Source organism: Trichomycterus rosablanca, chromosome 19 (genome assembly GCF_030014385.1).
Source record: "Trichomycterus rosablanca isolate fTriRos1 chromosome 19, fTriRos1.hap1, whole genome shotgun sequence".
NCBI lineage: Eukaryota > Metazoa > Chordata > Actinopteri > Siluriformes > Trichomycteridae > Trichomycterus > Trichomycterus rosablanca.
The window spans coordinates 8,959,746-9,248,103 of NC_086006.1; the positions used below are offsets into that span (position 1 = coordinate 8,959,746).

Sequence of the window (288,358 nt, forward strand, 5' to 3'; positions counted from 1 at the left end):
AAAATAGTACATATACCCCATGTGGACACTAGGTCATCAAATATATGGGCATGTAAACATCATGTAAGTAATGAGTGTGGCAGAACTAGCCAATGCCACTAATTAGAGGAAGTGTCTACATACTTTTGACCATGCTGTGTATGATGTAAACTGACATATGCCTCATTTCCTGAATAAATAATATCTTTCACTTGCAAAACTGAAAATACCATGCATTGACATTGTATTGTATAATTAAATAATAAAAAGTAAAAAAAATCACAATTATTCTTCCCCCTGTGTACATATTGATTGAGCCACCTTTGGCACATATTATGGTCTTTTAGTAGCCATTTAGGATAGGTTTTATTAAATTTTTCACAATGTAATAAAGCAATTTTGACAAAACAGTGGTTTACAATTTTACAACTAAGGTTCACTACAGATTTTTGGTGGAATTCAGATCAGCTCAAATATTCTTTATTTTAAGCCAGTTGTCTTAGTTTCATGTCTTCTATGTCTTTCTTTCATTCCTCTACCCACTTACCCTCTCTTGACTTCGCCTGCAATAGGACAGGTTGTTAAAGCACAAAGTGAAGGGCTTTAACAAACTGGTGCCCTGTGGTGGAAAGGGCACCAATCACTTGCAGGACTTTGGCTTTCCTTCTCCCTCCCTCAGACATTGGCAATCATGTCTGTATAGATGTCCTCTGGTTACTGTTTCAACTATTCCTCTAATCCAGCGGTCCCCAACCTTTTTTTGCACCACGGACCGATTTCATATAAGATATAATTTCATGGACCGGCGGGGGCGGGGGATTTAAAATAGATATAGCAATACTGCTCACAAATGATGGAAAATCAGTGGGAACCCTGAGCAATTTTCACTGCAATGAAACGCTCCCACCTAGAGTTGATAGGAGACAATAACACCCAAAGTGTGTTGGAAATGGAAGCAGTGTTTTCATTGCGATATTTAATTATTTATTCTTTCTGTGCGGCCGGGTAATAAATGATGCACAGACTGGTACCGTGGTCCGTGGCCCGGTGGTTGGACCACAGATCTGATCAACCTCTCGCTTTTTTAATTAAAGTACTTTTAATTTGTGAAGAGTATGGAGCATCCTCTCACTGTATGGATCTGCATACACTACATGACTAAAACTGTGTAGGCACCTGACTATGATCTTGATGGACATCCCAATTCTAACACCATGGCTACTAGTATGAAGTTGGCCCCACTTGGGGTCTTAAACAGCCTCTACTCTGCCAGCAAAGCTCTCTGTGATATTTTGTGTGAATTTGAGCCTCAATCAGGTACTGATGTTGGACAAGAAGACCTGGCTTGCAGTTACCCCATATGTGTTCAGTAGAATAGATTTTATGGTTCAGTGCAGGCCAAACCATGTGTCTTCTGATGTTGCATTGTGTGAGTGCAATCAGATGAAGCAAAAATTGCCATCCTTAAACTGTTGCCACAAAGTTGGATGCTTATATATATTTTACCTAAGTGATTTTATTTATGTCCTGTTAACATGCATGCTTCATGCTTCTATTTTTGCTAGATCATGTAAGTGCAGAAGCCTTATGGGATGCATTAAGACAGCGCTCTGCTCAGATACTGGGCGAAATGGAGAACAAATCCTCTCAGGTATGTCTGTCAAGATAAAACACACAGTGTATGTCTACTTTCTCATTACAGTCCTAAAAATACACTCATGTTAAGGCTTGATGAACTGTGCTTTAGCAGGTCGAGAGGGAGCTAGTGGACTGGAAGGACTATGATTATAAAGGGTTTCCACATACTTACGCATTTTAGTTTACTTTGATGCTACTTGTTTTATCAATGTTACAGCGATATTAATAATAATTTCAGCAGACCCAACAGCCACCACCACCTACTCCTGTGGATTATTATCTGGTGAGGTGCATTCAATGATGGCTTGACAAAAAAAATGTTCATTGGTGCCACTCGGTGGTGCCATACCACCACAGCTCGTTACATGGATATGAATAAGAACCAAATAAAAGTAAAATAACTTAGATTTGGACAATGTACGTTTCAATCAATCAAAGACATAGTCATCAATTGAATATGGGGGGGGGGGCAAATCTACCGGGATTGGGGGAGAAATTCCATATTCCTACATTCCTGCCATATTAACAACTGATTACCAACTGAACACTGAAAGATCCTTACATCACGTAAAGCTAGTAAATGGAATGTTTATGTATGACTTTACATCATTATATTGGGGGGCATTTTGATGATATCTAAATATTGGGGGGGGGGGCATATTTTGAACTAAACACCCTATGAGGTAGCTGGAGAACAATTATATAAAACATTTTATAGTATGCCCCACACTTACAAAATCACCCACCTTACAACCAGTGGAAACTTAAAGCAGCCAAACTTTCATCCATCCCATGTTCAGGAGGTCAGAGGAACCCACAGATGAGTGACATTGAGTGCATTCCTGCCTAGAGTTTTCAAAACCAACCAGATAAATAATAATAAAAATCCTTACCATAAACAGTAGCTGAGCTGCAAGATAAGTGTAGGTGATGCTGGCTGATAGAGGTGGCTCAGCAACCTGAGTTCTGGGGACCTGACCTCTTCTGATCACTGTAGGGATTTTTTTTTTTTTTTACAAATTCCCACACTTTAAATGAGGGTAAATAATGAAATGTAATAGTTATCCATGCTTCTTATTGGGACCATAGACAATTGACAGGGTAGGGTGTATGATATAGGGTTATGCCTTGTGCCTAGGGTTTCATGGGGTGTAAAGTATGAGTGTGTGTGTGTGTGTGTATGTGTGTGTGTGTGTGTGTGTGTGTTATCGTGGAGGGACGCCGGACCCACCGCGACCCATGTGGAAATGAATAATCAGGCTGAACTGTGTTTGTGACTCCGCCCACTATATAACTGCGTTGTGCATGTACTGCAGTGCTCACACAGCGCGCGCGCGCGTCACAGAAAGAACTAACGTCGTCCAGGTGAGGAACGACAGGTGAGGAAACTTTGTCTTCTTTCATTTAATTTAATTTAATTTTATTTTATATTTGGACAGTGTATATATATGTGTGTGTGTATATATGGTCTTTATATTGTTAACAAGTCTTAAGTTTATTCAAACTGCTGACTTAGTGACATGTTTTGCTTCAAAATGTACATTTTTATCGAAATAACTATGCTAACCTAACATCACGGTATTCCGTTCATTTTTGGAATGGCGCTGACACATACAGTTAACTTTGTTTATTAACCTTTATATTAATTATATTCCGGCTAAAACTAATAAATAGATATATTTTTTTTTTTTTTTTTCACCACTTAAATAACGTAAACGTGCATGTGACACTTGTTATGTTTAATTCTCCCCTCAGTATGATAAAGCAGTATATCAACAAATAAACAGTAAATTAGCATTAAATGGGAGGTTTTTAATGTTTGTTTGTTTACAGTAAAATACAAAATTATAAACTTGTTTAAGGCTATATGAGCAGTAAAACAGCTTTTGAGTTGAATATAGGATGAAAATTAAGGTACAGTTGAAGTGAAATGTTTTCATACATTTGTAGGGAACAATTACCCACCACTGTACATTACACAATTGCTTTTTTTTATTTATTTTATTTATTTATTTTTTACTTAATTTTTTGAAGTTCATAAAATGCATAGTAATGGTTTATAAACGTTTATCAGAATTAGAATATCTTTATTGTCATTATACCAGGTATAAAGAAATTAAGGTGCCATACTCTCAAGTGTTTATAAACAATATTTAAAGAAAGAAAACTAGAATTTACAAAATATCAAAATAAAAAAATTTATAGAATTTACAATGACAATAACAATAACACACAAAAAAATAGACTCTCTGTTCAGTAGCAAGCTTTTTGAAATTTGCACATAACCCAGCCAGTGATAGCTCAGTGGTTAAGGTACTGGACTAGTAAACAGAAGGTTGCCGGTTCAAGCCCCGCCACCCCGCTACCTCATGAACCATTGTACCATCTATTCACCATCATGTACTAACACTTGTCTTTAGTCCTGTCTTCTAATTACTTGTTTAGATTAGGGATAATTAGGAATATCTTTTGTAGTTATTTATTATAGGATTTTTTGTATTTATTGTTGTATTTACAGTGTTTTGTATTGTCTTGCACTTTTTGTACCGTGTTACACCGTGATCCTAGAGGAACGCTGTTTCGTTTCAATATGTACTTGTATGTAGCTGAAATGACAATAAAACCTCTCTGACTCTGACTCTGACCACCAAGTTGCCACTGTTGGGTCCCTGAGCAAGGCCCTTAACCCTCAATTGCTCATTGTGTAAGTCGCTTTGGATAAAAGCGTCTGCTAAATGCTGAAAATGTAAAAAATGTAAATGTAAATGTAAACGTTGTAAAATTGCCTGAAAATTGCACATTACCCTTTGTAAACTATCTGAAAATTGCACAGTCCCATGTGTTTTAAATAACCTTATAAAAAAATATTTAAGGTTCGTACCGCGGTGGGGTAGAAGATATTTCTGTTTATAAACATTGCCAGGGAATTCTTTATTTTGTACTTTATTTTTAAGCAGTTTTCTGAAAAGGTTGTGTTTCGAAGTGTTTTTCATTTCCAAAAGCAACAATATCTATGTGTAGTTTGCTAGGGTTCCTAAACTTTTGCTTATCTCAGTACACTGTGAACACTGTAACACAGCACAAATCATGTTTATAAACACTATAATGAAACAGAATACATGCCACCATCAAACCTTGTGAGTGAGAGTCTCCACGGTTAGGGCTGGGGTGTGCAGCCACAGAGGAAGTTACAATCAGGGAATTGGAAACGACTAAATTGGGAGGAAAAAGGGCAAAAGTCAACAAAGAAAAAAGGAAATAAAATGGCAATCTAGTTATTTAGATATACTACTTATATCTGTCTGCATTTTTTTTAATTATAAAACACAATGTCCAATAGGTTTTGACCATCTGACCATCCAGACAAGTTTTAGCAAAGCATAATAAGGCAGTCTGGGTTTTCTTTGCAGCCTTAGCTGCTTTTTCTATTTATATGGACATAGAGAAGTCACCAGCTGTAGTCAGCCATAATCACAAACAAAGATTTAGTTGCAAAAAATGCTGGCATGATGTATAATTGAAATTTTTTTAAATTTTTTGTAAATGGGAATTTTTGCACACTGGTGGACCAAGTAGCTGGTGTTACCTTACCTTAGTTACCTTAGATGTTATGGTGATACCTTAGTTTTCACCCCTGTTCTTCTGTGGAAAGTATTTTGCTGGCCACCTGAGGTTTCCGATGCACGCTTGGGACAGCATCTCTGTTTTGAACCGCAGATTATATTTATTTATAGTTTCTTTTAATTATTTTTGTTATTTTGCCCACACTTTATTACGTAGTTTCTGGGTGTCTACACAGACACACTTTTGGCTATGTCTTGGGGACAGTTTTTAATGGCCAAAGTTCTGTGCTGAATCGGCGCTGCCCTGTTCAAGGTTTTACGACCTGATATAACATGGTATACACGATATATGGTTTTCTGTGCACTCCACTCTTTTTCGGAGCTACTGTAAGTTCTTTTTATTTCTGTATTTTATCTGTGAGTTTATTAGTGGCTGGTGGTTGTTTTCTTTGTAGGTACTTGTATTTTAACTGAGCTTGCACAGTTTTTGTTTGCAGAAACATTATTGGACACGTTGAGTCTTTATTTCTTATTGTATCGGTTCATTTATGTCTGATTACATTTATCACATTCAGGAACATTCAAGGACGATGGTTAAGTTTGTAAAAAAAATTGTGCATGCTTTCCACTGCTGGTTATTATTGACTTTTCTTATAGTCAAAATGTCTAAGGCATTGAAGCTAAAATCAAAACATTGAATGAAATTCATTGGACAAAAGATAAGAGCTGCATATAACTTGCTCAGAACACCTTGTGAGCATACTGTATGTGGAGCAGAGCATCATGGGAATTTGTCTTAGTATTAACTTAATCAGTTATGTTTTGACCTTTGTCCAAGTTACTGAGTTTAAGTATGATGGTTAAGGAGTTCCACAAGTCCCAGACTAGACCTTTGAATGTAGTGCAGTCTCACAGTCTAGAAAGAGGCTGCTATTTTGTATCATGCTGTATATTTTGTGTTTATAGACACAAATATCTTTTGTGCCTATAAAGGGATTTTAGGTGTAGCATTTGTAGAAGCATGAAGATCAGTTAGAGATTTGTGTTTCCTATTTATGGGAATGGCTTGATTAATGATTAATGAATTTCCATCAGAACGTAGTTACACCCATTTAAAGAGAAAGCTGTCAAAATATCCTTTCAGCTTTTCCTTGTTGGGTATGCTTATATGCTGTGTGTAGTTTTCCTCAAGAGACCTCTCAAGACCAAGACCACTACTTCTAATGGTTAAGACCAACACAAGACTAATACTTGTAATGGTTAACATGACTAGACCAATATTACCATAAACATGATTAAAATAGAACCATATACATGGTTCAGAAGAAGACAAGACCAATACTTTTAAAGGATCAAGGCCAAGATGACACTAATACTTTAAATGGTTAATATCAAGACAATACTAATACTTAAGATGGGTAATACCAAGACAAGACAAATATCATTGAAGGATATAGATACATATTAGATGTATTACTTTAAACGGTTAATACCAAGAGCAAAACCTTTACTTGACTGAGACCAAGACAAGACCAATACTTGTAATTGCTAAGACCAAGACAAGACCAACAGTTGTAATTGCAAAGACCAAGACAGGACCAATACTCGTAATTTCTAAAACCAAGACAAGACCAATACTTGTTTTTGGGTGTTAAAGAATAGAATGCAAATATATCCATCCAGAATAATCCATAATCAAATCCACAACACAATAAACTGCAAAACATCTGAATACTTTCTTTATTTGCTCTATAACTTACAGACCAAGCAATGAAGTATTGGTCCGGGATACCGATTCAGTATTGTGTTTAGTGCTGTTTGTCTGGCATACAGTAAGAACTGTACTCAGAAACTCTGGTATTTTGTGTGGAATGCAGAGAATTAGAGAGTTCTGGAACATCAATCCTCACTCTTCCCAAATTTTTATGTAATGGCCCTTTCAAAAATACCTGGTTGTGTGTCTTTCATGTAGGGCTGTTACAGAAAACAATAACAAAGGAGATCAATGTTTAACATCGAGAGAAACATATTTGACTTATTTTTAGTGATATTTATTAGTAGAACAACATATGTCTACACCAAGTCAGTTAAACATCTCATTTCAAAACTATGAACAACAAAATTTTGTTTGTCTTTCCGGTACTGCTTTAACAGCTTTTATTTCATTTGGAAGGCTTTTCTTTATGTTTTGGAACTTGACTGCCGGGATTCAATTACATTTTGTCCTATTAAAAGCAGCCCCAAGCCCCTTCCAGTGTTAACATTTGGTACTTTGTGAGCTGGTCATACCCTAATTTGTGCATCTGCCAATCAGACTGTCAGATTGTAAAGCATGACTCATTTTACTGCTTCAGAGTCCAATGGTGGTGTGCCTTACATCGCTCCAGCTGACTGTTGGATTTGTGCATGATGATCTAGTACTTGTTTTGGCTGCTTGACTATGGAAACTCAATCAATTAAACTCTCAATAAGTCATTTTGTGCTGATGTTAGAAAGTGCAGAGGCCATATGGAACTTGATTCTGTTCTGTGAGCTTGTAAGGCCCAGGGTTTCATTGCTGAGCTGTTGTTGCTCTAAGATGTTTCCACTTCACAATAAGTTCAGCACACTGGCCATTTTAGTAAGCCTTTGTGTGTGACCCTTTATAGAGTAGGCCTCCACCTGACATTACCAGTGTCAAGTCCTTGAATCCAACATGCATTTCAATGCGTAGATTATTAAATGATATACCACCTTGTCACCTGTGAATAGAAACATTTGATGCCATGATCCTTTTGAGGAGTAGTACCAGATACATTTCTCAGCACGGGATACTGGATAAATCACTAACCACACACGTGTGGATTGAATTGATGAATGTATTTAATAAGCATGTGTCCGAACTTGCTCATGATTGCATTGTGGGTTACGTGTTTATCCAAGTGAGGTGCAGCACTAAGTTCAGGAGTTAACATTTGAATTGGCAGTTGTTCTGTCATGTTCACTGGAAAGGCTGGAGACAAGACATTTGATCAAATAAGGTTGTTAACAGCTAACATACACTTGATGGCAACAGTTTTTTTTTTTTTGCCATCACAGTTAAAATCCACCAAAACAGGCCTGTCATGAATTAGAATCAGCTGGATTTATTTGACAGTGTCAACTTGATCCACAGTGTATAGGTCCCCCCTCATTCACTAATCCACAGTTACACTGATAATCCAAAACATTAGCCACCCCCCTAAAATGTGCATGGCAGTGCCTATTTCGGAACAGTAGTACATGACACTGTCAAGGATTTATAAAATGTTGGGCTGATATACATGGTAGTTACTTGTATACTTGTATATACACTGGCTTTGGAACTGGACCAGTTTACTTACTGTAATGATTTCAACTGGTAAAGGAAAACTTGTGTAACTTGGAACAAACCCATGTGGACAGAGAAAGAATTTGACAAAACAGTTTTCCGTTTCCGCTTGCACAAAGGTAACTATGAAAGCAGGAGAAGTTTGCTGAAGGTGAGGCTGTGACCACATTCTCAATAAAACTAGGATCAAACACGCCATGGTAATGGAAAAAATAGCAGTAACAACATCAGGGCAGTTTTAGGTTTGTCCCACTGTGCTTGCTGAGCACAGCAATTTTTCTAAAGTCCCCAATTTAGCATAGTCAATTTGTCTTCCGCTGATGGGGTATCCCTGATTGCAGTCGAGGGGGGTATATTGCTGCTCACACCTCCTCCAACCCGTGCGCAGCCCTTAGCGGAACCCTTTTTCACCTATGCATTCTGCACAGGCACCTCTCTATCTGCTAATCAGGAATCTTACCCATCGTTTGGTCATCCCGCAGAGACGTGTCTGCTGCAGGCACTGCCAATTATGCCCGCTAGATGGCGCCCAGCCGACCGGTGGCAACACTGAGTTTCAAACTGAGGAGTTTAGAATCTCGGTGCTGGTGCGCTAGCGGAATATCCCACTGCGCCACCTGGGCGCCTGCATTCTGTATTTTTGAAAGCATCATTTCAAGTGCAAGACTCGAGCTCTCATTGTACTTGGACCTCAACTGACCAAAAGTAGTTCTCAAGGTTTTCATTTTTCTGGTGTACCTAATTTTGCAGTAGTCAAGTAAATACAATGTATTGCAGTTGGGTTTTAAATTTTGTGCTTGTTGTGCCTCAATCCATGTTGATTCTGTTATGACTTGATTTGAATGCACTCTTGTTCCACCCATACTGCCTGCTTTAGTATCTCTAGCCCCTGATCAAGAACAGTTACCTGATTTAGAAGGGGTATTTAAGTACAGTATGGGTCACCACTAAATTCGGACCCACATATTTTATTTTAAGAGTAATGAATTAATATAAGTCAACTTATTATCAGTGTTTAAACAAACAGCTAAAATCCTGCACTATTTTTGGTACGTCATTTATTATTTTGTTATTACATGGTTCAAATAAAAAGAAACCATTTGAATACTAGTATATTTCACTTAATAAATCTAAATAAAATGTGAGTTACTTTTGTACCATATCATTACATTTACAGCATTTGACAGACGTTTTTTATCCAAGCGACTTACACTTGTGACAGTAAACAATCAAAGCAATTGAGGGTTAAGGGCCTTGCTCAAAGGCCCAACAGTGGCAACCTGGCAACCTTTTGATTGCTTGTCCAGTACCTTAACCACTAAGCTACAACTGATTACATGAATTAATGAAGCAAGCATGGTATTAAGTGGAGAATACACCTAGAGCACACAAATCTTTTCAGTCAATACGTTTTATTAGATTTTCAGACCAAAGATGTCTGGTATCTGGTTTGGAGGTCAGGACACTCAGACACATCTAATCAGGACCTCAAGGACAATCAGAGGCGTGTGTAAACATCCTTTGTGCTGTTTCCTGTATAGTGACGCATTGACGTTACAGTATGGGCCGAATCTAAGAGTGGAAACCACACAAATTAAATGAACATACACACACACACACACACACACACACACACATTTTTGAATCATAATGCTTTTAATTCGACGTCAAGCAAAGTGTGGATTGTGAATGCAACACACTATCTGATATCTGGCAACCTTATCTGGTAACATAATCATGCTGCAAGAGAAAAAGAGCCTTCCCCAAACTGTTCCCACAAAGTTTGTAGCATACAATTGTCTAAAATGTGTTTGTATCTTAAAACATTAAGATTTCTACTGGTACTAAGTAGGGATGTAACGATACACTCTACCCACGATGCGATACGATTCATGATACTGGGTTCACGATACGATACAAAATAAAATTGAAGACAAATTATGACAAAGTTTCCATTTATTATTTCTCTTTAAAGTAAAATAAAATATTGTATTTGTGCTTATCTTTTATTTATCTAAATAATGAATGCCTTTTTATTTCTGAGGTAGGTGCAAACTATGCATTCAAATCCTGGCACGTGCACCGATTTTTAACTTTCTTGGTGGTGCATCGTTACATCCCTAGTACTAAGGTATTCAGCAGGGCATTGGTGGCTTTCATGCACTATGCACCTCAGCACTCATCAACCCCACTCTATAACTGGTCTGCCACTTTGTGCCTAACTTGCTGTGGCTCCTAAACTTTCCACTTTTCAATAATACCACTCACAGTTGATTGTGAAAAATCTGGGATGGGAGGAAATTTCATGAACTGATTTGTTTGAACGTGGCATCCTGTAACTCATATTCAGTGAGCTCATTAGAATGACCCGTTCTTTCACAAATGTTTGTAAAGGCAGACTGCATGCCTAGGTGCTTGATTTTATACACCTGTGACAGTGGGACTGAATGAAACACCTGAATGATTAAGAGGTGTGTATATTTAATCAGTACATAACAGAAATATCTGACAGTGATAAAAAGTAAAAACAAGTAAATATAGGCTGTTCAATACTGTGCATGATCAGGTGTGCACTGTGAAGGTTTGAACTACAAAAAAAAATTAAATCCATAAAGTATGAGGACAGTTTTAAATAATACATTTAATAGCTTAACATAAAATGTTTTATGTTAAATGTGACACATTGAAAATCTTGAAAATCTATTGACACATATGAGCAGTTTTGATAACGTGGATATAATTAGGAGCTGAGATGAAGAACATCTAATATTTTTAACAATGTCCAAGTGCATTATTATTTATCTCTCAGTCACAGTAGTTAATGGAACATCCTTTTGCCTTGACAACCTCTAATAAGCGATTTCTGAAAGTAAAAAGCTTCTGATACCTCTTCTTGTGCAAAAACTTCCAGCTCATTGGTTTGATGGCTTTTGTGCTGCAACTGCTTACCTTAAATAAAAAATAGATGTATATAATAGATTTAAATCTGGAGACTGAAAAGGCCACCCCAGGATATTCCAGGACTGATTCCTTAACCAAGCTTTGGTTAACTTGGACATCTGCTTGGGGTCATTGTCTTACTGGAAAGTCCAATTATCACCAAGGTTCAAATTCCTGACAGAATGCAGAACACTCATCCTCAAAATTCCTTGGTATTTCTGTAAATTCATGATGCCAGACACACAGTCAAGACTACCAGTTCCCAATGGTTTAATCATGTTGTAACTTAACTTAGGGTCATACAGACTAGCACTAGGGGTTAAATAATCATGACATGGCAGCATTAACAAAAAATTCTGCTTGTCTAAAAAGCACATCATCAATTTGCTTTGTTTATTTGCTGTATCATCCAACTAATAAAGTTTATAATAAAATAATATCTTATAATATTTTTAATTGCATTGAAACCTTTCTGAACTTCTCAGTTTTTCAAATGAAATATTCACACGTTGCTTCTAAAGACTAGAAGTTCCTGTTTTTTGTGGCCATCATGTCAGTATGTAGAGGGAACACTGACTGTGGGGTCCCGTCCCTCCCCTCTTCACCCCTAACCAGTCTGAACCATTGCCAAATAATGGACAAGTGCATTCCGCCTGCCTAGAGACCAGCTCGCCTTTTTTCACTTCGCCTTTTTTTAGAATGACAGACCCATTTGAATAAGAATCAGTGTTCGATCACCCTATTACTGCACTGACACTCGAAAGAGGGAGGGGGTCAGGTCAGCCAGTCGTGCTGATTGGCCAGTCGCGGCCACTCTGTTTTTACACCTCGAAGCCAGTGTGGCTACCGTTACTAGCACACTCTTTTTGTACGCACACACTTTTTCACTTTGTATCCATCACTACACGCTCAAACTCTTCTGTGGGAGTGCAGAGGGATCGGCCACTTTGCATTGCGTGAGTACCATAACGTTTCTTAATCTGGTCATGAGCCTGGGGTCTAGGCTGCTTATGTTGGACTACACATATACTGTATACTCTTCTCAGACTTTGTCATTCAAATTCGTATTAATTCGTTATGAGATCATGATGTGTTCCTTTTTGTTATGTTGAAGTTGTATAATGTAAAAAATCATTAATTGTGGTTTGTATTCAGATCTTGCTGTGTTGTCCAGCTCACTCAGTCAAGCTTTTTTATTCATAATCATTTTTCAATTATTTAAACTTACATAAATGTGATATTTTGCTTTACAACAGTTTTATTTATTTGGGTTTATATGTTGCACTCAATTGATTGATCTGCTGATTAACTTATTGACTGAATCAGTTTCTTCTTTTAATTGACTCTTTGAGTCATCTACTCATTAATTATTTAGTCATTGAATCATGAACATTTATTTGTTTATCCAGTTTATCTGTTTAGAGTTCAAATTAAATATTTTGCTGATGCACGTAAGTTCTAATTTATGTAGAAAAATGTAGTTCCACCACAAGTGGTTCGTTGGGTTCAAACTAAAACATCAAAATCAAGTAAAATGAAAACTTAAAACACAATTTAGCAAAAAAATGTAGTTCCACCACAAGTGGCTTGTTGTGTTCAAACTCATTCATTCATTTTCTTATCTGCTTATCCAGTTAGGGTTTAGGGGGGTGCTGGAGCCTATCCCAGCTTTGGGCAACGGGCGCAAGGCAAACAGTAACGCCCTGGATGGGATGCCAGTCCATCGCAGGGCAGACACACATATACACACACACACCCATTCACTTATAGGGCAATTCATTGTCTCCAATTAACCTGACTGCATGTTTTTGGACTGTGGGAGGAAACCGGAGCTCCCGGAGGAAACCCACGCAGACACGGGGAGGACATGCAAACTCACAGAAAGGAGGCATTGTGAGGCGAACCCAGGACCTTCTTGCTGTGAGGCGACAGAGCTACCCACTAAGCCACCGTGCCGCCCGTTGTGGGCAAACTAAAACATCTAAATGAAGTAAAACACAATTGGTAGTGCATTAATTTGATGTGTTGTGGATTTAGTATTGAAGTTTGAGTGTCAAACTCCATAAATGTAAATGTATTTTTTTAACTGGTGTGGATTCTGTAAACTAAACCATTGAGAATATAATTAAGCAAACTGGCATTTTAATATATTTACATTACATTTGCAGACGCTTTTATCCAAATTTTCACACACAATTTGTTGTTTCAATTGTTTAAAACGACATCTTTATTTCATTTCAGGCCTCTGGATATCTGTCTCTTTTTATCCTCCCGACCCCCGCCATGGCCAGATGTCTGGGTCTCTTCATTCTGGGTAGGTTACGGATTTGTATTATGTATTATAAAGATGGATTTCCTCATGTTTGCAAACACAGTTAAACCACAGGTTCAAAGAGGACTTTTATTAACACAGAGACAACAAACACATTTCCTACCTGAGCACAATTTTACAATGAACTTAAAAAAACATTTGCTGCTTCTATAAAAAAAAAGCTTTAAACACACTCAGACGGATACGTCCACCTCCCACTCACATCACCTTAACTGTCTGTACCGGCCGTCTTAAAAAACACAGAATAGCCTGGGCAGCGGCGAACACAACCTGCCTCTCACCTTTCAGCTTTCTGTAACATCACCGCCGTAGTTCTCTCGACCAGGCTTTAGTTCCGGTACACAGTCTGAATGTACTCACATGAAAAGCATTTGTGTGTGGTGGCTATTCTCTTTTTGTGCTGGCTGTTGAAAGGTGTGTACAGTATATACAGAGCAAAAGGTCCACCTGGGGTATTAATACATCATCCACTGAAAAAAGGTACAGTGCCTTGAAAAAATGGTGGGATTTCATAGATTTCTGCAGCTATTATTGTTTTCTGGCTAAGTGACATACTTTATTGTCCAAAACATTTGGATTTAGCGCCATCTGATTTCCACCATTTGGACCACTCAAAGAAGCTTTAAGGAGAAGAAGATTTTCATGTGATGATGATGTGAAAGCAGCGGTGCATCAGTGGCTACGCGCTCAACCAAACACATTTTTTATTTATTTATTTATTTTTAAAATTTTTCCCCTTTTTCTCCCCCTTTAGCGCATTTAATTGTTCAGTTTGCATCGTGCTTCCTCTCTGTCTATGCCGAACCCTGCCCTGACCGAGGAGATCGAAGCCAACCCATATCCCCTCCGAAACATGGGCAGCAGCCGGATGCATTTTTGCCACCCACACATTTATGAGTTTGGCACCACCTAGCATTGCATGCGGAGAGACAAACCCTAAGGGCACTCTTCCTCATCTCTGTGCAGGCGCCTCTAATCAGCCGGCAGAGGTCGTAATCGCATTCTGACAGAGAGAGACCCACATCCGGTTCTTTGTCCCGTCCCCCAACTGAGCAACCGGCCAATCGCTGCTCATACAGCCACTCAGCCTCGAACCGGTGAGGCAGAGCTGGTTTTGATACGATGTACTCAGAATCCAGCTCTGGTTGCAGCGTGTCTTTTTACCGCTGTGCCACCTGAGCGGCTCCAAACACATTTTTTGCTGATGGCATTAAAAAGTTGGTACGATGCTGAGAAAAATGCATCAGAAGGTGACTATGTAGAAAAGTGATGTCATTTGTTTTTGGAATTCTTAATAAATAGAGTTTAAAAAAAGTTAACTTTTTTAAAGAACCCTCATAGTATTCACACTGGGAGACACATTGGCTGTGTGTCTGTAAGAAATTGTGTATGTTTACTCAAAATAGCTTTTATAAGGAATGCACTTATGTTGAAAGAATAGGCCTGATGTGTTACAGTTCATTCCAAAGTTGTTGCTATAAGTGCTATAATATCAGGGTACATTGCAGGACACTTGTCTTTTTGTGTCAGGGACTTGGTCATGCTGGTACAGGAAAGGGTCTTCCCCAAACTGTTGCCACAAGCTAAGTAATTCCATATATTTTCTGCCCATGTGAATGTAGCATGGTCCTGTATTTCTTGATTGTGTGTACTGTTGAGTATTGTTGAGTATAGTTGGTGACTTTGACTGCATATTGTTGGTCTCTGTAAAAATCGGGTGCTGGTTAGTGTAAAAAGTACTTCGTGGCTTCACATGCAATGTGTTGTGCAAGCAGTAGCCTAGTGGTTATGGTACTGAACTGGTAACCAGAAGGTTGCTGGTTTAAGCCCCACCACTGCCAGGTTGCTACTGTTGGGCCTTTGAGCACGGCCCTTAACCCTTAATTGCTCAGATTGTATACTGTAACTGTAATGTAAGTTGTTTTGGATAAAGTCGTCTGCTAAATGCTGAAAATGTAAATGCATGTAGTAAAAGTTGTGAATGCAGTGGGAAAAGGGAATGACTAAAACTGAAAAAAAAAATCCTTTGTTGAGGCATGGTGTTAACTCAGTGTTTACTTTATTAAGAACCATCTGGTCAGTTGGGGGTGGGGACAATGTGTTCAGAGCAATGAATGAGCTCCAGTCCATAATTATATTCCCACAAAATTCATCTGTATGGTTGGCTCAGCTTATAAAATAAATGATAAATGTATGCATCATATAGATGTACTGTCTTACTAAAACAATGTTCCATAAAGATCTTTCTGATGTTGGGACAAGCACTACCTTGTTTCATGAATTGTCAGCTCCTGCTTAAGACTTCAGTGTTTTTATACAAACATAATAAGCATTTAATCCACAAATGACAGTTTGTATTTCATATACCTTCCCTGTTTGGAACTCATGCATTTCAATTAGTTCTCAATATCTGCACCGTGTTCACACTCAGGCCAGCTGACTTAAGCCTCGGTGCTCTGTTCTCACAGCACTGTCCGAGTAATCTCTTTATTTTCCAAACAGACCCGGAGCATGCAGAGTCACCTCGCAGCAGGAGCAGCGTGGATTAGAATCGGCGTAACTCGAATGGGGCTACTTTGTTCAGAAGTGTGCGATTTTACTGGGTTTAACCAACACTGTAGATAAAAACAAAGCACATGGTTTTATTAAGCAACAGAAAGGAGGGGGAGGCAGCATGAGGGAGGCAAAAGGTTAAAGCAGTTTAAGAGTGCGTCCTGTTGGTGAGTCGGAGGTGGAGGGATTAGGATGGGGGGGGGGGGGGTGAAAACCTTTTTGTATGAGAGAAAGAGAAAGGAGGTGCAGCAACTGGTGAAGACATTGTGAAAGTGGAGCAGAAATTTAAATACGGTTGAGAGTGTTGAGGATTTCTTACCAGCAATTATCTACATTCTTAAGTCCTGAATTTCTAAGGACTCGAATCTGACAAATAACATCACAACCTAATCTCATGTAGAAAATCTGATTTATTGACGGGGCCTATAGATGACTTAATATAAGCATAAAACAGACTTGTTTTGCAGGTTGGTCATTCTGCAAACCCTATTTTAGAAAAAGTGATTTGTGATTAATTATCTGGAACTTATCTGCCAATTATCTTGTAGTTGTAGCCTATCAAGTAAGGTACTGGACTAGTAAATGAAAGGCCGCTGGTTCAAGCCCCACCAGTGCCAGGTTGCCACTGTTGCAAGGCCCCTAACCCTCAATTGCTGCTGTGACAATATACTGTCACAATACTACATTTACATTTTCAGCATTTAGCAGACGCCTTTATCCAAAGCGACTTACATCACAGTTACAGTATACAGTCTGAGCAATTGAGGGTTAAGGGCCTTGCTCAAGGGCCCAACAGCAGCAACCTGGCAGTGGTGGGGCTTGAACCATTGAACCATTTTTTTAAATTGAAGAATTTAAAAAAAAAAAAAAGAGAAAGAGTATGGCTAGCAACAAAAAGGATGGATACAGTTAGAGGAACAAAGAATGAGCTATTGAGAAGCCCGAAGACACAAACAGAACCCGGGATGTTCTGCAGAAACACTATCCATATGGTCATCAGAAGCTGGAATCATCTTAAAAGCACTTAATAATAATAATATAGTAATAGAGGCTTTTGTATACAAATAGGACATAGAAAGCAACTCAGGACTAATAATGCTTGTACGTCTGTGGTGACACACAATCCTCCTCATTACAAAAAGCAATATGTGAATATTTATCATTCAAAGCTCTCTAAGTTACTCTGTTCTAAGGATTTTATAATGTTTTACACACTTTGGTTACATTCATGACAGGGCAGGTAATCACTGGTTACACAAGATTCATCAGTTAAAGTTTAATGTCAAACACAGTCATGGACAATTTAGTATCTCCAATTCACCTCACTTGAACTGTGGAAGGAATTCACTTTGGACTGTGGGGGGAAACCGGAACTCCCGGAGGAAAGCCACGCAGACATGTGGAGGACATGAAAACTCACAGAAAGGAGGCGTTGTGAGGCAACAGTGTACCTCCCCTTTAAAGATTTTGAATTCAAAAGAGTCTTCTAATGACAAATGTCAGTTGAAGAAAAGGTTCGTAATAATGAAACAGTAGAGTAATCTTGTCCTTTTTGTGACGTTTGTAGTCCTATAATTCTCTGCATGGTCTTGCTTTTCTAAGGAACTTAATAGTAATCCCAACTGTAAATGGATTACATGGTCTTGTGATTTTTTTTCCTACTTGGCATCTTGCCATGGCAGCTCATTAGATGGCATGGTGGTGGGGGCATGCCCACTTCCTCTCACCTGCACCATCATCAGGAAGCACATAATACTTGCTAATGTTTGTACAAGAAAAGTGCGAAGTTATAAATTAAGCTAGACCACTACTAGTGGGATAGAGGCATTAAAAACCGCCAGCATTGCTTCTTTAGGATCAATTAGCAAGCCATTAGCAATTGTTCAATATCAGTGCCCAAACTCATGATTGTGTTTGGCTGAATGATGGAAATTCAAGCAGTTATTCAAGCTGTGGAAAGTACCCACTGACAGTGATCTGAGGAGGAACGAGCCACGAACCACTGAAAGGCTCATTCATGCTAGAGAAAATAAAGGCTTTAGTCTGTGGACCAATAGAGAGCTTCTATGATTCTAATTGCAGATTATTTAATTACTGGACATAAGGTGAATATGACAGGCCTATGGTGTATGGGCCTGCATAGTTGCCAGTCAGTCAAAGCGCCCATGCTAACTCCTGTCCACCATTGTAGACACCTACAGTGGGGCCAAAAAGTATTTAGTCAGCCACTGATTGTGCAGGTTCTCCTACTTAGAAAGATGAGAGAGGTCTGTAATTTTCATCATAGGTACACTTCAACTATGAGAGACAAAATTAGAAAAAAAATAATCCAGGAAATCACATTGTAGGATTTTTAAAGAATTTATTTGTAAATTATGGTGGAAAATAAGTATTTGGTCACCCACAAACAATAAATCAACTGTGGGAGCAGTTGTAAGAAAATGGAAGACATACAAGACCATTGATAATCTCCCTCGATCTGGGGCCCCACGCAAGATCTCATCCCGTGGGGTCAAAATGATCATGAGAACGGTGAGCAAAAATCCCAGAACTACACGGAGGGACCTGATGAATGACCTGCAGAGAGCTGGGACCAAAGTAACAAAGGCTACCATCAGTAACACACTACGCCGAGAGGGACTCAAATCCTGCAGTGCCAGGTGTGTCCCCCTGCTTAAGCCAGTACATGTCCAGGCCCGTCTGAAGTTTGCCAGAGAGCATATGGACGATCCAGAAGAGGATTGGGAGAATATCATGTGGTCAGATGAAACCAAAATGGAACTTTTTGGTAAAAACTCAACTCGTCGTGTTTGGAGGAAGAAGAATGCTGAGTTGCATCCCAAGAACACCATACCTACTGTGAAGCATGGGGGTGGAAACATCATGCTTTGGGGCTGTTTTTCTGCAAAGGGGACAGGACGACTAATCCGTGTTAAGGGAAGAATGAACGGGGCCATGTATCGTGAGATTTTAAGCCAAAACCTCCTTCCATCAGTGAGAGCATTGAAGATGGAACGTGGCTGGGTCTTCCAGCATGACAAACACACCGCTCGGGCAACGAAGGAGTGGCTCCGTAAAAAGCATTTCAAGGTCCTGGAGTGGCCTAGCCAGTCTCCAGACCTCAACCCCAGAGAAAATTTGTGGAGGGAGTTGAAAGTCCGTGTTGCCCAGCGACAGCCCGAAAACATCACTGCTCTAGAGGAGATCTGCATGGAGGAATGGGCCAAAATACCAGCTACAGTGTGTGCAAACCTGGTGAAGACTTACAGGAAACGTTTGACCTCTGTCATTGCCAACAAAGGTTATGTTACAAAGTATTGAGTTGAACTTTTGTTATTGACCAAATACTTATTTTCCACCATAATTTACAAATAAATTCTTTAAAAATCCTACAATGTGATTTCCTGGATTTTTTTTCTCATTTTGTCTCTCATAGTTGAAGTGTACCTATGATGAAAATTACAGACCTCTCTCATCTTTCTAAGTAGGAGAACCTGCACAATCAGTGGCTGACTAAATACTTTTTGGCCCCACTGTATAATGTGTACTAAGGCATCAAACTGGACATTAGCACAATACCTTTTTTCCTCCAAGGTCATTTCGATGGCCAGGCACATGCTGTAGGAAGGATGCTCTATACCTCAGACCATACAGAAAGGACTTGCTGATAATTTCCTAGTACCAGATACCACCGGACAGCACATTAAGCAAGTGGTCATAGTGTAAATACTTTTCTCCTATGCCAACTACTGACTACTAGCCAGCTTTGTTACTGATATGTCTGAATAAGCAATGGATATTGATAGTAAATTGCAGGACAGCTGGGACTTCTGCTCCATGACAGCCTGTGGATACGATACATTCCAGATGGTCAGGAACATAGTATTGCTGTAAAGACTAGTTTTGTGCATACGGGACAGCATTTCACTAGTAAACAGGGCCATTTCTGAAGGACTGTTTACACTGAGTTATTGATATTCTGACACCTGGAATGTTTTTCCAGGTAAATAACATTCCTGCATTCCTGCCGTAGTGTCAGTTTCCAAATACCAGACTGCTTCAGTTACTACAATGGGATAATTTGTTGTTTCTGTGCCTCCGAGCTGAAAGCATACTGGTGCTTGGCAAGGCTGTGTAGCTGAGTGTGTTATTAGTGTATTATTAGTGTACAGCTTTGTAATTTCATTTTTATTTTTAATGGTCCAGCTTTACGGAATCAGTGTAACGCAATGCAGTAACACACTCCGGATAGGGTGTCAATCCATCCACACAGCTAATCATCCGATCAGCCGATTGCATTCAAACCCTGGATCCCATCGCTAGTGGGCTGGCATTTTTTTGCCACTGCGCCATCCAAGCACTCAGCGTATGTCTGTGTATAATAACAATGTCTATGGGTCTGTTCGTAAACTTAGTGAGCTGCCTTGCTGCCTACTGCCTACCTAGGCAGCTGCCTAAGTAGAGAGGATTCTAATAAGACATCAGACTTATAAGTCACGATAACGGCTACTAAGCTAACACGGTTAGCCTCAGGCCACTCAAACCAATGGGATGAGGGAAACAACCTGCTAGCATGCCAGCTGACATCTCTCAACATATCCATGATTGGTGTGAATTTCACAGTGTTTCATTGTTTATCTACTATTTCATCTGGCCAAAAGTATTTGGACACCTGACCATGATCTTGTTGGACATCCCATATAAAATTCATGTGCATTGATACATACTTGCCCCCTCTTTGCTGATGTAAGGCTTTTCAAAAGGTTTTGGAGTGTGTGGGGATTTGACTCGCCTGACTCGCAATCAGAGTTCCAGTTCATCCCAGTAGTGTTCAGTGGGGCTGAGATCAGGGCTTTGTGCTGACCATTGGGGTTTCTTTACACCAAACTCGTCAAACCATGTTTTAATTTTTGCACAATCGGGATCAGAATCAGATTTATTGGCCAAGTATGTGGATACACACAAGGAATTTGGTTCCGGCTGATGGTATCTCTCTAGTATAAATACAGTATACAAGCAATGTATACAAACTATAAGACTATATACAGGCAATATATAGAAAATGTATGGACGTGTGCATGTATGTATTACAGTATTCAGTGACCAATGTATGTACAGTATGTACATACAGTATAAGCAGAGGTACACAATATCTGGTAACATACCAATGGTAATATACAGTAATATACAGATATGTAAGTTAGCAGCATGTGGAATATTTACAAAAACAGTAAAGTGCACAGCATGTAGGATAAGTACTACAAGGGCACAGACATACTGGGTAAGTTTTACCATATAGTGTGTCAGTCATTAAGAGGTAAAAATAAATGTAAATTTAATAGCATCTTTCAATGGCTTACTTTATTGGCAAATTGTGAGTTTTTAATATGAATCGGTACAGTATTTTAATGTCCTATTACCGTCCTATTTCCTAACTCTTAATTAGGGATGTCCCGATCCGATCTCAAAGATCGGAATCAGGGCCGATCAAAGCATTTTTTTTTTAACTGATCGGTATCGGCTTTACTAAGACCAATCCTAAGCCCGATCCTTTGTTTTACGTCAGCATGTCCACTGTGTGGAAATACTTTAAATTGGAAAGTGAAACAAGTCCAACAGTGAAGTGTAATGTCTGCAATGCGAGCGTTTCACGAGGCGGTAGGAGCAGAGCTGCGTTCATTACTGTAGGATTTTACTATTTATATGGTGTGTGAGTCAAGGATCACATCGGTTTACAAAACAACGTAGTGATGCACTTGCTTAATAAAGAAATAAATAAACGGTATATTCACAAATTGTCAGGAGCATAACGCTTTATTAACTTCTTCTGTTACGGTACCGAATAGCGGACAGCTAGAGTCATCGCGTTAGCCAAGCACGCTATTCCATGCACTATGAAAGCCCCAAAGGGTCAAAACACTCACTTCGCGTAGAAACGTCCATCAATACAACCACAGAAAAGTTTGTTACAGTTACAACACGCATACAAGTACGGTGGCTCATAAGAAACAAACCAGATATCATTTAACCAAATGATCTACAATTACTACCAATTTCATACGACACCTAAAAAATAAACACTCAGCTGAATAGAAGAGGAACTGGCTGATTTTCCTCAAAAAGAACCTTCACTTTATTTTGAGTGTTCTAGTTTTACTACTACAATGCTGCACTAAGTTTGTTTACTTTTATTTTGTAAAAATAAAAGAACATTAAGCAATAGTTTGGATGCAGGCAATTTTTTTCCTACAGCACTGCAGAGCTATTCAGTTGTTAAACATATACATTGGATTAATTTGAATAACTGTAATGTACAGTACTTGAAGTGTGCACTGTGTGAACAGTATTATCCAGTTCTTATCTAGACAATATCTAGAAAATACAAGTATCGGTTTGAGACTCGGTATCGGATCAGGATCAAAATTAATGATCGGGATCGGGAACAAAAAAATGTGATCGGGACATCCCTACTCTTAATTGCTTTTGGGTTATTTACAAGAGCTATTTATAACTTGGCAGTACAGTTAAGTTGTCGGTAATGTCTTTTTAGATGGTTGGTTCAATTACACAACATCACACACAACCAACCCTCTTCCCTTTTTCTTCCTCTCAGTTTTATAGCCAGAAGAAGGAATGTTCAGAAGCAAAATAACAGGCTTACTGATAATATAGCCTGCTTTTGCTTACCTTCTCTCTGAAAAGCACACACACACACAATCACACACACTCACACACACTCACATTCCCTGCTTTGCCAGTCTGAACATGAAAAGCTATGTACAGGAATTGTTCAGAACATCTTTTGTTGAAGAGAATCTGTTGTTAAACACGCACCAATGTCAGCTTTCCTACAAGCCCGGGGTCTGCACGGTTTACTGTCGTGTGGGGCATGAAAAGCCAGACCCGCCAATGCTTATGAAAGTCCCTCAGACCACAGGCCTCTAATTATCACCCCAAATTCACAGCAAATAGTTTTAAAACACTACTTTTCACAACAGCCCTGAAGCTGCATAAAAGCTGTTTGTAAAGCAATTTTCTGCCTTAATACCTTTAACTATCTGTACTTGTGTAGATACAGTAAACAGAAAACAGCTGCATACCAGTAGATTAGTGTGTTTTGCTGCCATGGACACTTTTACTTCAGGCTTTCACAAACGAATTCATCACTCGGGCGGCACTGTGGCTCAGTGGGTAGCACTGTCGCCTCACAGCAAGAAAATCCTGGGTTCAACCCCCAGGCGGGGCGGTCCAGGTCCTTTCTGTGCAGAGTTTGCATGTTCTCCCCGTGTCTGCGTGGGTTTCCTCTGGGAGCTCCGGTTTCCTCCCACAGTCCAAAAACATGCAGTCAGGTTAATTGGAGACACTGAATTGCCCTATAGGTGAATGGGTGTGTGTATGTGTGTGTGTAGGTGTGTCTGCCCTGCGATGGACTGGCACCCCGTCCAGGGTGTTACTGTGTGTTTTGCGCCCATTGAAAGCTCCAGCAAATTAGATTCCCAGGTGGAGCTGTCCAGATCTTTTCTGTATGGAGTTTGCATGTTTCCTCCCACAGTCCAAACACATGCAAGTGAGGTGATTTGGAGATACAAAATTCACGAATCTAACCAAAGTGTGTAAAACAGGATGTTAATATTCTAATCAATAAATAAAAATTATATTTGAGTAATATGATTGACTGACCTTACAAATGCTCTTTTGACTAAATGGGCTCTGAATAGTGACCTGAAGGACACTGTGTATAAATCTTCTGATGAAGCTTAGGTGTAACATTCAGACACTGAGTTTCCTCACTGAACTTTTCCCAGTACCATTAGCATGGTATCAGTGACAGGCACCGGTACCAGTACAGTGACACTGGTATTTCTAAGAAGGAAAGTTTAAAACATTAGTGGAGTGCAGGAAGCAGAACTTAAAATGAGAGGAAGGACAGACTCAATGTTTTGCCCTCACGCCTGCCACACAAGCCTCACTGCCTCTCAGGTATTCACGCTACCTGGCTGTTTACTCAGGGAGAGTCGATTTGTACAGTCCTGCATTCCAAAGGTCAGATTTATACTTGAGCATTATGGGTTTACTGTATGGGAGTTTCTGAGAGTACACTCTGAGATTTCTTTTATACAGTAGAACACAGGAACTGAACTTCAGTTTCACATTGTTCCATAATATTATACGCTGGAATTCATGGAATTTGTTGCGACAGATTTTTTTTTTACTTCTGAATGGGTCAAGTAACATATTAACAGAGTTGAAATGGTGAGGCTATTAAATCTTTTATTATGTTTTAAGATCAGTGTGTGTGAGTATGCATACATCATTTATTTTTTTTATTTTTTATTTTTTATTTTTTCCCCTTTTTCTCCCCCTTTAGCGCATCCAATTGTTCAATTTGCATCGTGCTTCCTCTCTGTCTATGCCGAACCCTGCCCTGGCCGAGGAGATCGAAGCTAACCCATATCCCCTCTGAAACATGGGCAGCAGCCGGATGCATTTTTGCCACCCACACATAGATGAGTGTGGCGCCACATAGCGTTGCATGCGGAGAGACACACCCTAAGGGCACTCTTCCTCATCTCTGTGCAGGCGCCTCTAATCAGCCGGCAGAGGTCGTAATCGCATTCTGACAGAGAGAGACCCACATCCGGTTCTTTTTCCTTCTCCCCAACTGAGCAACCAGACTTCAGGGGCCCCTAAACATCCTTGTCTTATCCGACCTGAGCAGCCTTTGTCTTTATCTTCATCTATAAGTTATGTGAATTGGTTCACCTCCTACCTGAGAGAAAGTAGTTCTTCACTCTCTTTGGTCGCATCTTTACTCAGAACCCTGTTATTTGTCTATTTATGTACATACTCCCATTTGGCCATACAAAATCTCAACCTTGACTGCTTCCCTACACAGATTATGATTTTGGCCAATGGAATTATGCCAAATTCTGTCCACATGCTACCTGATACATGCCCTCTAGAAGTAGTGTGCATTAATTTGAGTCTGAATGACAAAATGCATTTCATTTTCTGTCTTTCAACCACTTGATCCTGGTCAGGGTTGCAGCAGGTCCGGTTTCACCGGGAAACACTAAGCACTAATACAGGGATACCCTGAACAGGGCTTGAACCTATCGCAGGGCTTTGCGCAATCCCTTAACTCTCAGACATAGCCAACCTTGTCTGTGTAGTTGCCTGGATGGCTAATAGCCCTGCTGAAATTTGAACCTGGATCTCAGCGATGGTGTGTGCCAGTGTAATATAAACATTCATGAGTTGTTCCCTAATGAATATGAAAAGGGTCCTACTTTTAATCTGTTTAGAAGAAGTGAAATGAGAAAAATTTATTTACAACCCCAAATCAGAAAAGGTTGGGACAGCATGGAAAATGCAAAATAGTTTCTTACAATGTAAAAAATACCTCGTATTTAATACCTCGTAAGCGTATGTATTGATAGACCCATAGATCACAAACAAAACCAACAAATCTCAGTCCTATCATTTGGAGATTGCTGGTTTTGAGATGCCGTAGCCATCCTTGGCCAGAAGCCAAATAGAGCGTAATTAAGTCTGCTGTCTGTGTGAAAGGAGTCTTCCAGTCTTAAATGTCTATAAGCTATTGTGGACACAATGGGAATGTTGGTGTCAACCTAAAGACATTGAACAGGAGTTTAAAGAAATAATGACTGTATTTGTGTTTATGTGGAGGAAGCACATCTTAGCTTATGCTTCAGGTTTGGAAAAAATAAGCCAGTTGTCTATGCTTGTGGGAACTGGCAATGACTTAATTTTCCTTTAAATGTTCACTTTTTCCACCCACTTATTTTCTCTTTACCCTGTATTAACTATCTCTTCCATTTTCTATACCCCATTGTTGTTCATGCTGATGGCTGGAGGATCATTTAGAGTTACTGACCCAGAGAGGAAAGCTCATCAGTTCACTGACCCTTTGCTGAGCCAGAACAGCCTGTTAACAACTTTTTGCCCATCACAGACATCCGAAGTTGCAAAAACTCATTTCAGGGAGGTACCCCCGGACCCCCATGCCCCCTGAGGTACCCCCGGACCTCCCCCCCTCCCAAAAGAAAACCTCTCGCACACACCAAAGGATATGGGTGATAACAGAACTTTTAGGAGCTGCTAACTGAGCTACTAAGCTAACTGTTCGCGTCACAAACACATAGTGCACTAGATAGTGTGAAAGATAATAGATTAATGTTCCCTACATAGTGCACTAGTTTGTATATTAGAAAAGAATTTATGTTCCTTACTTAGTGCACTAGATAGTGTACTAGATAATAGACTTATGTTTCTTACATATTGCTTTAGGTAGCGTATTAGTTAACGGATTTAGGTTCCCTACATAGTGCACTAAATTGTACATCAGATAACAGATTTATGTTCCCTACATAATGCACTAGATTGTATTTTAGATATGAATTTATGTTCCCTACATAGTGCACTAGATAGTGAATTAGACAATTGGTTTATGTTCCCTACACAGTGCAGTAGATTGTATATCAGATCACGGATTTATGTTCCCTACATAGTGCACTAGTTGGTGTATTAGATAACGCATTCATGTTCACTACATAGTGCACTAGATAGTGTATTAGATAACGCATTCATGTTCCCTACATAGTGCACTAGATAGTGTATTAGATAACGCATTCATGTTCACTACATAGTGCACTAGAAAGTATAACTAGATGATGATTTGTGTTCCTTACATAGTGCACTAGATAGTGTATTGCATAATTAATTATGTTCCCTACTTAGTGCACTAGACAGTATATAAGACAATTGATTTATGTTCCCTACACAGTGCGCTAGATTGTATATCAGATAACGGATTTAATACGCGTGCGTGTGTGTGTGTCGCTCTTGGCCACTCGTTCTAGATTCCGGGAGATTTTATCATCAGGGAGCCGCTATCTATATGCAGGAGACTCCCAGAACTTTCGGGAGACTTGGGATGTCTGCTTATGCTACCTTTAAATCCACCTCAGTGTTTCTGCTTTATAGGTTTAAAATCATGAACAGGCTGGGATGTGTTCAAGTGGCTTTTGATTAATTAATAAATACATACAATAATGGGCAAAAGTCTGAGGCCACTAGTGAAGATACTAGTGTATCTTGCAATTTTTTTGTCAAATTGAATGCAGTACTTTTTATTACACGTTTTAGGGCCATTAAAGTTCCACATGAATTTTGTTACAGTTATGCACAGTTTTGATAGAGCAGGAAACATTTCATATATTTGATTTAATGCACATTGTTAGCGTGGCTGAAGTCTGGCTGAAACACCTGAACTTATTATTAGAAGGGGTGTCTGCAGGGTTTTTGGGTGGAGCAGAGGCCTAATGAGCTAGACCACCTTTGGGGAGATATTGTTTGTTTTGTTTGTTTGTTTATTAGGATTTTAACGTCATGTTTCACACTTTTGGTTACATTCATGACAGGAAACAGTAGTTACTCATTACACAAGGTTAATCAGTTCACAAGGTTACATCGAACACAGTCATGGACAAATTTGTATCTTCAATTCACCTCACTTGCATGTCTTTGGACTATGGGAGGAAACCTGAGCACCCGGAGTAAACCCACGTGGACACGGGGAGAACATGCAAACTCCACACAGAAAAGACCCGGACCGCCCCATCTAGGGATCGAGCCCAGGACCTTCTTGCTGTGAGGTGACAGTCCTACCCACTTAGCCACCGTGCCACCCTCGGGGAGATATTGAGCTTTTAAGTTTGGATCTCAGCTCTGCTATCATTCACCCTGGCGCCTACACAGATATGATTGGCTATGTCTAAGGGTGGGAGGGCTGAAGGAATTCCTTATTAAGGCTGCAATTACAAGGCATCAGTTCTAAAAGTGCAGAAGTTTACCCAGTCTTTACAAAAAAATGAAAACAACCTTGTCCTAGCCAACAAGTCTTATCCTACTTTTAGTCTTAACAATCTATTTGATCCACTCCAGTCAGGATATCACCCACATCAAAGTGCATCAATTCTTGCTCATACAAGGCTAAACGTAGAGCCTCAGTGGCCCTTTACAAATTCCTATGTAAGCTTCTTTATGTTAATAAATTACACTCAGTATAAGTTCAATGTATTAAGCTGAATGGCCTGTTTGTCTTTTCAGCTCTTCATACTGTGGCCCAGGAGCTTCAAACAAGCCTACACGGCTGTACAGATGGAAGCTGTTACCCAGCAACAGGGAACCTCCTCATTGGACGGGCTCCTAACCTGACAGCTACTTCTACCTGTGGTTTGAACAGACCCGAGCAGTACTGCATAGTTAGCCACTTGCAGGTAATTCTCACCAAGTACTAACAGATGCTTTGTAAAGATAATAATAGCATACATGCACCGAACCTGGGTGTCAGTAGTGGTGGGGTAACAGACTGTAACTTGTAACAGACTGCTGCACCGCACAAGTAAGTAAAGGTAGACATGAGTGGGATTTTAGTATCACAGTCTTTGATAATAGGTGGCATATACACAGCATCTTTTTAGTAGGTTATGTAACAACAATAGATACAGGCTTAGCGTTACATGCAAGTGTGTGTGTACCGTATCATCATCATTAATTCCAGCTTAAAGCTGAAGAACTGAAACTGATACAACATGCTCAAAAGGTCTATTTTAAGTAGAACAGCTTTTGCATTGGGCTAGCAAATTTAATCCAAACACAGATGAGGTTAAAAGTTTACATATACCTGTCATCATGGTCTTAGAATTTACCTTCAAATCCACCAAGTTTAAAATCATGAATAGGCTGGCATGTGTTCAAGTAGGTTCTGATAAATTGTTGCATAACAATACAATCAAGTCAGCATACAAAATAATTCAAAAAAGTCAATTTTGTTAGGCTCTGTGGCATCAGGGGAATGTACCATCTCTCCCTGATGCCACAGGCCTTACAGAGCAGAAACGAGCTGTGCCTTTAAATACCTGGCCAGCTCGTTAGGGCGAAGTGGCTACACCTGTGCCTTCCCTTATTTAAGGGATAGGTGCAGAGCTGTAGCCGTCGCACCTTCTGCTCATATTGGCTGATTCTTTTTTCTTTCTTTGAGTTTGTTTGACACTGCGGTGTCCTTTTATGTTTATTGTTTTTTTTATTATCTTTAGGTTGTGCCGCCGCACTGTGCCGCCGCCGCCGTGCCGCTGCCGCCGGGCCACCGCTAGTGGGCGCCACCACGCCGCCGCCGCCGCCAAGCTGCCGCCAGAGTGCCGCAGCTGTCGTGCCGCCGCCGCCGCCTGGTGGTTGCTCTCAGGTCGCTGTCGGGCCGCTGCCGCCGAGCCGTCGAGCCGCCGTGCCGCCGCCACCTAGAGACCCCATGACTGCGCCCAGAGGAACGTGACCCCCTCCCAGCTACCGCTGGTGACAGCGTCACGTTCCGCCCTCTGGAGCGCAGGAGCAAACGGCCACTTCCCAGCCACCCTGGCTGGTGACAGCGCCTTTGCTTTTAACTTTATAAATCCGCAAGTAAATCGCACCCGGTGGATGGCATGGCGCTGACCAGCATTAACTGCTGGTGAGCGCCGTGCCATTTATCTACCGGCGGTGTCATCCCCCCTTCTTCGGCCAACAGCGCGAGGTTTCCCACCTCGCGAACCCGGTCGCTTCGCCTCTTTAGTGCTGGGAGCGGTTTTGCTTTCAGCGTTGCTGTGGCAGCGTGCTTAAGCTCCCAGCCTAGAGGTGAGCGACCAGGGTTCGCGCCTCGCGCTTTCCCTTTTTCCCTTTTATGTTTTTTCCCTTGTTTCTTTCAGTCTGGCGTCACCGGCTGCCTTCGGGATTCCCCGAAGTGTTTTTTGTTACTGTTATTCCTTTATTTTATTGTATATTACGTTTATGATTTTGTAAATAAAACCCTTTTAAGTTAAAACCTCCGCATCCTTGGGTCCTTCCTCCCACATCATAACAGTAAGGTGCGACCATTACTGGACCCAGCGGAGGACCCCGTCCTCTCCCAAAGATTTTTTTGGGGGGGCACTCCCCCAGTGGCTTTTAGCCACTGGTGGGGACGGGACCGCCGGCTGGAGACCTCAGGAGAGGTCTCCTTAAGAAGGGGGTACTGTTAGGCTCTGTGGCATCAGGGGAATGTACCATCTCTCCCTGATGCCACAGGCCTTACAGAGCAGAAACGAGCTGTGCCTTTAAATACCTGGCCAGCTCGTTAGGGCGAAGTGGCTACACCTGTGCCTTCCCTTATTTAAGGGATAGGTGCAGAGCTGTAGCCGTCGCACCTTCTGCTCATATTGGCTGATTCTTTTTTCTTTCTTTGAGTTTGTTTGACACTGCGGTGTCCTTTTATGTTTATTGTTTTTTTTATTATCTTTAGGTTGTGCCGCCGCACTGTGCCGCCGCCGCCGTGCCGCTGCCGCCGGGCCACCGCTAGTGGGCGCCACCACGCCGCCGCCGCCGCCAAGCTGCCGCCAGAGTGCCGCAGCTGTCGTGCCGCCGCCGCCGCCTGGTGGTTGCTCTCAGGTCGCTGTCGGGCCGCTGCCGCCGAGCCGTCGAGCCGCCGTGCCGCCGCCACCTAGAGACCCCATGACTGCGCCCAGAGGAACGTGACCCCCTCCCAGCTACCGCTGGTGACAGCGTCACGTTCCGCCCTCTGGAGCGCAGGAGCAAACGGCCACTTCCCAGCCACCCTGGCTGGTGACAGCGCCTTTGCTTTTAACTTTATAAATCCGCAAGTAAATCGCACCCGGTGGATGGCATGGCGCTGACCAGCATTAACTGCTGGTGAGCGCCGTGCCATTTATCTACCGGCGGTGTCATCCCCCCTTCTTCGGCCAACAGCGCGAGGTTTCCCACCTCGCGAACCCGGTCGCTTCGCCTCTTTAGTGCTGGGAGCGGTTTTGCTTTCAGCGTTGCTGTGGCAGCGTGCTTAAGCTCCCAGCCTAGAGGTGAGCGACCAGGGTTCGCGCCTCGCGCTTTCCCTTTTTCCCTTTTATGTTTTTTCCCTTGTTTCTTTCAGTCTGGCGTCACCGGCTGCCTTCGGGATTCCCCGAAGTGTTTTTTGTTACTGTTATTCCTTTATTTTATTGTATATTACGTTTATGATTTTGTAAATAAAACCCTTTTAAGTTAAAACCTCCGCATCCTTGGGTCCTTCCTCCCACATCATAACAGTAAGGTGCGACCATTACTGGACCCAGCGGAGGACCCCGTCCTCTCCCAAAGATTTTTTTGGGGGGGCACTCCCCCAGTGGCTTTTAGCCACTGGTGGGGACGGGACCGCCGGCTGGAGACCTCAGGAGAGGTCTCCTTAAGAAGGGGGTACTGTTAGGCTCTGTGGCATCAGGGGAATGTACCATCTCTCCCTGATGCCACAGGCCTTACAGAGCAGAAACGAGCTGTGCCTTTAAATACCTGGCCAGCTCGTTAGGGCGAAGTGGCTACACCTGTGCCTTCCCTTATTTAAGGGATAGGTGCAGAGCTGTAGCCGTCGCACCTTCTGCTCATATTGGCTGATTCTTTTTTCTTTCTTTGAGTTTGTTTGACACTGCGGTGTCCTTTTATGTTTATTGTTTTTTTTATTATCTTTAGGTTGTGCCGCCGCACTGTGCCGCCGCCGCCGTGCCGCTGCCGCCGGGCCACCGCTAGTGGGCGCCACCACGCCGCCGCCGCCGCCAAGCTGCCGCCAGAGTGCCGCAGCTGTCGTGCCGCCGCCGCCGCCTGGTGGTTGCTCTCAGGTCGCTGTCGGGCCGCTGCCGCCGAGCCGTCGAGCCGCCGTGCCGCCGCCACCTAGAGACCCCATGACTGCGCCCAGAGGAACGTGACCCCCTCCCAGCTACCGCTGGTGACAGCGTCACGTTCCGCCCTCTGGAGCGCAGGAGCAAACGGCCACTTCCCAGCCACCCTGGCTGGTGACAGCGCCTTTGCTTTTAACTTTATAAATCCGCAAGTAAATCGCACCCGGTGGATGGCATGGCGCTGACCAGCATTAACTGCTGGTGAGCGCCGTGCCATTTATCTACCGGCGGTGTCATCCCCCCTTCTTCGGCCAACAGCGCGAGGTTTCCCACCTCGCGAACCCGGTCGCTTCGCCTCTTTAGTGCTGGGAGCGGTTTTGCTTTCAGCGTTGCTGTGGCAGCGTGCTTAAGCTCCCAGCCTAGAGGTGAGCGACCAGGGTTCGCGCCTCGCGCTTTCCCTTTTTCCCTTTTATGTTTTTTCCCTTGTTTCTTTCAGTCTGGCGTCACCGGCTGCCTTCGGGATTCCCCGAAGTGTTTTTTGTTACTGTTATTCCTTTATTTTATTGTATATTACGTTTATGATTTTGTAAATAAAACCCTTTTAAGTTAAAACCTCCGCATCCTTGGGTCCTTCCTCCCACATCATAACAAATTTAAGCTTGTTCCTTCAGTTTATTATGGGTCTGCTGGATAAAAAAGATTACAGCAAGTAAATAATCAATTCTTTAATAGGCAAACAAGCGACCCCCATGTTGTCCATGATTTTTACCACGGCCCAGGCAACACAAACAATGCATCAAAACGAAATATACTTAAATATACATAAATAAAAAAAGTGGCAATCTGGTCCCACTGTGGTTTACAGGATGTAATGTAAAGCTTCCAAAAGCTGTGTTGGTGTTTCTGTGTTTCTTCCTCTGTGCCCCATTTTTTTTGGCTCACGAGCCACCCAAGGGTTGTGATCCAGGGTTTGAAAAACCCTGATCTAGACAACAGAGTGAGATCATCTCTAAATCGGCTGGATCATGGGTAATCATGAATGATGAAATCATTTTTTGCAATGCACCGGTTCCACTGGCAAATAATATCTTCTTAGCACAGGGTGATGGTATGGGCTTTCTCTTGGCAAAGAGATCACTGTTCCACGTTTGTACCTACCTACAAATGTTTTGTACAGATGACCCTATGACCTGAAGTTGTTTAGTCATGCCACAAAGCCATTATATATGACATTATAGAACAAAAGTAATACTTTGGGTTCTATCTATATTTATAAATTAAGGATTTTTAATTATTTTGTCATAATAAAATGCCAAGGCTGCTTGTCATGCATGTTAATTACAATCTATCATGCATTCGGTTATTCATTTATTCAGCCATTCTGTTCTCTCTGGTTTTGTGTACAACTTTTTGTGATTTAATTTTATGTAAACACATCCCTTCCCTCTTATTCTTTTTTCCATAGCTGCATGTACAGTCTTGCCTAGTGTGTAATGTCCTGTGTCTACTAACAAATGTTTGGCATGCTCACTGGCACCACTCTTGTATTTTATTTTACTTTATTTTAAAACGCTCTATTGTCAGAACCCACAGTATTATATTTATAATATATAATAATGAAATAATATACTCCTACTTATACATTTCATGAATGTTTTATGGTTTGTATTTGTGTGTCAATGCACAAATGCATTTTGTTTTGAAACCACACCATCCTCCCCCACTGACAGGAACATGGTAGCCGCACTTTTTATTGCTCCAGGTGTAGCCTGTCAACTCTTAGTCAATTTGTTTGTGTTTTAGGACTTTCAAAATCCCCCTCATTAAACAGACTCAATATATAATCCTTTGTCTTTCCCTACCACCTACAGTCAGTGTAAATATGCAACATTATCCACATACTTGTGCTCATTATTGGATTAAAGGGATCAAAAATTTCATGTGACTCGGTTTGATTACCTTCATCTGCATTTTGTCTTGCTGTTGCCTCTTCGGTGCATGGGTTGTCTTTTTGATTTGCACCATTGCAGGTGAAATTAATGAACAATTATGCTTTCTAACTGGACAAATTGATTCTGGTCCACAGACCTGAGTTGGCGCTTTTTTTGTGCACTGGATGCCCTTTTTGACACAACGTTCTTAATTTTAATAATAAATACAATGTATATACTTGAACTGTTAATTGTTGTGTGGATCTTTAAAATGCTAAAATAGCTTGACCCGACTATTAGTCATTATTGTATCCTGTTTTTATTTATCTAGTTACTGGTCATTAACTAAACTTTAAAATGATTTTTCCTATGAATACATTGTTTGATAACCACCCTTTCAAAACACAAAATATGGGTTACAGTTAGTTACAGTGTTTCTGTAGTCATAAGCTCTTAATAGCTAGGTCACTGTTGGAGATTTTGTTACCCTGGACACTAACCCAGTTGAGACAAAAAGGTCTGGCTGTATTCCAAGCCAAAGTTGACGCAGTTTTTGTCTCCATCTTGTTAAAACATTTTTGACACACCACTTTTTATAGCCAATGATTATAATGCAGTGTAAATAAATTTCCTCTTATGTTCTTCTATTTTTGCATATTTGTCACCATTGATTTTTTTGATCATTAAACAAAATGTAATATAACCCAAAGAGAAAATGAGTAAAGACATTAAAAATCATTATTTAATGTGTTATTTATTATTATACTAGACACACCGAAGCTCGGTTACTGCCAGCCCTTTTAAATCTAAACATCAATGTTAGATTCTAAGGCTCTGGGACTCCAATGAACCACAGTGAGAGCCATTATTTCTATCTGGAGAAAATTTTGAGTGGTCTGTTTACCAAAAAGAACCAATGAATGAAAGCATGAACTAATGAACTATTGTAAATAAAACCATGGGTTACATTACATATGGCATAAAGCTCACACATCGAAACATGGTGGTGGTAGTGTGGTAGCTTTGCGATGTCAGGGCCTGAATGACTTGCCATTACTGACAGGACCATACATTCTGATTATTGGGGCTGAGGTCAGGGCTCTGTGCAGTCCACCGGAGTTTCTTTAAACCAAGCTTGATGTCTTAATAGGCCTTGCTTTGTCCACAGTAATGATGAAACAGGAAAGGGCCTTTTCTAAACTGTTGCTGCAAAGTTGGAAGCATATAATTTCCTTTATATAATTGATTTATTACACCTGTTAGCAATTTTCATGACTAAAACACATGAATTCAAAAATTAAAAGGGGTGTCTCAATACAAAAAAGAAACAAAATAACGGTTTTGGATTGGCATGGGAAAAGTCCCAACTTGAAGTTTCCAGTGCGGCTGAATTTAAGCATTTCTGCAAGGAGCACCTTGATCTTGAGTTGTCATAAGCGTGGCACATGTTATGTTAACAGGAAGGATTTTTAATAGCAGTTGCTTTACGTTTATACAGCCCTGTGCCATTATACAACCATTAATGTTTAATCTTTTCATTATTTAAACATTTCAAAGTTTAGCATGATTACTTGGATTAATGACATGTGTGAATTCTCTTTCTCTGTAGGAGTCAGATAAATGCTTCATGTGTAACTCCAGAAGACCCTATGATCCCTATCATCACAGAAACAGCCATCGGGTGGAGAATGTCATCTACATGAAAGACAGTGAGACAGGAGAGCTCACTTGGTGGCAGTCTATTAACGGTCAGTGTTAAAGTCAGTATGTGTGTGAACACTTCAGTGTGATACTGAGATCAAAGCTTTGAATTTTGGCTACCTGGAACAAATCTGATACTGATTTGACTTCATAAGCAAGGAATGTGAGATATCACAGTTGTGCTGCCCCAGCTTCCTGTAACTGATTACAGAACTGTCCCAATAATGTTTAAAGTAATGAATCATAATAATATATGTGAATAATGATTACTAATGATTCAATAATAATTAAGTGTAATAATGCATTAAATCTAAACTTAGGGCAGGTAGAATAAGATATATATTAAAAGAAAGATCTGTAACAGGCCCTACCATAATCAGCTGGAGAGCTCGGTTACGATATAATGTCCTTCTGCTTTGCCATTTAAGGCTTGACACTTTGTCTAGGGTGTTATTCTGCCATGTGTCTAATCGATTAGCAGTTAGTAGTATTATTCCAGAGCTATATATATATCACTGATTCTTGAGATAAGGGACAAAACATGTCCTACATTAAAAAGTATTCTTGTTGTTAAAAATTAAGAAATTATAAATAATAAAAATCCTTTAAAAGTTAAATATGAAGGATCTGTGTATGCTCATTAAATTAATTTGATATATTTTTAAATAATTTCATTACAATTTGTTAAAATGCAGGCTCTGTACTTGGAAAGTACATGTAACTTCACCTGTCCTCAGCATGAGGTCATAATGTCAAAGTGACAAAAAAAGTGATTAAAAATGATAAAAATGCATAAATATACATATCAAATGAAAGGAATGATTTAATAAGATATCACATAACACATAAAGTGAACCTTATATTATATTTACCATTAATAATTGCCTATTAAAGTTGTGTCCTCACTTTCAGTCAACTCCGTAAGATGTTTTTATAATTCAGAATAAATTAGGCAAGGTCATGGTCAGCTATGACTCTGAGGTCCTCTTTCCATTTCCTGTTCTTGGTGGATGTAACAGTAGTGATTGTGGTCTTGTAAGTTTTCAATTTTCTGATATATTAAACTAACAATGTTAATACCACTGCAGTCACAGCTTTATCATGTCAACACCATCTTAACATTATGATAATCTTAGCTAAGAACTGTAGAATAAACAAAATTATTTTAGTTTAGATTATGGAGGCAGCTGGGAATTAAAGTAAAACCAAAATGGCTCCAGTGTACAAGACATGGTTAAAATGGAAAAATATCTCATTTTGTCAATTCCGTCAGACATCAACTCCGTCAGGTATTATGTCGGGGCTATGCAGAATGCACTGCAGCAAGTAGACACACCCCCAGATAGTCCACTAGACCAGCAGACTAAAACTATGACCAGACATGCTCTTGCAAATGAAAGGGAGAAAAGAAAAACAAGGAAAAGGCATTCAAGGGAAATACATATTTTGAAAGAAAAAATGAAGAAGATAACAAAACAGTTTTCAGTTAGTTTGTTGCTCTTCAGCAAGTGAAGCCTTCCTTTTTCACACCTGTTTACGGTGCTTAAACAAACACACTATTCTGGCACCAGAGAAAGGTGAAATCACTGTTGAATGGAAGCAATGGGAGCGAGTTCAAGAAGAAACAGCTAGTGGGATCCACTTCAATGTGAAGCTGAACTTGCACATTGGGAATATCTCTGAGCTGCTCCATCTATATGAGAAGAAACTTATAAGTGAGCCCAAGACACATGTTTTCCAGTTCAATTAATTTATGCCAAAGATAGACATTCAGAGTTCTCAGTCACTGGATGCCAGGTATATCCTAGTCTCCTAGTGTATGCCTGGAGATCCTGTTGAAAGCTGTTCTTTGGGTGGTTTCTCTTCCAATTTCCTTGAGGGTTTTATTTCAAAACTAGTCTGATCTCAGTTGTTAGTAAAATACTTTATAAGTTTTCATCTCCATTAGTTATTGGTCAACACCGGTAGTTGCTTGTCAACACCGTCAGCTGCTTGTGAACATCAGCAGATTAAGGTTTTTGTCTTTTTTTCAAAGAAATATGTCACTGTTTGTTCAGTTTATTGTGTTTATATATTAAAACACCAGCAGAACTACATGCAATGGTGTCTTTTTTGCTGAAAAACATTGACTGTATATGTTTTATATTAACAATAAATATACAACATTTAGGAATTTCACAATGGGATTTTCAAATTAGTGTGAAATTTGAACAAAAGTGTATACAATTCATTTTATTACCTAACTCTGTTACAAAACACCGTAATTAGATACTTGAGGTCTTTACACTCATGTAGTACTGATCAAATTAAAATAGCATACTTTTTTGTGTGTCTGACGGAGTTGACATTAATCAAGTTATGAAGTGAAATAATGTCAATTTTGATAAAAATTGTATTAGGAAAAACCTGTTCCCTTTCACAGTTAATTAGTTAAAACCTTTGTCTAATAATATATCAGTTTCAAATGATGTAGAATTGTTATTTTTAAATTGAAGAAATAAAATTCATTTTGTCCCTTATCTCAAGAATCAGTGATATATATATACTGTATATATAAAGCCCAAAGATCAGTGGAGAGTCATATAAATCTCAGATAAATCTCAGTCAGATAAATCTCAGTCTGTAACGTAGTCGGGCCTTGTTTCCTACTACCAACATTACTTCTGCATTCTTTTGAAGCCACCTGATTCAGCGATTCAGTTTAAATCCTGTTCTAGAGTTGGTTTGTTGAACCGACTCCTGCTTATTTAAGCATTGGGGTCGTGACAGCAAGTACGTTGGTTGGTGGATCAAGTAGCTGGCCAGGATCACTGTTCCATCTAACACCCCGTTTTGTTATAGCTGTAGTCATGCAGCCGATAGTCCCTTTGCAAGACAAGAGTTGACTCTTTGGAGGACTCGACTCTCTATTTAGTGTAGACTGTAGAGCGTCTGTCTTTCACCCTCTACAGTCTGTTTTTGAGACCTGCTTTAGGCAAATTTAATTAGTAGAATTACTTTTACATTTTCCTTGCTGTTTTCTCTTTTTGATCATTGATCAAACACCCCTTTTTTAAGTTTTTCTATTTTATTTTGATTTTGTCCACTCCTTGCACTTTGGTCTGGTGTCTCTTCCAGTCATTCTCAGCAGCAGTTACATTTCTAGACCAAAATCACTCTGATTGTGTCTATTGTAGATCTACCTGTCTTCATTAGTGTGGATATTTTTTATTGTGCAGCTGATTGGTAATTGCATGGAGGCTTTTGCATAATTCCCTCATAATTCAATTTGCCTTCAGGTGAGGAGAATGTTAGCATCAGACTCAATCTGGAGGCCGAGTTCCACTTCACTCATCTAATCATGAAGTTTAAGGTGGGTGACTCTGTATGCCCGTGTTAACTACCTGCCATTTGTGCAGACCTTTTATTAACTCAGTCTTTCTCCCGACTCCTCCTTAGACGTTCAGGCCTGCTGGCATGTTGATCGAGCGCTCTGTGGATTTTGGACGTACATGGAGGCCGTATCGCTATTTTGCCTATAACTGCAGCCGGACCTTCCCTGGGGTGCATACTCGGCCTCTCGAGCGTATCACTGATGTCATCTGTGAGGATCGATATTCTGACATCGAACCATCCACAGAGGGAGAGGTGAGAACGTCGTTGTTTACTAGACACTCCTACTAAATATTCAGGTTCAGGTGTTTTAGTCGTATCAACTGCCTACCCAAAGCTTACAGTATACAATCTAAGCAATTCAGTGTTAAGGGCCTTGCGCAAGGGCCTAACAGTGGCAACCTGGCAGTGGTGGGGTTTGAACCAGCAACCTTCTGCTTATTATTCCAGTACCTCGACCCCTAGGCTACACTAAACAAAATTGTATTTCTGCATGTTCCATCTGGTTTGGAAGCTTGGGTCAGAGTGCAGGGTCAGCCATTGTACAGCGCCCATTGAGTCAAGAGGGTTAAGGGCCTTGCTCAAGAGCCCAACAGTAGCTGAATGGCAGAGATAGAATTCGACCCCAACCCTTTTGATTGATAGCCCAAAGATGTATCCACTTGGCTTCCACTGTCCTAATTATATGCATCCAACCACCAAATTTTGGAGCAACAATTTGAGGAAGGCCCATTCCTGTATTAGCATGAATGTATCCCTGAACACCTTGGGAATGTGTCGCACCTTAAAACCTAAATATATGACATTATAGAAACAAACTCATATGATTATGATTTGTCTTTGTCTTAGGTCATTTTTAAAGTGCTTGATCCAGCAATCCCAGTCAGTGACCCGTATAGTTCTAATATTCAAGGTGAGTGCTGCTGTTGTTTAATAATAAGAATAAAAAGTGTTTAACTGATGGATATACCTGTACATCGATGACAATAATGGGTTCTTCCGTTTCAGACCTGTTACACATCACTAACTTGAGGATTAACTTCACTAAACTACATACTCTCGGTGATAACCTGCTGGATCGGCGTCCTGATGTGCTGCAAAAGTACTACTACGCTATTTATGAGCTGGTGGTGCGTGGCAGTTGCTTCTGCTATGGCCATGCATCTGAGTGCGCCCCAGTTCCAGGAGTACATGCTAGGGAATTGGGCATGGTGGGTTGGCAATGTTATTTTTTATTATTGATATTATACATTTTAAAACAAATTTACAGCAACTGTATCAATACCTCCAAATTTTTTACACTCGCCGTTCAGGTTGTGCAGCGGTAAAATACGCTAGCACACCAGAGCTGGGATTTCGAATATATCGTATCGAAGCTCAACTCTGCCATCCGGCTGGGCTGGGCGGCTATATGAACAACATGTAGCTGTTGTACATACAGGGTTAGGGAGCCGGATAGGGACCTCATAACTGATGCTGTCTGTACAGAGTAGAGGAATAATTCTGATCAGGGTGTGGCTTTCCGTGCACAGGGCTGATTCGCATATGAATCCGGCTGGTGCAGGTGAAAAAATGCAGTCGGCTACTGCTCACGTGTCAAAGGGGGCGTGTGTCAGTTTGCTCTCCTCAATCAGGGGTGGGGGTCAGCACCAGTAGAGAGGAAGCATAACGCAGTTGGGTAAAAATTGGACGCGCTAAAAATCGGGAGAAAAAGGGAAAAAATGCATTAAAAAATCAATTAACACTCGCTTATATTTGGGCAACATGGTACAGTTGCTGTGGTAACTTTTATAAGAATAAAGTTGACTTAAGTAGTAAAAATACAACTTTGTTGTAATTGGTTAGATTCACGGGCACTGTGTGTGTAAGCATAACACAGTTGGGCTGAATTGCGAGCGCTGCAGAGATTTCCACCACGACCTGCCCTGGAGACCGGCTGAAGTCAATAACCCTCACACCTGCAGAAGTAAGATACATCCATTCATTCAAATCCATGTATGATTTTTTAAGATCTCTCCAGTGAGTGAATGATGTAATTAGTAAGTCCGCTTTACATTTTCTTAAACCAGTGTGCAACTGTAACGGTCATTCCAACAAGTGTCACTTTGACATGGCGGTGTATCTGTCCACGGGGAACGTCAGCGGAGGCGTGTGTGATGACTGCCTTCACAACACCATGGGACGTAACTGTGAAACCTGCAAACACTTCTACTACCAAGATGCGACCAGAGACATCCGAGACCCGGCCGCATGTATTCGTAAGTAACATCAGCCGGTTCCTTATGATGTACAAAAGTTGGGACAGTAGATAAAACACAGTTAAATGAAATTTTATGAATACAGCATAGAAAAAGAGATTTTATGTTTTACCAGTAGTTTATGGGCAAAAACAAATCCAACATTCATCATATACTGTATTTGTCATACATTCATATACACTTTGTTTCTTAATGCACTATTGAAAAAAGCCAATAGAATTGCATTAAAAACCAACATGCTTTTTTAAATTACTATAAGCACATGGGCTGAGGAAAACTTGTTAGTAAACACATTAAAATTGCACCTACAAAAAATCGTTTTTGGAAATAATAGATGATTTGTTCTCTGGGTCAAAGACAAAAAGGACCAATTCGATTTGGGATATCCCTTCTTGCTTCTGCAAGACAATACCAAGCCACATGCAGCACATTACAACAGCATGGCTTCATAGGAAGAGTGCAGGTGCTAAACTGACCTGTCTGCAGTCCAGACAATTCCATTAATAATGTGTGGTTTACAGTGGCTGCTGTAGCCCAGTGGTTAAGGTACTGGTCCAGAAATCAGAAAATTGCAGATTCAAGCCCCACCAGTGCCAGGTTGCCACTGTTGGGCCCTTGAGCTAGGCCCTTATCCCTCAGTTGCTTAGATTGTATACTGTCACAACTAAGTAGCTTTGGATAAAAGCAGCTGCTAAATGTAAATGTAATACATTTTCCATTGTATACAGGTCAAAAAGGTTTTGCTAATTATTACTGTCCATGTTTTATTCCTCCTATAGTCCCAGCTTCTTTGGAATTGGGTTTGTATGCTGTTTACATCAATACACCTTGTGTGTATGTGTTGTTGTTTTTCTTTGCTGTGTGCAGCGTGTGACTGTGACCCGGTGGGTTCCCTGGATGGAGGTATATGTGACAGTTTTACTGATCTGAATCTGGGTATGATTGCTGGTCAGTGTCGCTGTAAGCCCAATGTCAGAGGCCAGCGCTGTGACTACTGCAAAGAGGGACACTACGACCTCAGCCAGGAGGACCCACTCGGATGCCAACGTAAGTCTGTGTGTGCGTAAATGCACAGGTTCACACCATGGCCAGTTATGAGCTCAGTTCTTTCATTTCAAATACATCAACTGATTTATACTGTTATGTTGTTTGCAGCATGTAACTGTGACCCTCGTGGCATAACTATGATGGAAACATCATGTGATCAAATCACCGGGGAGTGCTCATGCAAGAGATATGTGACGGGACGCTACTGCAACCAGTGCTTTGTAAGAATCTTTCATCAGTACACAAGTTACCATGAAAAACACCTGAAAAACAACAGCAACATTACTGATATTAGAAATAATAGCATGTTCTCTAGACAAAATAGTAAAAAGAACTTCCCAATTCCCAAGTTCAAACTCCAGAGTCTCACGTTATGGGTGTGTCCTAATGAAAATGCCATGGGTAGTGCATTGGAAGCCATGCACTAAAAAGGATGCAAAAAGTGCACCAGTGCATTAAAATATCTCAGAGAGGCCGCTCAGGTGGCGCAGCGGTAAAAACACATGCTGGAACACCAGATCTCGAATACATCATATCGAGTCTCCCTACTGGCTGGGCTGAGCGGCCACATGAACAACGATTGGCCTGTTGTTCAGATAGGGGTGGGATATTAAGCCGGATAGGAACTCTCTAATAACTAATGCAATTACGACCTCTGCTGGCTGGTTGATGGCACGTGCACAGAGACGGGTGCTGTCAGGGTGTGTCTCTCCTTACACAGTGCTGATCCGTATTGCACTCGTCAAAGTGTAGGTGACAAAATGCATACAGCTGCTGCCCACGTGTCGGTGGGGGCGTGAGTTAGCTTCGTTCTCCTCAATCAGAGCGGGGATTGGCATTGGTGGAGAGGAAGCATGACGCAATCGGGCAATTGGACGCACTAAAAGGGAGAAAAAGGGGAGAAAATGCATAAACAAAATATATATATAAAAAAAAGTCTCAGAGAGAATTGAATCAAACAGTAAGTCAATTTGTGAAATGTTAAGTATTACTTGGGGCTGTTTCGCTAATTGTAATGTATTACTACAGATCACTTCTGCCCTTTAAGACTATACCAAGTGTGGTCCCACTGTAGTCAGTTCATAATTTGGTAAATATGGTTGATCAATTGTGATTAATTCTATTAATTTGTGCTATTAAGGCTTAGCTCAAGAAGCTCAAACATAATAGAATTCATGATAGGTTTATGTTATATATCTCAATGGGCATATATATATACATATATGTCATTGGGACTTGTTATGATTTTTCACATGCTAATGAAAACCGTGTGTGTGTGTGTGTGTGCATGCAGCCAGAGTTCTGGGGACTCGGTTATGACCTTGAAGGCTGCAGATACTGTGATTGTGACTTTGGTGGAGCATACAGCCAACAGTAAGTGACTTTATCCTGGGTGTATGAGTGTGTGCTAGTCTGCATTTGTTTGGCTATGTTCCCACTGTAAGATCAGTTCCAGTTTTATGCTCAGATCTTATCGTGTGTGTGTTTAGGTTGTTCATATTTCCACTGATGCATTTGGGCGGTGCAGTGGTAAATTATGCTAGCCCACTACTGCTGGCTAACAAAATGATGAGTTCAACTCTGTGATTTTTAGTGAACTAATAGGTCTACAATTAGTGGTGCATTTGGACCACATATATCTATGAAACTGTTGCACAAGCCTTAAAGTGCAATTTACATGCCATTTACATAAAAAGACGCAATGGGCAGTGTGTGTGAAAATCAAGGGTAAAGAGTGCCTTATTATACACTACTCAGAAAAATGAAGGGAATAACACCGTCAGTTAAACTAATATGGTGATATTAATCCATCTAGTTAGGAAGCATAAGCAATTGTAAATTAGTTTGACTTGCTTTGGTAAAAAGCTCTGTGATGGATTGGCGCCCTGTCCAGATTATTCCTGTTGTGTGCCCATTTGTGCTTTGTGGAGGTGGATCTACCACGACCAGACCAGAGTACATCCCACCATTAACTTCATTTTAATTTGCTTCATTTATTAGCAAATTTGGGCGGCATAGTACACGATGGGTAGCACTGTTTCCTCACAGCAAGAAGGTCCTGGGTTCGATTCCCAGGTGGAGCAGTCCAGGTCATTTCTGTGTGAAGTCTGTGTGTGTTTCCTTCAAGAGCTTTGTTTTACTCCCACAGTCCAAAGACATGCAAGTGAGGTGAATTGGAGATTGTCCATGACTGTGTTTGACATTAAACTTGAACTGATTAACCTGTTCTGTCATGAATGTAACCAAAGTGTATAAAAACATGATGTTAACATCCTAATAAATAAATAAATTAATACTCTGGTGTTCACAGGTGCAGGATGGACAACGGTCAGTGCGAGTGTCGACCTAACCTCATTAGTCGACAGTGCTCCGAGGTGCAGCCTGGTTATTTCTGTGCAGCTCTGGATTACTACACATATGAAGCTGAGAGGGCGGTGAGCCACTATCCTGATAGCCCAGATCTACCTGTGAGTATCCCATACTGACATTTCTTAATGTTGACTTAAAGCAATAACATTTTCCCTGTGTATATTTGTCAACCAAGACATGATGGCACCTTAGTTTTGCTTCTTTAGGTTAGCTCTAGAGCATCAATGCAGATAAGCAAAATACAAGCTTCATCCATCACTGAATCAATAGGTCTTTAATACTAAGACATGCTTGTGCAAAAGAGACAAAACCGCACTTCTTGCCATGTCACCCCTGAATCCACAAGGCAGGTCCAGACACACACAACTATAGAAGACCAAATACTGGAATGCAAACTCAGAGGCAAGCGTATTCCAGAATCAGAAACGTGATGCTTTTTCTCACCTAGGATCAGTATTTATGTGTAGGCTCCAGTGTGTGGGCCCAGTCATGCATGGAGCTCTGCATATGATAGTACATTACACACCGTAGAAATCAGACAATGCTGGTTTATGTAGACAATACACACATACATATGCTGGAGCGGGACCAGACTGTAGCTGAAGTGACCCGGAATAACAGGCAGGAATAGAGGAGATGCCAGCCGTCACACAGATTTAGTCATGCCCGGCTCACACAGAAACACAGTGGAATTCTCCACTCAGATTCTTGCTTTCTCATTTATTCTTTCACTCATTTAGTATGTACTTATCTCCTAGTAAAACACACTCTGTATTTGTGCACATTCCTTTATTGCTTGAGTGACATGTTTCAACCATCCGTAACACATACAGTACCTTAACATGCATTCACATACATTCCTGGTTCTTCTTCATTAGATCTGTATGTAACGACTGTCCTGATCATAATTCTTCACCACCATACATCATCACTTACTGATTTCTTGACTAGAAGACCTTTATTTGTCATGTATACAAATACAGGTGTACAGTACAATTCTTTTTTTGCACATCCCAACTTGTTTGGAGGCTAGGGTCAGAGCGCAAGGTCAGCCATTGTACGGCGCCCCTGGAGCCGAGAGGGTTAAAGGTCTTGCTCAAGGTGTCTTAGCAATTCTCCTTTGACTAAATGGGCACAAATTCCCACCGACAGCTGCGAAAGGGGAACCAACTCCATATTATTGTTTTTTATACAATGTGGCAGAACTAAGAGTCGAACTCTCAACCTTTCGATTGACAGCCCATTATCCAATTACCCAATTGCATTATGTGTCCTCTCTACTGATGTTGACTAGCCTACCGGTAGCAGAGCTGAGATTTGAACTCACAAGATTATAATAATCACAAGACTCTGCCTAGACGACCAGTCATGTTTATAATGAGTTAAGTCTATGGTCTGCTTTTTTTGTTTTTCAGGGCAAGCCTCGTCCTCAGGCTGGGAACGACTGTGCCCAGCACCTCAACAACCAGGTGAGGAGATACAGGCGCCATAAGCACATCGTCCAACAGAGGAGAGCAGTGCTAAGACGCATTCGGCAGCTGCAGCAGACTGTACGTCTTAATTCTTTTCTCTTTTATTTAATATGGCGCATATGGCCTTCAGCAATGTATTAATTAATCAAACCCGGACACATACCATGCATTTAAGTATTTATTAGTATTTTTTTATTTTAAAATTGCTGTTTGTCTGGTTAACACTTTAGCAACATATACCAAAGTTCTTTGTTAGCGCAACAGCCTTTTTTTCTAATTTGCTAACCCACCTTTAAGTTTGAATCTTAGAGGTGCTATCAACCTGACTGGGCATCCAACAGGGACAGTTGGCCATAATTGTATGAAGAGAGTAAACAAAATTGCTTGAAGTCAAGATTTTTTTTCATGCAGTAACACACCAGTCCATTGTGGGAACTCTGCCACCCCCCTCCTCAGACATATAACCAGTCATATTTGTGTAGGTGTCATATCTGTGTAGGTCTGAGGTGAAGATGGCTGAGGCCCAATGATAGTTTGGCTTCAGGGTGTGTTACAGCATTGTGCCCAGTGATTAGGGGGAAACTGGATCCAGTCTGACCCTGACCAGGATACAGCTGTGGTAAAAACATGAAACCTGATGAAGTTATTTCAGAGCCTTGGCCCTATCCTGTTACCTTGAGGATCTCAGAACACTAGCTGGCTTATATAAGTGGAAGATGTAAGGACTTTTTATGGGGTGTGTTGAATGATTCTATTTTACTGTGTTGTGTTTTTCCAGCCTGATGTGACTACTGTACACAGAGAGAGGCAGTCTGGTCAGATGATAACCTGGACAGGTCCGGGCTTTGCTCGCGTTAAAGACGGTGCTGGTCTCGTATTCAACATCGAAAACATCCCGTATGCCATGGAGTATGACATCATGATTCGCTATGAGCCAGAGGTGTGTAAGTCTAACTTTACCCTGATGTTAGTCATGTGTTCTTATGCTTATCTCTGCTAGGTCAGGAATGGACAAGTTATACATGTGGGTACTCATTGTGAAGTCTGGACCCTAATTCAAACCCTAATTAAAATCAGCATCTTTTAGTGACAAATGTGCCTTTTTATTATGGCAGATTATTTATTAGGAATGGGACCAGTAGGTTTGAGACCTTTGTTTGATAGTTGAATGTGACTAAGCCGTGGTGACAGTTGCTTTCAATAAATACAATATTCCTATATTTACACATGTTGCCCACAGTCTACAGAGGACTGGGAAGCCATCGTGAGCATCACATCTGTACACCTTCCCACCAGTTCTCGCTGTGGAAACCTGCTGCCCACTGAGCAGGTCTACACTGTCACCTTGTCACATCACAGGAGGTAACCTCACCCTCATCTGTCTGTGAATGTGTTTACCTGTAGGTTTTTGTGCTTGCTAATTGTAGAGTACTGGGTCTATATGTAAATGTGTGTGGTAGTCACAAATGTGTGTGCCACATCTCTTAACTTTTGATAAGTATTGTCAAAAATTAAAGATCAGCAAAGCTGTTTTGTCCACAGGTTTGGATGTGAATGGATCAGTAGACCATGGTTCCTCCTGCTGCCATGTCCTGCAGCTGTGGTGTCAGGTGGAACTAATTAGACTTAGCTGACAATGAACCACAGGGTATACAAGTGTGTGTATGTATCCCAACATTAGTATCCTCAGTTCCCAAACCATTAAAAAGTGCAGTTATTAGGAAAGGTGATGTAAACTTGGGTAAACAGACATTTTACACTCTATATCAAATGATGTGTAATGATATGTAATCATTGCAGGTGCAGCAGTAAATTATGCTAGCCCATTACCGCTGGTAATCGCCTCACAGCAAGAAGGTCCTGGGTTTGATCCCCAGGTGGAACGGTCCAGGTCCTTTCTGTGTGAAGTTTGCATATTCTCCCTGTGTCTGCGTGGGTTTCCTCTGGATGCTCCAGGTTCCTCCCACAGTCCAAAAACATGCAGTCAGGTTATTGGAGAGACTGAATTGCCCTATAGGTGAATGGGTGTGTGTGTGTATGTGTTTCTGCCCTGCGATGGACTGGCACCCCATCCAGGGTGTTACTGTGTGCCTTGCGGCCATTTAAAAGCTGGGATAGGCTCCAGTCCATGTTAGATGGACTGGCGTTTTTGTGAGAGGTGTGTTACTGCATTAGGTCCAGTGATTCTGGACCCACTGTGACCTTGACCTGGACAAAGCAGTGGTAAAACATGAAAATGAAATAATCATTGCTGTCAAGTTTTATTACTATTTTACCTACTGTCAAAACAACAAACTTATTTAAATTATTTAAATGCTGTCCAATCGGTCAAGACACATCCAGTGAGGTCTATAACAGATCTATAAACTTCAAAAGTATTAAATGCATTAGAATACATTTGTACTGTTTTAGTAGATTGGTAGTTTTGTAGACTACACAGTTAACTAACAGCACTTTATTCCTCACAGGCACGTCCACATGCCCCGGCCGTTCTGCTTCGAACCCAACAACCACTACATGGTGTCAATCCGCTTCCAGCGCCATGCAGTCACTCAGAGACACCTCACTGCCCACATCCTCATCGACTCAGTAAGGACACACATAAAACATGAGTTGTTAATAAATGTAGTTTATGAGAAAAGGATTTTGCTTTGCCTTTCTGCATAAAACAAGTTGGAAGTTAACAGCTTCAATTAGATTAGATCGGATCAGTGCCTAATAGCTAATTCTCTAGTTGCCTATCGCCATCTAGTGTTAGTAGTTATAAGGGTAGTTACTGTATAATGTCATGTTTGTGTGGAATGTTTTTAGTAACCGTCTTATCTTTAATGCAATTCATTGAAAAAGAAAATGAATCATGGGTGCACATGTACTGCAGCAGTAAAATACACTAGCTCACTACTGCTAAGATCCAGGGTTCGAATCTCAGCTGTGCGATCTCTGTGCTATGTGGTGCTTGCCATTGGGAGGTACACTTGTCAGTGCGCTCTCAGTGCAAATTAGATGTGTGCATCAGAATGATCTGCTGTAGCAAGCATAGAAAAGAAGAATAAATAAAAAAAATAAAAATAAAAAACGAATAAGAAGAATATAAAATACGATTCTTAGGTTAATAAATCATATATTAAAGTTTTTAGGTTAGCTGGTGCAGTCGTCTCACCACAAGAAGGAGAGCCTGGGTTTAATTCCCCAAAGGTCAGAGTCCTTTCTAGCATAAAAAGTCAAAGCTCCAAGCAGATTTGTGACATAATTAAAATAATGAATATGCTTCTTAAGGATTATCAAAAGCGACTGAATGATATGAACAGGGCACAAAACTAAATAGCAGATGTACTATTGTGTATATACTGTATATATGACCCAGCAAATTTTGTCATATTCTTCGAAATTCCAACTTAATAAAAGAATGTATTTCAATTAGTTAGTTACAAAAAAAGGCAGACGCAGAAATCAACGCCTAGTACAAATGTATTTAAATGTTCGACCTCAGCTCTTCCCTGCACTTATCTTTTTTCCTCTATCTGCCCTTTCTAGCTCGTGTTAATTCCCCGGTATGAGGAGCTTCCAGGATTCCTGGGTAATGACCCAGTGGCAGTGCACCGCCGGGAGTCGATGGTGCGCTATATGTGTGTGGATTCCTTCATGGCAATGCCAATGCCGACTTTGGCTGATATGTGTATTAAATACATCTGCAGCATCTCAGCTATTATGCACGATGGAGCACTACGTGAGTATTTTAGTATGACGGCTCAGGGGTCAGACGTTTTAAATAGGATTGGTTAAAGCCACAAACAATCATTTATGGGAATTTTTCTTATTTGTCTAGTAAAATGATTAACCTGATGGAGTTGAGACTGTTTTTAGCTGATAAAATCAATATTAATATTACAGTTTATAATATTTCAGTATAGTTTTTTTCTGGAACAATGACATTTGGCTTTTGAATTATTACTATTATTATTATTATTATCTTTAGGCAACTAGATTGGGATAAAATTGCAAAAAAAATGTGTGAGGTCAAACACAGATGTTGGACAAGAATGACATTCCAGTTCATCCCAAAGGTGTTTAGTGGGGTTGAGATTGGGGGTCTGTGTAGGCCACTGGGGTTCTGTTAGCAAGGGTGTGGCTACATACTTTTGGCCATGTACTATAGCTATTATGCTGATATTTCTGTTTAATAACTCCTGTTTATTTCCTGTATAGCATGTCACTGTGACCCTCAAGGATCATTAAATATAGAGTGTAAAAAGATCGGAGGTCAGTGTCTCTGTAAACCCAACGTGATTGGACGGACTTGTAACCAATGCGCTCCGAGAACTTACGGATTTGGACCCTATGGTTGCGCTGGTATGGCTGCACTCATTTTTCTTTTAAAAATAATAATGTTAGATATCATAATACACAAAGTTCAGTTACACCGGTACACATCTTTTGTTTTCTTCAGCTTGTGACTGCAACCATGACGGCTCGACCAGGCAGCAGTGCGACCCAGTTACAGGTCAGTGCCCGTGCAAGCCAGGAGCCCATGGTCGGCAGTGCTCTGAATGCCAGCCTGGACACTGGGGCTTTCCAAACTGCAGGCCATGCCAGTGTAATGGACATGCAGAGACCTGTGACCACCACACTGGCACCTGTCATGGGTGCAGAGACCACACAGCAGGTCATCACTGTGAGAGGTTGGTCATAACATCATGACGTTCAGTATCAGTTGATTTCTGCCATTAAAGGCAATAAAGCATGTATGGGGTTTTTTTTCACTTTAGGTGCGTAAATGGATATTATGGTAACCCCGTGCTGGGCTCAGGAGAACACTGCCGACCCTGTCAGTGTCCTGGTACCCCAGAGAGTGGGCATTCCCATGGAGAATCCTGTCACATGGAACCAGCATCTAACCAAGTCATCTGCCAGTGCAGACAAGGATACACAGGTCAGCTTCATCATTGTGCTTCGTCATCCAGTTCATCCCAAAGGTGTTCAGACAGGTTAAGATTGGGGGTCCGTGTAGGCCACTGGAGCTCCTCCATTAAACCAAATCTGTTAGCAAAGGGTGTGGTTGAAACGAATGAACTCAACGAGAATGGTGGCTATGTACTGTAGCCATTACACAGCGCTCTACCAGCTGTGCCACCCAGCTGCTAATGATCTTGTGTGCATCATGCATTAGGAGATTGTTACTTAATTAACCTCATTATCAAATTCTGCTATTAACACAGCATTGTTATTCTCAGGATCCCGCTGTGATCGCTGCGCTCCTGGATACTATGGTAACCCAGAGCAAGCAGGTGGAGAGTGCCGGCCATGCCAGTGTAATGGAAACATCGTGGCTGAGGACCCTGACTCCTGTGACCCCCGCACAGGAGAGTGCCTGAAGTGCCTCTATAACACGGATGGGCCTTCCTGCTCCGAATGTAAGCCTGGCTACTTTGGCAATGCACTGGCCCGGGACTGTAGATGTAAGTACAACTGAAAACATTTTGATGTTTGAATTGGGCCTTTTCAGACAAAAGAACATTTGTGTGGCACCCAGGTGGCACAACGGGATATTCTGCTAGCACACCAGCACTGAGATTCTGAACACCCCGGTTCACACCCAGCAGACTTGATGGCCAATTTTGTCTGCTGCAGGCTCTGACAAACGTACCCGCTAGATGGTGCCCAGCCGCCTGGTAGCAGCACTGAGATTCTGAACCCCCCTGGTTTGAATCTCAGCTCTGCTACCGGTCAGCTGTGCGCCATCTAGCAGGCACAATTGACAGTGTCTGCAGCAGACATAATTGGCCATCGAGTAATACTAATAAAGTGGATTAATAATTATAAATGCTGTGCCAAGGACCCTGGTTAGCAGCCAGAGGGGCCTGTACAGAAGTGGACAAGTATTATGAGCGAATCCATCTAGGCACGTGCGAAAAAGAAGAGGTCGAGGGACTGCGCACTCGTCGAATGGGGTGTGGACCTGGCAAATTTACCTTCCTCGAATGCAATCGGTATCCCCGCAGCGAAAGACTAACTGGCTATGCAAAATCGGGAGAAAAAGGGAGAAAATGCATGTGAGGTTAAGACACCCTGGTTTACCCTATCTCACAATCGATGTTCCATGTAATACCCAATGTGTTCAGTAGGGTTGAGGTCAGGGCCCATCCCTGGGAAACACTAATTGCTAGAAGATGTATCTAAGTCGGGAGAATATGATTCGGTATATATAATTGATTTCATCCACCTGTTAGCAATGGGTGTGGTCAAAACACCCACATACTTTTAGGCATTCAGTGTACGTTACATGCTTTTGACTTCAACCTTAATATTTAAAACTAGGGATGTCCCGATCCGATCTCAAAGATCGGGATCGGGGCCGATCAAGGCATTTTTAACTGATCGGAAATCGGCTTTACTAATGTCGATCATAACCCGATCTTTTGTTTTACGTCAGCATGTCCGCTGTGTGGAAATACTTTAAATTGGAAAGTGAAACGAGTCCAACAGTGAAGTGTAATGTCTGCACTGTGAGCGTTTCACGAGGCGGTAGGAGCAGAGCTCCGTTCATTACTGTAGAATTTTACTGTTTATATGGTGTGTGAGTCGAGGATCACTCTGGTTTACAAAACAATAACTTTTAATATGTTGTATGAAAACTTATATGAGTATGAAAACTTCAGGACCATAACATACAGCTTTTACGAGTTTACGTGTTACAAGACTGAACGACATCTCAGTATCAAGCGCTCTGATTGGCTTAGTTATGTAACCGAGCGTCGTAGTGATGCACTCGCTTAATAAAGAAATAAATACACGGTATATTCACTAATTGTCGGGAGCAAAACACTTTATTAACTTCTTCTGTTACTGTACTGAATAGCGGACAGCTAGAGCCGAGCACGCTATCCCATGCACTATGGAAGCCCCAAAGGGTCAAAACACACTCACTTTGCGTAGACCCGTCCATCAAACCACTGTCACAATACAAGCACTTTAAGAACGGTCTTTCCTTCATAACAAAAGAGTGACTTTCCATTTTATTTTAGTATTCAGGTTTTACTGTAATGCTGTTAAGTAACTTATTTGTTTTTTTATATTCAAGTTAAGCTGTTACACCACTTGTGAGTGGAGATTTTTGTTCATTTTTAGTGTATCACTGCATTAAACAGAATTATGTTCTTTGAATATAAAGTTCAAAGTGAAACTGTAATTATCTCACTTCATTTTTACTACAATGCTGCACTAGGTTTGTTTACTTTTATTTTGTAAAAGAACATTAAGCAATAGTTTGGATGCAGGCAATTTTTTTCCTACAGCACTGCAGAGCTATTCAGTTGTTAAACATGTACATTGGATTAATTTGAATAACTGTAATGTACTTGAAGTGTGCACTGTGTGAACAGTATTATCTAGTTCTTATCTAGACAATATCTAGAAAATACAAGTATCGGTTTGAGAATCGGTATCGGATCGGGATCAAAATTAAAGATCGGGAACAAAAAAACGTGATCGGGACATCCCTATTTAAAACATTATAATATATTTTCTTTTTCGTCCGTCCAGGTTGTACGTGTATGAATTTGGGGACGGATCCGTCATATTGCAGCGATGAAAAGTGCTACTGTGACAAGCAGACCGGTGCTTGCCCCTGCCGGCCCAATGTCGTAGGCCATAACTGTGATGAGTGTGCTCCCAATCACTGGAACCTGGGCATGGATGGTGGCTGTGAAGCCTGTAGCTGCCACCCAGAAAACTCCCTTGCCGAACACTGCAACTTGGTACCTCTAAGCATATTTGATCTACTGAACAGTGTTGGAGAGCAAAGATTCACACCCTAAAAACTCATTTTTGTCTTTTGTGTTCTTTTTTTGTGTGTAGCTAACTGGTCAGTGCCACTGCCGGCCTGGATTCGGAGGAAAGCAGTGTACCGAGTGTGAGCAGTTCCACTGGGGGGATCCGAACGTACGCTGCGAGGGTAAGACGTACAAAATGATACTCCAAACCAAAGCTGACCTCATGTCTTTTCCTTGATCTTTACTGTCTTGTGTTTCTGTTTGGGCAGAATGTACATGTGACCAGTACGGATCAGAGAGCCCTCAGTGTGACCGAATCACAGGAAAGTGTGAATGCAGAGAAGGGGCTACTGGGCAGCGCTGTGACCAGTGTGACCGGGGCTATACTGGAACCTTTCCTTACTGTGTCCCCTGCCATCCCTGCTTTAACCTATGGGACAACATAGTATCGCAGGTCAAGAAAGATTTGGAAAGAATCCAAAACAAAATAAAAAAAATCCTTGAATTGGGTGAAGTGCCTGGCATGGGTGATGCCCGCATAAGAGAGCTGGAGCGAAAGCTAGCTGAGGTCCAGCAGCTGCTGCAGAATGAGGAAGGAGGCAAGATGTATCAGCTGATCAACCAGAGCGTCGATGACTTACGGTAAAGCAGTTAGAACAAGCTGCCACTAGAGAGCAGTGCTGTACCGCACTGATTCTCTGCTGGTCTTGCCTCAGTTAAGATAAAATACACAATTATGCTTATATTTTAAGGCACTTGTGAATAATGTAGCATGTAAAATGACACTAGTGGACGCAATAGTCATCCAAAAAGTGTCTTGTCAAGTTGTCAACAATACAACAAAAAACATGTCAAAAAGTATGTAGACACCTGACTATGTACCCATTCAGTCAGTGTATTAGTCTGAGTCTCCAGGTGGAAGTGCTTCTTTTTGTAATGGTTTCTTCCTCACAGATTTGCTCATCTGGTAGAAACCTAATTATCTCTTGAAACCGTGATGCCAAGCTTAATTTGGTCTGCATGATCTTCATCTTTTTCTGGATACTCAGTCGGAATCGCTGCACTTTTAAGCCATCGTGCAGGTGTGGGGCTAAACCTGACACCTCAGTGGCAAGGCATTTTCTATTTCATTACATATGCACCTAGTTTATCATGCGTCCTTGATTTTTAGAAGTTAAAAAGCAATGCTCTACAGGGTAAATTCAACTTCACAATCTTATTTTAATCTTATCTTATTTCTTTGGTGCAGGGCTGAGATAGCGTTCACCGACGGCCGATTGATGAGCGTTGCTAAAGAACTACAAAACACAACAAAGCACAACAGATTCCTGAAACAGAATTTAACATCGATGGAGCAGGAGCTTAAGGACCTGAACAACAGCTTGACTCATTTGCAGAAAGAACTAGAGAACTACATCAGTGGTGGAATCGCAGGTAAACCGTTGAAGCTTTTTGTTGGATGTTTATGCTTGTAATGAGATCACAATTATTGAATGACATTGTATTCACACTGTGTGCTGTTCTGGTATGAGTGTATCAGGTGCAGTAGTGTTGTTGGGATTTTTAAATGCTGTTTAAATTTTGTGGTCTTTTTATTAGGAATACATATCCTGTATTGTACACCTACCTTTTTTTCTTTTTCATGCACAGTGGATATGTTTTGATCCGCTAGTCTTTTCTCAATGGACACTTTTTCCATCATGGTATACAGTTGGCTTTATGTTTTAAGTTGAAGTACATTTCTCCTCCCAGCATTAAAATTGAGGTGTATAAAATCTCGTTAACACTGCTGCACTATTATATTACTATTACATAACTATTATAATGAGTAATTGAATGTCCACACGGTTTAGATGTAGCTTAATTTATTAATGATGGTATGTACCAGAGGGCGGCACGGTGGCACTGTCGCCTCACAGCAAGAAGGTCCTCTGTTCGATCCCCAGGCGGGGCGATCCGGGTCCTTTCTGTGTGGAGTTTGCATGTTCTCCCCGTGACTGTGTGGGTTTCCTCCCGGAGCTCCGGTTTCCTCCCACAGTACAAAAACATGGATAGGAAATCAAATGGTTGTCCGTATAGGCACTTTGATTTCTATATACCTACCAAAAGCATGCAAAAAGTAGATTGACTGACTGACCATGAGTGAGTTAGTGTTGCTGATGTGTGTGTAAAATGTCTGGTCCCCCTTTGACCAGTGTAAAGCTCATCATGTTCAATATTCAGACAAACACTGATCACCCTTTTTCCTATCAATTTTCAGATTCATTCGACAAAGTGCAAAAGTACTACCAGGAGTCTCTGGATGCTGAGCAGCGCAGCAACGCTTCTGTTTATGGGCCTCAGAGTCCAGTGGAGCAATCAAAACATACACGCAACATCACTGAGACCCTGATAGATCAGAAAAAGGATACGTTTATGCGTACAGTCACTGCCCAGAAGAAGTCCTTGTCAGAACTGGAGAAAAAAACCAATGATATGAATGAGGAGGTCAATCATCTGAGTGACAAAGTACGTGCTTATGAGTATGAGTGTGTTTTTTCTTAACCTGTGTTAAAAAGGCAGAAGGTGCATGGCTACACTTTCTTGACTCTTAGGTGTGAGTGGCTAATTACAACCCTGAAATGTATTTATTTAAAAAATGTCATATTATGCATGTCATACCTGCAAACATATGACTACAGTTTACAGTTATGAACCATAATATTAGAAGATTGTGCATGGCATTGTCAGACCAATAGTACCGCCTCTGAAACAGTGATGCCTTTTGGGTGGTTAAGGCACCAGAGCAAGCAGAGAAAAATACAGAGAGACTAGCCCATCCTGTCCCATGTCAGGGGTTGTGAGTTAGGCTGGGAATTGGACCTGACTAAATTGAGGGGCAATGGCTTACGTTGTATAATAAACTGCTCAGATCTCTGCTATGAAGGGTAGACAGATATATTGGACAAGGCTCAAGCTTTCACCTTCATTGTGTCTTTCCGGCTGGATTTGCAGGTGTGTGGCGGCAGGGGCAATGTGACTGCTGAAGGTACGTGCCCGGACGACCCATGTGGAGGTGCTGGTTGCAGCGATGGTGATGGCACTCTGCTGTGTGGAGGAGCACTGTGCAACGGGACTGTTGGGGAGTCCCTCAGAGCACTGCAGAAAGCTGATGATGTCACCAAGAACCTGACAGCCGTCAGTGAGGACCTCATGAACGTAGCCAGAAGGGTGAGTGAGCAAGTGTCTGTTAATGCATTCTTTATAAGAAATACAAAAACAGCCTACACTAAATCTAAAATATGGGAGGAAATAGTATTAATACATTTCTTTATACCATTGAGGGTTTTCCTTTCCTTAGTATTTCCCCTGTTTCTTCATATTTAGATATATCCAATTTGCCAGTGCACTTACGACCCTTCATTCAGGACACTCAGACAGCAGTATATTTGGTCAGGAGCTATTGCAGGGCAAGGAAGTGGCTCAACTAAGGCCTTTTTCCTTTCCTCGACACAACTAGTGTCCATAGAGCACCCAGTCAAGCTGGTGGCACTACTAATATTAGAACCCACTTGTCTGCAATAGTGTGCCTGCACGTTAGAGTGCTGTATCGTCCCAAATATGTGTTTCTATCATTTAATCACTAAAAAAGCTCAAGACTATCATGACATAATTGTTCCTTGCAAGTGTACGTATACTGTGTCTATGTACACTAAATGGCCAAAGATATGTAGACACCGCTCCTTTTATACTGGTATATAAAGTTAATTGTATAAAAAACAGGTTTATGTGGTTCCTACTTTGTGGCAACCGTTTGGGAAAAGTCGTTTTCTTTTCCCCTGTGCACAAAGTAAGATTCATAATGACAACTTAGGTGTGGAAGAACTCCAATGGCTCACACAGAGCCCTGACCCCAACCTCACTAAACACCTTTGGGATAATTTGGAACATCAATTACAAACCAGGTCCGACATTAGTGCCTTACCCCATTAATGCTCTTTCCACTGAATGGGCTCCACTCCAAAATCTTGTGAAAGGTCTTTCTAGAAGAGTGGAGGCTGTTATGGACTCAAGGTGCCAGGAAAGGGGGGCAGCTCTATATTAATACCCATAATTTTCATGAGCAAGTGTCCACATACTTTTGTCTGTGTAGTGTATGTTTGCATATCCCTCTAACACCTATTGTTTTAATCCTTGTCACAGCTACAAGATATCGCCACACTGGCTCAGAATGTAAAATCTCAAGCAATGAACACCCTGGACAAAGCTCAGAAGACGAAAAAGTTCTTTGAGAAGTCCAACAAGGATCTAAAGGATTTCATTCAGAAGATCCGAAACTTTTTAACCGGTCAGTGTTTCTCTGGTTCACTCTGTAGGTATACAATCTGTAAAAGTGTTATTTATCATTTGACTCTGTGGTGTGAACTATGGCTGTTATTTATAACAACAATCATTTATTTGTAATAGTAATAATCATTTATTTAATAAACATATTGTGTACATATTATCATGACTGAGAATTCCGATGTTATGGGTTGTGTTCAGAGGAAGGAGCAGATCCAGAAAGCATAGAGAAAGTGGCACAAGAGGTTCTGGCCATCACACTGCCAGTTAACCAGACTGTGGTGGACCGTATGGTACAGGAGATCAAAAACAACATTGCCAACCTTGCTGATGTGGACACAATCTACAACCACACCAGCAAGCAGATGGCCAAGGCCAAGGAGCTACTCGACAGAGCCAACGATGCCAAGTAAGAACAAACTTTAGGAAAAAAAAACACATAGGCATCATTTTTTATTTTTATCAAGTGCTTCATCCTGGTAAGGGTTGTGGTGGGTCCGGTTCCACCAGGAATACCAAGGACAGGATGGCAATACATTGTAGGGCTTTTGCAATCACCACCCTTCAGACATAGCCAATCACGTCTATGTAGACTCTCAGCATGGCTCAGAATTTAGAATCCCGGGGGTAGTGGACTACCATAATAGACCACCGCTTACTTGTGTTTTAGTATATCAATACCATAGTATTTGAAAATGTGTATTTGGATACAGTGAGTAAGCTAATTTGTCTTGTTTTTGTGTAGGACTCAAGCAGAGGGAATTAGTGACATCATTAATAGGACTAAGGAGGCCATCAACACCACTCAGGAGACGATAGAAAAGGCAGAGAAAGCCATAGAGAAAGCCATGAACAACCTCAACGCAACACAAAACGCTACTGCCATGGTATGCTGTATTCTAGTATTGTTTTAATCAGTCACGTCTCAACATTGGCATTCACAGATGCCATAGTAGGAATGAAATGCCCAGATTTAGTTTTTTCATGATGTATTAGACCATGTCATGTGTGTAATTAATACAGAAATTTGGGTAATCTAATACAAATACATTAATTCAAAGCAAGGGCATAGGAGAGGTGGACACTGTGTGATCAAACTTTCAATTAATACATGAATACTTCAAAATTGTATGTAAATGAACAAAACGTATTTTAAAACATTGTGTGTAAATTTAGCACAAGTGTGTTTTAATGCACCATTAAGTGCACTACTATGCTGTTGGAAATGCAACCACTCGTTTTCTGTGCATTCTTGGAGTGTGTGTAACGGTTTGTGGGCTAGACGGACAGGATGGGCGGACACAAACGCAGAGATGTGTGATAGAAACGATATTTTAATGATAACAAAGACAAGACAGGACACAAAACCAAACACACAACCTATGCTAAGCTAACTAAAGCTAAATTAAACACACAGGAAACCTAAACCCTAAGCTAAACAAGAACTAGACAGGACTAAACAGACTGACAGGCCTAAACAGACTAACAGGGCTAAACAGACTAACAGGACTAAACAGACTGACGGGGCTAAACAGACTAACAGGACTAAACAGACTGACGGGGCTAAACAGACTAACGGGGCTAAACAGACTAACAGGGTAAAACAAAGGCTAAACGGCAGCTAGTACACACAGGCTAACAAACAAGGACTAGGCTAACAGACAGGGGCTAAACAGGGACTAACCTAAACAAGCTAACAAAGCTACACAGGTAAACATGACTAAACAGGCTAGACAAGGACTAAACAGATGAAACATGGAATGAACAGAACTAAACAAGAACTAAACAGACTAAACAAGGCATGAACAGACTAAACAGGCTAACATAACAGGAACAGGCTAAACTGACCGACAGGAGCTAGGAGGAAGGTAAAACAGAGTTACCAGGGGCAAACAGACAGAATTACCAGGGGCAAACAGACAGAATTACCAGGGGCAAACAGACAGAATTACCAGGGGCAAACAGACAGAATTACCAGGGGCAAACAGACAGAATTACCAGGGGCAAACAGACAGAGTTACACTCAATAATCTCCAACCTGCCCATTGCCCCAGCTCTCCTTATAAATGCTCCTTGATGAGGAGCAGCTGGGGCTGATTAGCTCAGGGAGCCAATCACCTGTGAGGCATGGCAGGGGAGTGAGTGTGCACACAGAGAAGAGGGGCGTGGCACACATGAGCACACCGAGGCTAGCAGTGTGACAGTGTGTAGAACAGCATCACTTGCATTAAGCTCCATTAGTGATTTTTAGCTTTTATAGTGATGGTATGGCTTGAACTACTTAATGACTTTAATTGTGTGTTAGAAGTCACACTCAGTCTTTGATCTTTGCTTGCAGTAAGTTTTCTTCACAAATGTGAGTGATACAATGCCATTGTGGAGTTGTAGGGTTGTGATACTTCGAGGGACTTCTTTTTTTATCAACCGCTTTATCCTGGCCGGGGTCATGGTAGGTCCGGTTCCACCAGGAAACACTGGGTGCAGGGCAGAAACACCCTAAAAGAATGCCAATCCATCACAGGGCTTTGACCAGCTCATCACAGACGTAGTAAAACATGTCACAAATAGCACTGTGGTGATGTGAATCTGGAGGGCCACCCAAGTGCCCTGGGAGGGACCTAGATGATTTAGACTAACTGCAATTTAATTTATGTTACTTGCTTTGCTTATAACTAATTAACCATGTGCATAAATGTATTCAAACATAAGCAAACGTATTAGATAAAACACTTGTTTTACTCTGTTTCAGTGACAAGTGGGAAAATGCACAATGAAGTCCCTTGTTTGGAAGAGTTGTACATGCTTATGTAGATATTATTTATGACTGTGACTAATAAATCTTATCTTCTGTCCCCTTAATGCATTTTGTCCAGGTGGAGGACAAGCTTTCAGATTTAGAAGGCAACCTGATGGATGTAATGATGCGTTTGACCAATTTATCCCGGAAGGTGGATGAATTAAAGAATAAGACAGATCAGAACAGGCAGCTGGCACAACAGGCCAAAGTCCTGTCGGAAAATGCCACTCAGGCTGCCTCTGATCTAAACAAGGTGGGTTTGTTACGATGTGTCCCGTACCATCCATGTTTAAATTTTGCAGTTTTATTATATGGTGTGTTTGTGTGTGTGTGTTTGTACCAGGAATTGTCCAAAGTAGAGAGTCGATATAAAGAGCTGAAGGAGAAGGTGGATTCTTTAGGAGACTCATCAGTGAGCAACATTACCCAGAAAGTTATAGACATAAAAAACGAGGCAGAAGCGCTTCTTAAGAAGGCCAACAAGGACATGGAGACACTAAAAAGTATGCTTTTATATTAATGTTATACAATATACACCAATCAGCCATAACATTAAAACCACCTCCTTGTTTCTACACCATTTTATCAGCTCCACTTACCATATAAAAGCACTTTGTAGTTTTACAATTACTGACTGTAGTTCATCTGTGTCTCTACATACTTTTTTAACCTCCTTTTACTCGGTTCTTCAATGGTCAGGACCCCCACAGGACCACCACAGAGCAGGTATTATTTAGGTGGTGGGTCATTCTCAGCACTGCAGTGACACTGGTGGTGTGTTAGTGTGTGTTGTGCTGGCATGAGTGGATGAGACACAGCAGTGCTGCTGGAGTCTGAAAATAGTCCACTTAACAAAAATATCTAGCCAACAGCACCCCATGGGCAGCATCCTGTGACCACTGATGAAGGTCTCAAAGATGACCAACTCAAACAGCAGCAATAGATGAGTGATCGTCTCTGACTTTACATTTACAGGGTGGACCAACTAGGTAGGAGTGTCTAATAGAGTGGACAATGAGTGGACACGGTATTTAAAAACTCAATCAGCGCTGCTGTGTCTGATCCACTCATACCAGCACAACACACACTAACACACCACCACCATGTCAGTGTCACGGCAGTGTTGAGAATGATCCACCACCTAAATAATACCTGCTCTGTAGTGGTCCTGTGGGGGTCCTGACCATTGAAGAACAGGGTGAAAGCAGGCTAAAAAGGTATGTAGAGAAATAGATGGACTACAGTCAGAACTACAAAGTGCTTCTATATGGTAAGTGGAGCTGATAAAATGGACAGTGAGTGTAGAAACAAGGAGGTAGTTTGATAATTTTATGGCTGATTGATGTATGTAGTGTTAAAATACTAGTATAGTAATTTTTCTATTTGTGCTGTAGAGCTGGAACAAAAACTCGAGGAGAATGCGGAGAAGATGAAGCAGCAGAGGATTGAACTGGAGCACTTGGAAAACAATGCTTCATATTTTAAAGAAGTCATCAGAGAAAAAATGGTTTACTTCAGCAACTGTCAGTAACAACAAAACATCATTGAGCACCGTTCAGAATGCTAGAGTTAGTTGAAAAGGATCGGTTTCAGATGTGATTCTTTTTACACTCTTTTACTGGACGTAAAAACATACCACCTCTAAACTGTACGGAATATAAACCGTTCTTGTAATCTGTGACGAGTACATTGTCAGCTTTAGGTGCTCATGACTGTGTTGATGCGGTACATTAATTATAGGGCATTCAGCAAAAGCGGGGAGGGGGGCATTTGGTTACCATGATATGTGTAAAGGTTCTTATATTCATGTAAAAATATCTAAAGCAAATAAATATACAAACAATCATTAAAATATTAAGCGATTGCTCTGTGGACTTAAAAATTTATCTCCACTTTATTCTGGTCTGTGTCACTATGGTTTCCTCGGAAAGACTGGACACATGCCAGGAACACACCCAGGATGGGGTGCCAAGCCATGCAATCTCCTCTAAGCATAGCCAATCGTGTCTGTGTTGGTGTCTGGCTGAGATTCGAACTCAGATCTCAGCAGTAGTGGGCGGACGTGATAGTGTGTTTGTGTGTCAAGTCAAGTCAAGTCAACTTTATTTATATAGCGCTTTTTACAATAGACATTGTCTCAAAGCAACTTTACAAAATCCAGGACCAACAGATACAAAAACCCCTGTGTGTGTGTGTGTGTGTGTGTTTGTGTGGTTTTTCAATTACATCTGACCAGCTTGGATTTTCTTTCCACTTTGCCAAAATAGAATTGTTCAATTTTTTTTCTCTTTACAGACTAACCCTATTTATACAGTGGTGTTAAAAAAAATAGCAGTCCGACACCATTAACCTGATAGCAAAAAAATCACATGAAAGTGTAGTAGAGTAATAAAAACAAAACAAACCCAACAATTAGGACATGCATGCCACACATTCTAAGTAATCGAAGCATTGATTAAAAGGGAGTTATTCAAAATAATAGCAGTGAGGAGTTCAATTGGTGAAGTCATTCATTCTGCAGAAGAACGGGTGTCAATTTTGGCCCTTATTTAAGGTAGGAGGGTGGAAAATGTTGCACATGTTGGTCATAGCGCATTTCCTTCTGAAATACTGGGTAAAATGGGTTGTTCCAGACATTGTTCTGATGAACAGCGTACTTTGATTAAAAAGTTGATTGTAGAGGGAAAAACATACAGAGAAGTGCAGCAAATTATTGGCTGCTCGGCTAAAATGATCTCAAATGCCTTGAAGTGACGTTTAATAGGGAATGATTATTCAGCATTCAGAAGTATAGTTCATTTTGACTGACATGACATAAGCAAATGATAAGAGAGAATTGTATGGAAGCAATTGATGCATGTCCAAAAGCATTTGCAATTTGTTGGAAGGAATGAGGAACTGCTACTATGATGTGCACAAATGACTAAATCTTGTGGAGGTTGAACTAACAGTTATGAGAATTTTTATTTTGATCAGAGAAATGCACCAAAGCTATTGAGAAAAAACTGTAATACAATGTTTTAATCAGTCACGAGAGCGCGCCCTTTCAGCTTTAAGTGCGCGAGCGCTCGCCCTCGCGCTCAAATGTAGTCGGTTTGAGGACGACGAGAAGTGAACAGCTGAAGTTTCATTTCAAACAACAGCGCCTTTCAAAGTGTGACAGGGGAACATTAGAGGACACTTTATGGAGCTCTTCACCCTCCCCAAAATCCACTGCAGGTTTTCCATGAAACGCTGAAACGCTTCAGCACCGCCTCAGAGAGTCCGAGTAGCGGTGAGTGAGTTTAGTGCTGAAGTCTGGTACAAACTCAGAGCTTCAGTCTAACAGAGAGACCAGGAGTACACCAGGAGTACTGTAAGTAGTAGTAACATTCACTTGTGTGTGTGTATATGTATGTATGTATGTATATATATATATATATATATATATATATGTTTGTATATATGTGTGTATGTATATATGTGTGTGTGTATATACATATATGTTTGTATATGTGTGTATATATATATATATGTGTGTATGTATATATGTGTGTGTGTATATACATATATGTTTGTATATGTGTGTATATATATATATGTGTGTATGTATATATGTGTGTGTGTATATACATATATGTTTGTATATGTGTGTATATATACAGGGGTTGGACAAAATAACTGAAACACCTGTCATTTTAGTGTGGGAGGTTTCATGGCTAAATTGGACCAGTCTGGTGGCCAATCTTCATTAATTGCACATTGCACCAGTAAGAGCAGAGTGTGAAGGTTCAGTTAGCAGGGTAAGAGCACAGTTTTGCTCAAAATATTGCAATGCACACAACATTATGGGTGACATACCAGAGTTCAAAAGAGGACAAATTGTTGGTGCACGTCTTGCTGGCGCATCTGTGACCAAGACAGCAAGTCTTTGTGATGTATCAAGAGCCACGGTATCCAGGGTAATGTCAGCATACCACCAAGAAGGACAAACCACATCCAACAGGATTAACTGTGGACGCAAGAGGAAGCTGTCTGAAAGGGATGTTCGGGTGCTAACCCGGATTGTATCCAAAAAACATAAAACCACGGCTGCCCAAATCACGGCAGAATTAAATGTGCACCTCAACTCTCCTGTTTCCACCAGAACTGTCCGTCGGGAGCTCCACAGGGTCAATATACACGGCCGGGCTGCTATAGCCAAACCTTTGGTCACTCGTGCCAATGCCAAACGTCGGTTTCAATGGTGCAAGGAGCGCAAATCTTGGGCTGTGGACAATGTGAAACATGTATTGTTCTCTGATGAGTCCACCTTTACTGTTTTCCCCACATCCGGGAGAGTTACGGTGTGGAGAAGCCCCAAAGAAGCGTACCACCCAGACTGTTGCATGCCCAGAGTGAAGCATGGGGGTGGATCAGTGATGGTTTGGGCTGCCATATCATGGCATTCCCTTGGCCCAATACTTGTGCTAGATGGGCGCGTCACTGCCAAGGACTACCGAACCATTCTGGAGGACCATGTGCATCCAATGGCGGTGCCGTGTATCAGGATGACAATGCACCAATACACACAGCAAGACTGGTGAAAGATTGGTTTGATGAACATGAAAGTGAAGTTGAACATCTCCCATGGCCTGCACAGTCACCAGATCTAAATATTATTGAGCCACTTTGGGGTGTTTTGGAGAAGCGAGTCAGGAAACGTTTTCCTCCACCAGCATCACGTAGTGACCTGGCCACTATCCTGCAAGAAGAATGGCTTAAAATCCCTCTGACCACTGTGCAGGACTTGTATATGTCATTTCCAAGACGAATTGACGCTGTATTGGCCGCAAAAGGAGGCCCTACACCATACTAATACATTATTGTGGTCTAAAACCAGGTGTTTCAGTTATTTTGTCCAACCCCTGTATATATGTGTGTATGTATATGTGTGTGTGTATATACATATATGTTTGTATATGTGTGTATATATATATGTGTGTGTGTGTATATATGTATGTATGTACAGTATATATATATATATATATGTGTATATATATATATATACAGTGTATCACAAAAGTGAGTACACCCCTCACATTTCTGCAGATATTTAAGTATATCTTTTCATGGGACAACACTGACAAAATGACACTTTGACACAATGAAAAGTAGTCTGTGTGCAGCTTATATAACAGTGTACATTTATTCTTCCCTCAAAATAACTCAATATACAGCCATTAATGTCTAAACCACCGGCAACAAAAGTGAGTACACCCCTTAGTGAAAGTTCCTGAAGTGTCAATATTTTGTGTGGCCACCATTATTTCCCAGAACTGCCTTAACTCTCCTGGGCATGGAGTTTACCAGAGCTTCACAGGTTGCCACTGGAATGCTTTTCCACTCCTCCATGACGACATCACGGAGCTGGCGGATATTCGAGACTTTGCGCTCCTCCACCTTCCGCTTGAGGATGCCCCAAAGATGTTCTATTGGGTTTAGGTCTGGAGACATGCTTGGCCAGTCCATCACCTTTACCCTCAGCCTCTTCAATAAAGCAGTGGTCGTCTTAGAGGTGTGTTTGGGGTCATCATCATGCTGGAACACTGCCCTGCGACCCAGTTTCCGGAGGGAGGGGATCATGCTCTGCTTCAGTATTTCACAGTACATATTGGAGTTCATGTGTCCCTCAATGAAATGTAACTCCCCAACACCTGCTGCACTCATGCAGCCCCAGACCATGGCATTCCCACCACCATGCTTGACTGTAGGCATGACACACTTATCTTTTTACTCCTCACCTGATTGCCGCCACACATGCTTGAGACCATCTGAACCAAACAAATTAATCTTGGTCTCATCAGACCATAGGACATGGTTCCAGTAATCCATGTCCTTTGTTGACATGTCTTCAGCAAACTGTTTGCGGGCTTTCTTGTGTAGAGACTTCAGAAGAGGCTTCCTTCTGGGGTGACAGCCATGCAGACCAATTTGATGTAGTGTGCGGCGTATGGTCTGAGCACTGACAGGCTGACCCCCCACCTTTTCAATCTCTGCAGCAATGCTGACAGCACTCCTGCGCCTATCTTTCAAAGACAGCAGTTGGATGTGATGCTGAGCACGTGCACTCAGCTTCTTTGGACGACCAACGCGAGGTCTGTTCTGAGTGGACCCTGCTCTTTTAAAACGCTGGATGATCTTGGCCACTGTGCTGCAGCTCAGTTTCAGGGTGTTGGCAATCTTCTTGTAGCCTTGGCCATCTTCATGTAGCGCAACAATTCGTCTTTTAAGATCCTCAGAGAGTTCTTTGCCATGAGGTGCCATGTTGGAACTTTCAGTGACCAGTATGAGAGAGTGTGAGAGCTGTACTACTAAATTGAACACACCTGCTCCCTATGCACACCTGAGACCTAGTAACACTAACAAATCACATGACATTTTGGAGGGAAAATGACAAGCAGTGCTCAATTTGGACATTTAGGGGTGTAGTCTCTTAGGGGTGTACTCACTTTTGTTGCCGGTGGTTTAGACATTAATGGCTGTATATTGAGTTATTTTGAGGGAAGAATAAATTTACACTGTTAAATAAGCTGCACACAGACTACTTTTCATTGTGTCAAAGTGTCATTTTGTCAGTGTTGTCCCATGAAAAGATATACTTAAATATCTGCAGAAATGTGAGGGGTGTACTCACTTTTGTGATACACTGTATATATATGTTTGTATATGTGTGTGTATATATATGTGTGTGTGTGTGTGTATATATATATATATGTATGTATATATGTGTGTGTGTATATACTGTATGTTTGTATATGTGTGTGTATATATATGTGTGTGTGTATATATATATATATATATATGTGTGTTTGTATATATATATAATTGGTTTAATGTTAAATGTTTTGTCATTAACCTACAGACTGCAGAGTTGAAGCATCACCTGGACACGATGCACACTTTGCTCTTGCTGTTTCTCTGTGGTAAGTCCAAGTGGGGTGTCAATATAATACTGTATAATGTTATACGTATAATATTTATAATATTTAAGTTTCCTTCCCTTAATATTAATTATTATGTTGAGAATGGTACTAGTAGTTTATTAGTAATTACCCAAACTGTGGGTTTATATATACGTTGTTTTTGTACTTAATGCATGGCTTTATCATCTACCAGACAAATCAGCATCCAAAAAGTTTATACACAATGTGTATAAGAATGTAAACTTGTAGGTTATCCCTACTGGAAGCTGAAATTTCTTCCGCTGTCAGACTGAAATCGCCCCAAAAGGGGCGGTACTGTACGGAACACCACTCGCCGCTGATTGGACTACAATATTCATAGGCAAGACAGACTCCAGAACAGTCACAGCTGTGATAGAAAAATTTATTTCCTTTCGTCCTTTGGTGGTGCGTCGCCACCCCTGGTCTACACTGACATGGATGGAGCCCTGTCCAGGGTATCCCTGCCGGTGTATATGTTTGATGACTTTGGTATAGAGGAACTTCATTGGCTTGCGCCAAGCCCTGACCTTAACACTACTGAACCCCTCGGGATGAATTGGAATGTTGATTGCAAGTCTGACCTCAATTTTTTAGGTCAATGAGATTCAAGAATGTTACTGTTGCTATCAAAGCACAGACACGTTTAATCAGTTATTTCTGAAATAGTTTCTACAATTAGAGCTAAAGATACGTTTGCCACCAAGGAAGTGTGTGTAGGTGTGAGCGTAATATGCTTTTGATCCCAGTCCAAACCTTTTTTGCCATTTTAGAGCACCAGAACTTTTCCTGCTCCCCCTAAAAACAGATTAGACTCAGCAAGAACACTTCTGTACTGTTGCGGTTTCTGTGTTCAAGGCATTTTCACCAAGTCGTCCAGCACACCTCGGCCACACATGCTGGCGAGCATGTTTATTCAGGGTCAGTTAATAGGAACTATCTTTATGACCTGGAACAGCCCGCGCTAACTCCGACCCCCTTTAAAAGAAACACACACACTCACACGTACACACAGGCTCATTGCGTTACTTAAAATGACGTAAGGTAAAGAGGTCTCATTGAAGGTGAGAAGTGTTGAGCAGAATTAGAACAGGTCAGGGCAAGATTATAGACTTGCTTGGTGGCGCCCAGGTGGCGCGGCGGGATATTCCACTAGCACACCAATGCCGAGATTCTGAACTCGTCGGTTCGAAACTTGGCGTTGCCACCGGTCGGCTGGGTGTCATCTAGCGGGCATAATTGGCAGGGTCTGCAGCAGACACGTCTTTGCTAGGGTGGGATGACCGGACTATGTGGGTGGGGTCAATCAGGACAAGACAAATTGACTACGCTAAACTAGGAGAGAATAGGAGAAACTGCATAAATAAAAAAATAGACTTGCAGTGCTTGGAGACTGGTGACTGCAGCATGACATAACATCACAACCTTAAAAACAGCAATAAATAATAATACATGTAATTATAGGTATGTTTGGGCAGGCAAGTATAATATTATGTTTAATTTCATTTCATTTTACTATTCATGAACTGCTTTTTCCTGGTCAGGGTCGTGGCTGGCCCAGTTCCAATTGGAAACACTGAATGCAAAGGCAGGAATTCCCTGGACAGGGCGCCAATCCTTCCCAGGGCTTTGGTCATACCGCTAGACCTAGCCAATCATGTCTGTCTTGACACCACACCAGCCGATTGCACCACTGAGATTCGAACCCAGGTCTGGGTTGAGCAATGGTGGTCTAGCGTAATACACTGCTGCTTTACTTGTGCACCTTAAGTACATTATATAGGGCCTCACAGCCAGAAGGTCCTGGGTTCGATCCAATTGTCCAGGTCCTTTATGTGTGGAGTTTGCATGTTCTCCCCGTGTCTACGTGGGTTTCCTCCAGGAGCTCCGGTTTTCTTCCTACAGTCCAAAGACGTGCAAGTGAGGTAAATTGGAGATACAAATTGTCCATGACTGTGTTTGACATTAAAACTTGTGAACTGATGAGTCTTGTGTGACCAGTAACTACCTGTTTGGTCATGAATGTAACCGAAGTGTGTTTACATGTTAAAATCCTAATAAATATATAAATAAATAAGTAAATTATATAAAAAATGTGTCAATACATGAATTTGTTGTCAATTTTGAACAAATCATCAACTATAGTAAACAGATAATCCCATACTGCTTCTATAATATTCAGGTCTGGACTCTGTGGAGGCCAGTTCATGACTGGCAGTGTTTTATCAGCTGTTTTCTGGCCAAATATGATTTCACTGGGTTATCGTTATGATGTTGAAAAATAAAACCATTCCCAAGCAGGTGTTTTCCAAAAGAAATGGCATGATGAATTAAACCTGTCTGTACTCTTCAGCATTCATGATCCCATGAATCTGGACCATATTGCCAACACCAATGGCAAGCCCTCATTCTTCCGTCTCTACCTGTACACATATTGTGATTCGTTCATAATACTCCATAATACTCTTTCCACTGATCTTCATTATACTCTGTGTGCTTTAGCATATCTTAGTCTCAGACATCCCAAGTTGCAAAAACTCATTTCAGGGAGGTACCCCCGGACCCGGACCTCAACCCCGACCCCCCAAGCCCAAAAAAAAAAAAATATGGGATATGGGTGATAACAGAACTTTTAGGAGCTGCTAACTGAGCTACTAAGCTCACTGTTCGCATCACAAACACATTAATATGTACTACATAGTGCACTACATAGTGTGAAAGATAATAGATTTATGTTCCTTACTTAGATAATAGACTTATGTTTCTTACATAATGCTTTAGGTAGCGTATTAGTTAACGGATTTAGGTTCCCTACATAGTGCACTAAATTGTATATCAGATAACGGATTTATGTTCCCTACATAGTGCACTAGATAGTATTTCTAATATGAATTTATGTTCCTTACTTAGTGCACTAGATAGTGTGAAAGATAATAGATTTATGTTCCCTACATAATGCTTTAGGTAGCGTATTAGTTTACAGATTTAGGTTCCCTACATAGTGTACTAAATTGTATATCAGATCATGGCTTTATGTTCCCTACATAGTGCACTACATAGTATTTTAGATATGAATTTATGTTTCCTACATAGTGCAATAGATAATTGGTTTATGTTCCCTACACAGTGCACTAGATTGTATATCAGATCACGGATTTATGTTCCCTACATAGTGCACTAGATAGTGTATTAGATAACGAATTCATGTTCACTACATACAGCACTAGAAAGTATAACTAGATGATGATTTGTGTTCCATACATAGTGCACTAGATAGTGTATTACATAATTAATTATGTTCCCTACATAGTGCACTAAATTGTGTATCAGATAACGGATTTATGTTCCCTACATAGTGCACTAGATGGTATTTTAGATATGAATTTATGTTCCCTACGTAGTGCACTAGATAGTGTATTACATAATTAATTATGTTTCCTACACAGTGCACTAAATTGTATATCAGATAACGGATTTATGTTCCCTACATAGTGCACTAGACAGTATATTAGACAATTGATTTATGTTCCCTACACAGTGCACTAGATTGTATATCAGATAATGGATTTAATACACCATCGGGGAACAAAGTCTGTGTCGCCTGCGTGCGTGTGTGTGTGTGTGTGCGCCCTTGGCCGCTCGTTCTAGATTCCGGGAGATTTTATCTGACTTGCGAGCATCAGGGAGACGCTATGTGTATGCAGGAGACTCCCGGAACTTCTGGGAGACTTGGGATGTCTGTAGTCTTTTAACCCTGTTCGTCTTCCATAAAAGTGGTTTCATGGCTCCTACCCTTCCAAAAAGACCATTCCTGATCAACCTTCTTCAGACTGTAGAAGGGTCAGCTCTGAAAAGTCTGGGAAACATCTGATCATCACCAAGTCTTGCTGTCTTCATAACAGCTTGAATAGCACATCTTGAGGGTCCAGCTTGTTTGTTGCTTTTTCTTTGATGCTTCCCAAACCTGCTGCTTACAGCCCAACATCCAATACATCCCTGATATGTTACACAATAGGTATCATGCATTGGGGCATTGAGTATTAGTCACTGGGGGTGGTTCTTATGCGCTTTTTGAGGAGACACAGGGCTTCTCGGTGGGAATTAGTAAACCTATAGACATGTGGAGTGAGAGAGTGTGTTGTGATGTTGGAGGAAGGGGAAATGAGTGGGATTTCATTGTTATGTTTGGCTAACTAGAGCTCTAATGAACATAGTGGGAGGTGAAAGCTAAAAGTCAGCAGATACCAAGACGTGTTTTCTTTTAGTCATATTTACTGTCAATTACATCATATTTTAGTCCGTTTAAATGGTTTGAACCAATCAGAGATCAGTTGTCTGAGCGAATTCACATCTGATGGTTATTTCAGAACATTTGGGCTTTGATCATCTTAACGACTGAAGCTATCATGTGCAATTACATGTGGGTCTCATTCCTGTGGACTACAGTTGGACTACAGTTCTGATTCGTCTGCGTCTGTCTAAAAATGTTACACACATCTCTGTGCTTTTGTGTTTTAATGTTTAGCAGCTGAGTTTTGGTGATGTTTAGGAGTGGTTCAGTTCATTTCTTGGTGTTCTCGGTGTAACTGTTGTTCCTGCTGCTACTAGGACATCCTGCAACTCTTTTTGATTCCTTGCTTCTCTATTATCTTCCATAAAACTGTGTATTATTAAAGCAATTGTACTTTTAAGGATGAGCTACCGAGGTGTTAATAGCTCACTGTTTGAGGTACAGGACTGGTAATCTGTTTGTCAGTGGTTTAAGTCCCACAACTACCAGGTTGCCGTTCTAACAATATGATACAAAGTAATATATATAGAGTCGATAACATACACTATATGGCCAAAAGTACGAGGCCAGCCCTACCCATTCTAGCTACATGCATTGCTAGTAGTGTATAAATCAATTATGTTAAATAAATTATACGCTTCAAGCTTTATGGCAACAATCTGGGGAATGCCCTGTGTCCCTCTGCTCAAAGCAAAGGTGTGTGCGGCCTGCACAGAGCCCTCACACCGACCTTATTGTACACCTTTTGGATGAAGTGGAACGCTGATTAAAAGAAAAGCCCAGTGCCTCCCCTTTTTTCTCCCCCTTTAGCATGTCCAATTATCCAATTATCCATGCCGAACCCTGCCCTGACCGAGGAGATCAAAGCTAACCCACATCCCCTCCGACTTATGAGCAGCAAGCCGGATGCATTTTTGCCACCCACACCTTGATGAGTGTTGTGCCACCTAGCGTTGCATGCGGAGAGACGCACCCTAAGAGCACTCCTTCCTCATCTCTGCGCGGGTGCCCCCAATCAGCCAGCAGAGGTCGTAACTGCACCATTCTGACAAAGAGAGACCCACGTCCCACGGCTCTTTGTCCCGCCCCCCAACTGAACAACAGGCCAATCGTTGCTCATGTTGCCGCTCAGCCTCGAGCCAGTAAGGCAGAGCTGGATTCGATACCATGCATCCGGTATCCAGCGCGTGCTTTTTACCGCTGCGCCACCTGAGCGGCTGACAAATGCTCTTTTGACTAAATGGGCACAAATTCCCACAGACACCCTAAAATGTTTTTTTTTTTTTTTTTTTTTTAAAAACCTTTCCAGAAGGGTGCCCAGGTGGCACTGTGGGATAATCTGCACGCACACCAGCTCTGAGATGCTGACCTCCCGGGTTCGAACCTCAGCTCCGATACCGGTCGGCTGGACGCCTCCTTCTTGCAGACACAATAGGCCAATGCTTGCAGCAGACAAAATTGGCTGCTGCAGTGGGAGTCTGCTGGGTGGGAAAGACTGGACAATGCTGTGTAAGGACCTTGGTTGCCCAGGCGCCTGTACAGAAAGTTGAGGAGCACAAATAAGAAGGGATTGGTGGACTGCGCACACATTGAAGGGAGTGTGTGTCAGGAGAATATACACCATCCTTGGATGCCATCAAGGTCCAGAGGAGTAAGTTAGAATTTCCCAAAAAAAGTGAAGGCTGGTAAAGTTCTGGTGGCCAACTCCATATGTCCAATAAGCTCAAGGTCAGATGTCCACATACTTTGTAAACAGTCTTATCTATGTGAAAGGGAAAAAATGAAAAAAAAACAAGGCCAAAAAAAAGTCCTGAGGGGAAAGGTCAACTGCCTTAAGTGAACTGCTTTAATAAATCCCAGTTTGAAAGGTTCAGCTTTAATGTGTGCACGTTCCTCAACTCCTCCACTTCCTACTCCAAAGTGTTTATCTCCTTCCTCCTCTCAGAGCTGCACTAAGCTATCTTAATACTGGGATCTGTAGTACGGAGTTTGTGTTAGGAGGAAAGAGGGCAGGTGAAAAGCTGGCACAGGCTTCAGACTACAGGGCACTACAGTATGAACCACAGAGGCCGGGACTGGAATGCCCCTCCGGAACTGTTCCCTGCAGAACAATGGGTCGGCTGAAGTCTTTGATAGAGCTATGAGGAGCGGGGGAGAGGAGAGAAATGAAAAGAGGGAGTGTTCGGGACAGGAATTATGCTGTTCATGAGGAAGACTGGATTTGAATAAGGTTTCCTCCTTGGGGCAGGGATTTAGGGGCATGTAGAGGAAAGGAATGCTGGAACTGACCTCAACCTCAGTGGACACCTTTGAGTTTAACTGGCATGCTCCACATGATCATGCCATTTTTGTTTTGTTACATCATATCGATGTATTCTAGGCTGAGCGGCCACATGAACAACGATTGGCCTGTTGTTCAGATATGTGCGGGACTAAGCCGGATAGGGGTCAATCTCTCTCTCATGACTGGTGCAGTTACGACCTCTGCTGGCTGACTGATGGCGCCTGCACAGAGATGAGAAAAGAGTGCTCTCGGGGTGTGTCTCTCCATACACAACGCTGAGCTGCACTGCACTCGTCGAAGCGTAGGTGATAAGATGCATACGGATGCTGCCCACGAGTCGGAGGGGGCGTGGGTTAGCTTCGTTCTCCTCGATCAGAGCTGGGATCGGCATTGGTGGAGAAAAATTGGAGAAAATGCATAAACTAAAAAAAAGGTGGGTCACACTGGTAACAGGAGCCAACTGTATAGCCAAAAGTACGTGGACACCCCATTGAATTTAATAAGAAATGATATGCGTCCAACTTTGTGCCATTTTTTGGTGATGACCCTTCTATAACAACATGACCTCATGCTGGAACTGACCTCAACCTCTGTGTGCTCCACATGATCATGCCATTGTTGTTTTGTTATTAAATGTCATACAGATAATCACAGTTATTGGTTTAATGGTGGGTCACACTGGTAACAGGAGCCAACTGTATAGCCAAAAGTATGTGGACATCCTATTTAATTTAATAAGAAATGATATGCGTCCAACTTTGTGCCATTTTTTGGTGAGGACCCTTCTATAACAACATGACCTCATGCTGGAACTGACCTCAACCTCAGTGGACACCTTTGTGCAGCCGCCCTGGGCAACCAAGGTCCTTATACAGCCCCATTTTTTTTTGAATCCGGTCATTTCCCACACAGCAGACTGAAGGGCAGTTTTGTCTGCTGCAGGCATTAGCCAATTATGCCTGCTAGAGGGCATCCAGCCAACCTGGGAGTTCAGAATCTCGGCGCTGGTGTGCTAGCGCATTATCCCACTGCACTACCTGATAGGCTGTTGCAAAGGTTGTGTTTACTTTATGTCAAAATGTGTCATTTTTTTATGTCAATAAGAGGTTTTGCATAAGACTGTTTAAAGTAATGAAACAGCTGTACTTAAATAATTGTGACTGGTCTAATAACCACTATCTGGAAATTCTGTTCTAAGTGGATTCTGTTCTAGGGGTCCGTGTCAGGAAGACAGAATCGTTTGTTTCATGTGTGTTGTAGTTAATATTGCATGATGAACATTAACTTGTCTGATGTTTATTGTTAGTAGGGTCTGAGTGCCTGATCTACGGTTAACTTCAGCTTGGCTACCACTCTTCCTGTTTTCTGAACAAATTCTTGGCACTAGTTCAGTGATTGTAATGACTGCTTGTCAGAGTTAAGCTACAACTGTATATTAAAGAGACGCCTCACAGTTCACTTTGAACTAAAGGTGAATCACTGCTATTACTTCCATTCCTTTCTTTTGTTTCTTTCCTCGTGTCAGTTTATCATAAGTTACTCTATCATACATGATTCAAGTACTTTTATTATCAGGGTTCTTCAAAAATAAAAAAATAAACTCAGTGTCGTACCAACTTTTTAATACCATCAGCGAAAATTTTTTTTGGTTGAGCGTGTAGCCACTGATGCACCACTGCTTTCACATCATCATCACATGAAAATCTTCTTCCACTTAAAGCTTCTTTGAGCGTCCAAAAAGGTGAAAATCCAGACTATAAGCTCTCTCTCTGTCTCTCAGACACGACCAATTACTACTCGTCCCACCCTCACCGTCTCCAACCAAATTATAGAAGTGCGGAAACTTTTTGAAGATCCCTTTTAATTAGATTAAGCTGAATGTGATTTTGTTTTGGCCATTTAAGCAATAGAACACGAGAGGGAGTGTGTTAACATCATGGCTGTGATTCGGTCGCAGATGACCTCAAGTGTTCTATTGCTTTTATACAACAGTTTTTACAAAATAAAGAAAGAAAATAAATCAAAGAAGCCCTGAATTTCATAATAAATATATGCTTTAATATTGACAATACCTTCCACCAAAAAGTAGTTCCACAACGAATATAAAGTTTAACACTACAAAGCAGACATCCCAAGTTGCAAAAACTCATTTCAGGGAGGTAAGAAGAAGAAAAAGAAGAAAAAGGCAAGAACCTCCGAAGGGAAAAAAAGAAATAAAAAACTTCTAGGATAACAGAACTTCTGATAACAGAACTTCTAGGAGCTGCTAACTGGGCTGTTAAGCTAACTGTTCGCGTTACAAACACATTAATGTTCCCTACATAGTGCACTAGATTGTGTATCAGATCACAGATATATGTTCCCTACATAGTGCACTAGATTGTATATCAGATCACGGATATATGTTCCCTACATAGTGCACTAGATTGTGTATCAGATCACGGATATATGTTCCCTACATAGTGCACTAGATTGTACTGTATATCAGATCACGGATTTAAAACGCGATCGGAAAAAATGTCTGTGTCGCCTGCGTGAGCGTTTGTGTGCAGGAAGCTTGTCGTTAATGGATACGCGTCAGCGGAGTAATACAGTTGTGGTGTGAAAAGACCGTGCTGTTATCACGAATATCAGCACGGTTAGAACGCTTCTCAACCAATCAGATTGTAAGGTCGGAACTAACTGTTTAATTAATACTATTCATTAATGTTTTTTCCATGGGTGGCATAGCTGGTAGCCCAGACAACTGGGTTTGATCCTTAATTTTGGCCACTATCTGTAACAAGTTGTTCTTCTCGATTCTGCACAGGTCTGCCAGGTTGCAAGGCTCTTAACACTCGATTGCTTAGTCAGTATACTGTCACATGACTATAAAGCACCTGCTAAACGCCGAAAATGTAAATGTAATTGATGTAAGCTGAAACATGACTGTTTCAACTGTATGTTAAATGTTTAAAAAGTCCAAACGCTGTTTCGCTCTTTACCAGCAGGCATGTAATGACAGAGCAGAGCTTACAGCTTGTAGGAACCCACTCACCCCTGAACAGTGTGCAGGCTTTTGATATGGTTTTTGAACGAGCACCTGTGATTAGATGAATACAGGAAGGCTGGGTCAGTGATTCATTAGCTATGTTTTGGGTTGGCATAGAGTCTTGGAGGAACTGGTTTCCAAGGCACAGAACTTTATGGTGATTTAGGGGGGTACATTGTTATAGTATAGTATAGTATAGTATAGTATAGTACAGTATAGTAGGGTTGAATTAAGTTTCATAAATCTGCAGAATTAGAATAAAAAATTGCAATCTAATGCACCTGTTACTATAACATACAGCAAAATATTACAGCAAAGTCAACAGAAAAGAAAATTAAACCATAAATCAGCATTTGTATGACAATCATTAGCTGAAATGTTATAAATGTATGTATATGCATTATGAATATAATATGATCATATTGTGCCATCCTACTCTGATGTAGCCCTAACCTTGGATAAAAGAAAAGAAAGAAATGTTTGTATTAAATGTGAACTGGTTATGACTAACACCATTACAAATGGCTCTGTAGGCATTATAGGTGGCAGCTAGATGTTTAATCAAGGGAATGGAATATACTATGCAGGAGTGGTTGCGATTGCAGTCACTCACACATGCATGTCCATAAAGAGAGCTTGAAGACACCAGGTTAAACGGAAGAGCAGACAGTGAGACTGACAAGTTGGCTGAAATTAGCAGCCAAACCATATTTAACAACCACCATTACAGTAATAAATAGAAGTGTACTGAAATTCTAGTCCTGCTGGATTTATAGATGTTATTTATAATGATGGAAGTCTGTATATGAGGAAATAATTATACATGTCAATCTAAGTGGAGCTCAAAGCAATTGCAGTTATTATAAAGTGCTGCACCGTACAGTACTACATACTACATTTAATTAGTGCACTAATGGTAATATAGTTCTACACAATGAAGCACATGAAATGTGGTTTGGGTTGTAGCCAGGAAATCCCTTACATCATGTGAAAACAACGTACGTCCATCATTACCATGAATGTAAACTCTTGTGGCTTAAAAATCAGCAGATAAAATGTCAGTTAAGTGTCAAGTCCTGTCTCACGTGAATAAATCACACATTAAATGTGGTTAAACTAAATAATAAACTGCTCAGTTGCTGTATCATTCGAGTAAAAGTGGCCCAAAAGGTTAAAAATGCACATGGAATCTCAGTTCTGCTACCGGCAGGCTGGGCGCCTACGTGAACATTGATTTATTCGTTAACAGCGAGAGTGCCGGAGGGGATTCCTCATAACTGATACAATTCCGACCTCTGCTGGCTGATTGATGGTCAGGGTGTGACTCTCCGTACACAAAGCTGATTCACATATGAACTCGCCTCGTGCAGGTAAAAAGAAACCTCACAACAAGAAGGTCCTGGGTTCGATCCCCGGGTGGAGCGGTCTGGGTCCTTTCTGTGTGGTGTTTGCATGCTCTCCCCGTGTCTGCAGGGGTTTCCTCCCACAATCCAAAGACATGCAAGTGAGGTAAACTGGAGATACAAAATTGTCCATGACTGTGTTTGATATTGAACTTGAACTGATGAATCTTGTGTAATGAGTAACTACCTGTCCTGTCATGAATGTAACCAAAGTGCGTAATTACAATCCTAATAAAATAAATAAATACACAGATGGAGCAGGTGGTTCCTTGCACACTGATCTGAGTTCTGACCTTGATCCATCATAGCTCCCATGGAGATACACAGTGTAGGGTGTAAATTCTTAGAATTCCTACAACCGCTTCTGAGACAGGTCGACCACGGAACCAGAGTTAAGTAGACACATCAAAGGTTGAAAGAATCATAAAAGAGGGAAACTGTAATCCCATTAGAGAGAAGGTCTTATCGAGAAGACTCAGTGTCGATCCAAATGAGTCTCGGATTACTTAAACTCAGCGCACAAATCTGGGTCATGATGGCATGTTTGATAGATGGATGGTAGATGATGAAAACTGTATTTTTGGATGCTCAGATTTATCTGTGCCCGGTTTGTTTAGGACGCAGAGAATGTATAAGTGTAGAAGTGTCACATTTCCCTCAGTGTCTACAGACAGACAGAGCATCATGTCACCAAAATCTGGTCTCTTTTGGAACTGGAGATGGGCACAAGGGGAATTCTCGGGTTTTGTACTCTATGGAGCAACTGTTCACCCTTGAAAGTTGAGACGGATAAAACTGGAGAAAATAGAAAGAACCTACTGGGATTCAGCTCTGTAACAAGAGCCGAGTGGCTGAGCGATGATTCGGCTTCACCTGGCACATGGTGGCAAACACATAAATCAGCAGAAAGTGTAGATATCATGTAGAGATCATGACGTTATATTGAGAAAATGATGTGATATGGGTTGAAAAATTGGGGAGAGGATTTAGCACGGCAGCAGACGGGGGAAGTGAAGGAAGCTCCGTCTTCGTCTCTTCTGGATCATATTGAGAAGATTACTTGAGACAAGTTTCAGAGGAGGCCAAAGAGCATGATTATATTTCAGACGTCCCAAGTTGCAAAAACTCATTTCGGGGAGGTACCCCCGGACCCGGACACCGAAATCCCCCCGCCCCCCCCAAAAAAAGCTAAAAAACCTCTCGCACACACCAAAGGATATGGGTGATAACAGAACTTTTAGGAGCTGCTAACTGAGCTACTAAGCTAACTGTTCGCATCACAAACACATTAATGTGTACTACATAGTGCACTAGATAGTGTGCAAGATAATAGATTTATGTTCCCTACATAGTGCACTAGATTGTATATTAGAAAATAATGTATGTTCCTTACCTAGTGCACTAGATAGTGTACTAGATAATAGACTTATGTTTCTTACATAATGCTTTAGGTAGCGTATTTGTTAACGGATTTAGGTTCCCTACATAGTGCACTAAATTGTATATCAGATAATGGATTTATGTTCCCTACATAGTGCACTAGATAGTATTTTAGATATTAATTTATGTTTTTGTACGTAGTGCACTAGATAGTGTATTAGACAATTGGTTTATGTTTCCTTCACAGTGCACTAGATTGTATATCAGATCACGGATTTATGTTCCCTACATAGTGCACTAGATAGTGTATTAGATAACGCATTCATGTTCACTACATAGTGCACTAGAAAGTATAACTGGATGATGAATTATGTTCATTACATAGTGCACTAGATAGTGTATTACATAATTAATTATGTTCCCTACATAGTGCACTAGAAAGTATAACTGGATGATGATTTATGTTCATTACATAGTGCACTAGATAGTGTATTACATAATAAATTATGTTCTCTACATAGTGCACTAGATAGTGTATTACATAATTAATTATGTTCCCTACATAGTGCACTAGATTGTATATTCGATCATAGATTTATGTTCCCTACTTAGTGCACTAGACAGTATATTAGACAATTGATTTATGTTCCCTACACAGTGCACTAGATTGTATATCAGATAACGGATTTATGTTCCCTACATAGTGCACTAGATAGTATTTTAGATATTAATTTATGTTTTTGTACGTAGTGCACTAGATAGTGTATTAGACAATTGGTTTATGTTCCCTTCACAGTGCACTAGATTGTATATCAGATCACAGATTTATGTTCCCTACGTAGTGCACTACATAGTATACTAGATAATAGACTTATGTTTCTTACATAATGCTTTAGGTAGCGTATTAGTTAACAGATTTAGGTTCCCTACATAGTGCACTAAATTGTATATCAGAAAACGGATTTATGTTCCCTACATAGTGCACTAGATAGTATTTTAGATATTAATTTATGTTTTTGTACGTAGTGCACTAGATAGTGTATTAGACAATTAGTTTATGTTCCCTTCACAGTGCACTAGATTGTACAGTATATCAGATCACGGATTTATGTTCCCTACGTAGTGCACTAGATAGTGTATTAGATAACGCATTCATGTTCACTACATAGTGCACTAGAAAGTATAACTGGATGATGATTTATGTTCCTTACATAGTGCACTAGATAGTGTATTACATAATTAATTATGTTCCCTACATAGTGCACTAGATTGTATATTCGATCATAGATTTATGTTCCCTACTTAGTGCACTAGACAGTATATTAGACAATTGATTTATGTTCCCTACACAGTGCACTAGATTGTATATCAGATCACGGATTTATGTTCTCTACTTAGTGCACTAGACAGTATATTAGACAATTGATTTATGTTCCCTACACAGTGCACTAGATTGTATATCAGATAACGGATTTAATACGCGTGCGCGCGTGTGTGTGTGTGTGTGTGTGCGCTCTTGGCCGCTCGTTCTAGATTCCGGGAGATTTTATCTGACTTGTGGGCATCAGGGAGACGCTATGTATATGCGGGAGACTCCCGGAACTTCTGGGAGACTTGGGATGTCTGATATTTAGATATTTAAGTCCATAGTGATAACCAACATGTACCTTCCATGCTAAACATTCTCCAAAAGGGTAAAAAGTTGCTGATCCAGTCAGCTGCACTTTTCTTTCAAGGCTTTCCACCAGATTCTGGAGCAGATCTTTGGGGATTTGCTTTAAGACGCATTGGTCACTATTGATGGTCACCTTGCAATAGGCACGATGGATCCCACACGTGTTGGACTGGATTAAGGCTCTGACAAGCTAATCAAATTCTTTCACACAAAACCATCTCATCATTCTCACTGTCCAGCAGAAATGAGCCTTTGTCCAATTTGGAAGGCCAAAAGTATATGGACGCTCCTTCTAATTTTTAATTCATGTGTTTCAGTCACAACCAATGCTGCCGGGTGTAACAGGTGCCTAAAAAGTTTCTATTTCACAATAACAGCACTGGGTGGTTGGGTGGCGCAATGGTAAAAAAAGCCCACGCTAGCCCACTACTGCTGGGATACAGGGTTTAAATCCCCAGCCATCCAGGTGTTGACATACACATGATTGGCTATGTCTGTGGAGGGGGATGGATTGGCATCCTGTTTGGGGTGTGTACTGCAGGGAAACCAGACATACCACAACCCTGATTGGATAAAGCAGCTGTTAAACATGGAAATGGATGAATAACAGTTGACCAAGGCAGCTTCAGCATGGCAGAATTTTAATGTCTGATACATGTACAGCATTTGACAGATTTTGAATGGGAAATATGAATGTAGATTTTGCAAATTGCCTCTCTCGCATCCTGTAGTCATAAACAATGTTCCAAAGCTGTTACGTTTTGTTTTATGGAGATTCTTCTGTCTATTATCACTGGATCCTTTGAATTATGAAGTCGTTAAAGAGTCAAAATATGAATATTGCTACATGTAAGCTAATGCTACTGCGCACTGAATTGACGTCACTAAACTGCAAGCCTCTTAATGTATTCTTTTTTTTTTCTTTTATAAGCCTCTTAAATAACCGCATGAAGCAGCGTGATTCGCCAGTGTAACTGTGGTGTGATATTCACACGTTTTGGTTGATATTTTTAGTAGCTAGCTACATTAAAGTAAAAAGCAAGGACAGTCGGGTGTTACGCCTTTGGTTGTACGTTGATTTGATTGGTGTAGTTCAGTGACGTCTAATTAATGTGCAGTAGCATTAGCTTTCGTGTAGCATTATTAGTATTACGACCCTTTAACAACCTCGTAATTCAGGGGATCCAGTGATGTACGGGAGAAAAATGTACACAGGACAAAACGTACAGGGTTCTGAAAATGTTTATTTAGCACAGGATGCGTTAGAGTCGATTTTTTGAAAACCCCGTTCATTTTTCCTATAGGAAATCTGACTTAGACCCGGGTCTCCAAATATGGGCATAACGAGGACTACAGAATGACGCACGACTTCAGTGGTCTATTGGTTGGAAGAGCATGATCAAGACTTCCAAGTACTACCCTGTCCCCCTAATTCCCCAGACTTGAACCCAACTGATCGTCTGTGGGAACGCCTTGATCGTCATGTTCGCTGTATGGATCCGCAGGGCTCAAATAGCAGACCCTACAAATTTAGCATACTGTCCAGTGACCTAATATTATGAACTATTACTGCTTTATTTTTTTAGGAAGGGGGGTAGTTTGGGGGGTAGTTTTATGTTAACACCAGAACCTTCTTACAGTACCTTGACCTTTTCTGATTTTCTAAACAAGCATGATAAGTAGCATATCACGTCTATACATGTCTATTAATGTGGCCAATTTGGTATAGTCAATGTGTTCTAAAGTTTAAAGGTTAACTGAATATAACAGCTGACAGAGGCGCTTAGTAATTGTATTCCAAGCTAACAGCAGGACTTTGTTAACTGGCCGGTATGCCTCCACTGCCAGCTGTCCTCCTACATTCCTAAGTCTCTTGTCCATGTAAGGCAAGACTGAAGTTGGGAGAGAACCAGCCAACGTGTCAGACCCAATCCTCACATATATGATAAAATACACTGATCTGCCATAACATTCAAACCACCTCCTTGTTTCTTCACCCACTGTCCATTTTATCAGCTCCACTTACCATATAGGAGCACTTTGTAGTTCTACAATTACTGACTGTAGTCCATCTGTTTCTCTGCATGCTTTGTTAGCCCCGTTTCATGCTGTTCTTCAATGGTCAGGACTCTCCCAGGACCACTACAGAGCAGATATTATTTGAGTGGTGGATCATTCTCAGCACTGCAGTGACACTGATGGTGGTGGTGTGTTAGTGTGTGTTGTGCTGGTATGAGTGGATCAGACACAGCAACGCTGCTGGAGTTTTTAAATACCGTGTCCACTCACTGTCCACTCTATTAGACACTCCTACCTAGTTGGTCCACCTTGTAGATGTAAAGTCAGGGACGATCTCTCATCTATTGCTGCTGTTTGAGTTGGTCATCTTCTAGACCTTCATCAGTGGTCACAGGATGCTGCACACAGGGCGCTGTTGGCTGGATATTTTTGGTTGGTGGACTATTCTCAGTCCAGCAGTGACAGGGAGGTATTTAAAATGACCAGATGATTTTTGAGTGGTGGACCATTCTCAGTACCGCATTGATACTAATGTGGTAATGACATTGCAGTGTGTGTTGTTCTAGTACGAGTCTTATCAGGTACATTAGTGTTGTTGGGATTTTTAAATACTGTTAAATATTACTGGCATCTTTATTATGAGCACATACCCTGTTAGCACTCATTCTAGGTGTACGGTTAAAGACTAGGGCTGATTTGATCAGCAGTAACATTGACATGTTTTAAAATCCCAACAACACTGCTGCACCTGATACACTCAGATACACTCATATATTACCATGTTATTAACATATCAGTGTCAATGCAGTACTGAGAGTAGTCCAAGCCAGCAATTAGTAGGGCAGATGTAGCCTAGCGGTTAAGGTAGTGGACTAGTAATCGAAAGGTTGCTAGTTCAAGCCCCACCACTGTCAGGTTGCCACTTTTGGGCCCTTGAGCAAGGCCCTTAACCCTTAATTGCTTAGATAATATACTGTCACAGTACTGTAAGCCACTTCAGACAAAAGCGTCTGCTAAATACCTCAAATGTAATTGTATACCCGCCAATGTAATGCAACTTGTACTAGAAATGTAATGCAACTTATACACCGATCAGCATAACATTATGACCGCCTTTCTAACTGACTGGTCTGCACTGTGTATTCTGACCTCTCTATCAGAACCAGCATTAACTTCTTCAGCAGTTTGAGCTACAGGAGCTCGTCTGTTGGATCGGACCACACGGGCCAGCCTTCGCTCCCCACGTGCATCAATGAGCCTTGGCCGCCCATGACCCTGTCGTCGGTTTACCACTGTTCCTTCTTTGGACTACTTTTGATAGATAATTACGGACCACTGCAGATCGGGAACACCTCACAAGAGCTCCAGTTTTGGAGATGCCCAGTCGTCTAGCCATAACAATTTGGCCCTAGTCACATTCGCTCAAATCCTTACGCCTGCTTCTAAAATGTTTACTTGCTAGCTGATATATCCCACGCACTAACAGGTACCGTGATGAGGAGATACTCAGTGTTTTTCACTTCACCTGTCAGTGGTCATAGTGTTATGCCTGGTCGGTGTATATCTGTGATATATCTGTGAGTGTCTTGGTCTATCTCTTAGTCACTAATGCTGAATTACCCAGAGGAAACGGGAGCAGACAGCTGACCAGCTTCCTCTATAAAAGCCTGTATTTTCCCCAATCCTACGCTCAGCTCCACTCTCATTCTCACTCTCAGAGAGATTAGGTGGATTTCCTGACTCATAGTTGCCATTGCTCAGTAGTTAGATTTGCACTATCAATTGGGAGTTAATACAGGAAGAAGGGAGGAGACCTGTTATCTATCTCTGTCCGTCCGGTGTGATTTCTAACATACGTGCGGTATACGATAGTTTACAGCTTGTGGTTTGTGGATTGTGTGGATTGCATGGAAGTGTTGTGTACGTGCCCAGCCTGTGGGTAGAGGTTTGAAGCTGGCAGCAGTGTGAGAGGTGGTATGGTGCCAGACAAACACAGCTGTCTGGTGGAAAGATGGAGACATGTCTCCACTGATAGTGTCCATGAGTTCCCCAATCAAAACTTTCCCAGGCTTTTTAAAGTCCTTTATGTAATAAAGAATAGTGTAGCCAATATTCATTTTCTTTTTTAGTGTGTGTGTGTGTGTGTGTGTGTGTGTGTTAATGTTCTTTTGTTTCGTTTGGATTGGACAATGTTGGATATTTTCTTTCCTCTTGGTAGATGTCTCAAACAAATGATTCAGAAGTTATTTGATATTTTATTATGGTGCGTATGTTGGTTTTCTTGCCTTCAGGGTTGCCAGATTTCTCCAGAATAGAGCTCTTGACTTTCCTTTACTGACTTGTAAGACATCCCTACACACTATAAAAACATAACCCGATAAAGCAGATCATATTTTGAAGCTGAACTAGTACTTTGAGATACACTGATGATGCATAACATTATGACCACCGTCCTAATATTGTGTTGGTCCCCCTTTTGCTGCCCCATATGCAACAAACTGTGATGCACTGTGTATTCAGTCTGTGCCTTCGCTCCCCACGCGCATCAATGAGCCTTGGCCGCCCATGACCCTGTCTCCGGTTTACCACTGTTCCTTCCTTGGACCACTTTTGATAGGTACTGACCACTGCAGACCGGGAACACCCCACAAGAGCTGCAGTTTTGGAGATGCTCTCACCCAGTCGTCTAGCCATCACAATTTGGCCCTTGTCAAACGCGCTCAAATCCTTACATCCTTCCTTAAATTGTTTACTTGCTGCCTAATATATCCTACCCACTGACAGGTGTCGTGATGAAGAGATAATCAGTGTTATTCACTTCACCTGTCAGTGGTCATAATGATATGCCTGGTCGGTGTAGCTTAACATTGCTTAAAACTTTCCGTTTCTTTCTGTTTCATCCAGGCCTGGTAACCACCCTTGCTCAGGAACCTGACCACCCTCATGGCTGCACTCATGGAAGTTGTTATCCAGCAACTGGTGACCTCCTGGTGGGTCGAGAGAGGAATCTAAAAGCCTCATCCACCTGTGGCCTTACTAAAAGAGAACCCTACTGCATCGTCAGTCACCTGCAGGTAAACCCTACAGTTTTTGAAACAGGGTTTGTTCCAAACTGCCTTTTAGCCATTGGCACATTAGCATTTTTGTATATATATTAGTGCTATGGATGAACACCTATGTGGACACCTGATCATGAGCTTGTTGGACATATCTTCCTTAAAACATGGGCTTAAACCTTAACGGTGACCAGCATTGACTTACAGTACTGTGACAACCTTGACTGAATAGTAAACCTCCCACCTGGAGCGAATTCACACTTTCAAGTGATTGTCAGTTTGAGAGAAATCGACAGATCAATCATCTGCACCTCCTTGCCCCCTCTGCTGGTCATATGTGATCCATATAGAACATTCTGACCCTTGATCTTTACTATTTGTCCCCTTGTAGGAAGAGAAGAAATGTTTCAATTGTGATTCACGTCGGCCGTACAACTCTATGTACAACATCATCAGTCACCGTATTGAGAACGTCATCACCACCTTCAGACCAGACCGCAAGAAGTGCTGGTGGCAGTCTGAGAACGGTATGCTAAATAGAACATGCTTAAATATACACATCAAAATAGCGGGTTCGGGTATTCTAGCCTACTTTTTGCTAACAGGTGCATGCAGCCAAGCATACATTCTTATAAAATGGGTTTTTAAAAAGCTTATTGAGTTTTAATGTGGTTTTTCAATATGGTGCCAAATTCCTGTCCTGCTAGACCTGTCCTGGTCAACTGTCTGCGCTGTTAATGAACTAACAAAACCTTAGCCACGTGGTAGCCTGATGTACAGATCTGGAGTTGGCAGATACCAGAGGAACACTCGCCTATAGTCAGGGTTGTTGGCCTCCATAGTTCTGTTGGGAAAAAATGTTAATGCTACTTTACTGCAATCTAGAAAAGGTCCTGACTGACCTGCTCAGAGCCTTAATCTTGGGGTCTGTCTGAAAACCTAGTGAGCTCCCCGCTGCCTACTGCCTACATAGGCATCAAACTCATAAGGCGAGTTATTTAGGCGCACTGCTTAGACAGCGATTACTTCGATTGCTAACACAGTTAGCCTCAGGCCATTTAAACTAATGTGATGAGGCGACACAACCCGCTATCATTCCAGCTAACATCTCCCTCGTGTACCAAAAATGGTTAAGTTGTCACATTCGTCCACCATATTAGAATTTTTTTGTGAGAAAAGTTGTGCGGCACTGAATGCTGGGTTTGCCTTCACTGCTAAGGAAGCATTGGATGCTCCCTCGTCATTCAGTCAGATCATCGCTTAGAACTAAGGCAGCTGCTGCTCAGGTGGCGCAGCGGTAAAAAGACACGCTGCAACCATTGGATTCTGAGTACGTGGTATCGAATCCAGCTCTGCTTCACCGATTCGAGGCTGGGCGGCTGTATGAGCAACGATTGGCCGGTTGCTCAGTTGGGGGGGGGGTTGGACAAAGAACCGGATGTGGGTCTCTCTCTGTCAGAATGCGATCACGACCTCTGCCGGCTGATTAGAGGCGCCTGCACAGGAGATGAGGAAGAGTGCCCTTAGGGTGTGTCTCTCCGCATGCGACGCCAAACTCATCAATGTGCGGGTGGCAAAAATGCATCTGGCTGCTGCTTATGTTTCGGAGGGGATATGGGTTAGCTTCGATCTCCTCGGTCAGGGCAGGGTTCGGTGTAGACAGAGAGGAAGCACGATGCAAATTGAACAATTGGATGTGCTAAAGGGGGAGAAAAAAGGGGGGAAAAAAAAATAAGGCAGCTTAGTAGGCAGCACTTTAAGATGTCTATCTTCTCGGATGACACTGGATGACGTAAAATGCTGTCTATGTAGAAAGCTCAGTAGGTTTTCGGACAGACCCTTAGACTCTTTGGGAGGACTTGGATTGCTAGTCGTGAACTAAATCTTATCTCCTCCCATCAGTGCCAGAATAATAAAAGCACCACTATCCACATACCAGTATCTATTGGCAGCGAAGTGGGTGTAGACTGATGTAAAAATATGTTTAAGCACATACAGTATCAATGTGGATAATCAAAATGCTCAGTCATGCGTTTACTAAAGGTCTAAACATTAAACAGTATTGTATTTGGACTTTAGGCCTGTGGGTTGAGATTATAAGATGCTTTAAAGGCATGAAAGGCGAAATGAAAAAAGTGGAGTGATTTGATGTACTTGTGAAGAAATCTGCCAGCTGCCAGTGGAAGTGCCTACCCCACTAGACACTATAAACTCAGCTGCTCCGCAGGCATCCACACCGAAAACACTAGAGGTTTATTATTAGAACAGTAACGTTCAGGCCAGTCTATTAATACCATGAGACGGAAGAAAGAGGAGCTACTAAGGTGCTCGACTAAATCTCACCGACTTTTAACTTTTATCTATTAATAAAGTTGGATTCATAGATCATATCAAAGAAAAAATAGAGAAATAAGATGTACAGGCAGTCAAGTTAGTATAAAGGAGTAAGACACACGTTGGCGCAAGGTCCAAGACATTAATTCAGCGCCCAGTTTCTAGATACACTGCTGATGAAGATAATTACGACAGTGGGCGACAGTGGCAAGGAAAAAACCTTGAAAGGAACCAAACTCAGAAGGGACTCATCCTCTAGTTAAACTTATAACTAGCAAAATAATAATAATAATAATGTACACAATTGGAGCTTCATTATTCAGTCCAGTCTGTAATAAAGTCCGTAGTGAGTTCTGGACATTTTCAGTACAGCAGTCTCATCTTGCATGGTTCAACCTCAGGTGGGTAAACGGGTTCCCGTCAGTACCACCCACATACTCCCTGTTCCAATATAGAGTAGCTAGTCCACCTTTTTAATTTTGGGACATACCATGGAAGCAGTAGGGCTGTCACTGTCTGTGAGAGTGTGCTATACCCCTCACAGACAGTGACAGATGGCCAGAACTGATCCCAGGTTATGAGGACGCATGCAGCTGTATAGTGCCACCATTTACATTTTTGGCATTTAGCTGCTCAAGGGTCCAACAGTGGTAAGCAGTAGCAGTGGTGGGTTTTGAACCAGCAGCACTATGCTTACTAGTACAGTACCTTATCCACTAGGCTACAACTGCACCATATTCAGATACAGTTATTGGTAATGGTATAGTGGGTGCCGGACAGTGGGTATCCTCCTACCTCCTAAGAACAAGAGGGTGGACTGACTGTGACTGTGACTGTATGTAATGCCCTGAAATAGTCTGCCACTTTGTCCAGAGTGTATTTCCACTGTGGAAATTTCCACTGTGGAAAAACCTGAGCATGTGGTGCACTTCAATATATCAGCGCCCTTTATAGGTTGCGTTTCTGCCTTGCACATTTTCTCATGGCTCCAGTCTCACCGCAACCTTGACCAGGGTAATCAGGATTAGGATTAGGTTACTGAAGATGAATGTACTGGCATTGGTCTAGCCTGTACTTCACAACTCCACGGTCTCAGGTTTAATCCTCACCTCCAGTCTGGTATGTCATCCTTATTCCCGGTTTTCTCAGGGTATGCTCTGGACCCACCCTGACCCTGATCCACACAAAGCATATACTGATAAATACACTGATAAAACCAGTGAATGATATTAGTGGTTGCACAGCATTAGATTTCATTAATATCTAGCCAAGACGTATAAATACAATGAGCTGTGTTACGGTATTAGAACATGGAAAGTTGAGTTGACAGGAAACTGGGGCTATTTTTGCTGACCATCACCATGGTGTCTAGGCTTTTGCATTAGGAATGCTGTTTAATGAACAGTGGCACATTTGTCCAGCATGTGTGAACCCGTCCACAAGCTGTTGCTGAGCAGTGGAACAGCTGAGCAACTCGTGCCACTTTTTTTTTTTTGCCAAAAACAGAAACAGGTGCTCAGCAGGGCAGCTTCTATGTACAGCTCCGTTATTAAAAACTGCATTCACTTGCAAAGGAAACAAAAAACTATGCGGACACCTATACATTTACATTTTCAGCATTTAGCAGACGCCTTTATCCAAAGCGACTTACAGTAGTGTGACACTATACAGTTTGAGCAAATGAGGGTTAAGGGCCTTGCTCAGGGGCCCAACAGCAGCAACCTGGCAGTGGTGGGACTTGAACCAGTGACCTTTTGATTACTAGTCCAGTACCTTAACTGCTAGGCTACAACTGCCTCTAAAACAACGGGGTTTATATACTATACTATACCATACTACACTATAAAATTTATATAATATGCTATGGGTTTATATACTATACTAATATATACTAATTTATATACTATACTAATATTTACTTCATATACTATACTAATATATTTATATAATATACTATGGGTTTATATACTATACTAATATATACTAATTTATATACTATGCTAATATGTACTTCATATACTATACTATTATATTTATATAATATACTATGGGTTTATATACTATACGTCTGGGTTTACATACTATACTAATATATACTAATTTATATACTATACTAATATATACTAATTTATATACTATACTAATATGTACTTCATATACTATACTATTATATTTATATAATATACTATGGGTTTATATACTATACTAATATATACTAATTTATATACTATACTAATATGTACTTCATATACTATACTATTATATTTATATAATATACTATGGGTTTATATACTATACTAATATATACTAATTCATATACTATACTAATATGTACTTCATATACTATACTATTATATTTATATAATATACTATGGGTTTATATACTATACTAATATATACTAATTCATATACTATACTAATATGTACTTCATATACTATACTATACTATTATATTTATATAATATACTATGGGTTTATATGCTATATGTCTGGGTTTATATACTATACTAATATATACTAATTTTATATACTATACTAATATATACTAATTTATATACTATACTAATATTTACTTCATATACTATACTATTATATTTATATAATATACTATGGGTTTATATACTATATTAATATACATACTAATTTATATACTATACTAATATTTACTTCATATACTATACTATTATATTTATATAATATACTATGGGTTTATATGCTATACTAATATATACTAATTTATATACTATACTAATATACAGTATACAAGTTTATATACTATAATAATATTTACTTCATATACTATACTATTATATTTATATAATATACTATGGGTTTATATGCTATACTAATATATACTAATTTATATACTATACTAATATACAGTATACAAGTTTATATACTATAATAATATTTACTTCATATACTATACTATTATATTTATATAATATACTATGCGTGTATATGCTATACGTCTGGGTTTATATACTATACTAATATATACTAATGTATATACTATAATAATATTTACTTCATATACTATACTATTATATTTATATAATATACTATGGGTTTATATGCTATACATCTGGGTTTATATACTATACTAATATATACTAGTTTATATACTATACTAATACTAGTTTATATACTATACTCATATATACTAGTTTATATACTATACTAATCCACTGTTCCTCACGTGCAAGGTCATACCAGCTTTATACCAGACTTGGAATGGGTCTGTCCTGTAGCTAAACACTAAAGTCATTACTCGGGTCCCTCCCTCTCTATCTCATTTATTTTAGGTTGTGTTACACCCCACCTCTCCTTTCCTCTGGTTCCTTTTCCTTCCTGTTGCCAGGTTAAATGCAGTTCAGCAGGCCAACAGGCTCCTGCAGCTGGAAATAGCATTTAAGATTAAAGCACTCATGCTGTAATAGAATATGACACATGTAACATGTTGCAGCTTTTATTCACCACACTTACACTGATTTATGGGAGTAAATGATAGGATATAGAGATTTAAAGGCTGTCACAGAGTAACAGCGGTTTATAATTTCATGTACTGAATCTCTCTGATTTATAATTATATATTATACGCACTTAAAGGATGTAACATAACCAGTTCTATTTAAAACTTGTCTCCAGTCTTTAGATAGTACACTACATGGCCGAATGTTTTTGGACACCTGGCCTGAAGCCTGTTCTGGGAAGGCTTCTAATAAGACTTTGGGAATTTGTGCCTATTCAGTGATCAGTTGGGCACTGATGTTAGTCAAAAAACTCAGTTGATGATCCAGTTCATTCCAAACCTGCACAGTGGGGTTGAGGTCAGGGGTCTGTGCAGTCCACTGGAGTTTCTTTAAACCCAGTTGTCCTTATAGACCCTGCTTTGTGCACAGGGCTGTGAAGTTAGAAGCATATACTTTTAAATAATTGGTTTAATACACCTGTTGGCAATGTTTGTGAGTGAAACACGTGAATTAAACAAATAGAAGTGGTGTCCCAATACTTTTGTCCATATGATGTTTTTCATGTAGGTAGGATTTGAATGTGTAAGATACTCAGACCCGCCGCTCAGGTGGCGCAGCGGTAAAAACACACGCTGGAACACCAGAGCTGGGATCTCTAATACATCGTATCGAGTCTCAGCTCTGCCTGCCGGCTGGGCTGAGCAGCCACGTGACCAACGATTGGCCTGTTGTTCAGATAGGGGTGGGATATTAAAGCCGGATAGAGACTTTCTCATAACTAATGCAATTACGACCTCTGCTGGCTGATTGATGGCGCCCGCACAGAGACGGGAAAAGAGTGCTGTCAGGGTGTGTCTCTCCGTACACGGTGATGATCCGCATTGCACTCGTGAAAGTGTAGGTGATAAAATGCATACGGCTGCTGCCCACGTGTCGGAGGGCGTGTGGGTTAGCTTCGTTCTCCTCAGTCAGAGCAGGGAGCAGCTAAAAGGGGAAAAAATTTACCAGTAATTATCTGTTCTGTCATGAATGTAACCAAAGTGTGTTAAACATGACATTAAAGTCCTAATAAATAAGTAAATGAGTAATACGTTTCTCTCCTCAGGAAAGTCTGATGTTTACATTCAGTTGGACCTGGAAGCAGAGTTTCACTTCACTCACCTCATCATGACCTTTAAGGTATTAACAGATTAACAGTCATTGCTACCTCGACCTCTCCGGTATCGCGACTGCACTGTCACGTTCTCCCTCTCTGTTTCCAGACGTTCCGTCCCGCAGCCATGGTGATCGAGCGCTCTTCAGATTTCGGACGTACCTGGCAGGTGTACCGTTACTTGGCCTACGACTGTTCGGCGGTCTTTCCTGACGTATCTCAGGGCCCGCTGCGTAGCGTCGACGACCTCATCTGTGAGACACGTTATTCAGATATCGAGCCGTCCACTGAGGGAGAGGTAAAAAGAACACCAATGGTTCAGGCACAGTTTCTTTCTTTAACGTGCACTTTTCTGTGTGACACCTTACAGTTGCGATGCCTTTATATCTAGGTGATCTTTCGAGTTCTGGACCCTGCTATTCGAATTGCAGATCCCTACAGTCCTCGCATTCAAAGTGAGTCAATGTTATTTATCAATTTATAGAATTAAGCAAGAATTTAATGCTCTAGCATGTGTCGTGTCACAGACAGCTGATTTTACACTGCTAAACTAAAAGCTACAAATAAATACAATAAAATATGAAGGAATCATCAGCTGTTCAGTTTTAAAGCAGAGTTACAAATATAATACTCTTTCATCTAATTCTTCATGCACGTCCATTCACAGCTTACATCTCCATATAATGTAACACAATTACCACTGGGACAGTGGTAGCCTAGTGGATAGAGCTTTGGACTACCAACTGAAAGGTTGAGAGTTTGAATCCCAGCTCTGCCATGCAGCCTTGAGCAAGGCCCTTGACCCTCTCTGCTCCAGGGGCGCCGTACAATGGCTGACCTTGTGCTCTGACCCCAGCTTCCAAACACCTGTGTATGTATAAATGACAAAATAAAGGCATTCTATTAATTACACAAATGCCCTGTATATATACAGTGGTGGGTTGCAAGCCTTAGGTGGGACGAGAGCCAAAAATAATGGGTCACAGAGAAAAATAATAATGATTAAATAAACTAATTTTAAAAGCACAGAAACACGAAACGAACTTGCACAGAAACACGATCGCTTCCTTGTGGAGGCTTTATGTTACATCTTGTAAACCAAAGTGGGACCAGATTGTACAGAGTGAAACCGAGAGACTAAGATGCATTGTTTGAGTTGCCTGGGTCGCATAAAAAATCCGGCCTAGTGGGTGGAGCTAGGCTTCTCCCCCCTAAAGCTTCTTTAAGCATTCAAAAATGTGAAAATCAGATGGCATTAAATTCGGACTATAAGCTCTCTCGGTCTGTCAGACACAAGATCCCTCGAATATTATTAATGTACCTTAAGTAGATTCATTTTTGCTTACTGATAGAAAGCTCAAGCAGGGTCTGCTTTAGTGTAACTTCAAATAAGAAGGAGAGAGAGGCTTGTTTTTATCAGTCAGGGTCCATGGATCAGGCATTTGCTGTGTTAACAGAATGATATGCTCAGCTAACCCAGCACAGATGCACTGACAGAACAGGCCTGTCTCCTGATTTTTTCCCACCTTTATCCTTATTATTATGTGTATAGCTGTGTTAGACTCCCTCGTGCACCCTCTTGTTTGTTTAATGTCTATACATGAATGCACCATATGGTATAATAATACAGTATATCTTGCTTGCTTTGTGAACACTCACACATTAGCTGATGATTAACAGAATAAGTTCTTTAGCATATGTACACCTATAGCACTACATATGAGAGGGGGAGGGAGTATGAAGAGTGATGGCCATTGCATGCTTTTACCCTGACTATTTGGAGCGTGTCTGGAAAAACAAGCTGTGCACAGAAGCGGCGATAACACATTGTGTGCTCGAATCTTTCCGATCCTCCCTGTCCATTATGCAGTCTCACATATGAGCAGTGCTGCTGCTGCTGTTGTGCTTTCTTATTCTTATTCTTTCTTTCCTGACTGGTTAGAAAAAAAGGTCAGCAGTTAAAGAGTAAGTTAAAGAGTAGAGAAAGGATTTACGGGGCTTATAGGTGTTATCCATGCTTAATTCTAATCCTTATTCTGGACATTAAAGGTCTTAAAAAAGTTTTAGCACTTTTTTAAACTCTATTTATTAAGAATTTCAAAAACAAATTGCATCACTTTTCTACACAATCACCTTTCGATTTTCCTGGCTTTTTAATGCCGTCAGCAAAAAATATTTAGGTTGAGCGTGTAGCCACTGATTCACTGCTGCTTCCACATCATCATCACATGAAAATCTTCTTCCCCTTGAAGCTTCTTTGAGCGTCCAAAAAGGTGGAAATCAGATGCCACTAAATCCGGACTCTCTCTCAGACACGGCCAATTACTACTTCACCCGCCCTCACCATTTCCAACAATATATATATTATAAAATTGTGGAAACTTTTTGAAGATCCCTCGTAGTTTTCTTGGTTTCTCAGAAAAGTGTCACAAATTCCTGATCTGTTTCAAATCGACAGACCAGCTGAGAATCACCAACTTGCGAGTGAACTTCACAAAGCTACACACTCTCGGTGATAACCTGCTGGATTCGCGGCTGGAGATCAAAGAGAAGTACTACTACGCCATGTATGAGCTGGTTGTCAGGGGCAACTGCTTCTGCTACGGCCACGCTTCTGAGTGTGCCCCCATCGAAGGCGTAGCGCACGACATCGAGGGCACGGTGAGAATAAAAGTGGAATTGGAACAGAAGCAGAAATTAGTGCTTTGTTTTTATAGATTTGTTGCTAAAAAAAAAAGAAAAAATGCTTAATACTTTTACTTTGTGTGTGTGTGTTGCAGGTGCATGGAAGGTGTGTGTGCAAGCACAATACCAAAGGGTTGAACTGTGAGCAGTGTGATGATTTCTACAAGGATCTGCCATGGAAACCAGCTGAGGGTCGCAACTCTAATGCCTGCAAGAGTAACTAAAGCTTTTTATTAAAACATTACTTTCAGATTAGTTGCGTGTTTAAACCAGGTATGCCCACAATTTCGTGGCATGAGATCTACTATTTCAGTCGACAGGTCATCACGATCTACTGTTTAACAAGGTTAGCCTCATCATTTGCTAAAAAAGCTATTTAGACTTAATTATTTCCGCAGCTCAGGTGGCGCAGCGGTAAAAACACAGGCTGGAACCAGAGCTGGGATCTCGAATACATCGTATCGAGTGTCAGCCCTGCTTGCCGGCTGGGCTGAGCGGCCACATGAACAACGATTGGTTTGTTGTTCAGATAGCGGTGGGAAATAAAAAATCCGGATAGGGTCTCTCTCATATCTAATGCAATTATGACCTCTGCTGGCTGATTGACGGCGCCTTCACAGAGACGAAAAAAGAGTGCTGTCAGGGTGTGTCTCTCCATACACAGTGCTGATCCGCATTGCACTCATTGCATAGGTCAGCTTCGTTCTCCTCAATCAGAAATGGCATGCACTGTGCGATCAACTGGTAGATCGCGATCGACGTATAGGGCACCCCTGGTTAAAACCCTGTAAGAAAAGCCTGAATTTTTTTTCAAAACTTTTTTTTCTCCCAGAGTGCAACTGTAACGGTCATTCCAACAAGTGTCACTTTGACATGGCGGTGTATCTGTCCACGGGGAACGTCAGCGGAGGCGTGTGTGATGACTGTCTTCACAACACCATGGGACGTAACTGTGAAACCTGCAAACCCTTCTTCTACAAAGATCCGACCAGAGACATCCGAGACCCTCGGGTTTGTGTTGGTAGGTGTGACTCAAAATGTTTATGTAATGTATACAGTACAGTGTATAATGCTTTTGCATTGTCTAAGTTTGGATATATCCAGTTACCACACCTCATTCAATATGTGACAGCAGCACGGGTGGCTGTTTCAGTAGCAAGGAGGTGACTTGCACGTCTATGGACTGTGGGAGGAAACCGGAGCTCTTGGAGAAAACCCACACAGACACAGGGAGCACATGCAAACTCCACACAGATAGGAATCGAACCCAGGACCTTCTTACCAGGAGGCGACAGTGCTACCCATTGTTATAACATAGAATATATACACCGATCAGCCATAACATTAAAACCACCTCCTTGTTTCTACACTCACTCTCCATTTTATCAGCTCCACTTACCATATAGAAGCACTTTGTAGTTCTACAATTACTGACTGTAGTCCCTCTGTTTCTCTGCATGCTTTGTTATCTCTCTTTCATGCTGTTCTTCAATGGTCAGGACCCCCACAGGACCACTACAGAGCAGGTATTATTTGGGTGGTGGATCATTCTCAGCACTGCAGTGACACTGACATGGTGGTGGTATGTTAGTGTGTGTTGTGCTGGTATGTGTGGATCAGACACAGCAGCACTGATTGAGTTTTTAAACACCTCACTGTCACTGCTGGACTGAGAATAGTCCACCAACCAAAAATATATCCAGCCAACAGCGCCCCATGGGCAGCTGTGCAAATATTGCAAATATTTGGCCATCCCAGGTCAGATGTGGACACACGGCCACGAGCTTGTTGGATATGCCATTTTAAAACCATATGCTGGAATAATAGTTCTTCTAACCCCCTCCTCCACCCTCCTTGTATTTATCACAGCTTTAAATTTTATGTGAAGGCGTTCCACACACTTGTAGAGCATCGTTGTGGTAATTTATGCCTATTAAGTTCAAATATCTTTGATGAGATCAGGCATTGATGTTAAATTCATTCCAAAAGGGGTCTGATAAGGGGTCAAACTTATGGAAAAGACTCCAAACTTATGAACCATGTCTTTATGGACCTGGCTTTGTGTACAGGTACACAGTAAGGCTGGAACAGAAATAGGCCCAAACCAAACTGTTGTCACTTAATTGGAAGCAAATACCTTGTTTGATAAAATAGATTTTATATGCTTTTACCTATGGATGTGTCTAAAACACTAAAACACTACAACTCAGTACTTAAAAGGAATGTCTACATACTTTTGGCCATATAGTGTTAAATATATTGCATATGTTTCTGTTTTCTGTTCTTCAGCTTGTGACTGTGACCAAGACGGCTCTCTGAACGGTGGTATGTGCGATGGGCACGACGACCCCTCTGTGGGCATGATCGCCGGCCAGTGCCGCTGTAAGAGGAATGTTGAAGGCCCTCGCTGTGACAGGTGCAAGTCTGGCTACTTTGGCCTGAGTGCTGATGACCCTGAAGGCTGCCAGCGTGAGTACAAATAGTAACTTTGTAAACACGAAATGAACTTGGCCATTTAGGCCCCGTGTGGAGGCTTTACATTACATCTTGTAATATCATGTAAATAGCATTGCATGCCAGACGAGCCACTGATTTTTAAACCCAGATCTCAGCAGTGGTGGGCACATAAACACGAAAGGAACTTAGCCAAGTTTGCCCCCGTCTGGTTAGGGGATAGAAGCGTATGTGTAGAAGCACGGGCGTAAAGAAGGGGCCCCCGTCTGGAGGCTTTACGTTAAATCTTGTAAACCACAGTGGGACCAAATTGCAACCATTTATTATCATTAATTAAGTATTTTTGGTTTTGTGTTTCGTTTTGATGCATTGTTTGTGTTGCCTGGGTCACGGTAAAAATCATGGACAAAATGTGAGTTTAAAAAACCCTGGGCTAGCGTAATAGACCATTATGTCATCCGAGTACACCCATACAATATTATTATTATTATTGATAAGATAAAAATGTCATAATTAAAAGAGCCTCACTGCCTTAAATCCTATTAATAGTTCCTTTGCTTTTTATTTGTAGAAACTCCAACTTATTTATTTTTCTATTTATTTATGCATTTTCTCCCTGTTTTTTAAGCATTGTCAATTTGTCTTCCGCTGATGTGGCTCCCTGATTGCATTCGAGGAGGGTATATTGCTGCTCACGTGCCCTTTGATGTGTGGGCAGTCCTAGCGGACCCCTTCTTTACGCCCGTGCTTCTACACATACGCTTCTATCCCCTAACCAGCGTCATTGCACAGCGTTTGAAGACCCCACCCAATTAGTCTGGCCCCTACCCAGCAGACATGGTGGCCAATTTGTGTCTGCTGCAGGCACTGTCAAATGTGCCCGCTAGATGGCGGCCAGATGACCGGTAGCAGAGTCGAGATTTGAACAGAATCTCTAGCGGAATATCTATCACCTTAAACTAGCTATCTGTGTTCTATAATATTCGCATGTATTTATTGTTTACCTTTACACTTTTACACTAACCTTATGTCGCTTCTTGATTTTGCTCTCATCAGCATGTAGGTGTGACCCCAGAGGAACAGTTTCTGGCAGTTCCCAGTGTGATCCTGTCCGAGGAGACTGCTTCTGCAAACGTATGGTCACAGGGCGCACCTGCAACCAGTGTCTGGTATGTGCATTAGAAATCCACCAGACATCTGTACATCTGCGTAAATACACAGGAATGCTTTGCCCAGTGAATGTACGCAAATTTCACCTAGCTCAAAAGGAATCATGGACATTTAGTAATATTTTGCACTGTAGGGGGTAATTGTCTACAATTCTGTGGTACAATCAAAACTGTTTTTAAAAAACTGCAACTTTCCTGGCTGCCCACTTTATACGTACACATGATCTTATCACCTGCACACATTGTTTCTTTGGCTCTTGTCTTATTGGAACGTTTCAGGCATTAATTATTGAATTAGTACATTACCAAAAAGAAATGTTTACATTCTTTAGGTTTAATTTAATATCTTGTTTTTATACTGTTGTTTAAATACACCTGAACATGGATTTAGTTTTATTTGGAATAAACACCCAAATCTTGTCCAAACCTTTCTAAAAAATCTAGGCCAATCAAATTCAAAAGCACTAAGAGGCAGGTTTGGATTTTGTCCCTTTGACCAATGTTTTTTGTGAATGCTGACCTCATCTCATGTTGGGCAGTAATAGCACCCAGGAATGTGGGCATCACAGATCTACATTTAGTCTTGGGGATGGTGTTCTTTTACACTGAGCTTTAAATGGACAGCAGGAAAGAAGAGATTCATCCTTAAATTAGACTGGCAATGTATGTTTTCTACCTCACTGAGCTGTGTGTCATGTCATATTAGATAGGTTAGTCAAAATTCACTTGACCCATGTGCCTTACCTGCTGGCATTTGCTGTCTGGGGGTTTCATGTCCTTTTTTTCCAGATACAGTATCTACAGAAACAGTAATGTCATGTTAATAGATCTGGTTTTAATATAAAATTAAATAGGATCAAAGATGAGTCTTTTTCACATTCAATACCTGCTTGTTTATTTAATCCCATTTATAAACCACTTTCCAGATCAGGATAGTCATAAAAACCCTATTCTGTGAATTCCCAAATGCCAAGGGTGCAAAGCTTGAATAGATGTGTCTAAGAAAACTTTGCAGCTCTGATTGCTGCCAAAGTCTCCTTTTTTAAAGTATTGAATAAAGTGTCTGGATACTTTTGTGCACAAGTTATTTTAGTGTATGGGTAAAAAGGGGTATTATATCCATTCAGAATCAAATTAACACAATAAAGTGTGCAAAATGTCAGGAGGTTAGATTAATTGCTGAATACAATTCACTTATATATGCTATATACAGTGTATCACAAAAGTGAGTACACCCCTCACATTTCTGCAAATATTTCATTATATCTTTTCATGGGACAACACTATAGAACTAAAACTTGGATATAAGTTAGAGTAGTCAGTGTACAACTTGTATAGCAGTGTAGATTTACTGTCTTCTGAAAATAACTCAACACACAGCCATTAATGTCTAAATGGCTGGCAACATAAGTGAGTACACCCCACAGTGAACATGTCCAAATTGTGCCCAAAGTGTCAATATTTTGTGTGACCACCATTATTATCCAGCACTGCCTTAACCCTCCTGGGCATGGAATTCACCAGAGCTGCACAGGTTGCTACTGGAATCCTCTTCCACTCCTCCATGATGACATCACGGAGCTGGTGGATGTTAGACACCTTGAACTCCTCCACCTTCCACTTGAGGATGCGCCACAGGTGCTCAATTGGGTTTAGTCCATCACCTTTACCTTCAGCTTCCTCAGCAAGGCAGTTGTCATCTTGGAGGTTGTGTTTGGGGTCGTTATCCTGTTGGAAAACTGCCATGAGGCCCAGTTTTCGAAGGGAGGGGATCATGCTCTGTTTCAGAATGTCACAGTACATGTTGGAATTCATGTTTCCCTCAATGAACTGCAGCTCCCCAGTGCCAGCAACACTCATGCAGCCCAAGACCATGATGCTACCACCACCATGCTTGACTGTAGGCAAGATACAGTTGTCTTGGTACTTCTCACCAGGGCGCCGCCACACATGCTGGACACCATCTGAGCCAAACAAGTTTATCTTGGTCTCGTCAGACCACAGGGCATTCCAGTAATCCATGTTCTTGGACTGCTTGTCTTCAGCAAACTGTTTGCGGGCTTTCTTGTGCGTCAGCTTCCTTCTGGGATGACGACCATGCAGACCGAGTTGATGCAGTGTGCGGCGTATGGTCTGAGCACTGACAGGCTGACCTCCCACGTCTTCAACCTCTGCAGCAATGCTGGCAGCACTCATGTGTCTATTTTTTAAAGCCAACCTCTGGATATGACGCCGAACACGTGGACTCAACTTCTTTGGTCGACCCTGGCGAAGCCTGTTTCGAGTGGAACCTGTCCTGGAAAACCGCTGAATGACCTTGGCCACCTTGCTGTAGCTCAGTTTCAGGGTGTTAGCAATCTTCTTATAGCCCAGGCCATCTTTGTGGAGAGCAACAATTCTATTTCTCACATCCTCAGAGAGTTCTTTGCCATGAGGTGCCATGTTGAATATCCAGTGGCCAGTATGAGAGAATTGTACCCAAAACACCAAATTTAACAGCCCTGCTTCACATTTACACCTGGGACCTTGACACATGACACCAGGGAGGGACAACGACACATTTGGGCACAATTTGGACATGTTCACTGTGGGGTGTACTCACTTATGTTGCCAGCTATTTAGACATTAATGGCTGTGTGTTGAGTTATTTTCAGAAGACAGTAAATCTACACTGCTATACAAGCTGTACACTGACTACTCTAAGTTATATCCAAGTTTCATGTCTATAGTGTTGTCCCATGAAAAGATATAATGAAATATTTGCAGAAATGTGAGGGGTGTACTCACTTTTGTGATACACTGTACATCATTTTATATGCTATAATATGTAATATATTTTTATGATCTGTTTACAGCCAGAGCACTGGGGTTTAAGCCATGATGCCAGTGGCTGTAGAGAATGTGAGTGTGATGTAGGTGGAGCTGTAGATGAACAGTAAGTGTTCTATTCAAGAAACTATTATTTCTATTATTAATGAACCTTTACATGTAGTCATGTATAGTCACGTTTATTTCAACTTTTTGACAGATGCTCAATGGAATCAGGTCAATGTCGCTGCCGCAATCACATGATCGGCCGCCAGTGCAATCAGGTGGAGTCTGGGTATTTCTTCATGGCCCTGGACCACTATCTCTATGAGGCTGAATTAGCCAAACTGGGTCAGGTAGGTGTACATTTAAAAACTGGACATGCAAGACACTGGACATTAATTCAGGTCATGCTTTTACATTGCTAATTGTTATCTATTGTTGATACTTTAATATGTTATTGTTTGCAGTAAAGAGTAGCATTTTTTAAGTGCTCGAAAGTTTCCTGACTCCCTAACCATCACTTTAAAGTGTGTTAAGATTTCACAGGTTTTTTACCTATTGAAAATACTCATATATAAATATTGTATGTCAGACAAATGTTGCAGTGGATACCAATCACATGTAATGCTTACACTAAATAATAAAAAATAGCAAATAGGCTTTATTTACTCTTAAGACTGGGCAAATTTCAGTTTCATATTCTATTTATTTAAACTGGGTCTCCACAGTTGCTGCCATAGACCATATGGGTTTCGTCAGAATAACTGGCTGCAATGCAACACACATTCTACACAGGTTGCTAATCCATCGCAGGGCCTTGACCATTCACCCCCCTCGGCCAATCTTGTCTGTATGTAGAGGCTCGAGTGGCTCAGCTAGCACAGCTGGGCATTCGAAACCTGAATCCCAGTGGTAGTGGGCTGGCGTATTATACCATTGTGCCACCCTGAGTGCTATATAAGATAAGATAAGATTCCTTTATTGATCCCCATGGGGGAAATTCGAGTGTTACAGCAGCTCCAGTACAGTGAAAGTACAGTAAGTAAAATAGAGTAGAATAAAATAAAAACATATTAACTATGAAATGCAATTACTATTATACAGCTGTATGACAGTTACAACTATATAATAAAACACTATATATTCTATATGTAAATATATACATATGTGTGTAGAATGAAATGTAGAGTCCAGCGCTGGGAAAAGGGTTGGGGGGAACCTTCTTTAACTTCTGGGGGGAGAGATCTTTAAGTTATTGTACGGGTGGGCTGGCTTGTCAGTGTGCGGACAGCTGGTGTTTTCCTATTTTCTGAATTATAATATAGTAGTAGTAGCACAGTAGCTTATTACATAAGAAATTAAAAGGTCCTAGTACAACTGTATGATCTGTCTCCATACCCAGTATGTTTTTAGTGATTCAGAACAAATACTGTTAGTCAACAAGCTTCACTAAAGTCCTGGTTCGTGTGTGTATTTGTAGGGTTGCACTGTGGAAGAGAGAGAGCACCAGCCAGGACGTCCAGTCTCTTGGACTGGCACCGGGTTTGCACAGGTTCCTGAAGGAGGCACTCTGGAATTTTACATCACCAACATCCCTTACTCTATGGAGTACGATGTTCTTATTCGTTACGAGCCTCAGGTAATAATCACATTTACAGCAGGTGTCTGTGATTGTGTTTTTAAAACATGTGTTTAAGTGTGTGCTTGTGTGTGTTTGTTCGGCAGATGCCACAAGACTGGGACGAGGTAGGAATAAAGGTGGTTAGGCCTGGTCCAATTCCCACCAGCAGTCCGTGTGGAAACACAATCCCAGCAGATGATCTGATGACCGTTTCCCTGCCCTCTGGATCCAGGTTGGCTTACATAGTCTTTTGGGAGTCTTACACTGATTTAGATGAGGTTCTCTTTGGCATATTTACCAACCACATTTTCAAACTTGAATATATTTTGTAAATATAAACAAATTTTAAATGTAATGCCTGCAACTCTAACTAAAGTGTATATATACTGTTTTGAAACCTTCTACAATAAGCAATAAGTGAACTGGTAACAGGTGAGGGTATCATAATTATATAAATGAAGGATCCACTAAAGACTGTGGGCATTATTATGACCATTATTAATATAGAATTGCCTCATTTACGTACTGCTATAACAGTTTCCACTCTACTTCAAAGGATTTTGGAGTGTACCAATGAGAATGTGTGCCTATTCAGCCCAAAGAGCATTTGTAAAAACAGACACTGATGTTGGATGAGAAAGCCTGACTTGCAATGAGTATTCCAGTTCATCTCAAGTGTGTTTAACTGGTTTGAGGTTAGGGCTATGTGCAGACCACTGGAGTTCATTCACACCAAACCTATTGGTTTGCACACAGGGACAGTTGAAAAGAGCAGAAATGCTTAATTGTTCCTCATCGACGCCACAATATAAATGATTTTATACACGTATTAGCAATGGGTGTGGCTGAAACATCTGAACTCAGTAAAGAGGAATTGTTTCCACATAATGGGGCCTGGTCGTGGTGAAAGGGCTTGTGTGGTCTATTGAGATCCAGGGCTATGCTGTATGGAGCTGTAAGTTCCTAAAAGGGTTTCCTAAAACGGGCAGATCTGGAGTGAAAGTCCAGACAAACACAATCTGTAAATCACCCTTATGAACACAAATAATAGAGAATTGTGTACCCTGCCCGGGAGGGGTTACTTTGACCTATACCTGTAGCTAGGCTTGGGTGTAGTGTCCTGGTGACCAGGCAGCACACACTACCGGGACGATGGGAGGATCATTTGGACCCACCACCCTTAAGATCCAGAGTAAAAGTGTGGTGCAATGCTTGTCGGGCAAGACTGAAATGTATAAGCGGAGAAGATGATGGTGTTCTTAATGATGTTTGAACTCTGTTTTACAGGTTTATTGTTTTTCCTCATTCTGTGTGTCTGGAAAGAGGAGTGAGCTATACTCTCTATCTGGAGTTTGTCCGATATTCAAACATCATTACCAGCTCCAGCAATGCAAACATCCTCATAGACTCTGTAAGTAAAGATCATGTCAATGCATTCTGCTTGAGGTTAAATCATTAAATAATGAATCAGCCTTACCACTTCTCATCTAGATCGCCCTTCTTCCTCGTTACACATCTTTGGACATGTTTGTAGCAGGCGACCCTGCGTCTAACGCCCGAAAGCAGAGTTACGAGCGCTACCGATGCCACGAAACTGCCAAGAGTGTGTCCCGCCCAGCAATGAGTGACGTGTGTGCCAAACTCATCATGAGCATTTCTGCCATCGTTAATGATGGAGCGTTATGTAAGTTTTTTTTACTGACTGAGTTAGCGAATAGTCAGGTTGGTTGAATATGAATTTATTTCTATGTGTGTTTGTTATGTCTCCACGAAGCTTGTCAGTGTGACCCACAAGGTGCGATCAGCTCTGTGTGTGATGTACGTGGAGGTCAGTGCCCCTGTCGGCCCAATGCGGTCGGGCGGCGATGTGACAGGTGCGCTCCAGGCAGCTATGGCTTTGGACCTGGAGGATGCAGAGGTTACGTTCACATCCAAATCCAAATTTCTTGTAACATATTTTGTGTAAAACATTTACCAGGGGTTTACATTTGCTGTTGTTCTTTCTGTAGCATGTGAGTGCAGTAAGGAGGGCTCTCACAGTCAGTTCTGTGATCAGAACACAGGACAGTGTTTATGCCTGCCAGGAGCGTTCGGTCAGTGCTGTGATGGCTGTCAGGCCGGACACTGGGGCTTCCCTAACTGCAAGCCATGCCAGTGTAATGGACATGCAGAGGAGTGCCATCAAAGAACTGGTTCCTGCATCAATTGCAGAAGTAACACTGCAGGGGACAATTGTGAAAAGTAAGCAAAGCTTTATTTTGCATTCTTTGTGAATAATAAATTAATTGAGGTTGAAGTTTATGTGACTGCCCTAGTGTAAGTAAAAACGAATGATGTAATGCATTCATTTTTGTCATAAATATACTAAATGTTCAAAAGTATGTGGACATTCATTTAGGCTAAAACTAATATTAACTGTGAGCCAGGCCTTTTTGTCCTAATTACTGCCTTACAAATGTTCTTTTAACTGAATGGACACAAATAAGGCTAATCCAGGGTAGATAGAATGTCGTTATTTGTCATATATACACCGATTAGGCATAACATTATGACCACTTTCCTAACTGACTGGTCTGTGACTATGCAGCCCCATACACAGCAAACTGTGATGCACTGTGTATTCTGACACCTTTCTATCAGAACCAGCATTAACTTCTTCATCAATCTGAGCTACAGTCGCTCGTCTGTTGGATCGGGCCAGCCTTCGCTCCCCACGTGCATCAGTGAGCCTTCGCCGCCCATGACCCTGTCGCCGGTTTACCACTGTTCCTTCCTTGGACCACTTTTGATAGATACTGACCACTGCAGACCGGGAACACCCCACAAGAGTTCCAGTTTTGGAGATGCTCTGACCCAGTCGTCTAGCCAACACAATTTGGCCCCTGTCAAACTCGCTCGAATGCTTACGCTTGCCCGTTTTTCCTGCTTCTATTACATCAATTTTGAGGATAAAATGTTCACTCGCTGCCTAATATATCCCACCCACTAACAGTTGCTGTAATGAAGAGATAATCAGTGTTATTCACTTCACCTGTCAGTGGTCATAATGATATACCTGTGGCTTAACAGTGGCTGAATGGCAAACCTGGGACTCATTCCATTTGGTGACCCACAGGTGTACATTTCCCATTTGAAATGTAGTAAAAACTTTGATCAACCTTTATTTTGGAAGGCTGTTGAGATTTGTGCTTTATTGCTATTTAGAACAGTTATTCCTGTACACGTATTTCCTTCTAAGCATAGCCTTAATGTCGCCTCACTGTTGATTCAGGTGTGCAGCTGGATACTATGGAAACCCATTACTGGGCTCAGGAAGCAGGTGCCAGCCCTGTCCTTGTCCAGATGGCCCAAACAGTGGGCGTCACTTCGCTGCCTCCTGCCACCAAGACACCTACAACAGACAGGTGGTCTGCAACTGTAAACAGGGCTACACAGGTGCGTTTTTTCAATCCTCACAGAGCCAGGCGGTAAACATGCATGAACCCGTGCAAGCTAGATGTGAACAGCAGAGTTTTGTATGGTTTGGCACTATAATGTTGACCTAGATGCGAAAGTTGTTGCATTCGTCTGGGTAATGTCAGTGATTATGCTATAGCACAGTCTCTTTTTGATTTCTACTGCATTGATCTCACCTGTAAAACACAACTTATTGATTACTATTTGACATATTTATACTCATGCAGGCATTGTTCTCCTTTCACCATCCCAAACGACATCCTATGTGCTATGTACAACAGTGTGACTTCATAGACACAGAGTACGTGTGCTTGACTGGCCTGCCTGCGTTCCAGATCTGTCTTACATTGAAAATGTATAATGCATCATGAAGAAAAGAATCAGACAACAGCGACCACGGGCTGTTGAGCTGCTGAAGTCTCGTATCAAGCAAGAATGGAAAAAAATTGTCCTCAGTTCCCAATTCATTAAAAGAGCTTAATTAATAGGAAAGGTGGTGGAAAGGATGGAGGTTAATCATGCCTTTGTTTCATATTTTTGAGTGTGTTACAGGCATCAAATTCTAAATGTAAATGGTTCTGTTTTATTTCTCCTGGTCACAGGGATTGTAAAACGCTCTGAAGGGACTGTCCTCAAGCGTAAGTTGCACCGGAGTTGAATTAACATACATTAATGTAAAACATTCCTCACCCTATCCTCACCTGTGCTACCCAGCTCCCACAGTTCCCTCTCTCCTACATGAGCATGGCTTCAGCACTTTAGCCCTGACGGTGCTGTGCCCCATACACATGCAATGTAATCATACCGAGCAGTAGTATTGACTCACCAGCTAAGTGTGAATGTTGTGTGAATCTTATTGTAGCCACTGTGTCTAAACCAGTGTTTGAAGCAGTAAAGCTGGCAGATGAAAGCACTGGCTTGCTTGCACTGTCTGGCTTCAAGGCACCTAGCAGTTAGAAAGCTACACTACCTCTGTATAACCTACAACAGTCAATGCAGTCATGGTCAAAACTCTTGGTGTCCCTGCACTTTTTTCCAGAAAACACAATTTGGAAGAACACAAAAAGCTAACTGAAATCAAGTTCCTTCTGTAAGACCACTCTTCATTTGCCAACTGCTCTAGGTCCCTGAGATATAAAGGATACCTTCTCCCAACTGCTATTTTGAAATTTCTCCACACCTCTTTGAAGGGACTTCATTGCTGACCACTTCAGAACACTTTGTTCTAACTGCGCTTTGTCTTAATCCATTTCTTGGGTCTTTTGAAGTATGCTTGGGGTCATTATCCTGCTGGAAGTCTCAGCTTTCTGATACTGGGCCCTACATTGAGCTTAAAAATGTCTTCCGATTTTATGATCCTATTCACACATTCATCCAGTGGCAGAAGCAGCAAAGCAAACCCAAAACATCATGAAACCTCGGTTTTATTATGTATTAACTCAAGGTTAGTATAGATGTATAGGTTGCCAGATTTCTTGCAGCATTACATCCATAACCCACACTTAAATATCTCCCTGCGCACCTACCATTAGTATACTGTGTTATGTACAATGCATAGCCTAAAGCCAGTCAAACATCACCTTCAAAATCATGGACATTATTATGGAGTTGATCCACCTTTGCTGCTACCATTTCCACTTTCCACTAGATTTTGGGACTTAACTGCAGACATTCACAATCATTATCATTGGTTCTTTTGAAGTATGCTTGGGGTCTTTATCCAGCTGGAAGACCTGTAACGTCTGAAAGAGACTCAGCTTTCTGATACTGGGCCCTTGTGCTCAAAAATGTTTTAGTAGTCTTCAGATTTCACGATGCTATTCACACATTCATCCAGTGGCAGATACAGCAAAGCAAACCCAAATATCATGAAACCTCGGTTTTATTATGTATTAAGTCAAGGTTAGTATAGATGTATAGGTTGCCAGATTTCTTGCAGCATTACATCCATAACCCACACATAAACATCTCCCTGCGCTCCTACCATTATTACTTTTTACATGTAGCATTTTTTTCTCTCGTTTTGGCTTACACACCTGTGTGACGCACAATGCATAGCCTAAAGCCAGTCAAACATCACCTTCAAAATCATGGAGTTGATCCACCTTTGCTGCTACCATTTCCACTTTCCACTAGATCCAGTGGCAGAAGCAGCAAATCAAACCCAAAACATCATGAAACCTCGGTTTTATTATGTATTAAGTCAAGGTTAGTATGGGAAGTGTTGTTTAAATGCTAGATTGGCCAGTTTAGGACATTTGCATGGACAATGCTCGAAAGGTTGCCAGATTTCTTGCAGCATTACATTCCCAACCCAGACACACTTACACATCTTCCTGCTTACCTGGCATTAGCATACACATTGGCTTACACACCTGTGTGATTTACAATGCATGGTCTAAAGCCAGTCAAACATCACCTTCAGAATCATGGACGTTATAGTGGAGTTGATCCACCTTTGCAAAGATTCACTATCATTATACCACATGAGCTTTAGAGACGTCAGCTATTTATGTAGGACATTAGGACCTGCCTTACATACTGGGTTTTAATGTATTTATCCCAACGGTATTGGATGTTCTTTGGATATGGATTACCTTTATCAGACAGAAAGCGACCATGCTTTAAACATCGATTGAAGGTGCATGTAGCTGCTTTTTATGGATCTGACTCCAGCACTAAGCTCCGTTTCATGTCCTTGTATATTTTTCAACCTGACTCTGTATTCACCAGGTGCGCGCTGTGAAGAATGTGCTCCTGGTTACTACGGTAATCCCTCCCAGCCCGGTGGACGATGCCAGCCATGCCGCTGTAGTAATAACATCGACCTGTCAGACCCCGAGGCATGTGACAAGAGGACAGGGCAGTGTCTGAAGTGTCTCTACAACACAGAGGGACCGGATTGTGGGGTGTGCAAGAGTGGATACTATGGGGATGCCTCTAGACGCAACTGCAGAAGTTAGTAATCATAAATCTGATAACTCATAGTGTATAGTGGTGCAGCTTCTTGTTTACTTATATACTGTGTATTCAGAATGTATTTAAACCCCTGGACTTTCCAATCAAATTACATCTAATTACGAATAAGTAAAACATATTTTAGAGTTATTAGACCTTAATTTGAACCACACAGCAAAGGCATTGAATACCAACCTGGCAGGAATATGAAATAAACAGGGTGCCAGCCTATTCCAGGGCAAAATACAATTCCCAAATGTGTAACTCCTTAAAGACAGTGACTGGAGAACAGGCTCAAACTCCAGTCCTCAGGACCTATGTTGCTGTGCAGCACCCAGTCTACCAGATGTGCCACAGTGTAGCTCATATTTACCCAAAACCACCATAACAAAATACTTACCTAAATGCACACATGAACTCATCATTTTTTTCATCTTCCCAGAATGCACTTGCAACTTTCTGGGAACAGAGCGCAGTCAGTGTCTATCCAGAGATGACTGTCTGTGTCAGCGTGCCGCAGGACAGTGTCAGTGTCTTCCAAATGTTATCGGACTCACCTGTGACCACTGCGCACCCAACTACTGGAACCTGGCCAGTGGCCAAGGCTGTCAACCCTGCGACTGTGAGCCCAACCACGCCTACATGTCTGCCTGCAATGAGGTACTGACCACTTTGTCCCTCTACTTTTGGGCTAAATTTTTTATTAGACTGGTTACAGAGCTATAGCACATCAATCACTGAAACCTTCTCTTTCACAGTTCACAGGTCAGTGTCAGTGCCGTGATGGATTTGGTGGAAAGACGTGCAGGGACTGTCAGGAGAACTTCTGGGGTGATCCTAGAATCCAATGCAGAGGTGTGTACCACACGTATTTACATTTTCTTACTTTAGTACAAATAGACAAGTCTTGTTGGAAAGTATACACTGATGAGCCGAAACATTAGTACAACCTAATATGTTGGCCAAACATCTCTGACCCACTGAGACGTGTTCCAAAAGACATCGAAAGACATGATCTTCATTAACATAGGATTTGTCAGACCAATCGACCTTCTTCCATTACTCCCATGTCCAGTTCCCATATCTGCATTCCCGTTGTAGATGCTTTTGACAGTGGACAGAAGTTATCATGGACACTTTGACTGGCCTGTGACTGTGCAGCTCCATAGACACAGTAGCATTTGATTCACTTTGTGTTGTCACACATTCACCTCATCACGAGTATTAATATGATCTGGAATTTGAACCACAGTATACTTCTGTTGGTCCACACTAGATGCCACATCTTCAAGTAATCTGGCATCAATGAGTCTTGACTACCCAGTTGTCTGGCCATATTGATTTGGCCCTCAGGTGTTTAAGCCTGATCATATCTGCTGCATTCAACATGTGTACTATGAGTAGTTCTTGAATTTAATAAAATGTTTTCATTACAAAATGTAAACCTTAAAGCTTTGCAACAACATCTTAAAAGACCATAACAGAGCCGCTCAGGTTCAAATCGTATTGAATTTCAGCTCTGCCTGTCGGCTGGGCTGAGCAGCTACATGAACAACGATTGGCCTGTTGTTCAGATATGGGTGGGATAAAGCAGGATAGGGTCTCTCTCTCATAACTAATGCAATTACGACTTCTGCTAGCTGATTGATATCCCCTGCACAGAGACGGGAAAAGAGTGCTGTCAGGGTGTGTCTCTCCGTACACGGTGCTGATCCGCATTACACTCGTCAAAGTGTAGGTGAAAAATGTATACGGCTGCTGCCCACGTGTCGGGGCGTGGGTTAGCTTTGTTCTCCTCAATCAGAGCGGGGATCGGCATTGGAGGAGTGGAAGCGTGACACAATCGGGCAATTGGACGTGTTAAAAGTGTATATATACAGTGGGGCCAAAAAATATTTAGTCAGCCACTGATTGTGCAGGTTCTCCTACTTAGAAAGATGAGAGAGGTCTGTAATTTTCATCATAGGTACACTTCAACTATGAGAGACAAAATGAGAAAAAAAATCCAGGAAATCACATTGTAGGATTTTTTCTTTTCATTCTTCCCTTAACACGGATCAGTCGTCCTGTCCCCTTTGCAGAAAAACAGCCCCAAAGCATGATGTTTCCACCCCCATGCTTCACAGTAGGTATGGTGTTCTTGGGTTTTTCTTCTTCCTCCAAACACGACGAGTTGAGTTTTTACCAAAAAGTTCCATTTTGGTTTCATCTGACCACATGATATTCTCCCAATCCTCTCCTGGATCATCCATATGCTCTCTGACAAACTTCAGACGGGCCTGGACATGTACTGGCTTAAGCAGGGGGACACACCTGGCACTGCAGGATTTGAGTCCCTCTCGGCGTAGTGTGTTACTGATGGTAGCCTTTGTTACTTTGGTCCCAGCTCTCTGCAGGTCATTCATCAGGTCCCTCCGTGTAGTTCTGGGATTTTTGCTCACCGTTCTCATGATCATTTTGACCCCACGGGATGAGATCTTGACCCCAAGGGAGATTATCAATGGTCTTGTATGTCTTCCATTTTCTTACAATTGTTCCCACAGTTGATTTATTCACACCAACCTGCTTGCCTATTGTAGATTCACTCTTCCCAGCCTGGTTCAGGTCTACAGTTTACTTCCTGATGTCCTTCGACAGCTCTTTGGTCTTGGCCATGGTTGAGTTTGGAGTCTGACTGTTTAAGGCTGTGGACAGGTGTCTTTTATACAGATAACGAGGTCAAACAGGTGCCATTAATACAGGTAACGAGTGGAGGACAGAAGAGCTTCTTAAAGAATAAGTTACAGGTCTGTGAGAGCCAGAAATCTTGCTTGTTTGTGGGTGACCAAATACTTATTTTCCACCATAATTTACAAATAAATTCTTTAAAAATCCTACAATGTGATTTCCTGGATTTTTTTTCTCATTTTGTCTCTCATAGTTGAAGTGTACCTATGATGAAAATTACAGACCTCTCTCATCTTTCTAAGTAGGAGAACCTGCACAATCAGTGGCTGACTAAATACTTTTTGACCCCACTGTATATATATATATATATAAATATATATATAAAAAAGACCATAACAGTCATGGACTTACCCTCCACAGTCACCTGACCACCTAAACCTTATCTAGCATTTATGGGGCACTTAAAGACAGAGGAAATCAAGAATTCTGTACCATCACAAGATGCTCCTTAGATAATTGTAAAATCATGCTGGGACCACATGAACTATTAGATTTTAGTCGATATTTTACATGTACCATTAACTGTACCATTTGTGATGAGAATCTGCAGTGTTACTTCTACCTCTCTCTTTCTACAGTGTGTGAATGTGATCCTCGAGGAATCGAGTCTACTCAGTGCAACCGCGTGACAGGTCACTGTTCATGTCGGCAAGGTGTGTCAGGTGTCCGCTGCGACCAGTGCGCCCGTGGCTTCTCAGGCACTTTCCCAGCTTGCCAGCCTTGCCACCACTGCTTTGGAGACTGGGATCGCATTGTCCAAGATTTAGCAGCTAGGACTAAGGCACTTGCAACTCGTGCCCAGGAGATCCAGACCACAGGCCTGACTGGCGCCTATGAGAAGCATTTTAATAAGTTGGAGGAGAAATTGAAACAAGCACGGGATATTGTCAATGCCCGGAATGCCACCGCTGAAGCTGTGACCAACCTAATGGGCATGATAGAGGATCTGAGGTAAACACTAAGTCAGCATTTGTTTCTTACCAAGGGAAATCAATCAATACAGCATTGAAGGTGAATGGTAAAAACAGTAGACCTTCCTTAGACAATAGGGTCTGTAGAGTAACTGACCAGGCCACGGTGGCACCAGTTGCCACCCATTATTCCTGCTGTGAGGCATTAATAAGCAACACACCCTAACAGCCCCACTCTGAAAAGCCTTTTCACAAGCTTTTGGAGTGTGTTAGCTATGAGGTGGGGCATTACCTGTGCTAGAAGACCTCAAAGCAGTTTAGAGTAGCCAGTCAACCTACTGGCATGATTTTGGAAGGTAAGACAAAGTAGGAGTACCAGAGTAACCCACTTAGAACATGCTACAACTGCATTGTGGATAGGAAACTCAGACCAGCTGACATAATTATCAACTTTTATGTTCTGTTCTCTTAGGTCCCGCATTGGTGAGACCACAGACACCCTGAATCGTCTAGAAGGAGACCTGACAGCAGTTCAGGACAGCAACTATGAGGCCAGTAATCAACTCAGTGCACTGGAGCGAGAGGCTAAAGAGCTAAACCTTAGCTCCGAGCATCTTAACCGCCAGCTTGACGTCCTTAAAAGCTCCAACTTTTTGGGTGAGCCATGAACTCTTCAGAGGACGTGTGTTCATTTTAGCTGGTTAAACTCACACTTGATAACACTTTCACCAAAGCATTTAGAGGCATAATGCTGTATACTGTACATTGTGTGAAAATATGGGAGAATATGAGCTAGCAAATCCAATCTGCCTGGGTGCTCACAGCATTCTGTAAATTAGACCATTTTACTTCACATTTTATGGGGTGGGGTGGGTGCTGGTGCCTATCCCAGCTTTTCAATGGGTGCAAGGTACACAGTAACACCCTGGATGGGGCACCAGTCCATCGCAGGGCAGACACACATACACACACACCCATTCACCTATAGGGCGATTCAGTGTCTCCAATTAACCTGACTGCATGTCCTTGGACTGTGGGTGGAAACCGGAGCTCCCGGAGGAAACCCACGCAGACACGGGGAGAACATGCACAGAAAAGACACAGGACCTTCTTGCTGTGAGGCGACAGTGCTACCCACCCAGCCACCGTGCCACCCACTATCACATTCAATGAGATTTAATTTACCCATAACATTTGGAAAGATCCTGATCTGGTTTAATCTCTTATTACAGGTGCATACGATAGTATCCGGTCCTCCTACAACAAGTCACGTGATGCAGAGCGACGTGTCAATCAGTCAACCACCGACACACCAAGTACTGTCAGTCAATCAGCCGACACCCGCAAGAAGACCGAACGTCTGATGTCAATGAAGAGAGATGACTTTAACCGCAAGAATGCTGCTAACAAGCGAGCTCTCACTGACCTAAATGCAAAAGCGAACACTCTGGATCTGAAGAAAATTAACGAGAAGGTGAGAAGGAACGATGTTAAAATATATCACTGTATATATAAAACATTGACATGTCACGTCACTGACCCATCCGTCATGCTGATCATCTCAGGTATGCGGAGCCCCAGGTGATGTCCCATGTTCTGAGAGCTCTTGCGGTGGAGTTGATTGTCGTGATAATGAACGTAGACACTGTGGGGGGCTGAACTGTAACGGAGCTGTTCCTGTGGCTGACAATGCCCTGGAGAGATCTAAACACGCTGAGAAAGAGCTTATCAAAGCTATGGGAGAAGTGGAGGATCTCTTTAAGCAGGTAAACAGCGCACATAATGTCTTTTTCACAGTTATAAAGGATTCATAAAGGAAATTGTGTGGTAGTGTGTGTTTCTTGGCTTAATGCAAATTCTGTTCTGGTAGGTATGCTTAGTTATTCAGCCTGGTTATCTTAGATATACTGTAAATGTGAAAAAAGAGTGGAATTTATATACACTGATCAGCCATAACATTAAAACCACCTCCTTGTCTCTACACTCACTGTCCCTTTTATCAGCTCCACTTACCATATAGGAGCGCTTTGTAGTTCTACAATTACTGACTATTCTCACAACACACACTATATTCACAACACACACTAACACACCAGCACCATGTCAGTGTCACTGCAGTGCTGAAAATGATCCACCACCCAGATAATACCTGCTATGCAGTGGTTCTGTGGGGGTCCTGAACATTGAAGAACAGCATGAAAGAGGGATAACAAAGCATGCAGAGAAACAGATGGACTACAGTCAGTAATTGTAGAACTACAAAGTGCTTCTATATGTATACAGTGGGGAAAATAAGTATTTGATCCCCTGCTGATTTTGTAAGTTTACCCCCTTACAAAGACTTGAACAGTCTATAATTTTTATGGAAGGTTTATTTAAACAGAGAGAGACAGAATATCAACAAAAAATCCAGAAAAAAAACATTAAATAAAAGTTATAAATTAATTTGTATTTAATTAAGGGAAATAAGTATTTGATCCCCTACCAACCAGCAAGAATTCTGACCCCCACAGACCGGTTATGTGCCCATGAGGCACACAAATTAGTCCTGTCCCTGTATAAAAGACACCTGTCACAGAATCAGTTTCTTCCATTCAAATCTCTCAACCACCATGGGCAAGACCAAAGAGCTATCAAAGGACGTCAGGGACAAGATTGTAGACCTGCACAAGGCTGGAATGGGCTACAAGACCATCAGCAAGAAGCTTGGTGAGAAAGAGACCACTGTTGGTGCGATAATTCGAAAATGGAAGAAATACAAGATCACAGTCAATCGCCCTCACTCTGGAGCTCCATGCAAGATCTCACCTGGTGGGGTAAGAATGATTCTGAGAAAGGTGAGGTCAGTCCAGAATTACACGGGAGGAGCTTGTCAATTATATCAAGGGAGCTGGGAGCAGAGAAATGCTGGATATGACCCCAAGAACACCATCCCCACCGGGCATTACGCTAGCCCACTATCACTGAGATCTGGGGGTGCTATCAGCAGCTTGGGCATCTAGTCAAGTCAAGTCAGGTGAAATGTATTTGTATATCGCTTTTTACAATGGACATTGTCTCAAAGCAGCTTTACAGAATCCAGGATCGACGGACCTAAAACCTCTGTTAAGCAAGACGAGGGCGACAGTGGCAAGGAAAAACTCCCTAAAAATTACAAGAAGTAATCTTGAAAAGAACCTGAATCAGCAGGAGCTTATCCTCCTTGTGTGGACCCCAAGGATCTACACAGACATGATTGGCTATGTCTGAGGAAGAGGGGGAATGATCCACCCCTAAAAATATGAGAGCAACTGAAAGAAAACACAAATGCTAATTGTTCAAACGCCATTTTTCTTAACTGTTCCTGTAGTTGCCACTGATGCAGATCTGGTCTGCATACCAGACTTGGCACAGTGTTTACAGCAGATGCCCTTCCTGATGCAACCCTCCTATTTCTCATATATATATATATGTTTTTTAAAAATCGGGATCGGGACTAGCACGGACAGTATTAGCAGTTCAACGTGCACTGGAAACAATTTAATAGCAGTTGTTGTAGCACTCTTAATGCACACAGTTTTAAACTATATGTGGCTTTTTTAGGTGGCAGATGCAAAGATGAAGGCTCAGGAGGCCAAGGACAAAGCCCAAGCTGCTCTGGAGAAAGCCAGCGATACCAAGAGCAAGGTGGACCGATCCAACAACGACTTGCGTGACCTGATCAAACAGATCCGTGCCTTCCTCATGCGTGAGTCCCTGCCACTAAACCTTACCCAGGCTATATCCAAGTCCATTGGGATCAATTAATATTGACATGTAAACCCAGCTTTTTTTCTCAGCACCAGTACACACCAGTATGTCACTGATGGTCTTGTCGTCAAATAATCCAAATTCCTGATGTTATGTTCCAAAATCTATTGTAAAGCCTTCTCAGAGAAGTGAACACTGTTATTATAACAACCTCAAAAATCACAATGCATGTACTTTTATTAAGGTAATCTGGTCCATCAGTCAGTTTACTAATTGTATTGTAAATCTGGATTACAGAAGAGGGCGCGGACCCTGACAGCATTGAGACGGTGGCCAATCAGGTTCTTGAGCTGTCCATTCCCGCCTCACCCGAGCAAATCAGACACCTCGCTGACGAGATCAAGGAGCGCGTCAGGAGCCTGTCCGATGTGGACGCTATTCTGGAACGGACCCAGGATGACGTGCGCAAGGCAGAAAAACTCTTGATGGAAGCTAAAAAGGCCAAGTATGTACCTGTGTGTATGTGTGTCCGTTGTTATCATGATGTATGTGATGCTGTCAGTTCTCATGGTGGTTTGTTTCCTGTAGGAATAAGGCAGACAAGGTGAAAAACACAGCGGAGGGTGTGAAAAATGCACTGGACGATGCCCAGAAGGCTCAGGCAGCTGCTGAGAAAGCCATCCAGAAAGCTAGGGATGACATTGGCACGACTGCGAACCGACTGGCACAGGTGCATTATTACACTCCTGTTTGAAGTGGCCCAAACAACATGGTTGTAATCCGATTTTAAGCTTCACAGGGCATATACACTGATCAGCGATAACATTAAAACCACCTCCTTGTTTCTACACTCACTGTCCATTTTATCAGCTCCACTTACCATATAGGAGCACTTTGTAGTTCTACAATTACTGACTGTAGTTCATCTGTTTCTCTAAATACTTTTTTAGCCTGCTTTCACCCTGTTCTTCAATGGTCAGGACCCCCACAGGACCACCACAGAGTGACAATGACATGGTGGTGTTGTGTTAGTGTGTGTTGTGTTGGTATGAGTGGATCAGACACAGCAGCGCTGCTGGAGTTTTTAAATACCGTGTCCACTCACTGTCCACTCTATTAGACACTCCTACCTAGTTGGTCCACCTTGTAGATGTAAAGTCAGAGACGATCGCTCATCTGTTGCAGCTGTTTGAGTCGGTCATCTTCTAGACCTTCATCAGTGGTCACAGGACGCTGCCCATGGGGCGCTGTTGGCTGGATGTTTTTGGTTGGTGGACGATTCTCAGTCCAGCAGTGACAGTGAGGTGTTTAAAAACTCCAGCAGAGCTGCTGTGTCTGATCCACTCATACCAGCACAACACACACTAACACACCACCATGTCAGTGTCACTGCAGTGCTGAGAATGATCCACCACCTAAATAATACCTGCTCTGTAGTGGTCCTGTGGGGGTCCTGACCATTGAAGAACAGCATGAAAGGGGGCTAACAAAGCATGCAGAGAAATAGATGGACTACAGTCAGTAATTGTAGAACTACAAAGTGCTTCTATATGGTAAGTGGAGCTGATAACATGGACAGTGTGTGTAGAAACAAGGAGGTGGTTTTAATGTTATGGTGCTTCTATCCATAGCAACTTATTTAATTGAGGGGTTACAGGCATTGCTTAGGTCCCAAACAGTGGCAACATGCCAGTAGTGTGTGTTGAACCACTGGCCTTCTGATTACAAGGATTAGACATTATTTGAATGGCTAGAGTAAGGGGGTTAGAGTTTGCTATTGCTATTTTGTGTAACTTTCTAACTCCACAGATCCAATCCGAGACATCAGCCAATGAGAAGGACCTGAACGACGCCATGGACAAGCTGGGTGATCTGGGACGGCAGATAGAAGCTTTAAAAGCCAAGCGGGCCAACAACAGCATGGTTGCATCTCAAGCTGAAGAGACAGCCACCTCTGCACAAAGCAAGGCTAACGAAGCTAAACAGGTGCACAGTGCTGTAATGCACTTTATCTTCCTGTCACTGCCTATTTTGTTGACCAGACTTCCTCCCTTACTAACATAATCCGCTGTCTCGTTCAGATCCTGGACGGTGAACTTTCAGATAAGTACCGCACTGCTCAAGATCTGGTTGGCAGGAAGGCGAACGCGGTGCAAGATGCCAAGAAAAAAGCAGAGCGACTGAGAGATGAAGCCAAGCAGCTGCTTAAGGACGCACAAGATAAACTGCACAGACTGGGAGGCAAGTGGGAGACGGAAATGGAAACACTTTTGGCATCCATACCCTGTTCATGTTCAAGTTTTAAGTTTAATAACATAGTTGCATGGTTATTGATGCATTTGTCAAATATATACCCCCTACTTTATACACATTGCCATGGTGCCACCTATTACATAGAATTACCAATCCAACCCATTCACCCCCGCTCCCCGAAACAAACCTTCCACCCAGTGCAGGTGTCTGTCCGGCCCATGCTTTCAACCAAGATATAGTCACCCTACTGGAACATTGTAATGTAATATTATAAATGCACGATTTTTAAAAGGCGCTCATCTGGCGTAGAGGTTAAACACACTAGCCCACTACCACTGAGATCCAGGGTTCAAATAATGGTGGTATTATTGGCCAGTTGGACCATGCAGTGGGTTGACACCCTGTTCTGGCTGGCCTTGCCTTGAGCCCAGTGTTTTGATTAACTGGGTCTGACACAGGCAACACAAACAATGCATCTTATTATTTCTGTACAATCTGGTCCTTCTGTGATGTAACATAAAGCCTACACAAGGGGGCGTTCATGTACAAGTTTATTTAATTAATATTATTTTTCTCTGCGACCCATTTTTTCGGCTTGCGACCCACAGACATCCCAAGTTGCAAAACAGACAATTGATTTATGTTCCCTACACAGTGTGCTAGATTGTATATCAGATAATGGAGTTAGTACGCGATCGGGGAAAAAAGTCTGTGTCGCCTGCGTGCGCGTTTGTGTCGCTCTTGGCCGCTCGTTCTAGATTCCGTGAGATTTTATCTGACTTGCGAGCATCAGGGAGACGCTATGTACAGTGTATCACAAAAGTGAGTACACCCCTCACATTTCTGCAGATATTTAAGTATATCTTTTCATGGGACAACACTGACAAAATGACACTTTGACACAATGAAAAGTAGTCTGTGTGCAGCTTATATAACAGTGTAAATTTATTCTTCCCTCAAAATAACTCAATATACAGCCATTAATGTCTAAACCACCGGCAACAAAAGTGAGTACACCCCTTAGTGAAAGTGTCAATATTTTGTGTGGCCACCATTATTTCCCAGAACTGCCTTAACTCTCCTGGGCATGGAGTTTACCAGAGCTTCACAGGTTGCCACTGGAATGCTTTTCCACTCCTCCATGACGACATCACGGAGCTGGCGGATATTCGAGACTTTGCGCTCCTCCACCTTCCGCTTGAGGATGCCCCAAAGATGTTCTATTGGGTTTAGGTCTGGAGACATGCTTGGCCAGTCCATCACCTTTACCCTCAGCCTCTTCAATAAAGCAGTGGTCGTCTTAGAGGTGTGTTTGGGGTCATTATCATGCTGGAACACTGCCCTGCGACCCAGTTTCCGGAGGGAGGGGATCATGCTCTGCTTCAGTATTTCACAGTACATATTGGAGTTCATGTGTCCCTCAATGAAATGTAACTCCCCAACACCTGCTGCACTCATGCAGCCCCAGACCATGGCATTCCCACCACCATGCTTGACTGTAGGCATGACACACTTATCTTTGTACTCCTCACCTGATTGCCGCCACACATGCTTGAGACCATCTGAACCAAACAAATTAATCTTGGTCTCATCAGACCATAGGACATGGTTCCAGTAATCCATGTCCTTTGTTGACATGTCTTCAGCAAACTGTTTGCGGGCTTTCTTGTGTAGAGACTTCAGAAGAGGCTTCCTTCTGGGGTGACAGCCATGCAGACCAATTTGATGTAGTGTGCGGCGTATGGTCTGAGCACTGACAGGCTGACCCCCCACCTTTTCAATCTCTGCAGCAATGCTGACAGCACTCCTGCGCCTATCTTTCAAAGACAGCAGTTGGATGTGACGCTGAGCACGTGCACTCAGCTTCTTTGGACGACCAACGCGAGGTCTGTTCTGAGTGGACCCTGCTCTTTTAAAATGCTGGATGATCTTGGCCACTGTGCTGCAGCTCAGTTTCAGGGTGTTGGCAATCTTCTTGTAGCCTTGGCCATCTTTATGTAGCGCAACAATTCGTCTTTTAAGATCCTCAGAGAGTTCTTTGCCATGAGGTGCAGTGTTGGAACTTTCAGTGACCAGTATGAGAGAGTGTGAGAGCTGTACTACTAAATTGAACACACCTGCTCCCTATGCACACCTGAGACCTAGTAACACTAACAAATCACATGACATTTTGGAGGGAAAATGACAAGCAGTGCTCAATTTGGACATTTAGGGGTGTAGTCTCTTAGGGGTGTACTCACTTTTGTTGCCGGTGGTTTAGACATTAATGGCTGTATATTGAGTTATTTTGAGGGAAGAATAAATTTACACTGTTATATAAGCTGCACACAGACTACTTTTCATTGTGTCAAAGTGTCATTTTGTCAGTGTTGTCCCATGAAAAGATATACTTAAATATCTGCAGAAATGTGAGGGGTGTACTCACTTTTGTGATACACTGTATATGCGGGAGACTGCCGGAACTTCCGGGAGACTTGGGATGTCTGCACGTTTAAAAAGGTTTACCTTACAGACTAACACTTGCAGAAATAAGTGCCGCGCTCTTGTGGCTATCTAGTGCACCAACATCAAAATCAGTTACGCCCTTGCTATGGTTTAACTCTGTGTGTGGTTTTGTGTGTGTTCTCAGAACTTGAGAAAGACTACGAGGAGAATCAGAAGGTTTTGGAGGGGAAAGCGAGACAGCTAGATGGTCTGGAGGATAAAATGAAGATGATTCTGGATGCTATCAACAAGCAAATCCAAATCTACAATACCTGCCAATAAACTACCATATGAAGGCAATAAAATGCACTACAGCATACAAAACTGCAAGCACATATAGAGGATGTGGGACTGACACTACTCAAATGTTTGATCATGTACTTACAGAAGAACGTTTATTATTATTATTATTATTATTATTACAGTGTGTTATTCGGAGCTGCTATTATATTCTGATATTGGTTGGCCAACATGAAACACAGGAGTTATCACCTAACAGAACATTTAGATTTGCCTAGCTGGATCTGTTTTTAAGGGTTGGAGGTTAAACAACACCTAAAAGGGACTCAAAACCCTCTCATATTTTCTCATACTCTCTCTACTTCTATACTAATCATTTCTGCCTTGAGCCAAGTGTTACCAGAACGACAATATAAAGAAGATAGTAAAGAACAGAAACAAATAAAAACAATCTGGGGGTCCGGGGTTCACATCATGGAGGTATTATTGGCCAATTGTGGGTCTAGATAATAAAGAAAAGAAACGGAGCGTCACGTTGGCTAAGTGGGTAGCACTGTCGCCTCGCAGCAAGAAGGTCATGGGTTCGATCCCCAGACGGGGCGGTCCGGGTCCTTTCTGTGCGGAGTTTGCATGTTCTCCCTGTGTCTGAGTGGGTTTCCTCCGGGTGCTCCGGGTTCCTCCCACAGTCCAAAAACATGCAGCCAGGCTAATTGGAGACACTGAATTGTCCTGTTGTCTGATAGGATCCATGAACCAGTGCATTGTAGTGCCGATCCCAAGCCCGGATAAATAGGGAGGGTTGTGTCAGGAAGGGCATCCGGCGTAAAAACTGTGCTGAATCAATAATGCGGATCACGATCCGCCGGCGACCACTAACGGGAGCAGCCGAGGAAATAGATAGAGTGAAGAAAAGAAACTAATAAAAACGACATATTATGAGGATTACTATCTGAAGTACTGCCAGTACTTCCCTTGCTGATGCTCAGTGTTACAACGTGGTTTATTTATTTCTCTGCTTGGTCAGCTGACCATGAGCTTGTTGGACATCCCACTTCAAAACCATAGGCCCTTTCGGTACTACACCAGTAGCCTTCACCCTACACAAAGGGCTTTCCAAGATTCCGGAAAGTGTTTAATAGAGCTAAGTAAGTAAGTAAGTAAGTAATTTATAAAGCACATTTACATCCAAAGTGCTGTACATGTTGAAACATAAAACACATATATAAAAAGCAACACAAAGTTTAAAACAGTAGAACAACAGAAAACGCAGACCATGACTACTGAAGCTTCTCCAAAACAAACTTGTCCAACCATGTCTCTGTGGACCTCTTTTTGTGCAAATGGGACCCCAAACCAAACTGTTGCTGCAAATGTGAAATCGTGGAATTAAAGATATAATTGATTGGCGATTTGTGTGGCTGAAACACTTTAACTGAATAATTAGAAGGGGTGTCCATATGTTTTTGCCAATTTTGGGCATCTAAGCTGCGCATTAAACTGGACAAATATAATCCGTTTGTAGGTAAACAGATTATATCACAGTACAGATCACAAATCCACAACTCATTTGTATTTTTGTAAATACAGTCTGGTGTATCTTGGTGAAAATATCATACAATAAAATGTCAGGTATGTCATGGCAGTCTCTCAATTTCAATTATTCCTTCAAACGTTCTTATTTGTGACAATAACTGGAACACAGATACATTTTTCATTTTCATTTCATTATGTTTTACCACTGCTTTATCTTGGTCAGAGTAGGGGTGGGTTTGGTTTCCCCAGGGCAATGAGGTAACCCACCCTAGACAGGACACCAATCCATTGTGGGGCCTTGGCTATCCCCCCTGAGACATAGCCATATATGTGTGTGTTTTGTTTGTTTATTAGAATGTTAACGTCACGTTGTACACTGGTTACATTCATGACAGGACAGGTAGTCACAGATTACACATGATTCAGTTCAAGTTCAATGTCAAACACACTCCGGGCAATTTTGTATCTCCAATTCACCTCACTTGCACTTGCAACTTCACACAGAAAGGATTTGGACTGCTCCACCTGGGAAACGACACCAGGACCCTCTTGCTGTGAGGCGACTGCACTACCCACCATCCATCTCAACCAGCCAGCAAAGGCCTCATTTGCTGCAGCAATATGGAACCCAGTCAAACTTCCTGTGCTTGTCGGACACCCTGGCCAGGTTAACCTAGAACTTGAGGTCTCATTGATGGTGGGCTTGTGCATTAGATTGTTGCACCAACCAGGCACATAACTGTTTGTTTTTATAGAAAATGCATTTAATACAACTATGGAATTAGATGCTCCTGTATATGTATTTCAGACATCCCAAGTCTCCCGCATATACATAGCGGCTCCCTGATGCCCGCAAGTCAGATAAAATCTCCCGGAATCTAGAACGAGCGGCCAAGAGCGCACACAAACACACGCGCACGCGTATTAAATTTGTTATCTGATATACAATCTAGCACACTGTGTAGGGAACATAAATCAATTGTCTAATATACTGTCTAGTGCACTATGTAGGGAACATAAATCCGTTATCTGATATACAATTTAATGCACTATGTAGGGAACATAATTAATTATGTAATACACTATCTAGTGCACTATGTAAGAAACACAAATCATCATCGTTATATCTTCTAGTGCACTATGTAGTGAACATGAATGTGTTATCTAATACACTATCTAGTGCACTATGTAAGAAACACAAATCATTATCTAGTTATACTTTCTAGTGCACTATGTAGGGAACATAAATCTATGATCGAATATACAATCTAGTGCACTATGTAGGGAACATAATTAATTATGTAATACACTATCTAGTGCACTATGTAAGAAACACAAATCATTATCTAGTTATACTTTCTAGTGCACTATGTAGTGAACATGAATGTGTTATCTAATACACTATCTAGTGCACTGTGTAAGAAACAAATCATTATCTAGTTATACTTTCTAGTGCACTATGTAGGGAACATAAATCTATGATCGAATATACAATCTAGTGCACTATGTAGGGAACATAATTATGTAATACACTATCTAGTGCACTATGTAAGAAACACAAATCATCATCTAGTTATACTTTCTAGTGCACTATGTAGTGAACATGAATGCGTTATCTAATACACTATCTAGTGCACTATGTAGGGAACATAAATCTGTGATCTGATATACAATCTAGTGGACTGTGTAGGGAACATAAACCAATTGTCTAATTCACTATCTAGTGCACTACGTAGGAAACATAAATTCATATCTAAAATACTATCTAGTGCACTATGTAGGGAACCTAAATCCATGAACTAATACGCTATCTAAAGCAATATGTAAAAAACATAAGTCTATTATCTAGTACACTAGTGCACTAAGTAAGGAACATAAATTATTTTCTAATATACAATCTAGTGCACTATGTAGGGAACATAAATCTATTATCTTTCACACTATTTAGTGCACTATGTAGTACACAGTAATGTGTTTGTGACGCAAACAGTTCGCTTAGTAGCTCAGTTAGCAGCGCCTAAAAGTTCTGTTATCATCCATATCCTTTGGTGTGTGCGAGAGGTTTTTCAGCTTTTTTTTGGGCTTGGGGGGTCGGGGTCGAGGTCCGGGGGTACCTCCCTGAAATGAGTTTTTGCAACTTGGGATGTCTGGTATTTTATTGTGAGGAGAATCCCTTGTCTTGAAGAAATCACCTGAAATAGTAATGTCATTTATTGCACTGGTCCTTGTCTGCTTAGCACTGTATGGAATGTGCAGATGAAAAACATCATTTTTATTTGTGATGCTGTGGTACGCCAATAAACACTTTTTTGTTTGTCAGACTGTTATGAATGTTATTAATGTGTTATTAAAGGGTATTTTAAGGCCACACACATATGTCACGTTTTGATATTTTGGCTTTTTTGAGCCATTTAAAGATGGACTTGCTTATGTGCTTTAAATCGTTGTCTTGCTTCATACCCAAACTGTGCTCGAGCTTTAGGTCACGAACTGAGGGGCGGACATTCTCCTTCAGATAGAGAGCAGAATTCATGGTTTCATCAATTAGACCAGCACACTACCTCCACCATATTTGTTTATTGGTGTCATGTTCTTATGGTGGACTGCGATGTTAGCATTACTCAGGGTGCAAAGTGGGTCCATGTCCAAAAAGTTCTACCTTCTAGCTACACTATATTGCCAAAAGTATTCGCTTGCCTGACTTCACACGCAAATGAACTTGAGTTCATCCTGAAAAACTTACCATATAGAAGCACTTTGTAGTACAATTACTGACTGTAGTCCATACTTTTTTAACCTGCTTTCACCCTGTTCTTCAATGGTCAGGACCCCCCACAGGACCACCACAGAGCAGGTATTATTTAGGTGGTGGATCATTCTCAGCGCTGCAGTGACACTGACATGGTGGTGGTGTGTTAGTGTGTGTTGTGCTGGTATGAGTTTTTAAATACCGTGTCCACTCACTGTCTACTCTATTAGACACTCCTACCTAGTTGGTCCACCTTGCAGATGTAAAGTCAGAGACGATCGCTGGTCATCTTCTAGACCTTCACCAATGGTCACAGGACGCTGCCCACGGTGCGCTGTTGGCTGGATGTTTTTGGTTGGTGGGCGATTCTCGGTCCAGCAGTGACAGTGAGGTTTAAAAACCCCATCAGCACTAACACACCACCACCATGTCAGTGTAACTGCAGTGCTGAGAATGATCCACCACCTAAATAATACCTGCTCTGTGGGGGGTCCTGACCATTGAAGAACAGGGTGAAAGCAAGTTGAAAAGTATGTAGAGAAACAGTTGGACTACAGTCAGTAATTGTAGAACTACCAAATGCTTCTATATAGTAAGTTTTTCAGGATGAACTCAAGTTCATATGCGTGTGAAGGCAGGCCTGAGATATCCATTCCAATGTCAAGCAAGATTAGTAAAAAAGCATAACTGGAGCCTTGAGTAAATGGGTGAATGAAATCCCACTATCAGCCAGATGTTTTGGTGGACACCAGAAAGATGATCAAAGGTTCTAATAGATTAGACACACATTAGTGACCTCTGGTGGTTGGCAGAATCATAGCAGGCAGTACCGGAAGTCAGGGCTGCTAGTGAGGCAGGTAAAGTCGTGTGATCAAGACAAGCTCCGGTTTGTTTTCTTTCTGCAAATGCGTTCTGTAACCGGGCCCTGCTAATTCAGTTATTTGTTTATGATTACGGAGAGATTGTCTACAGCGAGCACAATGGAGCCTGGCTAGTAATTTCCAGAAGAAGGAGAGCTTTGTACTTGGATCTACAGAACGCCGATGCGGGCACAGAAGCGGCCCGTTTGCTTTATTCAGAGCCCGGGGTTTAACTGGCAGCAGTTACCGGCATAGTGCTGGTGAACACGGACCACAGTGACAATTGTTTTACCCACAACAACAACGTAAGCCATTTTTCAAATGTATATTATTATTATTTTATTATCATATTATTAGTTTCGGTTTTGTCGTAGGGAAGTGCTGCTCCACCCGGCTTTGTGATTTCTAGCTTTAGCTAATGTAGCTAAGCTGTGTTTACGTCTGCTTCCCAAGCCGCATACTACCATACTAACTAGTACGCTAGCGTGTATAGTACGCTGCCTGTATGGTTACTATCTTGGCGTACTATGTAGTACGGTAGTATGTAGGACGCAGTCTACGTTTGTTTACCATTAAGATTTGGACCAAAGGCTGCGTCCCAAAACCACACTATTGGGGTTATTAGGGTAAATAGACACTACACGAGTGGTGGTCTGTTAACGTGCATTTTCATACCGTTACAATTACGAGCAAAGGCTGTGTCCCAAACCGATACTAAACACTCGGTGCTGTATTATATGGCTTGTGTCACAATCTTCTAAGCTAAGAACTGACGCCGGTTGGATAATATTTAGCCAGCAACATCTCAAACACGTTAATAAAAACACCACAATTAGTGGTGTACTGTTCAAAAACACACTTATTTTAATAAAAAAAAATCTGCGTTGTTAGTGTTTCCAAATATCCAGGAAAAAGGACTTGCGAAACTTGTACAAATTCCCGTTATTACTCATTATGGAGGAGAGGATGCGTCCCAATTTGCATACTGCTGTACTAAAAAGTTCGTCTATTCAGGACACCTCCAGCGCTAGTGTCACTTTTTTTGACGCATTGTGTAGTAATCAGTGTGCGGGTTGAGACACAGCCTGACCTGTTAACCTAATAATGGCCTTTTAAATATAATCGAAACAATACAATATACAGCAGTATGTGGCATTTTCTACCGATTGAAATAAAACATGTTATAATAAATAATAGTAATAAATCAAAATAATGAATTGTGCGTTAGGTGCTAAATTGAAGAGCTAACTATGACCAAGCAAAACTGGGTCAAAACAATATATTAGGCAGCTCCTGCTTCAGCTTTGACAGTGAATTGTAAACCAATAATTTGTCACTCAACTGATTCTAATGTCATGTGTTTTATATATATACGTTAATTAAAGGTGTCGTTTTGGTGTAGCGCCTAGTTTAAAAAAAATAAAACGCCACAATAGTGTGCGTTTCCCTAGCCGCCGAGCTAATGTAGCACTAACCACTAGGCTAATCGTGAATGCTAACGCTAATGTTACCGGACACCGGTATTGCTAAATTAGCATCAGCTCATGGCAACACTGCGCTCCTCAGCCCGGTCTTTTCACGTAAGGTGTTTATTCACATTGTGACATTTACTCGTTTGTACTCGTATTTTAGAAAATGTAAACATATTCGTTTTTTAAAAAAATGTTGTGTGTTTACATACACGGTATGTTTTTGTTTGAGTGTAAACTGTTGCTAGCCGTACGGCTAGTCAGTCTATATAAGGTTCGGTAATATGACAACGATATTTTGATATCTTCACTTCAGGGTAAAACTTTCTCATGGTCGGTGATCATTCGTACTACGAGTTTCACCCACCGACTGGTAAAATGTACGTATTTTGGTCAAAGTAATGGTGTTTTTAAAGAGCTTAATATGACATGGTCACCAGCGGTAAATTTACTTCAATTTATAACACAGACGACGACAGACGAGATCATTTATTAGATGTAATGTTTCTTATTTTGATTTATTAGGTACTTTTGTACTTCATCTGGTACAAACATTCATTTATTATTTAACCACGCCTACCCTACAAAGAAACTTTGTGGGTATACAATTACTGACTGCTCTGTACACTTCCCATTTATCAACCAAAAGGGACCTCAGTGGACCCCTAGATGCTATTTGCATCCACGGATTTACCTTACAGAAATAAACCATTTATAAGAGCGGATTTGGAACAAGATTTGATGATCCAGGCAAAAACATCTTAGATTGTAAAGGTCTTTGGGTTTAGAAAACACAATGGGACGTGTTTATCAACAGCCAGTTTAGACTTATTGGTACCAAAGCAAAATGGAAAGTTCTGACACATATCACATTGATAGGTTGTGGCTTATGTCAGTGTTGGCATCAGTACTTGGTATCAGGCTATAACGTCCCTAGTACTACCCCACATATGTATTTTACATGTTGTTGGGGCGAAGTGGGTAGCACTGTCGCCTCACAGCAAGAAGGTCCTGGGTTCGATCCCCAGGTGGGAGTGGTCTGGTCTCTGTGGTGTTTGTATGTTCTCCCCGTGTCTGCGTGGGTTTCCTCCGGGAGCTCCGGTTTCCTCCCACAGTCCAAAGACATGCAAGTGAACTGGAGACACTAAATTGTCCAAGATTGTGTTCTATATAATCTTGTGTGTGAACTGATGAATCTTGTGTAATGAGAAACTACCGTTCCTGTCATGAATGTAACCAAAGTGTTTAAAACCTAATAAATAAATAAAGAAAATGTTAAACAAGAAGGCCTGGCTGGCAAACGCCATTCCAATTAATTCCAGTGTTCAGTGCGGTTGAGGTCAGAGCAGTCAGTTTACTGGAGTTCACCACCCCACTTGTCAAACCATAAAAGCATATAATCAATATTATGCACTAGTTTGTAGCTTCATGTAGCTTCATCTTCAAACTGATGTGAAGTTTTTTTTTTTCCAATGAACATTTCTGCTACTAGTGCCCTAAAGCCTTACTTTTGTTTGTGATCTGTTTTTTTTTTTACATAATAAACATAATAAAGTTTTGTTTTATAGCATGAGAACTACAAATGTCAATGATTAACTGATAACTGACAAATACGTCATTGTTTGATTAAAGCTGTTGTCATTTAAATGAATTTCCAACAGCTGACGCTTGATTTCAACAGAGTGCAGCTAGATCTCTAGAGAGAGATCTGGTGAAGCCTGTTTGCGTCAGCATGGAGTTTGACTTCATGTTAAACTTGTTTAATATTTTTATTTTTTACTAAAAAATATGTGGATAATTTGATGATTTCAGAATCAGAATTTGTCAAAAGCAACTGGTATTAACCCAACATTTTAGGCCAGAGTTGGCATCAATACCTTGTATCAGGTCATGATGTCCCTAGCACTACCCCACATATGTATTTTACATGTTGTTGGCAAAGGAGCAGCTTGGTAGCAAGTATTGCAGTATTTATTTGCCATACTTCTCACTTCATACTTTACAAATGTAGTTGTAGTCACTGTTTAAATGCATTTATATTTTACCATAGACATAAATAAAGCAAAGCTTTGGACTTGTATTTCAAATAGTTCTCAAGTAACATGCCATCCTTCCCCCCCCCCAGTTCCCCCCGATTCAGTTCTGGGTGTATTTAGACTAGAAACGCCGCCAAGATAGCCGGGCCGGGCAGAAAACGACGCAGTTCGGACTCAGACCCCAGTGAAAGCGGCTCCACAGGAGGCAGCGAGGTGAGCGACAGCAGCTCCATCAGTGGAAAGTGGCTCAAGATGGCCAGCAGCAGCAGCAGCGCTACGTCAGGTGAGGTAGGCCGCAGGAGAGCGCAGAGAGGAGCCGAAGAGAACAGCAGCAAGAAGAAACTGAAAGATCGGGCCAACCAAGAGAGCAAAGAGGCCAAGCGAGCTGCAACAGTCAACCAAGAGGCTAAAAAAGGTGAGCTTTTTCAGGAGTTAACATTAAAACAAAGTGATTCTATTATACAGATACATTTCTATTAACCTGTCAGTCAGTGCATAACAGTTGTGACATTTGATGGTGACATTTCGGTAGTCACAAATAATCATCATTGCCTGAAGTAAGTACTAATTGTGGGGCTCCTAATCTCCTAATCGCCCACAGATGCTTTGTTAATACTCACAAATACCTGTGGGATTTAAATATTGACCTAAATAACCGGGTTCAGTTTCCTGTTTCAAGCATCACAAGACATGCTGTTGCTTGGAGGACACACAGTGCAGTTTGTTTGGGTGGTAGTTTGTGTCCTCTATGTGCCCTGCAGCCATGCTGAATGCTGAAGTGTTGTAATCCAAGCCTGTGAGAGACTGCCTCTGTGAAGCAGGTCTTTAGTCAAGGTCATGATAGCAGCTCTGTCCTGCACCAGCTCTTAGGCCACACAAGCACCTCATAATCGTTCTCTCATAAGCTTCCAGCTCACTGTGGTTTGATGGCTTTCGTGCTGCAACTGTTTCTTTAAATCTTTTAAGTTTCTTTCTGGGGTTTAAACAAAGATTGGTTGACCTGGAATTGAGCTTTGGATCTGTGTCCAGAAAGTCCAGTTATTACTATGGTTCAGTTTTACCACATTAGGCATAACATTTCACCTTGAAGAAGCCTTGGTATTTCTGTGATGCCAGTCACACAGTCAAGATTGCCTGTTCCTGCAGCAGCAAAACATCCCCACATCATCACTGACCCACCTTTATGCTTGACCCTAGGGATAGTATTCTTTTGGGTGGCACGGTGGCTAAGTGGGTAGCACTGTTGCCTCACAGCAAGAAGGTCCTGGGTTCGATCCCTAGGTGGGCCGGGCCGGGTCCTTTCTGTGTGGAGTTTGCATGTTCTCCCCGTGTCCGCGTGGGTTTCCTCCGGGTGCTCTGGTTTCCTCCCAGTGAGGTGAATTGGAGACACTAAATTGTCCAACACTGTGTTCGATATAAACTTGTGAACTGATGAATCTTGTGTAATGAGTAACTACCGTTCCTGACATGAATGTAACCAAAGTGTAAAACATGACGTTAAAATCCTAATAAACAAACAATAGTATTCTTTTGGGCATAATCCTGGCCTTTCTTGTGCAGGACAAATCATTGGTCCATATGGCCACACAGGTCATAGTGGTGTCTCTAGGAATGTTAATGTGTTGGAAATTTTCTGGTACCCACTGTCCTTTTGGTCTAATGAAATTGCCTCCTCGTTTAGCTTTTGTGACAGCTCCTCAATTTTGGCTATGGCTCAAACACACCTTAAACAAAGCTCTGGGTGGTGTTTATTTAACACATCACAGCTGAGGCAGATTGAGTTGTAACCAAACTTAAGGACAGACGAAATAGCAGTAGTTTTTCAGATCAGCAAGATTATGTAGGAGATGGATAATTGTGACATGCTTGTCATTTTTCATTTGATGTATCTTCCAACTGATGAAGACTTCAAGGCAACAAATAGCTCTACAGGACGGTTTAGAGTTGTAATACCTTACTTTATTTGGCTGGGGGTGGGGCTGGATATTTCCCACTGCACCTATATTTCACTATAATTATATGATTACAATAACACAGTTTTTTTTCAAGTACATTTAAAAGTTGAAATTCAGCGTATATGTGGACTAATGTACGATTTATGACCTGTGCTTGTGCAGATTTATTTCTGGACTGGAAGCAAAATGCTGATGAGGTGATAGTCAGACTGCGATGTGGAGCATTGAAAGTAGAAAACGTGGACACCGCCTTCTCAGATACGGCCTGCCAAGTCCGCTTCCCAGGTAAGCCCAACCTGTGCTGCTGTTTGCTGTCATTCCATTAAATTGGGACACTTGCTTGTGAAATAAGCTAGCCCACTATTTAGGGTTCGAAGTAGCTGGTTGGTATGTCTACAGATTTGTTTGGCTGAACAATCATACGGTGCACTTGTAAGTGCACTCTTAGTGCTGGTCCCAAGCCCTAGTGAAACAAGGAGGGTTGCATCAGGAAGTGTATCCGGCTTTAAAAGTCAGGTATGCTGACCAAAGTGATTCGCATTGGTGACCCCTAAATACGTGAGCAGCCAAATTTTGTAATCATGTTTTACCACCATTTTATCCTGGTCAGGTCGCAGTAGGTCTGGTTTTCTGAGAATCACTGCGCCCAATGCAGCCAATCCATCATGGAACCTAATGGCATTTAAAAGCAGCCTGTTTGCAGTTCTGATCATTCTTATCCCCTGGGCACAGGAAAACCTCAGCGGTTAAGGTACTGGACTAGTAATCATAAGGGTGCCGGTTCAAACCCCACCATTACCAAGTTGCCGCTGTTGGCCTCTGAGCAAGGCCCTTAAACCCTTATTTGCTCGAATTTTACCAAGTAATAGAGATTATAAGTCATTTCGGATAAAAGCTAGCCAAACCTAGCCAATTATGTCCGTGTGGACAATCGTATGGCCGATCCGGGTTTGAATATTAGCAATGGTGGGTATAGTGTAACAGACCTCTGTTGTTTTTTTGGGTTTATTGTTTTGTTATATGTTGTTAGATGGCCGTGAGTGGAGCTGTCACCTGCATGCAGAGATTGAGAGTTCCTGCTGTAAAGTGAAGGAAAAGGGTGGCGTCATGCACCTTGTCATGCACAAGAAGATCCCTTTTAACAACTGGCCCTCTCTTATGGTACACCCAATCTTGCTCCGCTGTTTACATTACTTTTGTCTTTTTGCAGATTTCTGTGTTCTAACATCTTGAATTATATGTTTTTTTCTTTCTCCCAGTCCAACAAAGAAAATGAAGCAGTTAACATCTTAAAAGAGAATAGCAGCAATCACCAGCCTGACAAGTCAGACTTGAACTCGGAAACTCTCAAAACTCCCAGCGGAACGGAGCAGCAGACGCCATCTACAGATCAGAAATGTGGCAAACCTGAACGGGGTGTAAAAAGAAGCATGAAGAACAAACAGGCAGAGAACTCTCCGAACGCAGGGCTCAAGGTAGCCGAGTCCAAGCCAGGCACTAAGGGGGACCAGACCCCTGAGCCCATTGCCAAGAGGACTGTCCGACTTTCCAAAAACAAAAAGGAGCCTGTTGTAGCATCTAGCCCTGCACGAGAGTCTCTGGCTGAACCAGCTCTGAATGGCAAACCCGTTACTCACATCAGCCGGGAATCTGATACTCTGTCGAACACCGGCGAGAGCAAATCAGAACACCAGATTAAAGGACAAGTCAGCCTGGAGGAAAAATCACCAAGAGTTGAGAAAAAGCAGGTAAACTTTTCCCAGTTTTCCTTCCTTTCTAGTCATATCCAATTACCTGTTTGTATTACGCTCCCTCTCTACTGATGCTGATCTCCAGTCCTGATTAAGGAGAGCCGTGACTGACACACGTCTCCTCCGACACGTGCATTAGCCGACTGCATCTTGTTACCTGCACGAGGCGAGTCCTTATGTGGATCAGCTTTGTGTATGGAGAGTCACACCCTGTTCAACTCATTATTCCTTGACTCGTGCTGCCCTATTAAGGGCTTGCCATGTCATCTCAATGGGATTTAGGTCAAAACTTTGACTCAGCGACTCCAAAACCTTAATTTGGTTTCTTTTCATCTTATATGCTTTGGATCGTTGTCCTGCTGCATAACCTCGCTGTGCTTGAGCTTTAGGTTACCAACTGACGGGCAGACAATCTCCTTCAGAATTTGCCTAGTGTCTTTTCTTTAGTGGAATCATGTACCTTGACCTTAACTGATGCAAGTGAGGCCTGCAGTTCTTTAGACGTCTATCTGGGTTCTTTTGTGATCTGCTGAATGAGCTGGCAGTGCATTCTTGGTAAAAATTGTGGTAGGCATGCCACTCTTGGTGTGCCTGCCTGGGCTTCACAATGCCAGGCAGGTTCTATTTAAGGTGTGGCAGTAATCATGCATGGGTGTGGCTTGTAAAATTTAATCTAATTGTCCATTTAATTTGTTTTAATTGGTTAATTTGGTAGCTATTTGGTTGATTTGGTAGTTGATTTAGGGTCATTTATTACCGGGCTGCACAGAAAGAATAAATAATCCCTACAGGAACAATTAAATTTCCACCGGTGTTATTGTCTCCAATCACCACTAGGTGGGAGCAGTGTCTCATTACATCGAAAAAAGCTCAGGATTCACACTGATTTTCCATTCTATAGTTATTCTATTTTAAATCCTGCCGCCCCCGCCCATATGAAACCGGTCTGTGCTGCGCAAAAGGTGGGGGACCACTGTAATAATAAATGTAGTTGATCTTATACATAAGTGTGGCAAATATGCAAAAATAATAGAAATTTAGGATGAGCAAATACTTTCTCAGAGCACTGTAGCTCCTTGCAAATATCACTAAATAAACATTTATTAGTAAATGTTAGTGTCAGATAAATATGAGATAACAAATTGCTTGTCATCCTGGTTCTTGTTACAACAGAGAAAGTTAAACAATTCATGTTTTACAATGACTTTCAGATACAATCAGGAATAAATATATTAATGTGAATGCTGAGGTAACATAATTCACTTGAATATTATTTTGTGCTTGCCGTTTAGGCTGAAACGGGTAAAAAGAAGCCCCAGGCGCCTATCTGTGAGCCAAGGCCTGTGCTCTCCGAGTCTTCTGCTCCAATAGTTAGTGCCCCAAATCCCAGAGACCCCTGCAAGCCAGAGGAGAATTCCGAAGGAAGAACATCCCCAAAGCAGGCAGAAAAGAAGCAAGAGCCGGCAACAACCGATGCTGCTGGGCAGAACCAAGGACGAGCCGAGTTCCTGTCCCACCATTTAGGATCTGGAGAATCTGCGGTCACAGCTGGCTCCAAGAGAGAGGAAGTCAAGCAGGCAGAGGATGAGAAAAGGGACAAGTCGAAAGAGGAGCCATGTGACCGAAGTCTTGAGGAAAAGGACATGGGTCAGTTCATTATTTATGTTTATTGAAAATGTATTACAAATACATGACATAAACATGACATCACAGAGCAGACAGTGATTCTGGACACATTGCTCTTGGGGATATGACAAGGAAAAATAAACTGTTTAAAAGTTTAAACTGTGAATCAAATAATGGAGATACACCTGGGTTTTGATTTAATTTCACCCTACAAGTGCAGCCTTTACATATTTGCTTGAGGTGCACCCGAGTTAAAAGTTACGGATACAGTCAGAATGTTTATGTGTAATTAGATGCCTAATTCTTCAGTAAAATCATAAATTTATTACATAAATTATACCTGTGTGGAATGTCCATATTACAGGGCTGTCATAAAATTGTAGTTTGAGACATGAATACCCAAAATTCATACATTTCTCATGTTTTTTTATGGCAGTAGTTACCTTGAAGCATTTCTCCTATTGTATCTTGTTTGAAACCAGCCTTTAAAAAGGTCTTGGCTCATATTTCCCAGAAATGTATCAGCTTCTGTTTAAAGTTGGGCCTTTTTCTGTGATAGGTATTGACCCAAGTAATTACTGTCATTCTCCCAGAATTTAGACTTGAGTTGACTATTTGTACCAATTCCCAGCAAATTACCAGTGTGTTTCAGGGTCAAGATGTGACGATTTTTTTTATATAACAAGCATGCAATATCAGAAATATTAGTTAGTAGCCAGGCTACTAACAAACTAAAGTGTTTAAATTGATGATGGTCTTGCTTCTAGGTCCAGAGCCAATGGTGAATCTGGCGTATGTAAAGAATGACTCCTATGAGAAAGGGACTGACTTGATGGTTGTAAATGTATACTTGAAGGAGGTATGTAAGGAGATCTCCAGGGTTCTTTTCAGGGAACAAGACTTCACCCTTATCTTCCAGACCAGGTGGGTGCATGTTCAGATATGGAGATTGAGTATATAGTTCAAGTTCAAAGTTTACGTACATACAGTATGAATGTCATGGCAGTTTTGGGATTTCTACAGCTATTCTTTTTTTGTGACTAAATTGTAAATAAGTACTTAATACTATAGTAGTTACTATATAGTAATTACTATTATAGTAAAAAGAATAAATACTCTGCATCAAGCTATTTTTGAAATGTATTTAATTGGAAAAGTCAGTTAAACCTTCTTGCATGTCTTTTGCTGTCATATGGGAATTTTGCTTCACCCTTTTTGCCCGAAACAGCCAGTTCTATTTATTTCAGATCCTGCCCTGATTTCCCTAACTGCTTATTTCTTAATGACATCTCAGGCAGGTGAAGATGTTAGTAATTTAACTTGGTTGTTGATCCTGTCAGCTGTTTAGAGGAATTCATGGTTGTTAAGTGAAAGCACAACATTTGAAGAGTCAGATCATTTATTGACATCTAGAATTGTCATTGGCTGAAAATTCCTAATGATTCTTGACCTGCCTATGGGTTTATAGGGAGTCGGTTAAGGCTTTATAGGTCGAGTGGTAATTAGGAAAGGTTGTGTGTTTATTTAGGAACCTGTCCGGTTGAAAGCACAACTGATACTTTGCGGTTTGTGGTTTTGAACTTGTCTTGGAATCAAAGGATTGAGTCCTTATTTCCTTATTTTTCTCTATTCAGTACTTGTCTTAAATTAATATAATATTTGTAATCCATTATTTAACCTAATAGACATAAACTAAAGAAAAAAAATCAATTTAAATGTATTTATTTTTAATCTGCCTATTGGGTGTACACCAAAGGTCCATCTGGTCAAAATACTGTATTAGTGAAGTAACTGCTTGTGCGTTTACATATGCCCTAGGTTTTAACCACTGAGTTCTCTTTGCAGCGATGCCAATTTTTTGCGCCAACATCCCGATTGTGGACCAAACACTGTCTTCATGTGGCAAGTCAAACTCAGGTAAGAGGTTCTGGCTGATGCTATCTGTGGATACCTTAACCCATTAGTGTTCAGGTTGATCAGCATATTACTGTCTTTCATTTGACTTTGTATGTATTTTAGGAACCTTATTCAACCGGAACAGTCTAGTTACTCCTTCACCCCGTCTCGTGTTGACATCACTCTGAGGAAGAGACGCAGTCAGCGCTGGGGAGGCTTGGAGGCTCAGTCTTCACAAGGTCTGTTTCCTGGTTTCTACTTGCTGCTGCAAATTCTTCACCTCATCATGTGTTAATCATGCAAGCTCAAGTGCAGTCCCTATGTTTATGTTTAGGTGATTTAATGATTACGTAGTTTCAAATATTTGTCAAGTAAAAACACTAACTGCCAATATTTTAGTTCATTTCAGTTTATTTGAATCATGATGGTTTCTACAGTATTTGGGATGCTGCGGTGTATTTACATTTGGAATTCACTGCTCAGCAAAGGAGTGCGTATTCAAAGAAAGGTCAAGTAATTCAGTACGGATACAAAACAGCCTGTCTCAAGTGCATGTAATCTAGCTTTTACTTAACCCACAGGCAATCCGACACAGCAGTCAGCACTGTTTCTTACCAATGACAGCTGTTCTATTTATATCTTAATGACTAGAATTGAAATGACTCCTTTATAACATGCATTGTTATATGCAATCATTTATACAATGTATTAGTACTGGTTTCTTATTTCAGAGTTTGACTCTTAATTTTGTAACCACAAGCTCTAATCTCCCCTGTTTAAGGTGCAGTGGGTGGCGCGAAAGTTGCTGTGCCCTCTGGCCCTTCTTCCCTTGACAAGAGTCAGCCGGGCAGCAGCCAGCATGCACTGCCGGCAAAGGAAGAACCTCGAGTCGGGGAGGAGAAACCCAAGCCCGCCTCTCGGGCTTCAGAGGATGCTGCTTTAGATGTAGTTGTGCCTCGTTCTGTCTCTGAACATGTCTCTGTCAAACAAGAGCCAACCATTACGACGGTGAGGTACAAGCTGTGCAATACCTCTGCTTTTTCTCATCTGCTGCCTTTTACTTATCTGAATGTTTTGCACCCCCTAGCCAAAGCCCACCTGCATGGTGCAGCCCATGACTCACGCCTCTCATGTGGGCAGCGAGCGAGCTGAGCAAGAGGAGGAGAAGAAGGTGTGTCTCCCTGGCTTCACAGGACTCGTCAACCTGGGCAACACCTGCTTTATGAACAGCGTGATTCAGTCACTCTCCAATACACGCGAGCTTCGAGACTATTTTCATGGTAAATGACTCGTTGCAGCTAATATTAACTCATTTGTGAATTTTGACCTTTTTTTAAGGTGATTTTAGGGACAAACTAATGCTTGACTTTCTCAAAATGTGTGGTGCTGTCTGTGGTGTGTGGTCTGCAAAGCTCAGCCAGTAATTCATAGTATTGTAAAAAGTGAAGTACACATAATTGTTTGCTTACGAAAGCAATTTCTTGGTTTTATCCACCATGAATGTGCAGACGTAATGACCACAGTAGTGTAAAATGATATTTTAAAGTAATTATTACTGTAATCTTTGTAGTCTGTGATTTATTTTTTTTTATTTTTTTTTATTTTTTTTGGAATTTCAGACCGAGCGTTTGAGACAGAGATTAACTGTAATAACCCACTGGGGACAGGTGGAAGGCTGGCCATTGGATTTGCGGTGCTACTCCGGGCTTTATGGAAGGGTACTCACCATGCTTTCCAGCCATCAAAATTAAAGGTATTCATTATTTAAGTCCAGGTGTAATTGTTATAAGCTTAGGAAATGACATTTTAAATTGTGATGGAATGCTCCAAAGCCTTTATCTTTGGATACAGAATAATAAATTACAGTTATGCAACTAATGTTAATTCTCTACAGAGTGCTTACTTTGTATTAACTTTATATATGATGTTTGTACATGGAGCCTAAAGTGGCTCTCTGGGATGTGGGAACCCAACACTGGCATGTGATAAGAATAGGCCACAGATTGGATATGTATTGGAAGAGGCATGCAGTGATCTGGCTTCTCCTTGATCAGAATGTGAGATAAAAGGGGGAAAATTCTGAAAAAACTGTTTTTCTAGGGGTGAGATGACATTTCATATACACCTTGACAGCATATTTCTGCTATCATGAAATTGTAACATGAACTATACCAAAGTGTGAGACAGAGACGGGAGCTCTGCATGCTGACAGTTTTAAAATGTAATATAAGTGGCAAAATATGAGTCTGAAATCCACTTATGAGTCTAAGATCAATGGCTTTTACCATACCCTTTACACTACAGTGTCTGTTGAATAGAGTGCGATATCAGATAAGCCACATTAGTATTAAGCTTTTATACAATGCTGTGCTGCACCCACATTACAATAGTGGCACAATAATACCCATGCTAACAATAGATTTGCTTCTAAACTCGTCTGATCAGCTGGTTGCAACTTAAGTTCATGAAAGCAGGGTAAAGAATTGTAAGTCTGTCCAGCTCAAACCTTTCATTGTTGTTTTTGACAACCAAATCCACATAACCTATCCTTCTTTGTTTCCCACTATAGGCAATAGTGGCCAGTAAGGCCAGCCAGTTTACAGGTTATGCTCAACACGATGCCCAGGAATTCATGGCCTTCCTGTTGGATGGGCTGCATGAGGACTTGAATCGCATCCAAAATAAACCCTACACAGAAACCGTGGATTCCGATGGCCGCCAGGATGAGGTATCGTTGTATACATTCATAAAACAAGTCCACAGCATGAGTGTGCAAAATGTCAAGGTGTCTGAATACTTTCTGAATCCACTGTGTACTATGATCCAACAGGTTGTAGCAGAAGAAGCATGGCAGAGGCACAAGATGAGAAATGATTCCTTCATCGTCGACCTCTTTCAAGGCCAGTACAAGTCGAAGCTTGTGTGTCCAACGTGCTCCAAGGTAAATCAATCAATTTCTTCTTTTTTTAATTTTCATTTTCCTTAATTGTTTTATTCTGGTCAGTGTGATGGTAGGTCCAGTTCTACTGGGAAACACAGGGCACAATGCAGGAATACCCTCAACTGGGCGACAATCCATCGCAGGCCTTTGGCCATCAGTCTCCTTTTCCTTAGAGATTGCAAATCATGTCTGTGTAGACACCCAGCCGACCGATAGCACAACCAAGATTCGAACCTGTATTAATTCTATTTTTTCTCAATCCACTCATATGAAATTACCCAGTTGTATTTCACCTGGATGGAGCATGGTCATGCCTAAAACATGCCTCTTCAAACACTTGCACTAGAACCAACCACTTCTTTTTACCTGCATGAGGTGCGTTCACACAGGGATCGGTATTGTGTATGTGGAGTCATGCACTGATCTCTAATCTCTAATTCCCCATCTTTGTGCAGGCGCCATTGAGCAGCCAGCAAAGACCTCAATTGCAGCTTAAATAATGAATCCCTTTGGCCCTCCCACCATCAATCATGGCCAATCAGGTCTGTGTAGGTTCTTGGTGGGCTGATAGCAGAGCTGAGATTTGAGCTTGAGTTCTCAGTAGTGGTGGGTAAGCGTGCTTTACCATGGCGCCACCCGAACGCCCCTTATTGAATTTCTTAATATGTAAAACGACGAAGTCCAGTGCCTGTGCTTGGGTGATGTCTTGCATTCCTTTCAATCTCATTGGCTCAGAAATGGTGTTGGTTTATTGTAACTAAATGGCACCTAAAACAGCTTAGCTGTGCCGGAAAGCAAATATATTTTTAATCAATTTTGTGACAATATATTGTTCATTTTGAAATTCTCATCAGTTCTTTGTTCTTACCTTTTAGGTCTCTATTACGTTTGACCCCTTCCTGTACCTACCTGTCCCCCTACCTCAGAAACAAAAGGTGCTTACGGTCTATTACTTTGCTAAGGAGCCACACATGAAACCAGTCAAGGTAAAGTCTTGAAGAATATCTTACTTATTTTTCCGGTGTCATTTTCATGCTTCGAATGCCTGTTTATTTATTAGCTTGTGGTGTTTTCCTGTGTGTAGTTTTTGGTGAGTGTGAGTAAAGAGAACTCAAGTACAGCAGAAGTCTTGGAGTCCATTTCCCGCAGTGTGAGGGTTAAACCAGAGAACTTAAGGTTTGCAGAGGTATGAAGCTTTTTAACACTATTTTTACATCCTGTGCTGTTTTAAATGTTTAAAACACATCTGGGGCCAGCTATATGAACAGTATTCCAGCTGCACCAGCAGTCATGCAGCAAGTTTAACCTCACCATTAATGACATTATGTTTATGTATACACATGCAACTGCAACACAACTATTGTGTGTGTGTGTGTGTGTGTGTGTGTGTGTGTGTGTACACAGAATATAAAAACCATCACTTTCATACCAAGTTCATATCAACAAGTCTTTGTTTCATTTTTTGTTTTATTTTCCTTAACTGGTCTGGGTCGCGATGGGTCCGATGGATTGCCAGGAAACACTGGGCACAAGGCAGTGAAACCCTGGACAGGGTGCCAATACATGACCGGGTTTTGGTAGACACTGTGTAGACTGTCTGTGTAGTTGCACAGCTACACAGATACCTGTGCCACCTGAGCGTTACCAGTCTGTTGTGTTTATTTTGTAAAAACAGCATAGTGAACAGAACAGTAAGGTGAACATGTACAGCATGAGCAGAACTAGTTTAGAGTAGCCACAGCAGCTCATTCTGGTCTGCATACCTGAATTGTTTTTATGCTGGGTTTGAGACCTGGGTTTGAGGATGGCAGTGAGAGCACATTGACTGAAAAGTGCAGCCCCCAATGGCTAGGATGTTTGACAGGCCAGTCAATGACTTTCTTGTCGTAAATGGGTTAATCGCTAAAATCCATAATTCAAAATGACTTTTGTGCAAGACCCAGATGTATGATCGGATGTTTTTGTTACCCAACTTTAATGTTATAGCGACTTGTTTAAAAATGTGTCCCTGTCCACCCATCCTTTCAGGTGGTAAAGAGCCGCTTTCATAGGATCTTCCTGCCTTCTCAGTCCCTTGATACAGTCTCATCCTCCGACATGCTTTTCTGCTTTGAGGTGCTGTCTAAAGAGCTCTCTAAGGAGAAAGTAGTGGTGCTTAGAGTACAACAGGTATAACACAACTACAAATAAAATCTGTATTGTGTTAGTTGGTTTTCATAGGTATCATTCATTATGTATATGTGTTACTTGCAGAGGCTTCAGGTTCCAAGTATTCCAATAGCTAAGTGTGCTGGCTGCCAGAAACCACCTCTGCCAGACGACGAGAAACTGAAGCGATGTACACGTTGCTATCGTGTAGGCTACTGTAATCAGTGAGTCATTCATTAATCAGTGTTGGTTATAACATTTGGGCTTTGCTTGCAGCTCCTGTATCTTACCATGTATCTGGGTACATTTCTTTCGTTTTAGAGCTTGCCAGAAGAACCACTGGCCCAGCCACAAAGCTCTCTGCCGTCCCAACTCTGAGAATGTCGGCCTGCCGTTTTTGATCAGTGTGCCTGAATCAAGGCTGACCTATGTACGCCTCACTCAGCTTCTGGAGGGCTATTCTAGGTAAGAACTGGAAACAAAGACGGACATCACAGTTGGTATCCTCACCTGAACTCAAAGCTTTCATATTCCTAAATGTACCAAGCTTGGGATCAAAATGTCTTTTCTTTGGAACAAAAGTGAAAGACTGTCCTTGTCTTTTCGTCCAGGTATTCGGTGAATGTTTTCCGACCCCCGTTCCAGTCTGGTCGGACGTCTCCGGAAGCCAGTGTGTGTCGTGGTGATCAGCATCCCTTAACTGGATCAGCTTTTGAGGGACCTGAGCCAGAGGAGGAAGTACACTGTGTAGGTGAAGAAGAAGGCGCTCAAGAGCAGGTCAATCCGTTGTCTGTAACGGAGACAGGACAGGCCTCGGGACACTCGGCGGGAGACCTGTGCTCTGTCTCCACTTGCACTTTGGACTCTGGTTTTTCTGAGGGTGTGTCGAGCTCCATGGACCCGAATGAAGAAAAAGAAACATCCTGTGAGAAGGCTGTGAAACCAGAAGGTAATTACAATTGGTTTAATGGAATACTTCAACAATTTCAACTATATCTGTTAGTCAGCATTAGGGCTGGGTATCGCCACCAATTTCCTGGATCGATTCGATTCCGATTCACCAGGTCCCGATTCGATTCGATTTTCGATTTTCGATTCGATTTTCGATCCAATTTCGATTCAACACATTTAGGCATATTTGAGTTACATTAACAGGTTTTGTTTACATATGTACAGATGTTCAGAGAACGAATGTGATAATTGTACAAAGAACACTCATTATTAAAAATATTTGTGTATTTTGTTTACATAAATAATTAATCCAAAACAGAAAACAGTAACATTCAACAGCCAGGTGTATGTTTACATTACATTTACAATGTTGTAGCATGTCAGACAAATGAAATAATAATAAAAAATGAATGTTACTGTTTTCTTCCATTTGTCTGACATGCTACAACATTGTAAATGTAATGTAAACATACACCTGGCTGTTGTACAGCCAAGTTTACACTACACGACACTCTGATTAACACGTGGTCACTGTAATGTTCACACTACACGACTGATCGGCGATGGGGAGTTTTACACTACACCATCTATCACCAGGGGGAATCACAGGCGAGCTTCTCTGGTCTCCAAAACTACGTTTTGTCACGAAAACACACGTGAGAAGTGATGAAAGGTTTAATGATACCACGTCCAAACATGCACATCAACAAGTAGCGAGCAATCAAAGTTTGTGCGCTGATGAAATAAATGAATCTGAGTGGATTTGACAACACGAGCAGCATGGATCGTTCTGTAGTGAGTTGGAGGTTAATAAATATTTTGTTTTGTAGAGAACGATCTCGCGTGTGCTGATGTATTCTGATAGAAACTATATTGCGCTCCACCACCTGTTTCCAACCTCTCCCCTGTGTTTCCCCTCGCTGTTTCTCACATTGATTGAGAGCCGAGTTTTGATCGCAGAGCGAACACCGAGTTCCTCCCGAATCCAGAGCCGAGCGAAAATCAGTGCAAAAAGTTGTGTAGTGGTCATAACTTGAGCTTCTGCCATGCTAAACTGATGTGCAGGTCAGATCTCGTTGCATGAAAAAACAGTGGCTGGTCACGCGAAATTAAAGGGGGTAACAATAGTAATAGATTTCCGTGTGCACCGTAAAAAGGGGCGTATTTAAAAAATCGATCTCGCATTTATATGAATCGATATCGGATCGTTCAAATAAAGATCGATTAAAATCGAAAAATCTATTTTATAAACCCACCCCTAGTCAGCATCTGTAAAGAACCACAGATTTTTCTGTAAATAAAACACTGTCAAAAAATACATTTACAACACATTACAAGAACAGGTACTAAGTACTCCTACTAAATTTGGTTACCCTTTTAAACCGAGTGCCAGTTTTCCTGGATTTATTCCACTTGATCTCCCAATCTAGTCATTTCCAATTCCCGATTTTTCTTTCACTGTTGCTTGCACTACCCATGATCTGATCAAGGACAGTCGAATCACCACACGCTCACTCCGACACGTAATCACCTGCCAGTGTTGGGATCCCATACAGTGCCGTATCATGTATGAAGAGCCACGCACCACCACACACAAACAAAGAAAGTCGGTGGCTCACACAGCAAGAAGGTCCTGGGTTTGATCCCCAGGTGGGGCGGTCCAGGTCCGCTCTTCATGGAGTTTGCATGTTCTCCCCGTGTCTGCGTGGGTTTCCTCTGGGAGCTCCGGTTTCCTCCCACAGTCCAAATACATGCAAGTGACGTGAATTGGAGATGCAAGATTGTCCATGACTGTGTTTGACATTGAACTTGTGAATTGACTATTCTGTCATGGATGTAACCAAAGTGTTTAAACCATGATGCTAAAATCCTAATAAATAAATACATTTTATTATTATCATCATCATCATATAAAGTTACGTGTGTGTGCATTACAGCGGCAGTCACTGGGTACCAGCAATCCTCAGAGTCTGGCAATAGGAGTGCTTCTCAGTTCTACATCTCTCTACAGGATGCCAACAACAAGGAAGTAAAACTTGAAGACAAAGGTCAGATTTGGTTTTTCTCTATGAATTTATCCTCTCTGTAAGCCTTTTCAGATCAATCAGATCAGAAATGCAAATCTACGTGCTTGATCTTTGAACCTCTCCTATAGGGGACGGACTGTTGGAGGTGCCTGAGGACAGCACTTTGGAGCTCGTATGGAAAAATAACGAGCGGCTGAAGGAGTATGTCCTGGTGCGCTCCAAAGAGCTGGAGTTTAACGAGGACCCCAGCTCCGCCAGCGAGACCGCCAGGGCAGGACACTTTACCCTGGAGCAATGCCTCAATCTCTTCACCAAGCCTGAGGTGCTGGCCCCAGAGGAAGCCTGGTGAGGAAATCTATGCCTATAGAAATAGCCTTGACCGATACACGTATAATGTTTTAGGCTTAATGCATCACACTCTGTCTTCAAATCAGGTACTGTCCAAAATGTCAGCAGCACAGAGAGGCCTCCAAGCAGCTTCTCCTTTGGCGTTTGCCAAACGTGCTCATCATCCAGCTAAAACGCTTTTCTTTCCGGAGCTTCATCTGGAGGGACAAGATCAATGACATGGTTGACTTTCCAGTTAGGTATGTAAAAGGAACTTTGCTGTAGCTTAGCCTTTGGTTTACCAATTTTCCAATCAAATGAATAATTGATTCCTGCATGTAAAAGAGGTATGACCTGGTTACACTAGAAACTTGTTGTCTGCATTTGAGGTTTTATCCAGAAATGGTGTACCATTATTGTTTAATTAGAGCAGAGGCCATAATTGTCGCAGCAATGAGGAATCTCCCTTAACCTACACACCCTTAGACATAGCCAATCATGTCAGTGTAGACACCGACTGGCTGATAGCAGAGCTGAGATTCACACTTGAGCTCTGATTTGGGTCTTCATGACACCATACCTCATTAACTTCCACTCCTGCATGCTCATTTTCATTGAAGCATAGAAGTCAAAGCATAGTAATAAAGCTGTGGGGTTAGTTTTTTAGCTAAATTGAATTGGGCACAATGTATATAATGGATGGGTGGATGGGTGTATAGTATGTATAGTTAATCTAAATGACTATGAAATCATTTCTCTGCCAATCACTTTGTTCACAGGAACTTGGATTTGAGTAAGTTCTGTATTGGTCAGAAGGAGGATGTCCAACAGCCCCCTATTTATGACCTGTATGCTGTTATAAATCACTATGGAGGAATGATTGGAGGTCACTACACAGCCTACGCACGTCTACCCAACGACAAGAACAGCCAACGCAGCGATGTTGGTAGGTGCCCTGTATTATTATTATTTTTGTGCTTGTGTGTTCAGTGAAAGTGGAAATTAACTGCATGTCCCAGTGGAATGGAGACCAGTTTCTGATGCTGCAACAATACAGGTTTTGTGTAGGAATGCACATTTGATGATGTTGTTTTGATCACTGTTTGAATTTTGCCATACACTTGGCATATCAGGCATTTTTTTTCCTGAATTGCCACATCTCAGAAAACTGCAGGCAGGTCCATGTCTCAGTTTAATTCTGCAATGGCTACCCATATGAATATTGTCAAGTGATGCACAGCTACTGTGGGAGAACTTGTTGTCTGCTGACTGTGCCAGCCATGAACAGTTTTTATGGATCTTCTACGCAGGCTGGCGTTTGTTTGATGACAGCACCGTGACTACGGTAGAAGAGAGCCAGGTGGTCACACGCTATGCCTACGTACTGTTCTACCGACGCCGAAACTCTCCCGTAGAGCGACCGCCTCGTTTTCTCGGCCCACTGGGAGCCGAGTCTGCTGCTGCGGCTGGAGCTGCAGCCAGTCAGGTGAGCTTAACACACTCTCCATCTCATTCTTCTTCCTCAGAGTTTATGTACCAGGGGGATTAATGACCTTAAATGCTTCTTTTCACTTGGTGATAAATCTTTTTTTATTTTAGCGGTCGTGTTCCCATAGATTAATCATGACTACTCCACATGGGGATCTAGATTAGGAATGTTATGATAACATACAGCTTAGCATGGCTTTCCATATCTCTCTCCATTAAAAGCCAACACTAGTGGGTGATAAGAAGCAGATGCAGATTGGACACAATTGGGAATTGGAATTGACTTCATTGAAAGATAACAATTAATTAATTTGTGCTGTTTTGCATCAGTATAGAGTCTGGATATGACAGTCTGGTGACTGTATCTTAAAATCTGGATAAGAGAATCTCTGTGTAACTTATTAATTTTTTTTATTAATTTTTTTTTTTTTTTACAAAAATGATGTGGGTATTTTGCATCATGATGCAGTATAAGGCAGAACTTTGCTAATCACCTTATAATAACCACACTAATGCTGTCAAAAAGAGCTGACCTGGGTGGCCAATAGTATTTCTTTTATAATGTGCTTAACTATTTTTCTGTTTACCTAATGCTAGTTGTACTAATGATATGTTGAACTGTTTAAAAACATATGCATGTGACCTTGCGATGAATGCAGATTTTTGACTGTTACATGAGGACATTTTTTTTGTTTGTTTTTATTTAAGACTTCTAATCTAATGGAATAAAATGAAACATTTTAGGTTTTTTTTTCTCCAGACAAAAGGTGTAAATGGTGTAAGTAATAAGCTTAAGCTCCTCAGTACAGTTTTTCAACTATTTTGTTCGTGGAATGAATGATAGCAGAACTTAATTGAGACCATTACAAGACCCAGTTTATTAGGTGTTGCAGTCTGGGCCAACCTGTTTATGACATCGCATTTGATAAATTGGAACTGCCAACTTCAACTCTGCATGCATTTCTTACCAACCTATGTAAAATGACATTCTGTAGGATAATTGGTGGAAGGCTATACTTATATTTTCACTTAATCCCTATATATCCATCTCTCTCTATATCCATCCATCTATTGTTCTCTTTCCATCACTGTCTCTCCATCTTTCTATCACTTTTGCTGGCTCTTTGTATCTTATTTATCTTTATCTATTCATCCATCCATCCATCCCTCTGTCCGTCTCTCTGTCTTTCTGTAGCCAAACATATGTGGACACCTCTTTTAACTATTGAGTTTAGGTGCTACAGCCACACCTAATACAAACTCCTTATCATTGCCCATGGGTTTGAAATGGGATATCCAACAGCTTATGCCGAGGTGGCACATACTTTTGGCCGTATAGTGTAATTCTCATTTGGTGTATCCAGGAACATGCTGCTTATCATATTTTGCTTAAGTAATCATTTGTATGACTTTACATTAGTTGTTAAGTGCTCTGCCAATCACATCCTGCACTATATGAATAGAAGATTAAGTAAATGTAGTTTTAGGACTAAATGAACAATTCTGCTCACTTATTTAGATATAAAAAAAAAACACCATTCTTGCAATTAAACCAAAATATTATGTATATTGTATGTGAGCTGAAATGGCCCAGACAGGTGTGTGCAGGTGTGTTTAAAAATGTAAATGAAAACGTGTGCAATATATGCAATATTGATTTGATGTTGGACATCACATTTTCACTGTTCTAAAGATAAATTTTAAAATTCCTTTTTATTAAATTATAAAATGCCTTTTTTTCCATTATCATTGGTATGCTTTTAGCACATTATGGGAAAAAAACTTGAATAGACTTGATCCTATCTTGTGTTTGTGTGGGTTTTGCTGAGTATTTTAATGCAACTGCAAACTTCCTACACCAAGTCGTTCTGTTCCACACCACAATTAAAAAATGATTAATGCGTATAGAAGATAATGATAAGAGAGAGTTTTGAGTGAGCAGAGATTGGAAGGGCTTATAAATTGGTTCTTTCAAGGCCTGTCCCTGTCCAAGAAGTTGACACAGGTTTCCGCCAATCGCAGGCGTCTCTGATATGGCAGGAACTGGAGGAGGAAGCAGAAAGGCAGCGAGACGCTCCCTCTTGGGGCCTTTTCCGATCAGGGCTGCGACGGAGAAGACCCAGAACGAGGCCGGAAGACGAAAGTGGGCGCAGACGGGACAGCGCATCTGCACATGCTGAAGACGACCACATCAGATGTTTCATCCTGGTCATAATGGCTGCAGTGATTGCAGTGCTGCTGAATGTCTTCTATCCTCTGCTGTACAGGTCTCATTAGAGGGTTAGACTGAAAACCATACAACTTATAGTCACATGTGTGGTGCACATTCTAAAGCAGTTAACCACTGTTACATGCACACAAACAATGATGCTTCAATGGTTTGCACTTCACACCTACACCTGTGACTTACTGTAGCAGGGCGAACTATTTATCGTGTAGATGAGGGGTCACCGATAAGATGCCTTCAAACTTTGTAATTGCGGCAGCAGGAAAAGTGAGCTTTTTAACTGTTTAAGTATGGGTCTGACAGTTTTTTTTTTTTTATTATGTCTGTTTATGTGTTTATTTGGATTTACGTTTAATGTACTGTACTGTATCTTCAGGGGCTCTGTGAAAGAGTCAAATTGCAGTTAAATTCAAAGTGACTACAATCCACTTTTACACCTGGATCAGCTATGTTTATTTATAATATTATTTATAATTGCTTGGAGTTTAAAGGGTGCGTCCCAATACTTTAATTAACGTGTACACATAAGCCTATGATTTAAATCGACATTTGCTGTCATTAAAGTGAACCATGATGGTTTAAGGCCCTGCCATGGATTGGCATCTTGTTCGGGGTGTGTTGCTGCATTGCACCCAGTGATTCCTGGGATGCCAGGTTTACTGCAACCCTCACCAGAATAAAGCCATGGTGAAAATGAATGGGGGGAAAAAAGGCTATATCTATATTTTGTATGAAGTGTAATTATATAGTACTTGAGTATAACAAATGATCCATGGTTAGGTTGGTGGGGAGGGGCTTAAAATACCTCTTTTTTTTCCCAATTTTTAATATTGTAACCAGTTTTACTTTGTACATCATTCTTTGTACATCTGCCGGGTTTCTATATCCCGTCTGTCTTGCATCTTGATCTGCATTGCATAGTTCACCTATCGGTGTGCATAGGTTCCTTTTTTAATAAATAGCAAAATGCTATTTAAATGATTGGCTTGATATTTTGTTTGTTTGTTTGTGGCCTACACTAAGGGACTGTACAGTCATATGAAAAACAAAGTACACCCTCTTTAAATTCTATGGTTTTACGTATGAGGACATTAGAAGGTCTTAAAATTAGGGGAATACACACTATTTGTACACACTTCAAATTACTACAAATTGGGCCAGCTGTAGCCTAGTGGTTAGGGTACTGGTTCGGTAATCAGATGGTTGCCGGTTCAAGTCCCACCACTACCAGGTTGCCACTGTTGAGTGCTTGAGCAAGGCCCTTTACCCTCAATTGCTTAGACTTAGGTACTTACTGCTTTCATAGGAATTAAGAGGGTAAGTAGCCAGGTCAAAATCAAATGCTCTTGATTAATTGATCATCAGCAAGTGTGACCACCACTATAAAAGCGAAACAATGCCACTGAGGAAAGACTTCCACTTGGAGAAGCAATTGTTGCTGCCGATCAATCTGGGATTTAAAACAAATTACCATCTTCCCAAAAATGGACATCCCAGCCAATACGCCCCAAGGTCAAAATGTGCAACGCTCAGAGACATTGCAAAAAACCCAAGAGCTACATAACAGACTCTACAGGCCTTAGTCAGCAAGTTAAATGTTCGAGTTCATGAAAGTACAATTAGAAAAAGACTGACTAAGTATGGCCGGTTTGAAACGGTTACTAGAACATGACTTTTGGACCTATGTCCTTTGGGCAGACAAGACTTTGCGGTCAGGCTGAAGCTTGGCCGAAAATGGGTCACGAGACAGGACAGTGATCCCAAGCACACCGGCAAATCTACAACAGAATAGCTAGAAAAGAAAAGAATCACGGTGTTGCCTTTGTCAAGTCAAAATTCAGACCTCAACCTAATTGAAATGCCATGGCAGGATCTGAAAAGAACTGTGCTTAAACAAATGCCCACAAACCTCACTAACTGAAGCAATGTAAAGAAGTAAAGAAGAGTGAGCCAAAATTCCTCCAGAATGATGTGAGAGACTGATAGTAGTACAGAAAACGCTTAGTTCAAGTTATTGCTGCTAAAGGTGGTTCTACAAGCTATTGGGTCATAGGGTGTACCTAGTTTTCCACATGTGTGGGTTTTTCATCTGAGATTTTGTTTATCTAATTTTAAGACCTGCTAAAAATACTTTTACATGTTGTGGAACCTCTGTTTTAACCCTTAAATTTTATTGTAACATTTAAGTTATTTATTACACTTAAATTATTTCATACTCACTTGTCAATAAAATATACAATACAGTCCTGTAGTACAGTTACCTGTACTTGTTTTTCTCCTTTGTAAATAATAAAATAAAATCATACTTTGCACTAATGTAATTGTTTGTGGATGTTCTATACAACTGTTAGAACGGCCGCTGCATGTAAATGAATCTTTGCTCATCTTTTGTCTTTTTGCATTGATCATAGGAAAACGTTCATGAGCCAGACAGGACTTCTAAAATCTCCTATTATAACCATGGTTTATTTTACAGGCTTGTAGCCAGGCACTCTTCGGGGCAGAGCTGGATGCCGAAGGAGCCCCTCAGTTGGGTGCGGAAGTGGGTGACCTCTTTGCCCGCTCGGCCGAATGCTCCGGTCCGTCCTATACCAGCATGGAGGAGGTGGATTAAAGTAAACGGAACGCTGTAGCAGTGGCCACCGAACAGCAGCCCTTGCCTCAGGGAGACTTCTTTCTTAAAAGAGACTTCGGTGCTCGCGCTCGGCAAAGGTGCTTCTGTTGCACATGTGCAATGTTTAATAAACTAGAACCAAGACGACAGACCAGTGAGTCGTGCATAGGTCTCCCGACACACACGAGGTGATTGCTTAGGTGTACATTTTCCAAAACTCAAGCTAGTAGGAGTGCACATGTTTGATCACATGGACAGGGTAAGATGCACTTCCGGGAGGTATTTATGCATTTTTTTGGTTGTGCTCTCCTAAACTGGTGCGCTGCTTTTATTACAGATCTGCACTGTGCATCCTACAGATTCGGCACAAATATTAACACGTAACACAGTGGATCAATGATCGATGTACTACTATTCACACCCATATTAACACAGGTGGACAGGCTTGTTGAAGTGGTTTTGTTTGTATCTTTGAAGTGTAATGTTTATTTGTAGGATTCATTTGGTGTGGCGAGGTTTTTTCTTCTTCTTTTATTTCAGGGCGAAATGGTTGGTCCTGTTTTCTTCCTTTGTTCTAAGTCCTGTGGAAATGTCTATGTTAAGTGCAAAGGCTCAACAGACATGAAATATGCATGTTGATCAATTGTAGTATATCGTGTGTAATTACCACACTTTTTTGAGTGGATTGTCTTGTTTTCCCTTCCCTTGTTTTTGTAGACTGCATAGAAGCAGGAGCTTGGGTTCAATGATAAGAATGCTGCTGTGAATATGGAACTAAGTGGTTAATATAAATAAATTGTTTGGAGTAAATGAACTCAAATGTTATAAGAATGTAATGCTGTTGTCTTCTTTTTGCACTTTCAGTTATTGTTGGTTCACTTTTTTTTGTTATTAGGGCAGCTGTAGCCTAGTGGTTAGGGTAGTGGACTAGTAGGTAGACGGTCGCTGGTTCAAACTCTGCCAGGATGCCACTGTTGGGTTCTTGAGCTAGGCCCTTAACCCTCATTTACTTTGGATAAAAGCGTCTGCTAAATGCTGAAAATGTAAATGTTAACAGTTTTATTCTCTGTCAGGGTCACAGGCTGTCTGGCGTGAGGCGGGAATGCAACTTTAAATGATGCAATTTCATTATTAATACACAACAACTAGCATTTAATTACATTTAATTACACCAAACTGGTTGCCAAAAAGGAACTGGTGGTTTTTGAGCGAGATTAGACAAATTCAGAATTGCACCTGGAGGGGAATTGGAGTACACAATGAACGCAAGTTATATTGCTTTTCAGCTACAACACTGTTCCCCTCATTGACTTTGGGGCACTTAGTGAAATTTCAGGTCACATGCAGAAATATTGGCAATTGGCTTCCAGGTGGCGCAGCGGGATATTCCGCTTGTACACCAGCCCCGAGTTTCTGAATTCCTCAGTTCGAAACAAAAAACCTGTTTAAAGAGGTGCTGTAGTTAACTATTACTGAAATAAGTATATCTGTTGCAACACATAGGCCAGAGGAGAAGAACAAGTCACCAAAAGTTTACGGACACCTTGATATTTTATACATTCAGACCACTATTCCAAGTGCTTTTTCACTGGGTCAAGTCAAAGGTTCACTGCCTGGCCAAAAAAAGGTCACCACCTGGATTTAACTAAGCAAATAGGTAAGAGCCTCCCATTGGATAATTACTGCATGGGTGATTGTTTCAGCTGGCAACAAGTTATTTAACCCTAACTTATGCAGTGAGTAGCTTCTCATTTGTTAAACAATCATGTCGAAAGACATCCTGTGGTGGTGGAAGAGATGTTAATCTGTTTCAGAAGGGTCAAATTATTGGCATGCATCAAGCAGAGAAAACATCTAAGGAGAAGCTGAAACTACTAAAATTGGGTTAAAAACTGCCCAGCGCATTATTAAAAAGTGGAAGGACAGTGGGGAAACATCATCTTCGAGGAAGGAATGTGGTCGGCGATCACTTAAACGTTTGGTGAAATCAAATGGTAGAAAAACTATGGTAGAACTCAGGGATATGTTTAATAGTGAAGGTAAGAGCATTTCCACACACACAATGTGAAGGAACTCGAGGGATTGGGACTAAACAGCTGTGTAGCCTTAAGAAAACCGCTCGTCAGTGAGGCTAACCGGCAGAATCGGCTTCAATTTGCTAGGGAGCATAAAGATTGGACTCTGGAGCAATGGAAGAAGGTCATGGGGTCTGAAGAGTCCAGATTTACCCTGTTCCAGAGTGATGTGCACATCAGGGTAAGAAGAGAGGCAACTGAAGTGATGCACCCATCCTGCCTGGTACATTTTTAGCATATATCAGACGCTTTTATCCAAAGCAACTTAGTTATGGCTGAACAGGATTTTGAGCAATTTGAGGGTTCAGGGCCTTGCTTAGGGGCCCAACAGTGGCAGCTTTGTAGTGGTGGGGCTTGAACCGGCAACCTTCTGATTGCTAGTCCAGTACCTTAACCACTGAACTACATAATACAATATATGTTATTTGGAATACTGCCAATAGAGGCACTGTTATAGCTTTGCGTTAGAGGGCGCCCACCACAATAAAGCCTACTGGTTATACCTTACTGTGTTCAAAAACACAACCTACTCACTATGTAGTGCACTAGTTAGGGAGCCTTTCTCATTGTATACGTGTAGTATTTAACGTCTGGTGTGTTTGTGATATCTAGTAATCCATTGTTGTGGGTCTGGCGTCCAAAAGATGTAATCTATTGTGATCGAGAGGTATATTATACAGCACTTCAGTCTGTAGGGGATAGGGAACATGAAGCGATTTGGGACAGTTTATCTGACAGGAATAGGAGTGTTTAGCAGTCAGTCACACGGTCGCTTCGAAAGCCGGTGAAGTTATGATAGTTAAGATAGTCGTTGTGGGTTGAATGTTACAAAATAAACATAAGCGTCAAGTTTAGACGTAAAATAAAGCGTTTAAAGAAAAAAATAGCACGAAATGTTATTTGGTGAGCGACTAGAACTTGTCGACATTAATACTCGGACTATTAGCTTCAGTCTGTCAGAGGGTTTAAGGCTCAGTACTGTCAGGTAGCTTAGTGTTGGTTTTATGTGTACATGCTGCCTGTGTTTACATTGCTTTCTAAAATGAAGCATAGCATTTAGCTTAGCTTGTAATTTCTTAAGTAAAAGGAATCCACTGATACTTGTGTTACACCATGTCTGGTTCTGATATTCTGAATTCTTCTACAACACCTCAGACCTGTGATACTGATTGCCAGACTAATGGATGTAAAACAGCCGAGTCTCTCCCAATTCCGAGGTTACTGTCAGTTAAAAAAAGGAAACTAGTTCTTCACATTGATCTAAACAACACCATCCTGGTATCTGATGCTGTTACAAAACATGGGACGGTTGCTGCCCTTGAGTATTTTTTGTCCACTGTAACCTGGGGACGGTTGACCAAAGGTAAGAATCAAGAATGTCTTTACTTAGCACTCACTGATCATTTTATCAGCTCCACTTACCATATAGAAGCACTTTGTGGTTCTACAATTACTGACTGTAGTCCATATGTTTCTCTGCATGCTTTGTTAGCCCCCTTTCATGCTGTTTTTCAATAGTCAGGACCCCCATGTAGTGGATGATTCTCAGCACTGCACTGACACTGACATGGTGGTGGTGTGTTAGTGTGTGTTGTGCTCAATGCTGATGGAGTTTTTAAACACCTCACTGTCCCTGCTGGACTAAGAATAGTTCCCCATCCAAAGATATATCCAGCCAACAGTGGGCCCCATGGGCAGCGTCCTGTGACCACTGATGAAGGTCAACTCAAACAGCAGCAATAGATGAGCAATCATCTCTGACTTTACATCTACAAGGTGGACCAATTAGATAGGAGTGTCTAATAGAGTGGACAGTGAGTCAACACGGTATTTAAAAACTCCAGCAGCGCTGCTGTGTCTGATCCACTCGTACCAGCACCACGTCAGTGTCACTGCAGTGCTGAGAATGATCCACCACTTGCCGCTCAGGTGGCGCAGCGGTAAAAACACACGCTGCAATCGGAGCTGGATCCGAGTACGTCGTATCGAATCCAGCTCTGCCTTACCGGCCGGGGCTGAGCTACAATTGGCCTGTTGTTTAGATGGGCGGGACTGAGGTCGGAAGTGGGTCTCTCTCTGTCAGAATGGTGCGGTTACGACCTCTGCTGGCTGATTAGAGGCGATACACGGAGATGAGGAAGGAGTGCTCTTAGGGTGTGTCTCTCCGCACGCAACGCTAGGTGGCGCAACACTCGTCAATGTGCGGGTGGCAAGATGCATACGGCTTGCTGCTCACGTGTCGGAGGGGATGTGGGTTAGCTTCGATCTCCTCGGTCAGGACAGGAATCGGCAGTGGCAGAGAGGATGCGTGATGCAAATTGGGCAATTGGACGCACTAAAGGGGGAGAAAAGGGGGAGAAAATGCATTTAAAAAAAAAAAAGAGAGAGAATGATCCACCACTTAAATAATACCTTCTCTGTGGTGGTCCTGTGAGGGTCCTGACCATTGAGGAACAGTGAAAGCAGGCTAAAAAAAGCATGCAGAGAAACAGATGGGCTACAGTCAGTAATTGTAGAAGTATAAAGTGCTTCTATATGGTGAGTGGAGCTGATAAAATGGACAGTGAGTGTAGAAACAAGGAGGTGGTTTGTGATTGTACATTGCATTTGCTCTAATAGTCATTATGAGTAATTCACCAATGTCTCTTTTATCCTACACAGGAAAATGGGAGTGGATAAGTGAGTCTCCATCTCTTCTTTCACCTTGCGAAGGTGCTGTAAGTTATTACTCCCAGTTCGGTAGGGTAACAGGCTTTACCACAACTGGTCCAGGCCAGCGTTTCCGAAATGTACTTGATGAAAATCTGAAACTGCTGCTCTGGCCCTCTGACCTGCCTGCAGACAAGGAGCTTTCAGTAAAAGGAGAAGACGGCAGACTGTACCACTGGATCCTGCCCTCTTTTTTCCACCTGCTGCAGGATCTCACCTCACAAGGGATCGAGTTTTCTGTCCTGTTCCGCACGTTTGGTACAGACCTGCCCCGCCTGCTAAATGTTGTTCACCGAGTTCTCACGCAGTGCTCCCATCCATTGTTCCCTGCCCTTCCTGATCTGAAGGTAGACAATAATAATATTAATAATAATAACGTAATACCTTTATGCTTTTAGAAGTCATATAATAATAAGTCATGCATTTTACTTGTAGCTGAGTGTGAACACAATGCCTGGCCAGATCAGGTGCAACACTAAAGGAGCAACAGTGACTCGTGGGGAGGAGCGTGTGTCCACTGTGGATGGGGAACGCAGTGTGTACCAGTACTTTAGCTCTTCACATGGACTTGGGGGCTTTCAGGATCACTTCAACTGGTAAAGTATTTATTAAATTTAGCAGCTTTATGGTTAATCAAGCCTCTCCAATTGGGCTGTTAGCTGGCCATTAAACAAAGAAGCAAGTAGTAAACAGTAGTAGTAGTAGTAGTAGATACACATACACATACATCTGGTTGTTTATCACACTGGTGCAGATCTGCTGGAGATATACAGCTCTGTGCATCCCCTTGTTGGGCTTTGAGGTGGATGGGATGACTTGTCTCCAAAAATTAAATATAATAAAGATCTTGGCCAGCACCAAGTGGGGTGCATAATCCTCCCTCCTTTTTTATGTGTATAGGACTATTGTAAGGTCGAAACTAGACTATGGATGCACCATCTATGGGTCAAGTCATCAGGTTTGTTTCCCTGTATGTGGAAGCCCTTGAACCACCATTGGTGCACAATGCCATCAGGCTCAAAGCTAAACCCACAAAACCAAGTTCACACCTCAACAAATCTCTGTTATACCCCTACCTGTATAACACTAAACCAGACCACATACAATCCTTTGAAATATGAATTCAACAACTCCTTAAAGAACCACACCTAAACCTCATAAACTTCATTGCAAAAACACTCCCCAGTCTTATCCCACCTTGGAACCTCATGAAACCTAACATAATTTTAGACATGGCCTGCAGTAAGAACTCGACCACTCACCGTCACACAATATCAGAGCAGTATTCCCATCTCATTAGTTTGTCCTGCCTACAGTCCAGTCCAGTCCTGTCTTCCAATGACGATGCTTTATGAAGCGCTAAAAATGACTACAGTGGCCCATAAATGTTTATAAAGTGTTGCTAAAATGTAATATAGCATAACACATTGATTAAGATGCTCCACTCCCAGCTTTTTTTGAAACATCAGATTTGAAATACACATATTCATAGAATATAACATTAAAGATAGAACTAATATGGGCCTCTTACTTTATAACAGGTGGGCACGAAACACATACTCCATCATGGGAGGAAAGCCACTGTGGATTGATCCTTTTGACTCCACGGTCCAACACATCTTTATAGATGACAACATCCGTCAAAATGACGATGACACCATCGTGCATCCAAAGGTGTGTAAAAAAGCCTGCACGACTACGCTTTCACGCTCGTTCTTACTAAGCATTTGTTTTTAATGCATTGTTTCTTTTACTTCAGGTATTCTTGGAATCTGAGGGATCGGTGACCCGCACAGCCTCCACCTCAGAACTTTATGACTTGTGTTTGATCCAAAATGACCTACTGGGTGCCATTTCAAACCCCTCATACTTTACCCAGCGCATTCACATCTGCATGGAGAACTATGAGAGGAACCTTATGGGGCAGCCTGACTAGAGTTTACATTCATAGATTGGGAAAAGGTGGAATAGGCTTAGAAAGACCAACTATATTGTTTTTTACCTGAATATGCAGTCAGTGTAAATGTCAGACATCAGAACTTGATTTATTTATTTATTTATTCAATGTATTTTACTTAAAAATTGCCCAAGCTTTGTATCTTTAACCATTTTGAACCAACACCTTCCTTATCTGCTTGTACCCCCTCCCATTCCTCCCTAGCAAGACCCCCATTACTTAATTTTACCCATTAATACCCATTATTTTGTTTATTACCCATTACCCAGTTTTTGTGCTGCTGATTTTGACATTAACCATAATATTCTCAGGTTTTAAAAGGATCAATCTATGGAGTAAATTATGTGTTTAGAATCACCATACTTGAATTTTGGACTGTTACTTTGAAAGTAGATGAATAATATTTGGCTCAGCACATTGTACAATAGACTTGTAACTCATTAAGATTTACTGTATAAAATATCTTTTAGATATTTACATCTACTGTGTGGCACAAGAATAAATGCATAATATTTAAAACTACAAAATATATTGTGTTACTGGTTTGAAAAAGTAGCTTCAAAATGTTTTAGGAATGAAAAATAGTGACATGACAGACTGTCATGTCTCCTCCGTTACATGTGCAGTACAGACTGCATCTTATCCCCTGCACAATGCAAGTTCATGTGGGAATCAGTATTGCATATGGAGAGTCACGCAGGCACCATCAACATCAGTTGGGCATAATTGCAGCAGTTATGACGAAACCCTGTTCATCCATTGTCCCGCCCCATACAGACACAGCCAGTCTCATTAAAGGTGGAATTAAATCTGATTTATCCTGGTCTACCTTACATAAGGTATAGTGGTCGTATGTACGTGACAATGCTTTTATCAGACTGTTTGGTTGGTCTAAGTGTTATTGAATTACATTCTAGTCCATGCTTGTTAATATGCAGTTATTGATCAGTGTCATATTTTTTACTGTCCATAGGATGTGATGTGAGTATCTGGGGGTCAGCTATAAACAGACAAAGCACCACTCCATGACCATGTATGCAGCCAGCTGGTGTCATTTTCTCTCCAAATCATCACCAAGGTTTTACAGTAATGGTTAGACTAACCCTTCTATCACTTATTAGTAATTCATATAAAAGTGGGTTATATTACCAAGGTGGGCTTAGCTGTTGTTGGTAGGGCTAATATGCCGGCTTAAATTGAACATTATGAACTGGGAGGGCATTATGTAGAGGCAAACGCATGCATGATGCTTCACATACCCTCTCTGTAACACACACTCACTCATTGAGGAATTAAATTAGTTGCAGCCTGGGCAATTTGCAGCTGCATACTTTTGACAGTGTCTGCTGACAGCGTGAAGAGCCAAGAAGGAATGCTGGGTAGGGTGGCTGTACTGTTCATTATTTTACAAACCTTATTTCACGAAAAGCAGTCATGAGACACACATTTACCAGCAAACTTTGGAATAATGCCACTCATGTAGGCTGGCAAATTGTGCAGAGTAATGTTTGGGCTGCCGTAGGCACCTATATGGCAGCTGTATTGTATAAAATCATTGTGCATAGACACTTTAATTATGTTTTGCAAAACATCATTCTCACCTCAATATAAGTAATATAAAAAGTTTTTATTATTTAAACAGGTATTTCACACTACATTTTGACAGTCAGAGCAAGCAGCAGTTTGTTGATTCTGTGATGTGTTTGATGATCCTTTCTGCAGGTGATTAATCCTGCAGCATTTGTTGATGGTTCTTCTTCTTTACTGATGGTCAAACAGGCTGGAAAACCTCAGCTCAGAACAAACATTCTGGACTTGTCGGTACCACTAATCCACGTCTCTTTTTGGTTGCTTTGTCCACGTCCTGGCTGGTCTTTTCAGGTCTTACCTAAGGTGGCAGCATGTAAAAACAAATGATGGCATTATATTAAATTGTTGATCATTAATGTTATTAGAATGAGGGTAATGGGGCAGAGATGTTTAAACCAACCAATGTATATTATACAGCAAAATCCCCCCCTCCCACCCAAAATATAGTAATGTAAAAATTATAAATAAACATTTTGCACTCACAGACTTTGTTTCAGGAATGTTTTAGAATGCCCCCGTCCAATAATCCCAGTATATTGGGTCCCCCCAGTGTTCAATTCATAGCTACATCTTTGATTAAAAGTGTAGTGTGAACCAATCTCTGGTTTGATTTCGTCTTATCCACTGGATTCATCCTCTCATTATGTGGACGAGTCTGTATCCTGGATTGACTCGTGATAATCCTTTTAAATCCAACAGGGCTCCAAAGCACTATTTGATGTGGGATGCATCCATCTATAGGGAGTAACAGGTGAAAAAAAACCATAAACCATTAACTTTTAAGGTTCACATCTGAGTTTGGCAATAAGATGATTGTTTGCAGTACTGAAAGTCCAGTATTGCGCACTAGCCTTAAATCTATTTAGTTGAATAAAATTGTATTATGAACAAATGAACACACCCATCCTGTCGTTAACTTGGTGCGTAAAACGTCAAGTCCAGTGGTCATGTGTGATGCCATTTCATTTGCTGCTTTGTTTTTGCCTTTGGCCCCTCCTTAGTCCACTTGTGCTTCAAAGCCTCCTGTGCAGTAAGGCGCTTACTTGGGTCCCAGCTATAGAGAGCAACACGGGCAAACCAAAGCTAACTTGCACTACATTCTACACAGGCTTTCGTTATTAATGCTATGTAGATACCTCAGTAAAGTTGTCTGTTATAGATCTGGATGACATTGAAAATACATACAAAATCAAATGTCATGATATACTGTATGATGCTGTGATGTCACATTTTAAAAAATTTTCCGCGTCCAACTGCCCGAATGCGTCATGCTTCCTCTCCACCAATGCCTATCCCTGCTCTGATTGAGGAGAACGAAGCTAACCCACGCCCCCTCTGACACGTGGGCAGCATGCCGTATGCATCTTATCACCTACACTTTGACGAGTGCAGTGCAGCTCAGCGTTGTGTACGGAGAGACACACCCTGAGAGCACTCTTTTCTCATCTCTGTGCAGGCGCCATCAATCAGCCAGCAAAGGTCGTAATTGGTAATTGGCATTAGTTATGAGAGAGAGACCCTATCCGGCTTAATCCCACCCATATCTGAACAACAGGCCAATCGTTGTTCATGTGGCTGCTTAGCCTAGCCGGCAGGCAGAGCTGGGATTCGATACAATGTTTTTACCACTGCGCCACCTGAGCGGCCATGCTGTGATGTAATTAAGTAAGTCAAATTAATGTTGCGAGGAATAGTCACATTTGACAAATTATATAGTTAAAAATGCTCTATAATGCCAAATGTTATAAAACAAATCGTTTCATTAATTCTCCAAACCATTCTTATGAAAATGACTGCGTGGCATATGGTGCTATTGAGCCAGAGGAAAAAGACAGTTCATAAAAATCAAAAAGTGGCATAAACTAATAGGTGCATCATTGGCAGTGCAAAAGCAGGCTGGGAAAAAGTTTCAGTTATTTGGTGAGGTTGACAATTGATTAGAAGATTAACTGCCTGACTAAATTGTTTGCCGATCACTTACACTAAGCAGCGCTTGATAAAGTCCAGGAACAACTTGTCATCAGTGTTCAAAACACTGGGCAGATTTTTGGAACCGATTCCTCTTATTTGTCCATCGTGTTCTAGTATCCTAATACGTCGTCCTTTAGAGTCTGCATCAAAATACGAGACATATTTAGAGAATGTTTTCATATTAGATGGTAAATTGCAAATTCATGTCATTGACATGAAGTGCTTACCGAAGAACAATTCTTTCCTTGAAGAGATGTATTCAGATGGAGGCTTTCCAAGCACCTAATGTATAAAAAAATAATAATATATATTGTATAACACTTGCAGGCTTACATTGATAGAAATACTGGATATCTGACCATGTGGTAAAATGATGTTTTATACCTCCATCATGCGGGACATAATATCCACCTCTCTCTCTCCGTTAAAAGGATGCTCGCCAGTGTAAAGCTTAACCAAGGTGCAGCCCAGACTCCACATGTCAATTGCGGTGGTGTAACGTTTGCGCACCATGACCTCTGGAGCGCGGTAGATGCGAGTTCCTACCCGTGGGAACTCTGAGGAAGGGAAGAAGGGGATAAAGTAGAAGAGATACAAGGTGGGTAGACTGATAAACAAGATTACTGTATTTCTATTGACATAAATGCACAACACATTTAGTTTTGCTCACCTTGCAAACGTTCGAAACAGCTAAATCCAAAATCAATGACTTTGATGCCATCTGGCTTTTGCAGTGACATCGCGATGTTCTCCTTAACAAGCAAGAAAGGGATAAGCGAGTCCCTCATATGATGCTAGCAGATTAACTTTACTCCCAAATTGTACTTGTATGATTAAATTTTTTTATGTGATTATTTACAGCCATATATAGTATTTTGAGTTATCATATTTTAGGTGTAACTGATACATCTACTCACAGGTTTCAGATCGGCATGGACGATCTTCTCTTTCTCGAGCAGACTCAGGCACTTGAGCACTTCACAAGCAATTTTCCATACCTGATCTATACTCAAGCGCTCATGCTCATTCACGACCTCCCTTAGGGTTTGCCTAAGTGGACAAGAGAGTGCCACATTTACCCTCATGTGGCTTTTCAGACATAAGGTTTTCACTTCTAGATTCATAAACACAATCATGGTCACTCACCCCAGAAGTTCAAAGACGATGCAGAGCTGGTTACGGAAGGAAAAATATTCCTTCATGTGGACAATGTTATGAGAGTCGTCTCTGTCTTTCTCCCACAAGAATTCCAGAATATCCATCTCTGTCTGGATAACACTACATGAAACATCAGTATGACACATGTTTACCCTGTACTGTAGCAATAACATAATCTGAACCTAATTATCATTTAGCACATGCATGTTCTTTTAACAAAGCATGATATTGTTGTATGTTATTACTTTTTTGGATGAACAACTTTAATAGCCACCAGCTCATTGGTCTTATGATCCAGGCACTTCCAAACCAGCCCGTACGTTCCCTCTCCAAGCATTTTCAGCACCTCATAGCGGTAAGTGATATTCTTACCCTGTGTGTACAAACCAACCATCAGTAACTGTCTCATAAAGTCTTTATTAATCTAATGACAGAACTGGTTATTACAATATTCACCAGGCAGAGCAGTAGATTTAATGTTACCTTGGTTGGGGTGCCAGTTGTCTGGTTTCTAGTCTGGGATTTGTCATCATTTTTACTTATGTGGCCCAAGTACCAGATCTCAGGGTAATTGAGGATCTCATCATGTTCAAACTTGGTCATGTTCTTTCCATATTTCTTCAGCACATCTGAAATACCCACATTGGTTAATAGTTTTTCTAACCTATGGACTGGTGGTGAAACTTAATTTATACTATGGTGCTTTTTGTACCTTTGGGAGTCATGGGGAATGTATCTTTCACCAACTGGTGCCGGGTGTGAACAAGCAGTGGAAGTCTCCTAAATTTTGTCCTCAAATCTCGAGTCACTGGTTTCTGATCCTCTACCTGGATTGAACCGGTTAACTGATGTTAATCAAAGTACATTCTGTTTAGGTCGATATTTAAGGAGTAAACATAGGTCGAGGTACAGTATATTAGAGGAAAGCTTACCTGCTGCTGGAGGGGCTTATATGCAGGCTTGCTTTGTGCTACGTTGAGTGGAGGGAGAGCACCATACCTTCCACCCTGCGTAGGTAAAGAAACATATTAGGATCACACAATGTCAATATCTCACTAAAACAAATTAGCTGTCATTGCTATCTATATGTGGAAAAACCAAACATGTACAAGCCCTAAAACACATTTTAATCATAATCCATACTTGGCTGAACCTAATTATATAGTAATACAGATCTGGTGGGAGATTACATGGATCATTATTTGTAAATCTCAGTTATGAGAGAGTTATGTTCAGTATTGACTGAACTATAGGTAGCCTATTCAAATTTTAAAATGTAACCACACAAATGTTGCCAGTTTTTTCCTGATCACCACCCTTGAGTTAAGAAACGACACAAACTGATAAAACAGATGAGATTTCATGGGTACAATATACTGGATCTTCAGCAAGAATGCAAAGTGCTATGGTACCAACAGTGTTATGTGTAACAATGCTAAACATAACCAAATGATTCTTATAAGACCAAAATACATACATGGCTGAACTTCTGCTGGATTCCAGCTTGGCTTGGCTGCTCTTTTTTGACAAGGCTGGGCAAAACACTGGGCATCTGGGGTTTTTTTGGATCCAGAGAAGACAAAAGGTCTGGGCATTTCATAAACCTCTATACAATGGGAAAGGACAGTAGAGTGTTACTGAATTACATTCTAGTTACCTGCTTTACCAGAAAATACACTGACTATATGACAAAGTTGTTTAAATATGTATTAAATACTATCAGTGTAAAATATATTACTTAAAGTAAGTTATAAAGCTCTAAATTTATCAGAAAATTTTAATGGGGTATACCACAGATAAGGGCCAATCTGCAGGCTTGGTTTGTGCTGTGCTGGGTGGATGGGGAGCACCAAACTTTTCATCCTGTGGAGGCAAAGAACCGTTCAAGTCTGGTGTAATATATATACAGTATATATATATATATATATATATATATATATATATATATATTACTAATAACTATATACTAATAACTGTATTTAGTTGTTTATACTTGTATTAAATACTCTCAATGTAAAAATAAATTCTGTACTGGTGTACTTTAAATCTCAAAATTTCTAAAAAAATATATAAGGGGGTGTATCACAGATAAAGGCTTACCTGCTGTTGGCGAGGGCAATGTGCAGGCTTGGTTTGTGCTGTACTCGGTGGAGGGAGAGCACCAAACTTTTTATCCTGTGGTGGCAAAGACGTTTGAGTCTGACATAATGTCACATTATAACAAATTAGCTACCTGACACAGATACCTGTGTGAGATCCACTGATTCTAACACTAAGTTTTACTATATGCACTGAATACTGTATTTAGTTTATACTTATATTAATTGAACTTAGTGTGAAAAAACATTCTGTACTGTTGTACTTTACATCTCTAAATCTATTATAAAATTATAAGGGGGTGTACTACAGACGAAAGTTTACCTGCTGCTGACGGGGCCAATGTGCAGGCTTGGTTTGTGCTGTGCTGAGTGGACGGGGAGCACCAAACTTTTCATCCTGTGGAGGCAAAGAACCGTTCGAGTCTGACACAATGTAACACTATAACAAATTAGCTACCTGACATGGATACCTGTGGGAGGTCCACTGACCCTAACACTATAAACATGTCTTGAAACAATGTGCAACATAAAACAACAGCTGTGGTTCTAATAAGGACAAAATAAATATAATAGAAAATACAATGCTTTACTAGAAATTTATAATAATGGGTTGGACCAAAGATGAAGGCTTACCTGCTGTTGACGGGGCCAATGTGCAGGCTTGGTTTGTGCTGTGCTGGGTGGACGAGGAGCACCAAACTTTTCATCCTGTGGAGGCAAAGAACCGTTTGGGTCCGACACAATCTACAAGCTCTAAAACACATACATACTGAAACTAAATTACGGTTAAAGGACATTTTTTAATGCCATGAACATAACAAAACAACTTCTTACAATTGTACTGCAACGATAGAATGCAAAATGCATCAGTAGCAGACAATGAGGCGACTGCTACAATACTTTTGTAATCTGTAGCTACCTGACAAGAAATAAATTCTATACTGCTGTACTTTAAATCTCTAAATTTATCAGAAAGTTATAATGGGGTGTACCACAGACGAAAGCCAATGTGCAGGCTTGCTTTGTGCAGTGCTGAGTGAAGGGAGAGCACCAAACGTTCCACCCTGTGGAGGTAAAGAACCATCTATGTCAGTGTAACACTAAAATAGGAATAGAAAAAACACAACATATACAAGCCCTAAATCACATAAATACACTAAAATAAGGTTCAACAAATTCTTAATAATATACGTAAAAACTATACACAGAAAGGACCCAGGCAGCTGTCTGTAAATCAAGTGTTTACATAAGTGACAGGGCGGCACGGTGGCTAAGTGGGTAGCACTGTCGCCTCACAGCAAGAAGGTCCTGGGTTCGATCCCCAGGTGGGGCGGTCCGGGTCCTTTCTGTGTGGAGTTTGCATGTTCTCCCCGTGTCCGCGTGGGTTTCCTCCGGGTGCTCCGGTTTCCTCCCACAATCCAGAGGCAAGTGAGGTGAATTGGAATTGTCCAAGACTGTGTTCGATATAACCTTGTGAACTGATGAACCTTGTGTAACGAGTATCTACCGTTCCTGTCATGAATGTAACCAAAAGTGTGAAACATGATGTTAAAATCCTAATAAACAAACATAAGTGACAGAGTGAAAGTGCTTAAAAATCAGGGAAACACGTCCTGCTCATTTTAGGCTGTGCGAGTGACTCCTGACTCACTCCATTAAAACGTTTGGAATCGACTACGCTTGTAGGTGGTGGCATATGAGGAGTCGATTCCGAGAGTCGATTCCATTAGAGTAGGCACAGACTTTGACTTCGAAATTTGGGGTGGGATCAGTAAGTCGATTCTTTGTCTCCATGCCAGTACGACTTCATAGCCCAGTTATGTTTTTTTTTTATTTATTATTATTTCAGTATTGTTATACATTAATAAACGTTTATCTACACTTGCTTAATGGTTATTTCCATTTAATAAGTACTAATTATTGCACATTTTTACACATCTATGGTTGTAAATACATGTTTAAATGCACATGTTCAGTCTTAACACACAGTTTGCCTATTAAATGTATAAATCACTGTAAATAATGTTTCAAGAAGAGGTGTCTAATAACCCTAATTCAGACTAAATCTCTAATTCGTCAATACAAAGTATTACAATTATCAAAATAAAAAAAACACGCTAGAAAATTACATTAATAAAAGGTAGTAACAGGTGTTTACTTACATTTTTAGGCATTTTAGAGTACATTTCTCTAACGAGAATACGATTTCACAGCGTTTCTCTAAACTAACGAGCTCCAAATGAAGCTCCAAATTCCATTAAGTCTACTTGTGACGTCATAATAGCTGCACTAGAGCCATGAGCCCCGTCAGTCTCATGTACTGTAGTAACCAAGCACCTGTATTACCATTATATTCAGTATACAAAAGCATCTTTGGCAGGTTAAACCTGGGTTTTACTACAGATGTGCAGCACTAAAGTCAAAGCACCCAAGTACTGCATCAAGTACATTTTTGTTCATTAATGATAGAAACACTGAATATTGTATTTGTAATACAACAAAGATAATTAAATAATGATGAGAAAAGTCCCACACTTGATTTTTAACAAGTTTACTAACATATTTCCATAGAAGGCAAGGTTTTATTATTTTATAATCTGATATCCTATTTAAATTGAGTATTAAAAAATTTAATAATGCACACAGGAATGTCCTGAATGATCACTATCCAACACAATCATATTGCTCTTAGGGCTACTTTTGTCGATGGTTTTACTGAATATTTGCGTTTTAATAAAATAAAAAAAATAAAAAAATGTGCACACAGAAATGTACTTTAAATGATCCATGCTAGTAATGCATATGGTCACTAGATGGCGCCCTAATTCAACACAATCATATTGATAAATAATTTTCAATAATAAATAATTTTCCTACTCCTGATAATAATAATAATAATACATTTTATTTGTTGGCTCCTTTCATGACACTCAAGGTTACACTTGATAAAATACAATTTGTTTTGGAGCAATTGGAGGAATATTTTAAAAGCTATTGAAGTTATTGATATGCTGAATACTTCAAATGCTATTGAAGTTATGGATAAAAAAATCTGTTTTTTTATTATGTAAAACGGGGTAAAAGTGTCAGTTTAGGAGTTGTAGTGTGTAATGTGAGTTACACTTGATAAAATACAGCTTGATTTGGAGCAATTGGATGCATATTTTAAAAGCTATTGAAGTTATTGATATGCTGAATACTTCAAATGCTATTGAAGTTATGGATAAAAAAATCTGTTTTTTATCATGTAAAACAGGGTAAAAGTGTCAGTTTAGGAGTTGTAGTGTGTAATGTGAGTTACACTTGATAAAATACAGCTTGATTTGGAGCAATTGGATGCATATTTTAAAAGCTATTGAAGTTATTGATATGCTGAATACTTTAAATGCTATTGAAGTTATGGATAAAATATCTGTTTTTTTATCATGTAAAACAGGGTAAAAGTGTCAGTTTAGGAGTTGTAGTGTGTAATGTGAGTTACACTTGATAAAATACAGCTTGTTTTGGAGCAATGTGATGCATATTTTAAAAGCTATTGAAGTTATTGATATGCTGAATACTTTAAATGCTATTGAAGTTATGGATAAAATATCTGTTTTTTTATCATGTAAAACAGGATAAAAGTGTCAGTTTAGGAGTTGTCTGTAGTCTGTAATGTCTATTTTAAAAGCTATTGAAGTTATTGAAATGCTGAATACTTCAAATGCTATTGAAGTTATGGATAAAAAAATCTGTTTTTTATCATGTAAAACAGGGTAAAAGTGTCAGTTTAGGAGTTGTAGTGTGTAATGTGAGTTACACTTGATAAAATACAGCTTGATTTGGAGCAATTGGATGCATATTTTAAAAGCTATTGAAGTTATTGATATGCTGAATACTTTAAATGCTATTGAAGTTATGGATAAAAAATCTGTTTTTTTATCATGTAAAACAGGGTAAAAGTGTCAGTTTAAAAGTTGTGTGTAATGTGGGTTACACTTGATAAAATACAGCTTGTTTTGGAGCAATTGGATGCATATTTAAAAGCTATTAAAGTTATTGATATGCTGAATACTTTAAATGCTATTGAAGTCATGAATAAAAAATCTGTTTTTTTATCATGTAAAACAGGGTAAAAGTGTCAGTTTAAAAGTTGTGTGTAATGTGGGTTACACTTGATAAAATACAGCTTGTTTTGGAGCAATTGGATGCATATTTAAAAGCTATTAAAGTTATTGATATGCTGAATACTTTAAATGCTATTGAAGTCATGAATAAAAAATCTGTTTTTTATCATGTAAAACAGGGTAAAAGTGTCAGTTTAGGAGTTGTAGTGTGTAATGTGAGTTACACTTGATAAAATACAGCTTGATTTGGAGCAATTGGATGCATATTTTAAAAGCTATTGAAGTTATTGATATGCTGAATACTTTAAATGCTATTGAAGTTATGGATAAAATATCTGTTTTTTTATCATGTAAAACAGGGTAAAAGTGTCAGTTTAGGAGTTGTAGTGTGTAATGTGAGTTACACTTGATAAAATACAGCTTGTTTTGGAGCAATGTGATGCATATTTTAAAAGCTATTGAAGTTATTGATATGCTGAATACTTTAAATGCTATTGAAGTTATGGATAAAATATCTGTTTTTTTATCATGTAAAACAGGATAAAAGTGTCAGTTTAGGAGTTGTCTGTAGTCTGTAATGTCTATTTTAAAAGCTATTGAAGTTATTGAAATGCTGAATACTTCAAATGCTATTGAAGTTATGGATAAAAAAATCTGTTTTTTATCATGTAAAACAGGGTAAAAGTGTCAGTTTAGGAGTTGTAGTGTGTAATGTGAGTTACACTTGATAAAATACAGCTTGATTTGGAGCAATTGGATGCATATTTTAAAAGCTATTGAAGTTATTGATATGCTGAATACTTCAAATGCTATTGAAGTTATGGATAAAAAAATCTGTTTTTTATCATGTAAAACAGGGTAAAAGTGTCAGTTTAGGAGTTGTAGTGTGTAATGTGAGTTACACTTGATAAAATACAGCTTGATTTGGAGCAATTGGATGCATATTTTAAAAGCTATTGAAGTTATTGATATGCTGAATACTTTAAATGCTATTGAAGTTATGGATAAAATATCTGTTTTTTTATCATGTAAAACAGGGTAAAAGTGTCAGTTTAGGAGTTGTAGTGTGTAATGTGAGTTACACTTGATAAAATACAGCTTGTTTTGGAGCAATGTGATGCATATTTTAAAAGCTATTGAAGTTATTGATATGCTGAATACTTTAAATGCTATTGAAGTTATGGATAAAATATCTGTTTTTTTATCATGTAAAACAGGATAAAAGTGTCAGTTTAGGAGTTGTCTGTAGTCTGTAATGTCTATTTTAAAAGCTATTGAAGTTATTGAAATGCTGAATACTTCAAATGCTATTGAAGTTATGGATAAAAAAATCTGTTTTTTATCATGTAAAACAGGGTAAAAGTGTCAGTTTAGGAGTTGTAGTGTGTAATGTGAGTTACACTTGATAAAATACAGCTTGATTTGGAGCAATTGGATGCATATTTTAAAAGCTATTGAAGTTATTGATATGCTGAATACTTTAAATGCTATTGAAGTTATGGATAAAAAATCTGTTTTTTTATCATGTAAAACAGGGTAAAAGTGTCAGTTTAAAAGTTGTGTGTAATGTGGGTTACACTTGATAAAATACAGCTTGTTTTGGAGCAATTGGATGCATATTTAAAAGCTATTAAAGTTATTGATATGCTGAATACTTTAAATGCTATTGAAGTCATGAATAAAAAATCTGTTTTTTTATCATGTAAAACAGGGTAAAAGTGTCAGTTTAAAAGTTGTGTGTAATGTGGGTTACACTTGATAAAATACAGCTTGTTTTGGAGCAATTGGATGCATATTTAAAAGCTATTAAAGTTATTGATATGCTGAATACTTTAAATGCTATTGAAGTCATGAATAAAAAATCTGTTTTTTATCATGTAAAACAGGGTAAAAGTGTCAGTTTAGGAGTTGTAGTGTGTAATGTGAGTTACACTTGATAAAATACAGCTTGATTTGGAGCAATTGGATGCATATTTTAAAAGCTATTGAAGTTATTGATATGCTGAATACTTTAAATGCTATTGAAGTTATGGATAAAATATCTGTTTTTTTATCATGTAAAACAGGGTAAAAGTGTCAGTTTAGGAGTTGTAGTGTGTAATGTGAGTTACACTTGATAAAATACAGCTTGTTTTGGAGCAATGTGATGCATATTTTAAAAGCTATTGAAGTTATTGATATGCTGAATACTTTAAATGCTATTGAAGTTATGGATAAAATATCTGTTTTTTTATCATGTAAAACAGGATAAAAGTGTCAGTTTAGGAGTTGTCTGTAGTCTGTAATGTCTATTTTAAAAGCTATTGAAGTTATTGAAATGCTGAATACTTCAAATGCTATTGAAGTTATGGATAAAAAAATCTGTTTTTTATCATGTAAAACAGGGTAAAAGTGTCAGTTTAGGAGTTGTAGTGTGTAATGTGAGTTACACTTGATAAAATACAGCTTGATTTGGAGCAATTGGATGCATATTTTAAAAGCTATTGAAGTTATTGATATGCTGAATACTTTAAATGCTATTGAAGTTATGGATAAAAAATCTGTTTTTTTATCATGTAAAACAGGGTAAAAGTGTCAGTTTAAAAGTTGTGTGTAATGTGGGTTACACTTGATAAAATACAGCTTGTTTTGGAGCAATTGGATGCATATTTAAAAGCTATTAAAGTTATTGATATGCTGAATACTTTAAATGCTATTGAAGTCATGAATAAAAAATCTGTTTTTTATCATGTAAAACAGGGTAAAGGTGTCAGTTTAGGAGTTGTAGTGTGTAATGTGAGTTACACTTGATAAAATACAGCTTGTTTTGGAGCAATTGGATGCATATTTTAAAAGCTATTGAAGTTATTGATATGCTGAATACTTTAAATGCTATTGAAGTAATGAATAAAAAAATCTGTTTTTTTATCATGTAATACAGGGTAAAAGTGTCAGTTTAGGAGTTGTAGTGTGTAATGTGGGTTACACTTGATGGGACTGCATCAAACACATTCAGCATACTGTTTGAAACTAACAAACTCTTTCACAAGTAAATAAGTCATTGCACAAATCACTATACAACTGACTAACTAGTACATATCATTATTAAACCAACAAAAACAGTGCCTTGTTTTGAAGCACATGTCTTTATTATTCCAGATAAAATAACTAGTTGGGGAAGCTCCCATCCTTCAGGTAAGCTGGTTGCAGCATCAGTGCCAAAACAATGTGACAACCAACCCCATTTGCACCAACTTTCCCAACCGTATGTAGGGTGGCACAATGACTCAGTGGGTACCACTGTCAGCTGACAGCAAGAAGGTCCTGGTTTGATCCGGGTCCTTTCTGTGTGGAGTTTGTATGTTCTCCCTCTGACTGCGTGGGTTTCCTCTGGTAGCTCCGGTTTCCTCCCATAGTCCAAACACATGCAAGTGAGGTGAACTGGAGGTACAATACTGTAAATGGTTGCATTGTCATGTATAGTTTTTATGTCATGTGGATGGAAGTGTACAATACAAACATTGACCCAAAAATAATTATGCGTTATTGGATAACCACAATAACACTCATCATAAGCGGCCCTCAGCGCATGCATGCCGATCCAGGTACTGGGACTGGTGCTTCTCTGAACTGACAAGCCTATGATGGCTGCACACTCTTTAATAATAATACATACACTCTTTAATATTTCGACTTTATTCTCATAATTATTTTGACTTTAATCTCATAATATTTCGACTTTATTCTCATAGTCATTTTGACTTTAATCTCATAATATTTAGAGTTTATTCTCATAATCATTTCGACTTTAATCTCAAAATATTTCAAATGTATTCTCATAATCATTTCAACTTTAATCTCATAATCATTTCGACTTTATTCTCATAATATTTCGAATTTATTCTCATAATCATTTCTACTTTAATCTCATAATATTTCGACTTTATTCTCATTGTCATTTTGACTTTATTCTCATAATATTTCGACTTTATTCTCATTGTCATTTTGACTTTATTCTCATAATATTTCGACTTTATTCTCATAATATTTTGACTTTATTCTCATTGTCATTTTGACTTTAATCTCATAATATTTAGACTTTACTCTTATTATCATTTTGACTTTAATCTCATAATATTTCGACTTTATTCTCATTGTCATTTTGACTTTATTCTCATAATATTTCGACTTTATTCTCATTATCATTTTGACTTTATTCTCATAATATTTAGACTTTATTCTTATTATCATTTTGACTTTAATCTCATAATATTTTGACTTTATTCTCATATCATTCTGACTTTAATCTCATAATATTTTGACTTTATTCTCATAATATTTCGACTTTATTCTTATTATCATTTTGACTTTGATCTCGAAATGGTAATTTATATGATTTAAATACTGTAAATAAATAAACCCTGTGAGCTCCCCCAGTGGTTACATTTAGTACTGCGGACTGAGAGGCGGGGATAGAACCTCTTAAGCTTGTGGTGAATGAAAGACTGGAAGTGTGGAGGATTAAATACACTCGCATGGTTCGGAGTGTGCAGTAAAGGAGCACTGCTGGAGAAAAGCTGTCTGGAAAATCTAACCCTGATGTTTCGCTGTAGAAAAGACCAGTGGAGCACAAGCTGAGACCGAATGATCAGACCATGCTGGAATGAAAGAAAAGTGCAGGAGTTGCAGACGGGGCTGCTGCAACTGCTCGGTAAGAAGAATCAACAGTTGATCGAGGTGCGGTTAGATACAACAGGTCATCGTGCCTTAAACTGCTATTGTCTTTATGATGGTTGTACGAAAAACTAGGCAGCTTGGAGGAAAAAGTGTTGCAGGAGGTTAAAAGAGAGGTAGCACAGCTAAAGAGAAAGCCACACTGCATTTCATCAGACTTGGATGAGTTTTAGTTAAAGCATCAGTTTAAAAACTAAAAGCTGATCTGTTGTCATTAAAGAGTCTCAGCATGGATGGAGTTGCATTGCAACTTGGTGCACATGGTAGTAATTTTATCTCCTTTCATTTCCTTCGGGATCTATCTATCTATCTATCTATCTATCTATCTATCTATCTATCTATCTATCTATCTATCTATCTATCTATCTATCTATCTATCTATCTATCTATCTATCTATCTATCTATCTATCTATCTATCTATCTATCTATCTATCTATCTATCTATCTATCTATCTATCTATCTATCTAATCTAGTACTTTAAACAGATTTAAAACAGAAGAGATTTTTAATACAAATTTGAATCACATTGCTGATTACTGATGCTATTTTCCACAGCTCTTTGTATGGGCGACAGGGAATGAATAGGACACACAGGTCCAGTAAGTGAAGTATGAATCCAGCTCAGCATCACAAATCTCTTCCTAGAAGTTGGCTTGGAATCCGACTGCGACTAAGTAAGCTTTTTATTACCCTTTCTTTCTTTTTCCAATATGTCTGAGGTTCTTTATCCAGTCCCTGGTGCTTGGTAATAGGGTAGGACGAGATGTCAAAGTGTAATATTGTGTAATATTGTGATATTCAAATATACTGCCATGATATTACAAATGTATGTAGTTTTGCCAGTCATCATCTACAGTATATTCATCATTTGTTTATTCATTCGTGTAATTCCCCTAACCTCTTTATTATGGTTAAGTTCAGGGTGGGCCTGGCATCACTCATTGGGCACAAGTCAGGAATAAATCCTGAAGTGTGCCAGCTCCTTGCTACTTGTACACATAGAGGCAGTTAGAATTAGCCAGTTTACTTTACACATGGTTTGTGGAAGTGTGCGAAAACATACGTATACTCAAGGAAAACATGCCAAACTTAAAATGCTGATTGGCTAACTACTAAGAAACCATAGACAAAAAGTTTATCAGATTATTATTATTTCATTTCAGAATTTAACATTAATTACTTGGTTCAGACATCTCTCACCTTATTTGCGTGGGTCTGTGGTCTGTGCTGAAGTGATGCACTTTACTTTGGTCAGGATTTGGTCTTACAGGTGTCCCACCACAACCTTTCTGATCCTGAGATTCAAACTAAAATGCAGCATTCGACCAATTTTGCTAAGGAAAATACTAGGGATGTAACGATGCACCACAAGACAGTTAAAAATCGATTCACATGTGTAACGATTCAAATCGGTTTACATGTATAATGAATCGATATTCACTTTAAACAGCAGAGGGCACTGGCGACATTCACCTCGCCCGGTTGACGTCACTACAGGGTTGCCAGGTTCGGAATTTTCCAACCAAATTTATTTATGTGAGGATACTGTCTTTATTTGTATTATTCATTTATTTATTTAATGTGGGATTCATTTTTTACACAAAAAGGGAAATATGCAGCATTGTTTTGCATAGTTTGTACCTACCTCAAAAATAAAAGGACACTTATTATTTAAATTAAAAAGATAAGCACAAACACAGTATTTTATTGTATTTTTTTGTATCGTGAACCCAGTATCGTGAATCACATCGCATTGTGGGTAGAGTGTATTGTTACATCCCTAGAAAATACGCATCTGTTCAACCTTGCTATACTTTTCAACTTCAAATGCCTAAAAACTAGATAGAAACACATTTTCTTTGCTTTTTTATCAATGAAATAATCAGGTAAGCTAAATGTGCCCTTTACACAATTAAATCCTGCCAGTGATCGGATTAGTCTGCCTGCACAAGTCTAAGTAGGGCTTATATTTAGCAACCCAGAGACTAAACCACGCAGCACATTCTTAATTCCTCCTTGAAGTACAAGCCCTTCTTTTGGGGCCCCAGGTGTATGGGGATCTGACTGACTTACTACGTTTTGCTTATATGTATATCCTGTTAATTTCGGTACTTTGATGTAGCTACCTTTTAAGCCTCATGCTGCCAAGCTTCTGCTCTTGATCTTTTCTATGCCTTCCTTTAAAGGTAATCTAAACCTGATGGTTGCTCGTCCTTCCCGAAATCCCTCACCCAAACAATGCTAAGTCCTATTGCACTGGAAGTAATCTTGTTATCTGCAATGTCTGGTAATTAGACATGCTGACGTGTTTCTGTCTGGAGGGTCTTAATACAGTAGGAAACAAATGGCCTCATTATGAGTGAATAAAACGTGATTTAAGTTGTAAGTAAACAATCGACTAGGTTACTGTGTGCATTAGTGATGTTTTACTCATTTGGAGCATCATGCAGACAGGCTGATAAAAAACAGAATCTAGCTATACTTTAATATGTGTAATACTTGGAGTGAAGCTGAATTACTAGAAATGATTTGTTTATATGGTTGCCTGACTTGTCGTCCATGGTTTGACCAGCATTTGTTAAAATTCACAGAATTGTGGTTGAGATTTTAAGCTAAGGTTACAGTAATCTGTGTGTTATTTGCAGTTTGGTAAATGAGCTCACTGTTTTAATGCCTCTGAAATCTAAACCACACATGTACTTTACACAAGCATAAAAATGTACTTTACACAAGCATAAAAAACAAGTCATGGCTGTAAATACACACATTTAGTCCAAACTGCCAAGTGTCTGTATGTACACAAAGGCATTTGGAAAGGCCAACAGTTTCTTTGTATTATTATGTTATCATATATATATATATATATACAGTGTATCACAAAAGTGAGTACACCCCTCACATTTCTGCAAATATTTTATTATATCTTTTCATGGGACAACACTATAGACATGAAACTTGGATATAAGTAAGAGTAGTCAGTGTACAACTTGTATAGCAGTGTAGATTTACTGTCTTCTGAAAATAACTCAACACACAGCCATTAATGTCTAAATAGCTGGCAACATAAGTGAGTACACCCCACAGTGAACATGTCCAAATTGTGCCCAAAGTGTCAATATTTTGTGTGACCACCATTATTATCCAGCACTGCCTTAACCCTCCTGGGCATGGAATTCACCAGAGCAGCACAGGTTGCTACTGGAATCCTCTTCCACTCCTCCATGATGACATCACGGAGCTGGTGGATGTTAGACACCTTGAACTCCTCCACCTTCCACTTGAGGATGCGCCACAGGTGCTCAATTGGGTTTAGTCCATCACCTTTACCTTCAGCTTCCTCAGCAAGGCAGTTGTCATCTTGGAGGTTGTGTTTGGGGTCGTTATCCTGTTGGAAAACTGCCATGAGGCCCAGTTTTCGAAGGGAGGGGATCATGCTCTGTTTCAGAATGTCACAGTACATGTTGGAATTCATGTTTCCCTCAATGAACTGCAGCTCCCCAGTGCCAGCAACACTCATGCAGCCTAAGACCATGATGCTACCACCACCATGCTTAACTGTAGGCAAGATACAGTTGTCTTGGTACTTCTCACCAGGGCGCCACATGCTGTAGCTCAGTTTCAGGGTGTTAGCAATCCTTTTATAGCCCAGGCCATCTTTGTGGAGAGCAACAATTCTATTTCTTACATCCTCAGAGAGTTCTTTGCCATGAGGTGCCATGTTGAATATCCAGTGGCCAGTATGAGAGAATTGTACCCAAAACACCAAATTTAACAGCCCTGCTCCTCATTTACACCTGGGACCTTGACACATGACACCAGGGAGGGACAACGACACATTTGGGCACAATTTGGACATGTTCACTGTGGGGTGTACTCACTTATGTTGCCAGCTATTTAGACATTAATGGCTGTGTGTTGAGTTATTTTCAGAAGACAGTAAATCTACACTGCTATACAAGCTGTACACTGACTACTCTAAGTTATATCCAAGTTTCATTTCTATAGTGTTGTCCCATGAAAAGATATAATGAAATATTTGCAGAAATGTGAGGGGTGTACTCACTTTTGTGATACACTGTATATATACATATATATATATATATACATATGCACTTTCTACAATTACTGACTGTAGTCCATCTGTTTCTCTACATACTATTTTTAACCTGCTTTCACCCTGTTCTTCAATGGTCAGGACCACCACAGAGCAGGTATTATTTGGGTGGTGGATCATTCTCAGCACTGCAGTAACACTGACATGGTGGTGGTGTGTTAGTGTGTGTTGTGCTGATATGAGTGGATCAGACACAGCAGTGCTCCTGGAGTTTTTAAATACTGTGTCCACTCACTGTCCACTCTATTGGGCACTCCTACCTAGTTGGTCCACCTTGTAGACATAAAGTCAGAGACGATCGCTCATCTATTGCTGCTGTTTGAGTTGGTCACCTTTGAGACCTTCATCAGTGGTCACAGGACGCTGCCCATGGGGCGCTGTTGGCTGGATATTTTTGGTTGGTGGACTATTCTCAGTCCAGCGGTGACAGTGAGGTGTTTAAAAACTCCAGCAGCGCTGCTGTGTCTTATCTACTCATACCAGCACAACACACACTAACACACCACCATCATGTCAGTGTCACTGCAGTGCTGAGTATGACCCACCACCCAAATAATGGAGAGTCCTGACCATTGAAGAACAGCATGCAGAGAAACAGATGGACTACAGTCAGTAATTGTAGAATTACAAAGTGTAGAAACAAGGAGGTGGTTTTAATGTTATGGCTGATCAGTGTACAGTATATATTAATTTGCTTTTCTAAACTTCTTTGAACATAACTTCCTTTGAACGTACACTGTCTAGTGTCTTTATTATACACTACGTATATGGCCATATTGTGAGAATACCCTCCCAATTACTGGCTTCAGTTGATTCAACCAAACCCATTGCTGATAGGTTTATAAAATCAGTTAGTTATATAAAATAAATAACATAACAAGTTTGGGGTTAGCCTGCACAGAGCCCAGACCTCAACCCTGTTGACCACCTTTTTATGCATTTTTCCCCAATATGCTCCCAATCTTGTCATGTATTTCACCTCTACTGCACCTGACGTGTGCAGTAGTCAACCACTTCTTTTCACCTGCATGAGAGTCATGCACCAATTTCAGTAGCCAGCAGTCATAATTGCAGCAGTTATGTTGATTCCCTTTGGGCATTCTTAGCCTTGGATGAACCAATCATTGTCCTATAGGTGCCTGACCTGCTGGTAGCAGAGATTCAAACTCCCAATTTTAAGATGTCAGGTTTGATGTGCTAGCGTGTTGTACTGCTGTGCCACTCGAGTGCCCTATTAAACACCTTGGAAAAAGTATAACATCAAGGAGTATCAGACTTGTGGAGCCTCATAGACTGGGGGACTCCTTAATAATGACCATGGGTTTATAATGGAATGTCTAACAAGCTTATGGTCAGGTGTTCACATACTTTTGGCTGTTTACTGTATATTAAATAGAGTTGGTATTGGTGCCCGATCTGTTTTTAGATTCTACAGTTACTTAGCACTATTTCCAAGTCGCTCTGGATAAAAACATCTGGCAGATGACTAAATGTTTATATTCCGCTTAGGCCATTTCTTTCTTTCCTCTCTCTATATTTTCTTGCTCCTCCTACATCTGTCACTTGTTCCACATGCCTTATAAAGCTAGATTTAGACACTCTCCGACTCCAGATCCTGGCTTACTTAAAGCTATTAGTCTTTTTAGAACGAGAGAAATTAGCTTTCTCATGAGCAGTGAACTTTCATGTGGAATATCTTGCTGTGATGGATGATGATCTGTCTGAAGTAACCATTAAAGTTTCCTCAGTCAGAACCCAACTGTAATGTGTAATAATATACAGGATATTATTTAGCCCGAACTCAGACCTCCTTTAAGGGCTCGACTGGGGAAATGATTGAGAGGGTTTGGCAGACACCACTGAGGATGTGTAGTCATATGCGAGGTTGTGTTTCGCATTTCATACTGCATTTAACTGGTTGGTCTTATTCCTCTTGTGGAACTTGCTCTTCTGCGGGGAGGGTTGTACACATGAACAGTGGGTTTTGTGAAACCCCTTGACTCTGCTTACTGCCTGTTAGTCTTGAGTCTTTGCCTCCTGTACACATGGGTTTCCTCTGGGGCTTTGAATTGCCTTTAGGTGTAAGTTAGCTAGTAAACGCATGAGTGATTCTCTGCAGTAGATTAGTGCTCTCTTCAGGGTGTGTTGTGGTTGGCGCTGGACCAATGGCAAAGAAAAAAACCCTACAAAATCTTCTACTGGAATAAAAATGACCAGAATTATGATAAATGTATGCAAATACCACTTTTATTTATCACATTTTGCTTCCTCTACTGATCTGTAACATTCAGGTAGAGCCATTACCAGTCTTCATTATCTTCCTTAACTTATTTGTTTAGGCACCATTGATCAGCCAGCAGAGGTCATATGAGGAATGCTCTGTCATTCTACCCTCAGACATGCCAGTCATAGGTGCCCAGCCTGCCGGTAGCAGAGCTGAGATTCGAACATGAGAGTTTGAGATTGTTTTACACTAACCTCTAGGGTTTAAACAGCAGTTTCTGACCGCAGTTTAAAGGAGGCCCTTACCTATTCCAGCCTGCTCATGGGCACAGAGTGAGGTCCATAAAGACGTCCAAAAATAGTTTGGTTTGGAGATTCATTGGAACATTGGTCTTCTACCTAGTCTTCTCATGTTGTTTCATCAGTGATTGACCTTTTAAATTATCTTGTGGAAAGTCATGCCAGAAAAGTGGACACTATTGCAAATTGATACCTATGGTTTTGGAGCTCAAGGTCATAATTTCATATACTTTTGGCCATATGGTGTAGCTTATTATCAAGGTGCTGTACCGTGCTCGTTTTACATAATATAGTGGTGGCTTGGACCATGCTTTTTATTATAATGTATTTTAACACCCTTACTGTTAGAACAACTGCTACAAGAACATCTCTGTATAACTATTTTAACTGGCAAAGTTCTACTCTTCAGTTCGTCTTGTTTTATCATGTCTTGTTTGTTTGGTGGAATGACCCACACCCTCTTGAATTACCACCTTGAAATGATGATGAAAGGTGTAGTATTCAGAGGTGGTGCTATGACACGTTATCTCTTCAGACCGTAATTCTAATGCTTCTTTAGCCAAGGCTGGGTCCCACACCCAACATATTACTGTTTAGGATATCTGGAAGGCCTTCATTAATAGGCATGTCATTACTGGATGAGCCATCTTTACAGGATAAGCGTATTTACAGAGAGGGGGAGGGGTAATCTACTCTGAGCTTTTTATAGGGAAAACAATCCCAGTAATATCAACTCTAAAGTTAACGATTGTACAATTCTACAAACTGGGATTGAGAAATGCATTGTTTTGCATTGCATTTCTGATGCATTTACAGACCTTGTGCTGATGAATTATCATTAATGTACTGTGGCTGAATGGATTTCACTTAAACAAACACAGTGGATGAATTAATCATGGAAGAAATTTTCACAATGAATCAGCAGCTTTCCCTAATTGGCTTACAAGAAAAGTTGCTGTTGCGGCCACGTCAAATATCTAGATTCAAAGTTTACCGTACGATACAAAAACGATACAAAGAAGCAAGTGACAATTTTAGTCCTGACATTTCTAATCAGGCTGCCAGCATAAGCTAATTTGATTGTTTGTTTCCATCTTTTGTGTTGTCCCAATTTGCTGGGGACCCCTAGTGGTGACTCTACTAGAGGGGGTGACTCTACTGATCCCTTCTTATACACCTACACATCAGTGGATTTGCACATGAGGCCAGCTTCCCGCACGGAGAGCCACGTCCCGACCTTTGCGCTTCTCCACCTGGGCAACCAGGTTCCTTTCACAACCCCACCCCTCTGTTAAATCCAATTCTTTCCCCACCCTAGCAGACTGGAGTCCAATTTGTCTGCTGCAGACGTTAGCCAATTGTGCCTGCTAGAGGGCGCCCAGCCGGCCGGTAGCAGAGCCAAGTCTCGAATCTTGGAGTTCAGAATCTCCAGCGACTTATCACACAGCACCACCTGAGCGCTTAAACACGCCTCTGTACCAACTTTTTTGAAGTGTTTTTGGACGAATTGAATTCTAAATGTGTCTAAATTTATTTGGAAATATTTTCTTTCTCCATTTGTTTGTTTAATAAAGATTCAGGAGAATTAACAAATCACAGATCCTTCTTTTTTATTGGATTTTACAGAACATCTGAACTTTTCTGGAATCTGGGTTTGTAGTTTGAAAAAATACCAAGAGAGGTGCACTAATTTGATTCATATTATATTCAAATGCTTTGTCTGCCTTACCAAACTATAATTTGATTCAGAAATTCTTGAGAAACGTCCAGACATTCCTAACCACCTTTGTTTCTTTCCAAACTGAAAATGAATTGATTTGGATGACTGCTAAGTAGAAACACTTAGAGATCACTTTAAAATGCATGATTAATAGTAGCTCTTTAGTTCAGTAATGCTAAAGACGAGTCATGAACTTTTTCCTCAGGAGTGAATTGAAAGGCTTGGTTCCAAAGCTGCACATTCAAAATTGGGTTAAGATTACTACCACATGTCTGCGGAGCAAAGCTTCAGACGGCAATCCTGCTCCTGTCCTACCCTCTAATTTCTCATGCCGAAATTGGACATCTGAGTTACGTACTGTGTGACATTGTCCCTGCCTTCCAAGATTAGTACAGTGTGTTCTCAAAGCGTTTTCCCTCACTTCAGTAGGATAATAATGACCCAGCCTCCCTGAAGTACTACAGGAAGCTTAACCTCTGTGTATACATTAAAATTCATTTTTTACCGCAACCCAGAATAAAATCAGGGTAGTAAGGTTGGTCCGATGATTACTTGCTTGTGTGACCAGAAGCAATTACTTTACAATGACAGTCTAGCTATTTTTAACAAGCTAGTCTGAATAGTCGTAGAGGAGCCCACTACCCCTTGGATCCAGGGTTCGAATACCCAGTGGTGTTATCGGTTGGTTTGGTGTCTACATATATATACGTGATTGGCTACGTCTGGGATCGAGGCCCCACGTTTGATTTGGTGTCCTGTCCGGGATGTGTACTGCATTACGTCCGGTGATTCCAGGGAAGCCAGACCCAGCGTGACCCTGATCAGGATAAAAAGGTGGTAGTCTTTATGTATGCCCAAACCAAAGGGACTTTATTATGTAATGTTACTGGTTTATTTCGAGATAAAGGACTCACTTTCCAAGAACCAACCTGGCAGCATTTAATAAAACACTAGGGAAGGTAATGCATAGTGTAAATAATGTCTGACAGTACTTGAAAGATTACTGCTTTGCTATGCCGCTACACTTACTGACTGTAGTCCATCTGTTTCTCTGCATACTTTTTTAACCTCCTTTTACTCTGTTCTTCAATGGTCAGGACCCCCACATCACCACCACAGAGCAGGTATTATATGGGGGGTGGATCATTCTCAGCACTGCAGTGACAATGACATGGTGGTGGTGTGTTGGAGTTTTTGAATATCGTGTCCACTCACTGTCCACTCTATTAGACACTCCTACCTAGTTGGTCCACCTCGTAGATGTAAAGTCAGAGACGATCGCTCATCTATTGCTGCTGTTTGAGTTGGTCATCTTCTAGACCTTCATCAGTGGTCACAGGACGCTGCCCACGGGGCGCTGTTGGCTGGATATTTTTGGTTGGTGGACTATTCTCAGTCCAGCAGTGACAGTGAGGTGTTTAAAAACTTCATCAGCATTGCTGTGTCTGATCCACTCATACCAGCACAACACACACTAACACACCACCATGTCAGTGTCACTGCAGTGCTGAGAATGATCCACCGCCTAAATAATACCTGCTCTGTAGTGATCCTGGGAGAGTCCTGACCATTAAAGTACAGGGTGAAAAGGGGCTAACAAAGCAAGCAGAGAAACAGATGGGCTACAGTCAGTAATTGTAGAACTACAAAGTGCTTCTATATGGTAAGTGGAGCTGATAAAATGGACAGTAAGTGTAGAAACAAGGAGGTGGTTTAATGTTATGGCTGATCTGTGTAAGTGGATTTTATTTATAGCATAACAATTTACTGTGTAATTGAACAGGAATTGGAGCTTGCGTCTTAAAGTAGTAATGCTGAACTAGTGGTCGGTGTAAGATAATCAAAGTTTGTTGTTGAATCGCTTTTGTTGCAGCTTTACGAGCCATTTAACTGGGGTGCCTTTCCACAGGATTTTATATTAAATATGTTGGAATTTGCAGTTAATGTCCACTTTGCAGGCCACTGGAATTCCTCCACACCAGACTCATCAAAACAGTTCCGAGCTTTGCTATATTCTGTGGCGTTAGCTGTAAATATAACCTAGTAATTACCTGAGTTTTAGTGTAAAATAAACTTTGTGCTACAGTCTTTCAGCCACATTTGGAAATGCAGCAGCCAAACTGGTGATCCTAACCCAAACAAAGCTCTCTCAGACAGACGTGGAGATGATGTCATTCCTATTTTGGCACCTAGTCTGTATAAATGTGTTTTTACTGCTGGGCAGCCGGTTCATCTGCGCCCAGTTCTGCTCCTCGGGCTGCATCTTCTCACTGCTGGATAGCCGAACACATTAGCGTGGTCACATTCGCATTAATAAAACATAAATCTTTCACCAAGTAGATGGTGCCAGCGTGTGATGAATGCACCAAAAATGTGAGGCCTTTGCAGTTTGTGCAAATGATGGAGAAAGTTCACTGTCTGCGTAGGAACTGGCATAAAAGAGGTCTTTGTGTTACCTTTATCGAAGGCTTTGGTTCAGACTGTCTTTCCCAGCATTCATTTCATCTTACTGTGAATACAACATTTGTCTGGATGTGTAGGTTGAAGACCTTCTATCGGCCAGCCCCTTTTTCAAGGGGACACTACACTGGCTTTGACACCAAACAGTCCCCAATTAGACTTCAGCGACCGGGCGATTGAGAGTTTGAGAAGCCATTGTTTGGATGTTTTGACGGAGAAGGGTTATTTAACACATGGAGGAACTGTTTCTTGAGGAAGGACTTGTTGATTTGGCTTTTTTGTTTGTGAGAACTCCATCTGGTACATGTATGTGTTTTGGAAACTACAGGACTCTTCTTACGTTTGTGATTAAGAGTGTATGACGGAACCAGATGGAACTTTATTAAAAAATAAAGTTCCTCAAATAAAGTTTGGTTCTTGTTATATGATATGGATAGCAGTTTTTTTTGGAAATGACAAACAATGAGAACTAAAGGCACTTGATTTATTGGAATATCTTTAACTATTGACTCATTTCGGGGACTTGCGTGTTGCGTTTACGGAGAAATTATGGTCTTCATTTTGTCATTTAGAGAAGACTCAGTTGCTATTGAGAGCTCGTGTATTGAATCAGCACTTAGACCATTTACCAGCTGATAAAGTCATCAGCTAAGGTATAGAATTTTCTTCTTAAAGGATCTTCATCCTTTGCCATGTTCCTTCACTGGAAAAAACGGGGGGCTTATGAACTTGAGACTCTTCCAGCTTCTCTGTTGGGGGTGGAGCGCTACTCTGCGTCCTCTCCCCTGGATGCCGTTTATGATACATATGGTAAGGCCAAGTTCTTTTCCTCTTAAGGGAAGGGCTTTTTAATATGGTAAGCACATACTGCGTCCTTCAACACAAGTCAAAATTTACGACATTTTTATGACAATATGGAAACATGCATTACAATTTAAAATAAAACTGTTTAAAATGCTATTTATTACAAGATGTAAGTCATTTATATTGTGTCTTGATGCATTAAGTATTCCATGTAGAGTTTGGAAATGCTGTATTATGCCATATGCATGGAATTCCTGCCTTTGCTAGCTACCCAGCAAGCATCTACTCATATTGCTTGGTTTTATGCAGGCAGTGGGACAGTGGTAGCCTAGTTGGTAGAGCTTTGGGCTATCAACTAATAGGTTGAGAGTTAAAATCCCAGCTCTGCCTTGCAGCCACTACTGGGCCCTTTGAACAAGGCCCTTAACCCTCTATGCTCCAGGGGCGCCATATGATGGCTGACCCTGCGCTCTGACCCCAGCTTCCAAACAAGCTGGAATACACGAAGAAAGAATTTCATTGCACTGTACATCTGTACATGTACTGTATATATGACAACTAAAGGCATTTTATCTATATTACAGATTATTTCCAAATTGCATAATTTAGCAGTCAAGCCAACTTGACACCAAGAGCTTGAAATCCTTGGTCCTCCATGAATTTGACACTGACATGGTGGTGGTGTGTTAGTGTGTGTTGTGCTGGTATGAGTGGATCAGACCCAGCAATGCTGATGGAGTTTTTAAACACCTTACTGTCACTGCTGGACTGAGAATAGTCCACCAACCAAAAATATCCAGCCAACAGCGCCCCGTGGGCAGCATCCTGTGACCACTGATGAAGGTCTAGAAGATGACCAACTCACACAGCAGCAATAGAGCGATCGTCTCTGACTTTACATCTACGAGGTGGACCAACTAGGTAGGAGTGTCTAATAGAGTGGACAGTGAGTGGACACGGTATTTTAAAACTCCAGCAGTGCTGCTGTGTCTGATCCACTTGTACTAGCACAACACACACTAACACACCACCACCATGTCATTGGCACTGCAGTGCTGAGAATGATCCACCACCCAAATAATACCTGCTCTGTAGTGGTCCTGGGAGAGTACTGACCACTGAAGAACAGGGTGAATGCAGGCTAAAACAGTATGTAGAGAAACAGATGGACTACAGTCAGTAATTGTAGAACTACAAAGTGCTCTTATATGGTAAGTGGAGTTGGTAAAATGGACAGTGAGTGTAGAAACAGGGAGGTGGTTTTAATGTTATGGCTGATCAGTGTACATTTATTCATTTGTAATTTATATTTATGTATTTACAACTATTTTGAAAGACATGTAGCTCAAAATAAAATTGTATCAGCTGCTTGCCATTGACATATCTCTTCATTTTTTAACTGTGGAGAGCAGATGGAAACAATGGTGCTTTTATCTCGCCATTCAGTCCTTTCAGCTCTGGATATAGTTAAGTCATTCAGTACACCACCTCCTCCAGAAATCTTCCTCCTTCATTTGGGATACTTGAATGTAGAAGAATGCTGATTTTCAGAAGATCTTTCTTTGATGTTGTGGTGTTTGCTACGTCATTGATTAAGGTTAAACCATCCTAAAAACTGCTCTCAGGCTGAGCTTACTCAGCTAGTCCCTGGTGGCTTTACTGCTCAGCATTAAGTGCATGCTCACATTTCAAGTGCACGCTTGAGTTCACGAGGACTGTAATTACTTCTGGAAGATGAAGACTTCTGTTTTTAGAGTTCATAATATTAAAGAGAAAAATCTGCAGGTTTTTGGTCCATTATTGGGGCTTTATGTTGTTATTTGTTGAGCACATAGATGAGTATTAAGGATCGACTAGTGGAAATAACTTGACATTGGATAATTAAATGGTTACATTTTTGCTCCCATTCTAGTCATATCCAATTTCTCAATATATATTTCTCTGCTGCTGCAGACCCTGACCGAGGAGGGCTGCAGACTCCAACATGCTTCTTTTTTCTTTTTTTCCCCCAACCTTTTCCCCCCTATTTTCTCCCCTAATCTAGTTGTGTCCAATTACCCTGATTGCATCCTCCACTGATTCAACCCTCCACCGCTGACTGAGGACACTTCTGAACTGACACACGCCCCCTCCGACACATGCTCAGTAGAGACCTGCACAAGTCGAGTTCATATATACCGATCAGCACTGTGCACGGAGAGCCACACCCTGATCAGCATTATTCCTCAGCCCTGTGCAAGCACCACCAATCAGCCAGCACGGGTCGTAATTGCACCATTTATGAGGAGGATCCGGCTCGCCCCTAACCCTATGAACAACAGCCAATCGTTGTTCATGCAGCCGCCCAGCCCAGCCTGGTGGCAGAGCTGAGTTTCAATACGATGTATTCGAACACCCAGCTCTGGTGTGCTAGCGTATTTTACCGCTGCGCCACCTGAGCGGCTTCCAACATGCTTTTTTTCACCTGCCAGCAATATCACTTACAGATAGTCATGCACTACCTCTTAGTAAATTAACCATCCCTTTTGCGTGTGCCGTAACCAGCCAGCAGAGGTCTCTATTGCAGCAGTGATGAAAACAGCCAATTATGTGGGTGCCAAGCTGGTCTCGATTTAAATTTGGGAGCTTGAGGTGGGTCAGGGTAGAGGACAGCTGAACCACACGAGTGCAAGAATTTTTTGGCTTTTAAGCCAAGAAGTAATGTTTAATTGTCTCTATAAAAAAGCAGCCTTTGGAGTACACAAAGGGCTAACTGTGTAAAAACTGGGCATATGGCAGTGACATTGGGAACTGGATATACATTAAAAGAAACCGTATCTGTCCTTTTCTTCCTCAGACACTGTAATGTTTGTCTGTTCAGTTCCTGGCCAGGCCAGTATCATAACTGGCACTTGAACCTGAGAGCTTGAGCTTGTCACGGTGTTGGCCTAGCATATTAGACTGCTGAGCCACCTGAACCCCAACCTCTCTTTTAGGGCCGGGCTGTAACAGCTTGCACTCTTCTGTGAAGCTTTTCTGTGAGGTTTTACAATCTGTTTAAGAGACTTCAAACATTTGTGAACTCAATAATTACATTCATGTTTAAATATTTGGCTTTTGTCATGTGTTACCATGCCTGCAAAATGTTGGCGTAAAGCTGAAGTCTTATTTATTTAGGCTTTGTTTAGGAGTTCCAAAACGTTCCCATACGTACTACATAGTACTTCTAATTAGTGCAGTGTTAGTGGTATATTTACACACTTTGTGGCACATGGAATGCGATTTGGGACACAACAAAGAATATCATGTGTGTGCATTGTTATCAACATCTGCCTGCCATAATCATGGATGTAAGCTTGTTCTAAATATCTGCAAATAAAATGTCATGGTCTTGTAAGTGTAGGCAACATGTTAAATGCAGTATGTGCTATAAAAATGCCATCTATGGTCAAAGAGTTATGAATTTAAGCTTAGCAATATACTGTTACCCATAATACCAAATGCAAAAAGTACTCCGGTGCTTTAGATACATTTGATTTAGATCTGTAATGTGTAATAGTTTCATTGTTAATAACTAAAATGATATAAATGCACAAAACTCACGGTGAGTTAAAGGTGTCAGAATGCAGCAGTGCCCCTGCACTATTCTTGTAAACCCGACTACAGCTGGCGCTTAAAAGACTACCATATTCCCACATTTTTTTGGTCCTGCTTTGTACAGTAAATGCACCATTCCTGCTAGAGTTCAGCCAGAGTTTCCTTAAAAACCTTGTAGGCAGTCTCAGAGACTCATCTGCACTTTGCTTACTCTGTGGACTGGTTTAGACCTGGTGACTAGATGGTTTCTGCTGTCTTTGTTTATATGTATTTTTGTTTCCCATTGATGTGGGTGCATCTGTGTTAAGGAGTGTAATTGTGCGAACCTTTCCGCAAGATGTGGAGGAGGACTTGGGTTAAAACCCCATGCCAATGCAGACAGCTGCAGCTGGAAAAAAAAACTTTAAATGAAACAAAGGACAGTATGGCAGACCATGTTTTAGCTTACAGTGCAGAAGCAGGGTTTTAATGTGTTCGTCTTGCTTAGTTGTTTGTTTGAGCTTTACAAGTGCTTGAAATGGAATTATACCGAATTTCCCATGCCATTAGACTTTTTTATTATCTTACAGTACTTACACTGACCAGGCATGACATAATGACCACTGACTTATCTCTTCATCACGGCAGAGATATATTAGGCAACAAGTGAACATTTTATCCCCAAAGTTGATGTGTTAGAAGCAGGAAAAATGGGCAAGCGTAAGGATTTGAGCAAGTTTGACAAGGGCCAAATTGTGCTGGCTAGACGACTGGGTCACAGCATGTCCAGACTGCAGCTCTTGTGGGGTGTTCCCAGTCTGCAGTGGTCAGTATCTATCAAAAGTGGTCCAAGGAAGGAACAGTGGTAAACCGGCGACAGAGTCATGGGCGGCCCGTGTGGTCCGATCTAACAGACGAGCTAGTGTAGCTCAAATTGCAAAAAAAAAAAAAAAAAGTTAATGCTGGTTCTGATAGAAAGGTGTCAGAATACACAGTGCATCGCAGTTGCAGGGCTGTTTTGGCAGCAAAAAGGGGACCAACACAATATTAGGAAGGTGGTCATAATGTTATGCCTGATCGGTGTACAATAGTTTTTCCAGAATCTGTATAATCATGGATAGGAGTCTATCATCATGACACATCTTGATTGGATTCAGATTGGATTCTGAATCCAATCAAGATGAACTTTCATCTCCTTTTGGTAAAGCCATTCTTTTGTGGATGTGGAGGTATGATTTGGGTCGTTGTCATGCTGAAAGGTGACAGCAGAGGCCTGAAAGTATTGTTATAAAATTGACTGATATTTGGAACAGTTTGTAATTTCCACCACGTTGACTAACGCTCTAGTTACATCTGAGGAAAAATGGCTCCAAAGTATAATGCTTCTACCACCATGCTTCACTGTGGGTATGGTGTTCTTTTGGTGATGTGTGAATTGAGCACACTGGCCTGTTCAGCGTTGAATCTCATCAGCACAGTTTTATGTGTTTATTTTGAGCTTCATCACCAGCACTGAGGTCAGGAATTTCTGTCTGCCCGCGAGAGAGAGAGCGAGAGCGAGTGCAAATGAGCTTCATCACCAGCACTGAGGTCAGGAATTTCTGTCTGCCAGCAAGAAAGAGAGCGAGTGCAAACGATTGAGTACGAGAGAGATGAAAATTGCTGATTCAGTTCTTCACACCTAGTCATTACCATCTATTGACTCAAGTTAAGAGAAATTACCACCTATTTCACAGCTTTCTAGCCTGGACCTGTTTCCTGACTCGACCATCTCATGTAGACTTTTTTTTTAATCCCCACCTGCAGTTGGCACGCTTAAAACCTTTGTTTGTGTTGCCAAATGCAACTTTATACTCATCAGGTATTAACAGATTATACAGAAGGCTTACACCAGACTTCAATGCAGGCTAGAGTGTACATGCCAGTCTGCTTTAGTGTTGACTTACATCAGGATGCTCTTTTCAGTGTTTGACTTCATCGTTCTACCAAATTTGGGAAGAAAATAGAAAATCTGACTATTCACAAATCGCCCGACATCTTTCCAGACCATAAGGCCATTAATTCAAAAGATTAATGCCGTCTGAAAACCACATCTACCTTGACTTGCTGTTTGTTCTTGGCATGAGTCTGCTTGAGGTTTTTGGCAGGTGTGAAAACTGTTTTTAGGCTTATATGCAATCTTGAGAATCTCCTTGAAGATGGTTGTTATGGGCGCATGGGTGGCGCAGCTGTGTAATGTGCTAGCTCAATACCCTGGAGTCTTAGTGGTGCTACCGGTCAGACTGTACGCCCAACAACTACAATTGACCGTGTCCGACTGAAGCAAGGCCGAATGAAGATTTACCTCCTTGCCGCCTCAGCAGGGTCGTCTGCTGTCTAGGCACCGGCTCAAGTGGTGGAAAAATACAGAGAGCATTACGTGGTCTTGGAAGAGTGTGTGGCTGGCTGGTTTAGAGGAACTGTCGGTGGCTTCACGGGTCAGCAGGGGCATGTGCTAGTTTGCAGCCTTTTTCGAACCAACAAGGAATAAAGGGGGCGAGAGGGGGTGCAAAAATAAATACTTACGGCATTGCTTTAAGTGAACCCAGATGAAGACCGCACCATGTGTGATGTTGATCAGCTTCCAAGGATAAACATTAAATAACTGGTTACATATAAATGACACAAGTAGAAAATGAACTGTTGGCTTCCCTGTTCTTTTTAATTTGGTAATAAATTATCATTTTCGTTGCCTCAATTTCTCATTTACGATGTAATTGTACGTTTTAGTGCACTGCTCTGGTTTGTCATCTGATTTGACACCAGCACTTGCTGTACTTTTCTAGATGAGAAGTCTGCTCAGGAAGAATGTGTGATTTGTCAGCATCCAGACTGCACTGAGCGCCGACAAGCCTCGAAGGTAAGCGCTGGACAGTACACACAGTTCCTCTTGCTTGATTTACTCACCTCACATTCAAACACACAAACTGTTATTACTGTCTTTTTGAAGTCTTTAAATGAATCTGTATAATACTGTAACTGAAAGAGCAGAACTCTTCAGGGTTTCAGGGTTTAAGTTAGTGCTAGCTGCATTTGTTTATAAAAGCAATTTTCTTTAATGGGTGCTTAGCAAATGTTTTTACAAGGTCAAACATACACTATATGGACAAGGCTATTGGGATACCTGTACATTACACTTAGAGGAGCTTTTATGACATCTTATTCCAAATCCATAGCCATTAAGATAGACTTGGTTCATTGTTTGCAGCTATAAGAATGCTTTCTGCAAGATTTTGGAATTATGAAATGTGTCTATGAAGAGAGATTGGTGCAAAGAGATTTGGGGGGGGGGGGGTTTTCAATTTTTCTCCCCTAATCTAGTCGTGTCCAGTTACCCTGATTGCGTCCTCTATACTTATTCGACCCTTCACTGCTGACTGAGGACGCCTCTCAACTGACATCCTCCGGCACGTACAGTCAGTACAGACTGCATTTTTCACCTGCACGAGTCGAGTTCATACACCGATGTGCAGGCGCCATCAGTCAGCCAACAGGGGCCGCAGTTGCACCAGTTATGAGGACCGACTTTTTTACCCTCTAACCCTAAACAACAGGCAATCGTTGTTCATGCTGCCGCCCAGCCCAGTCGCAAAGGCAGAGCTGAGATTCGATACGATGTATACGAAACCCCAACTCTGGTGCTTTAGCGTACTTTACCGCTGCGCCACCTGAGCGGCACTGGGGGAGACTAATTTGTCAATCCCTCTCATAGAGCTTGTCTTCTCGAAAGACCCCAGAAAATGACATGTGACTCATGTTTATACTGTAAGTGTATTTTATTTATAGAACTAGGACTGCAGTGGAACTTTTGCACACGTAGCATCTTAGTTATACATTGAACATTTTGTACACTTAGCTGCTTTTGATTAGAGCTTTTTAATCTGCCTGCCAAGAGACATCAACATGAAGCCAATTATACCTACAGCTCTCTCATTCCACTGCTTTGTCTGTATATGTAATTCTTTTTTCTTGTGTGTATCCTGGTGTCTGAAGCATGTGAGTAACCCAACAAGCTCTATAGATAATATTTTAGGGCCTTGGTTACACCAGGTGTGTTTTTGTTGGTGAAATTACTAGGGCTGGCACCGGTCCGATATTGGCCCAAATCACTGGATCGGATATCGGAAGGAAAAAAACGTGTGATCCGATACTGTTGCCTAATGTAAATAACACTTATTGTAAATAACACTTATTGAAAATAAGGCCATTGTTTGTGTGTAAAGCAAATGACTCACAAAGATAAGTTCCAACAGAGTGCCGTTTATTGCCAGCTTTCATCTTGACGCCATCATTAACACGTGCCACTGATCTACAACTCATTTGCAACAGCCATTCAGAAATTAAAACACACTGATTTACTTAAACTTTTAGCATTTTAAAAAATCATCTACTACTGCCACATATAAAAACACTGTTTAAACACAATAAAAATTGCTTTATGAATAATAAATCACTCACCTGAGATAAAGAATTTATCTTGTCCCGGCTTGGAGATACCTCACATCCTCGACGATTAATCCATTAGTGTTATGAAATAAAACAAACTACACCGTTTCCCGTTTAGCCACAGATGTCCTCTTCAAAATCCAGCAGGGTTTAATAATCTAAAAACATGAGAGAACTTTAACGGAAAATCTCAACTCTTTGTCAATTCTAATTCTAAATGCTGCTAAATGTTCTGTGTGTAAAATTTAAAATAAAAACAGCATTTTTGCATAAGTTTCTGTATTTATACCTGTAGAATATTTGTTTTACAGTCTGAGCATTGTTATTTAGATATCTGGTTTAACCAACTGGACGTTTTGTGCAGGGATACAATGTTTAACTTGTGAATGTGCATTGGTGGTCATTAGACCAACTACTTTGATGTGCTAAACTGTGAAAAGTTAATGTTTTGGGTTAGAATTCATAGTAATGCCAGTAGTTTTGAAATGGAATGCCAAGTTCACTGAAGATGAATAATGCTAATGTTTGTGTTCCACTTGTGCTAATACACATGCTGGTCACAAGGGGGAGGTAGATGTTCAGGTTAGCCAGTGTGGTACATTAAGTGCATCTTTTAGATGCTAACTGTTCATTTTATTTGCCATGGAGTGGCTAGTTGCTCCACTGCTACTTCTGTTATAACTGTTTACTTTGCTAATTTACTGATTGCTAATTGCAAAGATAAATTTTAAGCACGCTAGACCCTCAAGTAATGTCAAGAAATATCAGAATTTGTGTCTTCAACATGTGCTTCTTCTTTTCATTCTTACATTTTGTCAATTACTCCAAACGTAGCATTTTTTTACATAAACAGATATAAAACTGTAAAGTTAAAGCATAGTGTTGTTTGTTAAACACAAAACTAACACATTGATTACCAGACCTAAACAACTATTTATCAGTTATAAAATACATGTCAGACATCTGATTCACATCTGATAATTTATAAAATAATATTGGTACTTTTAAAATGGTTTTTAAAATCCTGTTTTCTTCTGTTTTTGTTGTTTAAAAAATCTAGACATAATGCAATTTCAATGAAAATGATTTAGTTCTATGAACAGACAATTCAAACTAAAATATTTGTTGATAAATAGCTTTTCATGAAGATAAAATTGTTGGTTTGCAACCATACTTTGTCTTATTTGTTACAATGTCCGTACAAAAGCAGCAAAATGTAAAAGATCTTTTTCTTTTATGTAATAAAACTGCAACAGAATATTTTATTCAAATTAAAATCTTAAAATAATAAATTGAATTAATTTGGAAAAAAATCCTACTTACAACATCAACACCTCAAAAAGAACTATTAATTACTTAATTCCTAGTTCACACTACACGACTTTTGCCCTGATTTATGCTCGCCGATTGGTCGGCGCTAGATTTGCAGGCTCGGGAGCAACTCGGCGTTGGCTCGGCGATTGAAACTCGGCTCTCGATCGCTATGTGTGAACTACCCAACGACTCAAGAACTCGCTGAACGCTCGGCGACCGAAGCAAGATTTCTAGCATGTCAGATATCTGGATCTGAGTTGCCCGACTGCCAATGAGTGCTATGTCGAACAGCCAATGAGAACGCAAGATACGGTGTGAGGGGGAACGCAGGGGAGAAGTTGTAAAAAGGTGTGACGGGCGTAATATAGTTTATATCAGAAAACATCGGCACACACAGGTTTTACAGTATTTCTGACCTTTTCGTTCTCTTCAAAATATAACACGCACACAACGTTGCACTGCAAAAATATTTATTAACCTCCAACTCACTATAGAACAATCCATGCCAAATCCACTCAGATTCAATTCTTTTTCCTCTTTAATTTTATGCTGCACATCAGCGCACACACTTTGATCGCTTCTTGTTGACGTGCATTTTTGGACGTCGTATCATTAAACCCCTCGCATTGTTTTCGTGACAAAACATAGTTTGGGAGACTGCGATTCCAGTTGGTGATAGATCGTGTAGTGTGTGAACCCCCTATCACCGATCAGTCGTGCAGTGTGAAATACACACTGACTTGAAAGACTCTTGATTACAAGAGATCCAGTTGTGTAGTGTGAACTATACAGCGACCTGACGACTTGGAACGTCGTGTAGTGTGAACTTGGCATAACGGTGCAAATTTTGCATCTTAATCTGGCTCTGGCACTGATTCTACAGCTTTAGCACTGACCAAGTGGTAAATGGTTGTTCAGACATAAGGTAAAAGTGTGTTATTTTAATTTGCTCATGTGTCACTGTGAACAAACCTTAATGGTACTACTATTATATGACCAGAATAGTGTGCCTGTAGGACTATGAGCTGACTATGAGGCACTGACATTGGACAAGGTTTCTGCCTGGCTTGCAGTTGACATTCCAATTTAGCCCTAAAGTTTTAAATGGGCTTGTCAAATGTGTTTATGGGCCTTTTATGGGAAACTTTCTTTGTGTAGGGGGCACTCAGTTACTCTGGAACAGAAAAGCGCCTTCTCCAAGCTGCCACAAAGTTGAAAGCTACTGAAAAAGTGACTGCATTGTAAGAGGGTGTGGCTGAAACACCAGCACTCAAGAATTAGAAGTGGTTTCCACATACTGTTGGGCATAAAGTGTATTCAGGCACTCTATATATACTAAAAAGTAAAACTAAGTAAAAAGAAAAGTATTTTTGATGAGCAGAACACAATTTTTGGAAAAGTACATGTGATGTCGAAAACATTCATCAATTATCTATTTCAATTTAATGGATATCTAGCATTTAGCATAACACACTCACCCATTCACTCACTTACTCACACCTACAAACATTCTACAGTAGCCAGACCACCTGCATGTTTAGGAGGTGTAAAGAAAGCAGAATACTCTGAGAAAACCCAAAAAATGATGAAGCGAACAAGTAAAACCCCTCACACACAGTAACTAAAGGCAAGGTTCCAACATCACCCACAACCCTTGCAGTTATGTGTTACATTCCTCTCGATATATCCAGTGATAAGTCCATGTTATCCACACCCCAGTTAAGCCAAGTGAATCACTGGCAGTGGCTCAACCACCATTGCAGCTGGCAAACAGACATGATGTTGCACAATGCCCACAGATGTTACTTAAGACTTGCAGACTGGATCAGAATTGGGTGTGTTAAATTTAGCTTTACAAAACCTGGTAACCAGACACGCTTGCATGTCCAAATAGTTTTGGGGAAGTACATTGAAGCCTACTTGATGCACCATCGCGTGCACCATTTTATCCCTCACGTTTTGTTTGGTCTTTCTGGGATTCCAAAGTGTCTTTAATCAGCTTGATGCCTCCTGGCTTTACCTAATTTTATGGAATCTGCAAATCAACAATATGTTTATATTAATATTTTATACACCTCTCTTTGGGGTCTCAGAGACCCCAGCTAGAACACATGATTAAATGCAATAGAGTTTCATATGTTTTTAGTTTCTGTCTGGTGTTGAGGGTAGATCTGACTCACTAACTGACACACACACTCAACTTTTTACAAAATCTTCCATCTCTCTCTCTCTCCAAGAGAACAAGGTAGGCAGTCAATGTCAAGGATTGATCATCCTGTACAACCAGAGTCTCAGGCAGGGCTGAGACTCGATACGATGTATTCGAGATCCCAGCTCTGGTTCCAGCGTGTGTTTTTACCGCTGCACCACCTGAGCGGCTATGTTAAGGGGTCGAGCAATGTTAAAACAATGCAATGGATCTTTTACTTTTCATTTTGGCACATTTTCTGCATGTCACTGTGGAAAAACAATGATGTGCTTATTGCATTTCACATTTTTCCACTGAAGTGATTGCATTTCAGTTTGCCTCTAATTCCTCTCCGTAATTGCAAGTCGTTTTGAATATAACCATCTGCTTAATGCCAAAAATGTAAATGCAAAACCAGATATGATGCATCTGTTTTTTAATCATACTGATACTGATACTGGCACAGATACTTGCACTTCAGCAGTATCACTATTTGTAAAAGAGAGTATGATTACCATGATGATTTCCTTGTGTATCTAACCTGTCCGAAATAATCATTTTTTTTTTTTTACTAAAAAAGAACCACCATTTAACAGATGGCAGCTTTGCTGAGCTGTTGGCTGGGCACTAACCTAGTGGGCACAATTGTCAGTGCCTGCAGCAGAAAAAATTGGCCATTGAGTCTGCTGGGTGGGGAAAAAGCCGGACTAAGTGGGTGGGGTCTTCAAACGCTGTGCAAGGACCCTGGTAGGTGGGCCGAGGCGCCTGTGCAGAAGTGGAGGAGCCTCATGTGCAAATCCACCGAAAAAAGAAGGGGTCGAGGGATTGCGCACCGGTGTGGAGCAGGCGAATATACCCTCCTCGAATGCAATCGGGATCCCCAGCAGCGGAAGACTAATTGGCTTCCTAAATCAGGAGAAAAAAAAAAAACTTTGTGGGTATACCATAACTGACTGTAGCTTATGGTTGCGTTATATGCTTTGTCACTCCCTGTTCCCTTTTTTTAATCAATTAAATGAAACCCCTACAGGCCCTCCACTGATCAGATGTTATTTGGGTGGTGGACCACCCTCAGTATTGCCACGACAGTTACGTAGTACTGACATGGCATTGTGTTTTGTATTTGTGTAACTGTAGCAGGTTCAGCACTGTTGTTGGGATTTTTTTAAACATCTCACTGTCAAAAAAAAAAAAAAAGAATAGTCCAAACAGAAACCAGACAGGGCACCAATCCATTGCGGGTCATCACACTAACTCAGCCAAGTTGTATTCCTGACCTCGCTCCCCGCCATCCACTACGTGTGATGACACAGTGGGTGTCTTGATTAGGATCAGTATCTGTTGGCAGCTTTACTGTGTATTTATGAGTGTACAGATTCAGGCCAGTCTGAGCATGCTCAGAGAATCTGAGCCAATCATTACCACTTACAACATGACAGGACCAAACAATGCTGCAAGGGTGTGTATGCTATGGTATACTGCCCTGCCCTTCCTGTAAGCGCCAAACTGCTCCAAGCGAAAGTCTGTATGTGCGTCCCTGTGTGTGTCTAATGGAAGTCCAACATATTCAGTCAGTTACGCAATCACTCGGCTTCACACAAGACTCCCAAAATCCATCCACCCCCTTCCACCCATTGCTTCTGTCATATTACACCTTTAGAAGCACCTTCATTCCCTGACTTTAGAGTTATAAGGAAAAAATTTTAGGTTCCTGGTAGGAAGATGCCTTGGAGTTTACGGTGGGCGTGAACTGTATTACATCCAGTCAGGCCCATTGCCGTTTTCTGTCAGGCTCTGGTGGGGAAAATATACATAGATGTTCATCAGCGTGTCCGAAACTGGATGGAATCTCAAACAAGACTATTCCTGTCCCAAAACCAACGTTGGGATGCCAATACCGATACTAAAATAGTATGATGAGTCAAACTAGAGATCATGAGAATCTGGTTAATTACTTTAGTATCTAAATCAAAAGTTGACTGAACACTTGGAAAAGTGTATGGCCTTCTGTTATTTCTAATGACCACCACAGTTGGTGACTCTGACCCCAAATCAAAGGTGCTAGATTGACTGCACTCATTGCAAAGTACATGGATCAGTGGTCTTCTAGCAAAGGCTTAAAAAACGTGTTTCCTTATGCTGAGAGAACATTTTCTGGATTGGTATTATAAAAGAACCAACAAGTCTGATCTACCATGATTTAGAAGCTCCTGGAACACAAGTGTTACTGTTCAGTCATATTAGCTTTACATTGTCATGGGTTTGGAGGCTGCTATCAAAAAACCCTGGTTCCTGCTTTTGCCTTGTCTTTGTCATCAGAAATGTCAATAGCAGTTAAGCTTTGAGACCTCTTGCTCACATGATTGGCTGTGTCTGAGGGTGGAATGGTTGAACGGTTTCCACTTTGCTGATCCAGTTGGCCCCTGCTGGCTGGTAGAAGCAACTGCAGGATGGATAGTAGATTCCCCCAGAGGTGATTGATTAATCAGAGGTAGTCGGATAGTAGTGCTTTGCTCTCAGTATGCGATAACGCTCTCCATGAGACTCTCTCTGTCTCTGGCAGGTGAAATAAAGCATCAGGGTGGGGGTCTGCAGGACCTAAGGAAAAGACACAACTGGGAGGAAAAGAATAAAATGCAAACAGCAAAGCTGTTTTGGCTATAACAGTCTCTACTCATCAGGAAAGACCTTCCCTTATAGTTCAGTGTGCCAATTTAGACATAAGAGCATTTTTATGCATGGGGTACAAGAACCTGGGGCGCTCAGGTGGCGCAGCGGTAAAACGCGCAACCACACCAGAGCTGATATTTCGAACTCGGTTCGAATCTCAGCTCTGCCATCTGACAGAACAACAATCAGCTCTGCCATCCACAAAAAATGATTGGATGTTGTTCAAGGGGGGTGCCGGACAGGACCTCATAACTTATGCAATTACGACCTCTGCTGGCTGATTGATGGCGCCTGCACAGAGACGAGGAATAATGCATCGATCAGGGTGTGGCTCTCCGTACACAAAGCTGATCCGCATGTGAACTCGCCTCGTGCAGGTGAAAAGATGCACTCGGGTACTGCACACGTGTCGGAGAGGGCTCGTGTCAGTCTTGGCTCTCCTTAACAAGGGTGGAGATCCACATCAGTAGAGAGGAAGAATAAAGCAATCGGGTAATTGGATACGACTAGATCAAAACAATTGTATGTACATGTATTTTTCACTCCTGTCTTTGAACAGTAGGTCCTAGGTAAATGCTTTTCCATAACCAGAGCAGCATACATTTAGATTAAAAGGAATGGGATAATGATTTTTTAGGATGTTGGAGAACGTTGACCCCACTGTTGCCAGTGCTGGGCTCATGGTTCTGTGCATTTTTGACTGAAAGACTGAAAGGGAAAGCCTAAAATTCAACAATGCTTTTCCAGTGCTGGAAGAATGAATGCCTTTAATTTGGTTTGGAATGTCTGGGTATTAGTTATCTTTAAACCGACACTGACAGTGGACTTTGCATTTGTGTGATATTTTTGTTGTTGGCTCACAACGATTTAATGTGGAGAAAAATAAGAAGTTAAGCAAGGGGGTAATTTCAGGCATTGTTGTTTTCCCCCTAAAGTATCTCCAGAGTCCAGAAGCATGATTTTTTAATAGTCAACATTAATAATGGTTATGGTTAACATAACATCATGGAAATTGAATAAATTGACATTTTTTAATACCTCTGAATATCTAATATCTAAAAATATACTAATTCAATTCAAGACTCAGACACAATAGTCAGGGTTCCAATCCATTGCAGGGCTCAGACAGCCAATCATGTGTGTAGATGCCTGGCTGCTACTGTCTAGGTGTCTAGACCCATTCCGAAGAAAACACAAGAATTCTTGTGACAGCTACTGCAATACACTGTGATGACATAGAAACACAAGACAATGCTCGAGTCCAGGATGTGTTCCTGTGACAGTTGCGGACAGGAATAATGCCACTTTTACCAACTGGACCCTCGGAAAACCGAACTAAAGAAGTCCAGCAAAAGGCCCAGCAGAAGAAGCTGAGCAGGTTGTTAAGTCTGACCTTCAGTCTGGCCTATCATCCAAACAAAACACACACACAACCAATAAATCAGGGGACCCATCTCACAGCTGAGTCCAAATCACACTTATAAATACCCCAGGTGTATCAGGTAATGCTTTATTTGGTCTAAAAGTGCCATGTAAACACAACTGCACTTTCAGTTTACCTCTGCCTTCACCCTTGCAGGCCAGCGTAGACACAGCAGGTGGGCGCATTACAGTACCCCCTCCTGAAGGAACAACCGTCTTGTACCAATCTGTTTAAAGGACCACCATGAACGTCTTCATGAATATGGGGTGGGAGGGGATGGAACAAGTGCTTACTTGTGCCGTGACCAACCACATTGCTGTAGACACAGGAGTTGTGACCAGCCATGTCATCCCAGGTGCCGTGAGCAACCATGCTTCCTTCATAGCTTGTGCCATCACCTACCAGGATTGGACAAATGCTGAAAGATAGTTTATCAGTGCATTGAGCTGGGAAAAAGACAAAAAAATTTAGCTGGAATGAATAGACATAGCAGGAAATAATTTGTCAGGTCGTGTTTGTGACAGGCCCTATTTTATCTGTTTCTGTGTATTCCGATTGTGGTGGATTAAAGATGGGTGCAAGAGATTGACTTTCACTATGGTAAAAGTAGGGTAAAGGCCAATTTTTCATTTCGACTGAAAACCATTAGATACCCTGATTGTTTTGTTTTCCATGTGAGAAATATATTTAGCTCATGGTTTGATTGCTAAGATATTTCTTAGATGATATTTCCCCCCTACTGATTTTAATCATGTATTTATGTCTGTGGGCACTGAGTATTTCCATAAAGTCACCCACCAATTTTGTTGATGCTGGATTTTGATAAGACTTACCTGTCTTAACATGACGTAAATTCCCAGAGCAAACAAGTATTTGGATTGCCTAATATGTCTTTTTTTAGAAGCTGTCTACTTAAATCCAAAATGATCTGTCTGTCTGTCTGTCTGACGCTGTTATTGCTTTTACTGTACTTCAATATGTATGTGGATGCAGTCATCTGACCATTAGCTTGTTGACCATCTATAGACCAAAAAAACCCCAAAAAAACTGAGACCACCTCGACACAGGTTATGATATTATTCTTAGGCTTTTAGCAAGGATGACTACAGGAATTGTCCTCTTGTTTATTGGAATTTTGAGGAATCCATGATGAAGGTATTTTCTGTTTTTGGTTGACCTTGTGGGTTTACTTTTGGTGGTAGGAGCTTTCTCACGTAGGTCTTTTACTGTACTTCATTATGTATGTGGATGCAGATGTCTGACCATGAGCTTGTTGACCATCTTAACCTTTTTTTATCTTAGACCCCTATGCTTTAAAAAAACAATCTGGTACCCCCTTGACACAGGTTATATTATTCTTGCGCTTTTAGCAAGAATGACTAAAGGTATGTTCATGGGAATCTTGAGGAATCCATGATGAAGGTATGTCCTGGTATTTTCAGTTTTTGGTTGAAGTTCTGGGTTTACTTCTGGTGAGCTTCCTCACTTGGGTCTTTTACTGTACTTCATTATGTGTGTGTACGCGGGCGTCTGACCATGATCTTTTTGACAATCCCAATACAACACCAATTTGTGACTTTCACATCCTCCAGTTTTCTGGGAAAGTTTTCCACAAGATTTTGGAGTCTGTCTGTAGTTATGTGTGCTCATTTACTCATGAAAGCTTTTGTGAGGTCTGGCTCTGATGCTGCATAGAAGGTCTGCCTCACTATGGAGATTCCAAAATTGTTCAGATGGGTTGAGGTCAGGGCTCTGTGTAGGCTATTGAAATTCTCCTGACGTTAATCCACACCAGACTTGTCAAATCATGTCTACACTACATCCCTACCACAGACTAGCCATTCATTGTTAGCAGAGTTGTTTGCTGAGCTGAGATTTCTAGTGAGCCCAAGATGTCAGCACTGTGGCCACTAAGCGCCACTTTTCACTATATATATTTTTTCCCCTTTTTCTCCCACTTCAGTGCATCCAATTTCTGCCCGTCAATCATCCTCTCACTAATGCTGGTCCCTGCTCCTGATTGGGGAGGACGAGGCTGCTCCACGCCCCCTCCGACACGTGCACAGCAATCGAACATCTTATCACCTACACTTGACTAGTGCAGTGCAGTACAGCGCTGTGTACGGAGAGCTGCACCCTCTACTGCATTTCTTTTCCATCTCCGTGCAGGTGCCACCAACCAGCCAGCAGAGGTCATAATCGCACCAGTCTGAGAGAGTCCCCATCCAGCTTAATCCCGCCCCTGTTCATGTGGCTGCTCATCCTCAGCCGGCAGGCAGAGCTGAGATTCGATACGATATATTCGAGATCTCAGCTCTGGTGAACAGCGTGTGTTTTTACCGCTGCGCCACCTGAGCGGGTACTTTTCACTATATATATATATATATATATATATATAGTGGAAAAAACAGTTACGCTTTTTAAAGAAAAAAGAGGAAGAGGACACCTAGCAAATAGATGGATGGATATAATTAAAGGAAGCCTGAAAACCCAAACAGAAGACAAAATGTTCTGGAGAAACACTATCCATATGGATTTATGGACACTACTACTAATATTTTTTTTATTTAGCAAAATAGCATGCAGTTTAAGTGTGCAGAAAAGAATAAGCAGATTCTGTATATATATATAAAATAAGACCACATTTACTATGATAATTTCCTCACTAAATTTTTGTTTAAAGTTAGGGGTACCAGAATCTGCTTATTCTTTTCTGCACACTTAAACTGCATGCTATTTTGCTAAATAAAAAAAATATTAGTAGTAGTGTCCATAAATCCATATGGATAGTGTTTCTCCAGAACATTTTGTCTTCTGTTTGGGTTTTCAGGCTTCCTTTAATTATATCCATCCATCTATTTGCTAGGTGTCCTCTTCCTCTTTTTTCTTTAAAAAGCGTAACTGTTTTTTCCAAGAAATGAGTTCTACTCATAATGTGTCCAAAATATGGACAGATGAGAGAAGATTGTTTGGTTATCTGTGCTTCAGGTGAGATGTTAGGTTTGATATGATCCAGGGTCTATATGTTTGTCTTCTTTGCCACCTAAGATACTCTTAAAAGTCTTTGCCAACACCAAAATATAAAGGCATCGATATTTTTTCTGCATTATTACTGTCCAGTAAGACCACAGTCTGGACAAGTCTGGAATTCCCAGATCTTTCCCAGTTCCTTCATTGTTGTTCTGCCAAGTGTCAGTTTGTGTCATATTTGCTAATTAATTGGTCCTTTGCTGTTAATGTTTGATCCAAGTAGGCATTAGCTGTCCATCATGTCGACATCTTCTCCATCAGTGGTAAAGATTGTGGTTTTTATTGTTGCCATGACTTGTGTCTTTTTCATAATAAGCTGAAGTCCTAGTTTTTACTCTGTTCTTTAAGTTTCCTTCTTCCACTAATGTGGAATCCTTGATTATTTTCTTCAGTCCTGCTTTTGTCATTCTATGCTCAGCGTACAAGTTGAAATAAAATGATAACAGTGCAGGGATGTCAGTGATCAAGCAGTTAACCGCTAACTGACAAGGAAGCCATTGTTTGATGTTGTTGGTTATAAAATGTCATTTTAATAGATTCCTGACAGCTAATGCTTGATTCCAATTAGCAGTAAAGCTACAAATCTGTACAGAGCAAGAAAGTCTACATTTGGAGTTGTTATCTGAACTTTCTTATGCATTTGTATGATTTAAATTATGTATCTTTTTGTATAACTTTCTTTTGCTTCTTTACTAAAATGATATGGATATTTTGCAGCATATTCCAGTTTAAAAGTGAATAACTGCTCATGATGATATAACTACAATAATTTTGTCAATAATGTTGAAAGTACATTTTATTTATAAAGCACTCTTAAAACAACTTACGTTGAACAAAGTGCTGTACATCAAACAAGCATACATAAGACAACATTATGTTAAATCCCTTTTTCTCCTGACTTTTAGCGCGTCCAATTGCCCGATTGTGTCATGCTTCGTCTCCACCAATGCCGATCCCCGCTCTGATTGAGGAGAACGAAGCTAACCCGCGCCCCCTCCGACACGTGGGCAGCAGCCGTATGCATTTTGTCACCTACACTTTGACGAGTGCAATGCGGATCAGCACTGTGTATGGAGAGACACACCCTGAGAGTGCCCTTTTCCCGTCTCTGTGCAGGTGCCATCAATCAGCCAGCAGAGGTCACAATTGCACCATTTATGAAAGAGTCCATATCCGGCTTTAATATCCCACCCCTATCTGAACAACAGGCCAATCGTTGTCCATGTGGCGTGGCTGCTCAGCCCAGCTGGCAGGCAGTGCTAAGATTTGATACGATGTATTCCAGATCCCAGCTCTGGTGTTCAGTGTGTTTAGCTGAGATTCAATAAGATGTATTCGAGATCCCAGCTCTGGTGTTCAGTGTGTGTTTTACCGCTGCGCCACTTGAGCGGCCTATATAACACTTGTACATCAGTAAAGTATGTGTGAATGTTGATTTCAATCTCTGCAATGTGTTTTATATTTTGATGGGACGCTATACGCTTGTCTGTTATCAGTTTACTGTTGACTAGTGATTGCCGGTTATCTGTGTTAATGCATTGCACCCTCTGATTCTGGGGAAAGCAGTGGTTATACATGAAAATGAAATGAAAGAAAAACAAATACATGTAATAAACATTTACACTGACTCAAGTGTTTCCCAATCTCAATATCTTGGTATTTTCTGATTTTGGTAGAAACTGTTGGTTTGCTTTTAGTTAACTGGTGGTAGGAGCTTCCTAACCTGGGTCTGCTTTATTGCGCTTTAGATCTACGACTGAATCAGAATGACCTGTAATCTGTTGACCGTGTTGAGGTGGGCTAATCAGATATTCTTAAAGACCCAATGTGGACTGTAGGTACATCACAAGAAATATCCCATATGCTAGTAGCCTGTTGATTTTCCTGTCCCATCACGAGCAGTTATTTTTTACTGTTCTTAATCAAACGCAACAGTAGCCGACTGCATCTTTTTACCTGCACGAGGCAAGTTCATGTGCGGATCGGCTTTGTGTACAGAGAGCCACACCCTGTCCATATTATTCTTTGACTCTGTGCAGGTGCCATCAACCAGCCAGCAAAGGTCGTAATTGCATCAGTTATGAGGAGTCCCTATCCAGCTCCCTACCCTGTATGAACAACAAGCCAATCGTGGTTGATATAGCCGCACCAGCCGAGCTGTATGGTGACACATTGTTTTTAACCAAGCCCTAAATGCTAAGAAAATATTGTCACCTTTATTTAACTTTTGTAAATTAGAAGATTCATTGTTGTGTCATTGAGACAAGACAAATGTTACAATAAGATTTGTGTAACACCATTATTATTGTTAATTATTACTATTTAGTCACTTATTTAGACATAATTAAATGATGTTTAATAACCAGCTGTGTCAAGGTGTTATAGTTAAACGTTGGCTCTATGTATGTATATAAATAAAGCCATTGTGAAGAACATGATGGTCACTGTTTGAATCACATTAATGGAATGAATCTCTTTTAGATTGTTTCTATCATTGAAATGCAGGTATGATATGGGGTAGTGCAGTCATCTCTTTATTCTCTTTTATTCTGTTGATGTCCGGTTGTGTTCTATTAATGTCAAGGTCAGCTTGAATGGAGTCCTCTTTTCAGCAGTCATCTACACAATCACTTTGCCTTTAGAAGCCTAATCCTTTAGAGTAAATGCATAGATGCTAAATATAGACCTGTTTAATTGTGAATTAGTCTGGGGGCTGGGAGGTGCCCCTCAAACTATGCAGCCAACCTCTTTATATGTTCCTTTTTTGACTAACTGTAAAACACGGCTCAGCTAGGATTAGTTTAAAAGACAAATGGGTAAAGGTTAGGACAGGCAGATGTTTTAAGGATTGCCTACATACTTCTGTAGTACTAAGAGTCAAGATTGTATTTGTCTTTGATCTTGAAGTCAATACATTTACATAACTTTGGAGGGACTGGAGACATGCAGACTGGAGGGGGTCGTTTAAAACACTCGAGCAGTCTGGCTTCTGGCATGGACTAGTAAATACTGTCGCAGATATACTGGCTAGAGGATGGGGTCTCAGACTTGTTTTTGGAACTGGGCCATTCTGCAGTGTTTGTTCCAGACTAACGCATTATATGGTTGGTCTAGCCAATCATAATCATCGAGAACATCTTAATGTTAGAGCCAGTACTGTGTTTACCAGATATATTTTAGTACTGATTCACTTTCTCTATGGGGCCTCTTGTCCCTTTGTGCCTAAAGGAATCAAAATCTGATTTGATACTCTTTCCGTAACACAAAAAAATAAAAAACTACCTTAAATTGATTTTATTTAAATTCATAAAGTCACTTAATTAAATAAATAAATTTGTATTACATGTTAATTTGTACTAAATGCTTCATTATGGACGGTGACTAAAGATTAGGTCAGCTTTGGCCTGTACAAAAAATCGAATGCAATTTAATCCCACAGTAGCAAAATACACTATATGACTAAAAGTGTAAACCCCATTTTCAAAAAAGTGGGACTCCAAAAGTTGGGACAGGTGTGTGTTACCCCTGTGTTCCTTTGTATCACATTTGTATGTGGATTTCCACTCTCCTTAGTACTAAGTTGTAGCCTAGCCATTAAGGTACTGAACTAGTACTCAAAAAGTCTCTGGTTCAAGCCCTACCACTGCCAGGTTGCAAACTGTTGGGCCCTTGAGCAAGGCCCTTAAGCCTCAATTGCTTAGACAATATACAGTCACAGTACATCAATTCCGACCCGCTCTGATTCAGGAGAACGAAGCTAACCCGCTGACACGTGGGCAGCAGCCGTATGCGTTTTGTCACCTACACTTTGATGAGTGCAATGCGGATCAGCACTGTGTATGGAGAGACACACCCTGACAGCACTCTTTTCTCATCTCTGTGCAGGCGCCATCAATCAGCCAGCAGAGGTCGTAATTGCATTAGTTAAGAGAGAGTCCCTTTCCGGCTTTTTAATATCCCACCCCTATCTGAACAACAGGCCAATCGTTGTTCACGTGGCCACTCAGCCCAACTGGCAGGCAGAGCTGAGATTTGATACGATGTATTGGAGATCCCAGCTCTGGTGTTCAGCATGTGTTTTACCGCTGCGTCACCTGAGCAGCCCTGTTACAGTACTTTAATATACTGCCAAAGCGTCTGCTAAATGCTGAAAATTTTAATGTAATGTAAGTGTAACGATGGACCAGGAGAGGTCGCAGGACGTTAGAAATATATATATGGGCAGTTGTAGCCTAGCGGTTAAGGTACTGGACTAATAATCGAAAGGTCGCTGGTTCAAGCTCTACCATGCCAGGTTGCTACTGTTGGGTTACCCTGTTGGATAAAACCGTCTGCTGAATGTCGAAAATGTAAATGTACTAATTTTGAGTTCAGATATTTTCAGCCACACTCTTTGCCAATCCAATATGTATAATACATTATATTTCTGCAAGGCAACAGTTTGGGGAAGGCCCTTTTCTGTTCCAGCATGACTGTGCTCCTGTTCACAAAATGAGTTTTATAAAGACATGGTTCGAGTTTGATGTGACGAGAAACTCTAGTGGCCTAGACAAAGATCTGGTCTCACTTGCCGGTCAGGCCTCATTGTCCAACATCATTGCCCGACCTCAAAGATGTACACTTCTGAATCTTGACACACTCTAAAATGTTGGCATTGTTACAACAGTACAAACTGGGGTTTTTGACTGGGTTTTGGATGCCTGGTTTTCCTTAATAACAAACCTGTGGTTAAAAGGGAAAAAAAATGATTGTGACACACAGGATTGTCTTTTTTCCTGCTGCTGAAGCATCGCCCCTCGCCAATCAGTTAGGCGTTTAGGTGTGGAGAAGTACCTGCACAGAGCCCTGACCTTGACCCCACTGGGCAACTTTGAGAATTGGAATGTTGATTACAAGCCAGACTCATCACTCAAATGTTGTGGAAAGCTTTTCCAAAAGAGTGTTGGCTGTTATAGAGCAAAAAAAGGGGCCATTCCATATCAATGTCCATTTGTAAAATTGTGGTGTCCAATAAGCACACAGTCAAGAGTTCAGCTACTGTGTACTTTGACCTCAAATGCAGGTACAGAGTTGTGTGAGGATATAATTGAAAAATCTGGCATGTAGTAGACGGTGGTGAACGCAGACACTTCTGGTGCATTTCACAGGAATGTCATAGATCACTAATGTGCTAGAGGAGCAGTTTGAACATGTCAGATGAAGCTGGGAGGACGTGCAGGTCTGGGCTGGAGCTGGATTCGGAGCAGCAAAAGTTCCTCATTACTTTCAAACTGTCAGTAACTTTTTGTATTCCTTCTGTCTCTTGTTGAAAATGATTTTCAAATGCACTGTAATGCACATGGACTAAATTCACTGTGACGAACAAATAACTACTAATATTTTATGTTTGAATGCCTTCCACAGTAAAAAGACATGCAGTCAGGTTAATTGGAGCTACTTCCTTGGCATGAGTGTGGGTGTGTTTGTCCTGTGATGGACTGGTGACCTGCCTGTGGTGTTAACTATCGTTTGCTCAATGAATTCTACCAACCACCATCCAAAATTTTACCCACTACGACCACTTAATTGGGAACAGTGGCAGATTGCATGTTCTCTCTGTCTCTGTGTGGGTTTTCTCCGGGTGCTCCAGTATATACTATAATATAAAATAATAATATATATAATATCGTATTTCTTAGCGAGTTCAGTTAGGGCGCATGAGATACTTCTATATTGTTTCATTAGGCTTCCGATTTTTGTGGTTGCCGCAGCGCTCAAAAGACAAAGAGCTTCTCATGTTAATGCGCCCAAACAGTTGTTTACTTTGTTTACATCGCTTAGAATTTTTTACTGTACGTTAGACGTGCCCACCTCTATTTTATTTCTGCTATAAGTGTAAGCACTTTGCTTTGTGTACGGAATGCTATAAACTAGAGATGCATGAGTACCGATACTGGTATCGGGTATTTGCCCGATACCGCGCTCATTAACTTGTACTCGTACTCGCAAACGAGGCTCCGATACTAAACATCCGATACCGTGTGCCTAGTGCACGTTGCTGCGTTATGCCTGGTTCACACTACACGATTTCTGCCCTGATTTTCGCTCGGCGACTGGTCGGCGCTAGATTTGCAGGCTCGGGAGCAACTCGGCGTTCGCTCGGCGATCAAAACTCGGCTCTCGATCGCTAAGTGTGAACTATCCAACAACTCGATCCGACCGGCTCGCCGAGCGCTCGGCGACCGGATCGAGTTTTCTAGCATGTCAGATATCTGATCCAATAGGTATTGGTATCGGTATCGGTATCGGTATCGGCAAGTACAAAAATACATGTACTTGTACTCGGTTGGGAAAAAATTGTATTGATGCATCCCTAGTATAAACACATGTTGCACATTGTTTAATATGGAGCACTTGAGTGTTAGTTTTGTGCCATATTATTATGCCATATAGTTTGTTGTTAAAATAAAAGAAGCTTAAATGAGATTCTGAATTAATTTTTTGGGAGGAAAATTAAATGTTTAGATTAATCAACTAATCGATAAAATAGTCTATAGATTAACTGATAGAAAAATAGTTGTTAGTGGCAGCCCTACTCTTATTACATAAAAGGTATTTATCTACCAATATTAATATCCTCTTTATTTTTTCCTATTGCAAATACCAGATTGACCTGGTCTCCCAGCAGTGGATAAAACCAGGCTGATAAGTAACAATGAGATTTCCCAACTGTACAAGTATGGCTTATAGAAAAGCATTCTGATACTGTAACTCCCCACTTAAAAAGAGATACGCTGGTATTATTTCTCCATATGTTTCCTTTCTGCCCGTATAGTATTTCTCTCACTTTCTTTATCTTTTCTCTCTCTTTATGATGGCTTTCTCCCGCCCTCTGTTCCTCTCGGTTCTATTCCTCCCCTCGAGCTATGGATAGCAGTCTTGCGTCACGGTGGGTTGTATGAGGGCTGTCAGCGCGCTGAGTGTGGTTTTATTAGCAGTGCCGTTGCTTGCTCTTGAACTAACCGAGAGTTTGGTCAGCTGCTGGTGAGTCTACTGTTTCTTATTGAGGACTTTTCATGGCTTCTGCTGTAGTTCTCTATATGTTCTGTATGTTAAGCTGGACTGGAGATGATCTTTGTGTGCTTTCAAGTGAATTTTGTGAATGATTTTTGAGTGGAAATGACAGTGGTCATAAGGCTGTTAGTGTGGAACAAGAGAACTGAGGTGTTTGTGACTAGATTTAGAGTCTGTCAAGGGGCAGTGGGATATCAGCTATTACACTGTGCTTTTGGTGCACTTAACTGGTATACATTGTTGCTATTAGGGCATATACTACCCTGGAACTAGGGTTGGAAGGTATTTGCTACATTTGTGTATTCATCTCAACTTTTTAAACTATTTTAAAAGTTGAAGCTTTTACTTCTATTATTACTTCTATGTTTGAAAGTGTTCAATCAATTACATCAACTGGCAGAATCTCATTTGAAACAGTGTGATAATAATTTCCAAGCAGATTCTAATCTGGCTTTATACACTTTTTTTTACTTTTTCAGCAGTTAAACAGGTAATCGTGTAAACACACCCATCAGTTCCTCACATGTTTGGATTTCTGGGAAACAGTGTGCAAGTTGAAACCCACACTGGCTGATTATTCACTACAGGAAATGAAGTAAGCCACTCTTAATTATTAGAGATAATGATGAGAAGGAGATTGAGCGTGTTGATCACTCAGGTTTCCATGACGGGCACGTCAATGCCAAAACAAATACAACGTACTGCTAGTCTTATCTCATTAATAAATCTGGCTTGATTCGCTGCAGTGCTGGGGTATAATAATCATCTGGACTTCAGGTTCAGCTCTCTGTGTCAGTTGTTATTATTTTAGTACTGTCAAAAAATAATAAATGATAGGAAATGACAGTAATAATGCTAATTATTTAGTTGTTTAGTAGTTCTAAATAGCTAATCTTATCCAACATTCAGATCGGCAGCGAAGTGACGCAACAAAACGACCGGTTGTCATTCATTGTCAATTAGAGCTGCAGAGTTATAGAAATAGGATGTGGAGTGAGAATGGTAGTGGTACAAAGTGGGCGGAGTCAATGATGCTAAAAAAGTTGAGCAAAGTTCAACTCTGTGCAACTTAGGAGCTAAACGATGTCGAGATTACCAATAGGTATTGAGCATCATGACAACTTGAAATCATACGTTTCGTTTTTTGTTTCTAGACCCCTAGTCATATTTACTGCACAGACAGTGATTGACTACGCAGGGATGAAATGTATAGACAAGCGATTTGCCTCTAGGATTTTTATTTTAAGCGGGATCAGATCTGATTTGTGATCTACGCTCTGTAGATACTAGCCAGTAGGGTAAGTTGCACTGCCATGGCATTTGTTTTTATTTTGGCTTGGTGCTAGTTAAACCCTGGCAACCAAACACCCACAGATGATGATGACGCTTCCAGTGTGAACACAGGTCGATGAGCAATTCAGACGTCAAGATGTGAAAAATTGCTGCCGGTCTAAAAGTAGGGTTAAGATGGGTCAATTTTTTTCACCGCTCATGCCGGCACCTCAACCAGCCAGTAGAAGTTGCTGTTGCAGCAGCAATGAAAGTATAGCCTATAGGACCTTCTGTTTTGAAGACATATCTAATTGCATCCAGCCAGACCAGTAGCAACCCTGGGACTCAAAGCTCTCTAAGGTGTTAGGAACACTATTAAGCTGCTTTGTCACCTAAGCACCTTGAATTGATCTATTCTAGTCGGTTCATATGAACTCAATATATTTAAACTTCACCAAATTTTGGAAGTCATTTAAAATGGAAATTTGTTGTATGCAGTTTTTTTCATGGTACAACCCAAAACAGGTCTGACAATTAACTTTTATCCGTCCAGTAAACGTCCATAGACGTACGTAGACGTAAACATACATAGACGTCAACAGTATGGGCCAGCAGCAATGACCTATGGATAAATACTGTATGTAAGGAGTGTATTTCAGACAAGGACATTTTGGTCCACAGGATTAAATCTGTGCACAAAATAGATGCAGAGCAATTCCACATTGCTGGAAGGAAGGTAAACAAACAAAATGCTCCAGCTATTACAGAGACTTGTGTATAGTTCAAGCACATGCAGTAAAGCTAATGGAACAATTAATCTATCTGAAAAGGAAATATGTTACATAATTGTACTATATTATGTGAACTATATTGTTTTTCTGTTTTGGCATTTTGTGTATGTTAGTATAAGGTGGAGATGTCTGTTGTTTAGTTAAGTAACAGCCCTGGTGTTTTATTAACATTATTACTATTATTAAGCATTGTTAGGATCCTCAAATCGTTTTTTGCTTCATGATCACAAAGCATTTTATTTATTTATGCTGTTTCAGGCATACCATATTAAAATCATGTGTAGGGTTTTATGGGTTCAGACGATGATTTGCTAATCCAGACGTATCAATCCGTCTCAGTCTGAACTTCCCACAAACTACTATCTGCTTACACACACTTTCTGATGTCCAGTGTTTACTTTTGACTGTGATAAGATAGCCATGAGTAAAGGAAGAACCTGTGAAAGATTTATACTGTTTCCTTGCTGTTCCGTCCTTATTCCATTATCTGAGTCAGTATTTACAGTCATGCTATGACAGAGGCCTGCCGTGTCAAGTTTAGTGTGTTAACCTGGGAAAACCCAGCGTGATCCCTCAGAGGTGTGTCATAAGCGCCTATAATCAGGTGGTTATTATGGCATTTTGTGTTTTCCTCAACCAGATGTTCTACAGGAAAGTAGAACACCCTCAGGATAATTCTATGTGTTTTTTTTAAAGGATTGTGAAATATTGGCAGAAATTAATAAAATTTTATTAATTAATAAAATTGGTAGGTGTCACGGTGGCTTGGTGGGTAGCACTGTCACCTCACAGCAAGAAGATCCTGGGTTCGATCCCCAGGTAGGGTGGTCCGGGTCCTTTCTGTGCGGAGTTTGCATGTTCTCCCCGTGTCTGTGTGGGTTTCCTTCAGGAGCTCCGGTTTCCTCCCACAGTCCAAAAACATGCAGTCAGGTTAATTGGAGACACTGAATTGCCCTATGTGTGTGTGTGTGTGTGTGTGTGTGTGTGTGTGTGTGTGTGTGTGTGTGTGTGTGTGTGTGTGTGTGTGTGTGTGTGTGTGTGTGTGTGTGTGTGTATATATATATATATATATACAGTGTATCACAAAAGTGAGTACACCCCTCACATTTCTGCAGATATTTAAGTATATCTTTTCATGGGACAACACTGACAAAATGACACTTTGACACAATGAAAAGTAGTCTGTGTGCAGCTTATATAACAGTGTAAATTTATTCTTCCCTCAAAATAACTCAATATACAGCCATTAATGTCTAAACCACCGGCAACAAAAGTGAGTACACCCCTAAGAGACTACACCCCTAAATGTCCAAATTGAGCACTGCTTGTCATTTTCCCTCCAAAATGTCATGTGATTTGTTAGTGTTACTAGGTCTCAGGTGTGCATAGGGAGCAGGTGTGTTCAATTTAGTAGTACAGCTCTCACACTCTCTCATACTGGTCACTGAAAGTTCCAACATGGCACCTCATGGCAAAGAACTCTCTGAGGATCTTAAAAGACGAATTGTTGCGCTACATGAAGATGGCCAAGGCTACAAGAAGATTGCCAACACCCTGAAACTGAGCTGCAGCACAGTGGCCAAGATCATCCAGCGTTTTAAAAGAGCAGGGTCCACTCAGAACAGACCTCGCGTTGGTCGTCCAAAGAAGCTGAGTGCACGTGCTCAGCGTCACATCCAACTGCTGTCTTTGAAAGATAGGCGCAGGAGTGCTGTCAGCATTGCTGCAGAGATTGAAAAGGTGGGGGGTCAGCCTGTCAGTGCTCAGACCATACGCCGCACACTACATCAAATTGGTCTGCATGGCTGTCACCCCAGAAGGAAGCCTCTTCTGAAGTCTCTACACAAGAAAGCCCGCAAACAGTTTGCTGAAGACATGTCAACAAAGGACATGGATTACTGGAACCATGTCCTATGGTCTGATGAGACCAAGATTAATTTGTTTGGTTCAGATGGTCTCAAGCATGTGTGGCGGCAATCAGGTGAGGAGTACAAAGATAAGTGTGTCATGCCTACAGTCAAGCATGGTGGTGGGAATGCCATGGTCTGGGGCTGCATGAGTGCAGCAGGTGTTGTGGAGTTACATTTCATTGAGGGACACATGAACTCCAATATGTACTGTGAAATACTGAAGCAGAGCATGATCCCCTCCCTCCGGAAACTGGGTCGCAGGGCAGTGTTCCTGCATGATAATGACCCCAAACACACCTCTAAGACGACCACTGCTTTATTGAAGAGGCTGAGGGTAAAGGTGATGGACTGGCCAAGCATGTCTCCAGACCTAAACCCAATAGAACATCTTTGGGGCATCCTCAAGTGGAAGGTGGAGGAGCGCAAAGTCTCGAATATCCGCCAGCTCCGGGATGTCGTCATGGAGGAGTGGAAAAGCATTCCAGTGGCAACCTGTGAAGCTCTAGTAAACTCCATGCCCAGGAGAGTTAAGGCAGTTCTGGGAAATAATGGTGGCCACACAAAATATTGACACTTCAGGAACTTTCACTTAGGGGTGTACTCACTTTTGTTGCCGGTGGTTTAGACATTAATGGCTGTATATTGAGTTATTTTGAGGGAAGAATAAATTTACACTGTTATATAAGCTGCACACAGACTACTTTTCATTGTGTCAAAGTGTCATTTTGTCAGTGTTGTCCCATGAAAAGATATACTTAAATATCTGCAGAAATGTGAGGGGTGTACTCACTTTTGTGATACACTGTATATATATATATATAATATATATATATATATATATATATATATATATATATATATATATATATATATATATATATATATATATATATATATATATATATATATATATATATATATATATAATGTGTGTGTGTGTGTGTGTGTGTGTGTCGGTGTGTGTGTGTGTGTGTGTGTGTGTGTGTGTGTGTGTGTGTGTGTGCCCGCCCCGCGATGGACTGGAGCCCCATCCGGAGTGTTACTGTGTGCCTTGCGACCATTGAAAAGCTGGGATAGGCTCCAGCACCCTCCGCGACCCTAACAGGATAAGCTGTTAAGAGAGTGAGTGAGTGAGTAAGTAATGAAATTGGTGGAAATCTGGTCCCACTGGTTTACAAGTGTAACATAAAGCCTCCACTAGGGGGAATTTGTGTACAAGTTAAGTTTGTGTTTATGAGCCTGCTAAAATTCGTTTATTTAATTAGTATAATTTTTATTTGCGACCCATTTTTTGGCTCACAACCCACCCAAGTTCTATGCCATCCTATCGTTTAACAAACTAGCATTAAACTCTTATGCTGCTTAGCAGTTCATACTTCTTTTAACCCTCAGAGGTGTGTCATACGCGCCTATAATCAGGTGGTTATTATGGCATTTTGTGTTTTCCTCAACCCAGATGTTCTACAGGCAAGTGATTGATGCTACCCTCAGGATAATTCTATGTGTTTTTAAAGGATTGTGAAGTATTGGCAGAATATAATATGAAACTGTCTTAACCAAAAGTCATTTGTCATTGGGATGCTGGCTGCCTTTATTTTGATGCCCCGAATGAAAACTGGAACATTTAATTGCATTTTAAAGCTAATAAAACCCAAAATAAAGGTTATATTGATAACTAAAGCACTATTTACTTATACTTTACTTATATTTACTTACTTATATTTCTGACATACATAACCAGTATAGGTAATGGTAATGTACAAAGAATCAGATATTCAGGCAGATGGGCACCAACAACAAAGATCTACATTCAATTCCTATCCTGCAAGACCAGTAGGCTAAAGTGGGCACAATTAAATATAACATAAACTTGCTTGGACTACTGAATTTTTTGCTGCAATGTGTAGAGTATAGGGACAGAATTAGGCATAAACAGTATAAATCCATGGTCCCAACCTGTCTCTGTTAACATTGAAGGCTGCTGTTGGTAGTGAAGTAGTGGGAAGTGTCTTTGACACACGTGGGTCCTCTAATACTGGTCTTTAGGGCTGTTCTAAGGGCAAAGATGGTCCAACCCAGAAATAACATTGGGTTTCTAATAAATTGGCTCTGTGTATAGTTACAGAATTGTGCCTAATGGCTTAATTTCTGCCTCTGCTGTAGTATTCAACTACTATTAGTTTTGACTACTACCACTGGTATCCCACAGCAAACCACAAATTCCTTGTGCAAGCCTCCATGTTTACTGTCTTCTCTTATTAATTCTTCACTACAAAGTCTGTTTTCATCACCAAGACTAGCGCCAGGCCTAATCAGCTGTATTGGTTTCTGGATTCAAATGATTGATGTGGATAAAGTCATTAAAATGCTCAGAGCCTCCATGGCTCCATCAGAATTGTTCACGACCGCTTTAAGCCGCAGCTCGCTTCAGAAGTCGTAATGGGGATTTCTGTTTTTAGGCTTGCTTAATGAATGAATGCAAAACAAAGTGTGGAGAAGCACAGAAGGCTAATAAAAAGTGGTTATAGTTTGTTAAGGAGTTTTATTTTAGGTTTTGCTTTATAGACCAGACATCAGTCTGTTAAGCAGAACAGGCTTTGGTATGCGTGCAGAATATACCGTGTAGAATTGGTAAGTGGTTTCTCCTAGATTGCTAACAGTTGTAAAAAATTGATGTGATTTGCTTGTGTTTGGTTGCCTGTATACTGGATGATTAAAGAATAGCAACACATTTTGTTTAGTAATCCTAGTAATATGAAGGTTGCTGGTTCAAGCCCCTGGGCTCATGATCAAGGCTCTTAACTTTAATTGCTTGCATTGTATCCAGTCACAATTGTGCTTTGTAATGTAAATGTAAATGTAATTAAAATTCACTTGGTCTTCTCCCGGACTGTTGCCCTGGTCCATTTCCTGTTCCAGTATGACTGTGCCCATGTACACACAGTAAAGTCAATAAAGAGACGCTTTATCAAGTTTAGTGTGAAGGAACTCCAGTGGCTTGTGCTAGTCCTGACATCAAGACCATTAACAACTCACTTGGTCTTCTCCCAGACTGTTTCCCTTGTTGATTTCCTGTTCCAGTATGACTGTGCCCCTGTTCTCACAGTGTAAGGTTTAACAAGTTTGGTGTGAAGGAACTCCAGTGGCTTGTGCTAGTCCTGACATCAAGACCATTAAACGATTTTAGGATGAATTGGAACACTGACTGCTAGCCGTGCCTTCTCATCCAATGTCACTGCATGACCCCACTAATGCTGTGTTGCTTGAATGGGCTTAGACACAAATGGAGTTTAGACACAAACTAAAAAATATATATATACGTATAATATTAGAATATTTTAGGCCTTTTCTGAGGGCCTAGAGGACCCTGACGGTTCCCCTCTCACCCAAAGCATACCTCTATACAACAAAAGAATGGCTTTACCAGAAGAATATCAAAGATGTGGTAATCAGCCCAGGTGTGGTGACCTGAAGAGAGCTGGGCACAGGAGTCACCCTTTAAAAGGTAGAGTGGGCAAAGATTGCCAGGTCAGGATACACTGATCACCCATAACATTAAAACCACCTCCTTGTTTCTACACTCACTGTTTATTTTATCAGCTTCACTTACCATATAGAAGCATTTTGAAGTTCTTCAACTACTGACTGTAGTCCATCTGTTTCCCTACATACTTTTTTTAGCCTGCTTTCACCCTGTTTTTCAATGGTCAGTACCCCCACAGGACCACCTGCTGTGTCTAATCTACTCATACCAGCATAACACACACTAACACACCACCACCATGTCAGTGTCACTGCAGTGCTGAGAATGATCCACCACCCAAATAATACCTACTCTGTGGTGGTCCTGGGAGAGTCCTGACCATTGAAGAACAGCATGAAAGGGGTGTAGCAAATCATGCAGAGAAACAGATGGACAACAGTCAGTAAATGTAGAACTACAAAGTGCTTCTATATGGTAAGTGGAGCTGATAAAATGGAGAGTGAGTGTAGAAACAAGGAGGTGGTTTTAATGTTATGTCTGTTCTGTGTATGACAATGGATGCTGTCATAAAATTAAAACATGCCTCAACAAATTATAAGTTTAAGGGTGTACATACTCATGCAACCACATCATTGTAAGTTTTTTTATTATTATTATTCTTACCTTACACCTCCCCAGAAAAAAAAAAAGTTTGTTTTTAATGAAATCGAACAGATCACAGGTCACATTAAAGGTGGAAAACGTTCTGAAATGATTTATCTTGGTCTCATTGTAGAAATGAGAGGAATTTCTTGGCCTTGCATATTTCTTGGAAAACAAATGTAACATTATAATAAATGGCCTCATATTTGTTGTTGCGTAGACCTTATTACATTGTGTACATTTTTGTACAGGTTTATGCTAGACATCGATGAATGAGCGTGTGGGTGTGTTGTATTCGAGAGAGAATATGAGAATTATCATTGCATCAGGCAGTTCATTCATCACTGCTGACGTTGGCTTCTGTGAATCACTTGTGGTTGTAGTCTAAACTCTTTGTATCTGTCACTGTGTCTCTTTAACATACACAAACATTTACACATTCTGAAGTCACAGGTTATTAGTGTAAGGCACGTCCAGGTCTGTCTGGTAGAAAGATTTCATCTGGCTGGCTGCTTTTTACCGGAAATACATTTCTAGATGGTCCTTAAACACATCCGGACACCTCTGGTGAAATTCCTAATTTTCTTAAATTTTTTTTTAACTAAAAGTAAATAAACACATCCTTAATGGGGGGTAAAACTTTAGCAGATTTTGATACAGAATTTGACATGTCAAACAACGAACACAGGACCGAACTATCTAATGCACTTTTAAGGCCGCTATAGACCACCAAGTGGGTTTTCTGTAAGTTTTTCATACTTTTCAGGTATTTGTAGTTCATGTGGATGCTTAGAACACATTTTTGCCATTTAAGAAGCAAAGTGGAGGCAAATTTACTCTGAAACAATCCCAAATTTTGTGGAAATTAGCCATGGTTTGTTCTGTTAGCCAATTTAGTTTGGTAAATATGTCATATGTAAAACTATATATGACGTGTTGTTATACATAAAGCAGTTTATATATAAAGCTAGTATATACAGTGGAACCTCGATTTAATGGACTAAAAGGGGGGTGCACTGGTCCGTAAAATGTGATTGTCTGAAACCACACTTTCCTTGTCTTTCAAAGCCATAACTAAACACTACAACTTGCAAAAATTAAGCATAAAACACGGAGAAAAGGCGAGAACCAAATGAGCCTCCCGACAAAATAAAGCTTATCACTCATGTAAACAGAGAGATGTGCACCTGCTAGTGGACAATTACTGAACTACTGGTCTTGGTACGCTTCTCGCGGGAATTTTAAACAATCGGACATTGTTTTCCAAATTTTGTCCGTTAAATGGGGGTCTGTTAAATTGAGGTTCCACTGTATAATATATCCTTTTTTTAAAAAAACAACATTTCAGAGAGGTTATATTCCATTTCATGTTGGTAAATTAGCCGATAGAAATTAATTCCAGCGTTTAGGAATATTTGTTGTTAGAACACCTACCATTGTTTTCTGTAAAGCAGGATTATTGTACTGTATATTTACATAAAAATCTAATGTTTCCATGGAACCACAAGAGGGCCATAATAGAGCCGACCCCAGACCTAAACCATCATCCAGTTAATAGGATTGACACAACTGTTAAAGCAGCCCTTTGAGATGCATGAATTTCCTTCATTTATTTGTCTTCTTATGCTTTTATACTGGTCGGGGTTGTGATGGGTCTAATACTTAACCTAGAAACACTGGGCATTAAGCAGGACAACCTTGACAGGGAGGCAGTCTATTACATGCCATAACATATTATTGGTTGTCTTTGGCCAGAGATGCTCCAAACTGGGTACTTATGAGTATCCGGTCATTGGCAGCAGATTTCAAGTTCTAAGACTATCAAAGAATTCTTTAGTTTGGTGAATTTGAGGTATAAATTATACAGTTTAAAGCCAGTTTAACACATTTCAGAAAAAAAAAACATAGGCATAGGAACTATTTGTTGAATAGGGATCCAATATAGTTTTTAAAAAATAACAAATGCAATTGTGTTTGCATTCGTTATTTTTTTAAAAACTATATTGGATCCCTTTCATTCTGGGTGTAGGTCTTTTCCCAGGCTGTACCCTCTGATTGAAAGTATTTTTTGTAGTAAAAGCAAGACCTCTTTGCAAACCATTTTTTATGATGATGTTTCAGCTCTGATTAGGCTTATTTTTGTTTCAAGGTGTGGACATTCAAGGACTAACAGTCAGGCTGTGTGTCAACCAGTACCTGTAGTTATTAAGTATTTTTTTTTAAATCTTGTAAATAGCAACGCAGAAATTTGGGTCTGTTTTTTAAAAGCTTGTCCTGTTCCAGCTACTAAACCCTGAATTGTGCAACAAAAGGCTATAAAGCTTTTAACTGATTGGGAAATTTTGAATAGACAAGTTTCAAGTTCAGTCCTGCATCTCTAGTCTTAGACACCTAACCATGAGGTTGTTTTACAGCCCAGATTAAACCCATGGGCATTAGTATGAAATTAATGCCTATGTTTTTGCAGCTTTAACAGCTTTTCCCTACTGGGAAGATTCTGAATTGTGCCTAGTAAGAACATTGTGAGATCAGACTTGGCTTCTAATCAATATGTCAATCTCTTCACTTACAATGGAGTTTAAAAAGCACTGATACTTGATGAAACCCTCAATACTTAAATATATCATTTTAAATAAATTAATCAAATGTAATTAAAAACAAGGTATGAAGAACAATGGTATAAGCTGTCATACAAAGATACATATCGACAACAAGGTTGTGTGATTGTCTTGAGCCACTACACACCAAGAGTTGAATTTCAATGCTTATTATTATTTTTTTTTAAACTCTGTTTACTATACTTCTTTAAAAGTCTTACAGACGACTGAAATGTTATAATAAAAACACAATGTAAACATATGAAAACCAATTTGCCTATTTGCAAAATTAAGAAAATAATAAAAGAAAATAGGGAAAGCACAGCGCTGGGATTCTGAAAACTTCAAATTTGAATCTCAGCTCTGCTACCGGTTGGCTGGGTGCCCCCAGCAGACAAAATTGGCCACTAGTCTGCTGGGTGGGAAAAGACTGCACTAAAAAAGCGGGTGGGCTCTTGGATGCTGTGTTCAAAACTCCTGTTCTGAAGTGGAGGATTGCTGAGATTGGTGTGTGGCTCTTCATACGCGAATCCACCAAAGTATGGGCTACTAAAAGGGGGTCGGGTGACTGTGTGTCAGGTAAATATACCCTCCTTGAACGCAATCGGGGTAGAATTGGCTACGCTAAAATTGGAAGAGAAAGAAAAGTATAGTAGATAGTATTTTCACTAATATAAAACATATATAAAAATTAAAAGAAATCAAATTAAGAAAATAATTAACCTAGAGTATTTGTAACTGTAGTTGAATTTAATGATCTGTCATGATCAGACAGTGACTCATTTAAAAAGCAGCAGCATTACATCCAACTGTGAGTCATGTGTTTAATTAAATTATTGTTGGGCTTAATTAAGTTTGGGATATAAGACTATGGGTGTGTTCGAAAACCTAGAGAGCTCTCTACATCGACGGCATTTTACGTCATCCTGTGCACGCTCCCGAGAAGGAGGCTGTTTGAAATCCTTAACATGCTCACTAGTAAGGTATCTTAAAATTATAATGCTATTTTGACTCAAGAATGAGTGAGCATCTGATGCTGCCTTAGCGGTGAGGGCAATACCAGCATTCAGTGCGGCACAACTTTTCTCATAGAAAAATAAAAAATGTGGTGGACGGTGCGGAGAAACGTAAATAAATTATTATTGATTTTTAATTTGTATAAATGTGCACAAGTGTATTTATTTGCAATTTCGGGCTTGTCAGCGAATTTAACCGTTTTTGGTACACAGAGGGAGATGTTAGTTGACATGCTAGCACGTTGTGCCACCCCATCCCATTGGTTTGGATGGCATGAGGCTAACTGTGTTAGCTTAGTTAGCAAAAACTGATGTTACCGCTGTCTGAGTAGTGCGTTTGAATAACCTGCCTTATAAGTCAATGACTTATTAGAATCCTCTGTACTTAGGCAGCTGCCTATGTAGGCAGTAAGACAGCAAGGCAGCTCACTAGGTTTTCAAACACACCCAACATTAGGATTAATTAATTGAGTTATACCAGTATTTAATAGCAACATCAAAACTTTAAAGAATCACTTGTATAATATTCAAGATTTTTATTTACTTTTCTCTCAGTGATGGATAAATGCATTAATTCATGTGTGTTTGGCCAGGATTTAGAGCTAATAGGAGAAATTAATGATACGGTCATTTTAAAAAAAAATAGTTGTTGTTTTTCAACAATTAAGCTTTAGCCAAAGCACTTAGCATCCTAAAAATTAACTGAACTTTTGTTTAACGGACATAAAAGCAAGTCCTATCAGCAGTTGCTTGATGTATATTCATGCCTGGTAACAGGACACTCCAGAATTTAAGCATATCAGCTGGTGCCACGTGGCTTCACATGCGATAAGTCCCAGTGGAGTCTGTAAAACAGCTGGTTTATGCCCACAGTTTTCCATGTATTGTTCTGCTAATCGCTATACTCAAGCAACACTCAACAGTTTCAAGAGCAGGCATTAACAAGGTGCCATACTTAAAACAGGCACATTTGCCAGCTGTCATTGTTGCTATTGCTAGTTCATGCAGCATGTCAAGATGATTGTTTTCAAGAGTGAAATCAGAAATGTTAAGACTTTGTTTTGCTTTTCCCCATCTTGCAGCCAATATTTCCAGCTGGGGTTGAACCTTATGATGAGGAGGGTCAGAGGAAAATGACTGGAGTAATTTAGGTGAACAGGGAGGTTATACTAACTTAAATAAAAAAACATTTCAATGCATAATATGTCAAACCTTGAGGCAGAAGGGCTACAACACCAGATGACCACATTGGGTTCCACTCTTGACAGTCAAGAACTGGAATCTAAGGCTACAGAGGGCACAGGTTCCCTGACTGGGTAACTGAAACTGTTAAGAAAACGTTTTTAGATTAGATACATTTTGATTTCTGTGGTGACCAGCAGATGGTAGGGTCAAAATCAGGTAGAAACAAGGAGGTCTGGCTAATCGTCAACCTTAGATTCTATCCCAGAGGTGCTCAGTGTGGTTAAGGTCAGATCTCATCAAACCATGTCCTTATGGACATTGCGTTGTGCCTGTGTGACAGGCATTCTAGAATATAAAAGGACCTTATTCAAATACCCAATTAATATAAGGGGTATTCACAGATTTTTGGCCATATGTTGAACAAAACAGGTGTTTTTAAGAAAGGTTTCCTTAGAATGAACTGGAATGTGGGACTGGGGATCTAAAGGTCAGCTTCTGCCACAACAAACCAGTAGAAGCAGATTGAAGATGCCTATTGTAGGCTCCTCACCATTGTACACTAAGATGGGCACTATACAGCCTCATACATAGAAAAGGTTCAATCAGTTCACTTCAGTTGGGTGATGCCAGACTTCCAGACTGGATTCAATGGAATCAACCTTGTGGTTTGTCCCTCCACTGTCTGCTCTTGGTAAGCTGCCTGCAAATGCCAGACTTTAGAGAAACTTCAACCCAGTTGTCCAGCTGTACCCATTTGTCTTTTTTTGGTCTTTATGCCTGCCCATATCTGCTGCATGTTAAGAACGAACTACCTTCTGAGCATGTAATATAACCCTGAACTTGACATATACAATCTGTGCTCATTTTTAGGAGGTGGTCATAATGTTTTGGCTCATGATTGAACACCTACTAGCTTACTTGCCACTAAAAACATATAAATTTAATTTCTGTATGTTTGTGCCATGTTTAGGTGTGCCATCATCCTCACTGTCAAGATCTGAACGGCAAGAGTCCTCTTCACCTTTGCGAGTCATGTGACTCTCGCTGTCACTCAGACGACACCAACGACATGCACTTTGACCGGCACCCTCGCTTTGACCTGCAGCCTCAAAGTAAGACACCACACACACACACACACACACAAACAAACATACATTCAAGTGCCACTTTATTAGGTTTCGCTAACTTGAACACACTTTTTATGAGGTAAACCTACAGTATTAACACCAGCTATACCAGCTGTGCTCTGTACACTGTTTCCCTCTTTACCACATTTATTTCAAACCTCCACTGACCAGATATTAATGAAGTTGTGGACCATATACTGTCGAGTGACATTATTATGACCACTTCCTACTTTCGACGGCTGTGGCAGCGTCATGGTCTGGGGAATGTTTTGTGGCATTCTCTGTACCAATGCATCCATGTGGAAGGCACTCTCAACCGATCTGGGTATGAATCCATCCTTGCAGATCACGTATACCCATACATGATGGTTGTATTCCCTGGGGCGGATGGGATCTTCCAGCAAGACAATGCGACATGTAACACGGCTACAAATGTCAGACATTGGTTGGAAGAGCATGACCAAGACTTTCAAGTACTACCCTGGCCTTCTAATTCCAGAGACTTAAACCCAATTGAGCATCTGTGGGACCACCTCGATCTATTGATCCTCCCCTACGCACGTTCCAGCAGCTGTGGGATGTACTGTGGTTAGCATGGCTCCAGATACCTGTGACAACCTACCAGGACCTTATTGAGTCACTCCCAGCCCGACCAGCTGCTTTCCGTGCTGCATGCGGCGGTTACTCTGGATATTAGCTGGTGTCATGATAATGTGACTTGACAGTGTAGCAGTGGACACTTATCACATGACACTGATGGCTTTATATTTTTGGTCAAAGCACTATTCTCACTGCCATGTTAGTCATTCCAGTGCTGAGAATATTTCCACATCCAAATATTATTTGTACTTGTTGTACTTGGTCTTGTTGGGGTCCCTGATTATGAATAAATGGGTTTGAAGGTGGTAACAGTGTACAGAGTTATCCCCACACAGCGCTACATAGATGTAGCTCAGAAAATGGTCAGTGTACACTGATCAGCCATAACATTAAAACCATCTCCTTGTTTCTACACTCACTGTCCATTTTATCAGCTCCACTTACCATATAGAAGCAATTTGTTTGTAGAACTACAAAGTGCTTCAATATGGTAAATGGAGCTGATAAAATGGACAGTGAGTGTAGAAACAAGGAGGTGGTTTTAATGTTATGGCTGATCGGTGTATGTAGGAACAAGATTGGTGAACCTAATAAAATGCCCGGTGGGTGTCCTTAGCCTTTTGAAACAGTGCAGCTCATATGGAATGACTGCTTGATTACAGTGCAGATTGTTACCCACAAACTATGTCCGCATTAAACCAGTGTTTATATCTGATTTCTAAACTCTTGTGTCATCTGTACTGAAATGAAATTAAAATAATAACTTCTTATTCAGTCTGTAATCAAAAGTGATCTAAATATAGTATCACGGTCATTCTTATGGCAAACAAATATTATGAGTATCTGTTATTTCCTGTACTGGTTAGTGAGTAATGGCAGTACTTCCAGTAAATATTTCTTTGCTGTACATGCTTTACGACCGTGTTGTGTAATCACATCTGAAATACTGGAACGCCACCATCTATGGGTTAGCCGCTTGGTTTAAAGGGGAACAGCCATATTTGGCTGTTTTTATAGATCAGAAAGGCTGTTAAACGTCAGAGCTTTTCAAAATCATAATTTGTGTCCAAACCATTTATGAGAAAAAAAAAACTGAGATTACTGGACCAGTGACATCACAGTGTCCGTAACATGCAGGGAAAGAATGGCCTGTGACTCAACTCTCAAGAATCAGTGTTGTAGCTTACCGTTAGAGGTCTATCTATGATTTATCAGTGATAAGGAAGTCTAGGAAATATACAGGGGATTCAGGAGGTATTTTAGCTCCTTGGCATTAGTACTCACACTATGTTGCAATGCAATTACACCTGCAAGTGTTGTGGACAGTTGTAGCTTAGCGGTTAAGGTATTGGACTAGTAATCAGGGAGCTGGTTTAAGCCCCACCACTACCAGTTTGCTGCTGTTTGGCCCTTGCGCAAAACCCTTAATCCTCAATTGCTCAGACTGTATACTGTCACACTACAGTAAGTCACTTTGGATAAAGGCGTCTGCTAAATGCCGAAAAAGTAAATGTAATGTGTTCTTGAATACATCTGTACAAGCTTTGAACACCTGGTTATAGGCAGTTTATCCTGTTCATTATGGCAGATCAGGGCAGCATGGGGGCTTGGTGGGTAGCACTCTTGCCTCACAGCAATTAATCTGCGTCCACAGAAATGGTTGGGAGTTTTCCGAACTCAGTTACCCAAGTCGTGTTTTTAGCTGCTTTAGACTTCAACATCTGGGACATTTTGACTAACCGATTGCTAACTGAATTGCCGTAGGATTTGCACCTCATAGTGCAAATTAACCAGTAAAAGTGAATGAAAAATGTTAAACCGCTCAACACAAACCTTACATTTTGAGTTTCACAACAAATTGCATATTACACGGGTAATGGCTCATTTCACGGTGCGTGAATTAGGTAGGGTTCTATCTATGGTAGCTTTAAGTACCACCAGTGGTACTTACAGTGGCACAGTTAGGGAAACCATGGACTGAGGAGATTTTAACTGCTAAATAGCGTAATACATAATCGTACATTGACGCATGCATTTAAATGAATTAATTAATGCAAAAATTAAGATCTAGGGTCTGAGGTTTCACCGGTAGGTTTGTATTCTTGCATAGTTTATATTTCTATTCACTTTTGCTTACTGCTACATCAAGGTCACGTATTTTTCTGGTACCTGGAAATACTGAAAGCATGGCAGGAATGCACATTGGACATGGTGCCAGACAATCGCAGAGCGTCACTAACTAACTCACTTCCAATGTAGCTAATTTAGCTTTAAAATCTAGGTAGGTGGGATAAACCAGACGTACTAGAGGAAAACCACACAGACATGGATAGACCATAAAAACTCACAGACATTGACCCAGGTCTTTAGGAAGCATGTTGCCATCTCTGCCACCACTAGCAACATGACATGCATTTGCACACCAAGTGTCTACACCCTTCCACTTATACCGAAACAAATTGGTGTTTGTTTGTGCAGATTCCATCCTGGCTCGGAATGTGTCCACACGCTCCTGCCCCCCACGCACCGGCCCTCCTTCAGACCTGGATGAGGAGGAGGAGGGTGGCACAGAGAGAGGGTCAGTCTGCTTTTCTAAATAAGATGGAACATTTTAATAGAACTAATCCAGGCTGCTGATTTTTACTTATTATTCATTATTTAATAAATTATAATAATTGAACACATTGTGTTAAGAGTACAAAACATTTCAAAAGCTGATGCAGTGTGTTCTGTGTGTGTGTGTTTGTGTTTCAACATGACAGAGAGCGTAAGGCAGGACAGATGAAGATCAGAAAAGACCCTCAAAGGCGTTACACTGATGTAAGTGTTTGGGTTCTGTCCTGCTGCTCATTTAGGGTATTACAGCAATATCCATTTATTCGTTCATTGTCTGTTTTACCACCGCTGTATCCTGGTCAGGGTCATGGTTTAAGGGTCATGGTCAATTCACTGAGCAATAGGTAGGAAACACCCCATACAGGTTGCCACTCCATCAACGGACAAACACACACACACACACACACACACACACACACACACACACACACACACACACAAACACACTTTCCAATTAACCCAACTGAATATCTTTGGACTGTGGGAGAAAACCAGAGCACTCGGAGGAAACTCACACAGATACAGGGCCTTGTGTTACTCCTCAGTAACGCAACGCACACCTACACATTTCATAACTGGAGTGTTTATAATGCTGTTTCTGTTTTTTCAAAGCTAACACATCAATTACCAGCTTATACAAACCACATTTTCAGAAAAGTTGGGACATTTAGTAAAAATCTACTTTTCTTTTACAGCCAATCAATGTGGGAAAAAAATTTAATTAAATAATTAATAAATAATATTAAAATAAATAATAAATTAATTAAAATAACTATTAATTTAATAATAATATAATACAAAATTAATAGTTGTAATAATAATTATTATTATTATAATATTAATAATAAATATTCTCTTTAATAATATCAACAATAATAATTCAATAATAATGAAAAAGAATTAATAATAATAGTAATAATAATAATGACAATAATAATAATAATAATAGTAATAAATGAAATATATAGTAAATGATAGTAGTAAATAATGAATGATAATAGTAATAATAATAAATGTTATTGATAATAATAATGATAATAATAATACTTTATTATTATTATTAATTAAAGTTTCTTGGTAATTAAAACAGCAATTTCATAAAAACTGATAAAAGTAAAAACAAAACATTTTCCGTGTTTTTGGTGATTAATCTAATTCTTTTTTTGATTAATTAACATAAAAACAATAGAATGTGACGCCTGCAACACACTCAGAAGATGTTGGGTCACAGACAAAATAAGACTGTAGCATAAATAATACAGCAATATTTGTTGGGTTTTTAACTGAGGTCTAGTAATCCCATTATTGCCTAGGGCTGCTGAGACCACTAGTCTGTCCTCTCATGCTTTGTATCGGTGGTTAATGAGACATCAGTTAAAAGTCAGAGCAGCAATTAGGACACTGTATGAGTTACTGAAGCTCACTTTGACCCATGTGAAGTGTTGATGATGTAAATGTCGCCCCCTGCAGAACCCCAGCAAGGAGTGTTTCACGCTTAAATTCGACCTGAACGTTGATATAGACACAGAGATCGTCCCTGCCATGAAAAAGAAGACACTGAGGTAAGTGAGCTTTAAATCTAAAGTGAATAAAGTGAAAATATTGCTGTTGTTTACTAGTATGTTTATACAGAATGGATGGATGGATGGATTTATGTACTGGTGCATGTGTGTATGAATGGATTGATGAGTTTGTGTATTGATGTATCTGTGTATGGATGGATAGATAGATGGATGGATCATTGGATGGACTACTTGTGTTGATAGTTGAAGTGGTGGTTGTATTTTAATAAATGGATTAATAAATTATATTGGTGGATACATTGTGTTGATGAATACATTGACTGATTTATATATTTGATTTAAATAATTGCTTTAAATAAGATGGATGGAGGTTGGATGGTAAATATTATTTATATTTATGTACATATTCAAAAATTTAATTTAATGTAATTTATATTAGTCATTATCTTACAGCGCCACTCGAAGATTTTTTTCTTCTAATCCCTTAATTTTGCTCATGAATAACCTGTAAAATTAATTAATTGACTGTTTTTACATGTTTGCTCATGTAGAGAGGTGCTTGGGCCAATTTTTGAGCGGAAAGGCATTGAATTGTCTAGAGTCGAGCTGTTCCTGGACCAGTCTAACACTCCCCTGTCGCTGAACTTTGGTGCCTACCATTTTGGAGGACACTACATTAAAGTAAAAGGTAGGTCAGAGGTAAATGTGGGTCTGAGTTTGGGAAATGTGACAATCACATTGGTGTCTCTGAACAGGATTACTGAAAATATAGTGTTCAGGCTGGTAGTGATAGTGTAATGGGGGGAGGAATGTTTTCCTGGAACACATTCATCCCCCTAATATTAAATATCATGCCTTCAGCTATGTGGCAACAGTGGAAAGACCCTTTTCTGTACCGTCTCATCCAGGGGCGTCTCTGCAGTTAGGCTGAAGTGGGCATTACCCACCCAGACTTAGGAACTGCCCATCCAGAGGAATATCCAATAAAAACTCTAAAAAAAAAAGAAAATGCACTGTGTTCTTATTGGCTGTTTTAAATGGGTTGTACTTAATTACTTTTTTTCACATTATTGCCAAAAAAGTTGCCAGGTTTGCAGTTTTCCTGCCAAATTGGGCTTGTTTAAATGCAACGCAGTCCTAGGGAAAAATGTAAAGATAAATATAAAATATAATATATATAAAATAATGTCCTAAATCAAAGCAAGTAAGAAGTTACTATATAGAGACAATAATTGGTTGTGCATTTTCATTTAAATGAATAAAAATGATAATGTTTTTATTTCTGTGCGGTAGTGTCAACTGAAATTCTGAATGGTTACTTTATTCATCATGTTTAAATTTAATAGAATTTTTAAGACAAATATGAAAGCAATTAATCAAATTATGCATCACAATTAATTTCTTTCTTTTTACTTTTTATGTGCTATGTGTGTACGCATGTGTACTGTAGCTTGTCCTGGTGCCAAGCTGACCATGGAGCGGGATGTAAAGGACCTCCAGTCTCTATCTTTGCCCATTATGAAAAGCTCAGTAGGAGAGAGTCCTTACATCCTCTGTCCCACCAGTGAAAAGCTTGATCAAAGCTCGGATCATCGCAGAGACAGCGTGGATATACTGGTCAGTACTACTAGCTTTAACTTTTGCACAGTTACATTTTTCTGATCTGTTTTAATTGCTTTTTTGGGATTATATTGGTAAAACACTTTAGACAAAATAGATGCTTTATTTTTTTAACATGGATTTTAGATGTTTGGATCCAGAGTGTTGGGTATTGTTATGTGTTTAATTGGTCAAGCTCAGGGACACTTCATGGTATCCGACTCTGGTCTGCTTCAAAAACTGAATCACTGAAAGTGATTCACCTCTGCGGCCTCTCCGTAGAGGACTTGTTAACTACAACCCCAAATCAGAAAAAGTTGGGACGGCACACAGCATCTATATTTTCCAAAAAGACCTGGAATGCTGATTCATCTGACCACAGTACACGTTTCCACTGTGTGATGGTCCATCCTAGATGAAGTCAACGCTGCTTCTGGACATGGTTAACATAAGACTTCTTTTTTGCTTTTTTACAACTAAAATTGGGAAAAATGCATTTAAAAACATTTCAGTACAAGATTCAGTATTTATTATTAGAAAATGTTCTGTGATTATGCAAATTCATTTTTAAACCATTTGCAACAAAAGAAAACAATAAAATCTAGACCCATAATATCACAATGTCTATATCAAGTAGGAAAAAAGCCCAGACTGTTTTTTATTGATGAACCACAGAACCGTTTAATGTGCCTATGTTGAATATTGAGAGTCGAGTCAGTTCCTCAGTTACATTGTCAGGTTAAGATGAACTGCAGCCACCCATTTAGCCACAAGTGGGTGTTAAAGATCCAGCATTAAACTATTTAGTGCTTGCCTTGAAACTGACCTCTTGATTTTAAAAATACCTTTGTACTGTAATGAAACACTCTGATTTGTATTTGCACATTTTCCTGACACCAGATCCGGCATTTGCATTACAATAGTCTGTGCCAAATTCCAGCATTCCACCTGTCTCCCTTTTTTCCTGGAAGAGATTTCACATTGTTCCTTGACGCTATTCTGAATATAATTCCACCTCTGTATGCAAATCATGTTCTGTACTGTTCCATTCCTCTGCAGGGAAATAGAATAGAATATTTTCACAATATACATTGTCACAGAATACATTGTCTTTATTAGGCTCCAGGTTTCACCTGATTGCTGATACTGATCAGATACTGATGTCTGTGGTCTGTGGACAAGTTATGCAAAATGGTGACAGTGAACTGGTGGCATTTGAATGTCATATAAAGTGTCTGGGCATATAGCTGTGTGTGTATGCATGTGTGTGCTTATAGATATTTGTGTGTGCATACATAATATCTATCTATCTATCTATCTATCTATCTATCTATCTATCTATCTATCTATCTATCTATCTATCTATCTATCTATCTATCTATCTATCTATCTATCTATCTATCTATCCATGTACACACACACACACACACACACACACACATATATACTCGTGTGTGCATGTGTGTGTGTGTATATAGTGTGGGAGGGTGGGAGTAGTAGTAATTGGTCATGTTTGAGAGACTAAGAGAGAGCTTATAGTCCGGATTTAGCGCCATCTGATTTCCACCTTTCTGGACTCTTAAAGAAGCTTTAAGGGGAAGAAGATTTTCATGTGATGATGATGTGAAAGCAGTGGTGCATGGAGAGTTTTGCCTATTGTCCACTGCTCACTTTACAATTTTTTATACCACAAATAGTGGTTTTGATTGCCAAGTGACCTGTACTATACCTAAGTACCTGTACTAACTGTTCAGTACATTTGAAAAGAGGCTTTTGAGCCTGCACAGCTCTTGAATCTCAACCCTATTAAACACATTTGAAATAAATGGGAATGTCGATTGCAACATCCGGTTCTTGTTTAGCATCAATCAAAATTTCTAACAAGCTCACCGTGATGTGTCTGCATATTTTTGGCCTTATTGTGTATGCTGTACTTAGTTTGTGATTTAGCAAAACTTTAAGCTCTGACTATACACCTTGTGGAATTCCACCACGCTTTGCCCGCTATTATGTCTTAATGTTTATGAGGACCGCTGGAGGTTCAGTATGTGACCGTATCTAACCCCCGCATGCTGTCTTCCCCACTGCGTCCTGCCCTCTTACCAAAGTCTGACCTTTTAGAACAAACCTGCCTTCCTACGGTGCACCAGGGCACTAATGACCCAGCAACTCCTCTGTGAGCTTCAGTTTCCCATATCTGTAGCGATGCCCTTTGAGCTTTAGTGTTTGATGTGAGTCTTTTTCCCCCTCCCTCTGAGCAGCGAAAGGACAAGCGTCCCACTAGAGTCGTTTTTCTGCTGAAATTCATGTTCAATGTTCAATGCTTTGTGCTCTTTGATCCTGACACTCACTGTGTGTTTAACAGTCCCATGCTCTTCTGGAATGTCCTCTCGAATCTGTAGAGACTGGAGCGATTTCTTTGTCTGATACCTCAAACCCACTCACTCATAAACTCATAAATAGTTGGGACAGCAACGATTTGTAAATCCACTTTATGGTATGGGTATACTTATAATATCACTTCAACATATTCATGTTGGACACCCTAGAAGAACAATAATGGCTTTGAACTTTGTTGTCATCCAAGGTGTACTCTCAAACATCTTTACCAGCACTGAAGACAAACAATCTTGACCTAATCAAACCTTACCTAATTAATCCTTCCTTCTCACTCGATCCCTGATAACCAAACTGAAGCTCTCTTATTTTGGGCACATTATGAGAGGAACCAATTCATTGGAAACAAAAAACCAGATATCTCTGGAACAGTTGAAGGTAAATAAGGAAGAGGATGACCAGCAAGATGGATGCGTACAATTAGAATAACAATGAACGAACAATTAGGAAGCCTGAAGACCTAAACAGAAGACAGAATGTTCTGGAGAAAAAGTCTGAATCAACAAGACAGGGCGTGAAGTCAACAACAAATATAATAATAATAAAAATAAATAATTAATAATATAATAATAAATAATTAATGGAATACTACTAATAATTAATAGAACAATAATAATAATTAATAGAATAATAATAATAATGTATTATTATTACATTATTTATTAAATATTGTGTAATTAAAAATAATATTATATTATTATTAATAATAACATAATTATTATTGTTAAGTAAAAATAAGTAAAAAAAAAAAAAAATGAGTAAAAATACAGCAAACATTTCTAAACATTTTATAGAATGTACCACTGGAATAATTAAATGCAACATGTGGCATGTGTAAAATTGAATACATATTACATTATTACGTTATTACATTATTTATATATACATTATATATACATTGTTTTTGACATACATATTAAATTCAGCACTTGTATTAAGAATTTTCACTCAAATAAGCTAAAAAGATGGTGTATTTATGTTTGTTCCTTGTAGTTAATGTTTAAATAATTGTTTAAATGTATTAAATTAATTATAAAAAAAATTACATAATTAAAAAAGCAACACTTCCCACCAAATTATTTCCTCGTAAATGGAAATATTTTTTGAGACCAATAATAGAACATAATATAGTTTCATGGATGTATTGTATAATAATAATAATAATAATAATAATAATAATAATAATTTGTTTATATATATAAATAATTGTTAATAATAATGTAATTATTTCAGTTGAATGAACTTTTGACTAACATGAAGACATGTTAGTCTTTTATCATCCTACTTACAGTATAAACTAAATTTTTAAACATACTAACATATAACTATCTTGATGGCAATGCAACACTTCCCATGTTCCACTTCCCTTGACCACAAATAATTCCCCAGACCAACAATACAACGTAATACAGTTTCATGGATGTATTGTATAATAATAATAATAATAATAATAATAGTAATAGTAATAGTAATAATAGTAATAATAATAATAATAATAATACAAGTAATATTATTGAAGTTTTAATTAATTAGTTAAAATTACATAATTAAAAAAATAATTATATACTAGTTAAAAATAATAATTTGTTTTTTTAATAAAAATAAGTTAACATACGTACAGCAAACTAATTGCAGAAGGGCTGTTTCTTTGCAGAATGTAACACTAGAAAAATGAAATGTAACAAAGTTATAGCATATTTAAATGTTTTTTATTTGACTTGCATATTAAATTTAGCACAATTAAAATATTCCACACAAACGAGAAAAAATACTGTATTTATGTTTGTTCCCTGTAGTAGATTAGGTAACTTATTTTCAATTGAAATTTGACCAGGGTTGTACCAACTTTTGACAAACATGAAGACATGTTAGTTTGTTCCCACCCTGCTTACAGTATAAACTAAATTCTTAGACATTTTAACTATTATAACATATATAACTATTTAGCCGACAAAGCTTCCGCTCCCTTTGAATAGAAATAATTCCGTAGACCAATAATAGAACATAATACAGTTTCATGGATGTATTATTGTATTGTATTCATCAAGGCCAGCATATGTACATCACACATCAGTGCATCAGCTTTAGTACTAATGCACGCCACATCTAAACTGATGTTAAGTTACCACATGATTTCTGATAATAGCCTTTACATGAAAGAAAGGCAACAAACAGTACAGTGTGGTTATTTTATGTGCACTTTGTAGCCCCCTCTCCCCCGAGCACAGGGCTGATTGATGTCCCGATTAGCACTGAGCCTACCTCGATTATTATGCAATTAGTTTTAGACTATCAGCCCCTCTGTTAAGAGACAATGGGAACATGGAAGAATACACAATCTACAAAAAACACCAACCTGAAGAGTGGCTGTTGATATAGCTAAAAAGATTACGTAGGTCACAAGGTCATTGCACATTTATTACAGGTTTAAATACAGACCATTGTAAAGGAGCATTTAAGAGGCACTGATCTTGGACTCCATATTCATGCCTATGGGTTTTGATTGGGATACGTATGAACCTATATTTTTTCCATAGTTCATTTTGTATTAGCAGTTCTGCATCGTCTGCTTTTCTTCAGCTCTGAAATGGGAGGGGTCAGCAGTCAACACACTGTGACTGTATGTATGTATGTGTGTGGTGTGAAGACTCAGGGTGGGAGGAGTGCTCGACAGTTCCTAAACTCTGGAGCATTATCAGTGTGACTCTCAGTTGACCAAAGGACATGCAGAAGCCTGCACTGTATTTCCATTTTTAATATTGGTCTTTAATTCCTCCAGAAGGGGATGCTGGTTTTTTTTTTTATTGGTTTAAATCTACTACTCATTTTTTTGTTGGTGGAGTTGGTGGTCGGTGAAGCTTTTTGTTGGCAGCAGTGGGTTAATGGTACGTTTTGGTCACCTTTCTTCCTGGCGAAGTTGGGACTTGCTCAACATGGTTCCAGAAAACCTGCCTGATACAAACCAGACTTCTACACAATGTCAGGTAAACTAAACTATTGCTCATCTGCATGACGTGGTACATGTTTTTATAAAAATCTACCTTGAATTGTATGTATTGATCTTCCACTGGGTCATCCGGGGAAATCCTGGTTATTTGATTAGTTGCTCATTTGGGTAATGTTTGCATGTGTAGAGATGCTCAATGCCAATGTCTAATGGAAGTAGAGTGTGTATGTACATAGTGGAAAAAGTTGGATCCAAAATGTTGGATGCACTGAGAGACAGACAGGTTTATCTTCCTCTGTGATAAGACTCCCCCAGGATTTCACAGCATTTGGTCACTGATTAATCTCCTGTGTTAAAATCTCAATGGCCCTTTGTTTAAATCATTTGACTAATGTCTGTGTGTTGTGTTAGCCCTGAAACCAAGCTGTTGTTGACGGTCAAGGCTAATCGGCCATGATACTTGTTTGTCTTTCACTCTGTGTATTGGTTTTTGTTTTGGAGAGTTGACGTTTTCAGCAGTTAGTGTCATGTGGTTTTCCATTGGGAATCAAACATTGATCAAGGGCTAGTGTTGTAACATTCTTATTTTATTGTTATTAATACTGTATTAATCCATATATTACTGTGCCTAATGGGTAGGGCTTTGGACTATCAACTGAAAGGTTGAAGGTTTGAATCCCAGCTCTGCCATGCAGCCACTATTGGGCCCTTGAGCAATGCCTCTGACCATTATATGCCTAAAATATATGCAGTTCCATGGGTCCATACATCCTTATGGGGAAAAAATACCTTTAAACTCAACGCCACGCCCAGAACCAATTAGCGCCGAGTTTCAAGGTACCACTAGACCCCAGCTTCCAAACAAGCTAAGATATATGAAAAAGAATTTCGTTGTACTGTACACATGTATATGTATAAATAAAGGGAATCTTCTCTTATATATGGGCTAATGAGGATGGATATCTCCACACATCTATGCAGTGATTAGTTATTAAAGATATTTGAATGGGTGTAGGCGTGGCTTCCAATTTATACTTTGGCCGATGAGATTAGTCTGTAGATACTGTGTGTCATTCCTAACACATACCTTACCGATATGTTCGTTGTAGCCACCCTCTTTTAACCTGCCCATGTTGGATTCACACAGGGGTCAGTATTGTGTTGGAGAGTCAAGCACTGCTCTCCAGCAGTAATGAGGAATCCCTTTGGCTCACCATTGCTCAGACATAGCCAATCATGTCTCATGTCTGTCTAGGCTCTACTAGCTAATAGCAGGGCTGAGATTCAAGACCTCAGCAGTAGTGGGCTGGCTTATTAGACTGCTGCACCAAACCGAGCAGCCTGTAAATACAACTTCTTCTGAGTAGCAGTGCAGCTTTTACGTGTGATACATTATTTTTAAATCCATCCACTCATTACGTTGTGCATTTAGTTTACACTTCATTATAACTACTGTTATATATAACTACGCATTTACAGGTTTCCCATACAGTTATAATTTTCATATCTTTGCTGATGAGAATAGAACTACTATACCAAGTACAACAAAGTAGTAGTTATTCCAGTAGTATGTAGTCTAAAAGGAACATGTGGTTTGAGAGACTTCACGAGATGCAGCACTGACATTGTTGCAGCCCCAAATTCCCAAGATTCACCACTTTCCTTTCTATTAATCTAAATACCAAAGCTGTGCAGTGAGTGGTTATTGAAGCAATGTAAACAGTCAGGATAATAACCCTGAGTGTTAGAATGTCTTTAGTCTCTGGCCTGGCAAGTAGACACAAAGACCAGGGTGGAACTCTGGTAAACAAGGCATGTCTGGCCGTGAATGGGGTCCTTAAATGGGTTTTGGGAATGTGACATCATATCCTGTCTGTCTGCCATGTGTCCAGCATCACTGCTTCTGATATTAACAGGCATGTACGTCCTACATTGTAAAACTATGTTTAAAAGTGAGCGTTGTTTGTACAACACGATAGCCTTAAAACGCACATCAGACAGAACATTTGGACCACCCGCTAAAATGTACGAAGTAATGCTTATGTCATAGCAGAATTAAATTATTATTGCAGGTCAAATATTTGATTCAAAGCCCTCAGATGAATAAAATAATTATTTTCATGATTTAATGATGTAATATTGATGCTAATTGTAGGTGTATTGGAAAGAATAGAACGTTTTTAAACTGGTGCTGTCATTAGTAGATCAGTGGTACTTGTCAATTAAAAATGCATTACAGTTGACGAAAGGACAAGAAAGCGACCGCCCGTGAAATTCAAACAAAAGGCGTGCTTCCAAACCAACAGTTGGCATCTCTGGGGAACCATGGCTATGCCTGCATATGTAGATTAGCCTTCTGGCTTCCCCTCGCCACACCTCTTTCTTCCTGCTTGCATACAATAGGACAGGATCCTTTGTGTTGCCATGACGTTTATCCAGCCCTCCTCAGTAATGCAGACGAGGAGGCTCGGTCGGCCGCCGTAACCTTCTTACGCCGGACAACGAGGACATCGAGTCCCCAGATCTGCAGCGCCTCTGTTTGTTAGCCCGGAGGAACTCTATTACAGTAAAAAGGAGTTGTTTAAACTAGAGAAGCATTTGCCAGATCTATTCTTGGCTGGGAAATGAGCCGCCATCCTTGCAGCTGCTGTGGTGACACATACATGTACGAGTTGGTGTAGAAGAGAAAGCAAGGAGCATTTTGAGCAGGGGGATTAGGAAGGGCAAAGAGAGCAAGAGCGGGCACTGCTATGGGGCAAACACTGTGAAACCTAGTTGGTGGATTACGATGGTCTTTCTTGCTTTTGATATGTCGCTTGCTTCCTTGGTGAGTAAAGGAATTTATTTACATTTACTGCAGGTCATTAAAGTTTCACAGAAAACACCTGAACTACCTGGTGTAGGACAAAGGTTTGAAGTGTGTTTGTTGTAGGACATTTTTTTGTGTTTTCTTATGTGTGTGTTTTTTTTAAATGAAATTAAAGACATATTTTGCCTGTAATTACTGACCAGATTTCTAAAATCTGTTCTGATTTATTAAAAAACAGGATTTATTTACATTTGCCTGCTAGTGGGACATTTTGAATACTTTCTAGTCTTTGTACTATATATTTGCACTGTAATGCTAGTTCTGTATATACATTTAGCGTTGCTTTTACAGACAGGGATTAAGCCTAGTCCTAGACTACACAGCATTTTGAATGGAGATTCTCCATTTAAAGCAAAATGTAGTCCTGGACTAGCCTTAATCCCTGTCTGGGAAACCAACCCGTAGTCTTTAGCTGTGTCCATTGATTTTGTGCATTGTTGGGATACAGTGGTACCTTGTAACTCAACATCCCCTAAACTCAAAGGGTTGGTTTCCCAGTCAGGGATTAAGGCTAGTCCAGGACTACATTTTGCTTTAAATGGAGAATCTCCATTCAAAATGCTGTGTAGTCTAGGGCTAGACTTAATCCCTGTCTGTGAAACCAACCCAAAATCTTTGAAATCTTTGTACCCTTAAACTCAACATTTCCCTTAAACTTGTTTCCCTAAAGCTCAGTGTGTTCCGCTTTACAAAAATAATCATTTAATTTCGAATTAGCAATGAACAACCGCTTTGTTCAGTGCTCGGCTTGAGCGGTGCAGTAAGACGCTATCAAAGTGCGTATGAGACGAATCTGCATTTGTGTGGAATAACCGTCAAATCCACTCTGAAAGCGTCCACATACATCTATGGTTAGCTGGATTTTTCTCACTGTTTCACTTTTAAACTTGTGTTACAGCTTTTCCAAGAGAGTCTAAAATGCTTATAGTTATAAAAAGCTTAATGTGACTTAATGTACTAAAAGAACGACAAGGGAAAACTAAACCGCTCTTAATTATTACTGCTCATAGGTTTTCTGCACTAATGAAATTCCTTGCTCATTGTTTTAGTACAGTAAGTCACATTAAGCTTTGTGCATAACCACACTCCATAGAAAATATTGACACAGTCAGCGCCAAAGCTATTTTGATGCTTCTAATGTGAATTATGTGAACTATTAAGAAGCATAAGTGGATGTCCAAGCGGCCGTTGGACATCTCATTAACATGTGGAATTGATTTTTCTGAGAAGGTTTTCCACAAGGATTTAGAAGTGTCCATGGGAAATTGTGTCAATTTTATCAAAAGCACATTTGTCAGGTTGGGCGCTGATGTTGGATGAGAAGGCATGGCTCACAATCATGTTGTTCATTGAAGTCTGGTACTCTACACCAGACTTCATTGACATTGCTTTGTGCACATGTGCAGTCTCATGCTGGACCAGGAAAGCGCCTTCTCGAAAATGTTGGCATAATATTATAGCATTGTTTATTTAATAGAATTGATTTCATACACCAGTTAACAATAGGTTTTGTGGGCACCCAGGTGGCACAGCGGGATATTTCTCTAGCACACCAACTCCTCTGTTCGAAACTCGGCATTGCCACCGGTCGGCTGGGAACCATCTAGCAGGCATAATTGGCAGTGCCTGCAGCAGACACGTCTCTGCTAGGGCGGGATGGCCGGACTATGTGAGTGGGGTCTTCAAACGCTGTGTAAGGACTGATTGGCAGATAAAGACGCCTGTGCAGAGTGCATGGGTGGAAAAGGGTTCCGCTAAGGGCTGTGTGTGGGTCGGAGGAGGCGTGAGCAGTAATATACCCACCTCGACTGCATTCAGGGATCCCCCAGCAGCGGAAGACAGATTGACTACACTAAATTGGGGGACAAATGGGAGAAATTAATAAATAAATAGAAAAAAAACAATCAGGTGTTTTGTGAAACACCTGAGATGAATGAGTAGAATGGGTGAAATAAAAGTAAGATTATCATTAAGCATAGATCTGTTAAAACTGATACCTGTCCATTCTGAACTTAACATTTGAGGTATCCATTCTTAATCCAGTTCAATTCAATAGAAACCAAAAGAAAAAAGTCGCATTGTGTAGTTCCCCTAATGCAAACAAGACCATTCCATTCGGAGTGTATCACTGTTTTTCTGTGTAGCCGGTTTCCTGTTTTGTGTCCTTAGCCCGAGTCCTTCTCGGAATGTTCCGAAGTCATTAGTAGGGGACTTTACTTAGGGCCAGGGAATTCCACAAGCTCTGGAAGCAGGAGCTAGAGGTCACCACCTTGTTTTCTCTGGCTGCTTGAAAGTTAGCAGAATGACACTGGCAATATTGACTGCTTCCCTAGATATCAAGTATACCAAGTAGTGGCTGTTTGTTCAGCTCACAGACGCTTCTAATGAAGATTAGGATGGGACGTGTGTGTGACGCGTGACCATGCTTTCTGATAGAAGGACAACGCGGCATCGGACAATAGAGGTCTACTGTTAGTTTGTTTTTGGAACAGTACCTCACCCCTGAAGACGATTAAGGAAATGACAGTATATCCTACTCTATTGTGTAGTCAGGAAGATACTTTACGATATATAAATACTGCTGATGTCATTGTTAAATAGAAGCTCCTCTGTTACAACATGCTCCTTATTAAGTATTCTCACCTTAAGGTGACCCCATCACACATAATTTTGATTGTCTCATTACAGACACACTTTGATTGATGTTTGGTCATGCTAATGTCCTTAAAAACTTAGTGTTCTCTTAAATCTGGCTTGTATTTTAAAATATGGCATTAGGTTCAAGATCCCATAAAAAAACATCAACATTCATAGCAAATCTATCAGTTTTGAGTCTGTTGGTATTACATACACTGTTCTTGCTGGAAAAAAACATCCGGGTCCTTACTGTGTAGAGTTCTCCATGTGGTTTCCTCCAGGTGCTCTGGTTTCCTCTCACAAGTCCAAGGACATGCAGTCAGGTTAACTGGAGATACAAAATTTGCCACGTGTGTGTGTTTGTCCTGTGATGGACTGATGATCTGTCTTAATCGCCAAGTAAATCGAACCCACCACAAATCTGAATTGGATAAAGCGGTTGTTAAACATACAGTGAATAAATGAATGAAAACTGGGACGTCCCTGCAAAAGATCTGCATCTTCTAGATGCCAGCATATGTTCCACCTGACTATACCTCACCAATAGTGCACTTTGCCTTTTATGCCCTATGCATTATTAACTTTATAGACCGTAATTGGTGAAATCCTCTCATTTTTTACCATTCTGTGATGAGAAACGTTTGCACGCAGTTTTTTATAAAGTGGCAAACCTTAACTTATTCTTTTATTAATGTTCCTTTATACCTAATCATGAATGCTTTAACTGTTACTCATAGTGACATTTATTCGATTTTTTAAAATGTGTTGTGGGCATCAAATTAGTAATTTGTTTATATTTACAAAACAAAGTTAATTAAGTAAAACATTAAATATCCTTTCGGGTGGCACGGTGGCTCGTTGGGTAGCATTGTCACCTCTGCACTGTCACCAGTGCCACAGCACTGCATGGGTTTCCTCCGGGAGCTCGGGTTTCCTCCCACAGTCCAAAGACATGCAGTTGAGGTGAATTGGAAATACAAAATTGTCCATCACTGTGTTTGACGTTAGAACTTGTGAACTGATGAACCTTGTGTAATGAGTAACTACCGTTCCTGTCATGAATGTAACCAAAGTGTAAAACACGACGTTAAAATCCTAATAAAACAAACAAATAAATATCCTTTCTGCTGTTTTTATTTAAACACATGTAAAAAACGTTTACAGATTTGATTTGCACTGTTCACTTTAATTGCTTCTACTTTATATTATATTTCTAATTTAAATATATAACAAATTTATTTAATATATTATATTTTAAATTAAACGATATATATTTTTATAATTTCAATTTTAAATTTTCTAACTTTCTACACTTTTTACATTTTAAAACATTTCTATTTTAAATATAAATATATATTTTGTCCATTTTTGTCTTAATTACTAATGTCACCGAACAGTCACAAAAGCATTTCGCTGCCAGTTGTACGGCGTATGACTATGTGTATGTGACAAATAAACTTTGATTTGATTTGATTGGACTTATTTAAAATGTGTCTTGTGTATAAAATACTATACAATTACTTGTAAGTATACTATATTTTTTGAAACAGTGGTCTTTTTTAAGGTTGGGAGAAATGCACAAATTCTTCTATTATGCTTAGTGTGAATTTGTCTGGATGGTTAAATGTTATTAATAAACCATTTAAAAAGAAAGAAGTTTGCTTTGTTGGATCATGGGTGGCACTGTTAATTTAGCTTTATATTGCTATGGGCTTATCTGTTTTTTTTTAAGCCTCATTTTTAAATTTGTTCTCTTTGGCTTGTTTGTTGTTTTATTGTCTGTTCATTTAGTTCCTCCCTGGGACATTTATTTTGTTATTTAATTTTTATTCTCCCCCCTTCCTTCCCATTTGTCTCTACTTCATACCCCCCTTTTAGTCTTTCCTGTAATAGATCTAAAAATCTCTGTGGAGGTCATCATAATTCTCTTGAAACGTCACAAAAACCACCTCCCTGTGGCCTTATTAAAAACTAAACATGAACATCTGTTTCAGGGTCAAGCGCGTCGGCGTAAGAACATGACCGAATTCCTGGGTGATGCCAACATCCCATCGCCGGACTCTCTGGCCCAGCTTGGCGGCTCTCTCCCAAGCATCGTGCCTCCTGGATTTGATAACCGCAAGAACCGCAGCGCTGGACGCTTTAGCGGGTTCTTCTTCCCCTCCTACAAGGTGATGAGCTGTTTACTTTTTACGTGGCTGAACATCAGGAACCTGCTTCCCAGAGGCTGGGTGTTTTTTTAGAAATGAGCTGGTGCTTTTTTATTAGTTTAGCAGAACTAAACAAAATCTCTGTGAACGTAATAACATTTTCCACCCACTCTCTTCTCTTGGGGATTGACTTGTAGCAGATGTGTGACAGACTAGACCCGAGCTGTCACTCAGCTGTCACTTTCAGTGTATATTCTTTTATTCTGTTTACCTTTCACAAGCCCTGAGGGACTGACCCCACATCCCGGTGGGATCAGCTCCTAAAAGCAAGGGTCAGCCTGAGCCACAGGGTAGCTGATTGGCTTTGTTTCTGCCAGTTATTGTCTGTCTGGTTCAAATGGCTTGTTGTACCGAAGCCACTCAAAGTGAGCCATTTACATAATTAGGTACAAGCCCAAGAGGAGAATAGTCATAGTGAGATGGGATTTATTAGGGTGTAAAATAATGGACCAGAGTAAAACCCTTTATGAGGTCTTTAGGTATTTATCAGCATGGACACTTTGGTCTGATTGACTTTGGTGCTTTGTTTTAAATGGATCTTTAATCATCTCTGCTATGTTTGCGTTTATGTACGTATATGGAATAGGAGGTGGACCGTGTGGAGCTTCTCAACAACAGACTGCAGATGTTTACATGCCACGGCTTGCCCAAGATGCCACCTCAGCTTTCCTTCCATCAAGATTCTTGGGAGGAGGAGGAAGAAGAGCCAGATCTGACACTGGAAGACAGCTGGCAGCAGCTCCTAGAGAACCCAGAGGTAACACACTTTGGTGAAAGCAAGTATACTAACCACTTCAGTACTTATAAATATGAAAAATGGGTATGTTATATGGCCAAAAGTATGTAGACATCCATCCATTTTTTTAAATGAGATGTTTAAGCCATTTGTCTCCAGTGTTAATGCCATTGGTGTGTTGCAGACTCTAAGCAAGAGGCAGTTTCAGCAGCAGGAGGCAATATGGGAGCTGCTGCATACTGAAGCTACCTATATCAAGAAGCTGAAGGTCATCACTGATGTACGTCCACATTTATGTTTGCTCTTCACTCCTAAATCTGTAATCACCTTCAAAAGCATCTTTAAGATGCTTCACACCACAAATCGTGTTGTTCCACTGGCTGAGCTGCATACTGACCTTGTCTTTCTACTCTGTGGTTCAGCTTTTCATCTCTGGATTGCTAAGCCTTCAAGATTCCGGCCTTCTCTGCGAGGTTGAGTCTGCCAAGCTCTTCAGCAACATTCCCGACCTGGTGCGGGTGCACACAGCACTATGGACTCAGGTCATGGCACCAGCGCTGCAGAAAGCTCGCCGGGACCGGAGCATGCTCGACCCGACCGATCTGCTCCATGGTTTTCAGTCTGTAAGTGAACACTCAGAGGAGATCACATGTTTGCACAGTATACAGTGCCAGGATAATGTGGCATCACAGGTAGCCAGAAAGGAAACAGTAAAGGCAAGCAACAGAGCATAAATTTCCAACTTCAGATGCAGCACTAATACTAAACAGCTACAGCTATATTAGAAACAGATTGCAGACCAAGTGGGATATTCAGGAACAAAACAAGCACCATGAAATATGCCCAAATGTTGACCCACAACTAAACGTCCAGGGTAGTTGTAGCCTAGTGGTTAAGGTACTGGACTAGTAATCAAAGGGTCGCTGGTGTTTAAGCCCTACCACTGCCAGATTGTCACTGTTGGGCTCTTGAGCAAGGCCCTTAAACCTCAATTGCTTCGACAATATACTGTCACAGTAATGTTAGTCACTTTGGATAAAAGCGTCTGCTAAATGCCGTAAATGTTATTAATGTTGTTTAATGTCAAACACAATCATGGACAATTTTGTATCTCCAATTCACCTCACTTGCACGTCTTTGGACTGTGGGAGGAATAAAAAGGCCTGACGAGAAAGAACCTTCTGCTCCTGTACTTTATTATCCATTTAATCAAAAGCAAACTTCGGTTTGCCGATTTTAAAGCAGGGGCTACTTTGTTTCTTGGCAGCGTCTAAACCAGTGGCAAAATAACGCTTGCTTAACTGTTATAAGCTTATAAATTTGCTCTCAGCATTTACATGTATGACATGTAGTGAACACTTTTATCTAAACTTACAACTTACAATTGTTACTAAATACAAATTAAGGACTTGGGGGTTAAGGGTCTTTTTAAGAGCCCAACAGTGGCAACCTGGCATTGATGGGGCTTGAACCAGTGAACTAATTCAGTATATTTACAACTGAGCTAAAACTACCCCATGCAGGTGTCTGGTTGAGTTTTCCTGCCTGTACTTGTATGGGTGAAGTCAAATGAACCCTATTTATATGTACACAAAGATGTGATCAATCATAATAATTAAGAATAAATTAGGAGGCCATGAAGCACAATTAAATGACACTTTAGAACCCACAATGAACTTAAATGGACTGTAAATGTAAAATACAGCAAGTGTATGTAAACTTTTGGCTTCAATTACGTACACATACAGTTAACTGTATAAAAAACATATAAACAGCCGCTCAGGTGGCGCAGCGGTAAAAACACGCACTGCAACCAGAGCTGGATTTCGAAAGGGGAGGGGGTGGGTCTCTGTCTGTCAGAATGCGATTACGACGAAGAGATGAGGAAAGAGTGCCCTTAGGGTGTGTCTCTCCGCATGCAACGCTAGGTGGCGCCAAACTCATCAATGTGTGGGTGACAAAAATGCATCCGGCTGCTGCCAGTGTTTCGGGGGGGATACGGGTTAGCTTCGATCTCCTCGGTCAAGGCAGGGTTCGGCATAGACAGAGAGGAAGCACGATGCAAATTGAACAATTGGATGCGCTAAAGGGGGAGAAAAAGGGGAAAATTTTTTTTTTTTAAACAAACAAAAAAAACATATAAACAGAGGACTCCAAATCGCTCCAAAATACAATTGTGTCATTATAAGTATGCTTCCGCCTTTCTCCCAGTGTTCCCATGTGGTACCAAACCCACCATGACCCTGACCAGAATGAACAAACTGATAAATATATCTTTAGCATATGATTGTGGATTCTACAGCACATATACCAATGCAGTAAGTACTGCATGATTGTTAACAGCTTATCATTCTGTGTGTCCATACAGTTTCCGTCCAGGTTCAAGCCTTACCTGTGCTACTGCATGGAGGAGGAGAGCTGCATGGAGTACATTCGCACCCAGCTCAGAGACAACGAACTCTTCAAGATCTTCATCACTGTAATTCCTTCCACATGATAAACACCTGCCTCGCACATCTGTTCTGCTTTACACAGTTATTATTACACCAGTGCTGATTGCCTAGATCCTAGATTCTAGATTCTAGATCGAAACTCAGCTCTGCCATGTAGCAGGGTGGCTACATGGACAATGATTGGCTGTTCATACAAGGTGGGAAGTCAGATAGGGACCTCTGCTTTTTTATGACCTCTGCTGGCTAATTGATGGCGCCCGCACAGGGTCGAGGAATAATGCGATTAGGGTGTGTCTCTCTGTACACAAAGCTGATCCGCATATGAACTCGCATCGCGCAGGTGAAAAGATGCGGTCGGCTACTGCACACTTGTCGGAGGGGGCGTGTGTCAGTCTCGCTCTCCTCAATCAGAAGTGGAGATCGGCATCGGTAGAGAGGAAGCCGTAACACAATCCGGTAATTGGATACGACTAGATTGGGTGGAAAATTGAGAAAAATGCAAAAAAAAGAAAAGAAAGCCTACCCCGACTGGCCTTGTAGGAATAATTTTACACATTATTTACATTGTGAGTAGTACTTATACCTTAGCCCCTGTTTTTCCCTCATAAATTGAAGAAGACAAAATGTTTTTGATCCATGCCTGAATTTCCTGTTCTTTATGTGCGCAGTGGGCTGAGGGCAACAAGCAGTGCAATCGGCTGAAGCTGGCCGACATGCTGGCGAAGCCACACCAGAGACTCACCAAATACCCACTGCTGCTGAAAACCATCCTAAAGAAGACGGACGATCCTGCAGCCAGGGATGCCCTCCTTACTATGGTACGATAATACTGTAGTCCAGACTGCTTATCCTAAATAGTGGAGTAAATCATGCATACGAATAAATTCATGCCCCTATTAACAACTTTGATTATGAAATGTGGGTCAGTGGTTATTGGTATGATCATCTGAAATTAGATTTCATGGTTGGATGGCTGGGCTTAGAAGGTCTAGGAATTGAGAGGATCCAGGAGATGAGGCTGTTTTAGACACGACCCTTATTTGGTGATAGGATTAGGATCTTATGGCTGGCTTGGAAATACCAGTTTAAGCATATCATGAACCTATTTTAAGTAGGGATGCACCGATCCGATATTAAGATCGGATATCGGTGCCGATATTACCAAAATGAGATGGATCGGATATCGGATAATTAGGCCGATCCATGGGCCGATATGCTGCCTCAGTAGAGAGGATTCTAATAAGTCAATATTATTCGAACGCGCTACTTAGACAGCGCTTCCATCGGGTTTCGCGTTTAGCATCTTGCCATTAAAACCAATGGATTGAGGTAGCACAGCATGCTAACGTCAATATAACACCTCCCTTCAGGTACCGATAACGGTTACATTTCCTGACAAGCCCGAACTTGCAAATAAAAACACTCGGTTAAAGTTTATACAGGTTAAAAATCAGTAATATTTTATTTACGTTTGATAATAACTCCATTCGTTTGTCCGCACCATCAGCCATGTTTATTTTTCTGTGAGAGAAAGAGAGAAGATTTGGAACAGCCTCCTCCTCGGGAGCGCGCACAGGATGACGTAAAATGCGTCTATGTAGAGCGCGCACTAGCTTTTCGAACACACCCATTATGTTGAATTGCACTAGATGTTTGCTTGTTTACAGTGTTTAATTACTGATTGTATTGTACCAAGGTATTCGTTTATTCTCAGGTTCTTCTTCCGCTGCTAGATTTTGAATTACTGTTTACACTACATATTTAAAAAATAAGATTAATTACTGTTTGTGTAACTACTTCAGTTTCAGCTGATACATTTAATTTATTTTAAAATATTTTAAGTTTGCCTTTTTTATTTTGAATTTGAATGCTGTGCCAAGGTCCTGCACAATTGTTTATTATTTTATTGACAAATAAATAGCAGTTCAGTACATTTATATGTGTTAATTATATTTTGTTTTGCAAACTAAGTAATGTTTAAGTCAATCCTGATGCCTTAAGTCTTTCCCACATGATAAAGTGTACGTTTTAATAATTCAACAATGGTATCGGATCGGTATCGGGTATCGACCGATATGCAAAGTATATGTATCGGATCGGTATCGGAACTGAAAAAGTTGGATCGGTGCATCCCTAATTTTAAGATCAAATAACTGTGAAAACATTTGTGTGTGTTTGTGGTATAGGTGGAGCGTGTGGAGAGCTTCATCAACAGCGTGGACTCTCAGATGCTGCAGAGGCAGGAACAGCAAAAGCTGGCCGCCATATCAGCTCGTGTAGAGAGCTATGAGGCGGTGGAGGGAGGCAGTGAGGAGGTGGAGAAGGTGAGAAATACTTCGAACTTGTCGGGCTGGGCGGCTACATGAACAACGATTGGCTTGTTGTTCATACAGGGTGGGAAGCCGGATAGGGACCACGTAACTGGTACAGTTACGACCTCTGCTGGCTGATTGATGGCACCTGCACAGAGTCGAGGAATAATCCGTTGATCAGGGTGTGGTTCTCCGTACACAAAGCTGATCTGCATTTGAACTCACCTTGTGCAGGTGAAAAGATGCAGTCGGCTACCGCACACGTGTCGGAGGGGGCGTGTGTCAGTCTCGCTCTCCTCAATCAGAAGTGGAGATCAACAGAGCGGAAGTGTAATGCAATCGGGTCGTTGTCGGCTCGTTGTCAGGTGTCTACTTAATTTTGGCACTATAGTGTATATGAATAAGCTTCTTTGCAGGCTTGTAAATGTAAATGAAGGAGACTAAACTTTACATTTTCAGCATGTGGCAGATGCTTTTATAAGTGACTTACAGTATTGTGACACTATACTGTCTAAGCAATTGAGGTTTAAGGGCCTTGCTCAAGGGCCCAACAGTGGCAACCTGACAGTGGTGTGGTTTAACCAGCGACCTTTTGATAACTATTCCAGTACCTTAACCACTAAGCTATGACTGCTCTAAAATAAACATATGGTTTAGGTTTCACATCCATTTAAGTTTCACGTTTCTCTCTCAATAGATTCTGAAAGAGTTTAACCACATCGACCTGATGTCTCCGATGATTGACATCTCCCCAGAAGAGACCAGACAGCTTTATCTGGAGGGAGCACTGCGCATGAAAGAAGGAAAAGACAGCCGGGTGAGTGAGTGGAGGCAGTGTTTGTGATTAGTTGTCTTAAATTTACCATATTGCAAATGATATTAAACATTCTGTGGCTCAGTGGTAAATTACGTTAGCCTATTATCGCAATACAATGTATTTTGGCACTTAGTGAATTTAGTCATTATCAGTTTTTTTTGTAATCGCCTCACAACAAGAAGGGTCTGGGTTTCCTCCGTTTCCTCCCACAAGTCCAAAGACATGCAGTCAGGCTAAATAGCTATTAAAATAGCCCTAAGTGTGAATGAATATGTGAATGTGTGTGTGCGCCTGTCCTGTGATGGACTGGCAACCTGTCAAGGGTATTTCCTGCCTTTTGCCCAATAAATTAGACCCACTGCAACCTGACTAGGATTAAACGATGGTAAAACAGACTGTAAATGTATAAATAAATGAATTTTCCACAAGTGTCTCCAATGATTGCATACCCCCCACACTGGTTGAGGAAAACTGCAGGCTAGCACCTTCCCTGACTATATGCTGATTTCCATTGGGCCTTTCTTCCCTCAGACATGACCAGTTGTGTCTGTGGAGAGCCAGTATAGGGGTTGCGCAAGTGCCAAAGGAATTGTAATATTCATATATTGCTTACTTATGTGTTTTCTTTAGATGGACGTCTACTGCTTCTTATTCACTGACATGCTGCTCATCACTAAACCAGTGAAGCGTTTGGAAAAGGTGAAAGTGATTCGACAGCCGCTACTCCTCCATACTGTTGTCTGCAAGGAGCTCAAAGACCCAGGTTAGTATGCACACATGCAGCTGAAATACTGCTCCTCTTTATTATTGAATGTTATTTTTATTTATTCATTATTTTTATTGAATTTTTATTTTATTAAATAAATTTTTTTTTATTTATTACAAAAAATCTTATATACAGCTTGTAAAAACATATATAAATAAAATAAAAAAATATATATATATATATTTTATTATTTAATTTTATTTTTATTTATCAACTAATTTTTTTATTGAATTTTTATTTTTACTAAGCAAAAATAATTCATTTATTTATTACAAAAAATCTTATATACAGCTTGTAAAAACATATATATATATATATAAACTGTATATAAAACATATATATATATATATATATGTTTTTATTGTTGAATTTTATTTTGATTTATTTATTAGTTTTTTTATGGTATTTTTATTTATTATATGGTATTATATGGTATTTATATTTTATTTACTTATGGATTATTTATTACAAGAAATCTTATATACAGCTCATAAAAGACATAAAACATATATATAAAACACACATTATATACAGTGTATCACAAAAGTGAGTACACCCCTCACATTTCTGCAAATATTTCATTATATCTTTTCATGGGACAACACTATAGAAATAAAACTTGGATATAACTTAGAGTAGTCAGTGTACAGCTTGTATAGCAGTGTAGATTTACTGTCTTCTGAAAATAACTCAACACACAGCCATTAATGTCTAAATGGCTGGCAACATAAGTGAGTACACCCCACAGTGAACATGTCCAAATTGTGCCCAAAGTGTCAATATTTTGTGTGACCACCATTATTATCCAGCACTGCCTTAACCCTCCTGGGCATGGAATTCACCAGAGCTGCACAGGTTGCTACTGGAATCCTCTTCCACTCCTCCATGATGACATCATGGAGCTGGTGGATGTTAGACACCTTGAACTCCTCCACCTTCCACTTGAGGATGCGCCACAGGTGCTCAATTGGGTTTAGTCCATCACCTTTACCTTCAGCTTCCTCAGCAAGGCAGTTGTCATCTTGGAGGTTGTGTTTGGGGTCGTTATCCTGTTGGAAAACTGCCATGAGGCCCAGTTTTCGAAGGGAGGGGATCATGCTCTGTTTCAGAATGTCACAGTACATGTTGGAATTCATGTTTCCCTCAATGAACCGCAGCTCCCCAGTGCCAGCAACACTCATGCAGCCCAAGACCATGATGCTACCACCACCATGCTTGACTGTAGGCAAGATACAGTTGTCTTGGTACTTCTCACCAGGGCGCCGCCACACATGCTGGACACCATCTGAGCCAAACAAGTTTATCTTGGTCTCGTCAGACCACAGGGCATTCCAGTAATCCATGTTCTCTGACTGCTTGTCTTCAGCAAACTGTTTGCGGGCTTTCTTGTGCGTCAGCTTCCTTCTGGGATGACGACCATGCAGACCGAGTTGATGCAGTGTGTGGCGTATGGTCTGAGCACTGACAGGCTGACCTCCCACGTCTTCAACCTCTGCAGCAATGCTGGCAGCACTCATGTGTCTATTTTTTAAAGCCAACCTCTGGATATGACGCCGAACACGTGGACTCAACTTCTTTGGTCGACCCTGGCGAAGCCTGTTCCGAGTGGAACCTGTCCTGGAAAACCGCTGTATGACCTTGGCCACCATGCTGTAGCTCAGTTTCAGGGTGTTAGCAATCTTCTTATAGCCCAGGCCATCTTTGTGGAGAGCAACAATTCTATTTCTCACATCCTCAGAGAGTTCTTTGCCATGAGGTGCCATGTTGAATATCCAGTGGCCAGTATGAGAGAATTGTACCCAAAACACCAAATTTAACAGCCCTGCTCCCCATTTACACCTGGGACCTTGACACATGACACCAGGGAGGGACAACAACACATTTGGGCACAATTTGGACATGTTCACTGTGGGGTGTACTCACTTATGTTGCCAGCTATTTAGACATAAATGGCTGTGTGTTGAGTTATTTTCAGAAGACAGTAAATCTACACTGCTATACAAGCTGTACACTGACTACTCTAAGTTATATCCAAGTTTCATGTCTATAGTGTTGTCCCATGAAAAGATATAATGAAATATTTGCAGAAATGTGAGGGGTGTACTCACTTTTGTGATACACTGTATATATATATATATATATATATATACAGTGTATCACAAAAGTGAGTACACCCCTCACATTTCTGCAAATATTTTATTATATCTTTTCATGGGACAACACTATAGACATGAAACTTGGATATAACTTAGAGTAGTCAGTGTACAACTTGTATAGCAGTGTAGATTTACTGTCTTCTGAAAATAACTCAACACACAGCCATTAATGTCTAAATAGCTGGCAACATAAGTGAGTACACCCCACAGTGAACATGTCCAAATTGTGCCCAAAGTGTCAATATTTTGCGTGACCACCATTATTATCCAGCACTGCCTTAACCCTCCTGGGCATGGAATTCACCAGAGCTGCACAGGTTGCTACTGGAATCCTCTTCCACTCCTCCATGATGACATCACGGAGCTGGTGGATGTTAGACACCTTGAACTCCTCCACCTTCCACTTGAGGATGCGCCACAGGTGCTCAATTGGGTTTAGTCCATCACCTTTACTTTCAGCTTCCTCAGCAAGGCAGTTGTCATCTTGGAGGTTGTGTTTGGGGTCGTTATCCTGTTGGAAAACTGCCATGAGGCCCAGTTTTCGAAGGGAGGGGATCATGCTCTGTTTCAGAATGTAACAGTACATGTTGGAATTCATGTTTCCTTTAATGAACCGCAGCTCCCCAGTGCCAGCAACACTCATGCAGCCCAAGACCATGATGCTACCACCACCATGCTTGACTGTAGGCAAGATACAGTTGTCTTGGTACTTCTCACCAGGGCGCCGCCACACATGCTGGACACCATCTGAGCCAAACAAGTTTATCTTGGTCTCGTCAGACCACAGGGCATTCCAGTAATCCATGTTCTTGGACTGCTTGTCTTCAGCAAACTGTTTGCGGGCTTTCTTGTGTGTCAGCTTCCTTCTGGGGTGACGACCATGCAGACCGAGTTGATGCAGTGTGCGGCGTATGGTCTGAGCACTGACAGGCTGACCTCCCACGTCTTCAACCTCTGCAGCAATGCTGGCAGCACTCATGTGTCTATTTTTTAAAGCCAACCTCTGGATATGACGTCAAACACGTGGACTCAACTTCTTTGGTCGACCCTGGCGAAGCCTGTTCCGAGTGGAACCTGTCCTGGAAAACCGCTGTATGACCTTGGCCACCATGCTGTAGCTCAGTTTCAGGGTGTTAGCAATCTTCTTATAGCCCAGGCCATCTTTGTGGAGAGCAACAATTCTATTTCTCACATCCTCAGAAAGTTCTTTGCCATGACGTGCCATGTTGAATATCCAGTGGCCAGTATGAGAGAATTGTACCCAAAACACCAAATTTAACAGCCCTGCTCCCCATTTACACCTGGGACCTTGACACATGACACCAGGGAGGGACAACGACACATTTGGGCACAATTTGGACATGTTCACTGTGGGGTGTACTCACTTATGTTGCCAGCTATTTAGACATTAATGGCTGTGTGTTGAGTTATTTTCAGAAGACAGTAAATCTACACTGCTATACAAGTTGTACACTGACTACTCTAAGTTATATCCAAGTTTCATGTCTATAGTGTTGTCCCATGAAAAGATATAATGAAATATTTGCAGAAATGTGAGGGGTGTACTCACTTTTGTGATACACTGTATATATATATATATATATATAATTATTATTATATTATTATTGAATAAAATTGTTTTTTATTCATTTTTTTTAATGAATTTTTATTTTTACAAAAAATCTTATATACAGCTCGTCAAAAACATATAAAAACATACATAAAACACATTCATTCTTTTTATTATTGAATTTTATTTTTATGTATTTATTGATTTTTTATTGACTATTTTTATTTTATATAAATTTTATATATATATTTATATATATATATATATATATATATATATGTGTGTGTGTGTGTGTGTGTGTGTGTGTTTGTACATATCTGTACCTATATCTATATCATGTTTGTCATTCTTCCCATAGGATCTTTTGTCCTCATCTACCTCAATGAGTTCAAAAGTGCAGTGGCTGCTTATTCGTTCCAGGCCAACAGCGCCGCCCAGGGGCGAACCTGGATCGATGCAGTCTGTTCTGGCCAGGTTTGTGCTTCCATCTAGCTAAATAATGTTGCTTTCACACAGACAGTTTTGGCATCCTTCAGAACATACATTGATGTGTCTTGCTGGTGTGTTTGTGAGGTCCTTATTTAATTTTGCGTGTTTATACAGAAAAAGCTGCAGCGGCTGCGTAGCGAGGAATCCAGACGGCAGGCTGGACTGAATCAGAGACTTTTAAAGGAAGAGGAGGAGGATGGAGGCGAGCAGAGCAGTAACTCAGCTGCCAGTTCTCCACGTCTAGGAGAGAAAGAACATCATAACACAGAGTATGTTTTGGGACACTTTATAATTGTCTATTACATCACATTTTACATATATTCTTTGCATACAACTATTGTACAGTAATACATTATCTATCTATCTATCTATCTTTATTTACCTTTCTCTCCCACGTTTCTCCATCTCAGAAGTTCTGACGGCTCCACAGAGACGCTGTCGGTGATGGAAACTGAGGAGTCCATAGCGTACTCGGATCAGCAGACTGACCCCGACCTTGCAGCGTCCTCCCTTTCCACCAGTTCGGACCTTCAGCCTTTCCAGGATGTCCCAGAAAGCTCAGAAATGGACTCCCAATGTCGTTCCCAGTCCATGGACAGCGCTTACGGCACACTTTCCCCAGAGTCCGTGCTGGACCTGCAGGTTCAGACAGGCACCAGTGAGGAGGAAGAGGAGGAGGAGAGCACTGAAGAGGAGACAGAAGCAGACCATAGCGAGACGGCTGCAGAGGAGGAGGAGAAAGAAGAAGAGGAAGAGTCAGACAGGAGCTCACTGGGCTCCCGGATATCGGTGGCGGCTCACCTGAAGCCGAGGAGACGGGCACCGGTGCAGTCTCGCCTCCGATGTCTCTGGAGGCTGGCAGACAAGTGCCATTCGGAGGACAATCTGCTGCAGTTAGTCCACAGCGAGGACAAAAAAGGCAAAAATTGCATGCAGGTCTTGAAAGCCCGGCGCGGTTCCGAGTTCAGCGTGGATTGGTCAGAACAGCCGGCACACAGCATGAGCCTAAATGATCTGACCCCGGCTGACGTGGACACATCCCCTCCGAGAGAAAAACCCAGAGCGGAAAGCGAGCGACTGGCACACAGCCTGCCGTCCTCTCTGCTAAAAGACAAACTAGCACGCGCCAAGGCTGATCGTGCCCACAGCGATGATAAACAGCAAAGTATTATGGAGCGCAGTGGATCAGACGGAGACATGGCGCCCCATGTGTCTGGAAAAGGGAGCTGTGCCGCTTCAGAGGACCAGACGGGCGGCAGAAAAAAATCACAGCAGCACAAGAAGCTCACACTGGCACAGCTGTACAGGATACGTACCACGCTGGTGCTCAACTCCACCCTCACCGCCTCGTGAGTAGCGTTTACGTTTCAGTTCAGTATCTCACACTGTGCGCCTGCTGTATGCAAAAGTTTGTACACCCCAGCTTAAACTTCATATATTAATAAACCGTTATTAAGCACTGTCGCCTCACAGCAGGAAGGTCCTGGGTTTGATTCCCTGGTGGAACGATCCAGGTCCTTTCTGTGTGGAGTTTGCATGTTCTCCTTTTGTCTGTGTGAGTTGCCTTTGGGAGCTGTAGTTTCCTCCCACAAGTAATGTATTCAGGCTAACTGGAGAAACTAAATTACACTAGGTGTGTGTGTTTGTGTGTGTTTGCCCTGTGATGGACTGGCGACCTGTCTGTGGTGTTTCCTGTCTTTTGCCAATTGAATTGCACCCACCGCGACCCTGATAATGCGGTGGGAAAACATACAATGAATGAACTATTACAAATGCAATTTGTTAATGCAGTACCAACGTTTCGCCTGCAGATGTCGCCAGAATAGCGTAGTACAATATACACCGATCAGCCATAACATTAAAACCACCTCCTTGTTTCTACACTCACTGTCTATTTTATCGGCTTCACTTACCATATAGGAGCACTTTGTAGTTCTACAATTACTGACTGTAGTCCATCTGTTTCTGTGCATGCTTTGTTAGCCCTCTTTCATGCTGTTCTTCAATGGTCAGGACCCCCACAGAACCACCACAGTGCAGGTATTATTTAGGTGGTGGATCATTTTCAGCACTGCAGTGACACTGACATGGTGGTGGTGTGTTAGTGTGTGTTGTGCTGGTATGAGCGGATCAGACACAGCAGTGCTGATGGAGTTTTTAAACACCTCACTGTCACTGCTGGACTGAGAATAGTCCACCAACCAAATATATCCAGCCAACAGCGCCCCATGGGCAGTGTCCTGTGACCACTGATGAAGGTCTTGAAGATGACCAACTCAAACAGCAGCAATAGATGAGCGATCGTCTCTGATTTTACATCTACAAGGTGAACCAACTAGGTAGGAGTGTATAATAGAGTGGACAGTGAGTGGACACGGTATTTAAAAACTCCAGCAGCGCTGCTGTGTCTGATCCACCTATACCAGCACAACACACTCTAACACACCACCACCATGTCAGTGTCACTGCAGTGCTGAGAATGATCCACCACCTAAATAATACCTGCTCTGTGCTGGTCCTGTGGGGGTCCTATCCATTGAAGAACAGGGTGAAAGCAGGCTAAAAAAGTATGTAGAGAAACAGATGGACTACAGTCAGTAATTGTAGAACTACAAAGAGCTTCTATATGGTAAGTGGAGCTGATAAAATGGACAGTGAGTGTAGAAACAAGGAGGTGGCTCATCATGATTTGTATAGGGATGTGTGTAAAGCTGATGCACAGTGATCTAACAATGACACTCTTTCTCCTCTTTTTGTAGGGAAGTGTAGAATCTGCCACATCAGTCAGATGCCCGCAGGACCTTGGTGCAGCCTGGCACAACTGACCTCCTGCCACATGCACTCTAGCCGATGAGCGGAACTGTTTGCACTTTCTAATCATTCTAGTAGCTTTTTGCTTTATGGGGATTCTGTGCAGGAGGAGAGATGAGTAGGAGCAAGTGGCCATGCTTTGGTCTGGTCCATTTCTAGACTTGGGCCGGACCTTATTGGATAGTGAAATTCAATCACTGGACGTTTGAATTCAGTCGCAAAGGACTAAATGTAGCGTTTGGTTCACTTGTTACTTATTATCTGTGTTCTGGAGGTACACTATTTAAGTTGGGTGCCTCATTCTTGATGTCAGATCCTTTACTGGCTCTCTAGTTATATCAATGTCAACAAGGGTCATGAGCACCACCTACTTCTGTTTATATGTAATGGAAAAAAAAGCCAAATGGTCATATGGAGTTTACCTGTATGGAAAATAAGCAAAAGCCAGAACCAAACATGGGCTGATGTTGCACAGTGTGTTATTTAAGCAGTTCACATATTTACTTTGTGTGCGTGGGAAATGTGTGTAGGGTGTACGAGTGTGTGTAAAGGAGTGTAATATTAATTGTGGGTTAAAAAAAATGCAATGCAATCATAGTTGTGTGGGTGTGTGTGTGTGTGTCCTCATCTACACAATGAACCAAAATATAACCATCAGTGACATGGTGACTGAACAGATTAAATTAGAACACAAGCACCAGTGTTAGAAAGTGTACCGTTTATAATAATTAATACTGATTGTTTTGGGACGCATCCCCTCGATCGCTAGCCTTCTGTATTTTTGAGCGCAGCCTGGGATTCGAACCCTTGGGACTCAGACATTGCTGTTACCTGTGTGTTACCATCACACTGCACATTATATTTATTAACTTGTTTGGAGAAAATGTGCTGTTTGAAATACAGTGGGGTCAAAGAATCGCATCTAAAGCACAACACAATGTCCAAAAGTATGTGGACACGAGATCATAAGCTTGCTGTACATCCTATTTCGTAACCATGATTATTATCTTACCAGCTATAACAGACTCCACTCTTCTGTCGAGGATATCCATATGATTTTAGAGTGTGTGTGTGCGAGTCAAATGAGCATTTGAGCAAACTCAACCCAAAAGTGTTCAATGGGGTAAGATCAGGGCTTTGTGTAGACCACTGGAATTCCTATAGGATTTAGGATTGAATCTCGTATCCCTCTAATGTTAGGGCGAATGCTTCACTAACTCTCCTGGGTTCGATCCCCAGGTGGGGTGGTCCGGGTCCTTTCTATGTGTCTGCGTGGGTTTCCTCCGGGTGCTCCGGTTTCCTCCTACGGTCCAAAGACATGCAAGTGAGGTGAATTGGAGACATGGAATTGTCCATGACTGTGTTCGATATAACCTTGTGAACTGATGAACCTCGTGTAATGAGTACCTACCGGTCCTGTCATGAATGTAACCAAAAGTGTAAAACATGACGTTAAAATCCTAATAAACAAACAAACAAACAAGCTTCACTAATTTCCATAAAGAAAAGATTCAAAGGTGTAGCATTTTAGTTTACAACCATCACAAAGAAGGCTGTAAGATTGCACATGGTTGCAGAACTTCTCATGGTTCTGAGCATTGAGACTGAAACACAAGGTCGACCAATTTCAGATCTGTGATCAGAGAATATAATGTTATTATGATTTATTTATATGATGTAAGGAAAAATAACCTGATCAGATCAGATCAGCACTTATTAGGAACCACTTGTTTAAAGTTCTTAGAGGACATATAACAATTTACCAGGTTTGTAAGGTTACTGTTTATTACTGAGGTTTGTGTTACATTTTTAATTCTGCTTAATGTACTAAACCAAATACGTTTTAATGTATTTTGTAAATTTGCCCAAATTAATATTGTATATTACTGTTTACTTCCAGTTTTTGTTGTTCTATTTATTAAACTTGCTTTGTTTTATATATGAAACCTGGTTTGTAAATGTTTTGTTTATTTCCAGACTGTAATATTTTCTCATGGTTTGTAGTTTTAATTTGTTCTACTATCGTATGTCTGTTTAATGGCTAAAAGAATAATTTTTAAAAACCAAAGTAACTTTTTTCCTAGAGTGAGGGAATGTTCTAAAGTGTTTTACAAAATAAACAGACGTTTTCAACATTTGACGCTGGTCTGATTTTTGTCAAGGACCTACACTGACATGACGGGGATGTTAAAACTAAATAATGACGTTTTACAGTAAATGCATGTCACATTGTATACACTGATCAGCCATAACATTAAAACCACCGCCTTGTTTCTACACTCACTGTCCATTTGATCAGCTCCATCTGTTTTTCTGCATGTTTTGTTGGCCCCTTTCATGCTGTTCTTCAATGGTCAGGACTCTCCCAGGACCACCCGGTGGATCATTCTCAGCACTGCAGTGATACTGACATGGTGGTGGTGTGTTAGTGTGTGTTGTGCTGGTATGAGTGGATCAGACACAGCAGCGCTGCTGGACTGAGAAAAGTCCATCAACCAAAAATATCCAGCCAACAGCGCCCCGTGGGCAGCGTCCTGTGACCACTGATGAAGATCTCAAAGATGACCGCAGCTCAAACAGCAGCAATAGATGCCCGATCATCTCTGACTTTACATCTACAAGGTGGACCAACTAGGTAGGAGTGTCTAATAAAGTGAACAGTGAGTGGACAAGGTATTTAAAAACTCCAGCAGTGCTGCTGTGTCTGATCCACTCATAACAGCACAACACACACTAACACACCACCACCATGTCAGTGTCACTGCAGTGCTGAGAATGATCCACCACCTAAATAATACCTGGGGTCCTGACCATTGAAGAACAGCATGAAAGGGGGCTAACAAAGCATGCAGAGTAACAGATGGACTACAGTCAGTAATTGTAGAACTACAAAATGCTTCTATATGGTAAGTGGAGCTGATAAAATGGACAGTGAGTGTAGAAACAAGGAGGTGGTTTTAATGTTATGGTTTTATTGGTTACATATACGTATATATATACAGTGTATCACAAAAGTGAGTACACCCCTCACATTTCTGCAGATATTGAAGTATATCTTTTCATGGGACAACACTGACAAAATGACATTTTGACACAATGAAAAGTAGTCTGTGTGCAGCTTATATAACAGTGTAAATTTATTCTTCCCTCAAAATAACTCAATATACAGCCATTAATGTCTAAACTACCGGCAACAAAAGTGAGTACACCCCTTAGTGAAAGTTCCTGAAGTGTCAATATTTTGTGTGGCCACCATTATTTCCCAGAACTGCCTTAACTCTCCTGGGCATGGAGTTTACCAGAGCTTCACAGGTTGCCACTGGAATGCTTTTCCACTCCTCCATGACGACATCACGGAGCTGGCGGATATTCGAGACTTTGCGCTCCTCCACCTTCCGCTTGAGGATGCCCCAAAGATGTTCTATTGGGTTTAGGTCTGGAGACATGCTTGGCCAGTCCATCACCTTTACCCTCAGCCTCTTCAATAAAGCAGTGGTCGTCTTAGAGGTGTGTTTGGGGTCATTATCATGCTGGAACACTGCCCTGCGACCCAGTTTCCGGAGGGAGGGGATCATGCTCTGCTTCAGTATTTCACAGTACATATTGGAGTTCATGTGTCCCTCAATGAAATGTAACTTCCCAACACCTGCTGCACTCATGCAGCCCCAGACCATGGCATTCCCACCACCATGCTTGACTGTAGGCATGACACACTTATCTTTGTACTCCTCACCTGATTGCCGCCACACATGCTTGAGACCATCTGAACCAAACAAATTAATCTTGGTCTCATCAGACCATAGGACATGGTTCCAGTAATCCATGTCCTTTGTTGACATGTCTTCAGCAAACTGTTTGCGGGCTTTCTTGTGTAGAGACTTCAGAAGAGGCTTCCTTCTGGGGTGACAGCCATGCAGACCAATTTGATGTAGTGTGCGGCGTATGGTCTGAGCACTGACAGGCTGACCCCCCACCTTTTCAATCTCTGCAGCAATGCTGACAGCACTCCTGCGCCTATCTTTCAAAGACAGCAGTTGGATGTGACGCTGAGCACGTGCACTCAGCTTCTTTGGACGACCAACGCGAGGTCTGTTCTGAGTGGACCCTGCTCTTTTAAAACGCTGGATGATCTTGGCCACTGTGCTGCAGCTCAGGTTCAGGGTGTTGGCAATCTTCTTGTAGCCTTGGCCATCTTCATGTAGCGCAACAATTCGTCTTTTAAGATCCTCAGAGAGTTCTTTGCCATGAGGTGCCATGTTGGAACTTTCAGTGACCAGTATGAGAGAGTGTGAGAGCTGTACTACTAAATTGAACACACCTGCTCCCTATGCACACCTGAGACCTAGTAACACTAACGAGTCACATCACATTTTGGAGGGAAAATGACAAGCAGTGCTCAATTTGGACATTTAGGGGTGTAGTCTCTTAGGGGTGTACTCACTTTTGTTGCCGGTGGTTTAGACATTAATGGCTGTATATTGAGTTATTTTGAGGGAAGAATAAATTTACACTGTTATATAAGCTGCACACAGACTACTTTTCATTGTGTCAAAGTGTCATTTTGTCAGTGTTGTCCCATGAAAAGATATAATGAAATATTTGCAGAAATGTGAGGGGTGTACTCACTTTTGTGATACACTGTATATTTATATATATATATATATATATACAGTATAAATATATACTGTGCAGAATGCAGGGGCGAGAAGAGGAGGGCCGGCAATCGGTTATCTCTTAGCAGCGGAAGACAAATTGACTGCTCCACCTGGCAATTGAACCCAGAACCTTTTTGCTATGAGGCAACAGTGTAATAATAACAGAATAATAATCAGGGTTGCTACTTTGATTTATTTATTTACAAAGTTAGCTTGTCACATATCGGTGTAGAATTAGTCTGCATTACAGCAGAAGACCAGATGCAAACAGGTCAGCAGTTTATTTAAATCATGTTATAGCATCTAGTCTGACACACAGGGAAGGGCAAGAAACAGCTGTATGCTTTAGGTTGAGTTACTGCAAAACAGGACGTCTAATGAATTTGCAGATAAGCACATACTGTACATCACTTCCTACTTGTCGCTCCATCCGGATAAAGGTCACAGAGGGAAAAGAACATGAACAGAGACACATTCAAGAATATAATTCTTCACATGTTCTTCTACAGTTCTTTAAAAGTTGGACTACTTCTAGCACAAATGCCAAAATAAAATGTAAAAGAAAATTATTAAATGGTAAAGTCATTTTAATAATTCCATTACTATTTAATTTTTACTTTATATAACTTCACTGTTTGCTGCTACATTTATCTATTATATGTAAGGTACAGGAACCATTCAGTTTTAATTGTTCTGTATATTTGTATATGTACTGTTATTTCTTTACAGTGTGTACTTTCAATGTTGTATCATGCTACTGGGGTTTTAGTTTCCTTCAGGATCAATAAAGTATCCATCCATCCATCTATCCATTCATCCATCATCCCTCCATCTATCATCCATCCATGTATTTAAATGCAGAAGATTTGATCAGGTTGATCAGGTATAAAGACCTATCCGTCCATCCGTCCATCCGTCCATCCATCCATCCATCCGCCCATCCATCCATCCATCCATCCATCCATCCATCCATCCGCCCATCCATCCATTTATCCATCCGCCCAGCCATCCATTTATCTAAATGCAGAAGATTTGATCAGGTTGATCAGGTATAAAGACCCATCCATCCATCCATCCATCCATCCATCCATTTATCCATCCACCCATCCACCCATCCATCCATTTATCTAAATGCAGAAGATTTGATCAGGTTGATCAGGTATAAAGACCCATCCATCCATCCATCCGCCCAGCCATCCTTTTATCTAAATGCAGAAGATTTGATCAGGTTGATCAGGTATAAAGACCCATCCATCCATCCATTTATCCATCCACCCATCCACCCATCCACCCATCCATCCATCCATCCATGGTGGGCCAGTTTGTTATGGCCAAACAACTGGGTTAAAGCATCTATGAAACAGCAAGGGTGCTCACAGGCAGCCATGGTGAGTACCCACCAACGCTGGTCAGAGGAGGAAGACATCAGAAACTGCCAAAAGGTTGTTGGGCGGCCAGGACTCATTGATGCCAGAGCAAATGAAGGCTATGGGATGTAGTACGGACCAATATAAGAGCTACTGTGGCTCGTCCATGTGTCACAACACTAGGCATCGAATTCTTCTGTTTGGGCCACAGTCACAGGATGGTCAAAGTGACCTTTTTTGGGCAAACTGTGGCAGAAATGCATCTAAAAATGGCTACAAATACACTCACCAAGCTTTTGTAGGTGCACCTACAAATGTATCCCATTTATCAATCAAAAGGGACACCATATGTCCCGAACTGACCAGATGTTATTTTGGTGGTGAATCATTTTCAGCATAGTAATGACACCAACATGGTAATGACATGGTAGTGTGTGTTGTCCTTGTACAAACTCCATTTTCAAAATATAAATTATTTTACTAATGCTAGCGAGTCACTGAAAAGGATTTACCAGAAGTATATTGTGTATGATTGTAAAGGAGGATCCACCAAAGACTCTTTGACCACCAAAGTCTTGGTGCCACCAAAAGTGGACCATTGTTTAAGTCATTTATAGATTTCACGCACCTCTTAGCAATGAATTTGTCTAAAATAGTTGACTCCTGTTGGTAAAAGGGGATCTAGATAATCCAGATAAAACATCTGTGCTTTCTGGCCCAGTGCCTGCTGACGCTCTGCACTGTATGCAAGTTAAGGTGTATTTACAGGTGATTATATCAACTAATTGGTGGATAACAGCGTGTTAATTCCACACAAGCTTCTATCCACCCCCTTCCCCCTTAATCCCAGCTCAACTCCACCGTTGACACATCTGGCCCTGTTTGACTTACCAGTGTAATCCTGCTTTTTGGTACAATTTTATTATGCTTGTACTTTAATGCTGTACTTTAATTATAAAATGCAGCTTTTTTTAATGTTTAAAACCTAAAGTAATTGTGCAGACTGATCCCATTAGTTGCTTGTGTGGATGTCTGTGAGAAATTGTACACTGTGCATTTGACCTATGACCAAAATTATCTGGACACTCGACCTTTAGATTTTGTCAAAAAGCATTTATTATTTTAGGCTGTTGGATTAAAAAGTCTGACTTTCATTCCAATTCATCCCAAAGGTGTTTAGTAGAGTTGAGATCAGGGCTCTGTGCAGGCCTCTATGCAGTGCTGTATAAAAGTATATCCCTCCTTCCCAAATTCTTCTATTTTTTACATTTGTCACATTGATATGTTTCAAATCATTAAAATACATTTAATACTGACAAAAATAATCTAAGTAAACACAGAATGTTTGATGGCTTCATTTACTGAAGGAAATCAACCAGTTAACCAAATTCAATTGACAACTGGGTTAAATTTTTACTGGCTACACCCAGACATGATTACTGCCAGACCTGTTGAATCTAAAAATCACTTAAACAGAACTTGTCTGGCATTGCATCACTTGATGCCACGTTCTACAAACAAAGTCATTAAAATCTATCAGTCTGGAAAGGGTTGCAAAGCGATTGCTAGAGCTTTAGGACTCCGGCAAACCACAGTGAGAGTCATTGTTCACAAATGGAGATAACTTGGAACAGTGTTAAATGTTCCCAGGAGTTGGCCGCTCAGGTGACGCAGCGGTAAAAAAACACGCTGGAACCAGAGCTGGGATCTCGAATACATTGTATTGAATCTCAGCTCTGCCTACTGCTGAGCGGCCACATGAACAACGATTGGCCTGTTGTTCAGATATGGGCGGGCCTAAGCCGGATGGGGTCTCTCCTCCATAACTGGTGCAATTACGACCTCTGCTGGCTGATTGATGGCGACTGCACGGAGATGAGAAAAGAGTGCTCTCAGGGTATGTCCTCTCCGTACACAACGCTGAGCTGCACTAGCTTTGTTCTCCTCAATCAGAGCAGGGATCGGCATTGGTGGAGAGGAAGCATGATGCAATCAGGCAATTGGACGCGCTAAAAAGGCAGAAAAAGGGGAGAAAATGCATAAAGAAAATGTATATATAGGAGAGTTGCAAGACACAAACTTCTGCTGATTAAAAAGAGCATAGAGCCTAGACTCCCAAGACCTTTGGGGTGATATTTACTGGAATGATGAGTCTTTTAGGTAGAACTTAGCATAAAGAAGTTAGCATAAAGCTGACACCACTTTCTACCATAAGAAAATCATACCAACAGTCAAACATGGTGGTAGTAATGTGCTGGTCTTGGGCTGCTCTGTTTCCAATGGACGTGGATGACTTGTCATAATTGATGGAACTATAACCTTTGCTCTCCACTGGCAGCAAAACAGCCTCAGAGGACAATACTACCATTTCAGTGGTTGTTGGGTACATTTACCACTACACATGTACTCTAGCTGCAAGGAAAAAAGTTGTCTTTGTTGTTGGGTTTGCCCCACTTTATTACTTCAAAAATACCTTTAGTTATTGTTTATTCTCATAGGCATATTCTACAGTTTGTGTCTGATATATTTGCAGTTAGGTTGTAGCATGGGTTTGAAATGTCCAGTAAGCTTATGGTCAGGCGTCCACATACATTTGGCCACATAGCGCACTACAGAAAATATACACAGTCAGAGTAAACAGCCAGTAAAAACACTTCATGGGCTAGATCTGACTCACAGAAACTGAATAGACCTGTCCTCAATGGTTGATGCACCTCCCTATGACAGATGTCAGAAAGCATCTGGTAAAAGAACATCTGATTAACACAAAAGGGCACTTTGGAAAACCCAGATTATGGACACACTTTCATTTATTAACTGCCACTAATCCTGGTGCTTTAGCCACCCGGGGATTAAAAATCAGGTAGACAGCGTTGTCTCTTTAAACAATCCATGCTATAAGCCCCTAAACATCATGTCGCTATGGTGGCATTATTCTATTTCTCCTATATCTGCTTTATACAACAGACCTTGGTGACTGGATTTGAGTTCTATTTGGATTTTGGAAAAAGAGAGGCCTAGGAATAGGGAACTAAAGTGTGTTTACAGTGCACCATTCTGTAAAAAGGTTACAGTGACCATCTGGAGCAGATCACTATGAGAACAGCTGTTCGCCTTCAGACTGGACAAGATAGAATGACAATGGTACTGTGAGCTGGCCTAGAATGAATAAAAACGGCTAAAAGACACCAATCAAATAAAAGTAAAAGTGAATGATTATGCTCTTGATGACTCAATAATATTAATGATGCATAGTATTTGGCAACACTGACAACCACTGATGTCAAATGTCAGTGGACAGAAGCAAAACCCTAGACTGATTGGGGTCCAGAAACAAAGGTCACAAAGCAAAAATGGAATTCATGTGAACCATGCCATTATTAAAACAAGGGAAGGAAGATGTTCCAATCCATAATGAACAAACTGTCTAGAAATTAAAAGAGTTAATTCTTGTTGCTACTCTTAGAAGGAGTGTGAATTCTGCAAATATCACATCATGCTTCTCATGACAACAATGGAAGAATGTCTCTTATGACAAGAATGTGTTCAGGAATGCCTTTCATGACAATGCACGTATTTTCACTTGGCAGAAATGCATAATGTTATGATTGGAGGGGTAAAAACACCAAAACCTCACTTCAGTTAGAACCAATGTTCTATACAGGCCACTGGAGTCTCTCTTCACCAAGCAGAAAAGGTTCCTGAGATCAATCATTAAGAGAAGTGTTCACATACTTTTGTTTATAAATGCAGTTTTGACCATGTAGGGACCTGGTTTTCATTATTTATGTGGTCATCCGAGACATGAAAGTGACCATAAGAAACAATATGATGAAAAAAATAAATAAAGGATGTGATTCCTGTAATTGCATCAGCATGTAAGAAGCTTACTGCCATTTCAATATTGTGCATTTTAAAAAGGCTAAATCGTGTTTTTTAATTAAATGTAAATTCATTTGAGAGGCCACATCAGAGTGTGGTGGAGAGAGAGGGAGGGTTGGGACATGAACGGAATACATTCACAATGCAACGGGAATATTAATCCTGTGAAACACACTGCGTGAGGGATAATGATATGCTGGATCGGCTAAGCAGATTTTAAAACAGATGCTGAACAGAGGGAGGTGTACAGATGTAAAGCCTCAATGCATCTTGCCCTTATTATTATTACTCTCATTATCATTAGTGTGTTGTAATTAAAAGATGGCATGGTAGGTGGTGTTTTTGCATCACACCTCCAGGATCAATGGTTTAAACCTTATCTGCTCATATCTGTGTGTGTTTCTCCCATATCTTAATATATATACATTTTACAGTTGTGTTCAAATACAATGCAGGCACTTGTAAGGGTAATGGTCTTTCCAATGTACCCAACAGTAGCACCTTGGTTGTGGTGGGGCTTAAACCAGGAACCTTCCAGTCAATTGCCAAGAACTTTGAGACACCACTTCCCCCAAACTAGCCACTTTAAATTTGAACTAGGCGTGAATAAGTAAAAGTAATAAGTAAGTGTGTATTCCTACTTTCCTATACTTCATTTAATTCTTATAACTTCACCAGTATTACAATGGTCTGCAATTTGAGCCACTGTAACCCTACTGTTAGTCCATACCAGAAGATATGACATTTCTATCATCTTGTATTAAGTCGTTGATGTGTGCTAACCACTGCTTCCTGTGAGCATTCCTTGCCATATCAGAGAAAATTCAACCCGGTTGTCTTTTTGGCACGTATTATAACAATTTGGCACTTATTATAGTCACTGGGTGGCACGCTGGCTCAGTGGGTAGCACTGTCACCTCACAGCAAGAGAGTCCTTGGTCCGATTCCCAGGTGGAGCGCTCCGGGTTCTTTCTGTGTGGAGTCTGCATGTTCTTCCCGTGTCTGCATGGGTTTCCTTCCACATTTACATTTACAGCATTTAGCAGATGCTTTCATCCAAAGTGACTTACACGATGAGCAACTGAGGGTTAAGGGCCTTGCTCAGGGACCCAACAGTGACAACTTGGTGGTGGCAGGGCTTGAACCTTCCGTTTACTAGTCCAGTATCTTAACCCCTGAGCTATCACTGCCCTATCCCACAGTCCAAAGTGCAGTTAGGTGAATTAGAGATACAAAATTGTCCATGACTGTGTTTGACATTGAACTTGTGAATTGATGACCCTTGTGTAACCTCTCATGTCATGAATGTAACCAAAGTGTGTAAAACATGACGTTAAAATACTTATAAATAAATAAATAAGTATTATAGTCAGTCAGGTCTTTAAGTCTGCCACTGTCACCTCACAGCAAGAAGGTCCTGGGTTCGATCCCCATGTGGGGCGGTCCGGGTCCTTTCTGTGTGGAGTTTGCATGTTCTCCCTGTGTCTGCGTGGGTTTCCTCCCACAGTCCAAAGACATGCAAGTGAGGTGAACTGGAGATACTAAATTGTCCATTGTGTTCGACATAACCTTGTGTGAACTGATGAACCTTGTGTAACGAGTAACTACCGTTCCTGTCATGTACGTAACGAAAGTGTAAAACATGACGTTAATTAAAATCCTAATAAACAAACTTTAAGTCTGCCAATTTCTGACATTCTGACAATTTCTGCCAGTTGACTGGTTCAAACATTAATAGAGTTTTTGGTCTTTGAACTTTTTTTTAATGAAATACAGGTCAACTGGATTTGCAAATCATTGCTGTCTGTGCCTGTTTACACATTTCCTACTGTCAAAACATTAACATTGCGTTGTATGTAGCTTAATTTATCTAATTAGAACATCCACATCAATTAACGTGTAGCTAATTTTGATAGCACACTGATTAGCATCTAGCTAACTAGCTAGCTAACTAGTATTTTGAGATGGCAGTTTGAGTCAGTTTAATACACCAAGCCACAGTGGGTAAAGGGTTAAAGTGTAGGAGGCTCACTAGTCGGATTTGGGTGGAGTAAACTTGGACATAGTGGTACTTTTCTCCTTGTGTTAATTAGGCTGCTGAATAACCGAAGCCTGGTTATAGTGCTAATAAGGCTAAACCGGCCATATGTGGCTTATAAGTGTATAAACGTTATTGCGTTGTTGTGTCGTGCCTGACTGTGACTGTGTGTGGAAAACATGGGCGATGTGAGTGAGGCGTCTCTGCTGGATTACATCTATTCCTCGGGAGGGAAAGTTACAAATTCTGACTTGATGAGGACGTTTAAGCAGTTTGTAAATCACCGCGATTTACAACTACGTGGTGAGGAAATATTTGCTGTATTCAATTTTGTATTATTATTATTATATAATAATAATATTATTGATTAAGATGCTTCCACTATTTCCCGTTATCTTAATAGAGCATTACAGCTGCCACTGCTTATGTATGTATTACTACCAGTCTGAATGACTATCTGATTGAGTTATAAACGTCATTTTATTGTTCTTTTTCACCATATTGTTGGGGAAATTCTCCCTAAAACGTATAACCCAGCAGGCACACAGTAAACATCTGCTTTACATTACAGCTGTGTGTAAGCAGATATGGTTACAGGAATTCTGTCATTTCCGTAGGGCGCTGTGACTACTGAAGTACCCACACACAGTACTGAATATAAACCTATACCATATATACCATAGGTTTATGTATTCATTTCTATACTGGTCATTTATGCCTGGACAACTGGACTTCTCTTGAAGTCAGTTTAACATTGGTGCTGTTTTGCTGTGTGTTGAAACATCCCGTTCTCTGACGTCAGATTTAAACCCCCCAGCAGTGAATGTTGTTTATTCGACTGTGCAGCCACATAAACAGAAGTGATGGATGTATTGTGTATTACATTCCCCCATAACCAGTATTAAAATGGTCTGCAGTATGAACCACATAATGGTTTGGCTCATTAATTGGATTAAGAATAGATTCCTTATATAACTTTTTACACACATCATTTTTTCAGCAACATAATAATAATAGAATTTAAGTTATAAGCGCCTTTCAGGACACTTAAAAGTACAATTCAAGTATACACCGATCAGCCATAACATTAAAACCACCTTCTTGTTTCTACACTCACTGTCCATTTGATCAGCTCCACTTATCATATAGAAGCACCTCGTAGTTCTACAATTACTGACTGTAATCCCATCTGTTTCTCTGCATGCTTTGTTAGCCCCCTTTCATGCTGTTCTTCAATGGTCAGGACTCTTCCAGGACCGTTCTTAGCACTGCAGTGACTCTGACTTGGTGGTGCTGGTATGAGTGGATCAGACACAGCATTGCTGCTGGAGTTTTTAAATACCGTGTCCACTCACTGTCCACTCTATTAGACACTCCTACCTAGTTGGTCCACCTTGTAGATCAGACACGATCGCTCATCTGTTGCTGCTGTTTGAGTTGGTCGTCTTGTAGACCTTCATCGGTGGTCACAGGACGCTGCCCACGGGGCGCTGTTGGCTGGAAATTTTTGGTTGGTGGACTATTCTCAGTCCAGCAGTGACAGTAAGGTGTTTAAGGTGTCTTATCCACTCATACCAGCACAACACACACGAACACACCACCACCATGTCAGTGTCACTGCACTGCTCTGAATGATCCACCACCCAAATAATACCTGCTCTGTAGTGATCCTGTGAGGCTAACAAAACATGCAGAGAAACAGATGGACTACAGTCAGTAATTGTAGAACTACAAAGTGGTTTTGCAGATTCCAGTATGAATAGTTCCAGCTCAGATTAATCTGGTACACCTGTTATGTGAATATGAATAGGATGCCTGACGATGTTACATCTGATGTTAATTTTGAGAGAAATACCACAGCTAGTGTTAGCAGCTGTGGAAAAAAGAAGGCTACAAGATGGGACTTGGGGGTTTGCTTTATTTATTCTGGGCTGGAAAATGGCCCAAAACCACAAGCTCAAAGAGTTACTTAAATGAAAAGGGCTTACTGTTTAAATGTGGGTTCTGTATCACCCACCCATATCATAAAGAAGAATGTATTAAAAATTCATCTTTTAATATGTGCTCAAAGCTGCTCACATATGGCACCGGTTCACCTTTCTATCCAATTATCTAAATTATTTCCAACAATTTCCAAATCCTCTGTAGAAAAATGGAAAAACCTGATCATGAGAAGACTCCAGATTTAGATAAGGCTTTTTTTTTTTTATAAACTGGACTTGGAACACTTACAGTTTGCTCTGTGGGAAAACATCTGAATTTCTCTAGGTCAACATGAGGTCATCGAGCGGTGGCTAATAAATAACTCTATGTAAATGGTAACTGTGTCCCACCAGCCATCAGGAACCATGCAGCCTAGTGTGGTTCTGCTGGCTTCCCGTTTGGGTTTCCTGTTGTTGTGGATGCCGTGTGCACTACTGTCGTCCTGGCAGGAAAACGGAAAGGTTTCAGCAATCCTGGGCACATTCTGAGTTTAAACATCAACCGTAAAATTCTCCACGGCCTCCAGCGTACCAACAAGACCCACTTAACAGTGTTTATGCTGTCTTCTGTGCAGTGATAACTGTTATCGTTTGTTTTAGAAAGACATGCTAGGGACTGTAGTCGGTCCTAACTAACATTTGTTCGGAAATAGTTGTTTTTTTAAGTAGATAAACATACTCAATAAAAAACAGCCTTGGAAAAGTCAACGGCTTTAAACAGCAGAAAAAGACGAGTATCATTGAGAGATTTTTCCAGGAAAGAGAACAACTATGACGTCATAGTGTGGGAATAAAAAATAGATTTGTTCCACTGGCCAGAGGTCGTTTGTATTGTCCAGACAGGTTTAGCTTATTTTTATACTTGAAAACACAAACAATCCATGAATGAAGGTCAAAGTATCCCATCTGTTTCATTCATTAGACTAGAGGTGGTGCTACTAGGCATTTGTAAAGCAGTCTACACTTTTACTCAATATGTCCAAAAGTATATGGACACCTGATCATTTGTCATTTCAAAAGCTTGAGCATTAATATGCAATTACAGTGGTACCTTGAAACTCAACATAAGTTGGTTCTGGGAGTGGCATTGAGTTTAAAAGATGTTGAGTTTCAAGGTATTTTCTCTCATAAGGATGTATGGGAAACCTGTTAATGTGTTCCATGGTCCCGTGGGGTTGTTTCTAACACTTAAACACTAAACATAACACAGATATAATATAAAAACACTGAGATAAAAAGCTGATCCTTACAATTTCTTAGAACCCTGAGCTGTAACACAAGTTTAAAAGTGAAACAGTGAGGAAAATCCAGCTAAACACAGATACATGTGGATGCTTTGAGGGTGGATTTGACGGTTATTCCACACAAATGCAGATTCGTCTCTTATTTACACTTTGATGATGCATTACTGCACCGCTCAAACCAAGCACTGAGAACAGCGACTGTTTATTGTTAATTTAAAATTAAATAAATACATTTTTAAAAAACTAACTGAACACGTTGAGTTTAAGGGTACAAATTTCTCGATGAAGGGCGTTGAGTTTCGAAGATTTTGAGTTTAGTAACAAGGTACCTCTCGTTTGCAACATTCATGCTTCATGCCTTTGGGAAGACGTTTTACAATATTTCCATGCAGTTAAAAGAGCATTTGTAAGGTCAGGCACTCATGTAGGACAAGAAAGTCTGGCTTGCAATCAAGGTTTCAATTCATTCCAACTGTTTAATGGTCACTTTGTCCACGCCACTGGAGTTGCTCCACGCTAAACCCATCAAAACATGTCTTTATGGACCTCAGTTTGTGTACATTGCATACTAATATGCAGCAGTGTATAGCTGCCGGTCAAACTAGGCCACACATTAACACCCGAATATTGCAGATTAATTTTTATGGGTGACTATTTATTATTATATCATAAAATGAAGACATAATAATAAACCCTTTGGATTCCTTTGTAATTAACCATTATACATCTGGTCCTACAGTTTCTGTTGGTGTTTTAATGCCCCACAAAGCCGTGACCAGCTTTTGTTTAAATGTGAGAGTCAAATTCAGCAAAAGTTTGCAAATGTGTTTGTGGCTTTGCACCAAAAGTGCCAAGTCCGAGAAAGCTTCATATACTTTCACACACACAAGCTTTTAGGTTCGTCATGTTCAATATAGTTACAAATGTTTTACAGTCTTTAAAGTCTTGTATAAAGCCTGTTCAGAAGCGTGGAGACTTTAAGATCCACCAAAGGGGGTGACTGTATTAATGCTCATGGTTATTAAATGGCATTTCCAGAAGCAAATGGTCAAGTATTGACATACAGTACATTAGGCCATAAAGTGGTTAGTAGGCTGCTTATGCTGTCACAAAGTCTGAAAAAATAGGGCTGAAGTAGGTGTGAATAAAAAATGTTGATGTCATTGGCTGGTTCTTTTTTTTTCTACTGTGGTGGCAACTTTTGTTTTTTCTTTACTCTTAAAATAGCAACGTGACATTTTTCTTCTAAGCCAAGTTTCAGTACAGTACAGAATTTTTGAAGGTAAAGACCTTTTTTTTTTATTAATGGGACATAAAAAATTGGATGCGTTTTGCATTTTGAAATTCTCTGCTTCTTTCCAGCCAAATACAGGGAGGAGTTCAAGCTCATCATCGACCGGATAGCTGTGTGTAAATCCGAGGACGTGAGTAACAGACCTCCACACTTCATTTCTCTCATCATTTAAAACACATTAGTAGCATGAGTGTTATAAGTACAGAGCTATTTTAAGGCGAATATTGCTCAGATACACCACACCCTTGTAAATAAAGGAAGATAAGATTAGATTGCTTCCTTTGCTAGCCATTATGAACCAGTTTAGTATTCCTTAGGGAGACAATTATAGTGTTTTGTACTGGAATCTGTTCTGTGAGATTCTGTTGTGGTCAGGGTTGATGTAGGACCAATTCCAAAACTGCACAACTGCAGCTCTTGTGGGGTGTCCCTGGTCTGCAGTGGTCAGTATCTATCAAAAATGCTCTAAGGAAGGAACAGTGGTAAACCGGCGACAGGGTCATGGGCGGCCAAGGCTCATTGATGCACTTGGGAAGCGAAGGCTGGCACGATCCTACAGACGAGCTACTGTAGCTCAAATTGCTGAAGAGGTTAATGCTGGTTCTGATAGAAAGGTGTCAGAATACACAGTGCATCGCAGTTTGTTGCGTATGGGGCTGCATAGCAACAGACCAGTCAGGGTGCCCATGCTGACCCCTGTCCACTGCCGAAAGCACCAACGATGGACACGTGAGCATAAAAACTGGACCATGGAGCAATAGAAGAAGGTGGCCTGGTCTGATGAAACACGTTTTCTTTTACATCACGTGGATGGCCAGGTGCGTGTGCACCGCTTACCTGGGGAACACATGGCACCAGGATGCACTATGGGATGAAGGAAGCCGGCGGAGGCAGAGTGATGCTTTGGGCAATGTGCTGCTGTGAAACCTTGGGTCCTGCCATCCATGTGGATGTTACTTTGACACGTACCACCTACCTAAGCACTGTTGCAGACCATGTACACCCTTTCATTGAAACACTATTCCCTGATGACTGTGGCCTCTTCAGCAGGATAATACGGTTCAGGAATGGTTTGAGGAGCACAACAACGAGTTTGAGGTGTTGACTTGGCCTCCAAATTCCCCAGATCTCAATCCAATCGAGCATCTGTGGGATGTGCTGGACAGACAAGTCCGATCCATGGAGGCCCCACCTCACAATTTACAGGAGTTAAAGAATCTGCTGCCAACACCTTGGTGCCAGATACCACAGCACACCTCCAGGGGTCTAGTGGAGTCCATGCCTTGATGGGTCAGGGCTGTTTTGGCAGCAAAAGGGGGATCATAATGTTACACCTGATTGGTGTATGCATATACAGTCTCTTCACATATGTCAATACTTATTATTTATAATAATAATATTATCATTAAAGGTGAATTGTGCAACTTTGTTATTCAGGAAGTTTGTATCAAACAAGCAGCCCTTGGTATCACTCAGTACCCCTTAAAGTAGCTCTCAGTTTCAAAAAGGTTGGTGAGCCCTGATCTAGATGAAGGCATATGCTTGCTTAAAAATGTGTATGTATACCTTAGCATTAATGGTGCCTTTAAATATTTATCCAGATGATCAGCACTACCACAGCCTCATACCATGACAGACGCTGGCTTTTAAACTGTGCTGTGTTGACAGTTTCCTTTTTCCTCTTTGGCTCAGAGAACAGGGTGTCCATTATTTCCAAAAAAACATTAGACTCCACAGCACACATTTGCACTTTGTGTAAGATAAGCTTGAGTCAGCTGTGTTTCAGGCTGATATATGGATTCCACTTTGCCAAGTAGAGTCTTAGTAGTTGCCTTCGATTTGGGAAAGGATGAGGAGGGGGGTCAAAGTTTGCAGAAATTCAATATTTGTTTTTGGTCATGGCTTTTATGCACAGATTTATTAGGATTCAAAATCTTTTAATAATGTTATGGACTGTAGATGGTCAAATCCCAAACCTCTTTGTGATGTTATGGACACATAACGTTGGTCATTTTATGTAATGCTGAGCTGTTAAGGGAGTTAAGTGTCTCAGTAATGGCTGATATTCTGCTGTCCTAACGTCTTTATATATGACTTGACCAATGAAAAGTCTTAACTTGACTAATTCATACTGATATCATGCACATCCTAGTGGTTTTCTGGTTGCATCCTAAACAGCATCATATGTGCCACACAGTGTGGAACTATACACTCACTTTCTTAACCGCTTGTCCAATTAGGGCCGAGCTGCTGAAACCTATCCCAACTTTTCAATGGGCGCAAGGTGCACAGTAACACCCAGGACGGGGCCAGTCCATCTCAGGGCAGACACACATAGGGCAATTCAGTGTCTCCAATTAACCTTGACTTCATGTTGACTGTGGGAGGAAACCCACGCAGACACGGGGAGAACATGCAAACTCCGCACAGAAAGGACCCGAACCTTCCCGCCTGGGGATCGAACCCAGGACTTATTTGCTGTGAGGCGACAGTGCTACCCACCGATCCACCATGCCGCCCTGGAACTATACAAGGAATTTTTATCACTAAGCTCTGTCTTTGGGAGGAATGGATGCGTTTGGTCCAACCAGAGTCCACTGTTTGATTTCCTTTTTGTAATCTGTCTCCTGTCAGGGAGAGAAGTACCTCATTCTGAAGAAGAAGTACAGACTGCTCATGCAGGATCGTAAGTCTGAGCCTTTAATCTTAGGACAGAAGCTCGGTCCTGGTCCCATGCAGGCAAGAAAGAAGGAGAAAACAGCACAGGTAGAATGGTGTGTAGGACCCACCATTACTGTCACCGAAACCGAGGAGGAGACGGAAAATGTGAGTAAATGTTTAAACTGTCTTTAATCACAAATACAATGTAAGTACACAATATAGTCAAAAGTATACTACTTCAATAATTCTTTTTTTTTTTTTTTTTTTGAAAGTTGAAAGCATGGATGACTTAAATCTACTTAGTGTCCACAAGGGGGAGCTATTGGCACTGCAGTCATTTGTTTGCTTTACGATAAAGCACATGGGCAATTACCATAATGTCCAGTGTGTCCCTATTCTGACAGAAATAATAACCACCGATAGTGGTTGTTAAAGCAGACAGTAAATGTCTATATCTATTTTTCAGTCAATTTATGGTAAAATCTGATTTTCAAACCATATCTAAACGTCTACCTGTCTGTCTGTGTACGTGTAAGTGAATTTATTTGTAAATTGATTGCTGAATAATTCAAATTTGAGGTGCTATTTCTTTTTTTGAAAGAGCACTCACTGATAAATAACACCAAATTAAAGGTCAACCCCTACATTTCACTATTTTAAATGACTAGGTGTTGTGTTTCTTCTGCCTTAAAGATATACGTAAATAATTAGTAAAGTATATCCTAGAACGTTTTCTTATAACACACTTATAACTGATCACATAGTATTTAATATCTCGTCTATTAATCCATGTTGAAATAAGTCTGATTGCAAAGTTCAAGTACTGTTTTATAATCACGGTCTATTAGTGCGTTGTCATTTGTGTTTATCAAAAGTGATTAAATAGTTCAGATTTCAGCTGAAGCTGGAGGATATTTTTGCTGACGGATCTTTTCTGTCTTTATAAAGCAGGTAACAGATGGCCATTCCACCCTGTTGGTCTTCGTGGAGAACGCTGAAACTCCTGAGCCTACAGACGCAGAGGATGAGCTGGAAAAGGACTCAGGATCAAAGGTTAGAAAAATTAAATTCTACAAAGTCCTGATGTCCACTATAGAGTACATTGATAAATTAAGATATATATATATATATATATATATATATATATATACATATCCAACAGACGAGCTACTGTAGCTCAAATTGCTGAAGAAGTTAATGCTGGTTCTGATAGAAAGGTGTCAGAATACACAGTGCATTACAGTTTGTTGTGTATGGGGGCTGCATAGCCACAGACCAGTCAGGGTGCCCATGCTGACCCCTGTCCACTGCCGAAAGCGCCAGCAATGGGCACTTGATCATGGCTGGTCTGATGAATTGTGTTTTCTTTTACATCACATGGATGTATGGGTGCGTGTGCGTCGCTTACCTGGGGAACATGTGGCACCAGGATGCACTATGGGAAGAAGGCAAGCCAGCGGAGGCAGTGTGATGCTTTGGGCAATGTTCTGCTGGGAAACCTTGGGTCCTGCCATTCATGTGAATGTTACTTTGACCATGTACACCCTTTCATGGAAACGGTATTCCCTGATGGCTGTGGCCTCTTTCAGCAGGATAATGCGGTTCAGGAATGGTTTGAGGAGCACAACAACGAGTTTGAGGTGTTGACTTGGCCTCCAAATCCAGATCTCAATCCAATCGAGCATCTGTGGGATGCGCTGGACAGACAAGTCCGATCCATGGAGGCCCCACCTCACAACTTACAGGAGTTAAAGGATCTGCTGCTGACATCTTTGTGCCAGATACCACAGCACACCTTTAGGGGTCTAGTGGAGTCCATGTCTCGACGGGTCAGTCCACGTACTTTTGGACAAATAGTGTCTTGGCTGTCAGTTGAATCTCTATTAAAGCGCCACAGTTGCTGTGCTGCCCAGTATAACCAGCAGATGGTGACAGGTTAACAAAAGCTAAATATAGTGGAGCTGCTTAAGGAAGGGCAGCATGAAAAGGCCCCCGTATTTGCATCTGAATGATGCCTTTTATTCTTGTGTAAAACAGCAACATGCTCAACCTCATTACAGAGAAAATAATCATCTGTGTCCTCCAGCCATTCTCATGCATATGAGATCTGGGCAGAGCAAGCCTGGTTTAAGCCCTTATGCAGAGAAAATTTGATTAATAATTGCTCGGTCATTAAATTAATTGTTGTTGACTAAATTTAAGTGTCCATGTCTGGTAGGGCGAGTGACATTAAAAAGACACCTTAAATATGGCTAAAAAGTATGTACACACCCTTCATAATCATTAAATTTAGGTGTTTCAGCCACACCAGTTGCTAATGTGCATAAAATTATTAATATAAAGTTAATAATGTGCTTCTTGGCAATACTTTTTGGTAACATTTTGGTTAACCTCTTACCCTTGTAGAACCTCTTATGTTTTTAGCAAACCCCATAAAGATAGGGTTTTTTCTCTGCATGCTTTGTTAGCCCCCTTTCATGTTGTTCTTCAATGATCAGGACTCTCCCAGGACCACCACAGAGCAGGTATTTAGGTGGTACTGCAGTGACACTGACATGGTGGTGGTGTGTTAGTGTGTGTTGTGCTGGTATGAGTGGATCAGACACAGCAGCGCTGCTGGAGTATTTAAATACCGTGTCCACTCACTGTCCACTCTATTAGACACTCCTACCTAGTTAATCCACCTTGTAGATGTAAAATCAGAGACGATCGCTGCCCACGGGGCACTGTTGGCTGGATATATTTTTGGTTGGTGGACTATTCTCAGTCCAGCAGGGACAGTGAGGTGTTTAAAAACTCCAGCAGCATTGCTGTGTCTTACCCACTCATACCAGCACAACACACATTAACACACCACCACCATGTCAGTGTCACAGCAGTGCTGAGAATGATCCACCACCTAAATAATACCTGCTCTGTAGTGGTCCTGGGAGAGTCCTGACCATTGAAGAACAGCATGAAAGGGGGCTAACAAAGCATGCAGAGAAACAAATGGACTACAGTTAGTAATTGTAGAACTATAAAGTGCTCATATATGGTAAGTGGAGCTGATAAAATGGACAGTGAGTGTAGAAACAAGGAGGTGGTTTTAATGTTATGGCTGATCGGTGTAAATGTGGAGGGTGCTACCATCCACAGCAGTGCATGCAGACATGATTGGCGATGTCTGACGTCTGACGTACCTCATTGCACTTTGTGATTCCGGTAAAATCAGACCCGTCACAACCCTGATCAGGATAAAGTGGTTGATAAAAAGAAGAACACAGCCAAGAACAATACACATCATATATGATTGTATTTATATTATTATTTTTACTATAATTATGATTTCTTATTGGGTTACCAGAGTGACCGCCATATTTTGTTTGATTTTGTGCATAGAAACCTGGATCAGAGAGTCAGTGTAATTTTTCAGATTTTGACAATTATAATTGAAGCACTTACCGTCCACAGTTTTCCTTCTTACCGATCCTCGTTTCTAGGCATGCGGCATGGAAAGGCATGTGGATCTGAGCCTGTTTGAGTAGTTAAACGCAGCTCAATTTACAATGGACAGTTTGGGCCGTTAGTACAGACTACATGAAAGAAAGTGTGTGTTTGCCCACTGTCTGGCAGACCACAGCTCCCCTGCCCTCAAAACAATTAGCAGTCACTTGCTTGTCTGAAATCAGCGAACCGGTTCATTTTCCTCTCTCACGTACGTTTTGACTGACACATCGGTGGGACTACACGCAGCAAAATAGCCTCTCATGGTGCTGACCTCTTGTGAAGCCTAATTTAGGGGGGAAAAAACTGCAAAAACCACAATTCCCGCTGTTTGGCTTTCGGTGGAGTAAATCATGAGTGCATTCCTGGCCTTGTTTCAATTGAAGAGGGTGGAAAGAGCACTTGTCTTTTCTTTGTTTTACCTCTTCTGATTGAAAGTGGTCTGGAAACTGGATACGGTATACATTCTTTACATGACTACTTCAAAACAGCTTTGCCCAACTAAGCCTAAACTCCACACGATATCCCAGCAGGTCCTTTATCTCACCATAACAATTTCTCCCTCAGGTCTTTATCTGCTGCATTTAACACACATACTACAAGTTACTACTATCAGCCCAATAACTATAAATTCCTAACCATGATGTATTATATAGGCCTTGCTATGAGCATTTTTGGGGGTGGTTCTAATGTTTTGGCTATTCATTGTGTAACCTAACATTCCTTTCTTTTTTATTTTATTTTACAGTCTGAGTCGGAGCATGATGAGGAATCTATGGGCAGTGTGGGCTCTGCTGCTGTGACTGTAAGTGACATTTTAAAGAAATCTTTCTGTGTCCAATGTTAATACGAACAGTAATGTGAGTTCAAGGACCTCAGTTTGTGTCACTGGTTTTATACACCTATTAGCAGTGTGTGTGACTAAAACACCCAGACCTAATGACAAGCAGGGAGGGGTGTCCACATACTTTTGGTCATAGAGTATAATTTTATCTGTGTAGTATACTATAAAGAAGTCATCGTGTAATGAACTACTACTAAGTGTGATATTTGTGAAACTATGTGTTTGTTTCCTCCACTGTAGCTGGATCCTATTGAGAAAGAGTGGATCTACTCCGCTGCCTGTGGCCGGCTCTCCCACCTCACCCAGCTCCTCAAGCAAGACATCTCACTGGCCAACAAAAAAGTAATCAAGTGTTAATATGCAGTGTTAAAATGGAAACAGATCTAGAAAATGTTGATCTGTAAAGTAAATCAATATTAATTGTATAATGTTTTTTATTTCTGTATGTTTTCATGTTTCTACCATACCAGGATTTTACTTCTGTAAGTACCTGCTCTCCTTACAGCTTTATTTTCAATACTAGTGTTTACACTCACTCTCACTCACTCATTTTCTTAATCGCTTATCCAATTAGGGTCGTGGGGGGAGGGTGGGGTGCTGGAGTCTATCCCAGCTTTTCAATGGGTGCAAGGCACACAGTAACACCCTAGATGGGGTGCCAGTCCATCGCAGGGCAGACACACATACGTTTTTGGACTGTGGGAGGAAACCGGAGCTCCCGGAGGAAACCCACGCAGAAACGGGGAGAACATGTAAACCCCACACAGAATGGACCCGGACCGCCCCGCCTGGGGATCGAACCCAGGACCTTCTTGCTGTGAGGCGACAGTGCTACCCACCGAGCCACCGTGCCGCCCACTAGTGTTATTTGTTAATTATTGTCTTTCTGAAAATATTACCACACCTGCAGCAGCTACAGCAGCTTTAACCAGCAAATGATTCATTTTATGGTGCAGAAAGGTATATAATGCCATTGTGCCCTGGCCTCATAGTTCCTTATTAATTTATTTTATTTTATTAGGATTTTAACGTCATGTTTTACACTTTGGTTACATTTATGACAGAACAGGTAGTTACTGGTTATACAAGATTGTATACAAGATTGTTATACAAGATTGACATGGACAATCTAATTTACCTCACTTGCATGTCTTCGGACTGTGGGAGGAAACCCACGCAGACATGGGGAGAACATGCAAACCCAACACAAAAAGGACCCAGACCACTCCACCTGGGAACTGAACCCAGGACCTTCTTGCCGTGAGGCGACAGTGCTACCCACCGATCCACCATTCCTTGTTAGTAGTTATGACCAATGGTGATGATTTATTTATGTCCTGTATCACCTATAACAGTACATGGAACAGTACATGGAACAAACTGTCATCTTATGCTGAAAGGAAAATTTATCAGCAGGGTCAGTTGTAGTCAATGAAGTACAAGAAGCTGCTGAAATAGGAGACAGTGTCCACAGTCAAGTCAGCTTTACATTGTCGTGGACTCAGAGGCAGCTGTGTAAAAAGAAGCAATGTTTTATAGTCATGTACACCATGTATACTGTAGTTGGCTGGTATTACTAACAGTGAGTGACAAGTAGCAACAATTGATTCCCGAAAGTTTGCATGTTCTCCCTGTGTCCATGTGGGATTCATCCAGGTGCTCTGGTTTCCTCCCACAAGTCCAAAGACTTGCAGTCAGGCCAATTGGAGCTACTAAAAATGCCCTAATTGTGAGAGAATGTGTGTGTGTGTGTGCCCTGTGATGGACTGGCGACCTGTCCAGGGTGTATCCTGCCTTTCGTGAAGTGAATCAGATCCACAGCGACTCAGATAAATGATTCATTTGAGTAGAAAATGAGAATTTGATTGTTTTTCAGTTAATAATTGAGAAATAATGCAAGAACCAGGGGAATTGACTGAGTGCTGCTGTTTAGGAAGCTTTATTATTGCATATTTATTAAAACTAACACAAAGTAGTTGTGTGTGACTATTTTTTATAAATAAAAGTAACTGCTAGGTATTAATATGTTTTATTTATTAATATATTAATGTATTTTTTTTCTTTACATTTGCTGTGGCTCCTCACATTCTACATGAAGGGGGTGAGTAAACACTACTTCTAATTCCTTGGATCACTGGGTCCCCGTGAACTACTGGTGTGATTGAAATGAACTTGCATTTGATTGACAATACTTTAGCCCAACCTGTGGCTCATTTAAATAGCAAAATTATCGTTAAGTCAGGTGGTGCCGCTTCCCACGAATTTGCAATTTGCTAAAGTCACATAGATCCTTCTCCTATCCCCAAGTGCGGTGCAAAGAAGTAGACAAGAAAAAAGAGGGATCTGTACTGGGCTTGCATTTCAAAGACCTACTATCAAAAGGATTATGAAAGATGGCTTTTTAGCTCCTGCGCCCTCCAAACAAGCCTAAATCCTTTTATTTGTGCCCCCCCTCCTCCATGTGCGCTTAAGAGCTTTGGCCTAGTGTTTGTTGTCCCTCCCTGGCCCTGGGTTCTCACAGTGTCCCGGCTCGGACCACCTTCTAAGAGCCGCTAAGCCTCTCCCTTCCCCACCCGGACAAGATACAACGGCGAGCATTGAAGTACAGGGGAGATTAGGTGCCACCTCAAAGACTTCTACCACTTAAAGATAATCTGAAAGTAATAGCGCAGGCCAGGATTAATTGGGGAATAATGGTGAGTCTGACCCCGGGCGGCTTTGATGCCCTCCCTTTCCATTTTATAGTTGCATGCCAAGCTGGGCCGGTCATGCAATCCAAGTCATCACCTTGTACTATGTTGGCAAAGTTCTGGAGTTGCAACACTTGGGCTGGCAAGGTAAATTTTAAAGGGTTTAATTGGAGTAAGGGTCACTACTTGGCTTGTGTAAGTGTTTTTGAGGGGTTACTGAAGTGGGATGCTCATTTTTTATTGACCCTTGACTTCTTCCTCTTCGGCTTTGGCTTAACTCCTTGATTCACTTTAAGCAGTTAAGCATCACCTTGAGCCTCCAGCTAATGAAAGTAGGACCACAGAATGGGTAGGTAACCTGACCCAGGCGTTATCTCCCTTTTTACCTTCACATATTTGAACCTTCTCGTCGAAGGGGGGTTGAATTCCAGCTGCGCCCCTAATGGGGCAACCTGAAAAATAAACGCAGAGATCCCAGATGCAGCGTAAACATTGTCCTTTGAGCATCGCAAGCTGGACCTGTCTGTCAACAAGTGGAAGATAGATAACGTGTGAATGAAAAGCCACCTGTACTCACTCCTTACCCCCTTCTCTTTCTCTTTCTCTGTGTCTCCCCTGCGTGTCCTGTGCACCACGACCCCCTCCCCGCCGTCCCGGACTGCTCTTCCTTCCTCCCAGTTTGTAAGTATATAATTTCCCCATCTCCTCCCTTTTAAAG

At 40.7% G+C, this 288,358-nt stretch overlaps 7 protein-coding genes across 11 annotated transcripts in view; 6 read left to right on the top strand and 1 right to left on the bottom strand.

Annotated features, from left to right (window-relative positions):
• Positions 1 to 26,379: 26,379 nt before the first annotated feature.
• On the top strand, positions 26,380 to 62,958 carry lamb2l (laminin, beta 2-like). The gene is made up of 34 exons (XM_063016037.1): positions 26,380 to 26,391; positions 28,462 to 28,656; positions 35,590 to 35,728; positions 38,960 to 39,033; positions 39,120 to 39,308; positions 39,903 to 39,966; positions 40,062 to 40,264; positions 40,899 to 41,019; positions 41,123 to 41,311; positions 42,179 to 42,358; positions 42,467 to 42,579; positions 43,653 to 43,732; positions 44,670 to 44,826; positions 46,144 to 46,278; positions 46,979 to 47,140; positions 47,441 to 47,562; positions 48,669 to 48,789; positions 49,735 to 49,927; positions 50,407 to 50,550; positions 50,648 to 50,879; positions 50,967 to 51,130; positions 51,432 to 51,656; positions 53,740 to 53,954; positions 54,055 to 54,151; positions 54,239 to 54,611; positions 55,219 to 55,403; positions 56,230 to 56,477; positions 56,964 to 57,179; positions 58,152 to 58,296; positions 58,494 to 58,701; positions 59,038 to 59,179; positions 61,166 to 61,342; positions 61,433 to 61,592; positions 62,484 to 62,958. Exons 1-34 carry the CDS (start codon positions 26,380 to 26,382, stop codon positions 62,618 to 62,620), a joined length of 5,517 nt encoding a protein of 1,838 aa, XP_062872107.1. The 3' UTR covers positions 62,621 to 62,958.
• A 1,447-nt stretch (positions 62,959 to 64,405) lies between these two features.
• lamb2 (laminin, beta 2 (laminin S)) lies at positions 64,406 to 127,500 on the top strand. Its single transcript, XM_063014941.1, has 34 exons — positions 64,406 to 64,444; positions 67,973 to 68,033; positions 87,039 to 87,208; positions 87,582 to 87,717; positions 94,103 to 94,176; positions 94,260 to 94,448; positions 94,542 to 94,605; positions 96,609 to 96,811; positions 96,931 to 97,051; positions 97,668 to 97,856; positions 99,125 to 99,304; positions 100,346 to 100,458; positions 103,314 to 103,393; positions 103,487 to 103,622; positions 104,750 to 104,908; positions 104,995 to 105,122; positions 106,178 to 106,301; positions 106,382 to 106,574; positions 106,665 to 106,808; positions 106,900 to 107,131; positions 108,162 to 108,325; positions 111,080 to 111,304; positions 111,747 to 111,964; positions 112,063 to 112,159; positions 114,610 to 114,982; positions 115,415 to 115,599; positions 116,175 to 116,416; positions 116,508 to 116,708; positions 118,525 to 118,669; positions 118,969 to 119,176; positions 119,260 to 119,401; positions 120,481 to 120,657; positions 120,753 to 120,912; positions 123,554 to 127,500. Exons 2-34 carry the CDS (start codon positions 68,003 to 68,005, stop codon positions 123,688 to 123,690), a joined length of 5,340 nt encoding a protein of 1,779 aa, XP_062871011.1. The 5' UTR covers positions 64,406 to 64,444; positions 67,973 to 68,002; the 3' UTR covers positions 123,691 to 127,500.
• Positions 127,501 to 128,814: 1,314 nt separating this feature from the next.
• On the top strand, positions 128,815 to 155,077 carry usp19 (ubiquitin specific peptidase 19). 4 transcript variants are annotated; one of them, XM_063016127.1, is made up of 26 exons: positions 128,815 to 129,095; positions 132,385 to 132,710; positions 134,413 to 134,535; positions 135,281 to 135,411; positions 135,510 to 135,998; positions 137,294 to 137,648; positions 138,395 to 138,551; positions 139,473 to 139,544; positions 139,647 to 139,762; positions 140,305 to 140,531; positions 140,611 to 140,803; positions 141,143 to 141,276; positions 142,093 to 142,251; positions 142,354 to 142,464; positions 143,340 to 143,450; positions 143,549 to 143,650; positions 144,493 to 144,633; positions 144,718 to 144,836; positions 144,934 to 145,077; positions 145,224 to 145,561; positions 147,501 to 147,611; positions 147,719 to 147,935; positions 148,025 to 148,177; positions 148,697 to 148,863; positions 149,228 to 149,403; positions 154,109 to 155,077. In XM_063016127.1, exons 2-26 carry the CDS (start codon positions 132,548 to 132,550, stop codon positions 154,244 to 154,246), a joined length of 4,347 nt encoding a protein of 1,448 aa, XP_062872197.1. In that variant the 5' UTR covers positions 128,815 to 129,095; positions 132,385 to 132,547; the 3' UTR covers positions 154,247 to 155,077. The 4 variants fall into 4 exon arrangements, with proteins under 4 accessions (XP_062872197.1, XP_062872201.1, XP_062872198.1 ...); XM_063016131.1 differs by lacking the exon at positions 128,815 to 129,095 and adding an exon at positions 130,193 to 130,375; XM_063016128.1 differs by lacking the exon at positions 128,815 to 129,095 and adding an exon at positions 130,193 to 130,370.
• Positions 155,078 to 157,296: 2,219 nt separating this feature from the next.
• si:dkey-32e6.3 (uncharacterized) lies at positions 157,297 to 161,488 on the top strand. Its single transcript, XM_063015786.1, has 5 exons — positions 157,297 to 157,684; positions 158,983 to 159,377; positions 159,466 to 159,626; positions 160,572 to 160,704; positions 160,790 to 161,488. The coding sequence occupies exons 1-5, from the start codon at positions 157,435 to 157,437 to the stop codon at positions 160,964 to 160,966; spliced, it is 1,116 nt and encodes a 371-aa protein (XP_062871856.1). The 5' UTR covers positions 157,297 to 157,434; the 3' UTR covers positions 160,967 to 161,488.
• Positions 161,489 to 162,599: 1,111 nt separating this feature from the next.
• Positions 162,600 to 166,004, bottom strand: LOC134333730 (dual specificity tyrosine-phosphorylation-regulated kinase 4-like). The gene is made up of 10 exons (XM_063015864.1): positions 165,952 to 166,004; positions 165,695 to 165,826; positions 165,466 to 165,598; positions 165,219 to 165,300; positions 164,933 to 165,105; positions 164,776 to 164,830; positions 164,559 to 164,688; positions 163,479 to 163,631; positions 163,061 to 163,312; positions 162,600 to 162,875 (listed from the first exon to the last, which is right to left on the bottom strand). The coding sequence occupies exons 2-8, from the start codon at positions 165,808 to 165,810 to the stop codon at positions 163,523 to 163,525; spliced, it is 798 nt and encodes a 265-aa protein (XP_062871934.1). The 5' UTR covers positions 165,811 to 165,826; positions 165,952 to 166,004; the 3' UTR covers positions 162,600 to 162,875; positions 163,061 to 163,312; positions 163,479 to 163,522.
• Positions 166,005 to 227,868: 61,864 nt separating this feature from the next.
• On the top strand, positions 227,869 to 263,578 carry plekhg5b (pleckstrin homology domain containing, family G (with RhoGef domain) member 5b). 2 transcript variants are annotated; one of them, XM_063015801.1, is made up of 19 exons: positions 227,869 to 227,974; positions 231,068 to 231,167; positions 231,352 to 231,409; positions 232,676 to 232,767; positions 233,280 to 233,416; positions 234,179 to 234,345; positions 247,172 to 247,348; positions 247,974 to 248,144; positions 248,308 to 248,403; positions 248,546 to 248,746; positions 250,492 to 250,602; positions 251,245 to 251,394; positions 252,763 to 252,900; positions 253,586 to 253,705; positions 254,336 to 254,468; positions 258,556 to 258,671; positions 258,801 to 258,955; positions 259,097 to 260,035; positions 261,446 to 263,578. In XM_063015801.1, exons 1-19 carry the CDS (start codon positions 227,932 to 227,934, stop codon positions 261,453 to 261,455), a joined length of 3,114 nt encoding a protein of 1,037 aa, XP_062871871.1. In that variant the 5' UTR covers positions 227,869 to 227,931; the 3' UTR covers positions 261,456 to 263,578. The 2 variants fall into 2 exon arrangements, with proteins under 2 accessions (XP_062871871.1, XP_062871870.1); XM_063015800.1 differs by lacking the exons at positions 227,869 to 227,974; positions 231,068 to 231,167; positions 231,352 to 231,409; ... (1 more) ...; positions 233,280 to 233,416; positions 234,179 to 234,345 and adding an exon at positions 239,484 to 239,708.
• Positions 263,579 to 273,574: 9,996 nt separating this feature from the next.
• The window catches only part of LOC134333870 (ankyrin-3), a 27,809-nt gene continuing 13,025 nt past the window's right edge, over positions 273,575 to 288,358 (top strand). The window contains exons 1-8 of the mRNA XM_063016039.1: positions 273,575 to 273,742; positions 278,028 to 278,089; positions 280,594 to 280,785; positions 281,569 to 281,673; positions 284,855 to 284,911; positions 285,191 to 285,292; positions 285,421 to 285,432; positions 288,319 to 288,321. Of these exons, the coding sequence (XP_062872109.1) occupies positions 273,619 to 273,742; positions 278,028 to 278,089; positions 280,594 to 280,785; positions 281,569 to 281,673; positions 284,855 to 284,911; positions 285,191 to 285,292; positions 285,421 to 285,432; positions 288,319 to 288,321 (657 nt within the window). The 5' untranslated portion in view covers positions 273,575 to 273,618. The remainder of the gene's footprint in view (positions 273,743 to 278,027; positions 278,090 to 280,593; positions 280,786 to 281,568; positions 281,674 to 284,854; positions 284,912 to 285,190; positions 285,293 to 285,420; positions 285,433 to 288,318; positions 288,322 to 288,358) is intronic.

Coding starts and splice junctions, on each gene's coding strand:
- lamb2l (XM_063016037.1), top strand. Junction 51,131..51,431: donor GTGCAGACAAGGATACACAG/GTCAGCTTCATC, acceptor TGTTATTCTCAG/GATCCCGCTGTGATCGCTGC. Junction 57,180..58,151: donor TCATGAACGTAGCCAGAAGG/GTGAGTGAGCAA, acceptor TCCTTGTCACAG/CTACAAGATATCGCCACACT.
- plekhg5b (XM_063015801.1), top strand. CDS start 227,932: ATGCACTTTGACCGGCACCCTCGCTTTGACCTGCAGCCTCAAA. Junction 227,975..231,067: donor CTTTGACCTGCAGCCTCAAA/GTAAGACACCAC, acceptor TTGTTTGTGCAG/ATTCCATCCTGGCTCGGAAT. Junction 248,404..248,545: donor AGCTGAAGGTCATCACTGAT/GTACGTCCACAT, acceptor TCTGTGGTTCAG/CTTTTCATCTCTGGATTGCT.
- si:dkey-32e6.3 (XM_063015786.1), top strand. CDS start 157,435: ATGTCTGGTTCTGATATTCTGAATTCTTCTACAACACCTCAGACCTGT. Junction 159,627..160,571: donor TTTCAGGATCACTTCAACTG/GTAAAGTATTTA, acceptor ACTTTATAACAG/GTGGGCACGAAACACATACT. Junction 160,705..160,789: donor ACACCATCGTGCATCCAAAG/GTGTGTAAAAAA, acceptor CTTTTACTTCAG/GTATTCTTGGAATCTGAGGG.
- usp19 (XM_063016127.1), top strand. CDS start 132,548: ATGGCCAGCAGCAGCAGCAGCGCTACGTCAGGTGAGGTAGGCCGCAGG. Junction 142,252..142,353: donor CCGATGGCCGCCAGGATGAG/GTATCGTTGTAT, acceptor ATGATCCAACAG/GTTGTAGCAGAAGAAGCATG. Junction 148,864..149,227: donor CAGCCAACGCAGCGATGTTG/GTAGGTGCCCTG, acceptor TCTTCTACGCAG/GCTGGCGTTTGTTTGATGAC.
- LOC134333730 (XM_063015864.1), bottom strand. CDS start 165,810: ATGGATATTCTGGAATTCTTGTGGGAGAAAGACAGAGACGACTCTCAT. Junction 165,301..165,465: donor TCCATGCCGATCTGAAACCT/GTGAGTAGATGT, acceptor TTGCTTGTTAAG/GAGAACATCGCGATGTCACT. Junction 165,106..165,218: donor CTGTTTCGAACGTTTGCAAG/GTGAGCAAAACT, acceptor TCCCTTCCTCAG/AGTTCCCACGGGTAGGAACT.
- lamb2 (XM_063014941.1), top strand. CDS start 68,003: ATGCACACTTTGCTCTTGCTGTTTCTCTGTG. Junction 108,326..111,079: donor CTGTAAACAGGGCTACACAG/GTGCGTTTTTTC, acceptor TGTATTCACCAG/GTGCGCGCTGTGAAGAATGT. Junction 114,983..115,414: donor GGCATGATAGAGGATCTGAG/GTAAACACTAAG, acceptor CTGTTCTCTTAG/GTCCCGCATTGGTGAGACCA.